The 234,707-nt window shown below is 46.3% G+C and overlaps 2 protein-coding genes and 1 non-coding gene across 4 annotated transcripts; all 3 read right to left on the bottom strand.

Annotated features, from left to right (window-relative positions):
• Positions 1-52,156: 52,156 nt before the first annotated feature.
• LOC119178779 (IGF-II mRNA-binding protein) lies at positions 52,157-135,569 on the bottom strand. 2 transcript variants are annotated; one of them, XM_037430022.2, is made up of 15 exons: positions 135,224-135,569; positions 129,378-129,441; positions 126,860-126,966; positions 120,941-120,982; positions 118,766-118,838; positions 117,463-117,666; positions 116,920-117,006; positions 112,493-112,535; positions 110,988-111,082; positions 106,056-106,172; positions 103,233-103,698; positions 103,089-103,172; positions 86,745-86,873; positions 75,014-75,127; positions 52,157-58,046 (listed from the first exon to the last, which is right to left on the bottom strand). In XM_037430022.2, the coding sequence occupies exons 1-15, from the start codon at positions 135,399-135,401 to the stop codon at positions 57,840-57,842; spliced, it is 2,010 nt and encodes a 669-aa protein (XP_037285919.2). In that variant the 5' UTR covers positions 135,402-135,569; the 3' UTR covers positions 52,157-57,839. The 2 variants fall into 2 exon arrangements, with proteins under 2 accessions (XP_037285919.2, XP_037285921.2); XM_037430024.2 differs by lacking the exon at positions 120,941-120,982.
• Positions 135,570-139,860: 4,291 nt separating this feature from the next.
• On the bottom strand, positions 139,861-215,466 carry LOC142801440 (ATP-binding cassette sub-family F member 2-like). The gene is made up of 14 exons (XM_075887540.1): positions 215,311-215,466; positions 214,356-214,545; positions 210,860-211,075; positions 209,472-209,660; positions 191,809-191,949; positions 175,037-175,163; positions 165,810-165,912; positions 165,605-165,700; positions 157,294-157,413; positions 155,157-155,246; positions 146,530-146,640; positions 146,111-146,173; positions 145,599-145,727; positions 139,861-140,263 (listed from the first exon to the last, which is right to left on the bottom strand). The coding sequence occupies exons 2-14, from the start codon at positions 214,537-214,539 to the stop codon at positions 139,934-139,936; spliced, it is 1,899 nt and encodes a 632-aa protein (XP_075743655.1). The 5' UTR covers positions 214,540-214,545; positions 215,311-215,466; the 3' UTR covers positions 139,861-139,933.
• A 7,330-nt stretch (positions 215,467-222,796) lies between these two features.
• Positions 222,797-222,869, bottom strand: TRNAA-CGC (transfer RNA alanine (anticodon CGC)). Its single transcript has one exon. It is a non-coding gene; the product is annotated as a tRNA-Ala (tRNA).
• Between the last annotated feature and the right edge of the window lie 11,838 nt (positions 222,870-234,707).

Below are 234,707 nucleotides of genomic sequence, written 5' to 3'. Positions count from 1 at the left end.
AACGTCAATTGATTTGTAAAGACGGGCTATTTACAGCGATTGTACTGTTGATAGCAATCTTGTTATGGACACGGCTTTCTTATATGGCAGCGCTGATTAAAAAAAAAGAAGGGGGGGGGGGGGGGCTCTGATGCTGATACAGGCTTTTTTTTTTTTGTGCGACCAAGTCTTTTTTTTTTTTTCACTCAAACACGGCATGCATGCGCGTGCATACATTGATTGATAGATATGTGGGGTTTAACGTCCCAAAACCACCATATTATTATGAGAGACACCGTAGTGAAGGGCTCCAGAAATTTCGACCACCTGGGGTTCTTTTACGTGCACCCAAATCTGAGAACGCGGGCCTACAACATTTCCGCCTCCATCGGAAAAGCAGCAGCCGCAGCTGGGATTCGATCCATGCATACATTGAGGGCACACTGCGAATACATATAAAAAAATATTTACACTAGGCATTGCGCACAGCTTAATGCGAGCTGAGAGCAAAAATATATACTTAGCAACTTACGGCACAACTGGCATCATACGACCATTCCCTAACATGGTGAACATCTTTTTGTTCGAAGCGTGGTTGTCAGCTACAAGTCGGACCACTTGGAATCCTGCTTCTTCGATGGACTTAATTACTTCAAGTGTTAGTTGATGCAGGTGGTCTCCTTTTACTGACTGCGTGAAATAATATCCCACGGGTAGCCTGAAAAAGATAAAAATTAGCAGTATTCTGTAGCGTCGGTGTCAGCTGGGCTTAAAATCTCACTCCGTTGGAGAGAGGAGGAGAGCCAATTGCTCATCTCGAGCGCTTGTCAAATAAGTGCACAATGCTAAAGTTGACTTGCCGGGGGAAAGGGGGGGGGGGAGCCCTCCTTAAAAAATAGAAGACGACTCCCCCTGCCCCTCCCCAGACTTTCAGCCCTGGTCGCGGAATAGCACATCATTGGTTAATTAAAGACAACGTTTTCTTTTTATATCTATAGGTGGGGTTAGTCTTTCAGTCACAGCGAAACGTATAGTGATAGACAAAGTGATGATTCACTTACGTGTAGTGCGTTGATAAGCCTACAAATACAAAGGCGAGAAGGTGTGTGGCCAGCTCGTTCTGAATGCCCACTTCTTTTTCTAGGCCTCCCATTTCGACTAGGCCATGGACTTTGTCTCCTTTTTTTTCGTACGTCAGTGCTTGCTTTAAAGACATTTCATCCACAATCAAAGAGCCCATTTTTTCCTAACAAAAAAAATGGGGGGGGGGGAATTCACTGTTAACAGACATGCGTTATATATCGGCGGAGACAGTTAATTATATAAATAACCTTCTTTGTTGTTCCGTACATGACCCATAATTTAACAGAAATGATTAGGGTTTAGAGCAAACATAGCGCACTGCCGTATACTCTTAAACAATACATCTTACGTTCGAGTAATCCTTGCCACAGGTCTGGTCCCTGTTTATTCACTTTAAATCACTTTTCATTCGGCTATACTAGCATGTATTTTGATCAGTCAAACACTGCCGCGTGCGCTGCTTCCTTCGTTATTCGCGTGCATATTGTAAATAATTCTGATCGAAGTAACGTACCCGTTCGGACAAGTGTGTGCTTTCCGTGTGCAGCCTTTGCTTCATTAGCGACGAAACAACTGCTCCAGTACAGTAGCCAATGTAACGCTTCAGTGTCATGCGACTTGGAAGGGTGAGGCACCCAGACCTCCGCAACATTTCGTACCCGCAGGGTGATTTAGCTTGCCACATTATGGCCTGCCTGATGGTCACCTCTTTCCAACGGTGATTTTTCTCACGCAGGCATTGCAATTGCTCCTTCAAAAATTCAGCCTTCTTGTCGTTCTCGTCCAGCATTTCCTGATGATGAAAGGGCAGTTGAAATGCGTAAATCACGCGCAAGATAACATACTGGAAGAAAGCGGAAGTGCAGGGGAGAATGGAAGCTTGACCCGCTGAAACATCGTAGAGCAGGGAATGCCGGCGCATCCAACAATTCGACATTTACGTACTGGACTTGCCCTTGTCAAGACAAGTTTAGATGTTGTGGGAGAGTGAGCAAACGTTCACACACACGCTACTAAAGGAGGCTGTTGCTGTCCTGACAAAGAATAGTGCACCTGATTGTCGAAACCTTGCATTTGGCATCATTCCTTATTCAACAATTCATAATCGCGAGAAAAGATATGCGTTTACTCTTAAGACAATAATAGATGTTTCATGTCACCACGTGGACATTCAATTGCAGCTATGCTACATTAATGAATTGCGCAACTTCAGACTTGCGTCATGTTCAGTAACCGGCCACCGACTCACACATACGGACTAGCGGAAACTGTTCACTTACACTTTCCAAACCATTCCTTCCTTTTTGAATGCAATGCTGCTCGCTCAAGTTTATAAGGCAGACATCACATGTGCGTCAAGCGTGGCTTCCTGTACGAGCATAAACCGATCGGCCCATAGCACCAACACAACACAGCTTGCAAATTACTGTCTTTCCAGTTGTCAGTCCAATGTCCTTAATTGTTTGCGACGACAGAAATTTGAACTCGTTGTTCGCAGGATAAAGGAATAAACTCGGGGGGCGCCAATCACGCAAGGGGGTACACACCGACCTTCGTATCTTAAACACTTGCTCATGTGCGCGCTTACCCACCAACCTTCTTTTATTCCGTGTCCTTATGTCAGGCCTACACCTTCGTATGACCAGAAAGATTGCCAGCATCGGCGTACACTAAAATGTCACGTAAATTTATATGAAGAAGAAAATCTATAAACAGAGTTTCTCTCGAGCAGACATCATGACAGCGGACTTGTCATCCTTAAGGCTATAATTGTATTTCAGTCTTTCAGAAAACAAGCCTGCTTGTCGAAACGCCGGCTCGAAACAACTTTGCTAAAACTACTGATTAAGCGAGTTGGTTCATGATTATTTTCAGTGTTTGTGTGTGTGTAAACAGCGATTAAAGAATGGGAACAACCCCTGTTCACAGGTTTTTTACTGCAAGCTTCCATCCTCCCCTTTCTGACGTTTCTTACAAAAAAGTATAGGGACACTAAGTTAATAGACTGATAAATGAGTACCTGATAATTCTCTATCGTTCCTGTTCCGATCATACGACTATTAGAACAGAAAAAATTAAGACTAGGTTTAATGTTCTGAGTTTGGCGAACAATCTTCGACACGTGCACGTCGCTTTATGTTGCGTCGCTCCTTGTGTACTTGGCCGCATTGGCTGAGAACATTTCTTTGAAACTTGCTACTTCAGACCTTGCATCTACTAACACAGCAGTCTTAGACATTACCTGAGGCCGTCAAAGTATGACGTCACTGCTAGCCGATGCGCGAGAACTTAAGGGTAGCATCGCCACCTTTACAATCTCTTATAGTTTCGAGAATTCCTTCGCTCACCGGACGTCCTCTCGTAGTACGGGTGATGTTGATAGAATTGACTTACTCCTAAATTGTTATTATGTTCAGAGTCATTTAAAATTAAGTGCGAATATAAAAGGATTAATATAACATTCGTCCACTGACGTAACTGCGTACCTGCAGCGTTAGAGCGCCATTCGCCTCGGCGAGGGCTTTCATCTCGAAAAAATCTTTCTTTAGCTTCTCTAGCTGTGAATGCAAATTACTGTTCATTTCTTTCAGCCTGCTGCACTTCCGCCGCAACGTCTTAGTTGCCGCGACCAGGGAGCGCATCTTCTTCAAACCGATCGACGTTTGCGACGTCATGGAGCGCCGCACTGGCCTCTTCTGGTGTTCCCCTTGTATAACTGAACTACAGTCCTCCATGTTGTCCTGACTTGATGGAAAATGCAACCACTCGGCCTCTTGTGCAGTTTCAATTGGGTTTTCAGAACTATATACTTCCCCAGGCTCCGCTGATGCTCGCTCTTCTTGAGAAGAATCTGCGTTGGACGTTCCCCTGTTAAGCCGAAAAAATAGCGAAGCATGACAGATATATTGTCCCGCTAAACGCATAAGGGAATACTGCTAACATTATTCTTATCCGTTGTTGTGTTAGACTTCAAGTTTTACTTACAGTATTTTTACTTGTATGGGTGCCAGCGTTGTTTCCCCCTGCGTTCGTTTTAGCCGCTTTTTCCGCGGCATTGGATCTTGCCCACGTGGATCAGGAGAAGCGGGAAATAAGGAAGGCACGGCTGTGGGCTTCAACATCTTCCTTTTCGTCACTGTTCTGTAATCTTCAGCGGTAAAATGCAGGCTGCATACCTTCGACCGGTCGCTGGGCTCCCAGCGATGCTTTCCTGAACCTTCATCAAAGGTAAAGGCGTATACGCATGGCTAGCAAGATTGCAAAATAACAGTCCATAACACCTTTTTTGTAATTAATTTTTCCAAAATGTAACAAGCCAAATGGGGAGGTTAAGAAAAAGCATAGCCACGATTTTATTCTGGGGAAGTACCTGTATACCCATTTAGTGCATTTTCATATTTTCTCGCAGCCTTTGTAAATGTCTTTTTAGATGACTACATTCGTCGATTGATGTTTAGTGATGGTACGTGGTCGAGTCCAGTGGCATACTTGAAGCCCTTTATTCGAAGAGCTCATTGGCTATACAAGGTTTCATAACAAAGCTGAATTTCCTAATGGCTGCTCAGTAACGAAGCGCGACCCAATACGACAGAGCCGAAACCGAGGCGCACTTGAGCGCCTTGGTCTTGGTTTAGAGCGCAAACCTCTAACCTGTACAATGACTCCGCCGTTGACGACGATGACTTCAGTGGTTTTTGTTCTTTTGCATTCTCCAAAACGAATCTTTGTCATGCATGATGTAATCTCAGATGCAGCACGCACATAAATAGAGTATCTGTCGCTGATTATTCCAGGTTCCTCATTTCGGTTTCACCGGCTGGGTCTCTTAACCCTCACAGAGCCGATGGGCTCATTGCACGAAGGACTTCAATTATGTCATTATACCCGACCGCCTGCCAGCCCTATATAGAGTGAACAGTTAATCGCCACATTTCGTTACCGGCGTAACGTTTCTAATTACCTTAAGTAAGCTTATACAGAAACGAACAAAGCTGTATGGGAAGATAGAAGTTTGAGATGAGAAATACATTTGACCAAATTCGGTCGCTAACTTCAGTGACACCCAGTGTTCAAGAGTTGTCCATCGCTAAACACACACACACACACACACACACACACACACACACACACACACACACACACACACACACACACACACACACACACACACACACACACACACACACACACACACACACACACACACACACACACACACACACACACACACACACACAGAGAGAGACAAACTGTGGAGGCAGCACGTAAATATTTCATATCATTAATTTTTTTATGGATTTCGGCGGCATTTGTTGAGGCAGCCTTCGGGAAGGGTGCTCGAACCCCTCGCAACCCACCGCTACGCATTTTTACATAATTTACAGATTTCGTATATTTACTTTTTTCTTGTGTGCTATATTTAAATTTCTTGGCACTATTTGTGGAGCCTGCCATATTAGCCGCGGTACTTTAAAAAAGCTTTCATGTTTTTTAGCTCAGTGAATTAGCATAACACACGGAAATAAAGTTTACTAAAGCACCCTGGTGCTTCTTGCTAGCTTGCAACTCGTTCTGAATTGAAACGACTCTCAAAAACACAAGACTCACCTTTTCTTCCAATTGCCTCGATCCATTCTTCCCGTATGTCTGTGGCAGGAAACTCGTGAAAACTTACTTTACTTTGTTTGCCTTGTTCCGATTTGCAATATGGCACGCAGCAATACACCATACTTACATTTGAGGTGTCAGCTCATCTAAAAAAAAAAAACTGCACGCGGCCACTATTAGAGCTGACTACTGCAGCTATCTGCCGTCTGCAAGTTTCTGCACACGACCTACTGTGTTTCTGCGTATCTTCTGCAATTTGTGTATGCGTATCGTCTGGAACCATCGTGATTCAGTGTGAACAATGAATGCCTAACAATAGTTTTTTTATCTCGTTGGACTACGTTTTCATTCAAGAAATATTTTCATAATAAATTTTCCTTCATTTGTAGAAAAGTTCCCGTCTGCTTGCCACTGTGACCCTTTGTGTGCTTTTTTTACGGTTCTATTTCTGCTTCAAACGTCCACACGAATGCAGCCAACTCTGACGAGGAATCATATCGCTTTATTTGCCATATTTTACACATTCATACACAATTCATGCACAATAAGAACGATTTGCACTGCCACAGCGATGGCTGAAGCAGACGACAGCGAACAGGTGCTGCCTAGCGCCACGCCGCTCGTAGGTGACGGCCCTAGCGGCAGAAGGTATGAACTAGAACGTGGGCGCTGGAAGAGGTGCTCTCTGGGCAGGTCAGGAGTGTAGTAGGTCATGGTCATGCATGGGCTTGTCGCTGGGTAGATGGTGTTTATGACAGTACGGCTCAAGAAAAATAATCGCGTAAGGTGTGTTGAATAAATCGTTTTCGTGTATAAAGAACATACCAAATTTGGGCGTATAATTATTAATTTGTGAAAACAATTCTGTTGAATTGATTATAACTGTGTTTTTTTTTGCGCTTGCGCCCTCTGAAGTTTGGTGGGAGCACTAGTTCGTTACGTAGTCGTGACGCATTTCCTGAGGCCAAGTTTTGCGGAGTGTCCGCTCTTGTCTTCTTCTTTCTCTATGGCCTTCCGATCGGCGGCCGCCATTCGGCTCCCCCCCGCCTCGCTAGAGTGTGCTAGCCCCGTCGCGTCTGGTTTGTGTGAGACAGGTGCGCGGCGTTTTATAGCGTTTTCTCGGGCAAAACGCCCGGGTGTTGCGTGCCACAGTGCACAAACCACTCGCGAAATGGCTATAGGATGTTCAGATTTCCGAAAGATCCGAAAAGGCGACTCCTGTGGCTGGTAAAGATCAAGCGCAACAAGTGGCAACCCACGGACCGTTCGTGTTTGTTGATATCCAGTTATGCTGATATCCAGTTATGTTGATATCCAAAATGTTGATATCCAGTTATGCACGAGTAAGGCTTTGCATTCACCTGCGCCAGCTCGAAACAGCGAGAACCAATGGGAGTGGAAGCAAGACATGCGCTGCGGTTAACTTGCAGTGAGTTGTAGCACTTGTTTTTGAAATATATTAAAGTTATCGATGAAATAAACAAGCTATGACATCAGAAATTGCCGTATATTGAACGCAATTTGCTTTCTTATTGTTGAGAAGCCGTGTGGTCACTTCATTTTAACGATATCGACGAACGATTTATTACAGTTATTAATTTATAATATATTCCAGCGGAAAACACGCTAAACCTGGTTTGATAGTGTCTGCGTGCGAGTCATGATTTAATGCCATAAAAGCCGTATGTAGAGCCCCAAATATTATATGTATTGAACAATTTTTTTGCCCATCTGCTATTTACAGTAAGGTAAAAAAGATGAAAACAAAATTCAGAATACTGTGCGTTGCAGGGTGCGGTCCGTAAATGGAGTAGCTGATGAATAATTCGAAAACTAGATCTGAAAATATGGTGTGCAATCACAGTTTTTCTCTTTTCTCGTGACAGCACGTTGTTTTTTTTTAATTCTTTTTTTGACCGGCAGGCAAACTGTTTTTACACTTTTGTGAAAGGCACAAAACACACAGACACAATGAAAGGTTATGGGACTTGCGTGCGTGTGTTTCGCATCTTTAACCAGTATAAATAGTTACCGACTAGCCCAAGAAGATGCTAACTGAAGATGTTAACGTGGCTGGCGTGGACGGTAGTATTCTGCTGCGAACAACTCCAGCTGCTAATGTCGCTTTAAAAATAAAGATTAGAGAATAGAAATCTGAGACCTTGACACTCCCGATGCGAAAACTTTGTATTTTTGTCATGTTGTTTGAGTACCACTCGTTTTGACACAACGAACTCTGCATGCAGCCGCGCGACGCCCGTTGGCTGCCTATCGTGGCTATAGGTGGCCTGCGGAGAGGGCATCCTAATGGCGGACACCGTAGCAGACGACGCTGTTGTCTCCACCCTGCAAGTGGCGCGCGCATCGAGGAACCTTAAATCGGGGTGATGGCATGCGCCATCTAGCCTACCTTAATAGTTCGAGTTTAAATTTTGTCCCTCAACTCGGATGTCTTTTTAATTTTGCCCAGCCGCTACTCTTGGCTGGGATGTTATTTTATCGACTTCTCTGCTTTTCCTCCACCAATACTCCAGCGGCTGCTTAGTAATACCTACTGCTGACCAGTCAATGCTTCCATCAACCGCGAAGCCCAGCGCCTCAGGAAGTGTGACCTTCCCCCCATTTCTATCCGGCTGAATCTTTTGGCACTCCATGACTATGTGGTCGATTGTTTCTTTATTTATGCCACATCCAACACATGTCTCATCCTGTGACGAATATTTGCTCCTGTAAGTTAGAGTTCTCAAGCAGCCAGCCCGCGCCTCAAAGAGCAACGCACTACCTTTATTGTTGTCATAAAAGTTCTCTTTCCGGATCTCTTGTTTGCTTGCCTTGTAGATTCCCAGCGATCCCTTCTTTTCCATCCTCTCTTTCCACATGAGCGTCTCTGTTTCCCTCACTTGCTTTTTAACTGGCCCCCTTTGCTTATTTGCCGCGGTCAAGTTATATTTAGTCGCCAGCTTTCGCGTCCTCTTCCGCCATTGGGTGTCCACACTTTTCAGGTACAGGTATCTGTGCACTCTGGCTGCCCAGTTCTTCTCATTTAAATGTCTAAGTCGCTCCTCAAACCGTATTTTACTTTGTGCTTCCCTCGCCTCAAATGAGGCCCAACCCATATCGCCTTGTACAGCCTCGTTTGTAGTCTTACTGTGAGCTCCCAGAGCTAACCTGCCGACTGCCTTTTGGTTAACCTCCAGCCCCGACAGGATATCTGACTTTAAGCATAATACGGCATTAGAGAACGTGAGCGCCGGCACCATTACCCCTTTCCAGATGCCTCGTACTACCTCGTACTTATTGTGTCCCCAAAGTGCTCTATGTTTCATTACTGCTGCATTTCGTCTCCCTTTCAGTTTGAGGTGTTCTTCATGAGCATTCAGTTAGCCTTTTCCTTCATTAAGCCAGATCCCCAAGTATTTGTACTTATTTACTAATGGTATGTCTTCCTGTTGTATCCTTATTGGTGCTACATGAGCTTCCTCGTTGAACACCATGACTCCAGATTTCTGTGGGTTAAAATGTAGGCCTAGGTACGTTGCCTCATCACCACAAATGTCAGCCAGTTTTTGAAGTTCTTCCACATTATCCGCCAGCAGCACTATATCGTCTGCGTACATCAATCCCGGAATCTGTTGCTCCACTAACACTCCATTGCTTTGGTGTGACAAATCAAAGCCCAATCCACTCTCCTCTAGTCGTCTTTCCATTCCTCTAATGTACAGTGTGAACAGCAATGGCGAAAGAGGGCACCCCTGTTTTAAACCTCTTCGAATGTACACGGGCTCTGTGTATGTACGCCCTTCCCATATAATGTGTGCCTTGTTATCCTCATATATTGCCCTTAGCAGCCCTACAAATTCCGACCCAATCCCCGCCTTTTCCAGTATATGCCACAGCAATCCCCTGTCCACGTTGTCATAGGCACCCTTTATGTCCAGAAACAGTAGCCATGTTGGTCTGCCCTGTGCTGCCGAAATTTCGATGGTCTGGGTTATGACGAAAAGATTGTCTTCCAAGCGTCGACCCGGCCTAAATCCATTTTGCAGTTCCCCTAAAATACCGTTACTTTCAACCCACTGCAACACCTCTGCTTTCCTCCGTCGCCGCAGCGCCGTTGCGCGTCGGTAGCGGAGGCCATGGCCTGTTTTGATGGCTTCCAGCGACGGCTATGCGTAGCCGAGCGGCAATTTAGCATGCGAATGCAGCGTGCGCGCAAGTGGATGCTTTGCATGGTTCGATTATGCCGGATTACGCATGCATGGAACGTGAATGTTCAAAACTAAGCCTGGTTATAAAACATCCCCAAAAGGCCCGGACCGTTCACGCTTGCTAAAAAAAAAAATGCGATTCTCGTCACTGCGACAAAAATTGGTCGAGACCAAGCGACAAAAGCGGTCACTAAGTGACTGCCAAATCTTCGAACAAGCTGCAATTATGACTTCGGCAATCGATTTTGAAGCTGCCGTGGGCTGGATATTCATCGGGTCGCCGAAAAAGTTGGCTGGCGATCTCCCCCTCTGCCGTAGACTCTTCTCGTAGGTGTTGTGAAATCCCCCCTACCGCAGACGGGCAATTGTTCCCTGCGTTGCTTGTGCTGATATTCTGCGCGGGGGTGGAATATATGATTGATTCTTTCTTGCAACACTGCCAAGCTGCGTACGAGGGGTCACTAAAGTCTGCAAAGATTTCTGTGGCGAGCCGCCCCATAAAAATTCCCGTACTGCAATTAGAGGGCATAATCAATTTCCATTCCAAAAGATAAAAAACGCGCGAAAGCGAGCATTGTGCCTCGCTAGCGAGTAATTCAAATGCATTATGTGGTTTTCAAATATTGTTAAGATTGACTTTTTTTATTCTAGGCACATTTTGAAGATTCAAGTTTTGAGCAGCACCGACAAGATGGACTGAAAAAGCTGAGGCCGGATGCTGTCCCAACTCTCTTTCCCTATCGTGGTAAGAACATATCTGAACTCGTTATATCAAGCCGTAATATGGACACAAATTTAATTTTCCTTTGAATTTGTGAATCTTGTTTGGGTCATTCAGAGAAAAGACAAACTCATCTAAATGCATTGCCTCAATTGCACTGTGGCATTTCGCTCTCAATTTTTAATCGGAACATCTATAAGGAACAGTAATATGCTTTGTGTGGTGCAGACCATGCAAGAAAGTGCATGATAACATTTTGCTTGTAATTTTTAGTCTGCAAAGCGAAAATGAGTATTGGAACTGTTTGCTGAGTGAGATTGCATAGGCAAGCATGTTATTTTAGTAATGTTCATATGTTTAATTTTTTCCAGCTGCTCCAAAACACCGGAAGTCCCCGAAGAAGCGCACTTCTGCCATGAAACCTGCGAATTCTTCTAACACCAAACGTGTTTGCCCATCTGGAGACATTCCACAGCTGCCTATGGATCCTTGCGACATAAGGAGTTTTGAGAACGGTGTTCAGTTGAGTGCTCATGTTTCAGCAGCCGTTTTACAGCCAGATGCTCTTCCTCATGACACTGCTGAATTCGCGAGAGGTGATCCTCCAGAAGCCCACTTGCTGTCACGTTGGCCCACCAACAAGGCAGCAAGCATCAGTACCAGTGATCCTGAGTCCAGACTTGCTCACGCATTGGGAGCCGTCTCATTTCCTCTATCGCCTACAAATAATCTAGAAAGTGATGCAGACAGTGCTGCTGAGTGTAGGTGCGAGTGTACATCAGTGTGTGTGCCCCTGCCTTTTGTTCCTCCAGCCAATGACGCAGACAGCGCTGGTGAGTTTCGGTGTCATCATGAGACAGTAGCCGCCTCTCCACCACACCTGTCTGCCAACAATCTAGCAAGCGACACAAACGCTACTCCAGGTGCATCCGTAGCCATTCTGAAACAGCTCCCTCCCAACACCGTAGCGAATGATGCAGGTCTCACTCCTGCACAAGAGCAGTCAACCATGCCAGCTGCATTTATGTTTCGAGGCAGCACAACTCCCACATTGTCGATGTTGCATCGGGAAAATTCCGAGCTCTGGAAAAAAAACGCCGACTTAAGCAGGAAGTTTAAAAAATTGGTAAAACTGCATGAGCAGACGAGATCAAAAGTACGTAGTCTAAACATGGAACTAAGGTTAGTTCAGCAAGAACTGAACGCATTAAGATCATCAACATTTCTTGCTACAGATCAAACGAAGGCTCTAACAACAAAAGGCAGGGTTCGCAAGTGGTCAGTTCAGACTATACGCGTAGCCCTCCAAATAAAGCACGCATGTGGTACAACAGGCTTTGAATTGCTCAGGTCTCTGTCGTACCCACTGCCATCTAACCGGACATTGATTCGAAGAATGCAAAACATTCGCTTTCTGCCTGGTGTACTTACTGAAGTGCTGGGTGTTCTGAAGCGCAAGGCAGAAACAATGGAGAACATTGAGAAAGATTGCGTCCTCTTCATAGATGAGATGGAAATTAGTCAAGGGTTTGAACATGACCGCTCTCTGGATTGCCTTTTTGGGGGTACGACACTTCCAGAGTCAACTGACAACGTTGCAAACCATGCTCTCGTGTTTATGATTGGAGGTCTAAACATAAGGTAGAAACAGGTCATCGCTTACCACTTCACTGGTCGTTCTACTGACGGAAGCCTTTTAAAGGAGCTTATATTTCATTTAATTGCGCTTTGTTTTGAGGTGTCCTTGAGAGTTCTTGTTGTAACAAGTGACATGGGAAGTGCCAACAGGAAAGTGTGGCAGCTGCTGGAGTTTTCAAGCCACAGGCACTCGGAAACTGTCTGCTCTATACCACACCCTCACTTGGATGGTAGGGAGCTGTATTTCATGGCTGATCCTGCTCACGTTTTGAAAAACATACGTGGGCAGCTTCTCCGCTCAGGAAGTTTTACCCTGGGGAAGGAGACGACAGAGGAGCATTGCATCCCAGGAAAAACTGTTAGCCTTGAACATGTTGAGGCTGTTCTCGAATATGATAAAAAAAAATGACCTCAATATCGCTAACAAGCTGTCGGACATTCATGTCAGCGATGGTCATTTCGCAAAAATGAAAGTAAACATCGCCGTGCAGTTGTTCCGTGAGGCACCTCCTGCCATTCGCTACTTAATCAAGCTCAAAATCTTGAAGCCGGAAGCTGAAGCAACTGCCTGGTTTTTTGACCTTGTCACTAAGTGGTACACTTTGATGTCATCACGACACCCCATCGTTGCTTTAAGTCATTTTGACCGCGCAAAGCACCAGGAAGCAGTTGGGACATTGCAGCTGGCATGTGCTACGTTCACTCGTATGAACATGGGAGCAACTGCACACTGGAAGCCATCGCAGGCCGGTCTTTTGGTGTCGACGACTGTTGTGCTGCGCCTGTCAGAGGAGCTCCTGGCGAGGTGTGGGTACTTGTACGTCCTCACTTCTAGGCTGATACAAGATTGCCTAGAAAACATTTTTTCAGTTGTGAGATTGAAGAAGCCAGTTCCAAGTGCGTATGATGTTAAATGTGCACTTAAGGCCATTTGTGTCAGCCAGTTTGTACACACCTCTAAGACTTCGAGCTACAACATTGACGACAGCAGTCATCTGGCTGACTTGCTTGACCCAAGCTTAAAAAAAGCTAGAGGAAGACCACATTCAGCAGGCTGAGGAGTTAGAGAACTTGTTTGTGATTGGCCTGACGGAAGCAGAGTGCGACATCGTAGCGTACATCGGTGGTTTCCTTCTGAGGTCTGTCTTAAAGTTTATAGACAAGTGCAAAAGCTCTAAAGCAGTACTGACTGACAGTGCTCCTGGGGAATACAGCAGCCTCATTCAGTTGAAAGATTACGTAAAAAATGCCGGAAATCTCATCCAGCCAAGCATGTCTGTAATGACAGTTTTGATGGATTGTGAAGAAAACTTCAAAACTTTTGCTGAAATGGGTGACGTCATGAAGGTGAAAAAACCATTTTCAAGCATTCTAAGTGCCCTGCAAAAGTCTGTAAAAATGCACTTCGGATATTGCAGTTTGCACAAGCCTTCTGTATAGAAGCTGCTTCTCGAAAAATATGTCCGAACAAGACTAAAAATTTACCTCAGGCAGCAGCATAAACACAGAGTAAATGGTGCAGCAAGCAAAACTTGTGCTGCGGCAAACTTGGAGTAGTTCAGCAGCCAGCTAGAACCGTAGAGTGTACGCAGCTGCGATTATTTTTTTTTATGTGAGGACACTTGAACGACTTGGGTGGTACGTTCTATCATAATTTAGGACTGCCTTTGTTAAGGACTCTATGCAACTTCATTGCCGTACAATGATGATAAAGGAAAATTGATGCTTATTTGTATAATTTACATTATAGTGTGTTCAAAATAGCGGTAAAATATCTCAGTACCAGCCCGAAAAAAGCATTCTAAACCAGGAACACTGGTGTGCCTTCATTCACATTGCACCTTTCTCTTGAGATGTTGCTCTCCATTGTGCCAGTTGCTCACGACGTGTTTTTATTCTCGACTAATGTCATGTAATTTTCAGTGGGGTAATTTAAATTAACCCAGTGGAGCTTGGGGGATTTTCTTATCGATTTATTTCCCCAATATTTTGGTTCATGTATGTATCTGTGCTCAAAGTACTACTTCTGCATTCGTTGTGTAAAATGCTTTCTTCTCACTGTCATCAGTGTAGCAAGCCGTATTCTTCTCTACTTGCTTTTTCTTTCATTAGTTATCTCTGCGTTGGTCTCATCAGCATTGTCCACCTGTGTAGCCCATCTGGGCTTTAATCTTGCTCGTTGCCTGTGTGTTCAGTTTTTTTTCAACAGCTCCATCGGAAAAAAGTCACAAATGAGTGATATCACTTTTACATGCATTAGCCTGCTACATAAAGTGCTTCTTAAAATTCGATGCCTTTATTAGCTCGGACACATTTACTTTGTGTGTTTGTTGTATTTCCCATGTACGCCTGTTGTTCAAGAAAGGGGCATCTGCATGTCACGCAAGCAGTGCAATAAAATAATTTTACGTGAATTTTGTCTTGCTTTATGCGTGTAATAAAAGTACGCTACAAGGCATGATGACTTGGATGTTCAGCCATAGATGTAATATTTTGTGTTGCCACCTCAACAGTATTTTTGTTAGTGTGTGTAAACATGTTAAATTACACATTGAGCACGTGCCCAGTATGGGCAGAACGATTCAAGCATAGGCTGGGCAGGTTCTATGGGCAACAGTGGTTTAGTCTGTGAGGGCCATTTTTCTTGTATCAGAAACTTTACTACCACAGCGATATTTTATATGCTGAAGCATTTGCGGGGTAACCTAATAACATGTAGTGCCTTGTATCTGCACAAAAATGCGTAATTGAATAATAGTGCATAATAAATAAAAGGGTAATAGTGCCAAAACAATTAAAATGATATAAAAGGCAAAAACCAAAACTGAAAATGAAATTACTGTCTCTCTAATCAGGCGTCATCGTGCAATTACCTAAACACAGAACCTTTCCGGGTTAAGAACGACGGCGAAGCAAGGCGACATAAAATCCCCGGCCATTTCCGCGCTTCTACGTGCAGCTAGTGCCTCCAAAGGAGGTACTGGCAAGCTTTTACTAAGGACGTGAATGCCGCATTAAACGAATAATCCCGCGATCTCAACTGTTCCTAGCAGCAGGAAGTTTTTGGAAAGCTTCTTGGCGATAACCGCTAATCACGTACAATCGTTTCGAAGCAGGTCGTTCTAGAGATAGTCTGTTCCGCGCCTACGGAGGCGCGGCGCATGCCGGCTCCCTGGGTCGGGCGGGCACTAAGGGACCAATATGGCGGCCCGTCAAGTTTGGCGGCCGCCGCAGCCACCGTTAGGCAACCTTGGACTCTGCTGTCGCCACTCTAAACGACAAAGGCGCGGCGTATGTAGGCTCCCTGAACAACTCTCGACTGCCGCGCCCCTATGGGCCGCAGATGAAGAACGCTTACCTGGTACCACGGAGGAAGGACCATGGTTGGTACCAACGTTATGGCTGGTACTGCCCGCTGCCGTGATAATGGATGGATGAATGGATATGGCTGTACCCTTCAGATCGGGTGGTGGCTAGCGCCACTAAGCCGTAATACTTAATGAACCAAAACCTAGATTTATTTTTTTTCTTTAAAAAGTGAGTTTGAGGATTCGCACTTTGCAGTGAAGGGTTTAATTTTCACTCGTGCCTTAACTTTAGCCACCAATCAGATAACCTTCTTCTAGTTAAGTCTACCCGCTTAAAGTCTATTTTGCCCTCCCTATCCCTAAACCCCAGTGCTTTGAAAAACTCAGCGCCATCATCCTGAACTATAGGGTGAAGCCCTTTACAGAACATTATATCAAGTGTTCGGCAGTTTTTTCGTCCTCTCCACACGCACTGCATACTGTGTCTACCCCTTCGTATTTGGCCCGATATGTCTTGGTTCGCAGTACTCCCGTCCTGGCCTCAAACAGTAAAGAACTACGCCGAGTATTATCATAGATCCTTTCCTTGGCAATTTCCTGCTTAAAAGTTCGATAGGTCTCTAGTGAGGACTTCTTAATCATGCCCATTCTCCACATGTCAGTCTCCGTTTCCTTCACTTTCTTCTTAACCGATAGTTCTTTTTGGTTTGGCCATCTGCTGTTTTCTAATATTTACCAGTCAATTTCCTGGTTCGCTTCCTCCATTTTGTATCGACATTCTTCATGTACTAGTAGCTGAAAACCATCCTAGCCCAACGCTCCTTCCCCATTTCTCTCAATCACTTCTCAAATGTTATCTTGCTGCTAGCTTCCCTGCCCTCAAATGATATCCATTCCATATCACCTTGTACTCCCTGATTTGGTGTATTCCCGTGAGCTCCTAAAGCAAGCCTGCCTATTCCACGTTGCTTAATTTCTAATCTTGCTTGAACTTCTGATCTCATGCACAAGACCGCATTGCCGAACGTCAGCCCAGGAACCATAACCCCTTTCCATATTCCTCTCACAACATCATACCTATTGTACTTCCACAGTGCCCTATTTTTCATCACTGCTGCATTCCTGTTACCTTTAGTCGTCACGTATATTTCGTGTTCCCTCAGATACTCGGTCCCATTGCTTATCCATACGCCCAGATATTTGTATTTATCTGTTATCTCTAGCGTAACCTCCTGTATTCTAAGCTCACTACCTTCGTTATCATTGAAAATCATGAATGCTGATTTTTCCTTACTGAATCTGAAATCTAACCTATCTCCCTCATTACCGCAGATGTCCATCAATCTCTGCAAATCTTCCTTGTTGTTGGCCATTAGCACTATATCATCTGCGTACATTAATACTGGTAGTGCCTGATCAATGAGTTTTTCCTTGTTTGACTAAAGAGAGGTTGAAGCCCAGTCCACTTCCCACTAATTTGGCCTCCAATCCTTGTAGGTACATCATGACTAATAAGGGTGACAGGGGACACCCCTGCCTAAGCCCCCGTTTTACCTCTGCAGGCTTGGATACCTGTTTTTCCCACTTTATAACTACCTTGTTACCTTTATAGATACCCTTTAAAAGATTAGTGACTACATGTTCCACGCCTAGTGTGTCCAGTATTCCCCACAATTCCTCTTGAACCACGCTATCGTACGCTCCCTTGATATCCAAAAATGCTAGCCACAGGGGCCTGTGTTCCTTTTCTGCTATTTCGATGCACTGCGTCAGTGAGAACAGATTGTCTTCCAACCTCCTGTGTTTCCGAAACCCATTCTAGAGTTCCCCCAGCACCCCCTCATCCTCTATCCCCGCCTGCAGTCTTTCCTTCATAATCTGCATCACCAGCCTGTAGACCACTGATGTCACTGTTATAGGACGGTAGTTGATTACGTCAGCTTTGTCCCCCTTTCCTTTATAGATCATGCTCATCCTGCTAAGTTTCCATTCATCGGGAACTTCACCATCGATTATTATTGTGCTCACTGCCTCTCTCAAAGCCTGCTTAGACTTCGGACCTAATGTCTTTATCAGCCTAATTGGAATGCCATCTGGGCCTGTTGATGTACTACTAGGAACCCTTTTTTCAGCCCTTTCCCACTTTTGTTGTGAAAATGGAGCCATTGCACCACTTGATTCGTCCTTGTCTATTGTGGTGCATAAAGTACTTCTTTGTTGAAATTTTTCTATCACCCATGTTCTCTTATATTCAATAGCTTCGTCCCCTTCTAGCCTAGCACCTTGGGCTGTAGTTATAAAACTCCACTCTAGGCTCGTCTCATTTCTTAGGGAGTTTAGATGGTTCCGAAATTTCGCAGCTGTCTTTCTATCTTTTTTATGTACTTCTGCCAGCCACTGAGCTCCCTTCCTTCTAACCTTTTCATTGATCAGAAGAAATGCATCCCTTCTACAGCTTAGAAAGGTTGCCCATTTTCTTTCAACATCATCTGTCGGTTCACCCCGCTGCTTAGTATGTCTGCGTTCCCTAGAGGCTTCCTGACGTTTTGCTATGGCTCTCTTAACTTCCTCATCCCACCAACTTTTGGGTTTGCGTCTTCTTTTCCGGGTTGACTTATCACGCGTCTTAGCAAGCTCTAGCTCAAAAAGTCTAATTAGATTCGTGTATGTCCACACTATCTTATTATCCTCCGTGATTACATTCTCAATTTGTTTAGTGGCTATTTCAATTTGCCTTTCTGGATAAAAATTTTCCTGTAGTTGCTCATCTTGTCTCCTTCCCACTTTCACTGCTCTTCCAAAACTTAGCTTGATACGTTTGTGATCGCTACCCAGGACTTCTGGAGACCCTTCATCTATGTGCATTCCCCTGAGCTTATCATACATCCTATGTGACATCAGTGCATAATCTATCGTCAACTGAAGCCTTCCTACCTCCCATGTTATTTGCCCTTCACACTTCTCGGTGCTGTTGCAAATGATCAAATCAAGCCTTTCACACATATCCATGATCATTTTGCCTGTCGGGTCGGTATACCCATCTATATCTTCTATGTGCGCATTCATGTCTTCTAGCATAATTATCTCGCACTCTCTTCCTAACTCCTGAATGTCCTTTGATATACACTCTACCATTGGCTGGTTTTCCTCTCTTGCCTTTGCTCCCGTCCACAAGTACACGAAACCAAGGAGTGTCATTTGACCTGCCACTTTCCCTTTTAGCCATAAATGTTCCTTGCACTCCTGCTTGACCCTTTGCCAGTCTGTGCTTTTATGAATGAATGCCCCAATACCACCCCCCTTTCTACTGCCTTCTGTTCTATTACAATATTCCCACGCGTAGTCCGGATTGTTCGGAGGTTGTTCCATGTCCCTGAGATGTGTTTCTACAAAACCGTATACCATCGGCCTCTCTTCTCTTAGCTGTTATTCTGTCTCTCCCCAATTCAGCCTGTTCCTACCACCCTGCATGTTAATATACCCTATGTCTGAATTGGCTCGGCGCTCGTGGCTACGTCTATTTATGCTCCGGACCCTACCTATCTTAGATATTGGTGCCACTTTGGAATCGTATCTGCCCATACCACCTGTCGAAGAGTCTCTCTGGCTGTTTTCCTCGTTACTAGCTATCCTGTACCCGAAGGGCTCGTTTGCCCCCCCAAAAAGCTACTGCGCGTCCTGCAAGTCGCCAACCCACCTCATGACCTAGCCGCCCGTCGAATTGAATTCTGTCTTGTTGACCCCCCCCCCTATGCACCTTTTAGTTTATTTCCACCACCTCAAAGCCTTTCTCTCGACTCATCCGCCATATCTCTTGGTTTGCGTTGACAACCGCTCTTTGCAGGTTGCTCTCACGCACCGGTACCGCCGGTATTGTGCATATCACTATACCTGTACCTTAGGAGAAGTGGCGCGCATGTCATCGACGCCTTTCGCCAGTGTGGCTGCTAGTCCTGCTGTATCTTCATTCAAGACATCGTTTAAACCGCCTGAAATTATCACGAGGTTTCATCTATCGGCTGTTGTTTTGAGTTTTGCGCTCGCTTGCCTCATGACTGCTTCAAGCTTGCGTCCTGGGAACGCCCCTACTGCAACCCTCTTGTCACCTCTTACCCTCTCTTTGATGGCTTCTGTGCATCGATTTAAATTCGAGTCCCCAACGATTATCACATGCTGTGACTTTTCAGCTGGAGCGTTCTGCACCTGGGGGCTACTTGCACCTGTGACGCCGACTGGTTTGTTCCCTCCCTGCCCCACCACTACCTCGCTGAAGCTGGACCTTGCGACAGTTGAACCAGCTAAACCTGTTTTTTCCAAACTTGCTTGCTTTTCCTTCTCCACCGTTCTGGTTGCCGGTTCCCTACTGTTTTCTCGGTAGGTCGCTTCTTTGTTCAGCTTCGCTAGCGCTTCCTCGGCGGACTTCAGTCTTTCTCCCATTGCCCTCGTTTTCTCTTGCTCTGTCGCCAACGCAGTCTCGAGCTCGGCGATTCTCATCAGCAGTTCAGTCTGGGCAACCATCATTTTCTCCATTTTTTCCTCGAACTCACATTGCCTACACTTCGCGTCAGCCTCTTCTCCATCCGCTTCTACGCTTGGGTCCACTTTCAAACTCACTCCACATGCTGAACACTTTACAGTCTTTTTAACCATGCCTTTCTGACACCAATTGTCCCTATACTCGATAAAACTAAACTGGAGCCCTGCACTACGAAAAAAAAAAGAAAGTCTACGCTCTACTACAAAAATTTGCGTGTTCAATGTACGCGCACCTTCCCCACGGGGTGGCAAAAAAACAACAACAAAAAAATTCAAACACACACAGCCGCACTAAGTAATAAATACCTGGTGACTGGCCCCCGAAAAAGCCGTACCATTAAATAAGTGCTACGAAGATTTCAACCGCTGCCTTATAATTATAAAGACAAGCTCAAAACATGCAAAAACACTTATCTGCGCAGTCGATCCGGAGCGCTCAAAAAACACGTCCATCCACCTTGACAGCCCGAACGAATGGATGGATGGATGGGGCTGTACCCTCTAGATCGGGCGGCGGCTATCGCCACCTAGCTGTAATACTTAGTGAACTAACCATTATAATTATCTTTTTTTCCTTTAAATAATGAAGCTGAGGATTCGTACTTCGCAGTGAAGGGTTTAATTTTATCTCGTGCCTTGACTTTAGCCACCAATCAGGTAACCTCCTTCTAGTTAATTCTACCCGCTTGAAGTCTATTTTGCCCTCGCTGTCCCTAAACCCCAGTGCTTTGAAAAACTCTGCGCCATCATCCTGAACTATAGGGTAAAGCCCTTTACAGAACATTATCAAGTGTTCGGCAGTTTCTTCTTCCCTTCCACACGCACTGCATACTGTGCCTACCCCTTCGTATATGGTCCGATATGTCTTGGTTCGCAGTACTCCCGTCCTGGCTTCAAACAGTAGAGAACTACCCCGAGTATTGTTATAGATCCTTTCCTTGGAATTTTCTGCTTAAAAGATCGATAGATCTCTAGTGCGGACTTCTTAATCATGCCCATTCTCCACATGTCAGTCTCCGTTTCCTTCACTTTCTTCTTAACCGAAAGTTCTTTTTGGTTTGGCCACCTGCTGTTTTCTAAGTATTTACCTGTCAACTTCCTGGTTCGCTTCCTCCATTTCGTATCGACATTCTTCATGTACAAGTAGCTGAAAACCATCCTAGCCCAACGCTCCTCCCCCATTTCTCTAAATCGCTTCTCAAATTTTATGTTGCAGCTAGCTTCCCTGCTCTCATGATGTCCATCCCATATCACCTTGTACTCCCTGATTTGGTGTATTCCCGTGAGCTCCTAAAGCAAGCCTACCTATCCCACGTTGCTTAATGTCTAATCTTGCTTGAACTTCTGATCTCATGCACAAGACGGCATTGCCGAACGTCAGCCCAGGAACAATGACCCCTTTCCATATTCCTCTCACAACATCATACCTATTGTAATTCCACAGTGCCCTATTTTTCATGACTGCTGCATTCCTGTTAGCTTTAGTCGTCACGTATATTTCGTGTTCCCTCAGATACTCGGTCCCATTGCTTATCCATACGCCCAGGTATTTGTATTTATCTGTTATATCTAGCGTGACCTCCTGTATTCTAAGCTCACTACCTTCGTTGTCATTGGAAATCATGACTGCTGATTTTTCCTTACTGAATCTAAAATCTAACCTATCTCCTTCATTACCGCACATGTCCATCGATCTCTGCAAATCTTCCTTGTTGTTGGCCATTAGCACTATATCATCTGCATACTTTAATGCTGGTACTGCCTGATCAATGAGTTTTCCTTGTTTGACTAAAGAGAGGTTGAAGCCCAGTTCACTTACCTCTAATTTGGCCTCTAATCCTCGTAGGTACATCATGAATAATAAGGGTGACAGGGGACACCCCTGCCTAAGCCTCCGTTTTACCTCTGCAGGCTTGGATATTTGTTTTTCCCACTTTATAACTACCTTGTTACCTTTAAAGATACCCTTTAAAAGATTAGCGACTACATGTTCCACGCCTAGTGTGTCCAGTATTCCCCAAAATTCCTCTTGAACCACGCTATCGTACGCTCCCTTAATATCCAAAAATGCTAGCCACAGGGGCCTGTGTTCCTTTTCTGCTATTTCGATGCACTGCGTCAATGAGAACAGATTGTATTCCAACCTCCTGTGTTTCCGAAACCCATTATGCAGTTGCCCCAGCACCCCCTCATCCTCTATTTATGCCTGCAGTCTTTCCTTTATAATCTGCATCGCCAGCCTGTAGACCACTGATGTCACTGTTATAGGACGGTAGTTATTTATGTCAGCTTTGTCCCCCTTTCCTTTATAGATCATGCTCATCCTGCTATGTTTCCATCCATCGGGAACTTCACCATCGATTATTATTGTGCTCACTGCCTCTCTCAAAGCCTGCTTAGACTTCGGACCTAATGTCTTTATCAGCCTAATTGGAATGCCATCTGGGCCTGTTGATGTACTACTAGGAACCCTTTTCTCAGCACTTTTCCCACTCTCGTTGTGAAAATGGAGCCATTGCACCACTTTATTCATCCTTGTCTATTGTGGTGCATAAAGTACTTCTTTGTTGAAATTTTTCTGTAACCTTTGTTCTTATATATTCAATAGCTTCGTCCCCTTTTAGCCTAGCACCTTGGGCTGTAGTTATAAAACTCTGCTCTAGGCTAGTCTCATTTCTTAGGGAGTTTAGATGGTTCCAAAATTTCGCAGCTGCCTTTCTATATTTTTATATACTTCTGCCAGCCACTGAGCACCCTTTCTTCTAATCTTTTCATTAATCAGAAGGGATGCATTCCTTCTACAGCTTAGAAAGGTTTCCCATTTTCTTTCAACATCATCTTTCGGTTCACCCCTCTGCTTAGAATGTCTGTGTTCCCTAGAGGCTTCCTGACGTTTTGCTATGGCTCTCTTAACATCCTCATCCCACCAACATTTGGGTTTGTGTCTTCTTTTCCGGGGTGACTTGTCATGCGTCTTAGCAAGCTCTAGCTCAAAGAGTCTAATTAGTTCGTGTATGTCCACACTGTCTTATTATCCTCAGTGATTACATTCTCAATTTGTTTAGTGGCTATTTTAATTTGCCTTTCTGGATAAAAATTTTCCTGTAGTTGCCCATCTTGTCTCCTTCCCACTTTCACTGCTCTTCCAAAACTTAGCTTGATACGTTTGTGATCACTACCCAGACTTCTGGAGCCACCTTCATCTATGTGCATTCCCCTGAGCTTATCATACATCCTATGTGACATCAGTGCATAATCTATCGTCGACTGCAGCCTTCCTACCTCCCATGTTATTTGCCCTTCACACTTCTCGGTACTGTTGCAAATGATCAAATCAAGCCTTTCACACATATCCATGATCATTTTGCCTGTCGGATCGGTATACCCGTCTATATCTTCTATATGCGCATTCATGTCTCCTAGTATAATTGTCTCGCACTCTCTTCCTAACTCCTGAATGTCCTTTGATATACACTCTACCATTGCCTGGTTTTCCTCTATGGCCTTTGCTCCCGTCCACAAGTACACGAAACCAAGGAGTGTCATTTGACCTGCCACTTTCCCTTTTAGCCATAAATGTTCCTTGCACTCCTGCTTGACCCTTTGCCAGTCAGTACTTTTATGAATGAATGCCCCAATACCACCCCCCTTTCTACTACCTTCTGTTCTATTACAATATTCCCACGCGTAGTCCGGATTGTTCGGAGGTTGTTCCATGTCCCTGAGATGTGTTTCTACAAAACCGTATACCATCGGCCTCTCTTCCCTTAGCTGTTCTTCTATCTCTTCCAAATTCAGCCTGTTCCTACCACCCTGCATGTTAATATACCCTATGTCTGAATTGGCTCGGCGCTCGTGGCTACGTCTATTTATGCTCCGGACCCTACCTATCTTAGATATTGGTGCCACTTTGGAATCGTATCTGTCCATACCACCTGTCGAAGAGTCTCTCTGGCTGTTTTCCTCGTTACTAGCTATCATGTACCCCGAAGGGCTCGCTTGCCCCCCAAAAAAGCTACTGCGCGTCCTGCAAGTCGCCAACCCACCTCATGACCTAGCCGCCCATCGAAGTGAATTCTGTCTTGTGAAAACCACCCCACCTATGCACCACTCTGTTTATTTTCACCACCTCAAAGCCTTTCTCTCGACTCATCCGCCATATCTCTTGGTTTGCGTTGACAACCGCTCTTTGCAGGTTGCTCTCACGCACCGGTACCTCCGGTATCGTGCATATCACTACCTGTACCTTAGGAGAAATGGCGCGCATGTCATCGACGCCTTTTGCCAGTGTGGCTGCTAGTCCTGCTGTATCCTCATTCAAGACATCGTTTAAACCGCCTGAAATTATCACGAGGTTTCGTCTATCGGCTGTTGTTTTGAGTTTTGCACTCGCTTGCCTCATGACTGCTTCAAGCTTGCGTCCTGGGAACGCCCCTACTGCAACCCTCTTGTCACCTCTTACCCTCTCTTTGATGGCTTCTGTGCATCGATTTAAATTCGAGTCCCCGGCGATTATCACATGCTGTGACTTTTCAGCTGGAGCGTTCTGCACCTGGGGGCTACTTGCACCTGTGACGCCGACTGGTTTGTTCCCTCCCTGCCCCACCACTACCTCGCTGAAGCTGGACCTTGCGACAGTTGAACCAGCTAAACCTGTTTTTTCCAAACTTGCTTGCTTTTCCTTCTCCACCGTTCTGGTTGCCGGTTCCCTACTGTTTTCTCGGTAGGTCGCTTCTTTGTTCAGCTTCGCTAGCGCTTCCTCGGCGGACTTCAGTCTTTCTCCCATTGCCCTCGTTTTCTCTTGCTCTGTCGCCAACGCAGTCTCGAGCTCGGCGATTCTCATCAGCAGTTCAGTCTGGGCAACCATCATTTTCTCCATTTTTTCCTCGAACTCACATTGCCTACACTTCGCGTCAGCCTCTTCTCCATCCGCTTCTACGCTTGGGTCCACTTTCAAACTCACTCCACATGCTGAACACTTTACAGTCTTTTTAACCATGCCTTTCTGACACCAATTGTCCCTATACTCGATAAAACTAAACTGGAGCCCTGCACTACGAAAAAAAAAAGAAAGTCTACGCTCTACTACAAAAATTTGCGTGTTCAATGTACGCGCACCTTCCCCACGGGGTGGCAAAAAAACAACAACAAAAAAATTCAAACACACACAGCCGCACTAAGTAATAAATACCTGGTGACTGGCCCCCGAAAAAGCCGTACCATTAAATAAGTGCTACGAAGATTTCAACCGCTGCCTTATAATTATAAAGACAAGCTCAAAACATGCAAAAACACTTATCTGCGCAGTCGATCCGGAGCGCTCAAAAAACACGTCCATCCACCTTGACAGCCCGAACGAATGGATGGATGGATGGGGCTGTACCCTCTAGATCGGGCGGCGGCTATCGCCACCTAGCTGTAATACTTAGTGAACTAACCATTATAATTATCTTTTTTTCCTTTAAATAATGAAGCTGAGGATTCGTACTTCGCAGTGAAGGGTTTAATTTTATCTCGTGCCTTGACTTTAGCCACCAATCAGGTAACCTCCTTCTAGTTAATTCTACCCGCTTGAAGTCTATTTTGCCCTCGCTGTCCCTAAACCCCAGTGCTTTGAAAAACTCTGCGCCATCATCCTGAACTATAGGGTAAAGCCCTTTACAGAACATTATCAAGTGTTCGGCAGTTTCTTCTTCCCTTCCACACGCACTGCATACTGTGCCTACCCCTTCGTATATGGTCCGATATGTCTTGGTTCGCAGTACTCCCGTCCTGGCTTCAAACAGTAGAGAACTACCCCGAGTATTGTTATAGATCCTTTCCTTGGAATTTTCTGCTTAAAAGATCGATAGATCTCTAGTGCGGACTTCTTAATCATGCCCATTCTCCACATGTCAGTCTCCGTTTCCTTCACTTTCTTCTTAACCGAAAGTTCTTTTTGGTTTGGCCACCTGCTGTTTTCTAAGTATTTACCTGTCAACTTCCTGGTTCGCTTCCTCCATTTCGTATCGACATTCTTCATGTACAAGTAGCTGAAAACCATCCTAGCCCAACGCTCCTCCCCCATTTCTCTAAATCGCTTCTCAAATTTTATGTTGCAGCTAGCTTCCCTGCTCTCATGATGTCCATCCCATATCACCTTGTACTCCCTGATTTGGTGTATTCCCGTGAGCTCCTAAAGCAAGCCTACCTATCCCACGTTGCTTAATGTCTAATCTTGCTTGAACTTCTGATCTCATGCACAAGACGGCATTGCCGAACGTCAGCCCAGGAACAATGACCCCTTTCCATATTCCTCTCACAACATCATACCTATTGTAATTCCACAGTGCCCTATTTTTCATGACTGCTGCATTCCTGTTAGCTTTAGTCGTCACGTATATTTCGTGTTCCCTCAGATACTCGGTCCCATTGCTTATCCATACGCCCAGGTATTTGTATTTATCTGTTATATCTAGCGTGACCTCCTGTATTCTAAGCTCACTACCTTCGTTGTCATTGGAAATCATGACTGCTGATTTTTCCTTACTGAATCTAAAATCTAACCTATCTCCTTCATTACCGCACATGTCCATCGATCTCTGCAAATCTTCCTTGTTGTTGGCCATTAGCACTATATCATCTGCATACTTTAATGCTGGTACTGCCTGATCAATGAGTTTTCCTTGTTTGACTAAAGAGAGGTTGAAGCCCAGTTCACTTACCTCTAATTTGGCCTCTAATCCTCGTAGGTACATCATGAATAATAAGGGTGACAGGGGACACCCCTGCCTAAGCCTCCGTTTTACCTCTGCAGGCTTGGATATTTGTTTTTCCCACTTTATAACTACCTTGTTACCTTTAAAGATACCCTTTAAAAGATTAGCGACTACATGTTCCACGCCTAGTGTGTCCAGTATTCCCCAAAATTCCTCTTGAACCACGCTATCGTACGCTCCCTTAATATCCAAAAATGCTAGCCACAGGGGCCTGTGTTCCTTTTCTGCTATTTCGATGCACTGCGTCAATGAGAACAGATTGTATTCCAACCTCCTGTGTTTCCGAAACCCATTATGCAGTTGCCCCAGCACCCCCTCATCCTCTATTTATGCCTGCAGTCTTTCCTTTATAATCTGCATCGCCAGCCTGTAGACCACTGATGTCACTGTTATAGGACGGTAGTTATTTATGTCAGCTTTGTCCCCCTTTCCTTTATAGATCATGCTCATCCTGCTATGTTTCCATCCATCGGGAACTTCACCATCGATTATTATTGTGCTCACTGCCTCTCTCAAAGCCTGCTTAGACTTCGGACCTAATGTCTTTATCAGCCTAATTGGAATGCCATCTGGGCCTGTTGATGTACTACTAGGAACCCTTTTCTCAGCACTTTTCCCACTCTCGTTGTGAAAATGGAGCCATTGCACCACTTTATTCATCCTTGTCTATTGTGGTGCATAAAGTACTTCTTTGTTGAAATTTTTCTGTAACCTTTGTTCTTATATATTCAATAGCTTCGTCCCCTTTTAGCCTAGCACCTTGGGCTGTAGTTATAAAACTCTGCTCTAGGCTAGTCTCATTTCTTAGGGAGTTTAGATGGTTCCAAAATTTCGCAGCTGCCTTTCTATATTTTTATATACTTCTGCCAGCCACTGAGCACCCTTTCTTCTAATCTTTTCATTGATCAGAAGGGATGCATTCCTTCTACAGCTTAGAAAGGTTTCCCATTTTCTTTCAACATCATCTTTCGGTTCACCCCTCTGCTTAGAATGTCTGTGTTCCCTAGAGGCTTCCTGACGTTTTGCTATGGCTCTCTTAACATCCTCATCCCACCAACATTTGGGTTTGTGTCTTCTTTTCCGGGGTGACTTGTCATGCGTCTTAGCAAGCTCTAGCTCAAAGAGTCTAATTAGTTCGTGTATGTCCACACTGTCTTATTATCCTCAGTGATTACATTCTCAATTTGTTTAGTGGCTATTTTAATTTGCCTTTCTGGATAAAAATTTTCCTGTAGTTGCCCATCTTGTCTCCTTCCCACTTTCACTGCTCTTCCAAAACTTAGCTTGATACGTTTGTGATCACTACCCAGACTTCTGGAGCCACCTTCATCTATGTGCATTCCCCTGAGCTTATCATACATCCTATGTGACATCAGTGCATAATCTATCGTCGACTGCAGCCTTCCTACCTCCCATGTTATTTGCCCTTCACACTTCTCGGTACTGTTGCAAATGATCAAATCAAGCCTTTCACACATATCCATGATCATTTTGCCTGTCGGATCGGTATACCCGTCTATATCTTCTATATGCGCATTCATGTCTCCTAGTATAATTGTCTCGCACTCTCTTCCTAACTCCTGAATGTCCTTTGATATACACTCTACCATTGCCTGGTTTTCCTCTATGGCCTTTGCTCCCGTCCACAAGTACACGAAACCAAGGAGTGTCATTTGACCTGCCACTTTCCCTTTTAGCCATAAATGTTCCTTGCACTCCTGCTTGACCCTTTGCCAGTCAGTACTTTTATGAATGAATGCCCCAATACCACCCCCCTTTCTACTACCTTCTGTTCTATTACAATATTCCCACGCGTAGTCCGGATTGTTCGGAGGTTGTTCCATGTCCCTGAGATGTGTTTCTACAAAACCGTATACCATCGGCCTCTCTTCCCTTAGCTGTTCTTCTATCTCTTCCAAATTCAGCCTGTTCCTACCACCCTGCATGTTAATATACCCTATGTCTGAATTGGCTCGGCGCTCGTGGCTACGTCTATTTATGCTCCGGACCCTACCTATCTTAGATATTGGTGCCACTTTGGAATCGTATCTGTCCATACCACCTGTCGAAGAGTCTCTCTGGCTGTTTTCCTCGTTACTAGCTATCATGTACCCCGAAGGGCTCGCTTGCCCCCCAAAAAAGCTACTGCGCGTCCTGCAAGTCGCCAACCCACCTCATGACCTAGCCGCCCATCGAAGTGAATTCTGTCTTGTGAAAACCACCCCACCTATGCACCACTCTGTTTATTTTCACCACCTCAAAGCCTTTCTCTCGACTCATCCGCCATATCTCTTGGTTTGCGTTGACAACCGCTCTTTGCAGGTTGCTCTCACGCACCGGTACCTCCGGTATCGTGCATATCACTACCTGTACCTTAGGAGAAATGGCGCGCATGTCATCGACGCCTTTTGCCAGTGTGGCTGCTAGTCCTGCTGTATCCTCATTCAAGACATCGTTTAAACCGCCTGAAATTATCACGAGGTTTCGTCTATCGGCTGTTGTTTTGAGTTTTGCACTCGCTTGCCTCATGACTGCTTCAAGCTTGCGTCCTGGGAACGCCCCTACTGCAACCCTCTTGTCACCTCTTACCCTCTCTTTGATGGCTTCTGTGCATCGATTTAAATTCGAGTCCCCGGCGATTATCACATGCTGTGACTTTTCAGCTGGAGCGTTCTGCACCTGGGGGCTACTTGCACCTGTGACGCCGGCTGGTTTGTTCCCTCCCGCCCCATCACTACCTCGCTGAAGCTGGACCTTGCGACAGTTGAACCGGCTAAACCTGTTTTTTCCAAACTTGCTTGCTTTTCCTTCTCCACCGTTCTGGTTGCCGGTTCCCTACTGTTTTCTCGGTAGGTCGCTTCTTTGTTCAGCTTCGCTAGCGCTTCCTCGGCGGACTTCAGTCTTTCTCCCATTGCCCTCGTTTTCTCTTGCTCTGTCGCCAACGCAGTCTCGAGCTCGGCGATTCTCATCAGCAGTTCAGTCTGGGCAACCATCATTTTCTCCATTTTTTCCTCGAACTCACATTGCCTACACTTCGCGTCAGCCTCTTCTCCATCCGCTTCTACGCTTGGGTCCACTTTCAAACTCACTCCACATGCTGAACACTTTACAGTCTTTTTAACCATGCCTTTCTGACACCAATTGTCCCTATACTCGATAAAACTAAACTGGAGCCCTGCACTACGAAAAAAAAAAGAAAGTCTACGCTCTACTACAAAAATTTGCGTGTTCAATGTACGCGCACCTTCCCCACGGGGTGGCAAAAAAACAACAACAAAAAAATTCAAACACACACAGCCGCACTAAGTAATAAATACCTGGTGACTGGCCCCCGAAAAAGCCCTACCATGAAATAAGTGCTACGAAGATTTCAACCGCTGCCTTATAATTATAAATTATAAGACAAGCTCAAAACATGCAAAAACACTTATCTGCGCAGTCGATCCGGAGCGCTCAAAAAACATGCCCATCCACCGTGACAGCCCGAACGGGTCTCGTATGGATGGATGGATGGATGCTATGAGCGTCCCCTTTATAACGGGGTGGTGACAAGTATGCCACCAGGCTCGACAAAAAAAAAACTTTTTTCTTTTTTGATGTTGGCCTAATGCCTCTACTTCGATAAATTCTATCTTAATGGAAAAAAAGGTAAATTTTCAGCTTAAGTTCTCTGCCATTTACGGCACACTGTCCATATTTTATTTTTCCAATATTTATTTTTGTCCTTTCTCTCTGATTTTCTGCCACCAATACTCTAACCGTCTCTTACTTATTTCAATCGCGGGTGTGTTCAGCTTTCCATTGTTGTCCCTAAAACCCAAGGCTTCCTGTAGGCTCGTGCCCAAACGTACACCTGGGTGGATATCTCCACATTCAATCAGAACATGCTCCGCCGTTTCCTTATCTTTCCCGCAGCATGTGCATTGTTCTTCTTCTTTACTGAATCTTGCTTTATAACTACGCGTTCTAAGGCAACCCGATCTCGCTTCAAACAGTAAAGCGCTTTCCCTTGAATTATCGTAAAATGCCTCCCTCCTTATTTCATTTTTGCCCTTTCGGTAGTTACTCAAAGCCGGTTTTTTCTCCATAGCTGCCATCCAGTAAATCCTCTCCGCCTCCCTGACTTTTCCCTTAACGCTCTTTGTTGACATATGGCTTACAATACCAGTCGTATATTTACTAGTGAGTCTTCTAGTTCTTTTTCTCCACTGTGTGTCCACGCTCTTCCTATACAAATAACGGAACACCTTCTCTGCCCATCTACTCTCCTTCATATTTCTTAGCCTTTCTTCGAACCTTATTTTGCTCTGCGCTTCCCTCGCCTCAAAACCTGCCCACCCCATATCGCCCTTTACAGCCTCGTTTGTCGTCTTCCCGTGAGCACCCAACGCGAGGCGTCCCACAGTCCTTTGATTTACATCCATTCCCGATTGCACCTCTGCCCTCATGCACACCACTGAGTTCCCAAAAGTAAGCCCTGGAACCATTACACCCTTCCACAGACCTCGAAGCACCTCATACCTATTGTATCCCCACAACGCTCTGTGCTTCATTATTGCCGCATTCGTCTTTCCTTTTGCTGCCGAGGCTTTTTCCTGTACCTCCATGTATCTATCACTCACATTTACCCACACTCCAAGGTACTTGTATTCGCTTACCCTCGGTATTTCTTGGCCTTGTATGGACACCGTCTGATCACAGGGATCATTGAATACCATCAATCCACACTTCGTTACACTGAATCCTAGTCCAAGAGCTTCACCTTCCCTTCCGCATATATTCGCCAGCTGCTGTATATCATCTCGACTGTCCGCAAATAAGACGATATCGTCCGCATAAAATAAACCTGGAAGCTTCTGCTCAATCATCATGCCGCCCTGTTTGTGTGACAGGTTAAAACCAATGTTGCTACCTTCTATCGCTTTTTCCATACTCACCATGTACAGCATGAATAACAGCGGGGACAAAGGACATCCCTGTCTCAGACCCTTGCTAACCTCAACATTCTCTTTGCTACGCATTCCTTCCCACTCTATGCAAACTGTATTTTCTCGGTATAGCTCCCTCAAAAGCTGTATACAGTCGTCGCCCATGCCCATTCCTTTCAATATATCCCACAAAATTTCCTGATTAACGTTGTCGTATGCCCCAGTGATGTCTAGAAAAGCCACGTACAAGGGCCTATTCTCTATTTTAGATATTTCTATACACTGAGTGAGAACAAACAGGTTATCGTCTAACCGCCTAGTCCGTATAGTGTCGTCCTAGTCCGTATAGTGTCGGTCGCGAGCGCCACCGCGCGGAGCTTGTTTAAAACTGAAGTCAGGCCAACTCCGCTGGGAGCGTGAGCCATTCCTCAGGCATCTTTCTAGAGAATGCGTTGCGTACGCACGCACATACACAAACGCAGACTCTCTTTGTCTCTCTGGCTCACTCACGTCCGCGGAATAACGATTGAACAGCTTGTGGCTCCTGCGAAACACTTGAGCATCTCGTAGTGCACTGTCCCTCATTTTCTGCGCAGCAGTCTTTGCTTATTGAAGGATATAAATTCCTAGGACTTCAGTGCGCGACCCTAGACGACTACCTGTTTCCGAGTGGTAGTGCTTCCCGACGCGACCAGGCCCACTGTGCTCTCCTTAAATTTATGAACCAAACGGACCTGACCACCCGTTTAAGGACGGTCTTTCTTTCATGTTTATTATTTTTTTCTTTTTATTATTCTTTATATTTTTTACTCATACTTGTTGAAGTCTACGTCATTTTTTTTCTATTCCTCATCTTCTTTACCCTCTCTCCCATCTAATCTTTGTTTCCTCTGTTTCTTCCCTTCCCCCGAAAGAGTGAGCAGGCGTTGTGCCTCTCCAGGTGGCAGTTGCCAGCTTGGCTTGCTCTCTCCCTCTTTCCTCGGTGTCCTTGTGTATGAGTGTATGCAAATCAAATAAATAATAATAAATAATCATCTGTGGCAAATACCCGCATACCAGTGGCAGATACCGGCCCACAGGTTTGTGCCCCTCTCTAGTGGAAGGTGTTTGACGGCGTACGCGACGGCATTATGAAAGTATTCATGTCTTGACTATCGCGTCATATTCATGAAATTATCCTCCTATACTAATTTTGGTTCACGCGATCACGAGAGGCTAGATAGATAGATAGATAGATAGATAAGTACGCCGATAGACGCCAATAGTACTTGCAGTACGCAAAGAAATGCTTCACACCGAAAATGTTCGTCAGTGCTACAGTATATATGTATCAGCACTATTTTTTTTGTGTGGCCATTCTCATGGGCGTAGAAGTCACGTTATTATTCGTTGACCACACAGGCTTACTCTGAAATTCTTGACAATTACAATATTTGAGCACATCCACCGAAAATGCGGATGTATAAGTGCGATCTGTGTGACAATATTTCTGCGAATCAGCGTGCCAGTTTCTTGAAGTGGTGAAGGGACAAGAGGATGTACCAGAGTGGGCTGTGAGCATCGAAACATTGGTACGAATGCCAAAGTAATGACCAATAGTCAGCTCAGATCTGACGGTTCTTCATTGTATTTTGTGGTACTTTTGTATTTTGTCGAGCATGTGAAATCTGAACAGTCGTTATATGCAAGGCAAGAAATAAAGAAAAATAAAAACATCGTGCCCCTTTTGAAGCGACACTACATACGTATCATTCGCACGGCATGTCAGCGTCCTTCCTTTCAGAATTTCGAACCTCACAAGCATGAAAAAACTCAAACGAATGCACAAAACACGAGCAGCTGAACCATGAAGAGATGCACTTTACTAAAAACGCGGCGGGGAACGCTGGTTCTGCGAGCGCGTGACGAACGCACAATTTTCCGGCATAGTGAAAGCATTTGCCACTTGATGGCACCACCCCATCTCATGACGTGTTGCGAGTAAAAAAAAAATGGCTGCATATCCACGGAGTGAATGACGGAGTGAATGATGGAGAGTGGGGCGAAGCATTCGTCCATCCATGCGTCCATCCGCCCGTCCGTCTGTTCGTGCGTCCGTCCCTGCGTCCGTTCATACGTCCATCCATGCATCTGTCTGTGTGTCCGTTCTTCCACCTAGTCAACACTCTAAGTACCACCATCTCGCATCTTTTCGTCATATATTCTACATATAGAAGCACCGCCATCCAGCGGACATTCCAAGGACTAAACGAGAGGTGGCACACGCACACTTTCTTACGGCTTGCGCCTCGGGTCTACTTCCCACCTCTAACCACCTCGAGTTCATGGTATATACTAGTTCACTGTATTCGTGGCACTGCGGCCCAACGCTCGCTAAACCTTTCTAAAACCTAGGAGGTTACGCCCAGCGAGTGTAACGTAGCAACTTTTTCCTGTCAGGTAGTGCTCAATGTACATGCCAATGGCTGCTAATGGGGAATGAGAGGCAGGAGCATTCGGCTTTTAGTAAACGCGCACGCTCCGAATTTTTTTGTTGTTCAACAACGCACAGGAGAAATCTCCCACCGGCACCACCTTGGAGGTCAAAATGTAATAGTGGTTACACACTACGAGGGACGAACGGGTGCCGCTATAAAGAGCTTCGCTCCTAGAATGTACATATTTATGTTTTATTTGTGTCTCTTGTTTGCCTTGAAGTATTTTTTGTGGTTGTGTTTGTGTGAACCATCCAATGTACATGTTCTTTCAACGTCATCTCATATCCATGTTCATGTATATGACGTCTGTTTTGTCATCATCGTTAGAGTATGTCTAAGAAGGAAATGTTTTGTTGAGTGTTATTGACGTTTGTGGAAATAATTTTTTTCTAAACAAAAGGATTCATTACTCAGCCCTCCTCCTTTTACGGTTGGTGTTTGTTACGCGCGGTGACTAGACTTACCTTGTGAGGCTGGAGATATAAACCATACATGTTCTACTCGTTTCATTATGTTTAATTGCGCCACGTTCGGCGAACGTTTGAACTCGCTGAAAACAACTTGATTTTTTTATTTAATAGATGGAGCTATTACCAAAAATGCCTGTGAGGTTCACCTTTATTGAAAATATTTAGTTAAAAGCACTGAGTGATCAAGTTAGCACATACAGATAAAAGACATGATATGCACTTACTAATGTGCTATACTCGTTCGTAGTTAGCGGTTAAATGAAAAAAAAAGCGAGTTCCTATGAAACTGGCAAGCAGAAAAATTAGCTAGATTCAACGCTGTCTTGTGGGTTCCCTATTAAAGATGAAAGAATTTTCTCTTCATAGAATCACAGAAAGGGGCCTGCTGCGTCATTATGTAAAAGTTCAGAGTATCAGCTTGTATAGTTTTGTCGCTTCACCGGTAATGCATGACCAAGTAGAGCCATAAACTGCCCCATTGACACAATAATAATTCATCTATAGTTTTTGTCAAAGCACTAAGCAACTTTGTGTGGAAAATAAGTCTAATGTAGTCTACATAGCCACTAAATATTATGGTTCTGTTATGTAAAGAAAAAAAAAAGATATTCCTACACAAATGATCATTATTTTGCCCATTTTCTTTGGAACGTAAATAAATTACGAATTATTTTATGTCCGATATCTTTTGATAGAAACCTTGAATGGCACTTCGTCTAAAGGCACAGTAAATTCTACTTTGTTACGTTGACTAGTTTTGTCATACTCACAGTACAACGGAGGCTTGTACAGCGAAAATGCTTTTGTTGCTCACTATTTTCATTGCTACTAGGTAACGCTTCCGACCAGGCATTTAAATGAAATGTCATTTCAAAGAGGGGATAGCAGGGATAGCAAGCTTTTTGAAGTAGCCCAATTCAGTTTTCTTTGTTAAGCGCAGTGAGCCCAGTGCATCCACAAACAATGCGTGAAAGGCGGAGTGGTTGCGGCCGGAATAGAACCAGCACCTTAAGTGGCAGGTTTTCTGACTTCCGATGTGCGCTAGACATCCCTGAAAAACAAGAATGTGCAATCACTCTCTTTGAACGCGCTTTATACGTATGCCAGAGCTCGGTGTCGGTGATGCAGTGCAGGGCGTAAGCGAGTGAGCTTGCTGTTAACCTTCATGTCCTCTGGGTAAGAAGCTGTGGGAAGGTTAGATGGCGAATTTTAGGACTGGTAAACAGACATCGGCCAAAACATGTGTGTGAAGACTGCGCTACAGCGAGGAACATGTGTGCCTCGACGTGGCCCGTGGGGCTGCGATGTTTGGAGAGTAGCAGAAAAGCGCGCCCCCGCAGGGGCGCCTGCGCAAGTAGGCGTTTGGTGTGTAGCGACACCACGGACCCGAGCTTAACGGGGGAGTTTCGGCTCCCTCCCACGCCTAGCCGTGCGTGGCTTTGCCGTGTCCGGGGAAAGGGGATCCTGGGGGTTGAGCCGACGCTGGGTGCTTGGACCTTTAAGGCCCCCCCGGCAGAGGCAGCACACCCCTTTGGCCCCGGCTTCACGTAGACAGCACCCCTGGGCTGACCCACCCAGGGGAAATCGGCAGTCGCCTTTTCCTATCTCTCTCTGCCTACATCTTCATCTTTATTTCTCACTATCTATCTGTCCTGTCTTCTACTCTCTTCTGTTTACTTCCAAATTTCCTGGCGGCAAGGGTTAACCTTGTGTAGTTACCCAACCTTGGGTAGTTATATCTGGTTATAGCGGCGATGTATGACTGGCGCCTTCAAGTGTTCTACCTTGTAGCGTCCCCCTGTTGGGCTCGGTGGTGGGTGGTCACCATCGCCGCCGAACATGAAGTCCACCACATGGCAAAATCTCCCCCCCCCCCTCAATGATCGGTCCCTGAAAAGGAACCGCACCGATGAAAGCTCCAAACGAACCGGAAGCGATTGTGAGCACTTCCCACGCTTCCTGATCATACACTCTCTGGCAGATAACGTCTCGGTTGCAGGACTGTCGGTTTTCCTGATAGCTAAAACCCTTGCTAATTTAATAGGCAAAAAGTACGACGCAAAGAAACTGTCATCCGGTGATCTTCTTGTTGAAGTAAGCCAGAAAGAGCATGCAAACACTCTCCTTAAACAGAAGCAGTTTGCCCACTTGAATGTGTATCACCCCCCATCGCAGCCTTAACACTGTTCAAGGCGTCATTTCACAACGTGATCTGATGCGAGAAACTGAAGCTGACCTCCTTGAAGGCTTTCGAGAGCAAGGCGTAGTCGCCATCCGCCGGATAACCATCAGGCGAAACAATGAAGAAGTGGTGACGCCTCATATAGTACTTACATTCAACCGCTCCACTCTGCCAGAATCCGTGAAAGCTGCGTTCCTTCACTGCAAGGTCCGCCCCTACATACCCAACCCTAGAAGGTGCTACAAATGCCAGAAATATGGACATGGGTCGAATACCTGTCGCGGAAAACAAACATGTGCGAAATGTGGTGATCATGAGCACCCAACAGAGAGCTGTACTTCCACGCAAACAGAGTGCCCTAACTGTCACGGGCCGCACGCAGCGTACTCGCGGACATGTGAAATTTTCAAAAAGGAAATCATCCAGATTAAAGTAATGGAAAACATAACATTCTCTGAAGCCCGGAAGAAGGTGTCACTCTTCTCCGGAAGAACGTACGCTGACGCAGCGCGCCGGGGGGCCGGGCGGCGTCTAGTGACGGTGGGCACGCAATACAGCTTTGCTGATGCGTGCACATCTCTGCCCCCCACCAAGCAGCCACAGGCTGCACCAACCTTTCACGTCCCGGAAGTCGAACTTCATCAGACCCCAGGGACCACACAGACAACTGAGACACCTGTCTCTTCTGACAAACCTCCATTAGCTTCTGAGGGTCCACCGGAGGCAATGGAAGTGACACCAGGATCCTCAGCGTCTAAGATGCTGACGGAATCCTCCCAAGTGAGGCGGGGCTCCATAGATCGCCTCAGAGGGAAAAGACACCCGCCAGTTAAGCCTCCTAATAAAGGCAGCGAAGTGTGAATAAGTCACGCTCTTTTCCTCATTCATAAAAATGGCTGCCGAAAATATTATCCAATGGAATTGCCGAGGCTTACTTAAGAACTTAGACGACATCTATGAAATATTTGCACAACATCAACCAAACATACTTTGCTTACAGGAAACACACCTAAAACCTACACACACTAGCCTTTTGAAAAGATATGTGGTATACCGAAAGGACGGAAAGGGCACTTCCCATTCATCTGGTGGTGTCGCTATCGTGGTGCAGAAAGCAGTTCCGTCTCAAAGCCTCACTCTGGCTACTGACTTAGAAGCAGTGGCAATACGAACCCTAATTTTTGGATGAGTAACAACCGTGTGTTCACTATACATCCCTCCAGACCACCAACTCTCTACTAAAGAATTTGGAACGCTCATCGACCAGCTTCCGCATCCATTTCTGTTGGTCGGAGATTTTAACGTGCACCACCCTTTATGGGGATGTAGAAGAACGAATTATCGAGGCTCCTTAATCGAAAACTTTCTGTTGTCCTCCGGCTCCTGTATATTTAATAAAAAAGAGCCAACATACTTTAACGCAGCGCACTACTCATACACAGCAATAGATCTTGCTATCGGATCTCCTTCACTCTTGGCAACCACTGAATGGGCTGTAATTCATAACCTCTATGGAAGTGATCATTTTCCTGTTTGTCTAAAATACAAAGGAAATACGAGTACAATGACTGTGAATGTAACCAGGTTTCGAGAACAGGGTGCGAACTGGACGAAATTCCGAAAACTCTCAAAACTATCGCGCTCATCAATTGAAACCCTAGGCATCGATGAATCTGAAGCGTTGGTCACACTACACATTGTACAGGCCGCAGAGCAATCGATCCCACATACATCTAACAATACACGGAACAAAAGACGACCTTGGTGGAACTCTGAGTGCAAAAATGCTCGTGACAATCAAAACAAAGCATGGTCGAAATTCCGCAGGTATCCTACAGTCGAAAACTTGGTGAATTTCAAGCGTGCAAAAGCAAACGGTAGACGTGTCCGACGAGAGTCTAAACGACAGAGCTGGCAATCCTTCCTCTCATCCGTGAACTCTTACACTGACACACATAAGGTCTATAACAGAGTAAGAGCACTCCAAGGGCACAGCACTCATTCGATGCCCCTTGTTAGTACTGCTGGTGATACACTTGAACACCAGGCAGATGCCTTAGGCCAACACTTCGAGTATATTTTCAGCTCAGCACATTATTCAGACTCCTTTAGGCGATACAAACTTGCCGAGGAACGTAAACCTATTCGTGATGACAGGCCATCGGCGGGAGGGTACAATGCCCCCTTTACTATAGGTGAACTAAAGGCAGCACTGGCAAAGTGCGGCAGCTCAGCAGCTGGCTCGGACAGGATTACTTACGGCATGCTGAAACACCTACACGAAGAAACGCTTGACGTCATCCTCATTCTTTTCAACAGTGTATGGTCCTCTGGGCGTCTGCCCATGACCTGGAAAAAGGCAGTTATCATACCCATCCTTAAACAAGGAAAAGAAGCCACACTTGCTGCTAGTTACAGGCCTATAGCGCTGACCAGCTGTTTGGGCAAGGTGTTCGAAAAAATGGTGAATCGCCGCCTTATGTATTAACTTGAATACAATGGCCTCCTTGATCGTCATCAAGCTGGATTCAGGTCTGGCCGGTCGACAACTGACCAACTGGTAGCATTTGAATCCTATGTCAGGGATGCCTTCATTCATAAACAGCACTGCCTATCTGTATTTTTCGACTTAGAGAAAGCTTACGACACGACATGGCGTTATGGCATTCTCCGTGACCTGCGATCTTTTGGAGTGTCAGGAAACATGCTGAATACTATTGAAAGCTACCTTTCTGACCGTATATTTGTGGTTCGTGTTGGTAATGCCTTATCGAAGTAGTTTAGGCAAGAAAATGGCGTCCCCCAGGGTGGTGTTCTTAGCTGCACACTATTCATCGTAAAAATGAACTCCATAAGCACCATTATGCCTAGAACAATCTCTTACTCTGTATATGTGGATGACATTCAGATCAGCTTCAAATCATGCAACCTAGCCACATGTGAACGTCAGATTCAGTTGGCAGTAAACAAGCTGTCAAGCTGGGCAGACAAAAATGGGTTTAAGTTTAACTGTGACAAGACTGTTTGCATACTCTTCTCAAAACTACATGGCATAAGGCCACCCCCCAATATTTCAATTAACAGACAAACCATAACTACCAAAAAAGATCACAAATTTTTAGGTGTTGTGGTTGATGAAAAGCTCAGCTTTGTTGCACATATCAAACAGCTACGACTTAAATGCTTGAAAGCCTTAAACCTGCTCAAGATTCTCTCACATCAGTCATGGGGCACAGATCGTGACTGCCTGCTGAACCTTCTCAACAGTGTAGTGCTATCACGTATCGATTACGGCTCGGTGGTTTACGAGTCAGCTTCAAGATCTGCATTGAAGATGCTTGACCTAGTGCGCCATCTTGGGCTTCGGTTGGCCAGCGGTGCTTTCCGGACCAGCTCAACAGCCAGCCTGTATGTTGAGACAGACCGGTGGTCACTAGAACGGCGACGTCAGTTTACAAGTGTCACGTATGCCACCAAGGTGCTTTCCCATATCGACCACCCAGCTCGTGCGCTATTGCAGGATACATCGAACGCCCCCCTGTTTTTGAGGCGACCATCAGCTACGCTACCGGATCCCCTCAGAGTGGCCTCACACCTTGGAAATATGCACATACCGGTCTCCAGTCTTCAACTAACCTCTCACAAGGACACTGTTGTGCCATGGGAAATGCAGGCTATCGATTGTGACTTGTCATTCCTAGAGGTAGGAAAAAATGGCCACCCAGTCGCGATCGATCAACACTTCAAGTACCTGCAGGCCAAATACAGGTGTGCTGAATATTATACTGATGCCTCCAAGTCCTCCGCAGTCGCATGTGCGGCACACGGTCCCGCTTTCTCTGAATCTAGAACAATGAACGAACATACCAGTATATTTACTGCAGAATGCTATGGCATACTTTTAGCTGTAACGCACATTTTAAAGGAGAAAGAGCCAGCCTCGATCATATACACAGATTCTCTCAGTGCTGTGACTGCGCTGTCCTCCACTAAGATACTCAAAAACCCAGTTACTAATACACTTCGAAAATGCATCATGTCAGCCCACAAATCTAAGCTCAAAATCGCGCTATGCTGTATTCCGGGACACTGCAACATTGCTGGCAATGAGATAGCGGACAAACTTGCGAAGTCAGCAGCACTCCGCCCATCAGTTGACGTAAACACCATCCCGTATGAGGACCTGAGGCCACTCATCATATCTCAAATGCGTAGACAATGGCAAGAAGAATGGAATGCAGCAAACGCAAACAAACTGCACTTAGTAAAGCCAAGAATAGGAAGATATCTGACTGAAAAACGTAACAGGCACCAAGAGGTTGCACTGTGCAGACTCAGGATCGGTCATACACATGCAACACACTCGCACCTTTTAAAGAATTCTCCAGCACCACATTGTGCAAAATGTGATGATGAGCTGTCTGTCGTTCACGTTCCAATTACCTGTCCGTACCTCGAACCAGAAAGACTGTGTCACTTTTCAAAGCTGTACAAATGTCACATTCCGCCTGATCCACAATTTTTTCTTGGAGACGATCCCTTGTTTCCCCCAAAAGTAGTCTAAAGTTTTTAGCTAGTGTAGGCTTCCTACATTCCATAACATATTCTAATCTCAGCCTCCTCTCAATCCTGAGAAAACCGCTGAGACTTTTTTTTATCAAATGTCATGCAGCACGCACTCCTTGTCTTGACAAGGACTTGACGACACGGCATGACTTTGTAAAACCCATAAGCGTAGCCCGTTTTAAACCCATCACACATAGTCACTACACCTAAGTTTAAGTTCTATACACTACTCTTTTACTCTTGCCACCCTGAGTAGACTTTTTATAATCAAATCGACCAAAAACCATGTGTTTGGCGCTCTTTGGCCTGAGTTGCCCTTGCGCCACTAAAATCTACCATCATCATCAGAAAAGCGCGCACGGAGATGCCATGCCATGCGTCTGTCAATTGTAAACATTGCTTGCAGAGTTCATTTCATTTCTTGTGAAAAATTGTGGTTCATGTATATGGTTCCTAATTTTACATAACACGCCCACTGATGTTTCTTAATTTTGTGCATATCTAGTTGTATATATATATATATATATATATATATATATCTTGTGAGACGACGTCAGGTACGAAGGAGCGACCGTTTTATTGTCAACCCAGACGCGCGAGCCAGCCACCGAACAAACCAGCGAGCGGCTACGATGATGATGATCACGGTGCTTTGTATGCGCAGGTGAAAGTGAAAATGATGAGCAACACAATCAGCGCTCACACTATTTCCCCCCTACACGAAAGCGGTCTGCAAGACGTTCATTTAGTAAGTGTATGAGCGCCGGATGTAAGGTTTCAGGCGAGAGACATGGACGATCTCGGTCCCGCGACGACGGCGATCAGAAGCCGAAGTAACCGGAGCGACGCGATAATTTACGGCCGATGTTCGTTCAAGCACGGTGTAAGGACCCAGGTATCTGTGAATGAATTTTTCACAGAGGCCGGGTGTGCGAACAGGTGTCCAGAGGAGCACTTCGTCGCCTGGGTAGAATGACACAACTCGACGTGTCGCATCACAACGAACTTTTCGCTGGGCCTGAATGGTAGAGGTGTTGGCGCGGGCGATTGTGCGGCAGTGGTTGACACGGGCAGCGAATTCTTCCGGAAGGGACGCAGATGGGACAGAAGGCGTGGACAAAAAGCTGGTGTCTAGAACAAAAGATGGTGCACGGCCATACACAAGAAAAAACGGGCTGTAACTTGTAGTGCGTTGTAGGGCAGTGTTATAGGCAAACGTGACGAAAGGTAGTATTGTGTCCCAGTTCTTGTGATCGGGTTGGACATACATAGAGATCATGTCTGACAAAGTTCTATGAAAACGCTCAGTAAGACCATTTGTTTGCGGATGATATGCCGAGGTGGTCTTATGGATTGTGTCAGAGGCCTGTAAAACTTCAGCGAGCACACGAGAAAGAAATGTCTTGCCACGGTCACTCAGGAGAACACGAGGGGCGCCGTGGCGCAGGATAATGGCACGCAGAACAAAGTCGGCTACTTCGCTGGCAGCTCCAGTAGGAAGAGCTGCCGTCTCAGCGTAGCGAGTAAGATGGTCTACGGCAGTAACAATCCAGCGGTGACCGGCGGCGGTAAGCGGAAGGGGTCCGTATAAGTCTATGCCGACGAACTCGAAGGGAGCGGATGGGCACGGGAGAGGTTGTAGAGGGCCGGCGCGAAGAGTTGTCGAACGTTTTCGGTGCTGACATGATGAACAGGAAGTGACGTACCTGGAAACACTAGTGGAGAGGCCAGGCCAGAAGCAGCGAGTCTTAATGCGATCGTAGGTTTTATGAAAACCCAAGTGGCCAGCCGTCGGGTCGTCATGAAAGGCTTCTAAGACTTGGAGTCGAAGTGAGCGAGGTATGACCGGGACCCATCGGCTACCGAGAGGATGGTAAGTTTGTCGAAGTAGCGTTCCGTCATGAAGTTTGAAACGCGTGAGTTGTCGTCGCAAGCGGCTGTTGGGAGCACGAGATGAGCCGTTGAGCCGATCGATGATTGTACGGCAGTATGTGTCTGCACGTTGGAGCGAGGTGAGGTCTGCGGATTGAAGGAAGTCATCCGGTGCAGTGGGCTCGATGGGACTAAGACTGGTCATCTGCTTGGTCTCTTGGCTGGGAGGTGCTGCGCAGCAGGTAGATGCGTCATGATTTTGCAACAGCGGACAGCGTGACAAAGCGTCGGCATCTTGGTGTTTGCGACCCGACCGGTATGTGACACTGTAGTCATACTCCTGCAGTCGGAGCACCCAACGACCGAGGCGTCCTGACAAGTTTTTTAATGATGACAACCAACAGAGCGCATGATGATCCGTGACGATCGTGAAGCGGCGGCCATACAAATAGGGGCGAAATTTTTGCACGGACCATACGATAGCGAGACATTCCTGTTCAGTGATGCTGTAATTGCGTTCCGCTGGGGAGAGAGTACGGCTCGCGTAAGCCACGACTTGCTCTTGTGAAGCCTGGTCACGCTGCAGCAGGACAGCGCCGATTCCGTGCCCACTTGCGTCAGTGTGTAATATAGTAGGGGCTGTGGGATCAAAATGGCGAAGAACTGGCCCTGACGTGAGGCATCGCTTCAGGGTCTGGAAAGCAGCTTCACAGTCATCTGTCCAAAGAAATGATGCACTTGTGGTCAGGAGTTTGTGAAGAGGAGCCGCGATAGTGGCAAAATCACGGACAAAACGGCGGAAGTAAGAGGCTAAGCCGAGGAAGCTGCGAAGGTCTTTGAGCGTGGTGGGCTTAGGAAAGTGCAGCACAGCGGCCACTTTGTCGGGATCAGGTTCGATGCCAAGCTTGCTGACAACGTGGCCTAACACTTTGATGCTGCGGCTCGCAAACCGACACTTCTTGGTATTTAGCTGGAGACCGGCTTTGGCTAGACATGTGAGCACCTCGTCTAGACGTTCTAGGTGTTGCGAGAAGCTGGATGAAAAGATGACGATGTCGTCCAGGTAACAAAGACAGGTCTTCCATTTTAGGCCACGCAGCACCGTATCGATCATCCGCTCAAATGTGGCTGGGGCATTGCAGAGCCCAAAAGGCATCACATTGAATTCGAAGAGACCATCAGGAGTAGCAAACGCTGTCTTCTCTTTATCAGACTCATGCATCGGGATCTGCCAATACCCAGATCGTAGGTCGAGACTTGAGAAATATTCTGCACCCTGTAAGGTGTCAAGTGCATCGTCAATTCGAGGCATAGGATATACATCCTTGCGCGTAATTTTGTTTAGTGCCCTGTAATCAACGCAAAATCGCACTGATCCGTCCCTTTTCTTAACTAGGACAACAGGAGAAGACCAAGGGCTTGTGGAAGGCCTGATAACGTTGCGTGCGAGCATGTCATTGACTTGTTCCTCGATGACCTTGCGTTCTGAAGACGACACGCGGTAAGGGCGACGGCAGATAATACGAGAACCGTCTATGGCGATGTGATGAGAGGTCACCGTAGTTTGACCTAAGCCGTCCGAACAAACGTCAAAACAAGTCTTGTGTTTTGTTAAAAGGGCCATTAAGTCATTAGTTTGCGTTGGAGTGAGATATGGACTCAAAGTGGCTTTAAGCGCATTAGATGAGCCTCCTGGTGGCGTACACTTAGCGACTGACGGCGGAGGCGATACAGTGACGACACATACCGGTGCTATGTCGATAAGGCTGGCAACAGTGGACCCCTCTGGCAGTAGTTGTGGCTCTGTTGTCGTGTTGTAGGCGGTGATACTGGCATGACCACGCGAAAACCGCACTAGACAACATGCGATGGCGATTCCTCGGAAAATGCAGCGCTGATCGGGGACAACCACTGCGTCACCGTCAATGGTATCGCTGGATCTAATGGTGAGGATACGTTCTTGGGCCGGGGGCAGTACAAAGTCTGCAGCTGCAACAAGGTGAGGCGACGAAAAATCGTAAGCACTAGAATTTTCAGTGTCCGTAATGCGAATAACGGGCGGACCACACGAAATGACAGCGGAAGCGGCTGACAGGAAGTCCCAGCCCAATATAATCGGATGAGCACATGAAGAAAGCACAGCCAATTGTATATGGTGGCGAATTCCGTCGATCAGAACACGAACAGTGCATTGTCCAATAGGGTAAATTCTATTTTCATTAGCACCACATAACACCGGACCAACATATGGAGTTTGCACTTTTCGTAGACGATGACATAGTTCGCGATCAATGACTGAAATGGCTGCTCCAGTGTCCACGAGTGCGTCAACCGAAATGCCTTCTACACAAACAGTTAGTAAATTTGCAGGGCGCGCAGGAGGAATTGGGACACTTCGACGACAGGCAGTTTCTCCTCCAAAAACTGCAGCTGCTAGTTTTCCGAGTGGCTGTCGAGGGGCATCCGGGCAGAACGTAAAGGCGAAGTAGTACGGCGGAAGGGCGATGGTGAACGACGGCGGGGTGAGCGGGAAGAACGAGGTTCACCGTGGGACAAAGGAGGCGAAGGCGAACGTCGTGACGAGGGAATGTAGGTTCCTGGAACGTAGGGGTCAGACCTCGCAGCCCGGTCACTCTCGTACGAAGAATAACCTCGTCGTTCATCTTGCTGGCGCCGACGGCAAAAGCGGGAGCACAGGAGGCGGGGCACGTGCGACGCTCGTCATCGACGCCAATTCGTCCTTTATAATTTCCCGCAGGTTAGGAGGGGGTGAGCGGGCAGGTGAAGTCGGTGCGCTGGCAGGAACAAGGCTGTGAAGTTCCTCTCTCACTATGGTGCGAATTAGAGCTCGCAGCTCATGCTCGCCAGTAAGACGAGTGTCATAGGAGGCGTGTGGAAGGCGCATTGAGTAAAGTGCGTCCAGGCGCTGGCAGGTGGTAATAATGTCCTGAACTGTTGTCGGGCTCTGCATGACAAGAGCATTAAAGGCGACGGAGTTGATGCCTTTCATTACTTGCCGAATACGATCGGCCTCCGGCATGTCCTTTTGGGCGCGGCGGCAGAGGGCCAGGACGTCTTCAATGTACGATGTGTACGATTCGTCAGGCCCCTGGATGCGGGTAGCGAGCTTCTGTTTAGCTACCTCAGAGCGTCCCGTAGAAGTGCCGAATATTTGACGCAGCTGCACCGTGAATGCTGACCAATCAGGAAAGTCGCGTTCGTGGTTATGATACCACGTCTTAGCAACCTCCTTCAGATAAAAGGGTACATAGCGCAGCTTATGTGCCTCATCCCAGTAATTGCAAGCACTGGTACGGTCGTAACTGTCCAGCCATTCTTCTACGTCCTCACCGCGAAGGCCAGAAAACACTGGAGGGTCTCGTTGCGAGGTACTCACGGTGTGGAGAGGCCCAGCAGGCTGAGCGGGTGGTGCGAAGAAGGCGGCAGGGGGTGGGTCGTTTTGCGCCATCACTGTTGGCAAGCACAGCCGTCGACCTGATCGGAGCTCCAGAGGTGACCGGTAGTGCACGAGGACTTGGGAATCACAGCACCTCCACCACTTGTGAGACGACGTCAGGTACGAAGGAGCGACCGTTTTATTGTCAACCCAGACGCGCGAGCCAGCCACCGAACAAACCAGCGAGCGGCTACGATGATGATGATCACGGTGCTTTGTATGCGCAGGTGAAAGTGAAAATGATGAGCAACACAATCAGCGCTCACAATATATATATTGTTGCGCACATGCACGAAGACAAAGAAGCGTATATGGAGAACACTCCAGAGCGAGAAAAAAAGAAGAGGATCAGGAGGATCTTTAACCAGTCATCCGCTTCTGAGCTGTCCCTCACGACCTAATGAACGGCCCCTTTCAATGTCTACCAGTCTCTTTCAAACACATATATATATACATATGTATATATTAATGAGATCTAACAGACAGTTATGCCAAGGAATGTATAGGGGAAGTTATTAGAACCAACGGAATGTAAATAAGAAGAAAGAAAAGTGGGTAAAAAAATAACCAGCCATGAGCAGGCTCACGGCTGGTTATTTTTTCACCCACTTTTCTTCTTATTTACATTCCGTTGGTTCTAATAACTTCTCCTATACATTCCTTGGCATTACTGTCTGTTAGATCTCATTAATATTGTGTCAAAACACGAAAAAACGAGCCCTCAGGTATACACTTCTTTCCCTTATATAAACTTCTCGTATATTTTTTTTCAGCTTTATGTCCCTTATTCTTGCGCTGTTTGCCACACTACTCAAAATAAAACTTGTGCTCACTACAGCTGCCCACACTGCATTTTTCATTACGCTGCTTTAGGTTTACGACCCTCATCTTTTTATCAGCTTAAGTTATATGATGAGTATTGTAGTTGGCCTTTCTAAGGTTGTGATTGGCCCGCACGTTTGCCTGTGTTACACCTTCATCACTAGACAACACTTAGGAGTGTCTTTAGCTGTTAGGGCACAGTAAATATATGTGTCAACGAATATTGTACACTTGCATAAAAGTGAAGTTCGATGGATGAGCCGAATATTGTCGCGCGTGTGTGTCTGTGTGTTTATATGTTAGCAAAATGTGTGAAGGGTAGCAAACCGGATGCAAATATTTGGTTAATCTCCCAGTCTTCCTTTTCTTTCTCCCTCCATCTTAGTTTCTGGCTGGAGTATATCTTAGCACACGTACAAAGAGTCACACTAATGTGCTTGAACGTGGCCTATAAGACCTTGGAACTGTCTGGTTTTTACCATTAAAACGAACCTCTGCCTAGTAAAAAGTATCATAGCAATCGACTCCGGCGAGATCTGTTCCGGTGGGTAGTAGTATGACCACCGCTGCAGCATTATTCCCTTCTCCGAGGAAACTTAGAACGCTCGCAGCCGAAGGTCCATTCTTTCACCCTGCAGTGCCTGCACTTCCAGAACTGGTTCACGGTGGTGCAGTTTGGGTATTGTTTTCGTGCAGGTGACGTTTCTGCAAGTGCAGCAGCAACGTGACGCGGAAACGAATACGGGAAGGCAGTTGTCGTGCAAGCCCTCGCTACTCGTCGGCTGTCTCGCGAGTTGTGGAGGCTGCAATTCGCAAAGACGGCGCCGCTTTTCATTGCTTGGCATGTATCTATGAAAAATGTTCACGAGAAGTCGTCGTTCATTTCTTTTTCCTTCTTTTCTTTCTCGTCTTTTATTCTCTCGGCTACGCGTGACCAGTGACAAGGTTAGACTAAGATTAGCTTCGCCCATAAAAAATCACAGCATATCCGCGAGGTGAATGACGACGAGTGTGGCGAAGTGGGCGGACGGACAGATTCCCAAGTACCGCCATCTCGCATTTTTGCATCATTTATTCATCATATACAAGTACCGCCATCCAGCGGACATTCTAAGGACTAAACGAGAGACGACTACTACTACGACGAAAACACTGGACATACGACCCACTGCGTAAGACGTTTCGCCCCTAAATGTGCCACCAACAGTTTCTCATGGGGCGACTCTGAGTAAGGGCCGTTCCACGCGCTTCCCGCACAGCCCCAACGCACGTGCCGGGACCCTTGCCGCACGCAAGCGGGAGACAAATAAGCTAATTGGAGACGCTCTTTCACCCTCTGTTTGGGTGCCGCAGGTGTGCCGGCACGTGCGTCGCGGCTGGCGGGAAGCGCGTAAAATGCGTCGCAGAGTGGTGAGGGTATCGCGTGAATGTTGCGTAATTGGGTATGGTTTGAGAATGCTCGTTATTTCGACTTTTATTCTCATTTAGTAAATGAAGGAGAAGCGTTCCCTTCAACGTCAAGCGAAAGCCAAGTAAAGACGCCCTTGACTGAATTTCAAACGCGCGATTCACTGCCTATATATACGTGTCTGTACCCAGAGCGGTTGAGCAGCGCGAGCAGTCCATTTTATTGAGATAGCAATTATAAAGACAGTCTCCGCTGGTTTTTCTGCCGTCGCCGTTATTCACAGTATATGTATACGTATCTATACATTTGAACTCAAGAAAAAGATGGCCCCGTATCTGCATGTTTCACTGCAAATGTCATGGAAAGATGATAGTCTTGCATGTGGCGGGAGCGAACAAAACGTTTATCTGATGTTCTACGCCAGAAAATTGGTAACCTGTATTTTAAAAGTGCTCCGTTAGAGAGTCTCTATCCGTGCAGTGAAGGCAAATGAGCGCATCGAGGCACGTTAGACACGATCGAGCGCTATCTGGCAATTATATTCGAAAACTAAGGAAGGCGTGTGCGCACACGGAGAAAGATGCACGCCTGTCTAGGAGGCGATAAGGTGTAGAACGCGAAGCAACGGGCAAGTGCCACCATTGTGTCGTCTTAGCAAAACGTTGGAAACACTTGCCTTTTTAGGCATTGCGTTGCACTGTCAGCGCGTGATAAGCGCTATGGTCTTTAGAATTACATATTTGTGCCTTCTCTAGTATAAAGCCACACAACATAATATTGACGTGTTGTCATGATGCGTCAGATATGCGCAATAATTGCTTTTTAAATGACAATCCCTCAAGTACGAATGCTGAAATTTCGGCAATATTGGTGGGCGCTGCGGACGGGCTTGGCCATCTGGCGTATAAGCTAACGCCATTTGGGGCATCGTTATGAAGGGAAACAGGTAAATGTACAGACAGACAGACCAAAATTTTTGTGTCGAAGTACTCCAAGAAAGACTCGTCTTCAAAAGCCAACTACGGCGATTTTAAGAGGTCACTGGATATCAATAAAATTCACTGGGTACTTTCCTTTCCATATTTAAGTCATTCATGCCAAATTACAGGCTTGAGAGATGCGCTGATTGTGCGCAAATTAATTGTAAAGAGTGTCTCGAAAAGCTAATCTCGCTTGCCAGAATTATTGGCAACACTGTCTGCGTGATGTCGTGTTTGGCATGTCAACGGAAGTGATGCAGGCGATGGCATTGCGACTTAGGCCACTACAGCGTTTGGCACGGGAAAGCTTTCTTTCCTCCTCTGTGGTGTTTGGCCGGCACTTCGCTGCTCTGGTTTTCGCAGTGTTCATACTACGCGCAGGCGGAACCAGTATATGGCCTCCTGTTCTTACCTAATAGTACGTGATATGCAGACAGCCGCGCCAGGGCGCGTGGAGTTTCTGTTTTGCACCTTTTCGCTTATTTCTAAATTTCCAGAGCATTTCAGCAATTGGGCTCGTGACAACAGTGTCTCGGGAACATAAAAACACCATTACCTCGACATGGTCTAAAAATCGCCGGAGTTGGCTTTTAATAAACCGTCTGCGCTCGGTGCCCAGCTCGTCACGATGCTCCGACGCGCGCTTATCTCCCACGCGTACAATGCCCAGCGAACTTGGGCCGGGGTTAGATGCTCGCGCGCGCTTATCCTTCGGTGCGGAGAATCGTGTGCCTTCAGCTTTCACCGGAACGATTGTGTTCGTTGCCGGGCCCACAAAGGTCACTTCGCTCTTTGAACAGGTCCCATTTGCGAAAAAGGCGCGCTTTTCATACACAGTGAGGTATAAGAACTGGGCCATTTGTTAGTTTGCACTCACCTGTACTTGCGATTATGTTTCGTGCGTCATTTTTTAAACAGTGCGTTAAGTGTCGAGTGGTAAACATTGTTAGTTCGCTCTCGTCCCGTGTATGTTGTTTTAATGCGTCATTTGTGCGTGACCAGAGCGCTGCACGTTCCGATCTGCTTGCCGTTGTCAGCGTTGCATTCCAAGCTGTTGCTATCACATTTATTGCTTCGCCCTTGCAGTGAAACTGCCTTTATTTTTACTAGTAGACGCTGCCTGCGTCGGCCTTGCGAGGCGAGAAAGGGGAGCAATAGATTGCAGCATGCCGCACAAGACGAGCATGTACATTGGGAGTATGGACATCACCGCGGAACCCAAGGTGGTCGAAATTTCCGAAGTCCTCCACTAGGACGTCTCTCATAATCATATGGTGGTTTCGGGACGTTAAACCCCACATATCAAATCAATCACACAGCATTACGCACGTAGGGCTTTGAGGGTTCTAATTCTAAGTCTCTGCTTAGAATTATGAAACTATGAAATGCGAACATGTACGTCATACAGGTAAATTCCAAAATGATCGCAACCAGTTTTTTCTTGCCATTGGTATGCGCGATTGCCGGAGCTATTTTGGACGCCTCGGCTTTGCCTTTCATTGCACATTGAAAAAGTCTATACAAACGAAAACAACCGTCAACAGAACATTCTAGCATACGTAATAAAACAGTTCAACGCACAGGAAGCGAGCGATCGATGAAGAAGCCAACTGCAAAGACGAAAATCGCTAGGCGCATTCGATCCGGATAAAGCAAGCTTTGTACCACTGATCATATAGATTGCTCGTGCATGCACTTGATTGCTTTGGCATTGTGTGTGTCCATGTTTAATGCTTTCAGGCATTACAGAACGCACGTCAGAGTGCTTGCCTCGAACTCAATATCATGCGATGCTCGTTTGCACTTAAATTCCCAGTGGCAGCACGCCGAAATAACAAACATCTTTTGCATTGTGCCAGCCTTTAGTTTTGACGAGCTTCCTACATTTCTGAGGCGAGGTTAAATTGATAAAAGAGGCTTGCCAGGCCTCGATTTTCACAAAACCGCGCCTCAGCATCAACGAAAGAGGAGGGCCTATGCACGTTCGCTTGCGAATGGCTCTCTTTGCACTACCCATTCATGGCTGACGTGGCGATGGAGGCGCTGGCGGTAGAGTTTTTCACAGCGCCACTTGGGGAGAGTCTGACGTCTAATTTGACCAGCAAGCTTGACGCACTGAGCAATGTGCCACTTAAAGAATACACTCACCAGCATATGTAAAAAAAAGACCTGTATTGCATCCAGACTCTCATTCAAATTCACTTCGAGAGAGGAGAAATTAACACGGTTGCACAAAAACATCAGCCAATCCTGTAATTATGCCAACAGCTACAAACTTTTCTACTGCCTTACTTTAAGCACACACTATCAAAACGAAAAGTAGAGCTAAATAAGGCTAAGGTTCACACAAAGAAAAGGACAGTCAGCAATTTCGTCAAACGCCAAGCAGCCAGCCACAGATGCAAGCTCGCATGTCCATTTTGACAATGACAGTGCTGTATTACAGTTTGGTAGTAGTGGTGGTAGTAAAAGTGGCTATGAGCACATTCATGTTTTCCTGGTTTCACGGTCTTCCACATCAAAGCAAAAGATCACATGTACACCTGGGCACACAACTGTGAAAGCAAGCAAATCTGGCATGAGACGACAAACCGCGCTGCACTGCACTCTAATACAAAATACAATCTGGTAGTAAGTCTCAAACATAGTTACATTATAGAGGTGAAAAACAAGATTTCAAGAACCAAGATGCAAAATAATCACGAGCGTTTCTCGGTACACAAATTATACCAGCGCAATATTGAGCGCACAATGGACACAAATAGAAAGAACAGCATTACAGCAATCCCTATGACGGCTACTAAGACACCGTGCTTCAGCATTAACAAACGAAGGAAAGCGGTCTGCTGCTACAAATGGGAATATCAGTAACATCATAAAACATCCAGAATCTGAAAATGTTAGCAAACCTTACAACACTGCTATAGTGCAAGATTTGAGAAAGAAAACACCTGCAAATGCTAGATAAGAAGCCTACTTTTATGTGCGTTACTGCTACAATGCCCTGCACAGCGAAAAACCCCACTGACAAACGGACTGGTTAGGGAGTGAAGCACACAGGAAAAAAAGAAGAGAAAAACCCTTGGCATGTCTGTCTTCTGTGGCAGCTGAAAGAGTTCCCGGTAACTAAATAACAGTCACTAGCTGGCAGTTGCCAGGTAACAAAGAAGGCTGAAAAAAATCTCGCACAAAAGTACAGCGTGGTAGATTTGACACCAATTGCTTGCAATTGCAGCTCTGGGGAGCTGAAAGCAACATCGGGGCTAACGAGTGCACAAGCAGCAGATAAATACAGGTGAGAGCCAAAGTAAATGTTGAACAAACTGCCACTAGAAAAATATGGATGCCATTGATGCCAAAAGAATGAAAATGGCAATAAAACGGAGACATTAGTAAAGAAGAGCTCTGAACGAGCAATGAGCAGCATCTCGGCCAAAAGCCCAAGAAGCACAGTGGGGGCCAACAAAACTAAAGAAAAAGGTTAAACAATTACAGGATCTAACTCTACCCTAAAAACCAAGAAAAGCTCTAACAGGAGTTACCTAGTTTGCCAAAAACAAAAAATGTGCTTTGCAAAAAAAAAAAAATCTAATCGCGCAATTCTACAGCAGCAGCTGATCAGCAAATTCTAGGAAAAATCCATTAAGGAATAGGTGCTCTAGTGAATGGACACCACCGAGAAAAAGAACAAAAAGAAACTGTTCAAGAATGCTACAAGCAACTCTTCATTTGCAAGACGAGTGCCATCTTGAATATCCATGTCATACAGCATCTGGTAGTAAGACATGGAAGCAAATCCTAAGCATCTACAAGGAGAAAAAAAAAGTGCAGTGGGAATGCCAACTGCGTGAAGTTACACATTCATAGAACTTTCCAACGCCAGCGAACACCAAGGAACGCCATTAGAAGAAAAGCAGAAAAAGGCGAACAAGAAGCGCCATATCCAGAAACTGAAAGAACATTCAGTCTGTTGCTGAAATCCGTCATTTATCAGTCCTCAAGTCTGTAGTTTTTCAGTTCAGAAGTTGAATGTTCGTCAGTTTCCAAGTTTGTCATTGGTCATGTCAGTTTTCTCTTTTTGTAGACAGCCGCTGCGAGGTGCCAGTGTTCCAGTTATCTTTGCAGAAACTCTAGTTTCCACAGGTCAAACGATTGTGCAGGAACCCTTTGAGGAAAGCAGGGTTCTGGAATTGCAAAAAGCTCGCTCACACGTGCCCCGAATGGGGGGGATGGGGGAAGCAAAATCGGCGGCCAGTACTTGATATGTAGCAAAGCTATGGCGTTTGAAATGCATATGCATCAAGTTGAAAAAAAAAAAAAACTCTCTGCAGCATAGTCTCCACCGTTAATGCATTCACATAAAATAATATCTCTGCAAGGAAATAAAAGGTCTTCCTCAAACTGTGGCAATGGAGGGGAGACGAGAGGACGCTGCGCTGAGCAAATGGGATGGTAAAACAAAGCAATTTCATTGCTGTGCGTCAGGTTGACTCGCTGCGCCAGTAGAGCACTAGTATTTCCAGTGGATGCCAGCACAGTTCGGTTGGAGACACTCAACAGAAGAAAACGACACTTTGGTGCTTGAACTGCTACCATGAGACAGCCACTTGCTCCATGCTGCAGTGGTCCATCACACATGTGTCACTGTCTGCCTTCTTCCGCTGTCTTGGTAATTGTTTAAAATATTTTGGATTCCCCAGGATTAGAGAGTAGCTTCTCGTTCCTGTAACGTACGTGTGAGGTAGTCGTCAAAGAAGAGCGCACATAGATGACAAGAACTCCTTTGGAAAAAAGGAGAGCACACCGCGCTTCCTAAACCAGTGTATTCGAAAAATTGACAAATGTTAAATCGGTCATCATCTGGAGACGTCCTCGCAGAGAGAGAGAGCACAGTCTTGAGAGAAAGTTTCCATAGCCTGTAATTCTGAGGGAGGGGCGTCGTCGGAATCAAACTGGTGCATGTTGGCGAAAAACAAAAAAAAAAAGGGGGGACAGGCTTTTTACGTGGGAATTGTATTTAGAACGCAACAATGTTTTTAGAAGCCCCCACCCTCGCGAAAAGCCAGCAGAAGTCCATGAGCTGCTATTGCGAGTTTTCCCAAAATACCCTTTTCAGAGCCTGCTATTGGAAATTAGCAGCGGTCACATACATCTTCACTGTAGTGCTTAGCATATCAATTCATTTCTTGACTTCGCTGCAGATACAAAAAAGAAACAAAACAAAACACGCATGTGCTGCCAAACCGTGCAAGGAGGCCAACACATTTTTTTCTTCTGGACACATCCCGAACTGCAGGGAACGAGAGCTTTTCTTTTTCTTCCAGTGCTCGTGGCTCCCCTTGCGAATCTTTTGTGTGTGTGACGGCAATGCAGTTGTGATGCCAGATTCAACGGTAATAACTGCTTGCAAGAGGGAAAGGGGTGGGAAACAACTGAACTTATTGGAGAAACTTGGCACATAAACCAACCAATAACAAGTCTTGCTCGTGTTTTTTTTTTCCTTCCTTTGTGTCTTTCACAAGTTGTACGCACAGACAACCCAACGAAGGCCTCAACATTTCCTCGCAGATCATTTCAGAGCCATAACCCTTCTGAGGAGATACAGCAGATGTGTGAGAAATTGGCTGCTTGGCAATGCAGGCGTGCACGCAAAATGATCAGCCTTCAACTATCAAAACAACTTGGTAGCATTTTTTAGCTTTGTTTATCTCTCTGACAAACATATGCCTTTCATTTTTTTTTTTCCTTTCCATCCATCTAACACGCAATGCGTCGCATCACATCAGGTCATCGAGCATCCAAAAAAAAAAAAAAAAGAAGAGAAAGTGTCGTGGCAAAAGGCGCCACTCTGTCATGGAACACCCACCCACACACCACACACACAGTCATTCACACACGCATACGAAAAAAAAAAAGTTTCTCCAACAAGTATCAAAAATAAAAGCTCTCGTTCGTCGCGTAACATTTATACAATAAAAAATGGGAGGGGCGGAAACACAAAACATGACACGTGTTTCTCGCCTTCGTCAAAACGCCCCTCCCTGCTCAGCATGAGCGGCAGACTCGCAACACTGACTACAAAAGTTCAGCCGGCTCCACCGGCAAATACAGCTGCTATTTTCGTCACGAGTGCCGCCTGCCGCGAAACTTCACGTTTCATTTTTTACAAACACATGTGTAACGTGCCACACAAAGCTTCACTTGTGGGTTAAAAAAAAAAAGAACACGCACCACTTCCTTTTTCAAGTCCAGGCAGCCAACTGCAAGAGCCGATGCCTTCACCCCTGTGCCCAAGGTGCGGAGGGGGCAAAAGGGTGCCCTCTACGTCTTGTTGCTATTAGGAGGCAGATTAACACCCCCTAAAAACCACTGGGCCATCACATTAAGCCACTTAAACCAATGTGAGACTCCAATGGCCTTCATCCAGAGCACGCTTGTGGTGTTCTCCCGAGTCCCAACGACGACCGCTGTTTGCAAGCACTCAGAGCTCGGCATCTCTTTCACAACACACACACACGCCCACACCACGTGCTCTGCTTTTTCCGCTACTCAGAACGTTGTCTGGAGCCGAGCACGCAGTATTGCAGTGGATCTTGCTCAAAAAACAGAACTCCATTCACGTGCTCCTTAGAGATGCAATCCAGGGGCTTCCCATACAGCATGCAAGGCTATGCACGAGCTGGTGCACCCTTGTGCCTCGATGCCACTAGCAAACCATGGAATGATCGGCCGATGTCCCCTCCTCTTCCTACGCCAGTGTCAATCTGGTGGTCCACATAGAATCAAGTGTCCAAGGGTTCCCTTCCTCCCCCTCACACCCATACATAATATATACACAATGCACACACCTCCTCCACACACTCCCTCCCTCATTACTCTCCCCGGTGGAGGAGCACTCTCTCTTCCACACTTGCACCTTGTGTCGCTCAAACCCACTTTTTACACCATTTGTTTGTTTTTTTCCATAAAGAGAGAGAGAGAGAGAAAGAAGAAAAAAAATGTGACATGTTGATGAAGAACAAGATCAACAACATCATCAACTGCCCTGCTCCCTGCCACCTACTCCCACGATAATTTTTTTTCTTGTGGCCAACACTCCAAACGCACCTCTACGAGGAAAAAGGAATAAAAGGACTGAACAGAATTGAGCTCATTTTAGTATCTTACAGCAACCAATGCATTCCATAATTACAGTTCTGAAACTGGCCATCTTTGGTGATGCTTGTGCCCAACTCCCACAAGACCAGAGGCACCCCGAGAAGCGGGACCAAGTGTACACCAACATGGATCTGCATTATTGGCCACATGCTGGACACACGAAAAACCAAAGCTTTCAACCTAAGCGAAACTGTGGCAGCAGCAGGCTCGCTTCCCAGTAGACTAGGTGCCACTTCTGCAAAGTAGTTTTCGCTACACTGGCTGCATGATGTTAGTGCCTCCAAGCCCAAGCAGCTGTGTTCAGGTATTACATTTAATATCAGTAACAGGTCTCCCTTGCAAAGCAAAGAAAAATAAAAAAATCTGAGCAATACTTTCAAAGAATGAGGTCACTTTAAGGTAATAAGCACATTCACAGAGAAACTGAAATTGCAATCAAACATCAAACTCGAAAGGAATTTCAAAGGTCTATCTTAGCCCTAGTTTATGCAGTAATATTCTGAGCATGCCCCGCAGGAATTCTTAGAAATCCGTAGGGATCAGCAGCCCTTATTAACGAAAACTTGTGCACAAGGACACACCCCTTTCAATATTGTCGCCGCAGCAGTGCGAGGGAGTCTGGCCACAAGAAAAACAACATTGTCGGAGAGACGGCCATTCAATCAGCTCGTACATGTGCCTCAGTTGCTCGTTGTGGGAGAGCCAGCAGGCTGCTGTGGCTGCGAGGAAGAAGATGACGATGGAGGCGAAGGCTGCTGCTGTTGCTGCCTACTGCTGTTGTTGCTGCCGCCCCGGCGTGGTCCCATTCGTGGGTGCATGGGATAGGGACCCTGGCCACCAACCATCTGGTTACGGTTCACCAAGGCCCGGATCTGGCGTTGGGCCGCCTGCAAGGCAATGCACAAAATCGCGTGCGATCTAGCCTACAAAACAGCCGGACGTATTAAAAAAAATGATTTCAGGTGTCACAGAACGGAAAAAAAATGTTCGAACTAACCAAATTATCGACAGTGTTAAAAAACAAGCAAACATCTATCTCATCTATACACTTTCATTTTGTTGATAGTGGAAATACAGCATGCAACATGTAATGTAAGCAAACATCTATCTCATCTATACACTTTCATTTTGTTGATAGTGGAAATACAGCATGCAACATGTAATGTATCTTGAAAAAGTGCTATAAAATCAATTTATTGAAAATCACGCTTTGTTTCTGCAGCCCATCTATTCGATTCAGAAATATCTTCACTAAAAACTGCCTAGAAGTGCTTTTAAAATTTTGTTGCTCTGGTCATAGACTGTAATTACTGCCAAAAACACAGATTTTCAAAAAATCGTAGCACCGCAATCGCGCGGCTAGGCGCCATTGCTATGGGCTCGTGGGAAAGAGCATTTCTCTATGTTCAAATTCTTTGCCCTAGCTGGCTCCCCCAGGAAAAAACAAGCGTGTAATAAGCAAATGTCCAAAGATCGCCTCAAGGCCTCTGTCATGTTGCTCTAACATGCCTCGCCATTGGCCTGACCGGGAAAATGTGTCTTCAGCTTGCAATCCTTGATGCGTCATCAGGTCAATGCTGTCGAAAAACATGCCATTTAGTAGCGAGGCGTGCGCACTTGTTCTGTGTGCAAGCTCAATCACGAGGATTCAATAACCCTGAAAACATCCCAGACAGGAGTCTTGAACCGACCCGTAGGAACAGCAGTGACCGATAAGTTCTGCAAATCAGAATTTCGGACTTCTAGACGAAGACCATCGTGGAACTGCTCTTTGTACTCTCGATTGAACACTTGACGTTTTTTAAATGTTGGGCATCACGACCGGTCTTACTGCTCAGAGTTGTGCATATGCCACGGTTTAAGAATAAGTTCGGAGCCGATATTCGCCGCTCCGCGCAAGCAGATTCTGTTCGACGATGACCATGAGCTACAAGTAGTTGCCGTCGCGCGAGTTGAGATGGCGCTACTGTATGGCATGACAAGTATTTGCGCGGCGCTTATTCTAAAATACGCGCGGCGAAGAGCATCTTGCTGAAAGCTTTGAGTGCATGGAATTTTGCTGTTTAGAAATGCGTCGCCTTGTGTCTGTGAGCCCTGCCAGCGCATTTGTTCAGCTGATTTGTGCTTTGAATAAGTATGCACTTGGTGGTTGAAGGGTGCACTAGAGTCCGAATTTCGCTATCACATTCAACTCTTAAGGGGAGACGCGGGTCGAAAAGTCGCGTTTTTTTTTCCAAATTTCACCTTTTCTGTTTTTTGTTGCTTTATCATCTTTATACATTATATTTTGACATCTGAAAATATCACAGCGAAATAAGCATCAGAAGTCAGTGAAAAACGCGTCTGAGTGAGCGGCAGTGACGCGCGGCATCACGAAATTTACACAAAACGGGCTGCTGTTCGCGTGCTCGCGGGGCCGCGAAGAGAGCTGTCCGCCATATTGCGGCCGCTGGCTCGTGTAGAGTTGTCCTTACTCTCCACGATCCCGGTTCTTGAAGTCTCGTACGTTCACGAAAAATCTAAAAAAAAGCAACAAAAACAGTCTTTTCCCGCCGTTTCAAACCGCGCGCCACTAACGCAGGGCCGCCATTGGCTGACAGCACCCGTGTTTTCTTGCCGTAGTTCGCTTCACTGTTTTCCGGAGTTATTTTTCGCTGTTTTCGTGCGATGGCAAGCCCGAAAAAGGCCGTTGCCGACCATCGGAAATACAGAAGTAAGAACAAGTTCAGAGGGAAGCGGCGGAGGACGTACAAGAAAGCCACCGCCAACGAAAATGTCCGCGACGGGCCAGCGGCCGGTAGGCCTAACATCGACCACGGCAACGTCGACCATGGCAACTGCGACGACGAGATCAACGCTGCAGTGAATTTTGTGAGTGCATCGCAGAAAAAGATCGCGTTATTCGAAAACGACGTCAGGCCGAATGCCGATCGTGCCGAAAGCGTAGTGCTGTGCGAGTTGGGTGCATTGACGGCCGTCGTCGCAGGCGCGGCATGCCCCGTTTGTCACGAGAGTAAACTCGCAGTTCGGGCACCGAATAAAAAGCGGAAAGGCCTTTCGGCGTTTCTGGAGCTACACTGCGAGAATGCGGAGTGCTCGGAGAGCATCCTTTCGTCCGCGTACTCGTCGAAGCGGGTCGCGTCAGATGGCGGCCGCGGTGCAAGCAGAAGCTACGACAGCCGGGAGTTCGCGTGACGCCTTTGCCGTGAACCTGAAAGTGGTGCTTGCAGCGCGTGCCGTCGGTATCGGGCATGAGCAACTTTCACGATTTTGTGCAGTAGTTGGATTGCCAAACCCTATGCACCATAAGACCTTCCATGCTATCGGCAAAAAGATTCACAGTGCGGCAGTGAAGGCTGTCTGTGAAAACATGCAAAGGGCACGCAGCGTCACCAAAGAGGTGGCTGGTAACAGTGACGTGCCAGTCATGTTTGACGGCACATGGCAAAAAAGAGGCCACAAAAGCCACAATGGTGTGGGAACTGTAGTGTCCTTGGACACTGGTTTGTGCCTGGACTATGAAGTGCTTTCCAACTTCTGCCTGGCGTGCAGTTTGCATAACGACATGGGAGGCGATGAAGAAACATGGCAGGCGTTTCATCATCCCGTTTGTGAGAAGAATTGCGACTGTTCTTCGCATGCCATGGAGGCCGAAGCTGCAGTGCGCATTTGGCAGAGGACTGTGGACTATGAGACACCCCTGCGGTTCACCATCTTCCTAAGCGATGGAGACAGCAAGGCCTACAACGGGGTCTGTGATGCCAACGTGTACCCTGACACTCCAATTGAAAAAGAGGAGTGCACCAGCCACGTGGCGAAACGTCTGGGCACCGGCCTGCGGAAGCTGCCAACGCCACTTCCACGAGGGGAGAAGCTGAAGGAGACCACCATCTAGAAGCTTCAAACTTACTTTCAGGTGGCCATTGTGAACAATCGGGGAAATGTCCACAAGATGTACACTGCCATATGGGCCTCATGTTTGCACTCGTGCTCAACAGACGGTGCTGGAAGTCGCAAGTTCTGTCCTGCAGGCCCAGACTCGTGGTGCAAGCACCGACGTGCTGAGGCGCAGGGCCAGCCTGCACCGTGCCACACCCCCCTCCTGACCAAGGCCCAGGGTTTGGCAGTCCTCCCAATCTACAAGCGTCTCACAGATGCGAAGCTGCTTGCCCGGTGCCTCCACGGCAAGACACAGAACGCGGCCGAGTCCCTGAACAGCAAAATATGGCTGCTGTGTCCAAAGACCCGGTTTGCTTCCCAGACTGCTGTGGAAACAGCCACAGCCATTGCAGTCCTGTGGTTCAACCGGGGCCACGCGAGCTTTGAAAAGGTGCTGGAAGAGCTTGGGGTGCTTCCTTCGGAGGCCCTGGTTACCCTCAGCGACCGCCGAGACAGCATGCGCATGCACAAGATGAATGTGCGTCAGACCGCTGAGGCGAGGGCACACCGTCGCAGTGCAGCCAAGAGGGCCCGGGTGGAAGAGTCCTGCCGCACCAGCCGGGAAGGGAAAACCTACGGTGCTGGAGAGTTTTAGACAACTGATATTCCCTCTGGACATGTGTGTATGTGTTCAGCACAAGTTTCGTGCTACTGCGTTTTTCATTTTTGTAAATACAGACTTTCAAACTTTCAAACGCGTTTTTCTCATTTCGCAATTTTGGCCAATTTGCATTTTTTGCGGGAAGTGTTTCGGGCACTTAGAATGGTCATACGACGACGAAATTTGGCACACACATTGAGGAGAGTGCGTAGGGTGCCGATATCTACTTGAATCAGCACAACCTATCAGCTGTAAATATCTATTAATAAATTTAATGGTGGTCGAGTGGAAAAAAAAGGGTACTTTGCTACACAGATGTTTTTTTCATAGTTTCAAAGTTGGAGCACAATTTCTAGCTAGATATCGGCACTCTATGGCTAATAGGGAGCAAAAGGAGCCATTGAACAACTCTCTGCATGAACATTTAGTATGCGCGAAAGTTCCCGGAAAACTTATCAAGTTTCACCATTACTTGAAACACAACTCCCAAACTATTGCACTTATGTAAAAACTGATTACAGATTTGGAATCAGGAGGAAAAACTGCATCAGTGGTCCAATTTCTGAAGCTCTAAGTTGAATAACAAAAAAAAAGTGCTTTCGAGGAGCGTCTCCCCTTAAGGGGGGAGGTGGCATTGAAAATAACTTTTTTGTTTGTTGACCTACAGCAATGAAATTTGGCATGCATACTCATAAGTGTCTCGAATAGGGAAATATGCAGTTTCATCATGATACCTTCAGTAGTTGTCAAGTTACATAATGTTACATGGTCCAATTATATGGTCTGCTCGTGGAAAGCCTAGCGCTGTAACAAAACATGCCAAGAAGCTGCGAATAGTGTTGATCGTTCCTCAAAAGAAAGCTACAGAGTATGGCACTCTCAGAATTCCTTAACAAGTTCTCTCTTTTTTTTTTTTTAGAGATCATCATGGCTGCCGACAGACATTGTCAGAAACAGTGACATGGACAAATCATCGTCTAGAAAAAAAAAAAAAAACAGGGTCATAAAACAAAAATTGAAGATTGCTGTACCCACAAGCAGTGTTCAGGGATTCAGCAAAAAAAAAAAAAAAAAACAATCAAAATCGGTCGAGTCATTCTCGTGCTACTCTTTCCACGAGCAATGCACAATGTCCAAAACACACTTGTGACAAAAAGAACTTTCTTGTTTCTCGTTGAATATTGATGAAAATTGGCACAGACACTAACAATGACCTCACAGTGCTTCCATAAAAATTTTGAAGCGATACCACAAATAGTCTATGAGAGAAAAATTATTTCTTCATTGAACCACGTGGAGGGGCTGAGCATAATGTCAAAAAAACAGTATTGAGAAAACTGCGTTTAAAGTTTCAACTTTTCTTTACGTCTCTAAGACACCTAAAAAAGTGATCTCAGGTTTGTCTTTTGACTTGTTTTCATGATTTACTCCTTTTCATGATATACAAAGAACAAGTATGGATTTCAAACCAAGTTCTTTGTATAAAGGAGTGGTGTGATAAATATGACAGAAAAGATTGTAATTGAATAAGACCATATACTGGAATGATTACAGATATTTTTTGTGGTGAAGTTGTAAATAATTACTTGATTACAAATAATCACAGAAATTTTTTTTATTCGGAGAGAGAGGTTCATCGCATCAGAAAAATGGATCACACCATCACGGCCTATGCCTTCTTTCCAAAGAACTAAGTTATGGGCAGAAGACTGGTGGCCCAGGAATTTTTAGCAGTATAATGACGCGAAACGGGCATATAAATATTCATGCCCCTGATTCATACATGCTCTTTTGCCACTCTAGCCGTGAAACGCATCATCATACAGCTGGTCGCGGAAACTAATCAACGAGGCTTTCATTGTCTCGGTACATTCATAGACGTTCGTTGCGATATCAAGCACGGCTCCAAGCACATCTAAATCGCATCACAAAAGCTTATTGACAGCACTCCATATGACCGTGGATTGCGTGGCCGCAAGGACAGTGCAGCCGGCGTGTAATGCACTTGCAGGCAGCGTTCGGAGACGATGCGCGAAATGTGCAACTACGATGACAAAAAATCGGCGCGCACTCCGCTTGGCATCGCATTCTCGAGTGACGACGCGCGATACTGCAAGCCGCTGTTCCGAGCAATCCTTGGCAGTGAGGGGGGGGGGGGGGGGGGTTGACGAGCTTAACTGTGTTGTCCGCTGCCGATGCGTAAAAAGCAGTACGTGGATCAGAGAAGATAGCGAGTGATGTGCTTCATTTCTTGTGAAGAAGTACGTCGCCAAGAGTACGTTTGCGCGTGGTTCCTGCCAGCAGTCTCGCTGTCAGCGGAGTTAGGGCTAAAGACTCCGATGACACGCCGCTCGTAGACCGCGTGCCCGCTAGTAGTAATCTGATCGTGCATCCGGTACGGCCACTTGTACTAATCAGACTGTGCCGCCGCTTACAGCTTCGTTGCTTGCAAAGAAGCATGTCGCCACGAGTGTGCTAGCGCGTCGTTCCTGCCCGCAGTCTCGCTGTCGGCGGAGTTAGGGCTAAAGACTTCGATGAAGCGCTGCGCTCGTAGACCGCATGCCCGCTCGTAACCTGATCGCGCATCCGTTTATGCTCGTAACTAAAGCGTAATTATATCTAAAGTGATAAGCGATTCCTGAACATGTCACGAAGTAGCGATTTTCGAGAGCCATGTCCTCGCGACGCACAAGCAGCAGACGACGATCTCCCAGAGCGAGCATCGGGCCAATGGCGAGGCGAGCTGAGGCAACATGGCGGCCACAGCCAATCAAGGGCCTCAAAATGACCATCAAAGATTTGCTTTTTGTGTGCTTGCTGTTAAAGAGAGAAGCCAGCTGGGCGGGAAAGTTAAACACTGAGAAATGCTCTTTCCGATGAGCCCAAGAAGCCGGCTCCCGGCCCCAAGCATCGCGAAGCTATATTTTTTTGAAAATCGCTGTTTTCTAGCGATTTCCAGAGAAAGTTTTGCTACCTAGGTGGGTGAAACGAATGTTCCGAAGCACTTCTGCACGGTTTTCAGTGTAAATATTTTAGGACCAGATAGAAGAAGGGTTCCAGAAACTGAAAACTTGAGTTTCTAAAAATCCATTTTCTTGCCATTTTTCACGATCCAAAAGCCATGTCCTCCTTAAAGGCGAAGCTTAAGGGGAGACGCAGGTTGAGAAGTTGCGGTTCCCTGAAAAATTTTCGCTTTCTTTTTTTCTGCTGTATTGGCATCCTTGGACTGTAATCTTTTACTTATGAAAATATCAAGCTGAATTTCGCACCAGAAATGATCTAAGATGCTTCCAAGTAGGGAGCGGTGACCTGAGAAATGCGCGAAAGTTGCCAAAAATGGCATATGTCGCGTTGTCCTGTCGCGAAAACGACGCGTTGGCCGCCATTTGTAATTGTGCACGCATGCTGCGAAGGCCTTCTCCTTCACAATCCACTAGTAGCCAGTCTCTTATCTTCATGAAAAATGAACCAAAAACAAGAAAAACAACGCATAAGTTATGAATACCGCGGCAAGCGAGGCCGCCATTGGTCGGCGGTGCGCTTCACTTCCTCTCCCTCCTATCCTTCTGGCAAAAGAGCGAAGCCTCGGACGTCGGAATCAAGTTGTTCGGTGTTTCTCTGCAATTTTGCGTCATGGCAAGCCCTGAGAAGCGCAGTCTAGATAATCGAAAGCACAGAACTCGCCTCAAGTATCGAGGGAAACGACGTCGGACGTTTCCCAAAGCGGCAGCGAACGCTGATGTCACCGCCGACTAACGCTCCGACTTGGGATAGGCCTAAGTGGCACCGAACCCCGCGGCAACAGTGGTTGTGAAATAGTGGCTGCCGTGGAATTCGTCAGTGCATACCAAATGAAAAGAATATTCTTCAAGAATGAACGTAGACCAGTAGGTGCTGCTACTGCCAACACGCTGCTTCGCGAAATCGCTGCGCTAACTGCCCTTGTGGCGGGTGCGCAATGCCCAACCTGCCGCAAACGGGAATTCTTCGTCCGAGGTAGCTGGAAAGCGCAAAGGGCTTTCGGCATTCCTCGAACTGTGCTCTGAAAATACAGATTGCCCTGAATCTACACTTTCATTCACGCACGCGTCGAGACGTACTACTTCGGCCTCGGACAAGGGACGAGCGCTCGTTTCGGCAGTGGCAGCTCGCGTGATAGCTTTGCTGTAAACATAGAAGGCAGTTCTGGCAGCACACGCTATAGGCGCAGGCCATGACCAACTTTCACAATTCTGTAAGATTCTCTGTCTTCCGAGCATTCAGTGCAAGATGCTTTCTCCTGTGCCCCAATTTGATGGAAAAAAGAAAAGTTTCCTAATAAATGCCAACTTTTCAAACTTTCGAACTTGTTTTTCCGATTTTCATTTTTTTTTTGATAAATTCACATTTTCCGGGCAGCTTTTTACACATACTTATTGTAGAATAACGAAACTTGGCATGCATATTCTTCAACACATGCAGAATGCAAACATCTACTTGAAATTGCAATGCCTACCAGAATTAGTTGTGAAAATATTAGGTTATTGTTTCAAAGGAGATTGAAAATAATTAGTTATTCAATACAATTTTTTTTCCTTGGTTCCGATATTTCTGTGACATATCTGGATAAATATTTGCACTTTACAAGCTACAGGAGTCAAATAAGATCAGAGACAATGCTTTTAATGAAAGTTAGGTACATGAAAGAGAACCCGCAAAACAACTTTTTTGCTGATGTGCAGAGCGTAACTCAATAACTATAGCAGCTACACAAAAAATGATTGCATATTTGAAATCTCCATGAAAAACTATATGCATAACAAATTTTTCAAGTGTCAATAACTATAAATAAAAAAAAAGTTGTCTGAGGGGCGTCTCCCCTTAAAGGTCCCCCAAATTTTTGCATGCACTGAAGAAATCTAGGCTCACTTCAGATGCTGAGCCTGCGATCTTACCAGGCTGTCCAAAATACCTGACCGTATAGCACAAACAAACAGGAAAGTTCAGCGAAAACGGCTGGCTCTATTGCCAACTTGGAAGCGACGGGGGCCAAACGGTTCAACTGCATCTGAAGTGCCTGACACGACCGCTGAAAGAACACCAGATTTATTGCGCATAGAGCCAGCTTCTCCACAGCATGATGATGATGAATCAGCAGGCACGCATGCAAAAGATAGCGCTGTGACAGCAACCGGCCTGCTCCACATGAAGAGGATGATGCTTCTCAACGCAACACTGATAGTGTGGGTCTTTACGCGGGAAAAGTAATTTCTTGTTTCAAATCAAGAAGCCAGATTTTTTCTTTAGCTGCCTGATTTATGCCTATTTCGACCAAACAACCTTAAATGTAGAGTTACCAGTAAACAGAAACCATGGTACATACTATTTCTGTGATGCAGCCCTCGTAATTTTAATTAGTTTGCCATGTTTGATGCCAGACTTTCTCGTTTTTTAAAGGCCTCCAATGCTTCATCATCACCGTCTTGCAACATTGCAGGCACATTTCGGACCGCAGTACTTGTGACACAGCACTGTTTCATTATTGATTCGAAGGCCTTTGATATCTCTAGATGCCTCATCAAACGCAGAATATGATAGTTCGTCTCATGTCGGTGGCGTAAGGGTCGAGCTGCACAAGATATACTGCTTTAGGTAGTGCACTCGCTTCCACTGTTTCATAAGCATGGCCTAATAAAATAGCGCAAAGATTGGCTGATGGCACTAGCCTATGTCACAGAACGAGCGCTAAAAAAAGAGCGCGCCGCCAAATCCCTGCGACAACGGGCGGTAGAAACGCCGCGAGGTAAAAAGAAAAAAAAAAGAAAGCAAACATCCAAGGCTCCCGGGCGCGCGCTCTCCCCGCAGAAGCACGGCATCGCAGACGAACCTCCTCACCCCACAGCGGCGGCCGGGCAAGCGCTAGAAATTTCCAGAACGAACGAGGCGGGGTCAGACCGAGTGACTCATGCGGCCGGAGAGGGCATTCCAACCGTCTCGCCCTCTTCCCAGCCTTCGCTGCGTATCGCGCCGACGAAAGGACGAGAAATTTCTGGAAGGTGGCGCGGAAGGTATTTAATCGAGCGGCCGAGACGAGAAAGCAGGAGGTGACGGAAGTTAACGCCAGAGCGCGTAGGAATTCCGCCGTGGAGTCGGCGAAGGTTCTGCCCGTAGTGACAGAACAGGAGGAGACGGAAGTGAGCGCCAGAGCGCGTAGGAATTCCGCCGTGTAGTCGGCGAAGTTTTTGGTCCGTAGGGACGGCTCGAGCTACAGGCAAGAGCGTGGGTTTACCGCTATCGAGCGAAGACGCGGGCAACAGCTGCGTGTGTGAAGCCGACGGATTTCTGGCGAAGAAGTTTGAAGCTTGGAGAGTGGCCTATTGAAGACGGGAGTTTTCCTGGAAGAGAAACTCCGGCGAGGTTTCCTGGAAGAGAAACTTCAGAGAGCTACGGAACGACAACAACGCTGGACTTTGAGTGAGTGATTCTCGGAAGAGTATCATTCAGACTTTTGTTCCAAGGACTTTGGACTGAATAGGTTTTCTATCTCTTTAGTCTTTAAGTGTCTTGGTTGTTCAATGCATGCGACTGCATTGTAGTGCGTATTGTTGTCCGTGTCCGTTGTATTAAGTGTGGCTGATGGTGTTGTGTAGTACGTTGATTGATTGGTTTGATTGGTGTCATATTGTATGCAACTATTGTGGAGTGTGCATTCCTATGTATTGTTTTCGATCTGCCATTATTGAGAATATAATTTGTTTGTTTATCAACTCTCGGCTCTGACTTGTTCTTTGGGCCACGACCGGCGTCCGCTGGCGCACCAAAAAGGACCACTTCAAAATTGTCCACGCTTTCGTGGTGCGGTTCGGGGGGCCGATACTTCGGCTCTTGGAATTAGCCCGGCGATCGCCTCCCTAATAAACGGGACAGGTGTGACAATTAATCTGGCGTCCGCGAAACAGGACCTTTTGGTGCACAGTGTGTCCAAAGTAGTGAGAAAGAGCCTCGAGTTGTTGATAGTGCTATCGGAACGATTTTGTGTGTTGTTCAGTGTTCTCGTTAACGAGTGCAGGGGAGTGTTCCGATAGACTGATTTAGGCAGATACTTTTTGCACGCGGCAAGGTTTTATTTGCAAGTTGCGAGACACAATGGATCTCGAAAAGTTAGTTGCGCTTGGTGAGAAGATGGGTCTTTCCGGCGCCTAACTACGGAAATGGGTAAGCCAGAAGGAGAAAGAGGCGGTGGAGAGAGAAAGGTTGGCAGCTGAGAAAGCCAAGGAAGAAAAAACAGCTGAGTTGGAACGAGAGAGGTTGGCGGTCGAAAGAGCCAAAGCGGAAAAAGAAGCTGAGTTGGAGAGAGAGAGGTTGGCGGCAGAGAGGGCCAAGGAAGAAAAGACAGCTGAGTTGGAGAGAGAAAGGCTGGCCGCTGAAAGGGCGAGAGAAGAAAGAGAAGCAAAGGAGCGACAGCTGAAAGAAGAAAGAGAGGCAAAAGAGCGACAGCTGAAGGAAGAAAGAGAGCAGCAATTGAAGTTGGAGCTGGAGAGAGAGAAGTTGGCAGCCGAAAGGGCGAGAGAAGAAAGAGAAGCGAGGGAGCGACAGCTGAAAGAAGAAAGAGAAGCGGAGATGGCTGAAAGGGAACGGCAGCGGCAGCACGAGATGGAACTCGAGCGGCTCCGTTTGCAACAGCGAAGTGAAACTCCCGTCCAAGCTAGAGTTGAAAGCAGCGAACGGGAGGACCACGGCTTCCGCTTGAACCCAAGCAAGCTGCTTGTAGCGTTTGATGAAAGGAAGGACGACCTAGACGCGTACCTCCACAGATTTGAGACGATTGCGAGGAGCCAGAATTGGCCGGAACAGCAATGGGCAACTGCTTTGAGTACTTGCCTGAGTGGTGAAGCGCTCAGTGTGTACGGTAGGCTGACGCCGACCGATGCAGCCAACTATGCAAAGGTGAAAGCTGCTTTGCTGAAGCGATTTAGATTTACCGTGGAAGGTTTCATGGACAGATTTCGGACAGGAAAGCCAGCTGATGGTGAGACGGCTACGCAGTATGCCGCCCGACTTTGCCATTATTTCGACAGATGGATTGAACTTTCAGGGACAGCACAGGAGTACGATGAGCTTAGAGAGCTCCTAATTAGAGAACAATTTCTTACTAGTTGCCACCCAAGCCTGTCGCTGTATTTGAAAGAGAGGAGAGCTAAGTCACTTGAAGACATGCTTGAATTAGCTGATCAATTCTTGGAAGCGCAAGGTGGCACTAATTTGGCCAAGGTCAAGAAGGATAGTCCCGATGATTCGAAGAAATTGGCTCCTGAAGAAAAGAAGCGTGCACCAGAGAGCATGCAGAGATGTTTTCTGTGTAACCGAGTGGGTAATCGCGCGAAAAACTGTCGAACGATCTTTACGAGCCCTACGGTAGTGAAATGTTTTAAGTGTGGTCAGACTGGGCACAAAGCAGATGCTTGTCGGAACGGAGTGAGTCAAACTCACCAGGTATCCTGTGTGCAAGCAGCACCGAAATCTGATAATAATGCCGTTACCGATGGATTCGTAGAATTGAAAAATGGGGAGAAAATTCCTATTGTTGGTGCTGTAATGTCAAAACAGCCAACCGGTGTTACGAAAGGAATGCCAGCGCTGCCTGGAAAAGTTGCGGATAAAAAGATTACGGTGTTAAGAGATACCGGCAGTTCCACTGTTATCGTGCGGAGAGATTTGGTACGGGAAGGTGAGTTGACAGGCAGAACGAAACCGGTTTGCCTAATTGACCGTACGGTTCGGATGCTTCCCGAAGCAGAAATTGAGGTTGAAACCCCGTACTTCAGCGGGAAGGTTACTGCTTTATGCATGACGACCCCCCTGTATAACCTTGTCATCGGAAACATCGACGGGGCGCGAGGGCCAAGTGATCCAGAATATTTGGGAGAAGACCCGAAGATAGAGCCCTCGCCAGCACAGCGGCCGCTAGATACAGTGGAGGAGCATCCCGTGACGGATCTCACTAGAGCCCAAGGTGAAGCTGCGGCGCAAGAGACAGCGAAGGAGAAGACGATCGTGTCGAATAAGTTCACGGGCCGAACAACCGGACGTACGTCGGTACGACCTCAACCGACTGACAGTGTAACGGAGACGGAGTTGGCCAGCCGGGCAAAATGTAGAGGCATTATCAAGCGGGCAAATAAACAGACAGGAACCGTCGAGTGTAATGACGCGTTAACGGTGTCGGAAGTGACAACGATGGCTGAGACGCCGGCTCAGATATCGTCGTTGGAAAGGGCTCGCCGAAAGGTAACGTGGAAAAACAAGAAGAAATCGAGCGAGCACCGCAAGAAAGGACGCAAGCGCTGTTCGAAGTACTCAAGATAGGTGCTGAGGTGGAATCGGAATGTGTCTGACAGGGCTGAGTGACATATGTTGTGTTAATGTTCTTGTTATCCTGTGTCTCAAGTGTATGTCGAGCGAGTCAGTGTTCTGTGCGATGATGTGATGTATAGTGTTGTATAATTGTTGTATAGACAGAACTTTGTACGTTTGTATTGTTTGGAATGTGTGGTGGAGTGTTGTACTCATGTGCCTGTGGTTATATTTCATGTGTTGTGGAATTGAACTACAATGTAAGATTGTATTGAGTGATATATTGTGAATGTGACGTGTCACGAGCGACGGATTGTGTTACACTCTGTGAGAATGTGTGGTGACTGTTCGCGCTCGTTTGTGAGGTTTTGAATATTATGAGATAATATTCTTAAAGTGGGGGGCAGTGTCACAGAACGAGCGCTAAAAAAAGAGCGCGCCGCCAAATCCCTGCGACAACGGGCGGTAGAAACGCCGCGAGGTAAAAAGAAAAAAAAAGAAAGCAAACATCCAAGGCTCCCGGGCGCGCGCTCTCCCCGCAGAAGCACGGCATCGCAGACGAACCTCCTCACCCCACAGCGGCGGCCGGGCAAGCGCTAGAAATTTCCAGAACGAACGAGGCGGGGTCAGACCGAGTGACTCATGCGGCCGGAGAGGGCATTCCAACCGTCTCGCCCTCTTCCCAGCCTTCGCTGCGTATCGCGCCGACGAAAGGACGAGAAATTTCTGGAAGGTGGCGCGGAAGGTATTTAATCGAGCGGCCGAGACGAGAAAGCAGGAGGTGACGGAAGTTAACGCCAGAGCGCGTAGGAATTCCGCCGTGGAGTCGGCGAAGGTTCTGCCCGTAGTGACAGAACAGGAGGAGACGGAAGTGAGCGCCAGAGCGCGTAGGAATTCCGCCGTGTAGTCGGCGAAGTTTTTGGTCCGTAGGGACGGCTCGAGCTACAGGCAAGAGCGTGGGTTTACCGCTATCGAGCGAAGACGCGGGCAACAGCTGCGTGTGTGAAGCCGACGGATTTCTGGCGAAGAAGTTTGAAGCTTGGAGAGTGGCCTATTGAAGACGGGAGTTTTCCTGGAAGAGAAACTCCGGCGAGGTTTCCTGGAAGAGAAACTTCAGAGAGCTACGGAACGACAACAACGCTGGACTTTGAGTGAGTGATTCTCGGAAGAGTATCATTCAGACTTTTGTTCCAAGGACTTTGGACTGAATAGGTTTTCTATCTCTTTAGTCTTTAAGTGTCTTGGTTGTTCAATGCATGCGACTGCATTGTAGTGCGTATTGTTGTCCGTGTCCGTTGTATTAAGTGTGGCTGATGGTGTTGTGTAGTACGTTGATTGATTGGTTTGATTGGTGTCATATTGTATGCAACTATTGTGGAGTGTGCATTCCTATGTATTGTTTTCGATCTGCCATTATTGAGAATATAATTTGTTTGTTTATCAACTCTCGGCTCTGACTTGTTCTTTGGGCCACGACCGGCGTCCGCTGGCGCACCAAAAAGGACCACTTCAAAATTGTCCACGCTTTCGTGGTGCGGTTCGGGGGGCCGATACTTCGGCTCTTGGAATTAGCCCGGCGATCGCCTCCCTAATAAACGGGACAGGTGTGACAGCCTAACAGGGTCAACTTTTGGGACCCAATGAAGTTTTCCCACCATATCATGCTGCGTACACTGCCAGAGGCCGAAATCTGTACGAAGTTAACAGTAAGAATGCCAAGGGTAGTGTGTGAATTAATTTACCGTAATTACTCGAATCTAACGCGCACCTTTTTTCCGGTTAAGCGAGTTCATAAATCGCATGCGCGTTAGAATCGAGTACGAAAAAAAAAAAAAAAATGAATACGGTCGTTCTATTGCCATCGGCATTCCGAAATGGCCGCCCCCTACGTGCGTCGGCCATTTCTGCCTATGTGTTTCCAATGTGCGGCACTTCGTACGTGTGCTGAGGAGTTCGTCATCTTGGTGTGCATTAGCATCGACGGCATGGAAGGGCCAACTCCAAAAACTCGACAAGTGCACCACTGTGCCGCTTTTAAAAGAAAAGTCATCGCGTGTGCCGAAACGGACGTAAAGCGGGCTGCATCGTGGTCGTTCCCGAAACGTGCGTGCGGGACCGGCGGAAACAAAAGCAGAAGATTGTCGACAGCAAAGCTTCATGCAAAGGCTTCAGTGGACCACAGCAAGGTCAGTTTCCGCAAATTGAAGAGCTGCTCAGCGAGTATGTGCTTGAGCAGCGGGCGGCACAGCGGCTCGTGACGACAGAACTGCTTCAAGTGCGGGCTATGCAGTTAGCCTTAGAATAGAAAAAGGGCTAATGCAGAGCCAGTTTAAAGCATGCAGGGGCTGGCTAACTAACTTTATGAAGAGGAAAAGCTTTTCCCTTCGAAGGCGACCAGGCATATGCGAAAAGTTTTGCGGAGGAGTACGATGAAAAGCTTCACAGTTTTCAGAGGTTCGTCCTAAACTTGCGGCACAACAACGGCTACCTGCTTGGGCAAATTGGGAATGCTGATCAGACGCCTCTTTACTTCGACATGCCTGGCACCACAACTGTCGAGAAGACGGGGGCGAAGCAAGTTCGCGTGCTGACATCGGTCCACGGTAAAACTACAGTGACGGCAATGCTCTGTTACACGTCAGATGGGCACAAGCTTCGCCGTACCTCATATTTAAATGGAAGACGCTTTTGAAAGGAGTCGTTTTTTCGAGTGGTGTGGTCGTGCGGGCCAGCGAGAAAAATGGGTGCGCATTGCAATCGACGACTTACGTTTTTTTTTTTTCGTCGTGGAAATCGGGTGCGCGTTACAATCAAGGGTGCGGTAGAATCGAGTAAATACGGTAGGTTCTCCATATTATGAGGGTAAGTTTCCTGATACATTAGTTGAAAGTTTTCTGACGAAGTTTTTCGTTCATTTTGCTGAGCAACAGAACCAGACAGTGATATCCGCATGTGCTCTCTCTCTCTCTCTCTCTCTCTCTCTCTCACACACACACACACACACACACACACACACACACACACACACACACACACACACACACACACACACACACACACACACACACACACACAGAGAGACTATCACCTTCTTAATAGACAATGTGCCTTTTCCCTCGGGCTGCTATCCTTATTGCAAACACCTCAAATTTTCTCTCCAGTCAACGCCATTTTTTTTTTTGTTGTTCTGAACCAAAGATGCCAATGCCAGAATTTTACCGAAACGAGATTTTTAGTGCGTTCGCATCAAAATGCAACCACTTTCCACAGGCCATTGTTAGCTGCTGTCGGTGCATTTATATAGCAAAAACAATGTTAGCAAATAGGCTGCACATAAAATTAAGAAATTAATTTCGTGTAAATTAGAAAATCAAACAACAGTCACAATGTATTGATTTATTGACATCCGTGTACATGTGTATATCAAGTGTAATCAGCGTACATCAAGCGAGGCTCCGTAGCAATAACCTTCTACACCCAGATCGAGTCATTCACCAGTTGCCTTGGCCTACCCTACGCAAGCGCTATCTGTCGCGTCAAACGTAAACAGCCCAGGTGGCGAACACAATCTGGATGCGGCACCGGGTGCAGTGTCATCACCTAACTTTTTTTACACCATGGCCTATGCCTAGCGAGCTCCACTCATGGCACAGATACGAGACGAATGCAAACTCCGTGGGCAAAGACATCAGGCTAGCGGATTAACTGCACTGTGCTTCGTCGCAAGCAACAAATCACTTCACCCAATATGTAACGGCGGCATTACTAACGTCAATTGTAACATCACCGCTGCAGATGGTTGTGTTGCATAATTATCAAGGTAAGGCTGTGCCACAATACTTAGCTATTTTTTTTTAAACTTCTTTTTTGGAGATTCAAATTTGGGTGAGAGGAAGGGGATGACCTATATTTCTGTTCGACTTATATTACAGTTTTTACGGTACTATTCCTCACAAAGGAGGTGACAAAAAAAATGCTCACATGAGTGCTGAAGAAGTCGCCCAAAATATGCACTGGCGTTTCCTCAGTGTTGGCGTTCTGGCTCTCTTCGGGCAGCTTGATGAGTGCACGGGTCAGCCGCTGAAGCTCTCGGACCTGCCACACCCAAAACGCTTGCAATGAACAAACCTCTGATCAATCCACAATGTTCTTCACATGCTGCAATAAGGACATGTGATGTTCAACTGATATTCACAATTTCCAATATTTTTCTAATAGTTCTTGCTATTTGATTCAATATGCACTGGAATATCACTAATCAAACTATTCGAACTTCCCGAAAACACAGTCAACGTCCGCTTGACAGCAGCCCCTTCAGATTTCCTATATGCTTCACCCCATCACATTCTGGCATTGCGACAAAGCTGCCTTGCAAATTCTAAGGCTTCAACTGTACTGACTGAAAAAATTGGTTCTAACATGAATATGATAGAGGCAGCAGAGGTGGGTGTTCAAGTAATGCCGTTTCAAACCCGAAATTTGTGCACATGGTCTGAGCAAGTGAACGGCAGAGATTTCAGCATTTCAAGCACTTCAAATTCACATTGACGTCTATGAGGTAGATCTCTATGAACTCGACCGGAGCACATGCTTGTCCATGTCCACCATATCAATTTGGCTTTCAAAAGAGTTGAAACAATAAAGAGGCTGAGAAAGTAGCGTCTTTGCTTTCCGCGTGCAAAGTGTTGTCAGTAACACTTTGGTCGCGACAAATCACATACGCAAGTACCTCTACATTGCCTCATTTGATAAGACAACTGTGAAACACCACCTAGCCAAAAGAGAGAGTTTCATGGTACTATCTCACTTAATGCGAGTCGAAAAACCGAGATTTTTTTCGAAAAAGTGGATTTTGTGTTTTCTTGCATTTTGTATTCCTCCAAGCCTTCTCCTTAATATATTAAAAATTCAAACCTGAGAATCAGCCAGAAGTTATCGAAAAATACAATTAAAGCACTCGCAGTGGCTCGTGAAAGTGCGAAGTTACCCGATTGTCACGCATGCAGCACTTCGCTCTACGACATCGCTGGCTCTTGAAATTTTGCGTGCATGTAGGCCTAACCCTCTTCTCCCAGAGCCCACTTCGGCAAAGCTGCATTCACGCTAAAAATACCACAAAAAATCGTTTTCCCACAGCATTTTAGCGTGGCGACTGGGCCTTCGAAATCGCGTGGTATGATCGGAGCCCTGCCATTGGTTGCGAGCATTCCGCCGCGCAGTCGGATGCGAGCACTTTCTTCCTTCTCCTGCTTTCACCGAGACATCGACGAACACAACCGCAGGATTATTATTTCTGCGCCATAGATACCACCGAGAAACGCTACTTTCGGTCACGTAAGTTCATTGGGCGGCGCCAGTACGAGGCACCCCAAACGCAAACAGTGAGCGCCGGCGAGAGGTCCGTCTGCTGCTAGGCCTAGCCGCAGCAGCAGCGACGCATCCGATTTGGATTGTTCGAGCTTTATTCCTACCGTCGATGACTTCGTCAGCGCTTCAGAGTGAAAGATAAAGATGTTCAACGACTAAAGCAAGTGTCAGGACGAACGCGGAAGCACATTTATTTGTGAGACTGATGCAATGCAGAACCTTGTCAGTGGCGTAGTATGCTTTAACTGCGGGCGGTGCGAGCTGTCTATTTGAGTAATGGCAAGTAGACGATAGGGACTGGCATCGCTTTCGGGACTTTAGCACCGAAATGACGCATGTGCTGCAACTATTCTTTCTTCCACGTATGCGTCGAGCCGCGTGTGTCCGTCAAGCAGTGGAAGCGAGGAGACGTTTGCCAGCGGCAGTGCACGGGACAGCTTCGCTGTGAGCGTGAAGTCTGTGGTCGCACCGCGTGCGATGGGCGTCGGACACGAGCAGCTTGTGCGGGTTTTGTGCAATCATTGGTGTTTAAAAAAAAAAAAAAAAACTGGTGCGTCACAAAAACTGCCATTCGAAAAGAAAAAAAAAAAAGGTGCGTACTGCCGCCGAAACCTCGAATGAGCCCGAGAGCAACGGCCCATCGCCGCAGTACCAGAAAAAAAAAAAAATATATGCCCGTCGGGAGGAGACAGCTTGCAGAGACAAAGGGTCCAATATATAGTGCTTCTGAAACTCAACTTTTTCAAGGTAGGTTTGCTCCCATTCTCTGTGAATTTCATGCAGATTGGTTGAAGAGTATAGTATTGAACATGTTTTTTAACTTTCCAACTGCTTTCTCAGTTCCTCATTTTTTGGCGTTTTTAGATCTTGTGCACTATAATTTGTACGCTTTACGTAGTCAGATTGCAATGAAACTTGGCATGCTTAAAGTTTAACATGTCCTGAATTCAAATAAACAACTTTCAGAGGTCTCCAAAGCATATTCAGCTGGATAATTTCAGAAGCTTGTTCCTTGAGTATGGTAAAACTCAAATTCAGCATTAGAATTTTTTTCTAGGCCAGCACACAAATGTTACACAACGTTTCTTTGCTTTATTGAATTCTGCAATTCATTAGGAGCAACATTTGCTATCTTTCAGAGCTTTCTTGTGCTGACTATTTTTGCCTAAGCTTGCACAAGAATGCATTTTTTTTTACAAATGCATGGTCTGCAGTAAATTAACGAACCATGAAAAAATAAAAGCAGATTTGAAAAGAGGAGCTCCAACTCTATAACTGCTGAAAGTTTCATTGAGCTGTCACAAATATCTGAAAAAAAAGTTTTTCGAGGAGCATCTCCACTCAAGAATACGCTTAGGAATTATCTCAAACTTTTTTTCTGCAATTTTGCTTCGAAGTATCTGAGAAATATTAAAAAAACATTCATGTCAATTTCCACCAATACTTCAATATTCGAATTCCCTTTGCACCAAAAATTTTGCTATTTGTACAGCTCTCCCAAAAAAAGTTGTGTAAACAAAACTACCTGTCATAAAGCTGCAATTTGTCGAGGCTTAATTAGATACCTTTTGAATGCACTAATTAAACATTAACATGCTGAAAAATGAACTGTTTAACATGCTCACAATGTAACCACTTTAGCTAGCAGGCTGAAACAGAAAAAGAAAAGAACAGCTTTTATCTTGCTTATGCAGTACGTGACTTAAACATCGCATTTTCTTTTTAGAAGCATCCGGACACCGTGTAGCCCCCTTGAAAGTTATTTACAGAGTAAAGAGCAGAACACACGTTGTATAGAGAGCTGCAAAATAAAACGTGACCACGAAACCACTCCTATCACCTGGATATGCATGAGGTAAGGCATTTTAAGGGGGGACGCGGGTATCAAATCGCGACGCAAAAAAACGAATTTTGGATAAGGGCAGATTTGGATTCTGCATCACCATTTCTATCATATGTAAAAATATTTCCGCCGAAAACGATCTCAAAGTAAGCTTAAAAAATGTTTTTCTGACCGCGGATCGCAAAAAGCTGGCTGAAATCTGCGCGAAAATGGCCCGTTTCCGAGCGCGATACTTCCGCGCCTTCGCCGCCGCTCGCGGAAAGCTTGGTGTCACTGGAAAGCTTGCTTCACCGCCGTACTTCTCCCGGTGAAACCACGACTCTACGAGCTGAGATAAACGCACAAACAGAAAAAATGCGAAGGCATCCGCGACGCCTTAGACGCGCACCCATTGGTCGCTCCTGTCACGTGGTACTGAGCGCGCTCTGTGAGTGGCTGCTGGGACGCGCTTGCTTGAGCTGGTCGTCTGCTCCGCGCACGCACGTCTGCTACGCACACGCTGGCGCACTATAGTGTATCGCCGATACGGTCGCCGATACGCCAACTCTTCTCTAGCGCGAGGCTTAGCGCCCGCAATGGATCGTCGCGTGGACCGGAAGCGCAGGACGAAGTACGCTTACGGGAAGCGTAAACGCAAGCCTCCTGTTGGGAAAACGAAGCAGTCAGCAGCGATTGAATCAGACGAACCGAGTACCGCGTCACCACCAAGCTACGTGTCGTCGGAAGCCGACACCTGCTCGCTGCCGATGCTCGGCAGTGAGGCCTATGACGCGGGGCCGTCAACTAGCCGCGACGTTGCGGTGCGGCCCGAACGCGAAAGAAGTTTCGTTTTCGCTGCGGCGGGTGACGATGCGGTGCCGGCTGTTCAAAGTGACGGTGAATCGACGCCTGGCAGTGACACTGAAGACCCGGGGCCATCAACTAGCCGCGGCATCACGGTGCGGTGTGAACGCGAGAAAAGTTTCGTTTTCGCGGCGGCGGACGACGACGTGGTGCCAGCTGTCCAGGATGTCGGCGATAGTTTGCCTCAGCGGAAGCGCACCGTTCAAATACACCTGGAACCTCGTTTCGTGTCCTTGGAAGGCGCCGAGAAGCAAGCCAGCAGTGTCCGCGATGCACTTCGCGAGGTGTCGGCAACGGAGCGGAAGTTCGGGTTCGCGCAGCAAACGGAGCAAACATCGGCAACAAAAGAGGATGAGTTCACCCTAATTCAGGTTTCTGCCATGCATTCCCTAATAGGACCTGCACTCTGCCCAAAATGTTGTAAGAAGACTGTCAGTGCAGCATGGGACAAAATTGGGCCCGGCAGTAAAACTGGTACTTTTGTGTGCTTCCTGTGGCCCTATTCATTCACCTTGGTCATCCAGTAGAAAATCCGAAGGAAGGGCTTTTGAAGTCAACCTAAGAGCCATGCAAGCAATCAAGTCCATTGGAAAAGGGCCCACTGCCCTGAATGACTTCTGGGCTACAATGAATGTCTCTCATCGGGGCATTCATCAAAAAACCTATCAGGAACACCTAAAAAAAACATTCAAACCAGGAGCAGAGGAAGCTGCACAAAACATCTTTGCAGATGCTGTGCTTGCGGTAAAAGACGTGTACAGTAAGATGCAGCCATCAAGCCCAAACAACATCACAGTTGTGTATGACGGCACGTGGCTTACAAGAGGCCACAGCTCACACATTGGGGTAGGATGTATTATTGAGTTTTACACGGGGCTTGTGCTGGATTGCACAGTCCTTTCCAACTTCTGTCTTGGGTGTTGTCAACAACCAGCAGAGAGCGACCCCAACTTCGTCACTTGGGCTGAGAAACATCAATGTCAGAAGAATACTGATGTTGGCTCCGGACAGATGGAAGTGGAGGCTGCTCTGACACTTTTCAGGCGCTCTGTCAGCAGGTATGGCCTCCGCTACACCAACATTATATGTGATGGTGACAGCCGAACCTATCTTGCTCTGTGCAAAGATGAGGTGTACGGCTTCATACCACTGACCAAAGAAGACTGCGTGAACCATGTGCAGAAGAGAATGGGCACCGCTCTCCGCACACTGGTGATAAGAGCTAAGAAAGGGGAGCCATTGGGTGGGAGAGGTGGACTGACGCAGGAGTTGATTAAAAAACTGACCAGCTACTACGGGTTAGCCTTGCGAAAACACACAAGTGTCCCTGACATGCAAAGGGCCGTGATGGCCACTTTTTATCACGTCACGTCCACCGACGACGAGCCTCACCATGAGCTCTGCCCACCTGGCCCTGATAGCTGGTGCAAACATCGTTCAGCACAGGCCAAAATGGAACCAGCACCACCTCACAGGTATAACCTGTCGAAACGTGTAGCGGAGGCTCTGCTGCCTGTATACCAACGTCTCTCTGACCCGCAACTGTTGGAGCGATGCGAAGGCAACAAAACTGAGAATGCGGCGGAAAGTTTGCATTCAGTTATTTGGTCACTGACTTCAAAGGACCAACACGCTTCATTGTTCGCAGTGGAGACAACAGTACATGAAGCAGTTGCACGCTACAATTTTGGGAATTTGCGAGCCTACACTGAAATGTGCAAGTCCGTGGGCATCAAACCTGCTAGCCTCGCCCTTCAAAGAGCTGAAGAAAAAGACCAGCAAAGAAAACGAAAAGCACGCAGTGCAGAAAAAATGAAAGAGAAAGGACGTAAGAAGACCCTCGCAAGCAAAGACACAAAGTATTACAGTCCCGGGGCATTTTGATGGACCTTTACTGATTGTTCAACTTGAACGCCAGTTTTCTCAGAAACGTGTTTTGACCCGATGTCACAGAACGAGCGCTAAAAACGGGCGCGCCGCCAAATTCTTGCGATAACGCGCCCGAGAGACGCGGCGAGGTTAACAAAAAAAAAAGAGAAAAGAGAAAACAAGCATCCAAGGCTCCCCGGGCGCGCGACGCCTCTCCTCTCGGAAGCGTGGCGTCGCCGATGAACCTCCTCACCCCACAGCGGCGGCCGGGCAAACGCTAGAAATTTCCAGAACGAAAGGGGCGTGGTCATACCGAGTTGAATCATCCTCCGGGGAGGGCAGTCGAACCGTCTCGCGCCTCTCCCCAGCTTTCGCTGCGTATCGCGCCGACGAAATGACGAGAACCGTCTGGAATGTCGCGCGCAAGGTATTTAACCGAGCAGCCGAGATGAAAGATCAGGAGGAGACGGAAGCGAGCGCCAGAGCGCGTAGGGATTCCGCCGTGTAGTCGGCGAAGGTTTTGGTCCGTAGGGACGAAGCCGGAGATGAAGAGGATTTCCACCTGAGGGGTGAAGGCTCGGGCTACAGGCAAGAGCGTGTGTTTACCGCTATCGAGCGAAGACCCGTGGAACAGCTGCGGGGGTGAAGCCGACGTGCTCCGGCAAAGAAGTTGAAGTTTGAAGAGTGGCCAATTGAAGACGGGAGGTTTCCTGGAAGAGAAACTTCGAGGGCTGCGGAACGACAACAACGCTGGACTTTGAGTGAGTGATTCTCGGAAGAGTATCATCTAGACTTTGGTTCCAAGAACTTTGGACTGAATAGGTTTTCTATCTCTTTAGTCTTTAAGTGTCTTGGTTGTTCAATGCATGCGACTGCATTGTAGTGCGTATTGTTGTCCGTGTCCGTTGTTTCAAGTGTGGCTGATTGTATTGTGTAGTACGTTGATTGATTGGTTTGATTGGTGACATATTGTATGCAACTATTGTGGAGTGTGCATTTTTGTGTATTATTTTCGATCTGCCATTATTGAGAATATAATTTGTTGGTTTATCAACTCTCGGCTCTGACTTGTTCTTTGGGCCACAGCCGGCGTCCGCGGGCGCGCCAAAAAGGACCACTTCTAAATTGTCCTTGCTTTCGTGGTGCGGTTCGGGGGGCCGATACTTCGGCTCTTGGAATTAGCCCGGCGATCGCCTCCCTAATTAACGGGACCTGTGTGACACCCGACTGTCCAGCTTGCCACGATGCTTGCATGACTATGGCTTGACGGATTTTCATGTGGTTTTTTTTGCATTGTGTTCCTCAGTGAATTTTCTATGTCGTGACGTTTTCATATTTGTTAATTACTACCTCAGTATTTTTACTCCTAAGCTAATTTCACATTATGATAACGACCACATTTACAAGCGTGTATACAATGTTCTCTGTAAAATAAAAACAGAGTCATAAAAATATTTGCAGAATGTCACGACATCAACCATCCCAATGGCTAAAATATAAGAGCAACTATAGGCTGCTACCATGTTTTTTTGTCACACCAGGCTTTGGGCAAGTTTGGTAGTACACTGATGGATAAAAAAATTTATAATGCCAGAACTACTGGAGATAACTGAATGAAACTTTGTCATTTATCATTTAGCGCAGTTTCCAGTAAGCATGCCAAATTTCATTGCTCTACGACAAAAACTAAAGAATTTCACTTTCGATCCCCACCTCCCCCCTTAAAATAAAGCAGGAAAGATGTTCAACTCATACACACAGTAAACCATCAACAATTATAGAAAATACAGCGCAACTGCAACGAGCGATAACATTCAGTAATCGTGAAATACTACCATACAATCTAACAGATGCTTTACCTTTATGTTATTTTAGAAAGAGGAATGCGTAAATTTTTATATAGTATAACCTCGTTACAACGGACTCGGGTACAACGGACATTCGGATACTACGTACCAATTCGCGGCGTTATGCTGATCTCCCTATCTTTTCCATTGATTGAGCTTCGTTTACAACGGACCTTCGGATATAATTGACTAAATTGTGACGCCAGCAAGGTGGTCAGGCCTTTACAGCGGACTTTTCTATCACGGACATCCGCTATTCAATTGTTTCCGATTTCAGGCATCGCTAGGCATAGTTGCAACACGGGAAAAGCACGCCGGCAGTGTCAACACAAGCGGCGGCCATTTCAGGGAGGCCGCACTTGGCTTGGATTGATCTGGCTGCCGGGGCTGACTTCAACTTCTGTTACATTTAGCGAGCCATAATTTGCAATGATTGCAATGTGGTCAAAATAACATAAAGATAAAAGATTAAAAAAATCTTAGACTCGTAACGGACAATAGTGACCACTTGCATAAAACTGTGGTCAAACTGAAAAATAAATAGAAAGCATGAGCTTGGCAGCGGCCCCTCTCGGAATACAAGGTTTAGTGGCGCTTATGCTCGGCCCGGCGCAGGCGCTGCTGGCGCCGTGTACTTCGCTTTGTTCAATTGGGGCAGTTGGGGCTGTTTGGCCTCATGGTTTGTCACTGTGTATCCTGTTGGCCTCTGTGCATTGCGGACGTGATCGTGGTGTGATGGAACCGATGGAGCCGAACGCATCAGCCAACGCCGTGCGTCACAAAGCGACAAAGCGCAAGCAGATTTCCCTTAAAGACAAGCTTGATATCATCGAGCAAGTTGAGAAGGGAAAGAAGCAGGTGGACGTCGCCGTGGCCTACGGCTTGTCGAAGCAGACGGTTAGCACTATCATCAACGCCAAAGAGGCAGTCTTGGCAAAAAGTCTCAGGTGACTTGCAACCCAAGAGGTTCCGGCTCTGCGAAGCTTCATATCCTGACGTTGAAGAGGCCCTGCTGATGTGGCTTCGTGACGCCCGTTCGCGAAATATACCCGTTAACGGACTGCTGCAACGAAAACGCGCGGAGCAACTTGCCGTTGTTCTTAACCAAGAAGAGTTCCAGTGCAGCGAAGGCTGGCTGAGCAGATTTAAATCTAGGCATGCCATCGCGTTTAAGTGCCTTTCTGGAGAGTCTGCCAGCGTCGACGACATTGTTGTAGCCGACTGGATAGCAGATGTTCTACCTGCACACCTTGAAGGCTACGCACCGCGAGATGTATGCAATGCCGATGAAAGTGGCATTTTTTATAAGTTAAAACCAGGCAAGACTTTTTGTTTTGGCGATGACACATGCCACGGCGGCAAGAAATCTAAGGAGCGCATTAGCGCTCTTTTCTGCTGCAATATAGACGGGAGCGAGAAAGAAAAACTCCTGGTGATAGGGAAGTCGAGAAGACCACGGTGCATGCACAATATGTACGTTCCCGTGGACTGGCACTCCAACAAAAGTGCTTGGATGACAAAAGATATTTTTAACAAATGGCTACTCGATTTTGACAGCAAGATGATGAAGCAGAAAAGGAATGTGGACAATTGCTATTCCTGGACAATTGCTCAAGCCATATGAAGCTTCCCGGGCTTCATGCAACGAAGGTGGCGTACTTTCCACCGAACACAACGTCAAAAGCTCAGCCGATTGGCCAAGGTATTGTGCACTCAGTGAAGTCACGGTACCGCTCACGCCTTGCTGAGTGTTTGCTTTTTGACATGCAGCAGAAGCGGGACTCTGTGATCGACCTGAAATTTGCCGTGCAGGTGCTGTCAACTGTATGGGCGCAGATTCAGCCAGGAATCGTAAAGAATTGCTTTAGGAAAGCAGGTTTCCGAGTTGACAGCGACTGCACAGACTGCTTGCCACAGGAAGACCAACCAGATCCTGGTGTGTGGTCAGCTGTGGAGGAGGCCTTTGGGAGCCAGCAGTTTTCGGATTACGTCACTGCAGATGATCTGGTCAGCTCAGAGCAGCTGACAGATGAAGAGATTGTAGCCCAAATTTGCCAAGTGCCTAATGCTGAGCAAGAAGAAGAACAAAATGAAGAAGGCAACTCACGGATTGTCACAGAGGAGGTCACAACTTCTCAGGCGTTGGACTACATTCAAGGGCTCAAAAACTATTTTGAACAACAGGCCACGACTTCAGATGAAATGAACACACTTGTCATGATGGAGACACGTATAGTGTCTAAAGCTGTCCGCCACACAGTACAGGCAAAGCTGACTAGCTTCTTTCAAAACATTTATTAAATATGTTATTTGACTATGTTTGTGACTTTCAATTCTCTCCTGTTATAACAGACTCATTACGTGTTTACGTAAATGTCTGTTGTAACAGTACATGGATTGTACAGACTCCTTTTACAACAGACCAAATCCTATTCACAATGAAGGTCTGTTGTAACGAGGTTATACTGTTTCGTCGTTTGTTCGACTATTCTAATTTTTTCGAGTACTCAGCTCTTCAAATAAAGGAAAATATGTGCATCAAGTTCAAACATTTGTACACCCCCCCCCCCCCCCCCGCATACAGTCGACTTGCGAAACTTAGGAACCTTAGGAATTTGTTTGAATTATCAGAAGTTCTCTGGGTGAGGTGACACCCCCCCCCCCTATGGTTATACATCAATTTTATCACATAAAAGGCATTTTCAGGCATTTAGGCATTTTCAAATCCTCACTGCACGCAGTGACCAGAAAGCGGAGTTGTCAGGTCCACAATTTTATTGGACATTTACTGCTGATCAGACCTTTTCAAGAAATTGTGAATTGCCAACTGCTTTATTGCTATAGGTATGCGCCTTCAGCACAAAGCTCTCTACACCAGTTAAAAAGCACCACAATTTACCGTGCGTGTGCTACATTTCGAACCTTACTTTTCTAGCAAAGCCTTTTTCCTTGAAAGCCTGAGGGGCAAATTTTTTATTTTTAGACCATTAGGATTATATAAGCATGCAATATTTTAAAAAAGTGGTGGGAAACCAGAAGATATTTTCTGGTATATAAAACCGAAAAAAGTATAAATTACCTGAAGGATAGTTTCAATTAAAAGGTTTTTAAATACATTGAAAAGACAGAGGACCAACCAAAACATTGAATTTTGTTTGAAGTACCCGATATTATGAATTATCAGCCTAAATTATCGTGAGACGACTGTAGTTCACATGCAGAAGCAGAAGGTAGGTAATCTAACTACATAAGCAATCCCCATCAGTGCATCAGTGTTGTTGCATCAGTGTTGCAAAGACCACCACTACATATTTTAATTTTTTTTACAATGTCATTTGGATTTACATAATAAGGTGAAATCGTTATGATACAATGCAGAGCATACACACACACACTCATAACCCTTTCAGATGAAAACTATTAAGAAATGTCTGTAAATGTGTCGAACCACCACGTTAACTGAAGGCACTCAATATTCTACTGCAACAAATAACGAGATAATCGTTGAATCTATGTGTCATAGTAACTCGTTCTAATTAGGTTACAATTAAATATCTCTTCATCCTAAAGTCATTGATGCTTACTTTAGGCATACATAGAATCAAATCTCAGGCTAGAAATACAGTGCAAATTTATTTTTGTTGATGTCGATATCGAGCAAGAAAAATTTCTGCTATTCACATTGCTTGCAGGAAGCGGCACATCGCACGACACTTCAGAAAAGTGATCATATGTATCAGTACGCTGCAAAATGAGGTCAAATGAAGACAATCATGCAGAAGGTTCAATTAATCTAATGTATGACGTATCATGCCGTATCTTAGCCTCTACTTGATGCAAATAACGAAAACGAGTGGTGTACACAAGTGTGGACACAGCATCTGAAAAAGCTAAATCCACAACGAAAATGGCAACTCGAATCCAAGAGCAACTGGTGACTCACCGTTTGTCCGCCTTTGCCAATGATGCGGCCAACCTGGTTGGAAGGCACGAAAATCTCTACCCTCAAGGTGCCGTCTGGATTCCCCATGCAGCCTTCATAGCAAACTTTGTTGAAGATCATGCTTTGTGCCTGCATCAAAAAAGGACAGAATATTAGAGAAAAAAAAAAAAAAAACCCCGACGCAGCAGCATAACCCAGTATTCTTAATGGGGCCCTCCAGCACTATTCAACCACCCATTATTTTTACCCCTGGTTGTCTAGACAAAGTTTCGGAGCACTGGCGAACATAGTTTCCCATGAGTACACTAAAGGGAACTCTGGCGCCAGTAATTTAGCACCAGTCATTTGAGAGTAGGTGCTAAGAAGAACGAACGACCCAAAAATATGTTTAGCAAAAAATTATTTTTGGCCATTTTCTGGTTGTTCGAAGACCTGCGTCCTCCCTTCAGATACTTTCCCTCAATACTTCTTGGTTCTGGTTAAGACAAAGCAGTAGCCAAGAATATGCCATGTGGAGCTATGCTATTGATATTGATATGCACCACCCTATATCAATGTTCAATTGTGTTGATCCTTCCTAATTGTTAAAGGTGCCCTGCAACACTTTTTGAGCATGGTCAGAAAATGCGGCCGATCAGTAGTAGAGGCTCCCGACAACACGCGAGCCAAATATTACAGCGCAGCACACAGCCTGGAATTCACAATAAATTATCAAAGTCACATAAAAATAGCTTTCTCTTCTCTCGACGAATCACGGAAAATAAGCCCAGTAAGCCCATCTATCAGCCATTGGCTGATTTGAACATGGCGTCTCGATTGTTACAGAGGTCACCGTAAAAGGCTGTCACTTGTCCACGCGTGCGTGAGTGCGATCGCACTGAAAAAGCCACGTATTCGAAGAAAAAAAAATGCTCAAAATGACGAGGCGCGAGTAAAGTTTTTTGTTTGCCCTTCCAATACCTCCCTTCTCAGCTTCCAGCTCTTTCGTCGAGACAAGAGGAAAGAATGTGATTGCAGCGTGTGACAAATCTTTGTAAACGAATTCTTAAAACTTTTGCGGCGTGAGGTAAAACACTTTTCCAGTGAATTTATTCCATGGTACCTCAAAAAGTGTTTCAGGGCCCCTTTAAATGCATTTAGCTTACACTATTGTTCATAAAATTTGATATTTCCAACTAAGCCATAAAAACATAACATGGCTCCACAGTTTGATTACTTACTAGTTAACATCACAAAACTTATTGCGATTTCCACACAAAAACATAACAAAAAGTTACATAAAGCTAGTCTGATAGGCAAAAAAAAAAAAAAAAAATGTGAGGCTGAGAAAATCGCATTTGAAGTTTTGACACTCGCAGCAGAAATGTCCAAAAGGAATTTCGGCTATAAATATTTACACATTCCCCATCTGTTTCTCTGCTAAACAAAACAAAGTATCCCACTTCATTTAAGGAATCATTACTAAAAAAATTTCCAATGCGGAATGTATTATCTGAGCCCCTGCCATTGCAAGTGATTGGGGAAGGGGGGTCCTGAAAAGATCATGAGGTATGAGACTAAAGCCGCTGGGTCCTCTTGCGTTTTCTCAGTATCTGGAAAGAACAACCGGAATGTTAGCCTGCTGCCCTGTGTAGTAGGTCAATAAGAGCTGAGCGTCACTTATGCTAAGCCATGTGCAGATGTAGCGTCCCGAAACAGTGCAGGGAACTGCATAGATCTCTGGTTTCTGCCGAGCGCATTGATCACAGAGGGAAAACACATCGATGGCCTCTCCTTTAGAGCCAACATTGACGCAAGCTGAGGAGGTTGCCATTGCTTTGGCCGCCTCGCATCCCACCTCACACACCATCCCGACGGACTCTCGCTCGGCCTGTTCCCAATACCAGTGATGGAAGCGACAGTTTGCTTTTTGGAGCATATTCCGGAGCAGAAGAAATAGTGCATTTGAGCAGCCTTAAGCGTCTTCGAAGCAGAAAAAATGCTATAGTTAGGGTTGTTATTGGTGTTTTCAGAGAAAATGCATCTTCCTAACGACTCCTGAAGTCTAAAACATCACTTATTAAGCACCTAATAAATAATTATAATTATTATTAAACACACTGTACACTAGTATGCCGCTGGTATACAAGCCGTATAGTCAAGAGAGTCCAGACTTTTCTGGTGTTCAGGCTTGAGATTTAGCTTTAGCACGTGATATAATTGAGTTAACAGTTAAGCATAGCACAATCAACTTTTTAAAGGCTTTTTATCATTTAATGCATACCTGTGTTAAATACCCGTCAGCTGTGTAAACAGTGCAAATAAAAAAAGGTGAAAAAATAAGACTGAAACGAATGCGATTGCCCGAGCTGAAACCCAATGCTCGCTTTTTAAAATTTTATTTGAAAGCACGATTTAATTCCTACATAAATATACAACCAATATTAAAGATATGAATTGGAAACCATGGACACCATGGCCATGTGTCACCCCTTGAAATGTTTTCTAGATTTACACCACTGAGTAGCATACTAGGATGATAGTGTATACAGCTTGCTTTTGGTTTCACTCACAAGATGGTCCCATGGTTCAACTTTATTTTTTTTAGTTTGCCAACATCCTTTCGGTGCAGGTTTGGAGCAGTTACTAGCAAATATTGCACTTTGGAGCAGCATGCATCGTTTGGAGCAATTTTGGAGCAGCACCTCCATCACTGCAATACCTTCAGGGTTCCATCGCCACGCTGGCAGCTCACCTAATTCCGGCAGCCTCTTGGCGTTTTAACCCTCACCCCATTCATATAGTATGGACCCCCAGGCCACTCTGGCCTGCCGGGCAACGAGGCGGCAAACACCGCTGCCCATGCATCTCATCTAAGCCATTGCCCCTCCATCCAAGCCCAACGTTACTAGATTATTTTCAGTTGTAAAACTGGCCGGCGCTGCCCGGAACCGCCATCGATCTTTCTCTCTGTGGCGCTGCAGTCGCAACCGGCTCAGTTGCCGGGGCGCTCGCAGGCGGTTTCGCTTATGCGCCGCAGTAGCCGGCGCATTGCGCGGTCGTTTTCAGAAGTGCTGAATGAGCGATGCCGTTCGAGTGGCACATTTAGTGATTTTCCAGCGACTCTATTTCATTGCTGTGGGCCTCTGCATGTGAGGTTGAGGCCGACAATGCCGGCCTGCTTCGTTCCCGGGTGTACCAGTGGCTACAGCAGCAACAAGAACAACACGGACAGGCACTTCTCGGCTCCCAAAGATGCGACGCTTCGCTCGCTTTGGAATAAGGCCATCCCGCGTGCGGATAAGGAGCTTTCACCGGATAAGGAGCTTTTTTTTTTTGGTGACGCGCATACATTTCTATTCCAGATTCCTTCAGCGAGAGCGTGCCTTGAATGTGCAGGTCAAGTCGGCGTGCAAACGCGCTAAGCTGCTGTAAGCACGCTGGCAAAGTTGTAGAGTTTGTTGTAAATGAAAAAAAAAAAAAAACCTTGCACACATGTATCTATTGGTGGTGTTTGGTAAAGCTAACTTGTTGGTGGCGTTTGGTAAAGCTAACTGTTGTCAGGGCAAGACATGGAAAAGGTACTATTCCAAAAAGGACGTCGAGACAATTGGGAAGTTTCTTCGAGTGGCCATAATTACTAGAGCCACTAAATGACGTAGCTCCAATGGTGACCTTGCTTCTTTGGCTGGAAACAAAATGAGCGGTTTCGTGATTTTTTATAGAATTCGGAACAGACAATCAAAATAAGTTTTAACGGAGGCTTATTCCATGCTACCAGCTTGCGGCAGACCGTTCACGCTCGTGGTTGACTGCCGGCGAGCAGCCGACGCAAGCGCGCGCAAACTACAATGCGCTTCGGCTGACCTGTTGTAGAAAGCAATGCAATGAGCCGTGACGGACGGCTTTTCTGCCCCACATTAAGCGATCCTGAGCAGCTACTGGAAAGTACTCTGGCCTAGATGTAGTCTGGACGCGGACAACTTGACGGGTAGCGGGTAATCTTTGATGTTATCGTGCACTAACGTCATAAGAAGGCCGAAGCGCCGTTGGGAGAAGCGCCGTTGCACGCGATGAGCAGCGGCCGGGTAGAGCAAAATGCGGCGGTCCCGCCGTCTCGCGGCACGCCGAGAAACGGAGACGCCGGCGGCGCACGGCACATGGGGAGAGTTTTACAACTGAAGCTATCTAGTAACGTTGATCCAAGCCATTGCCCCTCCATGTCCTCAATCGGAATCTGGCAATACGAACTTGACGGACTTCCGCAAAATTTTGTCCTAGCACTGGACTTCGCACCGCCTCTACGCACCTGGTCTGGAGAAAGCGGACGAGCGAGTACTATACCCGCTCAAGACGAACACCTATTTCAGTCCGGCGGTCGCCAGGCATTTTTTGCCAGAAATCAGTAGCACCTGCTCGACCTGCCAAGTCCTGGCAGATACCTACCACGTCGTCGCTTCGTGTTCCAGTAACCCACTTCCTTTTTAATCCCCTTTCCCCAACCCAACTAGAGACTTGGGAGGAGTACCTGCTCGGCTGCTCCACATTGGATGCTTAACACTCCTTGGTGAGGCGCGCTCGAGCAGCGGCCAACTCCACTAGCGTCCCGGAATAGGGCCTTGCAACTCAAACATGCAATATGCCACAACTCTCTGGTAGATTTTCTGTAATAAAATGATTTCCACCACCACCACGAGCGCATTTAACTTGGCAGCGAAATCGCCGCAAAACCAAGTGGACACATCTTCACCCTTTGCTGAATCGACTAGAGCGGAGCGAGAGATGTGCTCCACATTTGGATGTTTGCACCATAGTTCTGCACGTGCGCTTTAAGTTACCTTTATGAGTTGGTGTAAATCGCTAGCATACACAGGTCTGACCGCAGCGGATCGCAAATGCTCAGCTAAAAGTGTTTGAACAAACTCCACCAAACTCTCGTCCCAACGTGCACTTCTAGCGGCCGCCTTCTTGTTCCAAGGCAGCTTTTTACGGCTACCAAAATATCGTTGCTAGGATGGTTTCGGATATTGATGGCATAGCAAAACTACCAGCACAAAGTAGAAACACTGTGTGTCGAGAAACATGCATGAGTGCAATCAACACACATGCACACACACGATCGAAGAGCCATGAGGTCAGGGAAAGAAAAAAAGAAGCGTTGGTCATGTCAACCAATGGGAGACTCGGAACGGTACACTCGAAAAGGGTGCCCCGTGAGATTCAATCAGCAATGTGGGAGCAACCTTAGGAAAACCCGCGACAATGGTCATTTTGCTTAAGGGGAGACACGGCTCTTGGGACCCAATCATTTTCCCAAAAATCAAATTTTCAAGAGTGTCATTTAGGTATTCTGTCTACTATCGTGGCACTTGTGTGCAAGTTTTAGGTTCGAAATCCCGCGTATTAGCGGCGTAACCGTAAATCAAATATGCGTTGGAACTACCCCAGCCCTTTGAATTGTGGACAAATCGAGCTTATTTCAGCTGCCTGTAACTTGAACGGCCCGCTTCAACGTGGCCATCTTGGTATCGTTGAAAAGCTATCGTGTCTGACTTTTTTAATTGCTCGGTCGAGTAACACTGAGCTTGCCACTTTCTAAATAAAAAAAGAAAGAAAGTAGGCGTAGAACGTTGCCATTGGCCACTTCTGACCACGTGGCAAAAATGGGATCATCTGATTGGCTTAGGGCGCTGTATTTGAAAACCTGGATCGTTGAGGCACCATTTTGGCTTAGGTTACGATCCTACAACGAACGTGCTTGGAGGACCGAGAAAGTTCCACTCAGTGTATCAGATCGGCCAAAGGCAAGGTAAAAGGGGGGGGGGGGGGGACGTGCTAATGGCACGACATCACGGGTTTCTGCAAGTGATCAGCAAGCGAGCGTCGTTGATTCAGCAGACCATAATGGCGATGGAGGTTCGCTCCACAAAGGCATGGTATCGCGCCGCTCTGCAACCGATGAGCAAGGGACTCGTGGTGCCAGGGCATCCGACATTGTCGGCGCAGGTAATAGCCGTTCGCAAGGTAAGGACATGCCATCTTCCGGCTTTACAAGCGATAAGCAAATGACCCACGACGATGCAACTGACAGCGATCCGCCCGAGAACGACGACATTCTTCACGCCGACTGTAGCTTTGTGCGAGTTCACACTAAAGCTGTCACGAGCAGCGACATAGCCCGAGTGAGTGCTTGTGATCAAGCCATGCCTGAACGACTTGAGTCGACACCGGCAACAATAATACCCCCATTTTATTTCGTAATACCCTTTAGGGGTATTACGAAATAAACAGCGCGATAAAGACAGTGGTTTTCACCACTGTCTACAGCCTCCGCCACGGACTCTCCACCTTCATACCGTAATTACTCGATTCTACCGCGCCCTCGATTGTAACGCGCACCCGGTTCCCACGACGAAAAAAAAAAGTAAGACATCGAACGCAACGCGCACCCATTTTTCTCATTGGCCCGCACGATCACATTACTCGGGAAAACGACTCCTATCGAGAGCGTCTTCTATTTAAATATGAGGTACGGGGGAAGCTTGTGCCTATCTGACGTGCAACGGAGCATTGAGCATTGCCATCACTCTAGTTTTACCGTGGCCCGATGTCAGCACGCGAACTTGCTTCGCCCCCGTCTTCTCGACGGTTGTGGTGCCAGGCATGTTGAAGTAAAGAGCCGCCTGATTGGCATTCCCGATTTGCCCAAGCAGGTAGCCGTTGTTGTGCCGCAAGTTTAGGACGCACCTCTGAAAACTGTGAAGCTTTTCTTCGTACTCCTCCGGTAACTTTTGGCATATGCCCGTTCTCCTTCGGAGGGAAAAGCTTTTACCCTTCATAAAATTAGTTAGCCAGCACCTGCTCACTTTGAACTGGCTCGGCCTTAGCCCTTTTTCTAAGGCTAACTGCATAGCCCGCACTTGGAGCAGTGCTGTCATGACGGGCTGCTGTGCCGCTCACTGCTCAATCACATACTCGCCGAGCAGCTCTTCAGTTTGCGGAAACCGACCCTGCTGTAGTACAATGAAGCCTTTGCGTGAATCTTTGCTGTCGACAATCTTTTGCTTTTGTTTCAGCCAGTCCCGCACGCACGTTTTGGGAACTCCGAACGACCGCGATGCGGCCCGATTTATGTCCGTTTTGGCACAAGCAATGACTTTTCTTTTAAAAGCGGCTTCCTGGTGCACTCTTCGAGTTTTTCGAGTCGGCCCTTCCATGACGTCGATGCTAATGCACTACAAGATGACGAACTCCTCAGCACACGTACGAAGTGCCGCACATGGGAAACACATAGGCAGAAATGGCCGACGCGCCATGCCGACGCACGTAGGGGGCGGCGATTTTGGAAATGCCGATGGCAATAGAATGACCGTATTCATTTTTTTTTTTCTCGTACTAGATTCTAACGCGCATGCGATTTATGAACTCGCTTAACTGGAAAAAATGTGCGCGTTAGATTCGAGTAATTACGGCATTTGATGGTAGACTTGGAGATCCTGAATGGGCTGCCCACTGATTCCCTACGGTGAAAAGTGAAGTGCGAAGTACGTGGCAGGTGTGCGAAACTAGTTACAGGTGACCACGACTATGGCCTCGCTAAGGAACTGATAGTGAAGTGCGACTGTTGTGGCAAAGTGACGACGGCATGGAACTTGTGCAGAGCCGATGACGAAAAGTCGTGCAGTGCATTTGAGATAACCATTTTATCCATGCGTGCAATGGTCTGTGGTGGGAATGGCCAGACATTCATGAACGATATTTTTGTGTCGATGGCACTGTCACAATGGAAGCTGCACAATAATACGGCGATTTTTTTTTTCAGCATGAGATGTTTTCAAAAAGTAATAATTCCTCCTGGGTGTTAAGAAAGCATTTTGCTCACAAAAGTTTGACATGCTGTAACTTTGGCCCAAATCAGTCTACAGCATTCATTTTTGTAGCACTGCATGCTCTGACCATACAACATCATTTTCATATGCAAGTGTTTTTGATCACTACTTGCATTCAAAACTCACCTCCAAATTAAGAACATGAATTTCTCAATATTTTGAGAAGTACTAGTCGCACACAAAAAAGTAATAGCATATTTGAAATCAGCATGTCTAATTCAGAAAGGATGGAAGTTTGATCAAAATTCACCCATAAACCAATTTTTAAGCAGATTCTAAACTTTCAATTTGTTTTCCTCTAGCCTGATTAGTTCCCGAGATAATTTGAAATTAATTGCAATTGTGTACTATCTCTCTCTCTCTCTCTGTGTACTATTACAAATAACAAGTAACCACATAATAAAAATTTTTGGCTAGCATGTTTTACTCTCTAAACCACAAAGAAGACTGTTACAAGCTGAGTTTGAATCGTGGAACTGGGTTCAAAATTAAAGACTATAGAACATGAGCTGACAGTGTAAGGCAATCACTTTGTCACCAATCACTCCATATATAAAATTAGTGAAAAGGAAATTTAAGAATCTGCAACGTTGTGTGCTACACTCATTCAGCCAAGTGGTACAAAAAGAATTAGCATCATATCTGCATCTGGAGCCGATATATCACAGAATTAGTCCTGCGAAAACTATTTATTTACATTTGGAGAAAAACAAATGTACACCTAAATGCACATAGAAATAAAAACAAATGCACAAATTCAACTTCCAAATCACTAATATGCTCCAGGGGCATAGTCACTTTGACCCCCACCACCTTCGTCATTTTTGCAATGTTCGCTGCATGCTCTCTGCAGATGCAAGTTTGCGTGCAGACGAAACTGATTGCCGCTGGTTTTTTTCTTGCATTCGTTTCACACTTAGATGACCGGGGTTCATGCATAGTTCGTGCAAAATTCCTGCTGTGACGTTTTTTCATGGCCTGCATTGAAGATCATGACAGCTTCAGCCATAGCTGCCTAAACGCTGAAGAGAGATGCGTGCTGCTCTTCTGGGGCGAGTGAACACACTAGCGAGTGCAGGCTCTCATTGCTGCTTTGTGTTTTGCCATCCACACCACCCCAGAAGCTTCCTCTCATAAGCACTGGTGTATGGGAAGCAGGGCTTTTGCCACATTATCAAAGAGATTGTAACACTGTACTGGTGCTGGCTCTCTTTTAGCTTTCGCAGCATTTTTCTGCCACCAAGAATCTGGACCAGTAGGACAAAGGCTGTGATTTGATTGACTGTCATTGGATTTTACGTGATGACTAGCTGCCATCACAGCCTCTTCCATTGCCTCAATGTCATAACTACGATACTTTATTGCCCAGCCATAGTTAGAGCTGAGTTTGTTTTCAAGGTCTCCACGTCAACCTCCACTTTCCACCAAAAGGTTTGGCATCACACCCCTTCTGTTCTGCCAGCAGATTGCAAAGGGCTGTCCCCATATGCTTCTGTACGTGGTTGACACACTACTCTTTCTGGATGTCAATGTATCCGTACACTTCTGCCTTCAAGGAGCGTCCTGCTGTCGCCATCGGACAAAGCAGTTGTGCCTCTCCCAAGGTCTTTTGAATAGCATAAGGCCAGCCTCAACTTCCATTTCACCCGACTTCTTGTGAGAGTTTTTCTGGCATTTGTGAGTGGCCTTCAACTCTTCATAGTCGGGGTCTTCTGGTTTAGGTCAGCATTCACAACCAGCGCAGAAGTTGCTGGGTACAACGTGGTCTAAGACGAGCCTGGAGATCAGTTCAATGACAGCACCAATTGCAATGCGGGACGTATGTCCGCGTGTCATCCATGACCCGTCGTGCTGCGATATTGCCAGAATTATCCACATGAAGCTCGCTGTATAATTTTCGGACCGCCTCCACGCTCTTTTTCTTGCGTCTCAACCGCGCGCATCACGGCCGGTGTCCACTTCTGGTAGGCCTGCCCCATTTTCAAGTGAAGTCCGCGGTGAGAGATATTCATAGCGGCGAAAATATCATTCAGGGCCGTTTGTCTGTTGCCAGCAGTTTGCATCGCATGCGTGGCCAGAATGTTTATGGCAAACGAATTCACTTTCTTGTCCCCGTCAACGCGCGGCGAGCTCCACACCGGGGATTTATCACCGCAGTTGCTGCAATAAAGCACCAGTTTCACGGCAAGATCATATTCTCGTTCGTTCTGGTAAATTGTGCCGTCTCCACCACATACCTTGCATTTCATGTGCTGAAGAAGTGTGTTTACTAAATCCAAGCACACCACGGTGAAACAGGTCTCGTCAATCAAGCAGGCACCGGAGTCGCTCGCAGCCAACAAGTCCACCTTTCGTTGCGTTACGGCTGTCGATGCTAGCTCTTCCACTTTTTCTTCGGCCCTATTTTGCCGCTCATCCATATCTGTAGGTACCAAGATAACGTGTCACAACGAATGCGGCCGACACCAGGGTAGAGGTCGCGGGTGCTCGTTGTCAGGCACGTTAAGCCTACTCCTGTAGGGAACTTCTCAATCGAGTCGGCGGCTCCGTCGTTCGATGCCTACGGTCGCTCATTTTCGGCGTCCACGTCATCCTCAACGACACTCGATCGTTCCGCAACTTTTCCGATGTTTAATATATACGACTTTTTTCTTTTCTTGCTGTACTTACGGTCGCTCGCAAACTTTTCGAACGGCATCGTTGTTGCAATTTGAGCGGCACGAGAAAATGGCAGCCGCCTCAACGACGCACTTGCGTTTGAAGACTATGCTCTCAGCCAATCGCGTGCATAGCTAGCCTTTGTCACGTGTCTAGAACAACCAATACGTAAGACCGTTTTACAACTTATTCGCGCCATTTTTCTGCCGACAAAAGTGAATGAAGGAAGGCGTTAGCTTGCGAAAATTCAATACGAACGGCTGCTCCTTCAAATGAGACCAAAGTAGTGGCCCGAGAGGCTGTGGCACGGTAGCTGTGCATTTATGAAGTTGTGCGATTTTCGGTTTTATATCTACGCTAATTTATGCAAAAAAAAGTCATATAGCGGTTGAATAAAATGGGTTTTAGATATGATACTTTTTAGATAAAGACAATGATGCGCATAGATTTCAAAAATAGCATTTTCAAAAATTCCATTTACAATTTTTTGGTGCTAAAGACCCGTGCCCCCCCCCCCCCTTCCCCCAGAAGGGGGACTCCCCACTTAAGGGGAGACGCGGGTCGAAAAGTCGCGTTTTTTTTCCAAATTTCACCTTTTCTGTTTTTTGTTGCTTTATCATCTTTATACATTATATTTTGACATCTGAAAATATCACAGCGAAATAAGCATCAGAAGTCAGTGAAAAACGCGTCTGAGTGAGCGGCAGTGACGCGCGGCATCATGAAATTTACACAAAACGGGCTGCTGTTCGCGTGCTCGCGGGGCCGCGAAGAGAGCTGTCCGCCATATTGCGGCCGCTGGCTCGTGTAGAGTTGTCCTTACTCTCCACGATCCCGGTTCTTGAAGTCTCGTACGTTCACGAAAAATCTAAAAAAAAATCAACAAAAACAGTCTTTTCCCGCCGTTTCAAACCGCGCGCCACTAACGCAGGGCCGCCATTGGCTGACAGCACCCGTGTTTTCTTGCCGTAGTTCGCTTCACTGTTTTCCGGAGTTATTTTTCGCTGTTTTCGTGCGATGGCAAGCCCGAAAAAGGCCGTTGCCGACCATCGGAAATACAGAAGTAAGAACAAGTTCAGAGGGAAGCGGCGGAGGACGTACACGAAAGCCACCGCCAACGAAAATGTCCGCGACGGGCCAGCGGCCGGTAGGCCTAACATCGACCACGGCAACGTCGACCATGGCAACTGCGACGACGAGATCAACGCTGCAGTGAATTTTGTGAGTGCATCGCAGAAAAAGATCGCGTTATTCGAAAACGACGTCAGGCCGAATGCCGATCGTGCCGAAAGCGTAGTGCTGTGCGAGTTGGGTGCATTGACGGCCGTCGTCGCAGGCGCGGCATGCCCCGTTTGTCACGAGAGTAAACTCGCAGTTCGGGCACCGAATAAAAAGCGGAAAGGCCTTTCGGCGTTTCTGGAGCTACACTGCGAGAATGCGGAGTGCTCGGAGAGCATCCTTTCGTCCGCGTACTCGTCGAAGCGGGTCGCGTCAGATGGCGGCCGCGGTGCAAGCAGAAGCTACGACAGCGGGAGTTCGCGTGACGCCTTTGCCGTGAACCTGAAAGTGGTGCTTGCAGCGCGTGCCGTCGGTATCGGGCATGAGCAACTTTCACGATTTTGTGCAGTAGTTGGATTGCCAAACCCTATGCACCATAAGACCTTCCATGCTATCGGCAAAAAGATTCACAGTGCGGCAGTGAAGGCTGTCTGTGAAAACATGCAAAGGGCACGCAGCGTCACCAAAGAGGTGGCTGGTAACAGTGACGTGCCAGTCATGTTTGACGGCACATGGCAAAAAAGAGGCCACAAAAGCCACAATGGTGTGGGAACTGTAGTGTCCTTGGACACTGGTTTGTGCCTGGACTATGAAGTGCTTTCCAACTTCTGCCTGGCGTGCAGTTTGCATAACGACATGGGAGGCGATGAAGAAACATGGCAGGCGTTTCATCATCCCGTTTGTGAGAAGAATTGCGACTGTTCTTCGCATGCCATGGAGGCCGAAGCTGCAGTGCGCATTTGGCAGAGGACTGTGGACTATGAGACACCCCTGCGGTTCACCATCTTCCTAAGCGATGGAGACAGCAAGGCCTACAACGGGGTCTGTGATGCCAACGTGTACCCTGACACTCCAATTGAAAAAGAGGAGTGCACCAACCACGTGGCGAAACGTCTGGGCACCGGCCTGCGGAAGCTGCCAACGCCACTTCCACGAGGGGAGAAGCTGAAGGAGACCACCATCCAGAAGCTTCAAACTTACTTTCAGGTGGCCATTGTGAACAATCGGGGAAATGTCCACAAGATGTACACTGCCATATGGGCCTCATGTTTGCACTCGTGCTCAACAGACGGTGCTGGAAGTCACAAGTTCTGTCCTGCAGGCCCAGACTCGTGGTGCAAGCACCGACGTGCTGAGGCGCAGGGCCAGCCTGCACCGTGCCACACCCCCCTCCTGACCAAGGCCCAGGGTTTGGCAGTCCTCCCAATCTACAAGCGTCTCACAGATGCGAAGCTGCTTGCCCGGTGCCTCCACGGCAAGACACAGAACGCGGCCGAGTCCCTGAACAGCAAAATATGGCTGCTGTGTCCAAAGACCCGGTTTGCTTCCCGGACTGCTGTGGAAACAGCCACAGCCATTGCAGTCCTGTGGTTCAACCGGGGCCACGCGAGCTTTGAAAAGGTGCTGGAAGAGCTTGGGGTGCTTCCTTCGGAGGCCCTGGTTACCCTCAGCGACCGCCGAGACAGCATGCGCATGCACAAGATGAATGTGCGTCAGACCGCTGAGGCGAGGGCACACCGTCGCAGTGCAGCCAAGAGGGCCCGGGTGGAAGAGTCCTGCCGCACCAGCCGGGAAGGGAAAACCTACGGTGCTGGAGAGTTTTAGACAACTGATATTCCCTCTGGACATGTGTGTATGTGTTCAGCACAAGTTTCGTGCTACTGCGTTTTTCATTTTTGTAAATACAGACTTTCAAACTTTCAAACGCGTTTTTCTCATTTCGCAATTTTGGCCAATTTGCATTTTTTGCGGGAAGTGTTTCGGGCACTTAGAATGGTCATACGACGACGAAATTTGGCACACACATTGAGGAGAGTGCGTAGGGTGCCGATATCTACTTGAATCAGCACAACCTATCAGCTGTAAATATCTATTAATAAATTTAATGGTGGTCGAGTGGAAAAAAAAGGGTACTTTGCTACACAGATGTTTTTTTCATAGTTTCAAAGTTGGAGCACAATTTCTAGCTAGATATCGGCACTCTATGGCTAATAGGGAGCAAAAGGAGCCATTGAACAACTCTCTGCATGAACATTTAGTATGCGCGAAAGTTCCCGGAAAACTTATCAAGTTTCACCATTACTTGAAACACAACTCCCAAACTATTGCACTTATGTAAAAACTGATTACAGATTTGGAATCAGGAGGAAAAACTGCATCAGTGGTCCAATTTCTGAAGCTCTAAGTTGAATAACAAAAAAAAAGTGCTTTCGAGGAGCGTCTCCCCTTAAGGGGGCAGACTGGTCTTAGACAAGGAGGAGGAGGAGGAATAAATGAGGAAGGACAGGGAGGTTAGCCAGTGGTCTTAGACAAGTTTATTTCTTCAGTAATCTTGATAAACTGCACAGTATTATGCAGTTTTTTCTGCTGATTTCATATATTTATTCAGTTTTCTTGTAACTCATCATGTTCGTGAGATAACTCAGGTTCACCCTCTGTTAAAAAAGTGCTTAATTAAAGGTGATATTTAAGGTATGGCAACATAGAATAATGACTATAGATGGAAAGTATGCAAGAGTTTATTTAGGCCTTGGTCGGTTATTTTACAGCAAAATGAAAAATACTGAAAACACAGCTTCTTCAAAAAGCAACAACCATAATGCGCAAGTTTTGCAATCCTTGTATAGGTGCTCATAAATTCACAGCAGAGCTGGTGCCGGCAAATTATAAAGAAACCTCGAAGTCGGTTCCCCCCCCCCCTTTATTTGCAGGTTCTGCATGCAGCACCAAGATTCTGAACAGTAAGAATGACATTACAAAAAAAAAAAAAAAAAACGACTTCCTGGTGTATGAAAATTTGCAGATAGAAAAATACTTACAGAAACCAAACATTTCAATTTTGAAAAATAAATTTTCTGTCATTTTTTGGTCCCGAAAACCAGTCTGCCCCTTAAAAACCCAAAGAAGCATGCCAAGTTTCATCAACACCTACCAAGTATTAAGAAAATTGATTTTTGGTGCAGTGTCCCCCTTAAGCGACGTTATTCTGAAGTGGCACAAATCAACTAGCTTCGAATCTAGCTGAAGATGGCGATGCTCGGCCAGCTGCAAAGCTCATAGCGCGTGTGCAAAGTTCAAACAAATTTTGTGGTTTAGCGGGCATTTTACTGCTGCAGGGGTGCTTTGAAGGCCAATTTTATCAGATTTTTAGACTGAATTATGCGCTAGTAATTTGAGAGTAGGGGGTCAGAAGTATGAACACTCTGAAAATAAGTTTTGCAGGAAATATATTCTTTTGGGCTATTTTCAATTGTGCTAAGACCAGCGTTTCTCCCACGTTAAATGATTGCGAGAAAAGAAAGCCGCGAAATGCTTTTATGCAGTGCGCAAGCGGCGCAGGGACAGCTTGCAGAAGAGAGCCGCCAACCACCGAAGACGAGTGAAGTGCAACAAAGAAGTCGTTTCCAAACAGTATACACGTACGTCAATTGCCAAAAGCTAAGTGACGACTTTTTTTTTTCATTACCACATTTTTCGCTCATCCAAAAAAATTTTTCATAAAATTTGCCCTGCATATTAAACGTACCCCCAAATTTGCTCCAATTTTTCGAGAAAAAGGGTGTGTTCCTTATGCGAGTAAAAATCGTATTCACGCGCGTAATGAACCCGCCCCCCCACCTTGATCCTTGAAAAAAGAAAAAGTTTTTTAAAGGTATATGTTCATTTTATTTCGGTATGATAGCCGGTGCAATTAAGGATTGAAACAATGTTAAATCAAGCCATTATATGACGAAATAACGCAATTAAGCCAAGGATAGTTTTGCAACCATGCTAAACAGTTACGAGCAGCGCAAGCGCAGACGACGTCAATCAAAATTTGAAAGTCTCGCTTTGTACGGCAAAGCGCTATCTGTCGAATGCAGGAGAAACCTCTTTGCTGATAGCGCCACGCAAGCACAGCGACACAAAAACAAAGCTTGTGGAGTCCAAAATGGCGCTCGCGCTGCTTCATGGAACACGCCGCGCGCTCGCCATCTCGGACCTATGCAAAGTGCAACCGCACCCACCGCGACGACAGCACGATATGCACCTGCAATGTCTACCACAACGTTTGTGCGTCGCCATCTGATGCTGCGTTTTTGTTGTTGGGTTTGTCGTGAACTTATTTGGGACACCTGCGCAGGGCGTGTTCGGCCGGTACGCTAGATGCATGGCTGGATGCGCTGGTGCATTGGAACTGAGCAGCTGAACGACACTTTGGCGTGGATCCATGCACACGCACTTTCGTTATGGGACGAAACAAAAAGAGCTTCGGGCTACAAAAAAGATTAGTAATGCCTTTCATGGGTCAGACAAAGCAAAGTCGTCACCCAAAACTTTCGCTGTTATAACTACCGTGACTTTTTTTCTCCCGCATAATCAACGAATAAATTGGCGTCAACTTTTTTGGAAAAAAAAAACAAGAAAGGAGGGTTCATTACGCGAGTAAATACGGTATGTCATTTACAAGTGCCTTCTACCATACTGTCACCAACTGTTTGACATACTGTTGCCAGGTGCATGCATGACGCTAGAAGGTGCTAGGCTGAACGTTTCTTACCCTCCACTGGCACTCGGGAGTTCCAACAATCGTGACCTTTCTCTCGTGAGCATCAGCAGGGTCATCCTTGTTTGGTTGGGCAACCTAGTGAAACAAAAAATATTAAGGGGGGACTAATTCCCTACATCACAGAGTTTCACTCACTTTGATGGAAGCCCCCGAGATCATGATCATGTCGCGGATGCTGCTTCCACCCGTGCCGATGATGGCGCCCACGGCAGTGTTTGGGATGTAGAGGCAGACCAGCTCCCTCTCTACCCCGCCATGGCTGGGCGACATGTAACCCCCCATGGGACCATGTACGGCACCTCCCATGTAACCCCCTCCAACGGCGGGAGGGTGCGGGTAGGGGCCGCCTCCCCCTCCGCTCCTGTAGTGGGGCGGCCGTGCAGGGGGTCCGTGTGGGGGCGGCGGCGGAGGGTAGGCCGACATCATGGCCATTGGGTGCAGCCCAGGGAACATAAGGCTCTGTGGCACCAATGCCGCCAAGTCACTTTCGTACGACTGTCGCAGCTTGGCGCTCACCAACTGCTCTGCACGGCACACGCCTTCTGGCTTGCCCTTGATGGTGATGACACGCTCCAAGTGAAGGGCACTGCCATCGTGCAGGCTGTTGAGGAACAAAAGGAAAGGGGGGGGGGGAATTCAACATTGTAGGCTTCACAGGTACAAGGTCCCAAAAAACTGTTATACCAAGCGTTAACTGAATAATACCGTCAAATCTCCCTACTGAGGTCACAAACACAATTGATCAGAGTTTTGCGATTACAGTTGAAAACACTTTGCAAGGGTTATGACAAGACATACGTATATACTCACGGCATCTATTTCACGTTCAATAAATGTTTGCTCTTGGCGAACGCTGTCTTCGACGTTTCGTTCAGCCTATATTCCAGGTAAGAGGACCCCCCCCCTCCCGAGCTTCGGACTTTTGGGGGGTTTGCCTGGAATGGGGGTTGGCCAAGATTCGAGCAAAGATGGCAAATTATGGTTCAGTGCTACGAGATATACAGTCAACTGCCGATTTTTCGGACACCCGAATTTTCGGACATGCCCGATAATTGGACATCTTCACGGGACCGCCACGAGCCTCATAGAATCAAAGTGTAAGGAAGTATGAAATTTTGGACGCTCGAACCCCCCGGAGTCCAATTTTCCGGACTTTTTGACGCGACGGAAGGTCGGAAACCACCACAACTGCGTCACACGCGATTACGATCGCATAAATAAGCGCGCCGGTCTACTGTGGCGGCATCTGTTGCTTGGACTTGATTGTTAGCGGAGAAACACACATGGCCTCCGAGATTCCTAACACTGACCGTGTTTATCGTGCAAGGATGTTTCGCTGACAGTCGAAACTATCCACCCGGAAATTTTTTTGCCGCCAATTAAGTTCCTTTTGTTTTAGCACTTGTGCTAGTGCGTGCCGCTCTGGCTTCCCACGCAGCACTTTCGCGAAGCGTTTCACCACTTTGAACTAGAAGTGGCTACAGCGTTGACCTTCGGTCATCTGTCTGAATGCTTGCGGACGCATGGAAGGCAGTAACGCAAGACACGCTTCGCAACTGCTTTCGCCACGCAGGCTTCGTGCTCGACACAGAGGCAGCAGACTTGTCTGAAGAAAGCGACGGCGTGACTGACTTGTGCCCTCTTATGGACGATATTATCAACCACCTCTGCTCTGCTGGTGCTTCCATGCCCACGGAAATAACTTTTGAGCGGTTCGTCGACGCTGACAACAAGCTCGACTTCTGCGCAGAGCTAACCGGCGACAAAATAGTCAGGTTATGGCGGATTCAGACTCAAATGTCGAAAAAGAGGAACCAACCCCAGCGCCACCTACAACCACCGAATTGATGCGAGCATTGATGACGCTGACATCGGTATACAGTGATGACATGACCCTTGCTCAGATCGAGGCGAATGTGATCACATGCAAGCGGAACGCCGTTCAAACAAGGATCAAGTTTTTCAAGCCACTGCAGCTCTAACACCGGCTGCCCTGACGGCACCCGCTGTCGGCTGCATGCCTTTTTTTAGCGGCTCTTTTCAGAGCCACCCCACTGACGCTTTGGCAGAGTTTCGGAAGTCTGGTACTTTGACCTGGACCCTCTTGATCCACGAAATATCAATAAAATGGCGCGTTTCTTGCTTGCATTGAGAAATATTAGCAAAATGGCACATTTTTTTTTTGCTTGCATTGAAAATTATCAGTTAAATAATGCGTTTTTTTTGCCTGCATTCGATTTCTTGAACTGCTCGAATTTTCGGACGGTTTTTCGCTCCCTAGAGGGTCCGAAAAATCGGCAGTTGACTGTATTTTGTCATCTTTCGCAGACGAAACAATTGTGACACCTGCAATTGATGGCCCGCTCGAGGAGCCACAAGACCTATCCGTAACCCTTCAGCATTGAGTCTGCTGCCAAAGTGCCAGTGAGCACTTATCCCAGACATTCCTGTAAAACCGTTCATTTTGCTGTGCAAAAAAGAGCAACTGTGTTGACACTGCCACCTCTCTATGCAGTATGGGGTGAGCATCTACTACACAGCGTCTATACTGCAGACCCGAATTTCCTGCTATTCCCTTTACAACGAGGAAAGATTGTGCTGTTCTCACTAATGAGGACATGTGCATGTTGTAAAAACTGGATGATAAATATGCCAACACAAACTTTGTGGCTATGCAGGGCCGCACTAGAGCCAGTGACACACATCGTCTCTGGTCTTCAAAATAAAACCGCACATGTGCACTATCTAGAAAGTATTAGCTCAACAAGACAGGATGGCTAGCTTCGCAGTCACTTTAGGCATGCTCTAATCATAGGCTTGTCTGGTCCTTTCGATATCCTCATGGTAACCAAACTTCTCGCTCATTCAAATGCAGCAAGGACTTGCTCTTTGGGCCAGCCGTTAAGTGCCAGCAGGGTAAAAACGTGCAAATTCTTTCACCCTTCTCCACCCACCCACCTGGACACGGTGATCTTGGTGTCAGTCTGTTCCATGATGCGTTTGATGGTGTTGCCGCTCTTGCCGATGATGCGCCCAATCAGGTTGTTGTGGGCCAGAATCTTCAGTGGAACATCCCTACACAAACAGAAAGTGCACAGCAAACGTCATCAATACAAAGTGCACAGTGGCACTAAAAGTAAGCTGAAACTACTGCAGGGCAACTGAATGATGAGTAAGGCCAAGCAATAGCCTTCAGTAAACATTCTAAGATATGCTGGTTAGCTGTAAAGGCGAATGCTATAAGGCATAAGCACATAGATATAGACAGACAGACAGACAGATACACACCCAGATAAACGCCAAAATTGCTTGCAGTATGCTTCACATTTAAAACCCCTCCTTAACCTATAACTCATGCTCATATATCAAAGTGGCACAATAGGAATGCAAGTAACAAAATATGCGTTTGCCTAAAATATGGTCTCTATAATAAACCCTTACCTGGTGTAAGAAAAATGTCCTATGAATGGACTCACTTTTTAGTGTACTTGTTATGCAATCTGCTATGTTGATCCAGCACATAGGGATGGATTGCCCAGCATATCTATTTTTAATTTTTCATGCATATGTGCGGCTCAAAACACTCATATTAGCTAACGAATATGGACTTCAGGTTTATGGCATCATTAGCGGATACAAGGAAGAATGATTTCTAGCCAACTTAAGGGGAGACTGATGTTCTAAAAAAATGTTTATTATCACGCTCAAATAAAATATGCATTGTATATTTTAACCTGCTATAAACAGATATGCAATTCATTTTCTTTAATTTCGAGCAGTTGTTGAGATACTTGATAATGAATGGTCAGATTGCCCAATTGTACTGATATTTAACCATTGATTATCCTAGAAAAATTCATATGGACATATTCTAGAACGATCAAGCATCACAACTAAACCATCACTAATTTTAGCTCTATTTTTATAAAAGTCATTGCCATCTGTAATGTAATGGTTGGGAACATGAGAATTCCTATCTGTTTTGTCAGCACATAAACAATTTTCTCTTGAGTAATTCCATACTTTAGTAGCCTCATTGTGTATAGAAACTAATAAGCTTTTGATTGCAGTAAGAATACCTGATTATGATACTAAAAGATACTGCTGGCAACAGTATAGCACATAAAATGAATTTTGAGAAAACGCAAAAAGAAGGTAGACTTGATAAGGGAGGGGACATGGTTTTTAAGGATAACGTGGGTTAATTTTTAATAAATTAGGTGAAACTGCACTGCTTTGTTCACTTTCTTGAGCATATCTTAACTGGCAATACTTTATGTGGGGCAATTATTTTCTGAGATAGACATAATTACAATGTTTTTCTTAAACTATAAAAAATGTATGTAAAATTACATAGTCACTAACACATATATAAATACTAAAAAACCTAAAGGGGGCAACTCTGCAAGCTGATCAAAAATTGAACAAGTACTTCTCGAAATACAGCACAATAAAGCTCATTGTCTGCATGTAACCAAAAACAAATCTTAAAATAAAAAAATCGGAGCCACAGATTAAGAAAATCGGCAGTCTGTGTTGCTTTCTGAGCTCATTTAGCTACATTTCGCAAAAAGAATTACAGGTCTAGCTGTCCTAGATCCATTTTTATAGAAGCAAAACAAACAAAATGCGTGGTTTAAAAAAAAATAAAGTAAAAAAAGGTTAAAACTTTAATGAGCCTTATCGAGAAAAATATGGCACGCATACTTTTAGTTAGTTGAATGCAAATTCCATGCAGCGTGATGAGCTGTAATGTTTGGCTTTCGTATCCTGGAGAACCTTCGTTATCAATCTACAGCGTTTCTTTTACTGTGATCAGAAAATTATTACAGGGACGTTCGCTAAGAAGTATGGGTTCCTGCAACATTTTTAAGGGGAGATGCGAGTCGAAAAATCGCGTTTTTAGCGAAATTTCTCGTATTTCTGATTTTTATTGCATTGTAATCTTCAAACCTTCTTTCATCTGTGAAAATTTCAAAACTAAATTCGAACCACAAAATGCAAAAAATGTGTATGAAGGCATCGCGGTGGCTCAAAATTTCGTAAATTTGCGCCGATATTGGCCATCTGTGACTGCGCGCTGCTCCCCGTCTCAGTGTCGCCCGCCATCGCGATCAGTTGGGAAAGTTGCATCCGGCCTTCTTTCTTACAGCTCCGACGACCGCCAGTTTAGTACGTGAGCAAAAAAAAAAAAAAGGGGGGGGGGGGGGGGGGGCTTTTTATCACGTGGTTTGAGCGGTTTGAAACGCGCGGCACCCTAAGCCGCATCGCCATTGGCTACAGAGTCATTGTCAGCTGTGTTGGTGGCGGCCATCGGCATTTGGTCCGTCTGCTTTTCTGCGCGTCTACGCATATTTCCGCGATGACAAGCCCGAAAAAGTGCAATGTGAGACCGCAGAAGTTTCGAACGAAGCACAAGGTCAAGGAAAGGCGGCGTAAAGCGCCCCGAACGACGGCGACGAACGAGAACGCGCCTACGTGTGCTAGGCCTGACGACGGCATCGACGAGTGCGCGAGCGACAGTGGCTGCGATGAAGGGATTGACGCTGCGCTTTCTTTCGTCAGTGCTTCGGAAAAGAAGCTCGGCTTTTTCGAAAAAGACGAAAGACAGCGCGATGAGGTTTGTGCAACAACAGTTTTGTGCGACACCCTCTTGCTGACGGCACTTGTGGCAGGTGCGGCATGCCCTGATTGCGGTATTCAAAAACTTGCTGTTCGGGAGCCGGCAGAAAAGCGCAAGGGACTTTCGTCGCTCCTCGAACTTCATTGCGAAAACAGCGAATGCTCAGCGACTGTTCTTTCGTGCTCCTATACGTCACTGCGTGTTACGGCGGACGGCAGCAGCCGAGTGAGCCAACGGTACGACAGTGGGAGCTCCCAAGAGTTTCGCTGTAAATGTGAAGCCGGTGGTGGCTGCACGCGCTGTCGGCATTGGGCATGAGCAATTGTCGAGATTTTGCTCCATTATTGGACTCCCAAAGCCAATGCACCACCGAGGATTTTTTTCGATAGCAAAGAAGGTGCACACCGCTGCCATGGCAGCTGTGAGTGAAAACTTGCGCCGATCCAGAGAGTTGACGAAAGAAGTAGCAGGCGAAACTGATGTGGCTGTTATGTTCGACAACAATTGGCAGAAGAGGGGCCACAAAAGCCACAACAGGATTGGCGCAGTTATCTCCTTAGATACTGGCCTCTGCTTAGACTTCGAGGTCATATCAAATTACTGCCTGACATGCAGTAGTAGGCACAAGGATATGGGCCCAGACGAGGAAGTGTGGCAGGCATTCCATGGCCCAGTCTGTGAAAAAAAATGCAGACTGTGCCTCCCATGCCATGGAAACGGAGGCTGCAATGCGCATTTGGCAGAGAACATTGACTTATGACACCCCACTGCATTTCATGACATTCTTGAGTGACGGTGACAGCAAAGCATATAGTGCAGTTGCAGAGTCAAAAGTCTACGGTGCTGTCAATATAGAAAAAGAAGACTGCACTAATCATGTGGCCAAGAGACTTGGTACCGCGCTACGGAAGCTGCATGTGCCATTACCACGAGGGCAGAAAATGAAAGAGCCAGCCATTCAGAAGCTCCAAACATACTATCAGATTGCCATAACAAGCAACAGGGGGAGTGTACGGGATATGTACACTGCATTATGGGCTTCGTACTTCCACTCATGCTCTACTGACAATGCTGGCAGCCACAAGTTTTGCCCTGCAGGAACAGTCGTGGTGCAAACATCAACGCGCTGAAGCACTTGGTGAACCTGCACCACGCCACACACCTCTCCTGACAAAAGCACAGGGATCGGCTGTTTTGCCCATTTATAAGCGGCTAACGGATGAGAAGCTCCTTGCTCGATGCATCAAAGGGAAAATCCAGAACGCATCGGAATCCCTGAACAGCAAAATTTGGCTACTTTGCCCCAAGACTAAGTTTGTCTCCCGAAGTTTGTCGAGACTGCCGCAGCTATGGCAATCCTGTGGTTCAACAAGGGTCATGCTACTTTCGAGCACATCCTGGAAGAGCTCAACATACTGCCATCTAGAGATCTAGTTACTTTCAGTGATTCCCGCGATGCGAGGCGCATCAAGAGAATGTCCGAGCGTCTGACAGCAGAAGCAAGGGCCCACCATCGTCGTGGAGTGAAAAGGGCACGGCTAGACGAGAGTGCTCGCAAGGACCGTGAGGGCACAACCTATGCTGCAGGACAGTTCTAGTAACTTGCAGTGCTTTTCAAAGTTCTGTTGAACATGATGGCCAAAGATTATGCATTTCTAACAACTCTGCGATAAAAAAAAAAAAGTTTCAAACTTTCAAATGCGTTTTTCTCCTTTTGCAGTTTTGTGTGATCTGTGCTTCTTATACACGCTAGTTCGCATACTTAGAATTGTCATACCTCTATGAAATTTTGCACATAGCATGATGAAGGCCCATAGAGTGCAAGTATTTATTCAGATTGTCAGTGCTGCTTGATTATGTTTTTCAAAAATTACATAACATTGAAAGCCCTTGGCAACTAGAGCCATAGTAAATTTTTCTATTTTATTATTGTATTTCACCTTTTTACACACAAAATTTTATAGTTTTTTGCACTCTACAGTTCCAAAGGATCATAGTCAGCTATATCTGCATGGTTTATCTCAAATTTTTATAGGTCAGAATTGTTGCATAACAATGGCCATAATTTTGCAGTATCCGACCTGCAGAAAGAAAACCAAGTAATCTACATGAAAATAAATGACATATTTGAAAAGAGAAGGAAAAACTATTAGCATGCCAATTTGTGTTAAATTCAGACTCTTATTGAAGAAAATCGTTTTTCGAGTAGCATCTCGCCTTAAGCAAAAGTTGCCCCTGGTCGTGTTTTGGAAAGAGTGATCACGCACCCCCTGTTGGTGTTGCTGGCCTCTTGTTGCATCACCTCCAAAATCTTCTGGCAAGCTGTGGAGCAGTTCTCAGGGTTGCCGTAGATGGTGATCACCTGGATGGCGACAAAAGAACCCAACAAAGCCATTGCATAACGCAACTATGTTACCGCTGTTGCTCAATGTTGTGGCACAGTTGAAATTTTCCAGCAGAACCGAAAAACAACGGTCTACGTTACGCGAGAGCCCCTTTAACACAGCAAACACATTTTATTAAAAGTTTGATTCCAGCAAATTGATAGTCATCATGCAACCAGTTGGCTGAATTTCTTTTTGCAGCTGAACACGCCTGCCCATCTCTGCAAGATCTAAACTTCTCTGCACGAGACGTGTGCTAATACCACCCCGAAATAACAATAGAACTACTTTAATTTTGAACAGTGGAGCCCCACTTATACATTCTTCGCTCGTACGTTTTCCAGCGTATGAAGTCTTTGGCATGTGGTCCCAGTGAAAAATCTGCAGCCATCTGCCTATGCATTAGAATAACCTTTTCACACATCTTTCCTGCATTCTATGTTGTAAATTGTCTGTGCTGTAAGTTCTGAGAAGGCACAGTATTTTCTCGTGTATAACCCACACAAGAACAGCTCATAATTCATAGATGCAGTGAAAACAAGAAGTGTAAAATTCCAGTCCTTAAAGCTGGCTTCCCGACAGTGCTCTACGGCTATGCATGAAAGCTAGCTTCATAGCCACCACGCAGGGATCATTTCGAATCTTCGTGCGATCGTTGATGGTACGGATAACAAATCAGCAAATGCAGTACGTCAATGAGTTTGGCAATGTGAGCTTTCACAAGGCCACCCAAGAGCTCAAAAACAGTCATTCTTCGAGAGGCACGAAACACGGCGCTTGGTCAATAAGGATTCTGAGGTAGATTTTTGAAAGTGTTTTTCTACACATCTCATCGAAGCCATAGAGAAGGTTGAAAGCTGGAAGGATAGCCAAAAATATGCTTCCACTTTTTAAAACCTTCAAGCACTACGTGTTGCAGCTAGCACTAAACTTAATTAAGAACTGTGTCCATACACAACGACATATCCCCCCCCCCCCCCCCCCCCAAACCTTCCCTATGCTCCCCTTCAGGCCCAGGCGAAAGAACAGTTGCACGCAATTCAAACTGATGTTGCTCCTCACAATAATTCAGATACTGTGGGAACATACACTTTCATAGCATAGCAGAGCACTGTATCACTTCGTTATACATGACACCCAATGAAATTCTGATGCAAAGAGAATGAGAACCAAGCGATTATCAGCTTGAGCCAACATTCGTATCCAGATTTGTTTTCAGGTCTAGATATATATAAAGGACAAGGATTGCTCCCCAGTGCATGCCTCTTATAAAAAGGTGCTGCTGTACATACGCAAACTGGCTCCATGACTCAACAGATGAATTTTTTTCCATTTTTCACATTGCAACCACCACATCCCACTCTTTAAGGCCAGGTGATCAGGCTCACCTTTTCGAGGGAACCAGCATTCTCTTTACGGTGAACGTCCACCCTGCGGAATAAATAACCACAAGCAATCAGTGACAGAGTAGGATCCCGGAGATACTAACCGGACAGAAGTACTTTTCTGTTTCATATGAATTAGTGAAATTCTTCGTTTCAATTTTATTGTGTCAAATGGGCTAAAACTCTAACACTCCATAGCATCATGAAGGGTGATATGAACTTGGGTACTGAAACCATTGAGTGACGACCGAAAGAAAGTGCTCCAGAAGCACATGGCGCGGCCAGTTGTGCACAGCCTGAACTGTGGTTACCGTTTGCCACAATTGCTCAATATAACACCAGAAATTCAATACGCCTTTTCCATTTTCCTGTGCTGCCCTCTTGCACTTTGGTAGGGCTTGGTAGGGGCCAGTAGAACTGGCATTGCTAGAACGAAGGGCTCCGAAATAAGAAGTCGCTGCGCGAATTTTCCGCTATGGAAGGGCCCATGCCCTGCAGCATCGTGGAAAAGAAGGATTGAGATTTTTATGCTACTTTCCTAAAATACGCGTGCCCGCGGCCCCCAGACAATACACTCAGACCTTTAAATACTGAACTCGGATATAATGAATTACTGGTTATAACGAAGTAAATGATGAATAGCTGTCATAAATGCACTGCTGTAAATATATTATGAAGTCTTGGTAGTCTTGGCTGCGTCAGCGTTTACTTGAGGAAAGACCTCGCAAAACGAACGGGCAGGGCCAGTACACAGACGATGACGATGATGATTACCCAGAGTGGCAATGAGGACAAAGAGACAAGCTGATTGATGATGGTGATTGTGATCATGCAGGGATGATGACGATGTAAGTAACAAATGCCCACACTAATTCCCCCCACTTGGAAGCAGACACCCTGGCCGCCGTAAGTCAAAGTGACAGGGAACGTCGCGTGAAAGGTTTCATGCGACAAATGTGGACAATCTCTGTGCTGCGGTAGCGGCGGTCTGTTGGGGCAACGAGTGGTGTGACACAATAATTAACTGGCGAAGTCTGTTCTAAAACAATGTATGGCCCGATAAAGCGTGGTTGGAATTTATCACAAAGACCAGAAGTGCGAATAGGTGTCAAAAGCAGCACCTCATTACCAGGTTTGAAAGACAACGCGGGGGGATTCATCATAGATGATCTTCCGCTCACGCTGTCTCGCTTCAGTATTGATGAGAGCCTGATGACGAGACTGGGCCAGACGGGAAATGTATTCTTCGCTAGAAGACTGACGTGAATTCCCATGGCTGTTAAAGAAGGAGACGTCGAGAAAGGTAGTCGGGGTGCGTTTGTACACGAGGTAAAACGGTGAGTAGCAAGTTGTTCGCTGAACGGCGGTGTTGTAAGCGAATGTCAGGAGTGGTAAAAGAGTATCCCAGTTTTTTGTGGTCGGGTTGGACGTAAGCGGCTATCATGTCAGCAAGGGTTCGGTCAAATCTTTCTGTGAGACCATTTGTCTGAGGGTGGTAGCTTGAAGCTATCTTGTGAGTAGTTCCAGAAGCGCGCAGTACTTCATTTACCATTTGTGACAGGAACACTTTGCCGCGGTCACTAAGCAGTACACGAGGAGCCCCATGACGCAGTATTATTGCGTGAAGAATAAAGTCTGCAACTTCCACAGCTGAGCCTGTAATAACAGAGGAAGTCTCAGCGTAGCGTGTCAGGTGGTCCACGGCGGTCACTATCCATCGTTTGCCAGCAGATGTGACGGGGAGAGGCCCGTAAAGGTCAACACCTACAACCTCGAAAGGCATTGAAGGGCACGGAAGTGGCTGTAGAGGTCCAGCAGATGCAGACGTGGGGAGTTTACGACGCTGGCATGGGTAGCAGGAACCGACGTACCGCGCTACACTGGAAGAAAGGCCAGGCCAGTAATAACGACATCGAATGCGGTCAAGAGTTTTTTTAAAACCAAGATGACCAGCAGTCAAGTCGCCGTGGAAGGCTTCAAGCACCTGAAGTCGAAGAGAGCGTGGCAGTACAGGAACCCCATTGTCCACCTTAAAGTGCAGGAGTTGACGACGGAGTCGCGCGTTGGGTGGATGAGAAACTCCCGAAAGGTGGTCCATCATGCGTCTGCAGTATGAATCGGACCGCTGGTGGGAGATAAATGTTGGCTTGTCGTCCGAAGAGGGTTGCCTTATTGATGCGAGCGTATGAACTTTGGTAGATGTAAAGGTTGAGTTCTCACTAACGCTGACAAGGGTAGTTGGAAGCGGGCAACGAGATAAAGCGTCAGCGTCTTGATGTTTTCTCCCTGACTTATAAGTTATGTCAAAGTCGTACTCCTGCAAGCGTAGTATCCACCGACCCAAGCGTCCGGACAAGTTCTTCAGTGTTGAAAGCCAGCATAAGGCATGGTGGTCCATAACGATTGTGAAGTGACGGCTATGAAGATAGGGATGGAACTTCTGGACCGACCAAACCACAGCCAAACACTCTTGCTCAGTTGTAGTGTAGTTCTTTTTGGCAGAGGTGAGTACGCGACTGGCATATGCAACAACTTTCTCTAAGGAAGACTTGTCGCGTTGTAGAAGAACTGCTCCTGTACCAAGGCCGCTAGCGTCGGTATGGAGGATAGCCGGTGCGGCTTCGTCAAAGTGGCAGAGCAGAGGTTCAGACGCGAGTGCCCACTTCAACAGGTCATATGCCGTTTGACATTCTTGAGAAAACAGAAAGGGGACGTTGGAAGCAAGTAGTTGGTTTAATGGAGCAGCAATAGAAGCGAAGTTCTGGAGAAACCAGCGAAAATAGGACGCGAGGCCAAGGAAACTGCGAAGCTCCTTTGGTTTTTCGGGACGCGGAAAGTGAAGGACTGCAGAAATCTTGTCAGGGTCGGGCCGGATGCCATCTTTGCTAACGACGTGTCCTAAGACATTGATAGATTTGCTAGCGAAAGAGCATTTCTTAGTGTTTATTTGAAGCCCGGCGCCGGCAAGGCATGTCAAAACTTGATCCGATCGTTCTAGGTGCTCAGGAAATGTTGACGAAAAGATAATGTCGTCCAAGTAGCAAAGGCAACTTTTCCAATGCAGGCCGCGCAGCACGGTATCTATCATGCGCTCAAAAGTCGCGAGTGCGTTGCAGAGCCCGAAAGGCATCACATTGAATTCATATAGCCCGTCGGGGGTTGCGAATGCGGTTTTCTCCGTATCGTCTTCATGCATGGGGATCTGCCAGTACCCAGAACGCAAGTCGATGCTTGAAAAGAATTCCACGCCTTGTAGGGAATCAAAGGCATCGTCAATGGAGGATTGAGATTTTTATGCTATTTTCCTAAAATACGCGTGCCCGCGGCCCCCAGACAATACACTCAGACCTTTAAATACAGAACTCGAATATAACGAATTACTGGTTATAATGAAGTAAATGATGAATAGCTGTCATAAATGCTGTGCTGTAAATATATTATGAAGTCTTGGTAGTCTTGGCTGCGTCAGCGTTTATTTGAGGAAAGACCTCGCAAAACGAACGGGCAGAGCCAGTACACAGACGATGACCCAGAGTGGCAATGAGGACAAAGAGACAAGCTGATTGATGATGGTGATCATGCACGGATGATGACAATGTAACAAATGCCCACAATATGTTTATAACCAATTTTCGAATATAACGAAGTATGTTAGATGCGGAGCATCTCTTGCTCGCAAGTATGTCACACGTCTTGCGTCCGCACTACTTATGGGCGACTCTCCTCCTTCCTCCTCCCTAACAGCTGTGCATATCTCTCTCCACATCTCTCCGACCACCTGCTTGCACTCGCTCCTCCACTGCGAATGCGCCATCTCTCATACTGCAGCCTATGCAGACAGTGTCTGCTAGCGAGTTTCAAATTTCTCCCCCCCAAAAAAAAAAAAAAAACCTGACTGCTTGCAGTGCACTACCTATCACTTGCCGCCTTGTATATACAGGCATTGAATCTTGACCTTCAAGGTAGTGCCGGTGGGAGATTTCTCCTGTGCATTATAGAACAGCAAAAATTCTCAGCGCGCGCGTTAGCTAGAAAATTACACCATCTCCTGGAAGGGGACCATGGGTGATGCAAAGCATCGTGGGAGTTTCCAACAACATTTCCCCCTCCATCCGAAATGCAGCCGTTGCAGCCGGGATTCGAACCCGCGACCTGCGGGTCAGCAGCCGAGTACCTTAGCCACTAGACCACCGCAGCGGGGCGATGCGTAGTAATGAACCAAGTTAACAACGTAATAATACGCAAGGTTAGGTAACACCGCAAACCGGTAAATACCACCGTTAAACATCGTTCAAACTCCCTGCATATCACCTCATCGTTCCTTTCGAAGAGATTTTTTTTTGTAACAGGTGTGATTCTGTTACAGCGAGGTTTGAGTGTAGCTTCTCGCAATATCAATGCTTGTACAAAGATGACACGATGGAACACACCTTGCCCTTGACTGCTGGGTGATCTGGCGGATAGTGCCTCCAGCCCGGCCGATGATGGCACCAACCATGTCACTTAGCACAAGGATCCTGCGACATTTTTAAACAGTCGGGGTTTCTTGCAAGAACACGTGGAACACTCAACAGTTTTGTAGCATGCATTACCCATTACAGCAGGCTGATCATTAATTATTGATTGTAGCATCAAGTTGAATCATCACTAAGTGTCATGTCCTTGAATACCTTCCTTTGCTTCATTATATGTTGGTTTTTATTAAAGGTGGTGTCTAGCGAAAGTAAATGAGCTCACACTTTTTTTCTTTTGTTCAACACACATAGTTGTTTCTTTTTTCCCTTAAGAGTTTATTTCACACTGCTTCCAATGTGCCGGACCTGCAGCAAATCTTTCGGCTTGGCACATTCATGCATATCCCACCATCTCCGTAGTAAACAATATGACAAGTTTTTTTTCAGCAAGCATTTCAGAGCAAGACCGCAAAAAGAACCCCCACGCCCAAGAGTCATTGTCCAACTAAGACGGCCCACCTGAGGGGGAAGTCAGACTGTCTCATGGGGGAACCCTGGCCGCCCGTGTATGAGAAGGGCCGGAACATCGGCCGGTTGCCCCCCATGCGCATGTTGTTGCGGCCACCGCCGCCACTACCACCTCCGTTGCGGATGACGTCCATGGCGTACTCTGCCCTTAGCACGCTGCCTTGGTACTCGTAATCCCTCAACTGAGCCACAGCCCTGCACGTGCACGCACCCACACAAAATGACGAAACACTATTAGCAGGTGCTACACGAATTTGAAACCAGGCGATCATCTTCCAAACGCGAGAAAACAGTACAAGCTTGACTCATCCCCTGAATGTCCAGGAACAAAGCAGGACAGTGCATTGCCAAAGTAGTACACCACTTGATGTTCAAAAGGCATTTCCATTTTAGTGTAGTGTATTGAATGAAGGCCTTAAAGCTGCACTCTCTCACTACTCTGAACCCTGACCCCTACCTCACACCACTAAGAACACGCCAGACTCGGCATTCACACGCACTTTCTTTAACACCATATTTTGCTCGTACTAACTTGTTCAAATTTTCCTTCTTTCCTCGTACCATTGAAGAGTGGAACGATTTGCCTGCAAGCAGTTTACACTCTCCCGATCTTATTTACGCTGAAATTTGAAGTTGTTTTTCGAACTATTCCAACTATTTCCTCTTTTCTCTCCCCACTCTTTCCTTTTTGTTGCTTTTGTATAAATATGTCACGCTTTCCACTTTTTACTCTCTTTATTGTTGATGTTTTGAAATGTGTATGACAACTGTATTATCTTGCCCTTCCTGCTTTGGCCTCTGGCCAGCAGTATTTGTAAATAAAAAAAAATAATACACTGAAAGTGAAACACTTTCTTTACTTTCGTGACACTTTGATATCAATTGTATTTCTCCTGCACAAACCCTTCAGTGACCTTGAAACAATAGTCAGTACGTAGTAGTGCTTTACCCCCCCCCCCCCCAAAAAAAGCTGCACTATCAGAGTGACTCGTTCACTGCACTCCAGCTTAACTTAGACACAGCTGCAGTACCAAGGAGTGAACTGATCCCAAAGCCAGCTTTGTTAAGAACATTTGTGTGGCACTTGGGATTCATAACAAAGTCTAGTTATGAATACTGGACGCAGCTGCTCGCAACAGCACTGCCCAGAGACTAAAGCTTATGTGTATACAGCGTTTTAGAGAATACTGCATTGCCACTTATAACAACCTTGTTTTTCCATCTCCAAACAAACAACAGGGAACGCATCATAGAAGCAGAAAAAACAAGAAAAAAAGAAACAAGGCATACATACTGCTGCGCCTGTTCGGGAGTTTCGTAAGTTACTTGAGCTCGATAGGATTGGTTCTCGTGCTTGGAAGGAGGAACTGAGGAAAACAAAAAAGAAATAGAAGGGAAAGCTTCAAAGGAAAGCAGCTGCATAGTACATACGCGTCTGTGGGCCAAATTATAAGCCCAACAACATTGCAACAAAAAGGGCCCAAACCAGCTTTGTTAGAACTTAAATTTTGCGTCTAATGTCATAATATTTGAGGGGTTAAACATCCAAAAAACGCGATATGACCACGAGAAGCGCTGTAGTTGTGCCTCCGGATATTTCGACAACCTGGTGTTCTTCCACTTGCACACAAGTACAGGGGCATCGAGCACTTTTGCCTCCATTGAAAAAGGGGCCGCCGTGGCCAGGATTCAGCTCCTGGCACAGGTGGGTCAGCAGTCGGGCACCATTTCGTATAGTGCTCCCCGCGAACTGCATCTTCTGGTCGGTAACCATAATGCTCAAGCATGCGGGCAACTCTTTAGGACTAATTCACACTAAGAATTGAAAGAGGTTGCACGACTGACTGCCAGAGGTGACAAGCGCCTTGCAGTCCCTAACATTCACATGTGCTTGCCCAAACCGTTCATCACCACACCACAATGAATTATCGCAGCCATTGAGATCTAAATGTACAGTCATTACTTTCTAAAAACAAATAAACACCTAAATGTGCATACAACTAACAAGCTTTGCGACAGCTGTCACATGAAACCCATGAAATATGTGGGAACTTCTGTGACAAGTCAGTTTTACAAACACCTTTCATTCAAACACTGTTAAGTAATGCCATCATTACCATGCACCAGGAATTTTGAGAACCAGCACATATCCTCTACACGATACCAGAGATTTGGTGCCAATCCCAGCTACCCGCACCGTGCTAAAAATATCAAGAGTTGACAGGCTGGAATGTGTCATTCACTGACGACAAAATGCATGCACTGTGCAATTATGTACTACTTAAGGGTTTCTAAACCCAACTCTGTATAACAATCAATCCTGCGGTTTCATTAACCCTTTTGATCGCGTGTACTGCTCCTTTATGAATCATTAACACAAAGCCAGAACCTCACAAATAGCCCTTGAACTGATACTATGAGAACCTTCAGCCAGGTTCATTATTACAAAAAAAAATTTAAAGCGAAAGTTTGCCTACTGCGACTTCCTGCAAAAACGTTAGTGCTTAGATGTCAATGTGACATGTTTCACTATCTTTCATAGTTTTACCATGGTGAATGAATCAAGGGGCGAGTTTTTATGTATTCATATTATAACTTTTTTAGCGTGCACAAAATACAGAACAATAAAGAGACAGACGAGCACTGAATCTCAATTAATATCTTTTTTTTTTTGAGAGGAACAAAACATACAAGTATTCGGGCACCAGCATAGCGCATGTGCAAGTCATTTGCCAGGCCAACAAAAAGATATGGCTAAACAAAATTAAAAAAAAAAACTGCACTACCTATCTGTTAGAGCCACCGAAGGTTGACTAATGCATTTGCACACCTGTTAATATGGCAAGCATCCGTAAGTTAATGCGTTACTTTATCTCTACGCCTGAAAAAATATCGCGAAACACCGGATCATAATAGCATGATTTACAATGATTTGACAAGTGTAAAAAAGTGCGAACTTTTTAGCCTCCCAAATTACTTCCCGTCTCCCCTTCGCGCATTTGCCTTTTCAGGGAAACCAGTCAGTTACACTTAATGATCAACAGTTATCCTGCTTGCGTGCTTTGGGTGCAGAGCTGAAGTTGCTTCGTGGCATGTTCCGACAATCTACGTGTCCTCCTGATGTGGAAAGCGGTTTCGTGAAACGGTCGGTAGGACACAGTTAAAGAATGTGCCGCATTACCGCTGCGGTAACTTGACGGCAAGTGCGTTACCACAAGAACTGCCCGCCTGTAGCACACAACACAGCGTGGTGGATCTAGCTGGCACTTATTTGTGGATTGGTGCAAAGCAGCGGATGGGACTACAGAGTGCCTTTGCAACACGATGAGGCCTGTTCTGCACACTGCGAAGAAACCGCCATTCCATGAAGGAAGAGTGGCAAGCCTTGGAGTATACTTCATTCCTGAGGCAGAATACCAGCTTCTGTAGCTTGTACCAAAGTTTGCGTTGGAACCGGAGTTGTGCCCACCTGAGAAGCTTGCAGCATCGGAAACCATTCCCCGCCTTGTCCCTGAAGAAGAAAGAGCAAGGTGTGTTTCCGAGTCTGTAGAAGCTATTGGAAAAGTGAAAACAGCTCGAGCAAGTTTGAATAATCCCAATAAGCTCAACCGTGTAGCAAAAGACTTGGCGTCTAGAGGGTTGCGCATTCTAACAGCTGATAAAGAAGGTTGCTTCGTTATTTTGTCTAATGAGTTGTTTGGTCAAAAATCCTGTGAAGCCATTAAAACTCATTTCAAAAAGGTTAATGTAAAGCCAGCAAAAAAAAAAAATGCATGCCACTGGGCTATTTTCTTCCCTGCATTTGGAAAACCTTTGAAATTCTGTCAAAAAGGCAAAGAGCCTTCCCCTAGAAGTGTTTTTTCCTGTAAAATGGATTAGCCTGGCGAGCCACTCCAAGCCATTGTCACTGAAAGGAATACTTGGCAGCAGCAGGCAGCATGTCTTATCCAGAAAGCTTTCCACCTTGAAAATTTCTGACTCGCTGGTAATCTGTAATTCAGAGGCGGCTTCAATATTGAAGTAGATTTATTTTACTCCATTCCGCGTCCAGAGTTGTTAAGTGTAAAAGGGTGCATTTGTTGAGACAATGACTAACTCAAGTTTAGAAATGAATGCGGAATTCTAGTGGAAAGTTTCACCGAAGTACTGCTGTTTGATTTCAGTTCTACTTACCGTATTTACTCGCATAATCCTTGCACTTTTTTCGGCGGAAAACCATTGCAAAGTTGAGGGGGGGGGGGGTGCGAGGGTTGCGCAGAGGAAACTTTCCACGAAAACGTACAAAGCGAAAAAGAAATGAAGTGGCTGCAAATTGCGATTCTCACACCAACTAACAGCAAGCTTTGAGAAGTACTAATTAATATTCACCTCAACAATAAAAGCAGAGGATCAACACAAGGCAAGATTTATTCGAGATACAAAAAGTGCAAGCAAATAGTCGAGAATTAGAACACCCGACAAAAAGCTTATGGGCATTGCGGTAGCGTTCGTCGCTCAACCGGAGCCCTGAAAAGGTAAGCGTAGGATGTGAGTGTTGGGCTTATGGCTATATAACAGAATCGTCCCCAGTTTCCTTCTGAATATATAAAGTTTACCATCAATCACAGTAACATGGCAGGCCCAACGCGTCTTGGTGGCTTTTAGCTACCGTCACCAGTAGCGAACACAAAACTCGTCGACTCCAAAGAGCCTACCGGCGGCCCTGTTGCCGTTGTTTAGTGCATGATCAATCACTTTCAAATTTAAAGCAGCCGTGTAGCTTCAGTATCGCCCCATAACATGACAAGATTACCGACAAAACATACAAAACATGCCGCAATGCGCACTAGCCACTTTGGCTTGGATCTCCGTGCAATAATAGTACGCTTGATGCTTAAGAGATGGTGCATGCTATCATCATCAAGGGCTGGAACAAGCAGACATTATTGCGGCAATTTCCGAGGTTGCGATAATTACTCAAGGAAAAAAAAAAGTATTTTTGTTGGGCAATGTGGGGGGTGCGAGAATTATGAGAGTGGGAGGATTACGCGAGTAAATACGGTATGTCGGGTAGAATGCAGCAACGTATGTGCAAAAATGTGGCATATGTATAGTTTCCAAGGTAGCCCCTTTACTCGGCGATAATTTTATAGCAAGAGTGAACAAAAAATTCAACACGCTGTTCAAAGCAAGACTACAAGAATTTCCCGCGTTTATTTTTTTTATTACTTTTGATGGGGCTGACCATAGGTCCAATGCTATGAGTGAGCTAAAAGTGTTTCGTGAATGTGGCCTGGGATTCTAGTTTACCCATGAGATAGCAAAAGACAACCAGCTACAGTTTTTACATCAATCAAAAAATTTTTTTTTCCCACCACATGTGCTGGATTTACAGCCCTAGATCGGAAAAACCTCTGCTCCAGTACAGGTCAGGTCATTCCAAAATTGTTGAATATAAGATAGCAGTGTCTTGTCTTCGAGGGGGTATGGTAAAGTCTTACTATCGCGCAATGAACGAAAGCTTTTCAAAACAAATAGCACGGCTAACCTCGGAAGGTTTCCCGTAACAGGCTATCACCAGAGCTGTTGAAAAAGTTATATCGTTAGTGAAGGACGTATGGCCTTTACCTTCAAGGAACCGTTTCAATAAAGATAAAAAGCAATGCGCAGTTCTGCCATACATTCATAGGTTTTTGCACAAATTAAAAAAGTTGCCGCGGGTATGGCATTGATGTTTTCAGCACCCCTATTAAGGTGCAACATTCGTGTCAGCCCGTTGGCAAAAAGTTAAACAGGGGAAAGAAAATGTAGCTGTCGCTTAATGAAGAATCGTAGTTCGTAAAATGCAGAGAAGGGGTACTATATCTTATACCATGAACCTGTGGGAACATGTATATAGGGCAGACTGGCCACTGCATATGTGTACGACTAAAAGAGCATGCTAACTCACTAGGAAAAGAAACTTTTTCACACTTGTTCGATGATTGCAAATCATGCCATAGAGATCCAGTGTTTCGAAATAGATATCTTTTTCTCAGAGAGATAACCTGACTCGTGAACTTACAGCAGCCGGCCGTATAAATAGGTGTACAAACAAACGCATTAGTCAGCCTTCGGTGGCTCTAATAGATACAATTGAACACGAATATACTGACCTCACATATACGAAATTTTCGGGTATAGTGAACTCTTATTCTCAGAGAGATAACCTGACCCGTGAACTTACAGCAGCCGGCCGTATAAATAGGTGTACAAACAAACGTATTAGTCAGCCTTCGGTGGCTCTAATAGATACAATTGAACACGAATATACTGACCTCACATATACGAAATTTTCGGGTATAGTGAACTCGCAAGTTATCCTCTTGAAATTTCTTCGTAAAAATACAAAAATTCGCACGTTTATATCGGCCCTCGCCACGCCCCGCGTTCTCCACGGCAGCGCGACTCCGCACAGGAGTTAGAAGTGCGCTTAGACACTCGAAGTGCGCTTAGACATTCGCGCGGCCCCGCCTCTCAGACCAAACCCGAAACGCTTGCGAAAAAAAAAAAGTAAGGGCGAGAGGGCTTGGACTGCACAATCTTCAACTTGCGGAACGGCTTTTCCCCCTCTCTCTCTGATGCTTTGCCGGCTCGGAGAACAGGAACGAAGAAGCCAACGACCTCCTCCTTTAGCCTTTTTTTTTGCTGTTTTGCGAGCTTTGATCAGCCAACCACAGCTCGCACCTTTTCCCGTTACCCTCACCGGTATCCATCACATCGCAAAATCTTTGTTAGCGGAGTCCGCTTCCATTGTCGCGTCATCTACGTACCACCGCACGTGCAGCATTCTTCTTTTGCATGCGTGGTGTGCAAAGCCACTGCCAACTCATTGAATTGTCGACTTCTCGTGTAGCTATGGCCAGCCCCAAGAAGCGCAAGATCCTTGACTTCGCAACGAAAATGAAGGCTAATCAGTGTTTTGGGGCAGGTGAGAAACGCTCAACCATCGCGGACGACTTCGGGATACCGTGGAGCACTTCGAGCATATTGTTGAACAAGGCAGATAACAAGGCAAAGGCGGCGAAGCAGCAAACATTGGGAGCTTGTCCAGTGAAGGCGGAACTTGCGTAAACCAGTGAGAACAACGATAACGAGCGCTTATACAACGCGTTTTGAGAGTTGTCATCCCTCTTCACGACAGCTGCTCCACACGAAGTGTTTGCGGACGATTTTGTGGAAGCTGACTGCAATGTTCAGGCTGTTGCGAGCCTCGCCCACAAGGACATAGTGGCTGTGGTTGCAGGAACCCAGGCCAACAGCTCATGTGATGAGGAGGATTGTCTGGACGAGGAGCTAGCTACACGTGCGTACTCCACCGCTAAAGTGGCGCCAGCGTTTGGCGTCCATTCATTGTTATATCGATGACATGGAAAAAACCAGGCTGTCGCAACTGGACAGCCTTGATAAGATTGAGACTGGTGTCTTTAACTTCCTTTCGAAAACGAAGAAGCCGGCCAAGATAAGCGATTAATTTTTTTCACTCAAATGAGACATTGCTTACGGCGTGTCTGCGGAATGAATTGTCGTTTTTGATGTACCTATTGTAGGTGATGGTCTGCTACAAGTAATCTCTCGGGCCTGTATTTTTTATATCCAATTTTCAATATATCGAACTAATCCACGATCCTCTTCGAGTTAGATATACCTGTGTTTGACTGTAGGGATTAGTTCTTTAAATTCTGGTTAACCATATCTTTTTATGTTTGCCTGTCGCATGACTTGTGCATGCGCTATGCTGGTTCCCAGGTACTTATGTGTTGTTCCTTTCAAAAATAAATTGGTTCAATTAGCGCTCGTCTGTCTTTCTTGTTCTGTATTTTGTGCACACTAAAAAGATATAATGTGAAAACTTTATAACCCAGCTAAAATGTTTTACACAGGCTCTACTGTGTCGAGAGCACTGACACCACATTCCAGGGAAACTGAAGATGCCCTTCATGCAAGGTTTCAAAATTTTGGCAGTACTCTTTTCATTCCCAAGCTCCCCGAAACGACACTACAAATCCTTCTGAACGACAAATAATTACGTAGGTACCTGCAGATGCGGTCTAAACCTAGGTTATTGTTGCGGGCTGGTAGAGAAACTTATCTCACAGACGACATTGGCGGTCTGTATTTTCTTTTATAGCTTTTGAAGGGTTTCTAGCAATGACAGCAGTGCTCCTGGTACAGTAAAAGGGTTTCTCAATAAAGATGGCAAGGCACTACATAGTATGCTAAGAAATACAGAAAGTGGAGACTTTTGAGCTTTTACTTTGCTTGGAAATACACTCCATACTGAAATCCTACAACAGAGTTTCATACAAAAATGATGGAAAGAAGAAGCTCTGCTGCTGCCCTAACTCTGCCACCACAATGAATGAGTAGTGCGTTGCTTCAGTGCTGTCCCACTTGCAGCTTCCGATGTTCACACCATTTATTAGGCTTTATTACTTTAAGTAGAGTTAAGTCTCTGCACGCAGAAAATCGTGGCACAATTATGTGCTTCCCATAACAATGCTTTGTTTGTAACTTGAAACTAGAGAAAAAAAAAATTCGACTTTTGACCGCTTCTTTACTTTGGAAGTACTGCACGAACGAGTGAAGACACTAGGCCATCTGAAGCCAAGAGCACAATAAAGTTTAAACAAATTCATGACCTACCTACCCACTGCTATTTTCACATCATCTCCACTGCCACACCAGAGGCATTGCACATTTATCAGAAAATCAAGGTTAAGCAGCTTCTCCGCACAACTTGCCGCTCAGAACGGTTAATGAGAAAGAAACCAAACACTCCCAAGAAGCCAGTGCTATGGCACAAACAAATGTAATTGGCAATGCCAGCACCACCACACAACCATAATTTAGTGCCTTATTCAACACTAATCTCTAGACAAGTTCTCCCAAGATAGGTACTGCTCGGTATCCTTGTATAGAGCAAGAATCTTTAAGGAACGCCTTTACTTCCACGTTTTGAAGGCATTTAAGGCAGCCCGGAAGAATGTCCTTAGACAGCTGATGCTACCAGTCTATGCAAAATGAAAGCTTTAGGAACCTTTAGAAACGTGTTCGCACATGCAAAGGGATATTACTCTTTATTAAAGTAAAAAAGAAAAAGAAAAATAGCACATGTATATTCCCTTAAATGTACCAGGGTGCTCGTAAGCTGTCCTCAATCATCTCGATTGGAATACAGAGGTTCAACAGCTTGCCTCCTGCAAATGTGCCCATCTCCCAATAAGTCTTAGTTTGTTTTGCAGGCTACGGCAATCCTAACATGCTATGGCCCGTATAGTGGCTTTACGCTTTGCAGGAACCATTACAGCCGCTACTACACTGGCATGTCTTGCACGCAGTGGTGAAAGCAGACAAACTGAACACTTACGTAGTTCCATATTCTGCACTGTGCCAAAGGTAGAGAGAAGATCATGGATCTCGTCCCGCTGCACGTGGATCGGAATGTTGCTCACGTGCACTCGGTTGCCACGACCTCTGGAAATGGGCAACACCCAAAAGGCCGCATTTTCTGTCAGCATCCACTAGCCACCGAAGTGTTTTACTTGTCAACATAAAGAGATTTCAGACTCTTCTCTGTGCACGGGCTCTTGTTTTAATTATTCTGTCAGGCAAAAAAAATTGTGCCACATTTTTTTTTTGTTTTTAGCAGTCATAAAGCGAGGCACGCTTCATAACCATTACTTTAGGTTAGGGAAAATAATTCAACATTCTTATTGCCAGAAATTTGTGGGCAGTCCCTTGCATGGCAAACTTGGAGATTTATAAACTCCACCCACCTTTTATAAAATCAAACATGATTCAGAACGCCAAACTCTGGCTGCAGAAGCTCAATCTGAGCATAGTCAAAACCCAGCATGACAGAACAGTTGGCAAAGCCCTTACACCATATCAAATGGCCGCAAGACATAACATTAAAATAATGACACGACACAGCAGCTGCTAAAATTTGTGTAGCAGATGCTTGCCAGACAGAGCACGAGAGTTATCAGCCAAAAATTCGAAATGAGATTCTATAAAACACCATAGCAGCACTACAAGCTTAAATTTCTAGACTGCTTTATTTCTTTAGTTACTATTACACATCATGCAAGCTTTCCTCGACTTTTTTAAAACTATTATTAAACAAGAGAGCAGGTTAAATCGAGACATTTTTTTTTAAAATCTAACTTGGAAGGTTTCTTTCAGACATAACAGAGTTCCCACATGAAACGAAAGGCACATCAGATGCAAACAAAAAAGTTGTTTAGAGCAGAAAGTCTGGCAAGGAACGGTAAGCTGGTCCATTAATCCAACATTGCATGTTAAGTGGTAAACTGGGACAATGACTGGTTGTTGGAGGTCCTTATGATAATATCAAGGGTGTTACATCACAAAGCCATGATACGATTATGAAGAATGCCAAGTGGGCGGCTCCAAATATTTTGACCCGATATGATCTGTAACGTGCCCTGATGTGCAAGAAGCGCTTGCCGTGGCACCAAATAAGCCATATAAACAGTAGCTGCCCCTAATGCTTGTAATATATTAAAAAGTTACTAAATTTATATAACAGTAATAAATTCACATGCATAGCAGCAAAGCTTGTCCGCACTGGCTAACAGAGCTTCAAGACATGGTGTGCCCTTTGCTTATATAAAGAACAATTCTTCGTGCCAATGAAGAAGGCTTCTTTGACAATGCCAATGAAGAAAATTGCGGGTTCAACTGTAACAGGGCAAAAAAGTGGGTTATGAAATATACCCTCATAGTAAATGGCCTCAGTCCTTTCTCTCCTTCACCAGGCACGGTCGCAAACAATCACTCATTTTATTAATCTTTCTTCATGACCATGTCATTCTTGTACTTTTGGCAAGGTGGTCTTACTGTCAAGGTTCAGTGCCACCATATTAGACTAAAAACTGTGCCACCAGGCACAACAAAACAAAAAGGGTAAATTAGTGAAGTTTCCCAAGCCAAAGCTCCGATATAATTATGAGGCCCACCGTGGCGAGGACTCCAAATTAATTTTGACCTTTTGGGATGCTTAATGTCCATCTTAATAAGTGCCAGGGTGTCCCTGCACTTCATCCACAAAGAAACGTGTCCACAGTGGCCAGCGACTGCAGCTGCATTCTAAAAGCTTAGCAGCTTTCGATAGGATGTTACCATGTTACCAACTTCGATAGGATGTTACCATGATAGCTGATGAAAAAATGATCCCAGACATGTAACCACATAAAAACTGCAGGCATTAGATTCCTTTGTGGCTGTTTAGAGTTAGTAACAATCTTGATTTATGAATTAAAGACACAGGAAAGCAATAAATACATGCAGTCGTGTGTTTCTGACAAGCTCTTGAAGTCTGCATGCGACGTCGCAAAGTAACGCTGGGAAGCGAAATACCAGTAAGGACGCTGCATGTGGTGCCAGTAAGACAGTGCCGCAGTACCTGCTTTCTCTCTTATTAGCAAGCATGATGCATCAAAAGACTGCTATACTCGGACATCGACTCTGTATTGTGGCTGAAGTGGCGCTTGGCAAATATAGCACCTGGCACCATGTCAGCACATTTTCTCATTATGTCCTGTCTGTCAGTGCCAATTCCAACTCATCCACTTTTGTATTGTTTAAATTCTTTGACAAATCAAATGAACATCCATGGTGTGCTTGCTGGAAGCTGACTATGCTAACCTTTCCAAGGAGGGCTCCACGAGCACCGCCAGAATCCTCTGTGGGCTGCAGTAAATATACACTACCCTACCCCCTCCCTCCTAAAGTGTCATCAGTCTTTGTACATCCTTTCAACAGTCCAGAAAAGAGGGTTCTCTCTATGATGGAAAGTTATACAGCATGCAGGCATCACTCCCTCTCCCCCCCCCCCCCCTCGATCTAACTGCGAGACATACCTTCTGTTCTGTGGTGTCGACTGTTGAGGTTCCACCAGCAGTTGGGATCCCATGAAAGAGTGTCCTAAAAGACAAATAAGCACACCTTTGTTCAGAACCAACACCACGCATGCACGATCATGTGGGTACGTATATACAAAATTAATTCAACGAAAGGTGCATTTGAGCTATTTGTGTCCCTCTTCAGGCTAAGGCTATGGTACTGACATTCTTCCCCCTTCGGTCTTCCGATTGCTTCAACTAGCAGCTGAAAATACAAGCAAGAAACTGCATTGCTGCAGTAAGTCTAATGCAGCATCGACTAGATGCTAACGTAGCGTAATTTTGATGACATTACCTAAGGGAACATCGAACGCCCCTAGCAAGTACATATTCCAAGCTGCACTTTTCTTACCAAAGTAGCAGAACACTGCCTAATCAAGACCAAATATAATCCGCACCACTGGGCCAGTGACAGTTTAATTTAACATGCCGTAATGTATTTCTCTCCATACCTCCCAAAAGCACTAGGTCGATGTTATGGCACACTGCAATAAAAAGCACCCACCCACCCCCAGATCAGTTTTTTTTTTCAGCAAACATTTGCAGCATGCACAATCTCCATAAAATCACGTTTACGTCAGTGCTTTCACTGACATGTTAAAATTAGTGCAGCAGCGAAATTGCATTGGTGTCAATGTCACAAAGCTGTCTTTAAAAGATGTGCCAATATATAGCAAAATGTTCAACTGAACTGCTGAAAAAAAAAAAAAATTGCCCGACTCGACGTATCTCACTAATAAAACTTCTCCCTTATTATCCTAATAAAAAAAACCAGTTTAGACATCCATGCTACACAGTACATCCAAGAAAGCTGCCACATGGGTTAAAAAACGACAGAAAACTGAGCTAGTTGGTAAGAACACATCTCAAAAGAATGCAGACTCTCAAAGACAGGCACAAAACAGAACGAGGCCACACAATTTATATACCCGAAATGGGTGCGAGCTTTGGCACTATAGTTACACGTCTCTTAAAGGTAGGTTACCCTTCGTTGCCGCAAGCTCTGTGACTGAACCTTTACAAAAGTCAGACCCCTTGTCAAGTTGGACGTGGTTGTAGAGAACTTTACCAAGAACAGTTTCAGCTATACCAAACGTTAATCTTGCACTGCATAAGCTAAAAAAGGTGGCAAGTAAATATGGCGTTAACATTATTTTACACCTCCTAATAAGCCTGGTAAGATATTCCGTCATTGTGCAGATAAGAATGAGCAGGTTCAGAGAAGAAATCAGCAGGTTAAGAAGCAGCACTGACATTTCAGTTGTAAAACACCAAGAAATTTACAGATCAACGTGCTGGTCCGGTTTATAAATTTCCTTTCAGCTGCAGTCTTTTCTACATAGAGATGGGCCATTGTGTTACTCAGAGATTAATGAAGCATAAAAGGTTTAGATTAGACATGCCTAATCTTTTTTGCACTCGCGACACTGTAAATGCATGCGCGAATCCGATGAATCTGCCATTTTACACATACACAGAAACAAAGAGATGTGTCTGACAGTCAAGGCTTGCCCCGCCGCGGTGGTCTAGTGGCTAAGGTACTCGGCTGCTGACCCGCAGGTCGCGGGTTCGATTCCCGGCTGCGGCGGCTGCATTTCCGATGGAGGCGGAAATGTTGTAGGTCCGTGTGCTCAGATTTGGGTGCACGTTAAAGAACCCCAGGTGGTCGAAATTTCCGGAGCCCTCCAATACGGCGTCTCTCATAATCAAATGGTGGTTTTGGGACGTTAAACCCCACAAATCCATGACAGTCAAGGCTTGGCATACACATAGTAGTGAGAGTACGATAGCAAGGGTCCAAGCGGCTTGTTTTACGGTAATTATATGAACTAATGAAACTGTTGTGGTCATGGGTACGGACCCTACCAACAGAAAGGATAGTTTTCCGGAAGTTTTGTTTCAACTTAAGTGAGAATCATAGAATTACACTTAAGAAACCACAAAGTAGTGTCCCCTGTTCTTTCAGTTGGTTTCATTAGTCCACGAAACAGTAGTGAGAATACACGCAGAAGCCAGTTGATTGCGAAACTGCGATATCAAATGTCGTGAAAGCGCAAGAAAACATCGTAAAACCGCACGAAACAATGTCAACTAGCGAGATACAGCGTTTTGTAATGCTATAACTAGCGTAGAGATGAGGTGCGTGTAGTTACGTCTCTAGCAATAAGATACGAGTGCTCGATTGACAAGTGGAACTCCATAACTGAGCATGCACAAAAGAGTTTTCAGTCCACCTTTTTCACCAATGTGCCCACTTTAAGTTAACAGTTGCAATCTGCCTTTCTCACAGTGCCACAGCACATGTGCCTTTCCCCTGGTGACAAAGTCACGAAACATGGTAGGGCCTCCGCACACATTGCTACCTCAGAGTCTTCCGTTCTGGCTAGCCCAGCTGTCTTAGGTTATCCTATGACGCTTTGCCCTCCAACCAACATGGCAGGGAGCAGCATAGAAAAATCAAACAGGCCGATTCTGTTTTGTGGTTTTCTGTTGCTGTCTGCATGTTTGTGCGCCCAACCGCTTTCATGGTGTTGCACGGTGTTACCATTGACACTTCTTGCTCCCTATTTGTGCGTATCTAAGCCAGTCTGTTTCATATAGTGAGACTGGCATTGTTTGCAGTGATATAACTATGTAACTGTTATAAAATTGTGAAATGAACAAGTCATAACCCCTGATACGGAATCCGTCAAAGACCACTGGGCTTGTCCACTAAGTGCACTGTTGGTAACTATACTCCGCTTCATACGTAATTTGCAACTCTGTAGAGGCTTAATAAGACTTCTTGCAAAAAATACATTCGAAACAAAAAATAAGTTCAATGTTCTTACCACCGATACGAAAATATTTGTGTTCATCATTACGGCGATAATTGACGTTATTTGGTGCCTTACAAACAGAAACGCTGTTAAGCATCTGTTATGATGCGGCTAGATAGCCTAGTTTTCACATGACATCACATACACACGCTCTGCTTTGGGTATATCACAATGGCAGCCACCACAGTCATTCCTGCCTCCTTTTGTGCTCTTCCAGCTTTCTTCTGTTTGCCAGTCGCTCCAAGGGGAAGCCCACAGAAACACTAGGGTGGCTCGTCCGGCACTAATCATACGTCATGCGAGCGACCACAAGAGCTATGTTTTGCTGGCCAAACTTCTTGCATAGCTTCCACAGCATTGCACCTGATGCGTGAAATATAATACAGCACGTATGTTTTTGCAACTGTTGACGTTACTTTCACAGAAAAAAGCTTTTACTAGCAAGACATCTGAAGGTGCAAGTTCCTTTCTTCAAACCTATACTAAAACAGCTATGTGCATATTCCATAAACCCACTTCCTTTTTTGCTATTGCACACATTTGTGACACAGATAACTAAAAACAAAGTAAACAAGTGGTGACATTAACTACTCACTGTTAAATGCAATGTAGCCCATTGCCACAAATGATTACCTAGCTCCACTACGATGCTGTCAACATATATATCACGTAGATTTCATCACCCACTGTTCTACCTGAAATTTCAGGTATCATATTTCTTGTCACACCTCCTAGACAATAAAGAAAGAGCAGTCAATTTGTCATAAATAAAAGGTCTAATAATGCAAGCTCTGACACAGTAAGATTTGTACTTAATGTCAATTGCATTCACAACATCTTGCATTCACAACAGTCCTTGTTCGCTGAAAAATTTCAACCACTGATTCTACCTTGATAATCGATTGATATGTGGGGTTTAACGTCCTAAAACCACCATAGTATGAGAGACGCTGTAGTGGAGGGCTCTGGAAGTGTCTACCACCTGGGGCTCTTTAACGTGCACTCAAATCTGAGCACATAAGCCTACAGAATTTTCGCCTCCATCAAAAATGCAGCTGCCGCAACCGGCAATCGATGCCGCGACCTGCGCGTCAGCAGCCAAGTACCTCAGCCACTAGACCCCCGCGGTGGGGCACCTTGATAATTGGACGTGCCACGTTAACCACACACTCAGGGTACTGAGAAAGGAAAAATGTCAGCTTACATGCAGTGCTAAAAGTAACGTAATATAATTCTTGGGAGTTTTACGTGCCAAAACCACCATGGTCGATAAGTTACACATGGGGCCAGCTATCATTAAGACACGTCTCCACCGCACTTTATGAGTGTTTCTAATAAAGGTAAAGGCCTTTCAACTACATGCGTACATACATGCTTTATGTGTAAGTGCACACAGAGGCAATAGTTAATTTTGAGACCGCTGAAGTCGCATGCAACTGGCGTGCTTCCTGAACAATTTAGCCCACGAAGTTTCTGTAGTGACGTAGGAATCACTCATGACCATGTAATCATATACAACACACACAATGAGAAAGATGCAACTTTCATAGTTTTTTGGCGAGACTGGGTGGCCTAATGCATTGAACAAACCTAGCATTATAGCTTCGGCAGAGCAATTTCACGACTAAAGAGAAATTAGAGGCCCCCTTCAAAGATTATTTCTCTTCCTCGTACACCAAACCAAGACTCCGTGCAATTCTTAAACGTTCCTGTGCCATCGATACCCGTTACATCTTGGGAGGCGCCTGCGGTAAGTTTAACTGCGCCCCTTAAGAACTGCCCCGCGACAGACTACCGAGCAATTGCACAAGAAACTTTAGTCACTTAGCTGTTCCAATATTCCTCCAGCTCAAAAGCACACTTGTCCTCAAACATCGGTGGTCGAGCTCCGCAGTCGACAACAAACGACTTGCAGCTGAATAGAAACTGTTTGCTTCAATTCAGACACAGCTGGCGATTTTGCACTACCATCTCATCTTAACATCGTATCAACGCCCCCACGTGTTTCGTTTTTATCAGTAGAAAATGAATCAGTGCAGGGGAGAGAAGCCCTCACGCATAGTGACATCTTATCTACAGTGCACTTGTACGAGGCACAGCAAAGACGAAAGCGAATTTGCACAGTGACCTACGAAAAGGATCATTTCCTTTTTTCTCTTTCTCCCTACCCTGTTAATCTCAAGAACGGAAGGCGGAGTCTGCAACAGCATAGGCGGAAGCGAGGCTTTATGACGTTCGGCACCACGGACGCGAGCGTGAGACGCTTGGGTACGCATAAAAAACGCCGGCGTTTGAAAAAAAAAAAAGCTAGACATAAGAGAAAATGGGCGAGTCCCCGCCGAACCAAACACGAGCATGAAATCAGAGGCTCCTCTAAGGTCGTTGCCTCTAAAATAAGCACTGGACGATTCAGCGCCGCCCGACGTTTCCACTATGCGCGCACACATGCACAAACGCGCGCACGAGCAAATAAAGAGCAGCAGCAAGCACAAGCCTGACCATTTCGCGCAAGCAGCAGCAGCAACACGCGCAGTCCCGCTCGTATTTTCGCCAACGCTAACGTCTGTCGCGGCTGAAGTTAGCTCGCATTTTCCCAGAACTTTTCACTAAGCCTAACAGCAAGGTAACCATGTGAGCGGCAAGACTGCGTTGCCCGGGCAAAAGCAGCTGCCGACAGCCGCGTCGATAATACGCCCCAACGGTCACGTTGCCTTACGGGCCTGGCGCACAGTGAACGCGAGTGTACCGGCGCGCTAGCGCATGAATACGCGGCAACACGCTACCTTCAAGCCACGCCGGCCGGAGAATTTAGATTAGGCGCCATTTTGAGGCCGAGTGTCCATGCACCCTGCGTCTCCCCTCGGCCCTCCCAAGTGAAAACGTACCGTAGCGGAAAACGTCAACTGTGGCAGCGCGAAGCACCCACGGCACGCGCTTTTCGGAGCCACACTACTGTCAAAAGAAAAAGCGTGCGCAACGTCTCACCGTTCAGGGCTTCGATGGCCTTGCTAATCACCAAGTCGTCTGAGCACTCGACGAAAGCATAACCCCCCTTCTTCAGGAGCACGGATTTAGGAACAACGCCGGTCTGCTGGTGAAACAGTTCTCGGATAGATCCTTCGTTCACGTCCGCCGGTAGATTGCCGATGTAGAGCTTGTTCATGTTGAGGGACACCGATCTATGGATACAGTTTTGGGACAGTTTTAGGGGTTGGGAAATGAGAAGGAAAAGGATAATAAAATAAAAAAAAAACTAACACGCCGACGGTGCACGGAAAAATGCTTGTGTGACTGCCGCCTCACGTTGTCGATTGCCTCCCTCTCGGAGAAGTCTAAAGCCTGGCACGCAACAAACCACGTGACCAAAAATCTTTTTACTTTCATGTTTCAAGAAACATTTATCATGTAAGTTGCCAAGTTAAGCCTAAAATTTTTTCACTGTAGTTAATTAAAACGTCTTGCAATAGTTCAAGGCTACATGTACCTACAGAAAATGCACGGCTGCCGCGAATTAACGAAATGAAACCGAAACTGATTGTTCTACCTGCTACAGCACGGAGGAAGGAAAAAACCTTTTCCTTCCTCCGTGTGCTACAGGCATAAGTCGCTGTGAATTCACGACGAGTAAAGATCCTGAGGCATCTAACGTCGATGCCATTGCTTTAACACAAGTGCTGTGGGTGTTCGATGTGAAAATACATAGTCGAAGCTGGCGTTTGCTGAACAATCAATAGGTGCGCGACTTACAAATATGCGCACATGCAACCGCGCACTCCTATAGCCGAAAACCAGTCGAGAATATGTCCTCTAAATATATGTTGCACACAGCGTATTTTCAGGAGCTAACGAAACGTTTGCGCTTCTATAAAAGAAATATAAGATGCACGTTCTGCATATTTACATAGTAACCTATATTTACCTCAAACTATGTGATTTGTTCGAATTATCCGAAAATTCGAGTCGGCAGTCCAGGAGGCCTGCGTACGGGCGGAGAGCCACGGTCTTTGGTCCCGGCGTGGACGCGGCCAGCAACTGCGGCGGACACCTCTTAGGGGGGTGTCTGACCAGTTCTCCAGGACAAAATAAAGTTCATTTCACTTCACTTCGAGTTAACAGACGTAGACGAAACGGCCGGTAAATTCGAATCATGCTTTTATTCCTTTAAGTAGTGTAAATGACTTTCTCCTACAGTTCGACGACGTGGTGGGCAACAGCGTGAGACCTAAAACTGCTGCACCAATTCATGTTTTGTCAGCGCTGTGTGCAAAAACGAAACGGTGACATTAAACAAAAAACGTTTTGCCATTTGAACTAAGCGAAAAACCGAATTAACATTATTGTTTCTCATCATTAGCTTTCGTTTCTGGTGCGATCTATTGTTGACTGGAATGCGCTTCCTCCCGAGGTACTTACAGGATGTAGATCCTCACAGGATTTTCAACGACGGCTGGACTTGTTTTTTGCCTAACATTGTGTATTGTTCACCTGTTCACCTCCCACCCCTGCTACAGCCCGCAAGGGCTAGCAGTATTGTAAATAAATAAAAATAAATAAATAAATCATGATGACCAAGAGCATTCGAATTAAGTGAAAAGTCGCATTACCGAGTGCGAAGTTGACTCTCGCGACAATAATTGCCGATGATGATATGTTCGCTAGCTGTGCTTCAGGCTTTGATCGCACACATATTTTCGTGTCATATTAGCAGGCCCTCAAAAGAGTTTATGAGTGGCTGCACTCAGCGTCTTCGCGCTGCTGATAATTCAAGGTATTATTTTGAGTGGCTTTTCAGTTTTATGTCTGTGCTCATTCTCCAAATGGGCTGTAAGGTACGTGGAATAATGTTTTGGGAGAGGTGTCCGTGTAAATCTCCTTGAGTATGCTGACTTGTGTGAAAACGTGTAAGTGGTACTCTGACAGGCTTCAAGTAAATTTTAACTGAGATCAACTGGCTCCAGCTAGAAACCAACTGGAACCATGACCAGTTGTACTGGACCCACATCATTTATATATCAAGGCCTTGCCCATTTCATGGCCAATCCCCCATGGTTGGTTGTGCCAGTTTAATAAGGGTCTACCAAACAACTCATTCGGTATCTAAGTGGGGCGAAGTGGTTGCAGTAGAGATCCGTCGGGAACTTTAACCAGTTGTGCGGCGGAAAACGCCTGGTACGAGTTGGCGTTCAACACCAAGACCATTGGTACTCCATAGCTTTCCAAGATTCAAAATCTGATAAAGTCATCAATTTCTTCAACTACACACTGGATTTATTGGGTTGAAGCAACAGTACTCGAAATGAAGATAACACATTCTCCTAAGGCATTTCATGTGAAACAAGTCTGTTTCTCTACTGATAGACAAGACGATTAAGGCATTGTTACTGTGAAGAATAGCATTTTTATACAAGGTGGCAAGTAAAAGAGCACAGATATTGCTTCCGGTGTAAATAAATGTAATAAAAAATGCTCTGGAGAATTATTAAACATTTGCACTACACAGTTGAGATGCTTAGTTGTGATTTTGTGATCTGGAGGCAAACGTCTGAGAAAAGTGATTTTTTCTACTGTGAGAACTCTCTATCTTGATAATGCGAACAGCACGGTCCTCTTCAACGGCGGCACTTAGGTGCCCCTTCAGAGACACAAGCTTGCAGATTCTAACAAAGGCGTTGCCTAGTGTTCGCTCGGGCAGCTCACTTATTAGTGCAAACACCTTTTGCGAAACACCTTTTCGAAACACGTGCGAAACACCTTTTCGGTCGATGGTGGGGGTGGCGCATATTCACTTTCATTCTGCCCTGCATGTGCCGGTACATCACTCGCTTGGCTAATATGCCGGTAATAACAGCTACAATGTCTCAAAATAGGTGGATCAGACATTTAGGCTGTGTTCTAAAATCTTGTACAATAGGGTTGCGCGAACAGCGACTTGGTTTGAATATTTTCTAATCGAATTCGTATAGCATATATCGCATATTATAAAGAAAACATGCATATTTGTCACAATCCAATTAACTTACACAATATTTCTTTAAAGTTTAAACAAGTTATGTACAGAAGGACAAATGAACTTTTATTGCAAGAAACCAGCAGGTTTAGGTGGCCGGGCCTAGGCCTCCCATGAGGGGACGTCAAGTGCTTGCCTCGACGCCGCCTCACGGGCGTACTGGGTCGCCCAGATTTGGTCGTCAAGAGTTATGTACAAACAAATATTCTTTCTGGTTAAATTGAAAATGGAAGCAACTCTGAATAGTAGCAAAATTTGACTTTTGCTAGAATGCAAGTGATGACCTGTAATATACATTAAGTTTTGAATTTTGCTGTATTCAGAGCATGTAGGCCAGTATAACAGGCTTTTAAAAAAATTATGAGAGTAATGTGTTCATTTAACCTTGAAGTGGGGCTTCGCCGCAATGCAGATTTTTTTCGAGTAAGTGTACTCACAATACAGCACCCAATCAACGCGGCAAAACCACTTTCACAAAGGAGAGGGGTTACATGTAGATTAATATTCACCTGTTCGTTCCCCTCAAACACTTTGAGGTTTCCAATAACTAGAATTCATACCAAAGCGGATTAGCATTACTGTAATATTCATTCAAATATTCGAAGTGCTCGAATATTTGCACAAGCGTATTGCACCCATAAGATGCGCACTTAGTCACATTTTATTTGCCGTTACACCAACTGAAAGCTTGCTGTCGCTGTGGTGGTTTTGGCAGCAGCCCCAAGGACAGCACAGCAGTGCTTTCGTGTGGTATGTTCTGGGACAGAAAAAGTGGACATGTGCAGGCAGGGAGGGAGGAGTGGTTTGAGGCCAGTGCACTGGACATTTTAGCTAAGGAAAGCTCGGGGCTAAATATTTGAACTTCCAAGAAGTAGCTGTGCAGAAATACTGCGAATGTCCGAGGAATCGATGATAGAAGAGGCATGCAATTATGGGCACAAGAACTCTGGATAGCACAAACGCTCACGACTAACAGCAAAAGGCGCGCAATGATAAGTAGTGCTAGATGATATGTGTACTTCTTACGTAGACCCCTGCCCCTACATGCCAAACTGATAGGTGCCACCCCTTGCCTGGCCATGCGCAGAGAAGCATATTTGAGTCTCTTTATCGTTGCTGTGTATCTTTTGCAGTTGTTACTCTGCATTCATGTCGTCCCAACTTCGCCCTTACGTCTATGTTTGCACGCTTGCAGTCTTTTACAGTTGAACCCCTTTGTAAGCGACACTGATGTAACAGACAATTGCGTACAACAACGCCAGTATGCCTAGATTGAAACAGGATTTGATATAAAAAATGCTTACGTGGTACGCAGCTCATAGGAGGCACCTATTATAAGGGACAAGAGTTTGCTGCCCAGAGCATGTCTCTTGTTAAGGGGTTTAACTGTATCATGAGGGTGCATGTTAAAGAACCCCAGGTGGTCGAAATTTCCTGAGCCCTCCACCATGGCGACACTCGTAACCATATGGTGGTTTTAGGACGTTAAACCCTACAAATCAATCAAATCAACTATATCATGAACCCCTACCTACTAGCTAAACTTTCTGCCATACTTGTAGTAACCCCACCCCTAAAAACATGGCGGCTGAGTCATCCAGAACTGCACAGCATGGACAAGTGAGTGTTTCATTTTTATTATCTTTGTTGTTGATAGCAAGCAGCACTAATAAGGGCTCCTCCCCTGGTCATTTGGGCCTGTTTATTTGTGCATCGGCCATGACTTTCTTGCGCAGGTGTTCCTTGTACGAGAGGATGTTCCCTTTCCACTTGGTGACTGTTTGGTTTTCGCACACCCAGATCTCTTCGGCAACGCGGCTGATGAGCCGGAAGTCATGGCTCACCAGGACCATGCCACCGTCGAATTCCGCTATGGCCTCGGCAAGCGCATCGATGGTCTCCATGTCCAAGTGGTTGGTCGGTTCGTCCAACAGCAGCAGGTGGGGCACCTGCCATGCCAGCCAGGCGAACACCACACGGCAGCGCTGGCCATCTGACAGTTGCCGAATTGGGCAGATCTGCAACGTCACAAGTGAGGCAGGGTGAAACTGGGAATCTGTTGAACACTGGACATAAATTTTCCATTCTCAGTTCTTAAGACAGACGCAAGAGGAAAGAAACAATTGACCTCAACTAGCCTGCATGCATTCATAAAAGTGGAAACACATTATATTGATAATAAGTTTGGTTGCAGCCTGAAAACTCAAGCTATAAATGAAAGAAAAATTGATGCCCACAGGTTATAAGTTTTTCTTTTTTCAAGTAGCTTTCATGCCACAATCAGGTGGATGACAAGTTTCTTCCAATGAAGATTACTCTACCATGCAGGCTTTGCTGAACCGATCTGACACTTAATTCAAACTTCACCGCTCATCATGCGTGTGCTTGACTTCATTGGAGCCCCCAGAAGCAACTAAGAGTGGCAGAATAAGTATGGGTGGAACTTAAATGAGTCTGCCTCAAGTACTTTATTTCCTTAAAGTCCCCCTGCAGGGGTATTACATAAGAGGTGGTGTTGGATAAAACTATACAATGATATTCTTAATGACTTCGAAAAACATGGATGGGTTGGTCATGGCAGGAATTGCGTGAGGAAGGCCGTTCCAGTCTTTTGCTGCTCGTATAAAAAAGGAGGCTTCAAATGTTGTGGTCCGGCTACGTGGTAGTGCGACTTGAAGCGGATGACCAGTGCGATGAGATATGTGTGAAGAGGGCGTTATGTATGGTGGATGATTCAGTGAACTGAAATACAACATATAAAAAAGAGAAAGGGCGGCAACCTGCCAGCAAGAAGCAAGTGTTTCCAATCTTGATTCTGCCTTCAAAGATGACATGCTGATATCACAATATGAATATGCAGAGTGAACGAACCTGGCCACCCGATTTTGCATTGATTCAGGTTCACTTATGATATATAATGGGGGGGGGGGGGGGGGGGGGGCAAATGCATATTCGAGCTTTCAGCTGACTAATGATTTACAAGCAGCAAGCATCTTTACATGCGGTGGAGTATGACGTAAGTGTCGTCTAAGAAATCTTAGTGATTTATTAGCAGCTGAAATAATGGTAGTGGCGTGATGACGCCATGGTCATGAGACAAGGTGACACCGAAGTACATAGGGGGTTATGGCAGCGAGAAAAAGAAACAAGCCTACATTTATTAGGACTAGTTTCATTAGCCAATGATTACACCAAGTTTGTATGTTGATAAGGTCATGCTGAATTAATGTTTGGTCATGAGTGTTGGTTACTGAACGGTAAATAACACAGTCATCTGCAAACATGCGAAAGTTACACGATACGTTCGTTGGTAGATTGTTAACATAAATAAGGAAAAGAAGAGGTCCCAGGACAGATCCCTGCGGGACACCTGACGTTACAGGCAGTCTGTTAGAACAATGATTGTCAACAAGAACGAACTGGGAGCGGTTAGTCAGGAAAGATGTGATTCATGTAAGTACGTTGGGGTCTAGATTTAAAACAGAGATAATATTGTCATGGGGTCGTGATGCAGATGAATGGAGCACACTGCGAGTCAAACAATCAATTGTTTATTTGTGCGAACCTGTGCCCAGTACACGGAAAGTCGGACTACAGTATCAGTCTTGTACTGATAGCGGCGAACGGAGCGTCGGCCGTCGATCAACTATTCACAAGCAGAGAAGTGCGTTGGCATTTATACTCTTGCCATCGAATGTTATAGTGTTATCGCTAGCTGTGACGTGGGTTCCAGAATAATCTGTACAGTTCACGGAGTGGGCGTGATCTTATCGAAATGATCTACTACAGTCCTGAAGCTTCTCGAAAACTGCAGGCGCGGTGTGCGCTGAGAATTGTGTAGTGTATTTAGGGCGAGAACAAAACTTGAGGAACGGAACGTGGCAATATTAGAATGAGGCATTTGTGAGGGAGAGTAACGAATGCTTTAGCAAAATCTAGGAAAATGGCATCAGTTTGAATGTTACACTCAAGGTTAGAATGTCGGTCATGAAGGAAAATGGCCAGTTGTGTTCGCACGGATAACCTTTTCGGAATCCATGTTGACAGGGATGAAAGAAGTGTATCGAATCTAAAAAGTTGATGATATGGGAGTATATGACATGTTCCATGATTTTATAGCGGTCACTAGGTAAATATATGGGACGGTAATTAAGTGGCGAGTCTCTGTTACCTGATTTGAAGACTGGAACAACCTTCCCCACTTTCCAGTCTGGTGGCAGAATGCTTGATAATAATGACTACGAAAATAACAGTTAGGTACGCGGCACACACATGTTCAATGTTTATTAAGAGTATTGAGTTAATATCGTCCACACCTGCAGATGATGAAAGCTTAATATTTGCTATGATCGAAATGATCTCGCTCGTAGAAAAAATAATTTGGGACATAGGCTCGGTAATACTACAGGGTGAAGAAAGCTCAGAAAAGGCACTTTCGTTGGTAAAAACAGAGAAAAAAGCCTCGCTAAAGATATTCGCACATTGAATGTTGTTAGCTGCATCACCATTCGCCTTTAGAACACTTATTATGCGTGTCTCCAGAGGGTTCATCACCCGCCAAAATTTGCGAGAACTGTTTGCAAGCATTTAAGTAACTCCTTATGAAAAAAAACAGAGCTAGGCGTTTCGTGTAGCCCTCAGATAATCTACTTTAGTGGCATAATATTTGTCCCATCTTTAAATATGACCCAGTTTTCATCAACAGAGCGCGTTTGACTTATTCTATTGAATTCAGGAAGGAAAGACGCCAGTTCGTTAAAGGCGCTATAATTGCCTTGGTCATAAAGGTGGATTGCTCTAGTGACTAAATAGAGTTTTATAGGCTGAAACGATAAAGTCGCTTGTATTGCCTTGTCATCACTAATGGTGCAGAGATATATTATTGATGATCGGCTCTCTGAATAACAAGTTAGTATTAAATTTAAGATGTTGGAATTGTTTTCTGTGACGCGCGCTGGTAGGGATACCAGTTGTGTTAGATCACAGTTGAGACGGAAGTCTACGAAATCTTTTGCAGACTTACAGCCTACAGCTGTCTGGACGCTACCACTCCAATCTATTTGAGGAAACTGAAATCTCTAAAAAGGAGTATCTCTGCTCTTGAGTAACGCTTAATAAGGTCACTCAGATTGTTCTTTAGTTTAGATGTGAAATCTGGAATACTAAGTGGAGGCCTATAACAGACACCTATAAGAACAGTATGGGGGCAAGCACGGCAAACGACCCAGAGAATTTCAAGCTCAGAAGCGTCAGTCCTGGCCATAGAGCATGATAATTGTTGATTCACGGCTATCAGAACACCGCCCCCTCGTGCGCCCGTGCGGTCCTTTTGTTAAAGGTGAAATTCTGGAAGGTGATCTAGCACCTCTGCATCGGTTACATCATTTGTTAGCCATGTCCCGGTAATTACCAAAACATTACTGCTAGACGATAAAACAAGCTCAGAAAAAGCGTCCTGTTTTGAAAAATAAAACTACGTGCATTAGAGAAGACTACTGACAGCAACAGGTTAGAATTAGGGTGAGGTATGGCGGTGTTCCAGGTGGATTAACGCCAAAGTAACAGCTACGATACTTCCTTCACAGTTTGAGATTACTCATCGTACACATAGCGCTTGTGACCCATTAGCAGTGTTTTGTAATTCAACGAGAGAACAGCAATTTGGTTTTAGCGAGAGCAATCAGATGCCGGCGGACGTGAGGAACAGGACGAGAAAAATCTTCATTAAGGCTGTAAACAGTTACCTTAAATTTCCGACCATTAGAAAGAATCACTTCTTTTGTTTTATGGACGGTGAATTTAGCAATTATGAGGCAATTGCGGTTATTATCTTTACGGCAACCCAGACGGTGGGCACGCTAAATTTTGTTTGGATCAACAGAAATGCCTAGATGATCACGGCAGTGCTTGATAACAGGTTGTTCAGCTTAGAAAAAGGTTTCTGATCCTGTTGATTCAGGAAGGCCATAAAAATAAGATGATTGCACCGAGAGTGATTCTTGGCGTCATCCACGCGCGCTTCAAGCTTGTGCAAAGTATCAGTCACGTTAGCGGTGCCCACTTTCAGTGCTTCCACGTCAGAATGCAAAAAAAAAAAAAATATTTTGGTAATGTTCTTCTGTATCACTCATGTGTCTAATAAGATCTGCGATAGATTTATCTGTATATAATAAATGGGACTTATGGTCCAACACCTGGTTAAGTAATTCCGTCTGACCAGTAGATGCAGTTCGGTAAGTAACATTGCATCTTACCGTGTATCTGAGGGCTACACGGTAAGATGCAGTTCGGTAAGTAAAGCATTGGATGCAGGACCCGGGTTGCTCTCAATATCAATCTTTGTTCAAACACAGCTAAACGCAACTGAAGAATAATACACAGGTGGACACAACTCATGTTCCATGAACTCGTGTTAGGGCATATCTCAGCATGTTTTGAGTTAGTGTGAGAATATCTGAAATTTCTAATATTTTTTAAAGAGTGGTTTCTATTCGCACCAGAACTTCACCACTGAAACTATTTGAGCGTCCCGAAGACAAATAGAACAATCAACATCTGATTGGCAGTGGCTCTTCAGATTTTCAATATGCTTCATCCCATCACTCTTGCATTGCGGCAAAGCTGCCTTTCAGGTTCTGCTATAGTCGCAAATAATAGACTTTGGAAACACTGGTTCCACCATGAAGATGATAGACGTGGCAGAGGTGGGGGCTCAATTATGTTATGAACCTGAAATTTGGGCAGGAAGTCTGAAAGATCAAACACGAAATATTTCTGGTACACAACATTTCAGGTGTAATATATATATATATATTTATGTCCACAAAACATATTTGAATCTCTAGACTCGAAGGGAGCAGACCCTTTTCCGCTACATCAGTTATGTTTCCAAGGAAGTTGAAAGAGAAAGAGAGACTGAGGAAATGGCATCTCTGACTTTCACTCGTAAAGTGTTGTCAGCAACACTTTGGCTGCACAAAGTTATGTGCATAAATACAATTCGGCCTCTGCATTGCCTTATTCTTGAGAAGACAATAATGAAATGCCACCCTGTCAGCAATGCACCAACCTAGCCACTTTCACACACTTTCATGTTGTTCCCTCACATGAGTATGAATTCTCTCCAATTTCTGTTCTGTATAGTTTCGCTTCGAAGTATTAGAAAAAATGCTCTAGTAGAACTATTTAGAAATATTCTAAAAAATATTCGAACCAGTTCACACTTCAATTTTCGAATTTCCTTCGCAACCGAAATTTTCTTATTCGCAGATCTAGTTTTGAGGACTGTCCGGTTGTGTCACTGCCTAGCCATCTTTCCCTTCCTGCTTCACGCAACTCTTCGCCGTAACCCACCTGCTGTCTTCCAGTGAGACCATAGCGGCCAATGATCTTGCGCATCTCTTCTTTTTCCTTGACCTCAGGGAAACTGGACATCATGTACTCCAGAGCAGACATGTTCAGGTTCAGTTGCTCAGACAGGTGCTATGCAAGAAAAAGCATAAAGATGGATGTCATCACACCCATTCAGAACATGCGCAGAAGATGCCGGGGGCTATCAGTTACTGCATAACGAAATGTCAACTTTCTCATTTTACTGCTGTCACCACTAGGTTGAATCGACAAGCACAACTGCTCACGCAAAGTCACTCTTATAATTGGTAATCAAACAGTGCTCAAAACGGGGCAGACACAGAAAGTCATGACGATCCTCTACCCATCCTCTATGTAAATATCTGTCTGTTATAAAAGATGTTATACTCTCATTGAAAGCGTGATGAATGGGTTATCGGTCATGCCCAAAGAGCTGACAGCTACATAAAAAGCTGGCTGTAGTACACAGGTGCAGAAGCAAAAAATCATCTTACCTGATGATATCGAGCAATCTTCAGGTGCGAATGTGTCCTGATTAAGCCGTCATTAGGCACAAGCTGTGTGGGAGAACAAACCGCATCAGATACAATGTTCAAAGACCACCAAGAAGCGAGTTCTTCGTGCTGCAGCAACTGTGGCAACAAGCTAAAAGACTAAAATGAAGACTAAAATGACGGAGGAAACACTGTCACAGTGCACACACTGAGGCGAGAAATCCCCACCGAGAAAATCTCGTAAATAGCTAAGAATCAGTGGAGAGGCTAGACAACCAATTATGAAGTGAGAATAGTGCCACTGGAAAGGCTAATGAAGAGAGTTGCCGCAAATTACTTCATCGTAACCATCGTGTCGCATTGCCCGCACTTCGTAGTGATCATGAACCACTCGACCGGTGTCAAACCAGCTGCCTCACCTCGCCACAAAGGAGCTTCAGGAGGGTCGATTTGCCGGCTCCGTTGGGTCCCACCAAGGCCACCCTGGTATCTAGGTCAATGCCAAACTCCAGATCTTTATAAATCCAAGGCTGCAAAAAACACCCATACGTCACGCACCACTCATCTAGATACGGAGTAATGACAGACAATCTCGTCGATGTAGCACCCACGCTCGGTGCACCCGACACATGAGTCGAAGATTAAGTACATCTTTGCACTCAAAAGCAGCTCCTGCATTCAATCTCCATCTCAGATTACAATACAGTCTGCTGCATTATATTGGACCTGTGTACAACAGATTTTTGGATATAGCAGATCACTAATTAGCCCAGGTTTAGTCTGTGTATCAAATTAATAAAACGAGTTTCACTTTAAGCAGGCCCCGATAACACAATATACCATCAGCTACAGTGAACAAAAATCAGCATCCCCCCCCCCCCCCCCCCCCCCAAGCAAGTGGGAGAGGTCCCTCAGGAGCTCACTTCTCGCCGACCAGCGATGGGCCGTCCAGCAGGCCCACGAAGCGGCCTCCAGGTACTCCCTGTCAGTCCCTACGTGGGAGACGCCCGCTACGCGCTAAGCGCGTCCTGCAGGACCGAAATAAAGTTTTTCCATTCCATTCCCCCCCCCCCCCCCAAAATTCGGTGCTTTAAGTGCATTTTTATCGTGTTGATGCGGGCTGACAACAGACTTGACTGTGTTGCCCTCTGTGCACTAAATCCACGGGATTTAAAATTACGGTTGGCAACACTGGTGGCTCCCGGTCAAACCAAACCAGTCTCGGAGTACGTTGGTTACGCCCGTGGATCAAGCGTTACAGCTGACTGAAATGAGACTCAAAGCTATGGCATTGTCGCTAAACGGTGCTCCCCATTCTCTTACTGCAAACTTGTTTGAGGCAAGTGCAAATAATAGGTGTTTGTGTTTTGCGTTAGGTGTCTGTCACTCACAGCAGTAACACTGTTAGGCACTGTGACCAAAGTTTTGTAAGTAAGACATTCTGGTGCTACAAGCAGATGAGTTCCACTGTGAAATTAGAATGATAATGCGAGAGATGCTTTAGTGCATTTTAGCTGAGAACTTTCAGACCAACTTTGGTTTGTCCAGCGGGCTGTTGAAACTGCGAGGGCGCAACAGTTCCTAGAGGCCCAATTTCAAACAAATGTGTGTTCCCGTCTGCACAAATAAGAAATAATTTAATTCAAGCTGATTAACAGAAGTGGCTGAAAAAGCCTGCAAGAAACACTTTAACATTGGGCTAAGCTTTGCTACTGTGCAGGAGCATTCCTGCCCCTACTGTAGCATCACTCACTCGTTAAGGGAGGCCACGGGCCTTAACAGTGAAGATTTTTATCATTATGTGATGGCGTTTATTGAACCGGAGAAGTCGCAACGATGTCGCAACGAAAAGTGGCCGTACGACAAGTCTGGCAAAAGGCGGCCCAGGTTCTCGTGCAATCAGAGCACGGGGTTTTTCCTTCTCTTTGGAAGGCGCATACACGTTAGTGCGTATGCTCCACTACAATACCCCCCGGGTTGAAGAGTAGCCATCCTGGCGACTCACGGAGTAGGCACAATGAGGGGGTCGTAGTAGGGCTTGAGACGGTCGACGTGTACGGTCTCGCGTCCTCGACGGCGCAAATCTGGCGATTGTGTTAGGGGCTCGACGATGTAATTCACTGGTGAGGTTGCGTCAATGACACGGTATGGACCATGGTACCGGGCCAGAAGTTTGGAAGACAGGCCAGGAACGTGCGGGGGCACCCAAAGCCACACGAGGGAGCCAGTACGAAACGTAGGCGCTATGTGATGAGCGTCATCATGCCGGGTTTTTTGTAGACCTTGAGCTTCACTTGTCATAGACCGAGCCAACTGACGGCAGTCTTCAGCGTATCTGGTGACTTCCGAAAGCGGGGAGCACTCCGATACATCAGGGCGGTACGGGAGTATGGTGTCGAGTGGGTGGGATGGTTCGCGGCCGTACAACAGAAAGAACGGGGAAAAACCGGTAGTCGCTTGCGTCGCGGTGTTGTAAGCGAAGGTAACAAAAGGCAAGACAGCGTCCCAGTTAGTGTGGTCGGAGGAGGTGTACATCCTCAGCATGTCGCCAAGTGTGCGGTTGAACCGTTCAGTGAGACCATTCGTCTGTGGATGGTATGCGGTAGATTTCCGGTGGATGATGTTGCATTCAGCGAGAATAGCTTCGATGACCTCCGACAGGAACACTCGACCCCTATCACTGAGTAATTCCCGTGGAGCCCCATGGCGGAGAATGAAGCTGCGGAGAATGAAGAGTGCAACTTCGTGGGCGGTCGCTGCTGGTAGAGCTGCAGTCTCAGCGTAGCGTGTCAGATGATCGACGCCGACAATAATCCACCGGTTTCCAGAGCGACTATATGGGAGGGGGCCATAGAGATCGATACCCACGCGGTCGAATGGGCGAGCCGGGCATGGGAGCGGCTGTAACATGCCAGTAAGGTGCCGCGGAGGTGTCTTGTTCTGTTGGCAAGTGGTGCAAGACTGAACGTATTTCTGCACAAAGCGATACATTCCTCGCCAGTAATATCGTTGGCGCAGCCTTTCGTAGGTTTTCAGGACACCTGCGTGAGCACTTTGAGGGTCTGCATGGAAATTCATGCAGATGTCAGAGCGCATATGAGTTGGGACAGCAAGGAGCCACTTCCGACCACCAGGCATGTAGTTGCGGCGGTACAGAATGCTGTCTCGCACGGAAAAGTGGGCTGCTTGTCGGCGTAGCGCTCTCGTGGAAGGGACAGCAGACGGATCGGTAAGGTAGTCGAGTAACAATGCAAGGTATGGATCTTTACGCTGCTCCGAAAGCATGTCAGTGGTGTCTATTGGTGACAAGGTGGTAAAAAGTGGTGACAGAGAAGCCACATCTGGGGTCAAAGGCGATCGCGAAAGTGCATCGGCATCTGCATGCTTGCGACCGGAACGATATATTACACGGATGTCGTATTCTTGCAATCGAAGTGCCCAACGTCCCAGGCGTCCGGACGGGTCTTTCAATGTGGACAGCCAACATAGAGCGTGGTGGTCTGTGACCACGTCGAAAGGGCGGCCGTAAAGGTACGGGCGAAACTTCGTCAAGGCCCAGATTATGGCCAAACACTCCTTCTCTGTCACGGAGTAATTCAACTCAGCCTTCTTGAGAGCGCGACTTGCATAGGAGACTACGTATTCGGGTTGGGTGCCTTTCCGTTGTGCCAAAACTGCACCAAGACCGATGCCACTTGCATCGGTGTGAATTTCTGTGGCAGCAGCGGGGTCGTAGTGACGAAGAATGGGTGGTGAGGTCAGCAGGCGGCGCAGCTGGCGAAATGCGTCGTTACATGCAGGTGACCATGCAGATATACCTTTGCTGTTGGAGAGCAGACTTGTTAGAGGTGCGATGATGGACGCGAAGTTGGGCACAAAGCGACGAAAGTACGAGCAGAGACCGACGAAACTTCTTAGAGCTTTCAGTGATGTGGGCAACGGGAAGTCAGCGACAGCCCGACAGCTTATCGGGATCCGGAAGAACACCGTCTCTTGTGATGACATGTCCCAAGATGGTTAGTTTGCGTGCTGCGAAGTGGCACTTTTTGGAGTTAAGTTGTAGGCCCGCAGAAGTTAGACACGTCAGAATCTCGTGGAGGCGAACAAGATGTGTCGGGAAATCAGACGAAAAGACTACGATGTCGTCCAGGTAACACAAGCAAGTTTTCCACTTATGGGCACGCAAGATGGTATCGATCATGCGCTCAAATGTGGCAGGCGCGTTGCAGAGCCCAAATGGCATCACTTTGAACTCATATAGACCATCTGGCGTTACAAAGGCTGTTTTAGGGCGATCACATTCAGCCATTGGCACCTGCCAATACCCAGAACGCAGATCCAAGGATGTAAAGTACTCGGCGCCTTGTAAACAGTCAAGAGCATCGTCTATTCGTGGTAGCGGGTAGACATCTTTCTTCGTAATCTTGTTTAAGCGGCGATAGTCCACGCAAAATCGAACGGTGCCATCTTTTTTCTTGACCAGAACGACAGGTGATGACCAAGCGCTTTGAGAAGGCTGTATCACTCCACGTTTAAGCATGTCGTCTACTTGCTCCGTAATGACGCGGCGCTCTTCGGCGGAAACGCGGTAAGGACGCTGTCGCACAGGCAAATGTGAGCCGGTGTCAATAGTATGAGTGATAGTCGTGGTGCGGCCCAAAGCAGGTTCTTGAAAGTCGAAAGAAGAGCGAAACTTGTTAAGGAGAGCAACAAGTTGGCGGCGATGCGAGAGGGGAAGGTCTGCGTCAATAGCATTGTCGAAGGCTGACAAACTTGATGGCTCAGACGCATGAGTTATTGCGGCAATGTGACATGGTGTTTCGTCGGGAGGAATAATATCATCGATATGGTCGACAGGTTGCACATATCCCAACGTTTCACCACGAAGTAAGCTGATGGGGTAGTTGCAGTGGTTGGTAACCAGCATTACGGTTAAACCAGATGCAATTGTAAGAACGGCAAATGGGAGAACGATGCCCTTGCGTTCAGTAAAAACAGGAGATGGCGTAAAGAGCACCGTGGCGTCAGGTTGCGCCACACATGAAAGGCTTACAGGGACCGAAGCTTCCGGGGGCAAGGTGATGTCGTCGTCAGCGATGAGTTTGCAGAGCCGAGGAGACCGGTCGGGTGGTGGAAATTCATATGTTGGCACAAGGGACACTTCGGCACGGGAACAATCGATGATAGCTTCATGACCTGATAAGAAATCCCAACCGAGGATAAGGTCATGAGAGCAAGATGGCAGAACAAAAAACTGTACGACGTACAAAACATCTTGGATGACGACGCGCGCCGTACACAGAGCCGAGGGATGAATGCGTTGCGCGCTAGCCGTGGACAGCACCATGCCACAGAGAGATGTGGTCACTTTCTTCAGTTTCCGACAAAATTTGACGTCCATCACAGAAACGGCGGCGCCGGTATCAATTATAGCTAATGTGGCGACTCCCTCAACATCGACATCAACAACATTTTTCGGCAAAAACGGAGGCCTTGGGAATTGCGCACAAGTTGCAGTTCTTGCCTCCGGAACTGCACTGATTAGTTTCCCTCCTCAGGAGGTGGTCGGCGACGCATAGGCGATGGCGACCGGCGACGAGGGGATGGGAAACGAGCAGTCGATGGGCGGCGATCCGAGTCTGAGTGCCTCTGTTCATATGCAGATGCGGTGGCCTGCTGCGGCGCGTAGGTAGGAGTTCCGAAGTATGCATTTGCAGGTGTGGGGCGACGGCGGCAGAAGCGTGCAATGTGGCCAGCGATGCCACAGGCGAAGCAGATAGGACGATTGTCTTGAGTGCGCCACTCATTAGATCGATGGAAAAAGCGAGGTGAGGGCCTGTAAACTGGAGGCGATGCCGGAGGAGGTGGAGCTGATAAGGCGACTGGATGCAGTGGGGGCCGCGCGACCACAGCTGCGTAGCTGAGAGGTGAAGGTGGTGCAGGTGGTGCGTAGCCGACAGCTGAGAGATTAGGCGCTACTGAAGTGCACGGGTAAGGGGCCTGCACTGTAGGGAGGACATCACAAATTTCCGTGCGTATGGCCTGCTGCAGTGTCGTAGGCAGGCTTGCGGTGGGCGCGTCACTATGCGGCAGCAGGGAGAGCTGTCGGGCGACTTCCTCCCTGATGAAGTCTTTGATCTGGTTGGATAGACTTTCTTTGCAAACGTTGGCATTTGTGAGTTGCGACTGCCGAGATCGATTCCGGCGGTAGGACACTCTGTCTGGCGATGGAACGCTGACGGCGCAATTCATCAAAGCTCTGGCAGAGGCTTACGAGGATTGCCACCGTGTTCGGGCTTTTCGCTAGCAACATCTGGAATGCGCCATCCTCGATGCCCTTGAGAATCTGCCGAATTTTTTCTTCTTCGGGCATAGATGGATTCACACGCTTACAGAGGTCGAGCACGTCCTCTATGTAACTAGCAAACGTCTCGCCAGGCTGCTGGGCTCGGTGGCGCAGGCGCTGGTCAGCGCGGAGCTTGCGGACCTCTGGTCGGCCGAACGCTTCAGTGACGAGTGTCTTAAAGGAAGACCAGTTGGCGATGGCGGTTTCGCGGTTCGTAAACCAAAGTTTAGCTACGTCTGCCAAGTAAAATATAACGTAGGCGAGCTTAGAGTCGTTGTCCCACTTGTTACTGGCGCTTACGCGTTCGTACAAGGAGAGCCAGTCCTCGACGTCTTGCTCGCCACTGCCGCTGAAGATTGGTGGGTCCCGTTGGCGAGTAGCGCCGGGGCAGGTAGACGGGGCAGCCGATGGTGCTGGCTGGGCTGGGACGGGCTGGTTGGCGACTGCGTCAGTCATGTTTTGCAGTGGTCTCTCGGGCAACTTGCGAGAGCGGAGCTCCAGGTCTGCTTGGGGATCTCAGCAGCCTCCACCAAATGTGATGGCGTTTATTGAACCGGAGAAGTCGCAACGATGTCGCAACGAAAAGTGGCCGTACGACAAGTCTGGCAAAAGGCGGCCCAGGTTCTCGTGCAATCAGAGCACGGGGTTTTTCCTTCTCTTTGGAAGGCGCATACACGTTAGTGCGTATGCTCCACTACAATTAGAGATAATTTAAAGAATTTAAGTGCATATATGTGCACCTTGCTCCTGTTTTCGAAAATGTGATCAGTTTTATTGTGCCTCAATTACTTCTCACAATACGAGAAAATGAGCAAAGTGTAATTAGGCCATTTTTCATTGGTCATTAAGGCACTTTCCCTCAATATATTTTGGTTCAGTTTAAGATGCAGCTGTAGCCAAAGGCCTGCCATGTGGAGCTATGTTATTTATATTGATGATTTTCAATTGTGTTGATGCTGTATAATTCTGAAGTGTAATTAGCTCACATTGCTATTCACAAAATTTCATATGCTCAACTTAGCCTAGCCATAAAAAATATCATAGCTCCACAGTTTGACTCCTTACGAGTTCAACAGTACAACATTTATTAAATGGCATAACGAAAAGTTCCAAAAGGCTAGTCAGGCTGGTAAAAAATGTGAAGCTGAGAAAATAGCATTTGAAGTTTTTGACATTCACTGTAGAAAGTTTTAAAAAGGAATTTTTGATAAATTTTATTTAGACGTTCCCTATCTGTTTCTCTGCACTCTATCCATTGCTCTCTATCCGCTGCTCCCGCGATCGTTCTGCACATGCCCTTCACAGTTAATTCTGCGAGTCTGTGTGTAAATCACTACTATACACAGGTCTGACCGAAGCGGATCGTAAATGTAAAGGTGCCTAACGAGTACCGACTCCACCAAACTCTCGTCCCGATAGTGCACTTCTAGCCGACGCCTTCTTGTTCAAAGCCCGCCTTTTACCGCTTCGAAAAACTTGTCGGGAAGACAGTTTTAGACAAGTCTCCGGGCATCTGGATTGTATGAAAGAACTACCAGCGCAAAGCAGAAACACAGTGCGTTGAGAAACATGCATGGGCGCATAAGCAGGGGCACACGATCAAACCACAATGGCGAATGCGGAATAATATATAAAAAAAAGACGTGTCGATCCCACCAGCCAATGGGAGACTCGATACGACATACTCGAAATGCGCGCTGAGTGAGAGCCAATCAGCAATTCGGGAACGACCTCCAGAAAACTTGCGGCAGCGGCTTTTCTGCTTGGACGACGCTATTTCGAGATTCGTACAAAGAAAACAGCTTCAAATCTAGCTCAATGTGGCAACGCTCGGCCCGCTGCAACGCTCATGGTGCGCCCACGAAGTTCAAACAAATTTTTTTTTTTTTCTGGGGGCATTTTACAGCTGCTGGGGCACTTTGAAGGCCCATTTCATCGCAATTCCAGACCAAATTTACAGTGAGTAAGTATAATGTGAGAAGTATAAATGCCCCGAAGATAAGTTTCGCAAGAAATATATTTTATGGCCATATTTAGTCATTTCGAGACCTACGTCCCCAATTACCTATTAACTTGAAAATTGGTCGGGCACGAATATGCACGAAGCACGGGTTAGAGACTTCAAAACCAATATCTATGAAAATCGTGGATTTCAGCGCAAACATGGCGCACGGGGGCGCTTTGCTGCTATTGCAAAATAACTTTTTTCTCAATTACTTAAGTAGTCGAAAAGGAGGAGGGGGGTCTTTATTTCAGTTTTTATGGTACTATATAAAATGCGTATGCAGCAGGAACCACTTGAAGAACAGTGGGCACGGCAGTAGAACGCCATAAGCTCGGCACTTTTGGTTGGTTTGATCGTGAATATAGGTCGAGATTCTTTGGTCACATATATAGGTCATTAGCTGGTTATGAGCATTTTTGAAAAAAAAAAAATATGAAGGTCGACCTATATTCGAATAAATACGGTAGAACTTGCGCTGCAATTTTGTGAATAACTGCTGCTGGTGACTGAAGTCTTTTGAATACATTCAGCACGTATTCAGACTCTGCTGTTCTTGCCTGTGAGGCAATAACCGCCACGTACAAGACTTCGTGAAAACGTTACACAAAGCCAGACATTCTATATTATAAAAGCAAGATCACAAGTTCGTGTGATCGTTTATAATGTCAGAAGAAGTAACGATAAATGACGCTCACCCCGTTGTCACTGTACCGGAAAGACACATTCTGCACCATGATCACCGGAGGAGGGATTGGACCACATGAGGGGAAGTAAAACTGCACTGTCTGCAATGATCAAGGCAAGGTCACATTGCGAATTCACCTGAAAAGCTAATGTTATGATGAATGTAGTCATTAGCCAATTGTTTAAACAGCTAAGCAGCTCCGCCAGATGCAAGATCACACAGAGAAGTCTTTGGAGCGAAGCAGATAGCACTCAAAACAGGACACTGCCTGTTAATGTCCAGAAATGTACCAAACAGCTCAGTTTTAGCACACTCTTGCCGCCCAAAGACGGCATATGAAGAATTCCGAAATTCAAGACACCTGCTACTGTATCGCTTGGTAAATCCAACAGCCCGCATCATAGTGTGCAAATTTTAGCAGAGATGAACAAAAATGCCGATACACTCAAACCTCATTATAACCAAGTTGTATTCCTAACATTGTATTTTGTTATAACCGAAAATTCATTATAACCAAAATATTGTTATAAAAGCATATTCCTAACAATATATTGCTAACACTATAACAACCTGCATCATAGTGCGCGAATTTGGGCAGAGATGAACAATAATGCTGATATACATTCAAACCTCACTGTAACCAAGTTGCATCTCAGATGAATACATGTTTGTTATAATCAAAAATTCGTTATAGAAGTATATTGCTAACACTGCATTTATTAAGACTACTGTTACTTCATTATAAACAATTTTTTAGAATATCCGGATTTGTTATATGAAGGTTTGAGTGCACTAGTTTTCATATGTCACTATCAAATTTGTTGTGTGAAGCTAAGATAGCCTTTCTAAAAAATAACCCAGTAGTCACACACACACAGCATTCCAATTGCAAAACAAGTTAAAGGGCAGACTGGTCTTAGACATTTTTTAAATTCTTCTGTGATCTTGGTCAAACTCCATAGGATTATGGAGTTTTGCTGCTGATTTCAAATATTTATTTAGTTTTCTCATAACTCATCTTGTTCCTCAAACAACTTAAGTTCACACTTACTGTTTAGGTCACCATAGAAAAAAAGTGCTCAATTAAAAGTGATATTTAAGATATGCCAACTTAGACTAATGACTATAGATTGAACACATACAAGCGGTTTTTGTTTTTAGGCTTTTTTTTTTTCATTTTACAACAAAATGAGCTATCCATTTTTAAAAGTAGTTAGAATTGTGTTACAATTTTGATTAGTTAATAATTTAAAAGGCTTGTGCTCTAAATTCTGCTCCCATACTTGCATTCTACACACATACAGGTTTCTGCTGCAAAAAGAATTATTGCTGTACCTGCCCTAGCTGCAGAGATATTGAGGCTTCAAAATTGAACAGTCGTAAATTTACTTTTTTCAGAAAAATGGAAAAAAACTGAAAACACACAGCTTCTTCGAAAAGCGACAATTGCGGTGCGCATGTTTTGCAATCCTCATAAAAGTGCTCATAAATTCGTAGCAGAGCCTCCAGCAAAGGTGCTGGCCAATTATAAAGAAGTCTCAAAGTCTGTTTCCCATTTTTTGCAGCTTCTGCATGTTAACAGCACCAAGAATCTGGACAGCTAGAGTGAAATTACAAAAAAAATTACCACTTCCTGGTGTGTAAAAATTTGCAGAGAGATAGAAAAATACTTGCAGAAACCAAATATGTCAATTTAAAAAAAAAATGATTTTTTTTTTCACTTTTGGGTCCCAAAGATTAGTCTGCCCCCTTAAGCCACATTTGAGGTTTCTCACGCAGGTTTTGCCTTTCCTGTAACAAATGAAACGTAGCCTTACAAGACTTCTTCAAGCAGTTAAATATGATGCGATTCCCACACTTGGTGTCAGTTTTGCACTGGCAAGGGAGTGGGGTTTCTTGGTCATTTCCTGCTATTCCTAGAGCCACCACATTTTTCCTTCAATGGGAAAACCCATAACATTGCAAAAAAACAGCCTGTTGACTTTAGTTCAGCATTACTGACTGAACAACCACAGCGTGATGAAGTTTGAAGCTTGCAAGCTCAACTACCTTGACGAATTCTGAAAAGATGAGTGGCAAAGGCCGCAGCAACTTGAACGTGACCCATCTTTTCTCAACAGCAATATCAAAGAAAGTACTGTACGCACCTTGTCTGCAATGACCTTTTCGGTCAAACCAGCTGCCACCATTTTGCCAAGTGTCTTCTCCTTGCTCTGGGCTTGCCTGGCCAACTTGGCGCTGCCATGGCCAAACCGGGCGATGTAGTTCTAGCAAGAGGCGGAGCATCACATAACGATAAGCAAAGGGTTACACCCTAAGTGAGCTTGCACTTTTCATAAAAGAACATGAATATCTCAGTGGGCATGCACGAATATCACTCCTCGGGTTCTAAGCCAAGTTGAAGCAAATTCAAGTTGCAGCTGGATTTGAAAAGTAGTAAGGCGTAGTAGGTTATAAGCGGTAAAATACGATAAGTTTTCACATTTTTCATATATAGCACATTTATGCCTGAACAACATGGTTTAAATTTTATGGAAGAAAAATCATTTTGGGCAGAGGTAGTATGCTCACTAAACTCTGACAGGCGGGCTAGTGACAGTGTGAATTCCAACTGCACAAGCCGGTTCACGGCATAGCAGCCCCACGCCACACAAACAATCTTTACATACAGGCTGCACATAGTTAAACAAGTTTGTTTGTTCATTTCAAATACCATACTTACTCGCATAACTTGCACACCCCTAGTATTCTGTCAGTTAAAAAAAATATATTACTTGGATATTTTGTGCTCCCAACTTTTGACAGCGGAGGCATGTGAAGACCTGTTGGGCCTTTCACGCCAACTGTTCGCCTCATTCTCTGCATCTTCGCTGCAACGCATGCTTGGTTGATTTTAGACGTTTAGCTTTCGTCATCCGTCCATCGCGTTTTACTGTTCTCTTGCGAGGGGCTACAGTAATTATATATACGGCGAAATTCCAAGCTTTCCGTTATGAAGTTTGCCAAAGAAAACAAAAATCGTGCTACCACCAAGCACTTCAGCGTAAAGTTCTTCAACCTGTGCCTATGGTGCGGTCGGTGATGGTGAAATGAGAAGAGTGCACTCTTCCTGATAGAAGTTTCCTGCCGTCGCAGAACGCCTTTTCAATTACAGTGAAACTTGCACATCCCCGGGTTTGGCGATGACCAATATTTTCGGACGAACCGGTTTGGTCCTGGCAAAATCCTTATAAAAATGATGTAACCAATATAACCTTGGTTATACGATGCAGCTTTATGCTGACCCCGCATTTTTCAATTACTTTCAGATTCTGTTTGAAAGAAGAAAAAAAAAACAAGTTTACTCGAATCAAACAGCCACCATGTATATACGAGAGCAAACTATGAACTTGCGTTTCCCTAGGTTGACGATTGGAAAAGTAGAGAGTGAGACAAGATGTCTTCTTAGAATGGAAAATTTATTCTCCCCAAAGTTCATGCTCTTTTACATAAGCCTCGATCGCGTGCGTACATATCCAAGGTTGTTACCTAGTCAAGCTCTATCTACACAGAGCAGCTTCAGCCGGCCTATACTATATACGATATTTTCACATTTCCGGTCTGTGGAAAGTTTTATTGGTTGAGATACAGCTGATCTCCTTGCCTTTGTCGCACTTGCAGTCACAGGCTTGCACAAGCATAAGGTCGCGACGCAGCTGTTTTCACCATGCAAAAACTTTCTCTAAATGATCAACTTTGGTCATCTTTCCAACAGACTGGTGCAACCGAAATTACTTTCTCTTGATATTACTGTTTACAATAAAAGCACGAAACCACTAGTTGCACTTCACAAGCAACAAATTGCAACCCGCGCAGCTCTGTCGTGCAAGAAGGTATTCTACAACTCATGGTCTGTCGCCATTATGTGATAGCCATGACACTGTGTCTCACTCTTCTGATAGGAAGCTGTTGGCAACATGGATTCGTGTTTGTTTCCATGAGCTGGCAATTTTTGAACTCTATTCATTGGCAGAAAGATGCACGTAGATTTCAATTTTTTTTAAGTTGGAGAATAATGATTCACTCACACCTCCTTCAACTAAGTAATGCTGCGATTAGCTGCCACTGGCGAGAATAATTTAATATATACCTTCCTTGCAGAGGCCTAAGGTCGTGCCGTGTGCTTATTCAGGCAGTTTGTAAACGCTTTTGGGCATGGCAGAGTGTCACTGCCCAGAATTTCAGTTTTTAGATTATGCGAAGCCCTAATTATAGCACGGTTTTGTGTGGTCCCCTATAAGTCTTATAACAGGGGTTCCACGGCATGTGCACTGCATAGTTCCTCCGTTATCACCGCGTTTTGGGACCTAGTTTCTCACTGCATCGTCAAGAAAAGCTTCAAGAAAATGGGAAATTCGGACACGCTGGACAGAACGGAGGGCAATGTGCTTTGGGAGGGCGGCGGCAGAGGCCGCGACGATCATTCTCAATTCGACCTCTCGATCAGCAATTTTGACTAGACCGAGCGTGATCGGATCTGACTGGTTAATATACGTGCTAATTCTGTTAGATAAACAAGTACACTTTGTTGATTGATTGATTGATTGATTTATATGTGGGGTTTAACGTCCCAAAACCGCCATATGATTATGAGAGACGCCGTAGTGGAAGGCTCAGGAAATTTCGACCACCTGGGGTTCTTTAACGTGCTCCCAAATCTGAGCACACAAGCCTACAGCATTTTAGCCTCCACCGAAAATGCAGGAGTCGCTGCCGGGATTCGATCCCATGACCTGTGGGTCAACAGCAGAGTACCTTAGCCCCTAGACCATCGCGACGGGGCCAAGTACACTTTGTTCGTGCTCCAATTAATTTTATTTTCTGTAATGTGAGCTTGTTAGAACCACTTCACATTATCGCGTATGCGTTCGTGAAATCCCTGCGTAACTTGCGCACCTCCTTCTCTCAGCCCCAAAATCGCGAGAAAACTTGCACAAATTATGTGAGTAGATATGGTACATAAAAACTCCGAAAAGTTTGAATTCTTGATGAAACAATTTCGAGTACTGCAACATGCATTCAAAAATACAAAGCACCTGAATACTACCAGAGACAGATACTGTGTTTGCTTGCGTAATGAACCCACTCGCATAATGAACCCATCCCCACCTTAGTCTTTAAAAAAAAAAACAAGAATCAGTCTTTTGATGTATGTTTGATGTATGTTTTGACGAGCGTCTTAAAGCACGGGAAACCCGCGCTCCGGGACGCTCGTGCGGCACCCGTCACAAGACATGGTGTCAGAAGTGGCTGCGTAACGCCCCCTCATCCCGAACTCGCCCGTACCGCACGACGATGGCCCTCGACGTAGTGGCGCCGAAAAAGCTCAGCCTCAACCTCCAGCCGCCCGCACCATTCGACTTTGTGAACCCGGGAACCTGGCCAGCATGGCTCAGCCGCTTTGAGGACTACGCTGTCGTTTCCGGCCTGACTCGAGCATCCGGCGACATGCAGGTACGCTCGTTGTTGTACTGCATGGGGCCGGAGGCCCGCCCACTTCTTGAGACGTTCTCGCTCGACACCGCATCACTCGCCTCATTTCAAGCGGTTGCCGCCAGCTTCACCAACCACTTCGTGCATCCGGCGAATGAACTGTACGAGTCGTCGCGTTTTCACCGGCGTGTTCAGTTACCCAACGAGAGCGTCGACGCCTACTACGCCGAACTGAGTAGAATGGTGAAGCGGTGCAACTATCCGTCAGCTGAGGTGGAGCAGAGGCTTGTACGCGATAGATTTGTCGTCGGCCTCCGCGACTCGCGCCTTTCGGACCAGCTTTGCCGGAACGCGAAGTTGACGCTCATAGAAGCATGGATGCAGGCCCGTCAATCCGAAGACGCCGACAAAGAAAAAACGTTGCCTCAAAACTGCGCAGAGCACTCCCGCGAGCTTCACCTCGACGCCGTACGAGATAAGAAGTTCGCCTCTCGCCACCGCAACTACGATAAGCGGCCTTCGCCTCCGCGGAAAGCAGAGCGCTCCTCCCAGCCGTCAACATGTGAATTCTGTGGCCGCGCGCCACATCCACGTTCTAACTGCCCTGCTCGAAACTCCGTCTGCAACTTCTGCAAAAAGAAAGGACACTTTGCGGAAGTGTGCCGCGCGCGGCAGGCAAAACAGAAGCGCGGCTCCATTCAGCTACACGCTGTCGGGACGCTCGCCGCGGCAAAGTTCGTCGACATCACCGTTGACAACTACACAGCGCAGTTCAAGGTCGATTCCGGAGCCGAGGTGTCCGCCGTTCCGAGCGACTTCCCTGCATTGCCGGCCAAGCTCGACCCCGTCAACAGCCTGCTCACCGGACCTGGCGGTCAGCTGCTGCGCGTGCTGGGTTCGTACATGGCGAGACTTCGGTGGCACGGGAAAATGAGCTCTCAGCGCTTGTACGTGATCCAGTCTCTCACCGTACCTCTTCTTGGACTGCCAGCGCTTCAAGCTCTGGAAGTTGTAAAGTTTCTCGACGAACTTCAGACTCCGAAAGCATGCTACATTGCGTGCTGAGCTCTTTCAGGGATTGGGCACCCTCAAGGACGAGTACACTATCCTTCTGAGACCTGGCGCTGTACCCTTCTCCCTAAGTGTGCCTCGCAGGATTCCCATCCCGCTACTGGGGGTCGTCCGTCACGAGCTTGACAAACTGGAGGAAGGAGGCGTGATCCGCAGGGCCGACAAACCAACCCCGTGGTGCACTGGTCTCGTTGTAGTACGGAAAGCCGATGGTTCCTACCGGCTGTGCGTTGACTTGACTCAGCTGAACAAGGTTGTCCTTCGGGAACGCCACATCCTACCAACGGTAGAGCAAGTCCTTGGCCTCCTTGGCGACGCAACAGTTTTCTCCAAGCTGGATGCAACAGCCAGCTCACAACGTTCATCACCCCATTTGGCCGATACTGCTTCTGCCGGCTCCCCTTCGGCATCGCCTCCGCGCCGGAGTACTTCCAAAAACAGATGGCCAGGATCCTGGAGGGCCAGGAAGGAGTCGCCAATATGATAGACGACATTCTGGTCTTTGGGCACACCTGCGAGGAGCACGATGCCAGACTGAAGCAGGTGCTGTCTCGCCTTGCAAAAGCAGGCATCACGTTGAACCAAGACAAGTGTCGTTTCGGTGTCTCCGAAGTCTCCTTCCTAGGAGTCATCGTTTCAGCACGAGGCATCAGGCCAAGTCCAGACAAGGTCGAAGCAATCAAAGCCATGGAGGCTCCAACCGACATCGCAGGTGTCCGGCGACTGCTCGGAATGGTGAACCATCTTGCCCGGTTTTCGCCTTGCATCTCAGAGGTCACAGCTCCCATCAGAGAACTTCTAAACAAGTCTGCGACTTGGGTGTGGCAGCAGGAACAAAATGCTACATTCGAGAAAATCAAGGAACTCCTGACATCAGACCGTTGCATGGCCAAGTACCATCCATCATACGCCACCACAGTTTCGGCTGACGCAAGCTCATTCGGACTGGGCGCAGTCTTGCTGCAGACACAGCCCTCTGGAGAGCGCCGCCCAGTTGCGTTTGCTTCGAGATCAATGACCGAGACAGAGCAGCGTTACAGCCAGACAGAAAAGGAAGCGTTGGCAACAAACAACATGGGTTATCCAACGGTTTGACGAATTCGTCCGCGGCATTACCTTTGATGTTGAGACAGATCACCTACCACTCGTTTCTCTTTTCGGCAAGATGGAGCTGGACATGCTGCCGCCTCGCGAACAGAGGCTCAGTTTAAAGACCATGCGATACCAGTTCCGAATGCTCTACGTGTCAGGAAAGCTGTTAGCTACGGCAGATACCTTGTCACGCATCACCCAAAAGGCGTCCCTCCCCCTGGACACCGTGGGATTGTTTGTAGCTCAAGTGGTCAGCGGCATGTCAGAAGCCTTGCCACTAAGCCCAGAGGACGTGCGACAAGCACAAGAGTCCGATGGCGAATGCAGAGCCCTCACCTCCTTCTGCCAGATTGGTTGGCCACAGAAGTCCAAACTGCCACAGTACCTCTCCCAGTATGCTTCAGCAGCAGATGAGCTCTCTGTCTGCGACGGTGTTCTACTGAAAGGCGCCAGGATGGTTATCCCGCATTCTTTTCGGCCGGCTGTTTTGACGCTGTTGCACGAAGGACACCAAGGCATCAACAGGACAAAAGCTCTCGCTCGAGAGTCCATTTGGTGGCCTGGCATTTCGGCAGACATTACCTCTCTGGTAACTAACTGCGAGCAATGTGCTTCCACTCGGGTGAACCTTGCAGAGCCCCTGGTTTCCACGGCCCTACCTGGACGTCCCTGGGAACTTGTCGGCATGGACCTGTTCCACCTCCGCAGCCAGACATTCATCTTGGTGGTGGACTACCACTCCAGGTACCCTGAAGTTGTAACCTTGAGGAGCGCAACGGCTCAGGCAGTCATCGACGTTCTCAAAAGCATCTTTGCCCGGCATGGGATTCCGCTAGAAGTCAGATCAGACAACGGTCCACCGTTCTCTTCACGCGAGTTTGCAGCATTGGCGGCATCTTACGGCTTTGACCACGTCACCAGCAGCCCACACTATGCGCAATCGAACGGAGAGGCGGAGAGAATCTTCAGGACCATCAAGGAGTTGTTTCGCAAAGCAACAGACCCTCATCTGGCCTTGCTCAGCTATTGGGACACCCCCGGAGTCGATGGCCCAGCTCTTGATGGGCGACAACTCTGAACCAAAGTGCCGAAACAGGACTCCCAGTTATGTCCTCACTGGCCGTCGAGGAAAGACGTGAGGAGAAAAGATGCAGCCTACAAGCAGAAACAGGCCGCTGACTTTAACAGGCATCACAGAGCTCAAGATCTGTCATCGCTCCGAACAGGCCAGTGTGTCTGGGTACGACCTGATCAGGTCAAAGCTACAGTGCTTAGCCCAGCACACCGACCACGAAGTTATGTCGTGGAAACGGAGCAGGGTGGCATTCTACAACGCAACCGGCGTCACCTGGTGCCTTTTGCACCTCCAGCGCCAAGGGGGGAACCACCGCCGTCTGAGGAGCAGGAGCCACAGCGAACACTGCCCCCTCTGGAACCCCAGCGAACTACTACAGTGCAACCACCCGATTCCCTTGGACTGCCACCTGAGGACAGTGACTGCAGTGATGGTGTGACACGAACACGTAGTGGCCGCCGTGTTGTGCCTCCGAACCGCCTGAACTTGTGGTGTGCAGGGTCTGGCATCCTCCGTCTTCCGTCTGGTCTTCAAGGGGGGAGATGTAGAGGTCGCCACCCTTCAGTCATTTAGTTCGGCTGCCACTAGCATGTGGTGCCCCTGAGATTGTATATATTCTGCCCCGAATAAAGTGAAGGGGCCTTTTTCGTTAGCTGAGCAGCTGTTGTGCGTATCTTCTCTCTCCGCGGGCACGGGCCGCTCGTGCTCCGGGACGCTCGTGCGGCACCCGTCACAAGACAGTGCACACTTTATTTTGGTGTGATAGCCAGTGCCATTGAAGATCCAAACGATGTAAATTCATGCCTTTATATTACAAAATAATGATTCAATAGAAGCCAAAACATAGTTTAACAACCACGCTAAAAAGCTGCTAGTAGTGCGGGCACAGATGATGTCGATTGAAATTTAAGCCGTGCCTTTGCGGCAGAGCACCAATTGTTGAATGCAAAAGGAAATAGAAACCTTCTGCTTATAGCGCCACGCAAGCACAGCGGCATCAAAAGAAAGAAAAAAATAAAATTGAATTAAAAACCAACCGCAACTGCAATGTGCGCGAGTCGCCATCTGACATTGCATTTTTGTAGACGATAGGCCGGTATGCTAGCAACACAGTCGGTTTCAAACTTCAAGTTGGCTGAGCATGCACTGAAACATGGAAACCGACGGTCTGGACAACACTTTCAGTATTGATCCATGTGCTATCCACAAGGCCGCGCCGCACATGCCTGGACATCTGCCTCACGGAAGCGGAGGGCGAAAGAGCGTCGCCGATACGCTTTTTCGCTTTTCGCTTGTGTGCCGCATGCGTTCCGGCACGCGAATGAAATACTGCTGCGCAGATAGCACATGTACAGCTTAAGGTTACAAAAAAAGGTTCGCGACGCTATTTCGTGGGCCAAAACAAGGACAGTTTCCCCTTGTGCAAAGCGAAGGGGAAGTTCTCTGACAGGGCTCCGTACTCCTGCCACTGAATCGAAGACCAGCAGCAGTTGGAGAGCGAGTTATTGAATATCGTTATGCGCAACTTTTGCTGTTAAAAATCCCTTATTATTATTATTTTTTTTGCCCTGAATTATGAATCCTTCCCCCTGATTGGCGTCAATATTTCTGAAAAAAGTAAAGGGTGGGTTCATCACGCAAGTAAATACGGTATTCACAAGGATTTTGGATTCTAAAAGAACCAAAGTCCGTGCTGTATTATGAAACACACAGTTACACCAAAACAAACTAATCAAATGGCTACTTACTTTCATATGTGCTATCTGGCTCTGTTCCCAGTTGTAGCGCTTCATCTGGTTTTCCAGAAGTTCAATGCGTGTCTTCACAAAGGCATCATAGTTACCCTAGAGTGCGGGGGGAGAGAGAGAGAGAGCAAATCGACCATCACACACTATTGCAGCAGTGCCCTGTGCGGGATTGTTCTCAAAGTAAACAAGTAGAGGACAAGCTTACACCATAATACTTGAGCTTTTTGTTGTCTAGATGAATGATGTTTGTACAGACACCGTTCAGGAAGTCCTGAGAGTGGGATATGATCACCAGGATTCGTTTGTACCTGTACAGAACAAAATGCCACCAAGAGAAAAAATGTCAAGTACAAAATGAGAGGTGTGGCGAATTTGTTTTTTCTCTAGTGCAGAGTACTTTCTTTTTTGGTTTGTAGAGAGAGTGCACATCTGCGCGAGCGCCCGCAGCAGCAAGCAGCAATATAGGCTCGTAGGGCATAGGCCCACCTGTCTGCCTCAAACTCACCCATACGCATTAACGACCACTGGTTTGCCCCTGGTGCGTTGTGTGTGCCACCACCGCTTTGTGCTTCATCAGCGGAAGCACACCCGCGGTAGGTGCATCCTTGTGCCAAAATGCCAAAATCAGGGGCAAAATTCCTAGATTGACCGTGGAGAAAATTGGTTTTACAGTCGAACCCACTCACTTAAAACTAACTTTCACTTAAAACGAACAATATCCGCGTGACCGTGAAAATATTGTTACATGAATGCAAATTGAGATTCTAGGGGGCAACGCGCGTGTGTGCCTGACGAAGACGAAGGGTGGTCTCCGCTCAATGTCTAGTCTATCGGTCACGCCGTTGCTGCTGCTGGTTTGAAATATATTTCATCCACAGCCTCGTCGATACGGCGTCTCTCTTCGGTAACAATATGCATTGTTTCAATGGCACAAAATCCCAATAACAACGAACATCTCCGAGCACCGCCGATCGGTTACAGTGAACAGAGTCGGCGCTCTGCCGACTTTCCGGGAAAGCACTTTCAACTACCGATCAGGCATCGGCGAGGGGCCCATAGATTCTCATCATTAAACCCCAACCCTGCCTCTGCGTCCCTCCAGTTGCCGCTTTTTGTTACGCACCCCTCCGCCCTTTGTGTCCCTCCCCCCCCTCCCGCTCTGAGCACCCCCTATTGCCAGATGAGGCCTATGTTTTTACACTGCCACCAATTTTTTGAAGACCGGTCGGCCATCTCCCCTGTTTTTGATCGCTGGTACTTTCGTTGGCATCGCCGGCCTGGAGTTATCAGACCATTTGCAGACATCGTCGGCCACCAACTGTATGCGATCGTCTGCATCTTTTCTTATTGTATAGTTCTAGTGGACGCGCTTAAGGCTACCTCACCCCGCCTCTGATAATTCGCAATTCGTTTCGCGTTCAGGACTTGTTCTCGCTCACTTCAAACTCTGCTCAGCATGCCCTCAGCGTGCATGCGGAAGCGTAAAAACGGCTGTTAATTTGCACGAAACGAATCGCGAAATATCAAAGTCGGCGAGGCCACGCAAACCTGCTGGGGCAACAGAACGATTCTTTGATCGCGGCCGCCGATGCATTGCACACCGCCGCGTGCGCCTATCCAGGCAGCCGTTCTTTGACCTCTGCGCGCGTAGGCACTCTTTTCGACGCGCGAGTTGCACGTTTCGGGGACCTTTCAAGCAAGCTACCTGACCTACCTCCTTCCCGCGTGTTCAAGATCGCCTTCCCGCCATATCCTCCCCTCTCTTCATCCTATCACAACTTCTTGCCCTTCTTCCGCAAATCTGCTCTGCTCTCTTGATAAGAACTCCTTCACCAGTCTCCTGCGCTCCGCGAAACCAGCCAGCTGGTTCAAATTCAGAAGTTTCGTTTTCCGACTAGGAACGGACCCAGAGCTGTTTCCCGCATTCTGGCATGTGTGTCACGTGTGCGCGTCTTGATCGCTCTCAGTGTGCCTGTGTGTTCAGGATGACGGACGCGAGGCCTTGCATGCTTTTTCTTGCCACTCAACAAAACGCCGAAAGTGGGACCGCTTGGCTTGAGCGTAACTCGCACATTAGTGCCGCGTTGCGGGGTGCTTGATCATAGCTGTTGACCACCTGACAGCGAACTTGCCTCTTCGGACGTCCCGGTATTCAGCTGTGGAGGTGGTGAATATTTCGTGGGCGGCGGTGACGGCTACATGTGCGCAAAACTGTTTTCGCGAGGCCGACTTCGTCGACGTCGGGCCCGATGCCGAGCCCGAAGCTTCTAAACAGGACCACTGCAGCGGCGATTTGTGGCAGCGTGTCGTCGACCCCGACATGGGAGAGCAGGTGGGACATCTGTTGCGATGGTTGCATTACGGCCGATGATGACGCCAACACCGTGGTACCGTGCATGGATTAGGGCATTGTGAATAAAATATGCGGCAAGAGCGATTTGAAAGAAATCAGATTGTGAGAATGACGAAACTTTAGAGCCACAGTGCCTCATGCAGCTTATGCCACGGGCCTCGGCGAAGAGCACGCTGCAGATCGCCCTTATCGCTTCTGCTCTTTGAAACATGTGCGTCACCGACTTTTTTGGGCGAAAAAATTGTGTTTTCACTCGCAACTTTTTTAAAAGCTGCGTTTCATTTATTACGAACTTCGGCATACAGCGAATGGATGCCGGGTCAGGCTCAGGTTCGTTATAAGCAGGCTCGACTGTATTCATCAAACTCTGGGAACAAGTGGGTCGCCGTTGCTATAGACCGTGCGACCAAGTTTGCCATCACTAGAGCGCCCCACCAGCAGTCCTACCGACGTTGCCGTCTTTTTGCTCCTCGATGTAATTCTACACAATGGCGCTCCTCTGCAATTGCTCACCGGTTGTGGACGTGCATTTTTGTCACGCGTACTCGGCGACCTTTTGCGCTCTTCTTCAACGCAACACAAATTGACCACTTCCTACTGTAACAGACCGGACTATCTGCTATCAGCATTCGCCCTAGGCGATATCGTCTCCTCCTCCTCTCCACCGTTTCGTGCGCTTTACGTTCCTTCCTTTTCCTTCTTTCCCCCTTCCCCGCTGTGAGCGCGGCTACTTAAGCCCAGCAAATAAACGGCCAGGGGTCTTTCGTCATGGCGAGGCCCAGCCAAGTGTTCATCGTCGTCTTGTCTCTGAGCTAAACGTCACATGGTGTCAGAAGTGGGATACTGACGTTCGAAATGGACCTCGGCAAGGCCCCGGAACCGCTGCAACTGTCCGGCAACATCAGGAAAAATTGGCTGGTATTCAAGCAGAAGCTGCAGCTGTTCATCACCGCTACGGAACTGGAGAAGCCCCGCCCATCGGCCGTAAAAGCAGCGATTCTTCTGAGCACCGCGAAGGACGAGGCGCTCGAGGTCTACAACAACTACTCGTTTGCGGCAGGTGAGAGCAGAGAAGATTATGACACGTTAGTGCGGAAATTTGAAGAATATTGTGTCGACCAGGGTAATGAAGTCTACGAAAGGCACATTTTTCGACTGCGAAAGCAGGAAGAGGCCGAGCCCTTTGAGCGGTTCCTACGAGACTTAAAAAAGCAAGCAAAGCTGTGCAACTTCGGTACGCTTAAAGAGTCCATGATCAGGGATCAAGTGGTGTTTGGGACAAATAATGCAAAACTTCGAGAAAAGTTGCTGAGCGACAAAGACTTAAACTTGCAGAAAGCAGAAGAAATTTGCAAAGCTGCTGAGATTGCTGCCATTCAGAGCGCAGCATGGTCAAATGAAAGCCTGCACGTTGACGTTACACGCCGCACACACCGCACGAAGTTTGCGAATGGAACTCGGTGTCGAAATTGTAACAAGGTACATGCCCCCGAGCGGTGCCCAGCGTATGGAAAAACTTGTTATGCATGCAAGAAACGGAATCACTTCGCCGCATGCTGCAACAATGCGCGCAGGATAAGCGAGGTTCACAAAGCCGAAGAAAGCGATGAAAATTTTGACATCTTGGGCATCAGCATTTGCGGCGTCACCGGAGATATAGGAGCGGATTGGATGGTTCGCGGAAAAATAGCTGGTCAGGAGATACAATTCAAGGTAGATACCGGGTCTCAGGCAAATTTGCTGCCCCTAACCCTGTTCAACCGAATCGCCCACGCAAGCACTCCACGAAAGAGCGCCGCTGTCCTCCCCGCCTACAACGGCAGTACAATCAAACATGTTGGCGTGGCGACCGAAGATCTCAAGATAAACGAAGCACAGCATTCAGTCTCGTTCTTTATCGTGAAAAGGGGGCGCCAAGCCATCCTTGGCTTAAAGACATGCCAGCAGTTTAGTCTGGTACCGGTGACGACGGACGCCGTGAAGGTAGGCGATGGGCAAACGAAATTCCAGCTTGCATTTCCTGACCTCTTCAGCGGCACCGGCTGCGTCAGGCGACCTTACAAAATGGTGCTACGAGAGGATGCCGTTCCAGTCGTGCAGCCTGCCCGCAGAGTACCCATAGCGTTGAAAGGACGCCTGCGACAAGAACTGCAACGAATGGAAAAGGCCTCAATCATCGTCAAGGTGGATGAACCAACTGAATGGGTGAGCCCCCTGGTAGTTGTGCACAAGAAGGATGGTACCCTTCGCATTTGCATGGACCCTAGAGCAGTGAACAGGAGCATTAAGCGGGAGCACTATACTATCCCTTCACGAGAGGACATAGAGAGCGAGCTGGCAGGAGCACAATACTTCTCCCGGCTCGACGCTAATGCTGGCTTTCATCAGATTCCTTTAGATGAGGCCACTTCACGAATATGCACTTTTGCGACACCATTTGGGCGGTACCGTTTTTTGCGTCTGCCTTTCGGAATTTCCTCAGCCAGCGAGGTGTTCCAGAAGACTCTAACAGAGATGTTCGAAGGGCTGTCGGGAGTGCGCGTCTACGTAGACGACGTTTTAATATGGGGCGACTCAAAGGAAGAACACGACGAACGCGTCATCGCAGTACTAAGGCGGGCGCAAGAGGAAGGGCTGACATTTAATCCAGCTAAATGCGTGTTCGGCGCCACGCAGGTTGCATTCCTTGGCGACGTTTTCGGAAGAGACGGAATTCGTCCCGACCCTGATTTAATCGAAAGAGTCCGTGCCATGCCAGCCCCAAAAGATAAACAGGGTGTGCGCAGATTACTCGGGGTTGTGAACTACTTTCGGAAATACCTGCCAGCTTTGAGCGATAAAACGGCGTTGCTGCGTAGCCTGGTGAAAGAAGCATCGGTGTTTGAGTGGACAACAGCCCATGAGCGCGAATGGGACCAGATCTGTGCAGCGCTTGCTAATCCTCCATTGCTGGCTCTTTTTGATGAAAAAAGAAACACTAAGATAACTGCGGACGCCTCAGGAACAGGTATTGGCGCTGCCTTATTGCAAAGACACGGGGATGACTGGCGCCCAGTGACCTACGCCTCAAGAGCGCTGACGCCGAGTGAAGAGCGATACGCCCAGATAGAAAAGGAAACACTGGCAATTGTTTTCGCTTGTGAAAAATTTCATCAGTTCGTGTATGAACGAAGCATTACGATAGAAACTGATCACAGGCCATTACTTGCGATTGCCGAAAAGAACATTGCAGATATGCCACCCAGGCTACAGCGGTTTTTCATCCGTCTTATGAAATATGATTTTTTGTTGCAGTTTGTACAGGGTAGGGACCTGTTACTCGCAGACCTGCTGTCTCGGGCTGCACTACCAACTGGCGGAGGCGACCAAGGCGAGGACGTGGACGTCCACACAACGCAAGTAGTCAACAGCATCATAAGCAAAGCGACTATGTTGCGGCTGCAGAAGGAAACCCTCGAAGGTTCGCTTCTCAGCCGCACCATGAAACAAATGGAAGATGGCATGGCAATAGACGGTGTACTGAAACCGTATGCGGAAGAGCTATCCGTGGTCAATGGAGTGGTGCTAAAGGGTTGCAAAGTTGTGGTGCCTAAATCAATGCGTGCGGCAAATTCTTGAGCGAATTCACGAAGGCCACTTGGGTATGAACAAGTGCAAAGCTAGAGCCCGTAGACTGGTTTTCTGGCCGGGAATGAGCAGTGACATTGAGCAACGAGCGCGAACGTGCCGCGTATGTCGAAAGTACACATACAGTCAACCGAGTGAACCCCTCCTGCTACAGCCAACGCCCGACCGACCGTGGTATCGCGTAGGCATAGACCTATTTACATTCGCTGGAGAACACTACGTAGTTGTGTTTGATGCCCATTCTAACTTTCCTGACGTCGAGAAACTCAGAGGTACCACGGCGGCCGAAGTAATCGACAAGATATCTGCTATCTTCTCGCGATACGGCATTCTCAACCAAGTTTGCACCGACAACGAGCCTCAATTTGCATCGCGAGAGTTTGCGCTGATATGACTTCGAGCATATCACCTCAAGTCCAGAGTTCCCACGATCAAATGGCTTAGCTGAAAAGGGGGTACAGATCGTGAAGCGTATTCTAAAGAAAACCCACAAGTCCCGGGGTGATGTATGGCTTGGTCTGTTGGCTTATCGATCTTCTCCCCTTGACAGCGGTCACTCACCCGGAGAACTACTGCAAGGTCGTCGCCTGCATGCCACTCTTCCAGAATACAACGTCGACGGAGGCATACCCGTATGGAAACAGCGACAGTCTTCCCGAGGCAGGCCATTACCACCCTTGGAAGCCGGAAATGTGGTCCGGATCAAACATGGAAGCTGGTCACGCCGAGCGAAAGTGGTACGAGAGACTGCACCACGATCATACGTGGTAAGAACGGAAGACCATGGGCTCCTGAGACGGAACCGACAACACTTGCTGCGAACAGACGAAAACTTCAACGACAAGGTCAGCCCCGAGGGTAATCCGAACCCCGACGCGAGGCCCCCGACGAAGTTCAGTGATGGACACCGCGGCAACATCACGCCGGACAACCCACTGGGGTGTCACCAGGTGCAACCAGCTCAGCCAGAGGAAGATTATAGCGCCACCATTTCTCCAGACACTCCAGGAAGCCCACTGGCTGGCCTGCGCAGGTCAGGACGCCAGCGCAGCGAACCGAAGCGCCTTCACTACGGGCCATCCTTCCATCAAGTAAATGAGTGCAAAAGAAATCAGTGTTTTGAAAATGTGTGAAGAGAAGATGTAACAGACCGGACTATCTGCTATCAGCATTCGCCCTAGGCGATATCGTCTCCTCCTCTTCTCCACCGTTTCGTGCGCTTTACGTTCCTTCTTTTTCTTTCTTTCCCCCTTCCCCGCTGTGAGCGCAGCTACTTAAGCCCAGCAAATAAACGGCCAGGGGTCTTTCGTCATGGCGAGGCCCAGCCAAGTGTTCATCGTCGTCTTGTCTCTGAGCTAAACGTTACACCTACCATCCTCAAACAAATGGCCTTACTGAACGCCTAAATCGCACCCTCACGGACATGCTCTCGATGTATGTCTCATCTGACCACCATGACTGGGATCTAGCGCTACCTCACGTGACGTTCGCCTATGATTCATCTTGTCATGATACCGCGCAGGTTATTCACCATTTTATATGCTCTATGGCCGTAATCCGACCTTACCACTGGACACCCTACTACTGACTACTGCCCCTCCGCCGAGCAAATACGCACGTGATGCTATCACTCGTGCTGACCACGCACGTCAGATTGCTCGTTCTAGGCTGTTGGCTTCACATGCAACCCAGAAGGCTCTCTACGACAGCAAGCATGTCGACGTTGGCTTCTTAGCTGGTTCTCTAGTTCTTGCCTGGTGCCCAGTTCGTCCTGTTGGATTGTCAGAGAAATTGCAATCTCAGTACAAGGGACCTTATTGTTCATACGACGAATAACGGACGTTACCTATGAGGTCATTCCAGTCTCTGCGACTAACCTGTCTGCAAACACCCCCAGTGACGTAGTCCAAGGCAGTAGGTTGAAACCATACCGCCCTCCTTCTGAAGAACACGTATGAAGTGCACAGAGCCGGAGCTTTTACAACCGGGGGGGTAATGCTACGTAGCTATCACACGAAAGATGAACCATTCTGTGGACAGAACACGAAGAGGACTGGTTTACTTGCTCTGTGTGCTGCGCTCCGATTTTATCGGTGTAAATACACGGGCAAATTGTCACGTCCCATCTCATTTTACATAACAATATCAAGGTTGGCTCCCCCTGTTACTTTCTCACATAAGAGTTCGCAAATACATGAGCTTATATGAAGCAATGACAATGAATAGAAAACATCATTATATCGGGGAATTCCTTATATAGAGGTTCGTTATAAGCAGGCCCCATGTAAATTAAACACAGCTTTGAAAAAAAGTTGCAAGTGAAAACACAAATATTTTCCCTAAAGAAGTCCGTGATGCTTGTGTTTCGAATCGCAGAAGCGACAACGATGGTCTCAAGTTTATTAAATGTGGCAGTAGGCTCTTCCCCAAAGCCCATGGCATTCACAAGCTGCTTGAGGCTATTAATGTAGCCAATTGCTACAAGCTCACTTGTGGCCACTGGCTCGAAAGGTTTGACGTCCTCGCCATTCGATTCCTCCAAATCGCTCTTGCCGTGCACTTCATTCGCAATGCCCTCATCTGTGCATTGTTCAGCAGCGTCAACATCATTATAGGCCTTAATGAAATCGCAACAAATGTCCCGCACGCCCTCCCACAAGAGAGTTGACAACGCGCTGCCACAAATTACCCCCAGGGTGGTCCTCTTCAAAAGCTTCAGGCTCGGCATCGAGTTCGACATCAACAAAGCCGGCGTCACAAAAACAGTTTCACCCACATGTAGTCGTCACAGCCGCGCATGCTGCCTTCACCAGGTCCACAGCTGAATATAGGGACGCACGTCACGGCAGTTGCTGTCGGGCGGAAGCGCTGCACAATGCGGTACCTATAGTTCACGCGGATTACGCCTAAGCCAAGCAGCCACACTTACGACACTTCACTGAACGGCAGAAAAAGTGCAGAAGGCTGCCATCCTAACCACAGGCACACGAACAGCTAGCAAGACGAGCATGCGCGGCATAGAAGCGAGCACGTGTTGAACTGCTCTGGGCCCGTATCTAGTCTGAAAACGAAACTTCTAAATTCGAGCCAGTGTGGCCGGCGGCTGGCAGAGTTGCCATGGCTATGGAAAAGTACCTTTGGCATGGGTACCGAAATGACATGGAATGGACGAAGATGACAATGTTGTAGTGGGGCAGAGTTTGAGCTGCCCTGCTGATCTGCATTCCTGTGAGCAGAGTGCAGTTTTAACCAGACAAGTGTTAGCTTACTAATCATTTCCCGTATCAATAAATTGAAGCCACACAAGGCATGAAATGTCGAAAAGGGAATTGATAAAGAGTCTGTACTGTACAGCCTACAACTCACAGGCAGCTTTTATAAATGCCACAAAAACGTTTTGTCAAAGGCGACGTGGACAAAATGCTGACTGGCTAATCATGTAATCTACCCACGTTTTCAGTTCTTCCTCCAGCCAGACGCAAGCGTCCAAGTCAAGGTGGTTCGTGGGCTCGTCCAAGAGTAACACATGCGGTCGGACGTAGAGTGCACGGGCCAGCGCAATGCGCATCCGCCAGCCTCCTGCATAAAGGTAAATGCATAAAGGTGAATAAAAAAATACACACAAAGTTTACCACAGTATTCGAGGACCTTTGCCATACTACAGTCTATGCTCACTATAACGAACCCGTGTATGACAACCTTTTGGATACAATGAATTACTCTTCAGTCTCAATCTGGTTTGTGTATTAAACGAATGGAGCAAAGTTCCCTTTCAACAGACCGCGATACAGCAAGCTGTTACAACAGACATTATAGATGTGGCAGAAATGCGGGCTTGACAAACGCTTTTTTGGACCTAGAATTTGGGCAGGAAGTATAAAGAATTGGTCACCGAAAATATTTAGCATCCAAAATTATTGATTTTCTTGTACATTAACATCTACAAGGCAGATTTGGAACAACGACTTGACAAGGAGCAAACTTTTGTCCACCACATTGTTCGGGCTTCCCGAGATGTTGAATAAGGAGGAGAGGCTGAGGAAATAGCAACTTTGCCTTTCATGTGTAAAGTCTTGTCGGCAACACTTTGGCTGCATTAAATTATGTACATAAATACCATTCTGCATTGCCTAATTTTTCATGAGAAGCCACCCCTATGAGATGCCACCCCACCAACGCTCCATCAACGCAGCCAAAACAAACACTTTCACGTTGCTAGGAGTCCTCTCTAACTTTTTTCACTTTAAGGTATTAAAAAAATATTCTACAAATATTCAAGAAATATCGTATTTGCTCGCGTAAAAGGTGCACCCCCAGTTTGGTCACGAAAAATCAGTTTTTTCTTAAATTTCTGCGTATAATAGGCACAACCTAAACATGGCCGTGGTCAGTGGTTCTGTACCATATTTGCACAGTTGCAATTCGATGCCCTCTTACATCAAGAGAAGAGACTACTATCAAATACCAACTTTTTTTTTATTAAGATATCGCTGTGAAATTTTCAGAATATACTCATAGCAAAAGCATTAGAACTATGTACCATAAAAACCGAAATACAGGTCGGACTAAAAAAAAAGTAATGAAATGGTTGACTCTCGTCCTATACACCTGTCATTGGCAAAAAAAAAAAAACAAAAAAAAACAAAAAAAAACAAAGTGAAGGTCTCGCAACAACGGGGCAGCTGAAGTCGTGGGGCAAGGCTAGACAAAACCTACAGTGTACTAGAAACCCAATTTGCCTTTGTTATTTGCTGTCAGCCTGCTGTTTTCTTTTTTTCTATTTCCTTCAAAAATGAGTGGTAGTGGATGGCAGTTTACGATAGGCTTTAAGAAACACGCTATTGAGTACGCCGAAGTGCACAGCAACTTGACGTCATAACGAGACTTCGGTGCATCAAAGAAAAGCGTCCGACACTGGAGGAGCCAAAAGCAGCGCATCACATCCTGCAGGGGAAAAAACAAAAAGCCTACACGTTTCGTGGATGGGTTGCAGTACACCCCTAACTCGTAACGCTACTCATCAAATTCATCCGCGAGCTGCATGCAAGGTCGCTACCCGTAACAGCAAAGCGCACCTTCGTAAAAGCTCTGGAGACAGCACACGACTCTGGGCTCACGAGGGCACAATTGAAGAGCTATCGCTCGCTCGAACGACGTCTATCACTTGCAACTGTTTGTTTCTGGGTGTCGTCAGCATAAAAATCTCTCCCGGAAGAGATAGTGTGCAAGTCTTTCTGCAAATGCCGCATCAACAGCGCATTGAATGGAATGGAAGACGATTCTCTCTGTCGCGTTGCTAGGCAAAAACTGGCGCCGTCGGACTCAAGTTAAGGCAAGCCTGAGCGACGGCACTTTGTAGACTCTTGGTGTTTAACTAATACACATAATTAGTGTCCAAATAAAAAGAAATGTCACCACAATGCAGCTGGTCGTGTCTCGTATTTACCAAGGTAAGGGTACGCCACAATACTTTGCAATATTTAAAAATTTTGTATTCAGAGATTCAAAGTAGGCGGGGTCAACATACATTCCAGTTTTTACGGTAAGATTTCATGAAGCTAAGTTCACTGGCTCTCAAGTTACGACGGTATGTCAGAAAAGTGCACATGGTTCCCTTATTCCAGGTCTGGAGAACTATCAAGAGATGCTGGAACTGTGAAATTAACTATGATGATTCCCAGATTGATAACTTAAGGGGTGACAGAGCTCTTTTTTTTTTAATCTCCTTGCTGAAAGCTTTAGCAGATCATTAGGTGATTAGGATATTATCTATTAAACTTGATTAGGTATAATAAATAACAAAAACACAATATATAAAAATAGGCTGGTAGCCTCCTCAGAAATGCACTCCCATACTACATTATAAAAAAAAAGATCTATGGAAATACGATGAGTGTTTCCAGAGGCTGGAACAAGCAGCCTCACAGCCAAAAAAGCAATTTTGGGAAAACGACATTAGAAGTTGTACCAACGACATTCCATTATTAAATAACACAGAGGTCATAATCTTTCAAGTACTTTAGAATGTACAGTTTCTTGTATGCACTGCATTTAATTTGAGGTGCCTTGCATTCCTAAAGCACACAGAAAGAATATCAGCTTTGGCATGTTTTATGACGTCAAACCTCTTGCACATGTGGTCTTTCATTTATTGTGCCCTTTTTCCACTTATATTTTTTCTTAAGCTTTTCTGACTACAAAGAAAATTATTCTGTTTTTTGTAAACTATTTTTTGTATGAAGTATCGTAAGAGACATGACAGAAAAACATCATAATCTGATTAGGCCATATACTGCAATAATTTACAAGCTTTCTTGTACTGATACTATCACAAACATAACTAGCACTCTTTATTGTATTTGATCCTTGAATCATATTTATTGGTACAAAGACAGAGTGGTCCTCTCATCATGACAGTTCATCCCTTGCTCCCAAATAACAGGCTGTTCTGGCCAAAACATTGGAAATAGGAATTTGAGCAGCTATATATATATATATATATATACATATATATACATACATACATATACATACATACACACATATATATATATATATATATATATATATATATATATATATATATATATATATATATATATATACATACATACATATATATATATATATATACATATACATACATACATACATATATATATATATACACACACACACACACACACACACACACACACACACACACACACACACACAGTGAACTCCCTTCAAGACGAACTCGAAGGGACCATGAAGAATTGTTCGTCTTATCAGAAGCACCCTCAAAAAAAGAATTGGCTACATACCTAGGTGCATGCAAATATCTTAGTTCAAAACAAAGTACCAGGTACACTTACAGTGAAGAAAAAAGACACAAAAATAATTTATTTGAGGGAGTAACCTGATAGGCAACTGCGTTCAAGTGCTCTTACTCGGCTTTATCCAGTCCATAATGGACGTCTGTCGCTGTTGTGCACATCGGCGAGCAGCCACAAATGACGCCATATCTCCTAGCGATCTCAAAAACACTTCTGTTCCTTCATGCTGCTCAAAATAGTTCCTTAACGAGCTAATGTAGAGATCTGCAGCATCATTTGCCGCTGGCGCAGGCCCCATGCTGGCATCTTCGTCATCCTCCGACGTCACCTCCGAAGGAACCTCTAGAACCTCATCAATCAATGTGTCCAATGTGTCCTCCCTGCAGGTTGGCACATCTTCATCGACAGTGACATAACTGCCTATGTCCACGACGAGTCCTTTATTGCCTAGCGAGGCAACGAGGCTCACCTCTTCCTCGTCATCTTCGCAACTGTCCTGCGCCGAGCACTCGGGCACCACAAAACCAGCATGACGGAATGAATTTATTATAGTCATGTCAGTCACCTGGCTCCAGGCATTTGTGAGCAGGTGAAGAGCTGCTGTCTTCGCGAATAGGGAGTCTCGGTCGTCATTTAGTTTTTTTACTTTTTCCCCTGCTTGCTTCTTCGCAGCCGATAGCGGATCTAAAACTCTCTCGCTCTGTCATTTTCTTCTTGTTTGCTTTGCAGCTTGCTCTGCGGGTCGAAGTGCGGGTGATGCCGCAAGCCATTCTTTTGTCGCTGCCTTCCTCCCTCCGCCATGGCGCAAATTCGCTTCGCGCCGTTGCTGCTTTTGTATTTTCTTTCCCTCCGGCCGCGGGAATGCCCCCCCAAGATTGCCATAATTCCTCTGTAGAAACGCCTCAGTCTCCGCGAAAGTGTTCGTCTCAACAGAAGAGCAGGTGCAAAGCTGTTCGCCTTAAGTGGATTTTTTTTTTTTTGCATTGGGTCTATGGAAAACCAAACAAACATTCTCGCGTTGTTCGGCATAAGCGAGGATTCGTCTTAACGGAAGTTCACTATATATTGTAGTGTTCCTACTTAAAATAACGGAACAGCATTAAAGCTTCAGTATGGAACTGGCGTCCATCTTAATCTGCTTTATTTTTCACTTCATCCTCCTTTTCTTTCCTGCCGCGGCTCTCGTGCTTCTTCATCTTCTGTCCAAAGGCTCATACCGCTTCACCCTTCCCGCTTTCTTTTAATTACCCCTCCTGGGGTAATACTTGAAGACATTCCCAATTGAAGCACATTCAACAGATCCACGTTCACCAGTGTACCAGACAGTCTTCAAAATTCCGTTCTGGGTGGCTGTCTTGGTCACAGAGTAAGGCCCATAAAATTTGGCACTGGAATCTCTTATTCCTTTTCTCACTAGTACGAGGTCGGTGACTTGAATGTTTGGCATGTCTGCTCGATGCCTCTTGTCGAAATTCTTTTTCATTCGTTTTCGGTACCTCTCCTCCTGTGATTTTTGTTGCCTCTCCTCGACAATCTTGAGGTTTTCCAAGAGTCCCAACTCACGGTCTGCCTGCAGAATAGGGGTCTCTCCTGTAGAAGCGTACTGTGGACTGCACCCCAAGCCACTTGTGTAGGATCGGTTATGATGTTTTACGGCTGCTTCTAAAGAACATTTCCATCCCCCAGGAAAACTATCGTACATCTTGATGTATTGTTTCACGTCCCGTATGGCACGTTCTGCAAGCCCATTCGCCGCAGGATGGTATGGCGCACAGAACTTGATCGATACATTGTGATCTCGAGCCCATCTTACTAGCTTTTCACTCTTGAACGCGGGGCCGTTATCGCATACGATTGTCCGCGTAGTTCTAAACATGTCTCTTTCGAGAAGGGTTATGACGCTATTTGCATCTTCTTTTCCTGCTCGTGCCGCGACCATCCTGGTGCATTCATCTATGGCCAGCAGAAAAGCTTGCGTTTTTCTGACTCCTTCCCGTTTCTTGTTAAGTTCGGCGAAATCCAGGTGAACTACTTCAAAAGGCACGTTCGAGTGGCAAGGTAGTATCATGGTGTCCGTAGGCTGTTTATACTTGACTTTGTGTACTTGACACACATGGCATGAACGAACGTACTGACTGACGTCTTTCTTCATGTGAGGCCACGTAAACCTCTTGACCAACTTGTTGTAGGTACGCCAAAAGCCGTCGTGTCCTCCAGATTCTGGGCTATCGTGGTACAAGTAAAGCACTTTGGAAACAAGAGTTGGTGGGACTTGATACCGACCTTCAGTAAAAACCAGTTGTTCTGAGCCTTCCCACAGCTTCACTTCATTGATTTCTTCAGATTTTTCTGTGTTGTTTTGTACCATCAATCTTGATAGAGCATCTGCATCGGTTAAAAGCGGTCCTGGTCGGTGCGAGATGGTGAAGTCAAATTGCTGCAAGTAATTCACCCATCTGGCGATACGCCCTTTAGTTTGGGTCATATTCAAGAGATGAGTGAGTGCCTGGTGATCGGTGAACAAAGTGAACTTCGTACCTTCCAGGTACGTGCGGAAGTAGTCAACGGCCTTCAGAACCGCCAGTGCTTCCTTTTCCGTAGTAGTGTAGTTTGTTTCAGACGGCTTGAAAGTGTAACTGTAGTAACCTACTACGTGTCGCTTTTCTCGGCCAGATGCTTCAATACATTTTTGATACAACACTGCACCAGTCCCATAATGTGAGGCGTCAGTGTTCAATTCAAAGGGTAAAGTGAAGTCTGGTATACGCAGAACTGGGTCAGAAGAAATTCTGTGCACCAAGTCACGGTAGACTCTCTCACATTCGTCACTCCATTCAAAGGGAACTTCTTTCTGCGTTAAGCGCGTGAGGCATCTAGTTTTGACAGCAAAGTCCTTTATGAAAGATCGGAAATGTCCTGCCAATCCCAAAAACACACGCAGTGAATGGACGTCATATGGTTTCTTCAACTGGGAGATCTTCTCGACGGATTCTTGTTTTGTGCTTTTGGTGTTCCCATCGAAGACTCTTCCAAGAAACACAACTTTTTGTTGAAAGAATGCACTCTTCTTAAAATTAACCTTGAGATGTGCCAAGCTCAAGGCGTTTAACACCTGAGACAGATGGTCCTGATGCTCAGCCTCTGTTTTGGAGAAGACTATAATGTCGTCTATGTACACATTACAAAAAACACCAAGGAATGGCTTTAAGACGTCGTTCATGATCTTCTGGAACCACGCTGGCGAGTTTTTCCAACCGAAAGGAAGCCGGTTGTATTCGTAGAGATCGAATGGCGTGATAAAAGCGGTGTACATTTTTGTTTCTTCGGTTAGTGGGATCTGCCAGAAACCTTTGCATAAATCGATGCGGGAAAAATGTCGGCAACCCCCGGTCTCATCTATAATTGTGTCGATCTTCGGCATAGGAAATGGTATGAGTTCTGTCTGACGATTGAGAACCCTGTAGTCGGTGCATAATCTGAAGGTTCCGTCTTCTTTCGGTGCGATCGTTATGGGAGAAGCGAAGGGTGATACCGAAGGTCGTATGATATCAGCATCTAGCATCTCCTGCAACTCTTTCTTGAGCCACATCTTTCGCTCTCTTGACATATTGTAAGGTGCTTTTCGGATGACGGTCTTGTCAGCGAGTTCGAAAGGAACCTTGTGGGACTTCATCGCCTGAGGATAGCTTCCTATGCATACAAGTTCAGGGTAGGTCGTTGCGATATCCTCCGCGCACTTGACAACTCGTAGATTATCTTGTCTACCCTGATTTGTCTCGTTCCTTGCTACTCCTTCGACTAGAACCACATCGTCCCAGTACACGTTGATCTTTAGTTTCTTTATATCTGGTCTTGATAGCAAAAAGTCGTACGTTACCCCCTCTATCACCAACACTTCGCTCTCTATTTGCTGACCCTGGAACTCGATGTTTACAAAGGCCCACTGATCATGCAACGTTACTTTTCCATCATAGCCTTGTACTCGTAGGATTCTTCCACTATGCAAGCGATTTGCATCCACCAGCTTGGCATTTATAATGGACACAGAAGCACCGCTGTCTACCAGAGCCATCATATGTTTGTTTCCTACTTTGACGGGAATGTGAAGTAGGCTAGAGCAACTTAAATAAACAGTCTCATTTGGAGTCATCGGGTGGGACTGATCACCCTCGTTTATTAGTTTTTTTCTGTCGAATACTCCTGAGCTTCAGTGTCGATATTATTCACTCGACATCTTGGAACACGCCAGGGCAAGTTATCTGTGCGAGTTGCGAGGTGGCTCGGTTCTCGCTGAGCGCGGCTTGACCAGTCCGCTTTACTCCGACTGAAACAGCTGCTTGACTCGGCGGTTATGCTTGTTTCCGAAGCTGATGGTATGTTCTGAAGACACGCGAGGAGGTCATCTAGAGTCTTTGGTGACAGTATTTGCACTTGCTTCAACACGTTAGTGTGCAATCCATGCATTATTAAGGCAACTACGGCCGTAGATGGAAGCAAAGGCTCCGCCAGCTTTAAAAGACGGCGTTTCTCAAAGAAGTACTCGACAAGGCAACTTTGCTCAGACTTGAAATTAAGCGCCGTGTTCCATCTTTCTACTGGATTGCTTCGGAATGCAGTCAAAAACTTTTTCCTCCACTGGCTCCAAGAGTCGTCACTGTCTTCCAGAATGCATGTTTCATACCACTTTCGCGCAACACCTCTCAAGTAAACGCGCATGTTGGTGATTTTAGCCTCATCAGAGAGCCACTTGTTTTTTCCAGCGGCATATTCGTAGAAATCAAGCCAACTTTCTGGATTTGAAGACACACCGTCGAAAGCATCAGGTTCTACGAATTTAGGTGTCGGTCTCTCAGTATTCAGAGAGCTTATAAGAGATGTCATTATTTGGTTTTGTTGAACCATCTGTTCCTGTTGCAGCTGAAAAGCTTTTAAAACGAGGCTCACCTCTTCCGTCGAAGATCGTGATCCTGAGTGTTGTCGACGCACTGGTTCAAGAACTAGGTCGTTGAAGGTTGCCACACGCAAGTTCACTTTCACAGCACCTTTCCGTCGTAGTTCAGTAGTGTCTACGGCTGCCTTTTCCACAACCAGGTTCACGAGTTCTTCCGAGCTGAGCTCACGAGGTAGGTCTACCGCTGCTTCGTCTTGAACTTGGTACTTCGAAAAGATGATCTCCTCGGAGGTCTCGTCTATGAAGAACGTCACCCACATGATGGCTTCGATGGCCGGCTGCGCCAAAATAATGTAGTGTTCCTACTTAAAATAACGGAACAGCATTAAAGCTTCAGTATGGAACTGGCGTCCATCTTAATCTGCTTTATTTTTCACTTCATCCTCCTTTTCTTTCCTGCCGCGGCTCTCGTGCTGGCTCCCCGTCGGGGAATCGAACCCCGGTCTCCCGCGTGACAGGCGGGGATACTGACCACTATCATATACATCTCATATATATATATATATATATATATATATATATATATATATATATATATATATATATATATATATATATTGTTACGGGAGAAAACGCAGAGAAACGAGGTTACAGCCAAAATATATTTACACGACACCAAGCCTAAGCCGAGATGGCAAGCCAGAGTGAGCCCCACATCCCAGAATCCCGTCGTCTTTCTCGCTGTCTGTCTTGATTCTTCAGTCTCGTAACATGACCCCCGGGTGCAGAAGCACCGTCTCGGTGCTTTCTATGATGTTGCGGAGTGGTAGAGCTTAAGTCAGGAGACATGAACAATGTCTGTAGACATTGGAGATGACTTCAGCGGGGGCTATCACGTAGGTAACGTTGGTCACCTGGCGCAAGATGCGGTAGGGTCCTGAGTACCGGGAAAGCAGTTCCTCAGAGAGACCAACATGTCGAATCGGTGTCCACAACAACACAAGGGAACCCGGGGCGAAGGAGACGTGACAATGATGTGTGTCGTAACGTTGCTTCTGTTGCTCTTGCGATGCTAAGAGGCGCTTCCGAGCGACTTCCCGTGCTTTGTGAACTCTGGTGATAGCGTCACGGGCGTATTCAGTCGGCGAATTGACAGCTGTCAAAAAGATGGTGTCGAAAGGTAGAGTTGGGTCGCGGCCAAATAAGAGGTAGAATGGTGAAAACCCAGCGGTATCTTGGCGTGAGGAATTGTATGCAAATGTGACAAATGGCAATGCATCGTCCCAGTCTAGGTGGTCAGAGGAGACGTACACGGAGAGCATGTCAGTTAAAGTCCGGTTGAATCGTTCGGTAAGCCCTAATGGGCTTGTTGTCACCACAAACTAATGTTTGTGGTGACAAAGGGACAAGTTCAGAAGAGCAGAGACGAACTTGGGGCGGACAGGCGTATCAGGCGTACAGGGCAGGTCAAGTTGCACCATGATAGCTGAACAGTTAATGAGGGCCGAATAAGCGGACAAAAAGCCTAGACCGAAGATAACATCATTGGTGCAGTTGGTGAGAACAGTGATGAGGACGGAGGTTTGATGTCCAGCTATAGTAGCGCGTGCTGTGCAGACACCAACGACGGCAGTTGCACTGCCATCAGCAACACGAACACATCGTGAAAAGGCTGGAGTCAAGACTTTCTTTAAGTGGTCACGAATGTGCGAGCTCACAACAGAAATTTTGGCGCCAGTGTCGACTAGAGCTTTAACAAGTAAACCATCCACTTTTACATCAATCAAGTTCTCGTTGGTCGGGAGTGTCAACAGAGGAATTGTAGGGCAAGTCGTAGCAGCAGCGTCACCTCCAGGAGCTGCACCAGTTAGTTTCCCGAAGGAAACTGTCGGGCGAAGGACGGGGATGGGGAACAAGGTGGCGGAGGAGACTGCAAGAATCTACGTCGTGATGAAGGCGAGCGGCTATACTGGCCATTGGTCGTGGCGGTCATGTCGTAATGAGCTGAGTCATCACGGCGGGTCAGTTCTTGGCCGGAAGGGCGGGCTGATGTGTCGAAGCTTGTGAAGTTTGGGTTTGTGCGCGAGGGCGAGGTCCACATGCTTCGGCAATGACTCAAAATGTGTCCCACTCGTTCGCAACGAAAGCAAATTTGCCTGTCGTCAGGCGTCCTCCATGCGTTTGGATCACGGTTACGTGGAGCAGGACGCCGGTAGTGCTGACGTGTGTTCAAGGTAGGTGGATGAACATCTGGTCGGTGCACAGAACAAATCGTCTGAAGGCCCGCGTTTGCCAATTCTTGGCGAACGACGCTCTGTATGAGGGATATGGTGGGCTGAGGATCGTTCGGCGTCAGGACCCTCAAGGGTGCTAGTGACATCGCTTTGATCTTGCGTCGAATGACCCTCGTAATGTCAGCAGAGGGTGGATTGGGCTGGGTCTCAAAACGGAGGTCCTCACAAGTTGATGTTGCTGCGGTGTTAGGAAGACGGGTAAAGTGGTGGGCAATGCGACGGCTTTTAGCCTCTTGGAAGCGTCGACACTCCTTAATGACGTCTTGAACTGTCGAACAGCCTTTAATACAAGAAGGCTAAAGGCATCATCAGCGATGCCCTTGAGTTTGTGTGCAACCTTGTCGGCTTCAGTCATGGTGTTATCAACTTTACGACAAAGGATCAAGACATCTTGAATATAGGCCAGGTAGACTCCGTGGATGTCTGGACACGGTTACCAAGCTCTTTTTTAGCGGCCTGCCTGCACCCGGCAGACTGGCCGAACAACTTGCGCAACTTCGTCTTACAGACGTCCCAGCTGGTGAGCTCTTCTGCATTGTTGTTGAACCACGCCTTGATCGTACCTTTCAAGTAAAAGATAAGGTTTGCCAGCATCATGGTTGGGTCCCATCTGTGGTTTTCACTCACGAGCTCGTAGAGCTGAAGCCACTCATCGACGTCATCGCCGTCAGTGCCCGAAAAGTTGCCGGGGGTGGAGTAGTGCTCACAATGACCACATGTGAGGTTGGCGACGTTGATGCGCGAGGCGTGGGTGTTGGCACAACATCCCTGTCGGTAGACATGTTAGAAGCGGCAACTTGGCGTCCGCTGCGAAGCTCCGTCGTGCTTTGCTACCCGGCACCTCCACCAAAATGTTACGGGAGGGCACACAGAGAAACGAGGTTACAGCAAACATATATACACGACGCCAAGCCTAAGCCGAGATGGCAAGCCAGAGCGAGCCCCACATCCCAGAATCACATCGTCTTTCTCGCTGTCTGTCTCGATTCTTCAGTGTGATGTAGCCTCGTGAAATTGAATGATCGGTACCGTTCAGTGCATGAAATTTTGATTGTGATCATGCGTATCATCTAGAAGGCCTGAATCGTAATCGCCGAATTTCCACGATGGCACTTTCTTTTCATAGCTTTTTGTTTTCTTCTATTCGTGTTCATTTTCTTGGCAACGCAGGTATATGATGTAAATTTTTCGAAATGCCCACAGAATCGCATGCCTTGATTCTTGGACATGAGAGACTGCATGCTCAACACGTTTTGCGCTAGTGTAGCCTATGAAGAAGGCTGTTTTGGCTGACATGCGGATATTGGCGACTTGGGCCACGCATACATTATCAGAGGTCTATGCTGTGGTGGTAAATAAATTTTCCGAAAATTTTACCCCACATAAAAAGCCCACCCCAGTGTTGGAGTCAGATTCTTTGGAAAGAAAGTGCACCTATTATGCGTGTAAGTACGGTACTTAAAAATATTCTATTTTATTCACACTAACACTTCAACACTCAAATTCACTTCGCACCTAAAGTTTTGCAATTCACACAGCTAAAGTAAAAGGTGCAAATGAATGCCATTTGTTCCGAGAGTCCCAACAAGGCGTTTTTGGAACATAGCATGGCAGTTTTTTTTTTTTTTCTCAGTGCAAGGCAACCCTCATTCCAGAGCCAGGACAGATAATGCCTTGTGTGGGTTTTGATTAGTATCAACAGGGGGTGTGCTTTCATGATGGTGGTGCAATCAGCTACTGCTGAGTTTGAAAATTTTCCATGACAAGATATTTTGCACGCCTTCCGAAGAACCTCATTGGTATGAGAGCTGCACGGTCCCCATTCTGAAAGGCGAGTCCCAGCTTGCATAGATTTGGCAAGTCTTAGGGAGTGAGTGCGGATGCCATGTGAGTAGTCCAGATCAGTTGGTCTGAAATATGAAGATGCTGTTGACGCTGTAAAGTGTATGCAGTGGCATCTCAATCTGACCAACTTTTGGGCCTCTGCTCAAAAATAAGGCAAGCTGTGTACCATGAATACTACAGTCAACATCCGATTTCCCGGACGCCCGAAATTCCGGACATGCCTGATTTCCCGGACTCATCTGTGGCACCGTCGAGTTCCCCATAGAGTCAATGTATTAAAAGTCCGAAATTCCGGATGCTTATGCCCTTTGGCATCCGATTTACCGGACTTTTTAATGTTAACTGCCGAACCAAAGTCGCCACCACCATCGCCATTTTGGTTGTTTTCCTATCCTTGAACCCGCCAAACTCGCATCACAGGTATGGCCAGCAGCAATGCCGCAGCTGCCATAACCTCGAAACCGTGCGTGTCAATCCGTAGCCAGACGTAGCTTAGCGGCTTAGCCAAGTCAAACCTCACTAAGTTCGTTCATGTGTTTTGTCAGCTCTGCGGTCCATTGTTTGCTGCTGCGTGCTATCTTCAGTGAGCACGTTCCCCGATCTTCGGCATCTACAGAGTTCCTAGCCGTTTTGTGCTGCGCTTTTCGTCGAGCGGATTCACCGTTTAGCGATGGCACCGACTGCTCCTTCATCTTCGTCCGCGCTTTTGAAGTGCACAAAGCCCCCTCGTTGGCTCACGATGGAGAAGAAAGCTGCCATCATTGAACAGGTCCAATGCGGTTGGTCAAAGGCAGGGGTGAGGAGGGAGTCCAGAATTTCGAAAAAAACTGTTTCAGACTTCATCAAAAACAAGGTGAAGATCTTGAAAGTGGCTGCCAAATCAACCGGGGCTGGAAAAAAGAATGTGAGCCAGGATGTTTACCCAAAGCTTGAGGAAGCGCTCGTCGTGTGGCTCAGTGCCGTGATCGCTGAGAAAATTCCGGTGTCAGGCGAGATCCTGAAGCAGAAGACAGAGGTTTCGCGCTTTAGATGGGCATGAAGGACATCAACTTTAGCGATGGATGGCTTCGCAATTTCAAGAGCCGCAATCACTTGAAGTTCAAGGAGATGTGCGGGGAAAGCCTTGTCGTCAACGATTCCGTTGTCGCCGAATATCGGGATGGAAAGCTGCAGTCCTTGCTCCAGCACTTTTCACCTAATGATATTTTTCACCTGCAACAAAACTGAACTATTCTAGAAGCTGCTGCCAGAGAAAACGCTTGAATTTGTTGGTGACCCTGCCAAGACGTCGAGCACAGCAAGGAGCGGCTCACTGTCCTCGTTAGCAGTAACATGTCAGGCAGCGAGACGCTTGCATTACTAGTAATAGTAAAGTCGAAGCATCCAAGATGTTTCAAGGGGGAAGTGACTCTGCCTGTTCTCTATAAAGCTAACAAGAAGGCGTGGGTAATGCAGCAGTTATTAGAAATATGTGCGTAAGCTAGACAGAAAGTTTGTGCAGCAAAATCGAAGAGTTCTGCTGTTTGTAGATAACTACACTTCACATAGCCACATGAAGGACCTAAAGGCTATATAGTCGCACACGAATATATCGAACTTGAAGGGGATCACGAATTAATTCGATATATGAAAAATTAGATAAAAAAAAAAAATACAGGCCCCGAGAGCTTGCCTGTAGCGGATCATCACCTACAATAGGTGCAATAGGTACACGAATGACAACTAATTCCGCATACACGCCACAACACAATGATTTATTTGCGAATGGTTTTGCCAACATGTTGTAGCGCTGCCTAAATCGGTGAAGCCACCCGCTTTCGTTGGCGAAGTTGTTTCACTGAGTACAGAGGCGCACCATTTGACCTTGGCGATCAGCGTTGGGCCATTCACCGGAATGTTCTTCACCCGCACTTCTAAAAACCCGGCATAGAGTGCCTTTTCTACATTTCCGTGGGCAGAAGTGCGCACTTGACAGGCTCCCGACGTTTGCTGCTCCGCCGCCTTTGCCTTGATATCTGCCTCGTTTTTCAACAAGGTACTTAGAGTGCTCCATGATATTTCAAAGTCGTCCGCGACGGTCGAACATTTCTCGCCTGCCTCAACACACCGAATAGCCTTCAACTTCGTCGCAAAGTCAGGGGTCTTGCGCTTCTTGACGCTGGCCATAGCTGCACTAGAAGTCGACGATTCGAGGAGTCCATAGTGGCTTTGCACACCACGCATGCAAAAGAAAAATGCTGCACATGCAGTGGTACGTGACGCGACAGCTCGAGAGCAACAAAGCGCTCGCAAGGCAATACCTGCGAGGGAAACAGCAAAAGGCGCGAGCTGTGGTTGGCTGATCGAACCTTGCAAAACAGCAACAAAAAATAAAAGAAAAGGCGAAAGGACGAGCACGTCGACTCTTTCGTTCCTGCTCTCTGAGCCGACGCGTACGCGGAGAAAACATGAGAGAGCGAAATGAAAAAAAAAAAGCCATTCCGCAAGTTGGAGATCGCGCAGTCAGAGTCCAGCGCGGCGTTGGATATATCCGAAGGCGGGTAAAAATACCATTCGATTAAACAAGTGAATTTCTATACTTTAACAAAGAAATTTCAAGGGTAACTTGCGAGTTCGATATACTCGAAAATTCTATATATGTGGGTTCGATATAACCGTCTTCGACTGTACAGATTCCTGCAGCAATCCTGCAGCTGATGAACCAAGGCGTGATTAGGAATTTGAAGCATCATTACAAATCATGCGTGCTCAGTCGCATGGTGCTCTGCTCCAACAACGAGAAAAGCTACGCTGTTGACCTCAGGTCTGCCGTCGGCATGCTAGCAGAATTGTGGAAGGCGGTTACGCAAGAGACTCTGCAGAACTGTTTTCACCACGCGGGCTTCACACTCGATGCCGAGAGGGCTGTCTCGCCCCAAGTGGACAGTGTGTGTGACGAACTGCCATCCCCAGATGTTGCTTTCGATGATCTGCGCGCTGCCGGCGTGTTGATTCCAGCTGGGATAACCTTTGAGGGCTTCGCCGACGCTGACAAAGACCTTGAGCTATGTGCGGACTTGACCGATGACGAAATCATTCGTGAAGTTACGGAGGATTCCGACAACTCTGACACCGAGAACGAAGAGCCATCTCCTACACAACCAACGAGCTCAGAGTTGAAGCGAGCACTGGTGACACTGTCATCGGTGTACAGCAGCAACGTTGACTGAAATTGAGGCAGACATGATCGCGGGCAAGCGGAATGCCGTGCAAAAGAAAATTGGCGACTTCTTTGCGTCCAAGTGCTGACCATTTATGAGATAGCGCCGGCCCCGTCGGATTTTTTTTTATTTTATAAACAGCTCTTTTCAGAGCCACCTAAACGATGCATTGACTGAATTGCAATGGGAATCTTGTACTCCGGCCGTTACTCTCTCCGTCAGCAAAAAATACCCACAAAAGAAGGTGCATTTTCACGTGCATTCATTTTTCTGGACTGCCCAAATTTCCGGACGTTTTCGCGGTCCTTTGAAGGTCCGGGAAATCGGACGTCGACTGTATTGCACTGCATTTTTCTTCCCTTTTGAAAGGTAATTCTGATGCAGTAAACTCTCGCCAATTAAAACTAGAAGGGACCTCTGAAGTTTGTTTGAATTATCCCCAGTTCTCAGATAGATGACTCCAGGTGAGGTGACGCCACACATTACGATTAGGCATTAATTTTAACACATTCAAAAATTTGACGGTTTTTAAGCCATAACTGCATGCAGTGAACAGAGAGCAGAGGTGTAAAGTACACAAGTTTATTGGTGATTTATTGCTGATCATACCTTTTAAAGAAATCGTGAATTGCCAACTGCTTCATTGCTGTAGGTATGTGCCTTCAGCACAAAGCTTTCTATACCAGTTGAGAAGCATCACAGTTTACTATGCGTGTGCTTCGTTTCAAACATTTGTTTATTTGCAAAAACTCATTCCTTGAAGGCCTCAGACGTTTATTTTTCATTTTTTATACTGTTAGGACTATATAAGCACACAAATTTTTAAATATTAGTACTGGGAAAGCAGTAGATATTTTCTGGTATGGACCTGCAAAAAGTATGAATTGACCGAATGATGGAGTTTGAATTAAGAGGCTTTTAAATACATTGAAAGAATAGAGGGCCTACAAAAAAAAAATTGAACTTTGTTTAAATTAGCCGCGAGTACGAATTATTAGAATTTGAGTTATTGCGAGTCTACTGTATGTAGTTTTCTGTCAAGCAAATCAACCAGTTAACAAATATTTCTCTCGCGAACTGCGTAATTACAACATTTTACTCTATGTACTACATTAACTGCAAAAGTATTCGCCAATAAAAGCCACGTCTTCACGTGGCTAACTGCCCTGCACTTACCCGAAAAGTCCTTGCACTTCTTTTGCTGCATGGCAGGTGTGAACCCAAGACCGTGCAAAATGTAGGCCGCCTTCGTCTCAGCCATGTCGGCACAAATGTCATCGAGACGTTCATAGACGTCGAGCAGCTGCTCTTGGGCATCTGCATGGGTAACCAAGAAAGACCCTTATCAACAAAAGGTGATTATAACCCTTCCAATGATTAAAACCATTCTGTTTCTGCAAAAGCAAAACAAAGTGAAGTTAAGCCAAGACAATAAAGTCTGAAGAGGCTTTGCTACAAGGTGCCATAAGTGACAAATTGACATGCAGCAATGGGTGCTATTACCGTATTTACTCGCATAATCCTCGCTTTTCTTTTTGGCGGAAAACTGATGCAAGGTTAGGGTGTGCGAGAACTATGCGGGGAAAACTTTCCCCGAAATCGTACAGAGCTAAAAAGAAAAAGAAGTGGCCGCAAATCGGGATTCTCACACCAGCAACTAACAGCAAGCTTTGAGAAGTACTACTTAAAACTTATCTAAAAAATAAAACCACAAGGTCAAGGCAAGATTTATTTTAGAGACAAAAAGTGCAAACAAATAGTCGAGAGTTAGAATACCATACGCAAAGCTTGTGGGCGTGGCGGTAGCATTCGTCACTCAACAGGAGCCCTCAAAAGGTAAGAGAAGCATGTTAGTATTGAACAGATGGCTATTGAACAGAAACGTTCACAGTTTCCTTCTGAATAAATAAAGTTTACCATCAATCTCAGTCTTATGCATACGGCAGACCCAACGCGTTTTGGTGGCTTTCAGCTGCCATCTCCAGTAGCGAACACAAAACTCGTCGATTCCGAAGGGCCTACCGGCGGCCCTGTTGACGTTATTTAGTACATAATCAATTACTGTCAACTTGAAAGCAGCCATGTAGCTTCTGTATCACCCCATAAGGTGATAAGATTACCGACAAAACATAAAAAACACGCTGCAACGCACACTTGCCGCTTCGGCTTGGGTCTCCGTGCAATAATAGTACACTTGATGCTTAACTCTTTCCGGCATGGTGGTCACCCCATGTAACCACCTTTTCTTCATTTTTTTCTCTTGAAGTACGCGGGTCCCGCATATCAACGTTCAAACAGCGCGCCGGTTGAAGCTTTTGACATTACAACAGAGATGGCGCTACTTTCCTCGGCGGCGGATGTCACGTGTTATCTTTGTTTTCTTCCGGCTGGTCTCGACTCGAGCACGCGATACGCGATGGACTCGAGAGTTTTTTATGGAAAGAAAGGTAAGTCCTCTTTGTAGTGAATTAATATCACAGGATAGAGTGCTGTAGAAGTTGCCTATACTATGGAAAGTAGAATTGAAGTGCTGCGCTCATTTATTCGAGAGCGCTTTGTTGCTGAAGTTTGTGGTCCCCTAGGGTAACCACCATGCATGAAGGGTCTGGACGGCCGGCAATATATGATTTGTTCTTGGTGTTTCAGCGGAAGACTTTGTCGAAATACCATCGGATTCGGACAGTTTCGCAGGAGGTGACGACTTCAGTGACAGTGACCCTGAGTATGAAGTAAATGATAAAGCTGTCAAAACGAGCAAACAGAGACTTGAGGCAAGAAAAGCCATCTCTGCAGTGTGCGAGTCTTCCGATACAGAGAGCGAACAAGATGACGTTTCTGTCATGACTGCGAAGGTACCTGTGTGGAGTCCTTCCTATAAAATGTCGCCACCGCTGGACTTTCTATTATGTAGTGGGGTGCCACTTTCTATCCAAAACGTAGAGAAAACAAGTCCTTATGACATCTTCAGCTTATTCTGGACGCCGTCCTTGATGGAGTTGCTGGTATTTCAAACAAATCTTTACGCTCAGCAGCAGGGCAAGCCATACACACCCACCACATTGGAAGAAATGCGTTCCTTCTTGGGGCTCAATCTCCTGATTGGGATCAAAAGAAGCCCAAGTTATCGGGATTACTGGTCTACTGCGCCTGACTTGCATGATCCTTTCATTTCGAAAGTTATGCCTGTCAACAGATTCGGCTGGCTTTTATCACACCTGCATCTGAATGATAATATCTTGCAGCCAGCGAGGAATCACCTCAACTTTGACAAGTTGTACAAAGTCCGTCCACTCCTCACTGAACTATCGAAAACATTTGCGAAATTTACTTGCCCACCAAGCTGCTCGCCATCGATGAATCTATGATAAAGTTCAAGGGAAGGAGCTCGCTGAAGCAGTATATGCCAAAGAAGCCTGTGAAGCGTGGCTACAAGGTGTGGATGCTTTGTGCCAGCAGTGGCTATAATCTAAAATTTGATATTTACACCGGTAAATCTGAGAACGGTGTTCAGAAGGAGCTAGGTGCACAAGTTGTGAGGAAGTTATGTCATGACCTTGTGGGCCAGCAGCATCGTGTTTTTTTTCGATAATTACTTTACGAGCTACAACCTCCTGAAAGACCTTCTGCACGATGGCATTTACGCATGTGGGACAGTGAATTCCAGTAGAAAGAACTTGCCATGCTTGCAGGCTGACAAATCGATGAAAAGAGGCGACACAGACTGGAGTGTCAGCGACGACAGCCTCTGCTGTCTAAAATGGAAGGACAAGAGGACTGTTTATTTGCTAACAAATTTTCATGACCCTTCCAATGAAGTTGAAGTGGACGGGAAAAACAAGGATGGGACATTGAGCAAGGTGTCCTGTCCGGCGGCTTTGCAAGACTACAACCATAATATGAATTTTGTAGACAAATTTGATCAGCGCAAAGGGCAATATGAAATAGACAGAAAATCACGGAAATGGTGGCACAGAATCTTTTTCCACCTACTGGATTGCTGCGTTGTGAATGCTTTTTTGATACACTGTGAACTTGAAGGAGTGGAGCACTTTACCATGAAAGATTTCCGGAGAAGTGTGACGACATCTCTCACAGCGGAAGCCCAGGTTTGTAAGAGGGGCACATTATCAAGCGCAAACAACACAGTGCAGATTAAAAAATCTAAGCCACATGTGGATACGGCCATACGTCTAACACACAGCAAGCATCAGCCAAAGAGATGCACGAAGCGCAGGTGTGGTATGTGCAGCACGAAATCGCAGCCTTCGAGAACAACATAAATGTGCGAGACGTGCAACGTCCCATTGTGCCTGAGGGGAAACAAGGACTGTTTTGCAGCGTTCCACCGAAAGTGACTGTAGACACTTGCTGCACGGTGGTCACCTCAGGTGACCACCTCATTTCTTTTAGACCAATGTGCCAATTTTTTTGGCCGTGTTATAAAAGTCATTTTTGGACGAAGGCTAATCTATAGACACTGTAGACACTTGCTGCACGGTGGTCACCTCAGGTGACCACCTCATTTCTTTTAGACCAACGTGCCAATTTTTTTTGCCGTGTTATAAAAGTCATTTTTGGACGAAGGCTAATCTATATTTTCAATAAAATATTGTTTCCCTCCAATAATAAAGTTCTGTGCATGAAAGAGTTAAGAGATGTTGCCAGATAGCGTGCACTATTATCATCAACGGCTGGAACGAGCAGACGACATTATTGCGGCAATTTTCGGGGGTGCGATAATTACTCGAAGAAAACAAAATCGTATTTTTGTTGAGCGATGTGGGGGGTACGAGAATTATGAGAGTGCGAGGATTACAAGAGTAAATACGGTAAATGCACCTTAGTAGAAATAAAGCATCGGCAAGACTAAACCTACCCATAAACAAACACATTGGCAACAGCAAAATCTGTGAGTACAAAGATTTCACAACACTTTGTGCGACATATGCATACACAAATAAAAAAGACTAAAGAAATGCAATAAATGAAAATGAAAAATTACCCTTGTAGAATAGCAGATATGAAAATTTACAAGCATCAGTATATGCATTATTAAAAACGAAGGTGACGCACACACACAAGTAAAAAAATATATGCCGTATTGCTCGCATAATCCTTGCACAATTTTTCACGGAAAACCGATGAGAAGGTAGGGGGTGCAAGAATTAAGCGAAGAAAATTTTCTGCGAGAACGCACAGAGCAATAAAAAAAAAAAAAGTGGCCGCAAATTGGTATTCTCACGCCAGCAACTAACTGTAAGCTTTGAGAAGTGCTAATCAAGACTTACCTTAACAATAAAACCACAGGTTCAACACAAGACAAGATTTATTTGAGACACAAATTCAGCAAGCAAATAGCAGAGAATTCGAATACTGGACGCAAAGCTTGTGGACGTAGCATTAGCGTTTGTCACTCAACAAGAGTGTGCAGAAGGTTAGCGTGCGACATCAACCTTGGGCTGATAGCTATCCAACACGAAATCGTCTGCAGTTGCCTTGTGACGAAATACAGTAGAATCTCGGTAATACAAATTCGTAGGGAGCACGCGAATTGTTCGTATCATCCCAGATTCGTGTGAACTGAAGCTGATCATGAAGATAGACAAGAACTTTATTGGGGTGAACTACTACTTGCTGAAAAAGTCCACGATTTCCTTTCAAACTATTCTGCTTTCGATGTCTCTCAAGAAAGCAGTCTGAAAGGAATAAAACCTTACCATGGTTTCCTCACTCACGCTGCTGGCACTCAAGGCACGTTCACACTTGGCCAACGAGGGAGCGAATGCGGCAAAACTCACCGGAAGTTCACTCCCTTCGTCGCTTAAGGGGGAAGACCGGTCTTAGACATTTTTTGTTTATTTCTGCAGTGATCTTGATAAAACTGCGCAGGATTATGCAGTTTTTCCTGCAGATTTCCAATATTTAATGAGTTTTCCTGTAACTCATCTTGTTCCTGAGATAACTTAAATTCACCACTATTGTTTAAGGCCACCATGAAAAAAAAAGAGTAATTAAAAGTGATATTTAAGATATGCTAACATGGACTAACGACTATAGATGCAAGAGTTTTTTTGTTGTTGTTGTTTTTAGGCCTTTCTTGGTTATTTTACAGCAAAATGAACTATCTATTTTCAAAAGCAGTTGTAATTGTGTTCCAATTTCGATTAGTAACTAATAAAAAGGCTTGTGCTATAAATCCTGCTAACATAATTGCATTTTACACACAAGTTTCCACGGCAAAAAAGAATTACTGCTGTACCTGCCCTAGTTGTCAGATATATTGAGGCCTCAAAATTGAACAGTCCTAATTTCCTTTTTTTGAGAAAAATAGAAAAAAGACTGAAAACACACAGCTTCTTCAAAAGGCAACAGACACGGTGTGCATGTATTGCAATCCTCATAAAGGCGCTCATAAATTCATAGCAGAGCTACTAACACAGGTTCTGGCAAATTATAATGAAGCCTCGAAGCCGATTCTCCATTATTTTTTTTGCAGGTTCTGCATGCTAACAGCACCAAGAATCTGGACAGTCAGAATGAAAATACAAAAAAAAAATACCACTTCCTGGTGTGTATGAAAATTTGCACAGAGATTCCAAATAGTATGTCAATTTTGAAAAAGAAAAATTTTGTCACTTTTTGGTCCCAAAGACCAGTCTGCCCCCTTAAGTGGCCAGAAAACCGCGCCGTGAAGTAGACGCAATCAGTCCTGGAGCACAGGAGAAGTGAAGCGAAAATGCCAGAGCGACCGGAAAAGCACATCTGAGCGCATCGAAACTGTACACATTCGTTTTGCCCCTTGTACATGCGATCACAGACGCTGCCTTAGCAACTTTGACAATGCATTTCATTTTGCCAATTTTCTAAGCATTAAAATTCGCATCGTGTTCTCGTTACACATGCAAAGCACTGAAAAGAAACAGTTTGCACCTTTAAAGCGCCACTCACCAGGCCCCATACCAAATTTTAGTTAGACCGTGGAAGTTGTTCAGTGTCCGACGAGGAACACTTTGCCACAAAAATGTTTTGAATCAGTTCATTACGAGCTGAGACAACTATTTTTTAGAAGCGGCGCGAAACGAGGATGAGAGAAATTCGTGTGAAAAAATGAAAAAAGAATGCTCGCATTACCTTATTGCGGCTCGTTATTTATTTAGAGATTTATTAATCTCTTCAAGCAACAAATAAATAAACTACGCATGTTGTGTTAAATAATTTTCGCCATGCCATGGGCCACTGTCGGCAACGTCAGAGCACAGTCGTCTACGTATAGGACCCACGTCACTGCATTGTCGTGTGCGTAGGGCCATTCATATGCGCACGTCATGCTCTCACTCTCTGGCGTGCGCCCACAAAAGGAAGGAGGAGCAGCGTTCATCTTGAAATTTGATCCATTTCCGCGGCGCGTAGCGTTGCAAATATTGGTAGACGTGATCATGAACGCCTCATTTATGCATTGCGCTTGTCAGCTAAATATTGTCAAACCTGATGAGTAACCCTTTAAGGGGGCAGACTGGTCTTAGACATTTTTTGTTTATTTATCCAGTGATCTTGATAAAACTGCACAGGCTTATACAGTTTTTTCTGCTGATTTCAAATATGTAATTAGTTTTCCTGTAACTCACTTTGTTGCTGAGATAACTTAAATTCACCCCCTATTGTTTAAGGCCACCATAGAAAAAAAAGTGCTCAATTAAAAGTGATATTTAGGATATGCCAACATAGACTAATGACTATAGAGTAAAAGTATGGAAGAGGTTTTTGTTTTTAGACCTTCATTGGTTATTTTGCAGCAAAGTGAACTATACATTTTCAAAAAGCAGTTGGAATTGTGTTACTACTTTGATTAGTAATTAATTAAAAAGGCATGTACTCTAAATTCTGCTCCCACACTTGCATTCTACACACATACAGGTTTCCACTGCAAATAGAATTATTGTTGTACCTGCCCTAGCTGCAGAGATATTGAGGCCTCAAAATTGAATTGTCACAAATTTACTTTTTCGAGAAAAATGGAAAAAACTGAAAACACACAGTTTCTTCGAAAAGCGACAATTGCGGTGCGCATGTTTTGCAATCCTCATAAAAGTGCTCATAAATTCGTAGCAGAGCCTCCAGCAAAGGGGCTGGCCAATTATAAAGAAGTCTCAAAGTCTGTTTCCCATTTTTTGCAGCTTCTGCATGTTAACAGCACCAAGAATCTGGACAGCTAGAGTGAAATTACAAAAAAAATTACCACTTCCTGGTGTGTAAAAATTTGCAGAGAGATAGAAAAATACTTGCAGAAACCAAATACGTCAATTTAAAAAAAAATGATTTTTTTTTTCACTTTTGGGTCCCAAAGAGCAGTCTGCCCCCTTAAAACATAGTTTGGGGAGATACGCCACCACAAACTGCACGAAGCGGACGCACCAGCAGCGGCGGGTTCAGCCGTCAGTGCAAAAGCAAGACACCCTGGGGCATTCGGACTCGCTGCTGCTGCACCTTCTACTTCCAGTGTTTTCAGCGATTGTAATACAGTCGAATCTCGATAATTCGAACTCGAAAGGGCCCGACAATTTGTTCGAATTAAAGGAAGTTTGAAATAGTGAAAGCTAAGTAAACGGAGGGCTCCCCATGCAGTGGCGCATGTGCATTGACCTAACACACGAGGGGGAAGTTTCAGAAGACTTGCATTTACTGACAAAATGCAGGACATCTGTCATTAATTGAAGTAATCAGTGATGCACGTCTGCACATGCTTGCTTTGCAGCGAGTCAATCAATTTTGCAAACAGCTTGCAAAACATGCCTACTTTGGCTTCAGCATTCTCCTGGCAAGATAAGTTGCACGCTGCCATGTCGAGCGTCAACACTCTCTAACAACGACAACAATGAGGCATCTCCGTTACTACTCTCTGTGCCAAAGCCACAGCGTCGCCAGCACGTGACGAAAAAGGAGGAGCGTCTCCACACGGAGAGAAGCAGAAAGGCATTTGAGAGAAAACCAACACTTCACGGCAGCTTTTTTTTTTGCTCTCTTTGCGTTTGCGCGTGTCGTTGAAAGAAGGGTTACGTGGCAGGGACGGGAAAGGGGAAGCATGGCACCGGCGCATGAGAGAGAGCCACTCTCCGTGACAGTTTTGTTTTCTTTCCTTCTTTATCTCTGCGGCGGCGTTGCAAGTCATCATCACCATCATCAGCCTGACTACGTCCACTGCAGGACAAAGGCCTCTCCCATGTTCCGCCAGTTAACCCGGTCCGGTCCTGTGCTTGCTGCTGCCAATTTATACCCGCAAACTTCTTAATCTCATCTGCCCACCTAACCTTCTGTCTCCCCCTAACCCGCTTCCCTTTTCTGGGAATCCAGTTAGTTACCCTTAATGACCAGCGGTTATCTCGTCTACGCGCTACATGCCCGGCCCATGTCCATTTCCTCTTCTTTATTTCAACTATGATATCCTTAACCCTCATTTTTCCCCTAATCCACTCTGCTCTCTTCTTGTCTCTTAAGGTTACACCTACCATTTTTCTTTCCATTGCTCGCTGCGTCCTCCTCAATTTAAGCTGAACCCTCTTTGTAAGTCTCCAGGTTCCTGCTCTGTAGCCAATTACCAGCAAGATACAGCTGCTATATACCTTCTTCTTGAGGGATAGTGGCAATCTACCTGTCATAATTTGAGAGTGCTTGCCGAATGTGCTCTACCTCTTATTCTTCTAGTTACTTCAATCTCGTGATTCGGCTCTGCGGTTATTACCTGCCCTAAGTAGACATAGTCTTTTACAACTTGAAGTGCACTATTACCTATCTCGAAGCGCTGCTCTTTTCCGAGGTTGTTGTACATTACTTTCGTTTTCTGCAGATTAATTTTAAGACCCACCTTTCTGCTCTCCTTGTCTAACTCCGTAATCATGAGTTGCAATTCGTCCCCCAAGTTACTCAGCAATGCAATGTCATGGACAAAGCGCAGGTTACTGAGGTACTCTCCATTAACTCTTATCCCTAACTGTTCCCATTCTAGGCTTCTGAAAAACCTCCTGTAAGCACTCTGTAAATAGCATAGGGGAGATTGTGTCCCCCTGCCTTACACCCTTCTTGATTGGTATTCTGTTGCTTTCTTTATGAAGCACTATGGTAGCAGTTGATCCCCTGTAGATTTCTTCCAGAATGTTTATATATACTTCATCTACGCCCTGACTTCGCAGTGTCTGCTTGACGGCTGATATTTCCACTGAATCAAACGCCTTCTCGTAATCTATGAAGGCTATCTATAGTGGTTGGTTATATTCTGAGCATTTCTCTATTACCTGATTGATAGTATGAATGTGGTCAATTGTTGAGTAGCCTGTTCGAAATCCTGCTTGTTCCTTTGGTTGATTGAATTCTAATGTTTTCTTTACTCTGTTAGCAATAACCTTTGTAAATAGCTTGTATACTACAGAGAGCAAGCTGATCGGCCTGTAATTCTTCAAGTCCTTGTCACCTCTTTTCTTGCGTTGCAAATAGAAGGGTCTTAACGTGGCAGGGGGGGAAAAGGGAGAAGCGTGGCACAGGCACGTCACAGATCGGCATTTGAGAGAGAGCAAACATTTCACCGCAGCCTTTTTTTTTCCCCTTTTCCTTTCCTTCGCACAGCGTTAAGGTGTCGGAGGTGTTGCGGCGGGATTGGGTGGGGTGCTGAGAGCATTTTCGGAGCACGATATGTTCGAATTAACCATCGCAAGTGCTTGCACGTTCGAATCACCGGGCGTTTTCACCAATTGAAATACACATAGCTTTGACAAGACCTCATTGTGAGTTCAAATTAACCAAAGTTCGAAGTAAGCATGTTCGAATTAATGAGACACGACTGTTTAAATCAAGCTCTTGATGAAAGCGTCTCTGTCGAGGCTGGGAGCTTTGTCGTGCTGTGCAGGTAGTTTGCGATTGCACCGATGCGAACCACCGCTGATACCTTTGCTGCCATGTTGAAGGGGTGGCCGGTTGTTCACATCACATGGTTTGAGCCGTGCCGTTGCGTTGGTTGCCTTCGTGAAGTGGAAAGGCGCTAAGCTACCATGTGACGAAAAAATTGGTCTGGGACCGTTTTTTCGCGTTTCCATCACGGCATTGTTTTCCGGCCACTGACACGGTGAAGCAAGAAAAATTTTGGTGAACTTTCCTGCATTTACTTGCAAGGAGGTGATTGCACGTTTGTATTATCCACAGAGGCTGGAGAAACCATTAGTACAACACCGAATCACGGCGCATTTTATATGAATAGTCCATCTAAAGCAACCTTCAAATTCATACCATCCTGAAATTCGTATCAACCGTAATTGTACCATTGAGATTCTGCTTCAAAGTTTACCATTAATTCCAGTCTTAGGCACACAGCAGGCCCAACGCGTCTTGGTGGCTTTTAGCTGCTTGTGCTGTCATTTCCAGTGGCAAACACCAAACTCGTCAACTCCAAAGGGTTTACCGACAGCCCTACTGCCATTGTGTAGGGCATGATCAATCATTTTCAACTTGAAAGAAGCCGTATAGCTTCCGTATTGCCCCATAGTGTAACCACAGAACCGACACAATGAAAGGCACAAGGAACAGACACAAGAAAACATACAGCGATGCACACCTGCCACTTTGGCTTGGCTGAGATTGGATTGAAGCTCCATGCATTGATGGTACGCATGATGCTTTAAGGCACCCTGCAACACTTTTTGAGCATGGTCAAAAAACACTGCCGATCGGTAGTAGAGGCTCCCAACAACACGCGAGCCAAATATTACAGAACAGCACGCGGCCTAGAATTCCCAATTTTATCAGTCAGCTAAAAATTGCTTGCTCTTCTCTCGACAAATCACGTGGCCCCACTTAAAACGAACTTTCGCTTAAAACGAACAATATCCACGCGACCGTGAAAATATACATTGGTTCAATGGCACAAAATTGCACTTACAACGAACGTCCCCAAGCGCCGCTGATCGGTGACAGCGAACGAGTCGGCGGTCTGCCGACTTCCCGAGAAACCAATTTCGACCACCGATCAAGCACCAGCGAGGTGCCTATACATTCTTATTGTTAAATGCCAACCCTGCCTCCACGACCCACTAGTTGCCGCTCTCCCCAACCCACAGAGGAAGGAAAGCTGTTTCCTTCCTCCATGACGCGACTGCTTTTTGTTACGCACCCCTCCATCCTTTGTCCCCTTACTATTCTGAGAACCCTGCATCGCCAGACGAGACCCATGTTTTCACACAGCCACCGATCTTTCGAAGACCGGTCGGCCAACTACCTGCTTTTGATCGCTGGTACTGTCATTGGCGTCGCTGGCCTAGAGTGACCAGACCATTTGCCAACATCGGCCACTGACTGTATCCGATAGTCTGCATCTAGTGCACGCACGCACCCTACCCCACCGACTCTGATAATTTGCGATTCGTTTCGTGTTTCGGACTTGTTCTCGCTCAGTTCGCACTTGGCTCAGCATGCCTTACGCACGCGTGTGGAAGCACGAAAGCGGCTGTTGATTTGCACGGAACGAATCGTGAAACTTCGAAGTTCGTGAGGCCACGCAAACCCGCTGGCGCAACAAAACAATTTTTTGACTATGGCCGCCGATTCTTCGAATACCGCCGCATGCACCAATCCAAGCGGCCATGCTTTGACTTCTGCGCGCGCAGGCACTCTTTCCAAGTTTTTCTATGCACGAGTTTCGCGGACCTTTCAAGAAAGCTACCCAACCTGCCTCCTCCCAGAGTCTTGGGGTTTTCAAGGTCGCCCTCCCACCGCATTCTCCCCTCTCTTTATCGCAATTCCTTGCCCTTTTCTCGCAAGTCTGCTCTTCTCTCTTGATCACAACCCCTTCGCCCGTCTCCACCACTCCGCGACGCCCGCCACGCTGGCTCGAATTAGTTTCGTTTTCTGACTGGAAACAGGCCCAGAGCTGTTCTACGCGTTCTGGCATATGTGTCGCGTGTGCACGTCTTGCTCGCTTTTGGTGTGCGTGTGTGGTCATGATGGCTGACGGGAGGACTAGCACGCTTTTTCCTCCCGCTCAACAAAACGTCGAAAGTGTGACCGCTTGGCTTGAGCGTAATTCGCGCGTTAAGTGCCGCGTTGCGGAGCGCTTGATCATAGCTGTTGACCACATGGCAGCCAACTCGCTTTGGGCGCCCCGGTATTCAGGTGTGGAGATGGTGAATATTTTGTGGGCGGCGGTGACGGCTACATGCGTGCGAAACTGTTTTTGCGAGGCCGACTTCGTCGACGTCGGGCCCGATGCCAAGCCTGAAGCTTCCGAACTGTGGCGGCGATTTGTGGCAGCGCGTTGTCGACTCCGACCTGGGAGAGCGGGTGGGACATCTGTTGCGATGGCTTAATTACGGCCGATGATGATGCCGACACTGCGGAACCATGCATGGATTGGGGCAATGTGAATGAAGTACGTGGCGAGAGCGACTTGAAGGAATCGGATTGCGAGAACAATGAAACTTTGAAGCCAGTGCCTCATGTAGCTTATGCCAAGGGCCTCGGCGAAGGAGAACCGTGCCGTTTTAAATGAACTCGAAACCACACTTACCGTATTTACTCGCATAATCCTCGCACTTTTTTTCCCAAAAAACCCATGGAAAGTTGGGGGTGCGATAATTACGCGGGGAAAATTTTCCGCGGAAAGGTACAGCGCAAGGAAAAAAAAAAGAAAACGGCCACAAATTGCAGTTTTTCCACAAGCAACTAAAAGCTTCAAAAAGTGCTGATACAAGGCTTACCTTTACAATGAAACTACATGTTCGACCCAAATCAAGGTTTATTTGCACAGACAAAGGTCACTACCGTATATACTCGTGTAAGGGCCGCCCTCGTGTAAGGGCCGCACCCCAACTTTGAAAGCGGATATTTCGAAAAAAAAAAAAAAAAAAGTTCAAAATGTCCCGCCAGAAAAGTGTAGTTAGTTCATTTACAGCCAGATGGCGCTGCACGCTTTTCCGCTTTTATTCTACTTCCGCCGACGCGCCGACCACGCTGTTGACAGCGCGCCGCCATATTTGCCTTGTGCGGCCTCTTTGTTGGCATCGTTCCTAGCATCGTGTCGATACGTTGGCAGCGCGACTTCAGATCGGTGTCGTCGGTGTCACTTTGTTGGTTGTAGTGAACCCTGCAGAAGCCAGCGCACGTGACGGACGATGGGCCGGCATCTGAGATCATTCACTGCAGCATTTAAGCTGCAAGTGATTGACTATGCCGAGGAGCACGGGAAGCGGGAAGCTGGACGAAAGTACGACGTCGATGAGAAGCGCGTGCGTTACTGGATGAATCAGAAAGATGCCCTCGCCGCTACTAACAGGAGCCGAAAGGCGTTTCGCGGGAAAAAGTGCAAGTACCCGCAACTCGAAAGCGAGCTCGTCAACTACGTCGTCGACACACGAAGGGACGGCTACGCCGTATCGACTGACATGATACGCGTCAAAGCCCTCAGCATCGCTCGCCACATGGAAATACCCCCGGCACAATTCAAGGCAAGTCGGGGCTGGGCTACGCGGTTTATGAACCGTAACCAGCTTTCTATTCGGCGCCGAACGACGATTTGCCAAAAACTGCCGCGCGAGTACGAAGACCACGTCATTAAGTTTCATCGCTTCGTGAATGCTCTCAGGAGGGAGCATGAATACGACCTGTCCCAAATTGGGAATGCGGACCAGACACCTGTGTGGTTCGATGCACCGGAAAGCACCACAGTGGATTTAAAAGGTGCGAAAAGTGTGTCTGTGCGCACGACTGGTGCAGAACGCCAAAGGTGCACTGTGATGTTGTGCATCACGGCAGACGGCAGGAGGCTTCCGCCGTACGTCGTATTTAAAAGGAAGACTCTCCCAAAAGAGAAGTTCCCTCAGGGAATCGTCGTACGTGCGCAAGAGAAGGGCTGGATGTCCGAGGAACTGGTCGTTGACTGGATTAAGACCGTCTGGGCAAACAGACCTGGAGGGCTGTTACAACGGAAAGCCCTCCTTGTTTTGGACAGCTTTAGGGGCCACTTGACCGACCGCGTCAAGAACCGAGTTGCCGCAACTCGTACGGACTTGGCCGTCATTCCCGGTGGCCTGACGAGTGTGCTGCAGCCGCTCGACGTATGCGTCAACAGACCATTCAAAGTGGAATTTCGCCGATGTTACTCTGAATGGATGGCTGGAGGCGTCCACGAGAAGACCCCTACAGGACGGCTGAAGCGGGCGTCGCTCCAACAGGTGTGTGAATGGATTTTGAATGCGTGGCGTGCCATGTCAGTAGAAGTAGTTGCTAAAAGCTTCAAGGTAACGGGAATTTCGAACTCCATGAACGGCACCGAAGATGACCGTCTCTGGGAAGACGCGGACGCCGAGGCGAGCTCCTCCGAGAACGAGGACAGCGAAATGGAATCCGAATAAAAACATTTCTGGCATGTCATTTGTGACTCTTGCACTCTGCTACTGTTGCATAAACAGTACAGACCTTTGGCCTGTACTGCCTGTACTAAATCGGCCTGATTCGTGTAAGGGCCGCACCTAGCAAAATTTTCGAAAAAAAAGTGCGGCCCTTACACGAGTATATACGGTAGCTAATAAATTAGTCTCTTCGGCGAACTACTCGGAGCCCGAATCAAGACTGCCATCTTCGTCGCTCATAGCAGCGTCATCGGACTCATCGCCAGCTTCAGCGTGGTCTCCCTCGTCGTTTTTGTGGACCACGTCGTCTTCCGTCCCGTCCAAGGCGTTGGAGATCCTAGTCTTTTTGAAGCTGCGGACGATAATTTCTGGCGAAATCATGGACCATGCCTCGATTACCCACGAACAAAGGATCTCCACCGACGGCTTCTTTATCTTGCCCCCGGGAGTCATTGCGTGGTCGCCTTCGGCCATCCATTCCGAATACAGCCTCCGAACATTATCCTTGAACGGCTTGTTCAAGGATACGTCAAGAGGCTACATCGAAGTCAGACCGCCTGGAATGACAGCGAGGTCAGTCCGCAGCTCCTTCAGCTTCGCCCGAACGGAGTCGACCAGGTGACCGCGGAAGCTGTCGACAACCAGCAGCGACGGGTAAAGAAGTGCTCCAGCGCGTCGTCCCCAAACAGTTTTGACCCAGTCGACCATAAGGTCGGCGGTCATCCACCCTTTCTTCTGTACACGCACGTGTATTCCAGGGGGAAACTTGGCCTTCGGGAGGGTCTTCCGCTTAAAAATAATAAATGGGGGCAGCTTCCGCCCGTCCGCTGTTACGGCGAGCATGACGGTGCACCTCTGCTTCTCGGCACCCGTCGTTCTAATATGCACGCTCCGCACACCCTTCTTCTCCACCGTTGTGCTTGGCGGCATGTCAAAGTTGAGCGGAGTTTGATCCGCGTTTCCAATTTGTGAGAGCAGGAAGTTCTTTTGCTCCCGCATCCTAATCACAAATCGATGAAACTCGATGACCTTATCATCGTACGCCGAAGGTAGCCGCTGACACAGAGTCGTCCGTTTCCTGAGCGAGAGTCCACTTCGGCGCATGAACCGTGTGGCCCACCCGTTGCTCGCGCGGAAATCTCGTGCCGGGATGCCTTCCTTCCGGGCAATTATGCGCGCCTGATTTCTCAGCAGCTCGATCGAAACGGCACACCCATCCGCGCATAGACTCTTGATGTATTCGAGTAGTGCCGCCTCAACCTGTGGGTACTTTCCAGTCTTAGGCCCACGGAAGGCCTTGCGTGACTTGTTCGTGGCTTTAAGCTGTTCTTGCTGCCGTCGCCAGTAGCGCACACAGAACTCGTCCACGCCGAAGTGCCTGCCGGCGGCCCTGTTGCCGTGTTCTAGAGCATGGTCGATGACCTTTAGCTTGAAATTAGCTGTATAGCTCTTGTATCGGCTCATCACGTAGCTGCAGAAAGGACAATGCTAGCCACGGATCACAACTGCGCTACCTCAGAACACCGCACCACAGACCGCACTACTAACACTAGCGCCATGCCACAGAACGCCGTCACACGCCGTGCCACAAGTCCTACTACGCAACTTGTGGCTTGGTTTGGATTAGATTAGAGCTCCGTTCCAGCAAGTTAGTAATTGTTTCTTTTCCCTTTTGAAACAGGGCACGCGTATCACGCGCCACAGGAATAAAAGTAAATAAATAAATAACTGGTCTATTCGTCCACTGGCCAGGCGTCAGTTTTCTTAATGCGCGTCAGAATTTCCTCAAACGCTCAAACACACACACAAACAAGCGCCCAATAGTTCGGTGCAAGTCGAGCCGAGCCAAGGCTAGCCGTCTTCCGCACCTGCTCTATGGAGGAAAGAAAAACATGACCTGCTCCGCTTTCCTTCCTCCGTGACCTGCTCCATTCACGTGGTTTAAAGTTATCTGACAAGGGCACTTGGATGTTTACTCTGATAACGGCACATGTTGGATCACTTTAGTTTGCCCCCGACTCATCGAAATCGAGTGACGGGTTGCGGGTGCGCGGGGCTTAAGAAGAGGAGGGTGTGTGGGGCGTTTCCCTGGCCGATGTGTTTTCTCTGCCCCTCTGTTAAGCTGGTCCCAGCGTAGCAGGAGAGTCTTCGTGGAATTTACCCGGTTTCAATGGGTTTCATCAGCATGCATGATGCATAAGAGATGGCGCTACGCTAAAGGGTGCTATTATCATCATTGCTCAAAGCAGCAGACGACATCTGCTGCTGCGATTTTTGGTGTGCGATAATTACGCGAGGAAAAAAAAAATCGCATTTTTGTTGGCCGATGTTGGGGGTGCGAGGATTACGCGAGGGCGAGGATTATGCAAGTAAATACGGTATCGCTTCTGCTGTTCGGAACACGTGCATCACGGACTTTTTGGGCCATAACAATGTTTGTGTCTTCCCTCGCAACTTTTTTTAAAAGCTGTGTTTAATTTACTACGAACTTCGGGATACAGCGAACGGATGACGCGTCACGCTCAGGTTCGTTATAAGTAGGCTCTACTGTATGCCCAAAAATCACACGTCAACGACGCATCTATGAGCCATTCGCTGATTTGAACATGGCGCGCTCGCTCGTTACAGAGATCGCCGCGGAGGCTGCTACTTGTCCACGCGTGCATGTGCGATCATACTTAAAAACCGTGCATTCGAAGAAAAAAAAAGTGCTCAAGGTCGCGAAGAGCGCGTGACGTTTTTTTGTGGCCCAGCCATCCCTACCTGCTTAGCTTCTAGCGCTTTCAACGGGAGGAGAGAAGAGAGAATGCAATTGCAGCATGCGACAAACCTTTGTAACTCCACTCGCACGGGAAGGATTCTTAAAATGTTTGCGTTGTTATTCGTGAGGCAATCAGCTCTTCTAGTGAATTCATTCCATGGTTACTTGAAGAAGTGTTTCAGGGCCCCTTTAAGAGATGGCCTAGGCTGTCGTGCGTGATCATCATCGGTGGCTGGAACGAGCAGATGACATTGCTGCTGCAATTTACGGGGGAGTGATAATTAATCATGGGGAAAAATATATATTTTTGTTGGGTGATGCAGGGGGTGCGAGAAATATGCGAGTGCGAGTTACGAGAATAAATACGGGATTTCCCTTTTCACAAGTACTGCAGGATTAAAATGCACCATTTTGAAGCCAAAAGAGCAGCAATCTATTGGACCACATTTTGTTTGCATCAAATGCTCAGGGGCAAAAATTAAATCCCCATAACTGCAGTCTAGCTGGCTGCAGGCTCATGAATCATGACTAGTGTCACCAGAAAATCAATGTCTTCCTCAAAATTTGTACGATACGGGATCGTATCACCCAAGATCCTGCTATACAACAAAATCGCCGCGAATCAATTCAGAGACGGGCATGTTCGTTAGCTTGCAACGATGTGGGCAAAGCAGAGTGAGAGACGTCGCACGTACCGTCGTCTTCAATGTGTGCCAGTTCTTCAGCGAGCTTCTCGAGACGATTACGCTCGCTGTCCACCTCCAGGACGGCCTGTAGTGCTGTCTTCTCACTGGGCGCAATCTCTCGTGTCAGGTGGTAGATGTCCAACTGCGACTGGATAGGCACCTCCCGGCGACCTAATGCCGACAGCAGCGTCGATTTGCCTGCATTTTTAAAGACCGTTGATGAAGCAAGGGCAACGTAACAAAGTCCATTGTAAGAATGTTCCCGTGTTGCCTGGTGCTCGATGAAGAAAACACAAAGCGAGCAAGCCTCTTACTGCAACAAATTTGCTTATTTTTGCAATTTACCAACCCCAATGTGGAAAAGTTTTAAGTGCAAATCTACTTCAAAAGCACTTGAGACACATTCAATGCCATTTCTGTACAAGTATTTAAAATCAAGACTATGCTTATCGACCTTTTCACAAGACGAATGTGACAGCAGCAAACAGGGGATAAATTGTGCGACCAAAATTCATTATGAGGTCCAACAAACACAGCTCTTATCCAGTCGATCAGAAAAGGTAACGATCACTGCTACCACAGTCCAATTACAGCCATAAATCATAAGACCTGTACACAGTTAGCATTGTGCCGTTGTACTAAAAAGAAAGACACGGAGCAAAAGGAAATCATTACTCTAGTATTTCAGTCATCGCTGCAAGTCTGGTCACTGCAGGGTGCTGAAACTTTGCTCCATGACTGGCCCACATTATTTTGTTGGGTGTTGTGAAGAGAGTGTTTCAAAGAACACAAAGTGCACAGCGCTTAGCCGTTCAAGCATGACAATCACTTCACATGGCGATTAGGGTCCTTGCACAATAACTAGACACTTGAGGCCTCCGGGCTGATGCGTTGTGGTATGCATATGACAAAAGGAAGGACCTTTGTCACTCACTGTAACTGCATTATTGGGTCGTCTGGTGATCACCTACTGCTTACTGGCAGGCTATTATAAAGCTTTAATTACTGAGGGCTGTACACTGCAAATTACCACAAGCAACTTCTCACACATGGAACACATCTAACTGCACTATGCCACTCAATCAAATAAAAATCTTATGTGAAATAAACCCTGCAAAAGCTCTTTTTGCCTGTTTTATGTTCTTTATAGAGCTTGCTAAACAAGTATTAGCTCTACAATTATATTATAGTCCTAGTATATCATCCTTTCTGTATGGCCTCAGAAGGCAACATGTAAAGCTGGTAGAAATGGTATTGACGTTAGGTTCGATATTAAGGCAGGCCTTGACAAAATCTCAATGCGCAAAACCATTCACCATCGCTCCACAAGCGCACAGGAGGTCAGCAAATGGGACCAGACACTCAACAAATGCTTGTGATAGTAGAGGGACACACACCGCTGCCGTTGAGGCCGATGAGCCCATACCGCTGGCCACAGTTGAGCTCGAGGCGCGTATCAACCAAGATCTCCACGCCGTGGAAAGTGATGGACAGGTTGTCAATCTTGACGTCCCGCGAGCGTGGGTGCACTGCCAACACTCCTGTGCAAGCCCTCGCCGCCGCATTCAACCGCACGTCTTCCTCGAGGCGCCGCACGAGCTCACGCTCCGCCTCTGCGAGATTGTTCACACACACAACACGGGTATTAAATCAGTATCAGCATTGCTGGCTCAGCGCTGCACCCCAAAAAGGCTGCAGGCAATGCAAATGCTTACAAAAATTATTTATCCGTTATTAATATGGTCGCTACACATGCTTACATATTTCTTTTGTTTTTTCCTCTTTTTCTTTAAATGATTTCTTATGAGTGCCTTTTCATTTGAATTCTGTGTGTTGTACATTTTACTTTGCACGTAGGCATACAATTTTATACGCTCTTTATAACTTTGTGGTCACAAAAATTTCGTTTATGGCCATTCTCTTTCACCTATTTTAAGACATCTATATGTATTGCATCCATTAGTAGCCAAACAGGCAAACAATACAGACGCAGGATAATAATATTACTGCACAATTTCTGTTTGCCGATAAATCTACCTTTAATTAATCTTTATCACAAATATACAAGGCCACTTTTTCAAACAACTGAGTGTTTCCAGAGATTTTCAGGTTATGCAAATGAGAAAACTGTCAAAACTACAATAGGATTAAACTAATCTATTGTGAGGTTTTCAATTGTTTTTCCTAAAATTAATAACTGCTCTTCATACTCCCCACCTGCAAGTGATTGATGGTTTCAACGAAGCCTGCCAACAAGTAGATGAACGCCATGCTGTGTTTTCATCACACAAAATGAAGCTTGCCAGTTTTTTTTTTCTTTTTTTAGGGCAAAGTAACATGTAATTGAACAATACTATAGGAGAGCTCCCAAATTTGGGCCAAATGATGTTTTGTAACATGCACTCACACTGCACAATACAGAAACTTCCACCATTTTACCTCCACCAAAATGCGACCACCGCAGACAGAAGTGAACTTGCAACCTTTGGGTCAGCAGCCGATCACAGTTGATTCCCCGTGGCAGATGTGTTATGCAGTTCAGTATCCCACGAGCACTACCGACACAAGCTTGACGACATTTAGTACGACCAATGTCCATGAGGCAAACAGAACAAGTGCTCTCAAAAGCACCAATCACAGACAGAAAGATGTCTTCTCAGCCAATAACACCAATATACATTGTTTGCAAGCTTTCTAAGAAGTGTCCAGTATTTTTGTCCAATCGTCAAGTAGCTTGAAAATATTTCACTGAAGTTTATGAACAATCCTTGAAAACAGCACTAATTTAGTTGTTCGAGAGATGATATTGCTTGCACATTTAATTTTATTTTTGCATGTGCTTCAAAGAAATCCCTCAGAAACATAATAAAGTTGCAGTAGCACTATGGCTGCATGCCACTTAAGATCAGGCATGATTTTTTTTTTAATTTCCCTTCACAGGCTTTGTATGTCGATGTCACTGAGTTAACAATACCGTAATAACAACAATAATGATCATTGCGGTTAAACATCCCAAAATCATGATATGATTGATTATGAGACACCGTAGCGATGGGCTCTGGAAATTTCGACAACCTGTGGTTTGTGCACCTAAATCTAATCACACAGGCCTCAAGCCTTTTGGCCTCCATCTTGACCGCGGCTGGAATTCGATCCTGTGACCTGCGCGCCAGTAGCCGAGTGCCTTAGACACCAGACCACCGTGGCGGGTTATAACGATAATACCAAGAAATTAACTGACAACTTATTATTGCAGCAGACTGAAGGAGCAGTATGTGGGCAAATAAATTAAAGAAGGTTTATTGAGGTAGTTAGCAGAAGTACTACCTACCACATTTGGACTGTGGGTGTGTGCGACGCATCACTTGCAACAACAGCAAAAGTATAACTTTTCCATTTTTCTGAATGCTCAGGGACCACAATATGTTCTGCGCAAACAGGAAGTCCGTGATTCAATTGTTTTTATTCAAAACTGCGCTACGACTGATTGTGTAAAAGCATGTTAATTACATGGTAGTTTTCATGTACACATGGATTAGGAAATGCTATTGAAATGTAAATTTATTTCATGAAAGGCTTATCATAATATTTTGCCTGAAGGAGATACAAACATTAAAATAACAGAGACATTAAAAATCAACATACAGGCGACATCATTTGTCAAGATGAGAGTATTCATTTTGAAAATCTTGCTTCGTATTTTCTTAGACACCTAGCATAAACTCAAATGCACCTCCCCTGGAATCGCATCACGGCAATAGAACTAGACTGTGTGACAAACACTGGGCGACTTTTGAATCTCTAGTTCATACTAAATTTCCAATGGCATGTGTTTGGTTGCAGGAGATGCAGCCACAGTCATGTTCAGCACACGACCACAAAACCCTTGCCTTCAAGCAGTTTCTTATAGGTAGAGGAACTCTGACATACAAAGGGTATCCCAGCTACTTGTTTTTAAGATAACAGTGTGATAATACTTGCAAGAGACATTTACAATATGCCTACACTCATATGTGACACAAAAAACCGTTTTGGATAATGCCAATTGATTAGAGATTGGCACAGTTTGATTAGAGATTTCACGGCAAGCCAACATTTATTCTGAAGCCGAATACTTTGTTCACTTTTGACTAACCGGTGAAATTCGGTCAGCCTGCTCTAGACAAACCTCCGTATTCAGCAATGTTTTTCTACTTGAACTTGGCTTGCTACTGCCTTCAATGCCTCTCAACCGTGTTCCAAGTCGAGCAGCCTTTCTGATGGGGGCAAGTAACAAGAAGTGCGACAACCTTCAACTAGACCTTTGTATATGCATGAAATTTTTCCGTAATTTTTTTTCTTGTTAACCATCTCTACACCTAATTAGTTGATGCGACAGTGACAAATTTCTTAGGGGATCAGAACAAGAAATACTCCATCTCGCAAACACCACCGAAGAGACAAACGAAAAAGGATCCCGCCGACCATAGAGTTGAAGCTCCAAAGCAGAAAATTAGACGGAAACTGCATCAAATGGAACCGAACACCTGTGCACAACACTATAATAAAAATATCTGGAATTTCATGCCCACAGACCACAATATGACTATGAGGAGACTTGGCGAGTTATAAAAAATTCGACAATGTGGCGTTCTTTGGCGTTCACCGATATCACGCAGTACACGGGCCTCTAGCATTCGGCTCTTGCCGAAATGCGACCCCCCCCCCCCCCCGGCCGTGGTCGAAGCCGCCACCTTCAGGTCGGCAGTCGAAGACCATAATCACTGCACCGCTGCTCCACCTCCGCACCATAGAGTTGATGGTGTTCGCGACCTGTCACTCAAGACGGGTAGACCTGACGTCACGTTTCCATTAAAAAGAGAAAGAGAGAGAGAAAACTTTCACGCCACACACCGCTCATGTTGTCGCCGTTCAGCAGACAGTCCCCCTGGCAATCCCCGTTCTCCATGGTTTTGCCGGCGGCGTCGGCATCACCGTTGGCCGCATTTTTGACGCTCTTCTTTTGCTGCTGTTGGTTCCTGCTCTTCACTGCCTCCTTCTTCTTGGCATCGCGCTTCTTTTTGGCGTCGGACGGCATGGCTCTCTGTTGAAAATGCAAAGAAAACAACGACGCTCGTGACGTAGTTGGTTTCGCCGACGCGAACATATTTTATAAGCCTAAACTAGGTTAGCGAGACACCCGATAGCAACTATCCCATCACTTTGCCTTCCTATATTTCGGCTTCGGCAGAAGAAGCGTATTTAAACATAGTACGTCAAGAACATGCCGAAGCGCCCGTGGCTTCCTGCGATCAGCTGTGACGCGCAAGTACAGGTAATTTTTATCAGCGGCAGTCTCGGCTGTTGTGCGTAGGCTAGCAGACTATTTCTTTCTGCTTTTTTTTTGTCCCCGTCATAGGAAACTTCAACAGCGGGCCGCGAAAGAGAACGACCCACTGGGTCGCCACTGTCTACAGGACAATAGGAACATTGCGCGGGATCTCATCAATTATCGACGCAACCTCGACTGACTCAAAGGGAGCGGCCACACCGGCTGATCGCCGAATACTCAATTAAATAGAGCGCAGCACGCAAGATATTCTGCCGCGGACAGCAAACACGAAGTCCAGGCGCTGAATTCGCCACATTAACGCGCTGTTTCTGTAAAGAATACGCCGTAATTTATGCTCAGCCCGCGAAAACAGTAAAATAAAAGTAAAAATAAGGGCGTCTGACGTATGACAAAGGACTTCCCCTACTAGGCCACCCATTCATTCCGCTGGCAAGGCGCTTCGGCTACTTGCGGTGAAAGTAGGCGCTTTACGGACGCTGTGAAGGTTTGATAGGCAAACTTTGGACATCTGCTTACCTTTGGTTTCTTCAAATTACGAGGCTCTGGTTGCTTGTTTCTTTAAAAGCGCTAAATAGGCACGACCAGGTTACATCCGAATCTGAATTCCAGAGACAGACCGAAGAGCAGAGAGCGGCGTGGTGCAAAAAATAGCGCCGCAGCAAGTAAGTGCAAACATAAAAAAATATACCACAACAATATAAAAATAAACTGAATAATATTTATGTTGCACGATTTTGGAATAGCTATGCCCAATATTTATTTAGCCGTTTTTTAATAAGTGGATTGACGTCATGGAAAACGTAAAAGCGTGACGACAGTAGGTTTGAAATTGAAGTCATCATAAGAGCAGCCATGTTGCTTCAAGAGGCAATGTTGCTTCAAACAACTCCTCCTCCTCAAACTAGCCACTCTACTCAAACATTTCTCACTTTCGTTTTTATTGATGCTACTGTCTAAAAACAACTTGTGCCGTTTAGCACATTTTTTGTTACACAGTGACAGTTGTGATCTGCTTACTTTAAATATCTGTATTGCAAACTTGGTGCACTTTGCCACCAAAAACGTAATGTTCGGTGATGTGACGCTCACTTGCGTTACAACAATAGGTTACAATGGCTGTGCTTGTGTTGCGCCAAGATATCTCGTAATTTTTCTTACAGTCCCCAAAAAGAGAAGAAAAATCTAGGAAAGTAATTTTTTTTCTCTTTTCTTCTTTCGCCGTGATAGACAATGATGGGAAACAGCATGCGCATGACCCCCGGGCGCACGACGAAGGTGATGCGCACCATGAAACTAGCCCAAACTGGTAGGTGTTCTGTGTCTAGCCACTGATAGATACTAGTGTACTAGAAGTGTTGAGTGGCGAGACCGCGCCTCGCCGCCCGTTCCCTTCCGTGTTGCCAAGTGGCGGCGGCGCTGCAGTGGAATAGTACTAAAAGAGCCACCCGCTACGTGCAGGAACTGCTATGTGCTTCGGCTCCTCCAGCGCGCTTTTTTGATGCACATTTCTTCGTACCTGCCCATCATTAATCTCTAACACATTATGCCGTAACCCTTGAAGTATGACACGCCAACCTACTGAATACGAGCTCCATAAAACCCTTTTGAGAGATCGAAAATTATTTATTTTGTTGAGGTTAAACCGTTAAATTGGTTACTGCAGGTATGAAAACAATGAGAAAAAAATATGGTCGGCACAGTCAGGCTTTATAGCCTTTGCATTATTACAGACGTTATCTGATGTTAAATGTGCTTCAAATTACTTTTGTATTGTGAACATCGGAGGAGCGCATCGTCCAAAACAGCTGGTAATGCGTTGATTAAAGAAAACATGGCTTCAGAGATGTGAAAGACCATCAATATTCGGAGCTTAACACAAGTGAGTTGCACTTCATCATAATAATGGTCCTATTTACACGTAAACATTATTTATTATACAAAAACTGGTTTTAGGAGTCTGCTGACTTGCAATAAAAGTAATACCTATAATTAATGGACGACAAACCACTGCTAGAAGAAATAAGACACAGAAGAAACAGAAAGGGTATGTCTTATTCTGATTTCTTCTGCCTTAACTGTTTTCTTTTTGTTGGTGAGGCGTCTACAATATTCGGAATAACTGAGCGGATTAATTGGCAGTTATAAGCGCTCAGAAACCTGCGAGATAAAAAAAAAATACCGTGTCAAACGTACGCAGAACCAGGAGGCTGTAAGTAGATAGGGGAGAGGAAAGGAGTCTGAACCCCCAACACCACGAAATACTTTTGTAGTTTACCTTTTTAGGGTATACCAAAATATTCACTCGCATTTACAGCGACCCCCAATTGACAAAGTTAGTCGTTCTGCTGCACACAACCCCCTAAAAGAAATCCTGGGTCCTCCTCCTAAAATTCTCCTCCTAAAAGAAATCCTGGGTAGGTTTGCGCCGAACGTTTAGCGTGTCTCTGTACAAATGCGCTCTGTAAATGTCACCTTTCCGACAGTATGAGGTCTCAAAACTACTTCAAGTCCAACGTAGTCGGATGAAAAACGCACCGCGTAAACATTGTGGTCGTATGGATATTTGGATATTGTGAGTGGGGCGTGACGTGTGACTTATGTGCGTATATATATATATATATATATATATATATATATATATATATATATATATATATATATATATATATATATATATATATATATATATATATATATATATATATATATATATATATATATTGTTACGGGGGAATAAAGTATACACTGGTGAACAAATGTGTACTGGCGAATATACTGGCGAGCTAATGCGTACGACGCTGCTGCAGTCCGAGCACGTTCCCGTTCAGCACTTCGTCGTCGTCATCCTCAGGCATCTACTTAGCCCGTGACATTACCCGCCGGCGGCAGAAGCACCGTCCCGGTGCGATCAATTCTCGAGGCGTGAGAAGTATGGCTTAAGCCGTGAGACGTGCACTATATCGGTCGGGACTGAAGCTGGTACTGACGTGGTATGGAGTGGAGCTATCTCATAGGTCACGCTGGTGACCTTGCGTATGACGCGGTAGGGGCCAACGTAACGGGACATCAGTTTTTCGCTGAGACCAACACGACGTGATGGTAACCACAGCAAGACGAGTGACCCCGGAGAGTACTGTACGTCGCGGTGCCGGCGATCGTAAGCACTCTTTTGGTTAAGCTGCGAGGCACATAAACGATCCCGGGCGACTTGGCGGGCGATGTCAGCTCGGGCCAGGGCATCACGAGCATAAGCAGTCGATGAGGCGGCGTCAGAATGGAGCATGGTGTCCATGGGCAAAGGCGGGTCATAACCGAACAGTAGGTAAAAAGGGGAAAATCCAGCTGTATCATGACGTGAACTGTTGTATGCGAAGGTAACGAAAGGTAAGTGGATGTCCCAATCTTTGTGATCCTTGGAGACGTACATCGCTAACATATTCGTCAAGGTACGGTTGAGGCGTTCCGTGAGGCCGTTGGTTTGCGGATGGTACGCTGTAGTGAACTTGTGGTGGGTAGAGCAGGATCGCAGGAGCTCGTCGACTACTTTAGATAGAAAACAGCTGCCGCGGTCGGTGATCAACTGACGAGGAGCACCATGACGCAGAATGATGTCATGAAGAAGGAAATCGGCTACATCAGTAGCGCAGCTGGTGGGGAGGGCGCGTGTAATGGCATACCGCGTTGCGTAGTCGGTAGCAATATCAATCCACTTATTACCGGTGGCCGACACGGGAAAGGGTCCTAGAAGATCGAGGCCGACTCGAAAAAATGGCTCATCTGGTACTTCAATGGGCTGGAGGGTACCAGCAGGTCTCAGAGCAGGTGTCTTGCGGCGCTGGCAGAGGTCGCATGCCGCAACGTACTGTCGCACAGAACGGTAGAGGCCAGGCCAAAAGAATCGGCGGCGAATGCGGTCATACGTGCGTGACACCCCTAGGTGTCCAGTGGAGGGGGCATCATGCAGCTGGGCCAAAACGTCTGAGCGAAGATGCACAGGAACAACGAGTAAAAGCTCAGCACCATCAGGGCGGGTGTTGTAGCGGTGCAAGATGTCGTTGTGAAGAACGAACAGTTGTAAGGAGTGGTCAGGGTGGGGTGAGTGCAGACCATTGATAATAGCACGCAAAGAGGGGTCGCGGCGTTGTTCAGCAGCTATGTCGGTGAAGTCGGTAATTGAAAGAACGAGGGCCTCTTGCTCATCTTCCTTTGTGTCAGGGGGATCGACTGGGTAACGAGACAAGCAGTCGGCATCCTTGTGAAGTTGTCCGGATTTATAGGATACGGAAAAAGTGTACTCTTGTAAGCGCAGCGCCCAGCGACCAAGGCGTCCCGTAGGGTCCTTGAGTGAGGAGAGCCAGCAAAGCGCATGGTGGTCCGTAATAACTGAGAATTGTCGGCCATACAGGTACGGTCGGAATTTCGCGATGGCCCAGACGAGGGCTAAGCACTCGCGTTCTGTGATGGAATAATTTTGTTCCGAGCGCGACAACAGACGGCTTGCATACGCGACGACGCGGTGCATTCCTTGTTGCCGCTGCGCGAGCACTGCGCCTATGCCGTGGCCACTGGCGTCAGTACGAAGCTCCGTGGCAGCAGATGGGTCGAAGTGTGCTAGGACGGGTGGATTGGTGAGAATGTCAACGAGTGACGAGAAGGCGTTTGCTTGCTGTGGGCCCCAGGTGAATGCGACATCCGTTTTGAGGAGGCAGGTTAGAGGACGGGCTACTTCAGCGAACTTCTCGACAAAACGACGGAAATAGGAGCACAGTCCCAGAAAACTTCGGACGTCCTTGGCTGAGCGGGGTGTGGGGAAGTCGCGAACTGCTTGAACTTTCGCAGGGTCTGGTTGAACGCCCGCAGCGTTAACAAGATGGCCGAGAACGCAGATTTGGCGTTGCCCAAAGCGGCATTTGGACGAGTTAAGTTGCAAGTTGGCACGTCGAAAAACATCAAGCACTGCGGACAGACGGGTAAGATGGTCGTCGAAAGTAGTCGAAAAAACAATAACGTCGTCAAGATAGCAGAGGCAGATGGTCCACTTCATGCCTCGAAGGAGAGAGTCCATCATGCGCTCAAATGTCGCGGGGGCATTGCATAATCCAAAAGGCATCATCTTGAACTGATAAAGTCCATCAGGAGTCACGAAGGCCGTCTTCTCTCTGTCTTTGTCGTCCACAGCGATCTGCCAGTAGCCTGAGCGAAGGTCTATTGAAGAGAAATATTTGGCACCGTGCAAGCAATCGAGTGCATCATCTATGCGCGGTAGGGGATAGACATCTTTCTTGGTAATATGGTTGAGATGGCGGTAATCAACACAGAATCTCCAGCTATTGTCCTTCTTTTTAACAAGTACAACAGGTGAGGACCAGGGACTAGACGAGGGTTCGATTATGCCCTTATCAAGCATTTTATCGACTTCTCGCTGTATAATAGCACGCTCCGAGGCTGACACACGGTAGGGTCGTCGGCGAATGGGTCGAGCGTCACCGGTGTCGATGCGATGGGTTACCACAGATGTCTGGCCCAAATTACGGTCGCCGAAGTCAAAGATGTCCTGATAAGAAGCAAGCACACGGCAGAAAGCAGAGACTTGTTCAGAGGTGAGCTTGTCAGATAGCATTGGCTTGAAAAGGTCGGAACAGGAACGTGACGAGAACGACGTTGATGAAAAATCCGGTGGCGAGTTTGTGGTTAGAGCGGAAACTGTGTGGTCTACCAGTGGTGTAAGATGCGCAAGTGACATGCCGCGAGGAATAACTTGCGCTGAGAGGCCGAAATTGAGGACGGGAAACGAAGTTCGGTTGTCCTTGACGGTAACCACCGTGTTGGGGAGTGCAACATTGCGTGTCATGGCGACGTCAGAAATCGGGGCAGCAACATAATCACCATCGGGTACTGCAGGATATGGCGAGAGTTGGACTTGAACTGCGGCTTGCGGCGGAAGTCTAAGGAAATCGACAGAGCGTAGACGAGGTGGGCTGGTAGAGACGGTCTCCGAAAAGGATGGCAGTTCGAGCTGAAGAAGACCTTTGGAACAGTCAATGAGCGCAGCGTGTGAAGTCAGAAAGTCGAGTCCAAGGATTAGGTCATGAGGGCAATTTTCCAGTACAGCGAACAGAACTGAAGTTTGATGTTTAGAAATTGTTAATCGCGCAGTGCACATTCCAAGCACAGCAGGAGTACTCCCATCCGCAGTACGAACGGTAGGTGCAATCGCAGGCGTCAGAACTTTTTGGAGGCGGCGGCGGAGGTCTGAGCTCATCACAGATATTTGTGCACCGGTATCAATAAGAGCAGTTATAGGTAAACCATCAACGAGAATTGTAAGGAGGTTGCACCGCTGGTCGGGAGTAATCAGAGGATTTGCAGTCCAAGTCGTGTATGCAGCGTCACCTCCGGGGGCTGCACCGGCTAGTTTTCCGAGCGACGGTCGTAGGGAGACCGAGAACGGCGGGGTTGGGGCGAGCGAGACTGACGACGCACGGGCGATGGCGAGCGGCTGGTCCGACGTTCTGGATTATACTCTGCACCTGTCTCAGCACGGTAGGACGGGGCATAAGGTGCACGTTCAGAGCGAGGCCGCCAATCATAGAAGCTTGGTCGAGGTGATGAGGTCCACCGGCTGCGGCAATGGCGAGCGATGTGTCCTATCCGATGGCACGTGAAACATATCGGCCGGTCATCATGAGTGCGCCATTCAGCTGGGTTTCGTCGTGGCCCGAACGTGCGGTTCGGAGTGGCAGCCGCAACGACTGGAGCCGAGCTGGAAGTAGCAGGGGCATTTTGATGAGGTGGCGAAATGGCCATATTCGCGATCTCTTGGCGAACCACGGCCTGAATCATTGAAACAGCACCGAGGTTGTGTCCTGGCGCGCTGACGCTAGACATAGCGGGAGCCATAGCCTCGAGTTCCCGACGGACTATTCTGGTGACGTTTTCTGGCGCTGGTGGTTGGTGTAGTGTGAGCAAATCTTCGCAAGAGGACGTAGCCGCCGTGTTGGGAAGGCGGTCAAATCGGTGAACTATGCGCCTACTTTTTGCCTGTTCGAAGCGACGACATGCTTCGATGACCGACTCCACCGTCGAGCAGTCCTTGCACAGGAGAAAATTGAAGGCGTCATCCGCAATTCCTTTCAGGATGTGTCCGACTTTGTCCTCGTCGAGCATGTCCTTGTCGACCTTGCGGCACAACGCCAACACGTCCTGGATGTACGCGATGTACGGCTCTGTGGATGTCTGGGCACGAGTCGCAAGCTCTTTCTTTGCGGCCACTTGACGTCCGATGGGTTTCCCAAATAGATAGCGCAATTTCTGCTTACAGACGTCCCAGCTAGTCAACTCTTCTTGATGTGTCTCGTACCAGAGTTTCGCCGTGCCATGCAAGTAGAAGATGATGTTCGCCAACATAAGCGTCGGACCCCAATGGTTGCTGCTGCTGACGCGCTCATATTGAACCAGCCAGTCATCGACGTCTATGCCACTTGTGCCGTTGAATGGACCTGGGTCACGAGGTTGCACCACAACGATCGGCTGCGGGGCTGACGGATCTTGTTGACATTGAGTAGCCTGGTCAGTCATCGTGGTAGCTGCAATGCGCCGTCCGCTGCGAAGATCCAGCTCGTTGGGCTGTATAGCGAGTGGTACCCCGCACCTTCCACCAATGATGTTACGGGGGAATAAAGTATACACTGGTGAACAAATGTGTACTGGCGAATATACTGGCGAGCTAATGCGTACGACGCTGCTGCAGTCCGAGCACGTTCCCGTTCAGCACTTCGTCGTCGTCATCCTCAGGCATCTACTTAGCCCGTGACAATATATATATATATATATATATATATATATATATATAAGGGAAAGAAGTGTATACCTAAGTTTTTCCGTGTTTTAACACAATATTAATGAGATATAACAGACAGTAATGCCAAGGAATGTACAGGGGAAATTATTAAAACCAATGAAATGTAAATAAGAAGAAAGAAAAGTGGATGAAAAAATTACCAACTGTGAGCAGGAATCGAACCTACGACCTTCGAATTGCGCATTCGATGCTCTAACCGCTGAGCTATCACAGCTTTTTTTCTCTTTATTACCTGTTTTCCTTTACAGGTGTTCACACAGAAACATGAATGATAAAATACACTTGGACCAATATTTGATCCGAAGTGCTCACATTAAAATTTTTTCAGGTTGCACAATTCCTCTAACATTGTTAGCCAGCTGGGAGGTTCTTCTTCTTGTTTATACACCTCAGTGATATACCGCATATTTGCAATGAAGTTCTCCCGGACAGGACGTATGTTCTGGTCAAGATGTCTGTAAGCCATAGTGGTCTGCCAGATGCTGTGAAGACTAATTAACATAACCATGTCGTATGGTATGCCGTCGTCCTCATCCACACAGAGAAAACGAATGCCATGGCTTGTAATGGGGAGATCTTTTTTCAATGTTCTTTGAAGGATGTCCCAATGAAAGACAGCGTCCCAGCAATGAATAAACACATGGTCTATTGTCTCAGGTGTTTTACAAAGTAAACAATTGGTTGTCCATGGTACATCGATTCCCTTGTCCGCTAGCCACTGCTTTACGGGAGAGTCCCGGAATGCAATTTGAAAAAGAAAGTTTTTGCCCCTACTTTTACTTTCATCTTTTTGACCCTTTTCAAAACATCCTGTCCGGGTCCTCCATTGAACATAGATCTGTACAAAGGTGTTGGGAACAAGACATCACGGAGATCCCTGTACAGATTTTTCCGCTTAACAGTGGCAAGATATTCCAGCGAAAAGCGCACTTTCAAAAACTCAAAAGACTGTATAACTTCTCTCAAAAAACCAGACACATATCGGCACATATCACTGTTTGTAGACACAACAAAATCTGGGATGCGTGATAGCCTTACTTTTATCACTGTTTGCAGAAATTTGTTTCTTTGATCGCGAAGGAAAATAAACCGAGAGACAACTTGTCTAATAAATAAATGACATAAACCGAGTCCGCCATTACTAACGGACTGGAATAAATTAGACCGGCTTGTACGTTCCCACGGCGATTTCCACACGAACACAGCAAAAATCCTGTGAAACTTCTGTACATTGACGCGTGACATACAGATAACTTGCATGACATACCAGATTTTTGATATCAAAAACATGTTGCACACAGTTGCACGTGCGAATATAGACAGATCCCGACCACCCCAGGCATTTGTTTTTTGCCCGAGGGTTTCTGCTTCACCTTTCCAGTAATCCGCGTTGTCGCGATAGCTGTCCAAGGGTACACCGAGGTACTTTAGGGGTTTGCTTTCCCATTTTACGTTAAGGTATACCTCAGGCCTCACATCCCAATTGCCATACCAAAAGGCAGTTGTTTTATTCCAGTTAATTACACTGCCCGTCATGTCACAAAATTTATTTGCCATGTAAACGACTTCACATATACTTTGTCTATCTTGGCAGAGTACTGCCACATCGTCAGCATATGCGAGTAATTTTATCTCCGTGTTCTGTAACCGAAAGCCTTGCACACTTGAGTTTTGAATGATTGATAAGCAAAAGGGTTCTAGGTAGATGGCGAATAACAATGCTGAGGCCGGGCATCCCTGTCTGATAGAACTTAGTATTTCAATTTCTTCACTGAGCTGCTTATTGACTATCAACTGCGTTACACACTGTGAATATGCCATCTTCAAACCATCAAAAATTACGTCACGAACTCCCACATGCTTCAACACACTGAACAATACTTCATGGGAGACACGGTCAAAAGCTTTCTGTAGATCTATCTGCATGATTGCTATTCGTTCTTCAAAGGCGTCACAAATCTCTAGTACACTTCTTACTATATGTATGCTCGTGGCGATGCTGCGACCTTTTATGCCGCATGTCTGGTGTGTCCCTACAATCTTTTCAATGATGTTCTGAATTCTCCTGGCTAAAACCTTCATGAATATTTTATAATCAGTGTTCAAAAGACTGATAGGTCGATATGATGTTACATAACAGAAGGGGAACAGAGGACGGGAAAACCGGCCTCTTGACAACACATTATGTGTCGCCTTCTACCAAGAAGGTGCACCGGACGACTAAATAGGCGGAGTTCGGCTAAGACGGTATGGTGAGCAGCTACTTGTTTAAAAAAAAACAAAAAAATGAGCCTGAAGCTTAAAAGAGCAATGCGTTTTGCCAGCTTAAATGTACGCGGATTATCTTCAAGAAGGCGGCAGTACCAGTTGAGTAGGCTGTTTTCGGAGCATGACTTGGATGTGATTGCTGTGCAGGAAACTAAGATAGCGGCAGAGAAAGATACCAATCATATGACGTTGCCTTTTCGCTCAATGTATAACATCTGTGTATCCCATGCTGATGGCTTATCAGGAGGGTGTGCGCTCTTCATACGACGATCGATAGGCGTTGTGGAAAGAAGTGTAGCAAGCAGCGATAAAGGACGCTTCGTAGTGTGTGATTTTTCTTTCTTGAATTTCGAATGGCGTGTCATATGCGTTTATGCTCTGAATCGAGACAGTGAAAGGAAAGTTTTCTTTGAAGAAATAAGTAACTTACTGGAATGTGACAAATATGTAGTCCTTTTTGGTGATTTTAACTGTGTTTGTAGAAAGGAGGACCGTGCCAAGCCGGCCCAGTCATTTGATAAAAGCGCAGTGTTCTTAAATGAGATGATTGCAGAAAATGGCCTGGAAGATGTTGGTTTATGTATGTCTAATAGCAGTGTTCAGTTCACGCACTTTCAGGGTCTAAGCCACGCACGTTTAGGCAGAGCGTACATATCACTGGACCTTATTATGTGCTGTGATGAATATGTTGTTACACCAGTGTCTTTCAGCGACCACTGTATGATTAGTTTCACACTTGGCGCTAAAGACAGGACTCCTAATTTTAACTGGCACTTGTGGAAACTAAACAGCCAAATCTTGAAAGATGAATCTTATGGTAAAGATGTAACCGAAGCCCGCTGAGCTATCACAGCGGCCCTCCCTCCATCCACTTTTTTGGGTTTATCTGTGAATTTAGAAGTAGGAGTGACAGTCAGCGCCATCTATACGCCAAACGACGAGTGTGAAAACACCCTTATGCGCATGTTTGGCGTCACGTAGCACGTGAACTTATTATGAGCGGGCAGCTGATTAATTGTCCCTCTTATACAACCTAAACACACCAAGTCTGCCAGTACGAGACCCTCGTTCAATGAAATAAGGGAAAGAAGTGTATACCTAAGGGCTCGTTTTTCCGTGTTTTAACACAATATTAATAAGATATAACAGACAGTAATGCCAAGGAATGTACAGGGGAAGTTATTAAAACCAATGGAATGCAAATAAGAAGAAAGAAAAGTGGATGAAAAAATTACCAATTGTGAGCAGGAATCTAACCTACGACCTTCGAATTACGCGTTCGATGCTCTAACCACTGAGCTATCACAGCGGCCCTCCCTCCATTCACTTTTTTGGGTTTATCTGTGAATTTAGAAGTAGGAGTGACAGTCAGCGCCATCTATACGCCAAACGACGCGTGTGAAAACACCCTTATGCGCATGTTTGGCGTCACGTAGCACGTGAACTTATGATGAGCGGGCAGCTGATAAATTGTCCCTCTTATACAACCTAAACACACCAAGTCTGCCAGTACGAGACCCTCGTTCAATGAAATAAGGGAAAGAAGCGTATACCTAAGGGCTCAAAATACACCTACCTAAGGGCCCAAAAAAGTGGATGGAGGGAGGGCCACTGTGACAGCTCAGTGGTTAGAGCATCGAACGCGTAATTCCAAGGTCGTAGGTTCGATTCCTGCTCAAAGTTGGTAATTTTTTCATCCACTTTTCTTTCTTCTTATTTACATTCCGTTGGTTTTAATAACTTCCCCTGTACATTCCTTGGCATTACTGTCTGTGATATCTCATTAATATTGTGTTAAAACACGGAAAAACGAGCCCGTAGGTATACACCTCTTTCCCTTATTTCATTGAACGAGGGTCTCGTACTGGCAGACTTGGTGTGTTTAGGTTGTATAAGAGGGACAATTAATCAGCTGCCCGCTCATAATAAGTTCACGTGCTACGTGACGCCAAACATGCGCATAAGGGTGTTTTCACACGCGTCGTTTGGCGTATAGATGGCGCTGACTGTCACTCCTACTTCTAAATTCACAGATAAACCCAAAAAAGTGGATGGAGGGAGGGCCGCTGTGATAGCTCAGTGGTTAGAGCGTCGAACGCGTAATTCGAAGGTCGTAGGCTCGATTCCTGCTCACAGTTGGTAATTTTTTCATCCACTTTTCTTTCTTCTTATTTACATTCCATTGGTTTTAATAACTTCCCCTGTACATTCCTTGGCATTACTGTCGGTTATATATATATATATATATATATATATATATATATATATATATGTGTGTGTCTGTGTGTCTGTGTGTTTACTGTATATATATATATATATATATATATATATATATATATATATATATATACAAGTTAAATTTCTCAAGACAGAATGCACCACCGCCTGCCTACAGCTTTGACACTTAATTAAAAGAACTACACTTATATTACAAAACATCGTCATGAATTTACTGGGCTTGCAATGGCCATACGCCAATATAATACTTGGAAAGCAGCACAATTTAAGCTGTGAATACAAAATAAGAACTGGTTACAGTGAATTTACGCAGATTAACAGACGGTCTATATATACAATTGGTACTTTTTATTATGTTTAAGATAACCCCACTCACGTAGAATTTATGACTCTTGGGTACACGCTTTCCTTTAGATCGGCCTCCCGGTATTATAAGCACTTGAAGCTTACATAAAAGAAACAGAGTAAGCGCGAAAGCACGCGGTTTAAACAATACGAGGTTTTCAGAAAACATTATCTATTTTCTTCCGCAACATTGACATGACAAAACTGAGTCGTCGCCGATATAAATGTCGTGACAACATTAGTTATGCTCGGGTTTCTCATGAAACAATCGAGCGCATGTGTGCTTTGGGTATCGTGTGTATCGTGTATGTGTACTCTGGGTAACAGTGCTCTGGGTATCGTAGACATTGCCGGCATAGCAAGCGTATGATTTATTCGCAATATTGATACTTATCCTCTCTTTGTAGTTCGCCAGTAGCCACTAATGATGTCGCGTAGCTCAAAGGGCTGCTTGAGTAAGAAGCTAAACGGATCCGCTCAAATTACGACTTAACGTGTTCTATTTTTTTTGTCGGTAGGTTTTTGAATCAGTGAGCGTGTTGACGCAATTTCGGCATGTCTGCGTATTTATTTGTTCACCATGGCACGTAGCAGGTGTGCATACACTTGTGAGGGCTCGGAAACGCATTAAACGCGCTAAAGACGAGCAATTACACGCTTTCGCGCGCGCGCTCCCAATGCAGACGCTCCTGAGATTTTTAGTACCATAGAACTACAGCGCCGCCACTACTGTCACCCGCCGGAGAATCAGCCGAGATACGGCGCGGCCGCCTCGTTCACTCCACTGTCCCCTTCTAGTACACTGTACCGTCATGACTGTACTAGAGTGTACTAGAAGAGGGCAGTGGGCTTACTTCCCGGCGGAGAGTATGCGGTTGGGTGTCTCCACAAACGTCGCCAGGTGTGTTTCCCTTTTCGCCCAGGCGGCGGCGCTGGCATCGCCATTAATGGAACTTTGGGTGAGCGTGGCGGCTGGAAGTGCTGGCCAGCTCTTACGCAGAAGCTGTTGTTGAGCGACGTGCTATTGCTGTGGCCATTGTAGCGCCCAGTTTTTGCCGGCAGCTGTGAGCCGTACGCACCGCTGAAGAAATCGGTATGTGCTTTAGTGTCTAAGCCACGCTGCGATATCGGCAAAACCACATACGCGCCTGGGTGCCAACCAGGCTATGTGTTCGTGAAGGGTGGGCCGAAGCTGTCGTTGCTTGGTGTCCCGAAGGATGAGAACAGACAGGCGTAAACAACGGGAGAAGAACCTGCGCTGAGCGGACAAGCCCCTGGAAGACACCAGCGCTGTGTGCGAGCTTTACTTCGAGCCGCGTTATGTGCTCAGAGACGATGTGCATATTGTTGAGGGAAAACAAGTGTGGATACCTCGCAGGAGAGCCCTTCTCCGTGCTTGTTTATTCAGACATAAATACACTGTTCACTCGTTTATTTCAGACATAAATACACAATGTGAATTATGTCCTGGAGCTTAGGCAACAAATGACCTGACGAGGCCGAGGCCTTCACCCTAGACAACACCGGGCCCCAGACTATAACCAATCTCCCTGCCAGCTAGCTTATAGAATGTTTTCAGTAAACATTCCTAAAAAATAAAATGAAGGAGTTTGCAGTTTTTAGCTCGATGGCATGACGGTGGCTGTAATCCGAGAGGCCACGTAAACCAGAATTCAAGCAATATTGTTTTATTCCATTTTTTCGACAAGGTGAGCCAGTTGATATCAGTGATGACATCACGGTATGCTGCTGAAGCTCTCCGGCCAGGCTCCTTGAAAGAAGAAACCCTGAAGGACTTCCTGTCGTACCTTGATCAGTGGCAAAGGCATGCCAAAGGAAGTTGTGGATTTTTAAGTGACTCCACAGCAGCCGGATTTCGGGTCATCATTTCAAGCACTTTTGAGTAGCTTACCTACTTAACATTCAATGTTGGATACAAGTACCTAATCACGTAAAGAACCAGCCAGGATCCACTCGAGAATTTCTTCGGAATTGTAAGACAAGCTTCTGGCAATAATGATCACCCGACTCCAACACAGTTCCCAATCACTGTGAATCGCCTTTTATGTTAGGGTCTGGTTAGGTCTGTTAGCAATAGAAACTGCGAGGAGGGTATCCTGGCCTCCTTGCTGGAAGTTGACTCGCTCAAATCATCAACTGATAGCAAGGAGTTCAGTCAAACTGCTGCTACCACTGCAGTTGAAGGGAAAGAAAAAAAATCGCGGTACACCAGCATGCTGGCCCGCAGGCTTGAATGACTATAACCAACACGTGGTCAAAAGCGACTTCAGGCTCATTTACCATATTTCGGGCTGTGTTGGACGAAAATGCGTTGTCAATGATAGAACAAAATGTCAAGATTGCGTCAAGCTGCTAACCATGAGCTCACCTGGTGAAAGTTTTCAGCGTGCTTGGCTAACGAACTATTGTGACCGAAGAGGCCTCCTCCATTCCTCTAGTCAGCTGTACGGCTTTGTGAAAAAGCTCGAAGATATATTCACAGATTGTTCCTGCCAGAGCGAGCTGCACTCTGACAGCATTATGGACATGCTGGCAGTTGTTCAGCACAGACTTTCCATGAAAATTGGTTGCAGTGTGCATGCAGCTACTCTAACAGCGAAAGCAATTAGTTTTTACGTTGTCACACGTTTTCATATTTTTGTGAAAGGACTGAACAGTGACAAAGGAGGAAAGCGGCAGAGGACCAAGCAGCTGAAGCTTAGCCGTTCCACATGAAGTGGATAAAGTGTGTTTAAAGCAGTGGTTGAATATTGTGGTTCAGTTTTGAAAATAAGAGCTTCATGTCAGGAACAGAAGCTTGTACATAGGTCTAACAGATGTGTAACTGCGTAACTATAGTTATTAAAAACCCCGAGAAAACTACTGTGCCATGTGCAACAACCAAATTAGAACAAAAGATGGTTCAGCAACAATTTCATTTCATCATATCAAAGGCACAAACTCAGCCAGCACGCCTGCGTGTTAAAGCTCGGCTAGGAAGCTAGCGTGCACTGTTTTCTAATTGTCTGGTGGAAGGCAGGGCACAATCTTGCTACAAAGTCATTTTAGGTTAGGTCTACGCAGCATGTAACCGTATGTCTGGTCACTGTAATATTAGTAATATTTGGGGTTTAACGCCCCAAAACCATTACATGAATGTGAGAGACGCCGTAGTGGAGGGCTTTGGAAATTTCGACCATCTGGCGTTCTTTAACGTCCACATAGATCGAAGTACACGGCTGGTCACTGCATGAAACCGTATATTTTGAGGGGTAACGTCCTTTTGGGCTCGGCGAGGTGTTATATTGGGGAAAATGCGATGTGGCTTGAACAAATGTAGTGTTTGTCAAAATGTGCAAAGAACTCAAGCTCCCCCGCCTCCAAGAAAAAAATTAATAACTGCATCGCACTAGAAAGGAGCGAGCATATCTGCATAAGCTGCCATTGGACGGACTTTCGGCAAATCTATCGCAAAAAAAGGAAAATAATGGTGAACCGAGAGCAACTTACGCTCTCAGTACAGCCAAAGGGAAGTAAATACAAGCAAGTTTATTAAAAATATCGAAGAAACGCGCGTCGCAACTTGTACGAGTGGCCAGCGGCGAGCAGCTTCTGCAGGCGAAGCTTTCATTGAAGATGCCTGAGGCGCCACCTCTCCTATGCGACACCAACTGCGTCAGAGGAGTGGCGGAGTAAGCCCACTGTCCTCTTCTAGTACACTGAAACTGTACCACTGTAATGAAACCTCCACTATGGTGGCTGGAAGGTAGAGGTGTGCGTCGAGGTGGTTTCGACCGGCGGCGGCGTGGAGGTCCTTGCGAGTCGGCGGTGGCGGCGGCATCGTCGGCGCACGCCAGATAAAATCATCGGCGGTGGCGCACAGCCTCTTTTCGTCGTCGGCGGCGGCGCCGGTGGCGTGGAAACCGAAACCACAAGTTCAAAAAGCTCTTTAGTGCGTCTTTTTTTCTTGATTGGCTGAAATTCAGAGCTTCTAGCACTAACTGCAAAATACGACATAAGCGATTACTAGTAGAAAATTATCAAACGTTTCGTAAAGGCTTTGTTTTTTAGCATCACTGAAAATGGAGTAAAAAAGTGGGGCGAGGGGGGTACTTATCTTAAGTCGTGTATAGTACATTATTAATTTTTGGGGACGTTTTGACCACCCGTTTAGCGTTCGTTGAATAGCGATTACCGCGGCTGGAATTGGACACGCATCTGAACACAGTGCCACCGCGGTACATATGTTGAATGTATGTTTATTGCTTCCACACATGTGCAGCATTCTTTTTTTAGGGGTGAAACTCCTTAGGGTGTGGGTCTGTCCATCTTTTGATGGTGTATGTAGTCACCGGTGCCACATACCCGAAAGAGCGGTCCTTAACATGTCCGCTGGATGGTGGCACTTCTATATGATGAATACATGATGAAAAGATGTGAGATGGCTGTACTTGGGAGTGTTCAGTAGATAGATGGGCGGACGTACAAATAGACGGACGGACTGATGGACGCACAGACTGACAAAGGGGCGAGGACGCACGGACTGATGCATGGAGGAACGCATGGACGGACGGATGCACCACGGGTCACATGAATGGATGGACGCACGGACGGACGCATGGACGAACGGAAGCAAGAACGAATGGGCGACGAAAGCACGAACAGACTGATGAACGCTTCGCCCCACCAATCCTCATTCACTCCGTGGATATGCTGTTTTTTTGGTACTGTTTTTGCATACGTCTAACAAGATTCATGGCGGTAACCTGCTGGCATACCATTTCAAAGAATGACGAGCCCAGCCTTGAAGGACGCGCGCACACGAGATTTAACACGCAAGCTTGGGCGTCAGTATTTTTGATGAAGCAACATGGTTTGAAAAGAAAACCAAGACGAACATGTGCTACACGTGATGCAGCTAGCACAGATGAAAACACGGTGCATGAGACAATCACATAATAAATAACCAACACGTGCCCATGTGCCGTAAAAACCACAGATTTAACCCTGGGCACGATGCATTCTAAATTAGATTTCTCTAAAGAGATGATCAGCGTCTTTTCGTGATAACGCTAAGGGAGGTACACGATCAAGATTATGTTTTTTCTGTGAATTTTATATACTTCAGTCAGTTCCCTATCGCATATCGTGGCATTTGATATATTCTTTCATCAGTTCCATCTCGAATTTATTTCATTGCTGGGTATCGTTAAAAACTGGCGAGCAACTGCACTCTCTGCAGTCGAGCAGGCGAGTCTCCTCCCCATGATGTGATAGACATTTCAGGTTCTTTGAGCGTCCCGCCTGGCCTATGCACATTCTACCACAAAACAAGGAATGGCTAAAATATCTCCCCCTTTCTTCTTCCTCATGCAACATGGAAACGGTATACGATACGTATGACATCTAACAAAATATTGAGCCCTTAAATGTGCACTTTTTTTCTCACGTTAACCAGTAATTCAGTTAATCTATTACGTGGCCAGTTGTAGCTGCTCCTTGATTTCCGGATTTGATTATCTCACAAGATCGCGAAAGCATTGCATGGCGCCATGAATTCGGCAAGTTTTTTTTTTTTCACGCTCTGAGAAATCGTGTACTACCGATTGCCTACTGTACACACTTCAACGCGTATCTGAAGTTCCATCTGTTTCTTTTGTTAACTTCCTTTTCGTTTCAACTCAGCCTTGGGGCCTTACAAAAAGGTGACTCAAATGCTGCAGCTTTTCAACGAAGGCTGTCCAAGTGCCGCCTAATTCCCTTCGCGAATGTAGGTATGCGTGACCCCATAAAAATGCACGTTCTTTCTACTAAGAATCCTTGCAAACAAACAAAACAAGTGGGGGATGCGGGGAAGGGGGGGGCAGGGGTTACAAAACACTAATTTACATTGCAAGTGTTGGAAAAATTTTCCAGCTTTTTTCTTTTTTTTCCTTAAATTGGAGTAGCTTAGAAAATAGAGAATCAAGTGACTTGCTGTGAGCTTGACGAAACAAAGTCCGCGCAGTTTTCCCTTTGATGACGCAGTGTTCTCCATGAAGTCTCAATGCACTAAAGGTATCGGCAATCATTGTTTTTATGACTTGCGCAAGCAAGGTCTAATTTTACAAGCAAGACATTTATTTTCACGAAAGCAAAAAACAACATGAAAAATAAACACCACATATGCATTAAGGTTGGAGAGAACGGCAAGTTATACGAAACTCAGCTAAGGCAAGTGAATAAGGCAACTACAAAGAACAGTAAATATACGATGATATAATGAGCATATATACACACATATGACATTTAGATTCGATTGGCAAACGTAGATACAGTCACAAACCAGTTAACAAGAAAATTGATTTCTGTATATAGGAAACAGACAGTGACATCACAGTTGTTAATGGGAGATTTGTAACAATGTGAACAAGAACAAGACAATCGTCTCAACTTCAAGAACTTCATTTTCCCTCTTTCTCTTTTTTTGATTTGACGCATTTTGTCCAACAACCAGAGAATCATCATCATCATCATCAGCCTGACTACGTCCACTGCAGGACAAAGGCCTCTCCCATGTTCCGCCAGTTAACCCAGGTCCTGTGCTTGCTGCTGCCAATTTATACCCGCAAACTTCTTAATCTCATCTGCCCACCTAACCTTCTGTCTCCTCCTAACCCGCTTCCCTTCTCTGGGAATCCAGTTAGTCACCCTTAATGACCAGTGGTTATCCTGTCTACGCGCTATATGCCCGGCCCATGTCCATTTCCTCTTCTTTATTTCAACTATATCCTTAACCCCCGTTTGTCCCCTAATCCACTCTGCTCTCTTCTTGTCTCTTAAGGATGACATTGCATTGCTGAGTAACTCAGGGGACGGATTGCAACTCATGATTACGGAGTTAGACAAGGAGAGCAGAAAAGTGGGTCTTAAAATTAATCTGCAGAAAACGAAAGTAATGTACAACAACCTCGGAAAGGAGCAGCGCTTCGAGGTAGGTAATAGTTCACTTGAAGTTGTAAAAGACTATGTCTACTTAGGGCAGGTAATAACCGCAGAGCTGAACCACGAGATTCAAGTAACTAGAAGAATAAGAATGGGGTGGAGCACATTCGGCAAGCACTCTCAAATTATGACAGGTAGATTGCCACTATCCCTCAAGAGGAAGGTATATAACAGCTGTATCTTGCCGGTACTTAGCTACGGAGCAGAAACCTGGATA

Source organism: Rhipicephalus microplus, chromosome 1 (genome assembly GCF_043290135.1).
Source record: "Rhipicephalus microplus isolate Deutch F79 chromosome 1, USDA_Rmic, whole genome shotgun sequence".
Taxonomy (NCBI): domain Eukaryota; kingdom Metazoa; phylum Arthropoda; class Arachnida; order Ixodida; family Ixodidae; genus Rhipicephalus; species Rhipicephalus microplus.
The sequence above is the reverse complement of the archived record's forward strand: the minus strand, read 5'-3'. Positions and strand labels throughout refer to the sequence as shown.

Excerpts from the sequence above, each read along its gene's own strand:
- LOC119178779 (XM_037430022.2), bottom strand. The coding sequence starts at position 135,401 with ATGAACAAGCTCTACATCGGCAATCTACCGGCGGACGTGAACGAAGGA. Across the intron at positions 117,667-118,765 it reads ACTCCCGAACAGGCGCAGCA|GGCTGTGGCTCAGTTGAGGG; the intron begins GTATGTATGCCT and ends GTGCACGTGCAG. Across the intron at positions 86,874-103,088 it reads CTCCCGAGTGCCAGTGGAGG|GCACAAAGCATGATCTTCAA; the intron begins GTAAGAAACGTT and ends TTTTTGATGCAG.
- LOC142801440 (XM_075887540.1), bottom strand. The coding sequence starts at position 214,539 with ATGCCGTCCGACGCCAAAAAGAAGCGCGATGCCAAGAAGAAGGAGGCA. Across the intron at positions 157,414-165,604 it reads GCCAGATAGCACATATGAAA|AACTACATCGCCCGGTTTGG; the intron begins GTAAGTAGCCAT and ends GCCTCTTGCTAG. Across the intron at positions 140,264-145,598 it reads GTCTCACTGGAAGACAGCAG|ATCTGCCCAATTCGGCAACT; the intron begins GTGGGTTACGGC and ends GTGACGTTGCAG.